The 288,358-nt window shown below is 41.1% G+C and overlaps 11 protein-coding genes across 17 annotated transcripts; 6 read left to right on the top strand and 5 right to left on the bottom strand.

Annotated features, from left to right (window-relative positions):
• Window positions 1-50,714: 50,714 nt before the first annotated feature.
• On the top strand, window positions 50,715-60,067 carry snw1 (SNW domain containing 1). Of its 2 annotated transcripts, none has more exons than XM_079352020.1 (14): window positions 50,715-50,802; window positions 51,278-51,431; window positions 51,628-51,789; window positions 52,406-52,501; window positions 52,812-52,918; window positions 53,134-53,238; window positions 54,295-54,364; window positions 54,450-54,515; window positions 54,660-54,776; window positions 54,853-54,994; window positions 55,613-55,718; window positions 56,367-56,484; window positions 56,718-56,881; window positions 59,207-60,067. In XM_079352020.1, exons 1-14 carry the CDS (start codon window positions 50,789-50,791, stop codon window positions 59,397-59,399), a joined length of 1,614 nt encoding a protein of 537 aa, XP_079208146.1. In that variant the 5' UTR covers window positions 50,715-50,788; the 3' UTR covers window positions 59,400-60,067. The 2 variants fall into 2 exon arrangements, with proteins under 2 accessions (XP_079208146.1, XP_079208145.1); XM_079352019.1 differs by having other exon boundaries at window positions 55,610-55,718.
• Window positions 60,068-68,679: 8,612 nt separating this feature from the next.
• sptlc2b (serine palmitoyltransferase, long chain base subunit 2b) lies at window positions 68,680-84,578 on the top strand. The gene is made up of 12 exons (XM_079348166.1): window positions 68,680-69,009; window positions 71,582-71,776; window positions 72,535-72,689; window positions 73,213-73,361; window positions 74,101-74,225; window positions 75,406-75,499; window positions 75,891-75,996; window positions 76,623-76,842; window positions 77,876-78,002; window positions 80,703-80,838; window positions 81,110-81,239; window positions 82,330-84,578. Exons 1-12 carry the CDS (start codon window positions 68,866-68,868, stop codon window positions 82,441-82,443), a joined length of 1,695 nt encoding a protein of 564 aa, XP_079204292.1. The 5' UTR covers window positions 68,680-68,865; the 3' UTR covers window positions 82,444-84,578.
• A 498-nt stretch (window positions 84,579-85,076) lies between these two features.
• On the top strand, window positions 85,077-96,768 carry ism2b (isthmin 2b). Its single transcript, XM_079365045.1, has 6 exons — window positions 85,077-85,768; window positions 89,803-90,054; window positions 91,203-91,530; window positions 93,536-93,673; window positions 93,753-93,821; window positions 94,190-96,768. The coding sequence occupies exons 1-6, from the start codon at window positions 85,658-85,660 to the stop codon at window positions 94,705-94,707; spliced, it is 1,416 nt and encodes a 471-aa protein (XP_079221171.1). The 5' UTR covers window positions 85,077-85,657; the 3' UTR covers window positions 94,708-96,768.
• Window positions 96,769-106,142: 9,374 nt separating this feature from the next.
• LOC306837381 (cholesterol 24-hydroxylase-like) lies at window positions 106,143-111,715 on the top strand. Its single transcript, XM_079365033.1, has 15 exons — window positions 106,143-106,396; window positions 106,524-106,601; window positions 107,085-107,166; window positions 107,449-107,522; window positions 107,832-107,918; window positions 108,108-108,246; window positions 108,775-108,885; window positions 108,970-109,132; window positions 109,471-109,536; window positions 110,046-110,118; window positions 110,192-110,276; window positions 110,505-110,615; window positions 110,810-110,898; window positions 111,009-111,075; window positions 111,157-111,715. Exons 1-15 carry the CDS (start codon window positions 106,248-106,250, stop codon window positions 111,295-111,297), a joined length of 1,515 nt encoding a protein of 504 aa, XP_079221159.1. The 5' UTR covers window positions 106,143-106,247; the 3' UTR covers window positions 111,298-111,715.
• A 16,517-nt stretch (window positions 111,716-128,232) lies between these two features.
• Window positions 128,233-171,141, top strand: ccdc85cb (coiled-coil domain containing 85C, b). 2 transcript variants are annotated; one of them, XM_079361632.1, is made up of 8 exons: window positions 128,233-128,680; window positions 128,789-129,698; window positions 157,412-157,491; window positions 158,786-158,827; window positions 163,170-163,271; window positions 167,188-167,280; window positions 167,682-167,780; window positions 168,875-171,141. In XM_079361632.1, exons 2-8 carry the CDS (start codon window positions 128,987-128,989, stop codon window positions 168,962-168,964), a joined length of 1,218 nt encoding a protein of 405 aa, XP_079217758.1. In that variant the 5' UTR covers window positions 128,233-128,680; window positions 128,789-128,986; the 3' UTR covers window positions 168,965-171,141. The 2 variants fall into 2 exon arrangements, with proteins under 2 accessions (XP_079217758.1, XP_079217759.1); XM_079361633.1 differs by lacking the exon at window positions 158,786-158,827 and having other exon boundaries at window positions 128,234-128,680.
• Window positions 171,142-172,225: 1,084 nt separating this feature from the next.
• ccnk (cyclin K) lies at window positions 172,226-178,289 on the bottom strand. Its single transcript, XM_079350409.1, has 11 exons — window positions 178,118-178,289; window positions 176,757-176,992; window positions 176,392-176,473; window positions 176,166-176,297; window positions 175,513-175,618; window positions 175,362-175,419; window positions 174,945-175,114; window positions 174,632-174,840; window positions 174,439-174,469; window positions 174,119-174,190; window positions 172,226-173,621 (listed from the first exon to the last, which is right to left on the bottom strand). Exons 1-11 carry the CDS (start codon window positions 178,124-178,126, stop codon window positions 173,080-173,082), a joined length of 1,647 nt encoding a protein of 548 aa, XP_079206535.1. The 5' UTR covers window positions 178,127-178,289; the 3' UTR covers window positions 172,226-173,079.
• A 4,017-nt stretch (window positions 178,290-182,306) lies between these two features.
• On the top strand, window positions 182,307-211,479 carry bcl11bb (BCL11 transcription factor B b). Of its 3 annotated transcripts, none has more exons than XM_079355081.1 (4): window positions 182,307-182,966; window positions 183,086-183,402; window positions 190,792-191,175; window positions 206,426-211,479. In XM_079355081.1, exons 2-4 carry the CDS (start codon window positions 183,339-183,341, stop codon window positions 208,486-208,488), a joined length of 2,511 nt encoding a protein of 836 aa, XP_079211207.1. In that variant the 5' UTR covers window positions 182,307-182,966; window positions 183,086-183,338; the 3' UTR covers window positions 208,489-211,479. The 3 variants fall into 3 exon arrangements, with proteins under 3 accessions (XP_079211207.1, XP_079211206.1, XP_079211205.1); XM_079355080.1 differs by having other exon boundaries at window positions 182,307-182,997; XM_079355079.1 differs by having other exon boundaries at window positions 182,307-183,402.
• Window positions 211,480-218,234: 6,755 nt separating this feature from the next.
• LOC306831829 (uncharacterized protein) lies at window positions 218,235-219,354 on the bottom strand. Its single transcript, XM_079356075.1, has 3 exons — window positions 219,050-219,354; window positions 218,357-218,928; window positions 218,235-218,286 (listed from the first exon to the last, which is right to left on the bottom strand). The coding sequence occupies exons 1-3, from the start codon at window positions 219,270-219,272 to the stop codon at window positions 218,275-218,277; spliced, it is 807 nt and encodes a 268-aa protein (XP_079212201.1). The 5' UTR covers window positions 219,273-219,354; the 3' UTR covers window positions 218,235-218,274.
• A 2,088-nt stretch (window positions 219,355-221,442) lies between these two features.
• On the bottom strand, window positions 221,443-226,600 carry LOC306837398 (uncharacterized protein). 3 transcript variants are annotated; one of them, XM_079365059.1, is made up of 5 exons: window positions 226,503-226,598; window positions 226,375-226,430; window positions 226,034-226,303; window positions 225,342-225,910; window positions 221,443-221,494 (listed from the first exon to the last, which is right to left on the bottom strand). In XM_079365059.1, exons 1-5 carry the CDS (start codon window positions 226,526-226,528, stop codon window positions 221,483-221,485), a joined length of 933 nt encoding a protein of 310 aa, XP_079221185.1. In that variant the 5' UTR covers window positions 226,529-226,598; the 3' UTR covers window positions 221,443-221,482. The 3 variants fall into 3 exon arrangements, with proteins under 3 accessions (XP_079221185.1, XP_079221183.1, XP_079221184.1); XM_079365057.1 differs by lacking the exon at window positions 221,443-221,494 and adding an exon at window positions 224,779-225,164 and having other exon boundaries at window positions 226,503-226,600; XM_079365058.1 differs by lacking the exon at window positions 221,443-221,494 and adding an exon at window positions 225,214-225,268.
• Window positions 221,541-222,810, bottom strand: LOC306833464 (uncharacterized protein; the record flags this gene model as incomplete). Its single annotated transcript, XM_079358717.1, has 4 exons — window positions 222,720-222,810; window positions 222,592-222,647; window positions 222,248-222,517; window positions 221,541-222,136 (listed from the first exon to the last, which is right to left on the bottom strand). Exons 1-4 carry the CDS (start codon window positions 222,743-222,745, stop codon window positions 221,541-221,543), a joined length of 948 nt encoding a protein of 315 aa, XP_079214843.1. The 5' UTR covers window positions 222,746-222,810.
• A 2,652-nt stretch (window positions 226,601-229,252) lies between the features above and the next one.
• On the bottom strand, window positions 229,253-230,535 carry LOC306837424 (uncharacterized protein). Its single transcript, XM_079365102.1, has 4 exons — window positions 230,440-230,535; window positions 230,099-230,368; window positions 229,395-229,966; window positions 229,253-229,309 (listed from the first exon to the last, which is right to left on the bottom strand). Exons 2-4 carry the CDS (start codon window positions 230,319-230,321, stop codon window positions 229,298-229,300), a joined length of 807 nt encoding a protein of 268 aa, XP_079221228.1. The 5' UTR covers window positions 230,322-230,368; window positions 230,440-230,535; the 3' UTR covers window positions 229,253-229,297.
• Between the last annotated feature and the right edge of the window lie 57,823 nt (window positions 230,536-288,358).

Genomic DNA, 288,358 nt, shown 5'->3' with positions numbered 1-288,358 from the left:
CCAGCGTTATACAATGTATAAAGACACCTGTGGCCCTCAGTCTTAGGCCTGCTCTCCACCCCCCACACCAAACTGCAATCCTTTGGTAACAAAACCTTTAGTGCTTCAGCCCTAAATTCTCTCCCTGCTAAAATCTGCACTGCTGCATCTCTGGACATTTTTACTTCTCAAACACCACCTGTTCACCTAACCATTCCTGGACCTTTGATGACTTATCTAATTCTATTAATGTGACCCGCAGTGCCATGTGCCTAACCGATGCTAAAGTTGTGTCTGACTCTTATTATTTTCAAGAACAGGGCCAAACAAAATCTTTCTTTAAAAAAGGATCAAAGACAATAATGCATTACTTAAACCAGCAACCCTATAGTAAAAAAAAACAGATTGTGTACAGGATTCATGTCTTATTTGAGAGCATATTTACTGGGATGTTTTCCTGTCTTGCACAGTAAAAAATTAAATGCTTGAGGAGATCAAACTGCCTCAACAGTTTTTGCCTGGAGGCTGCCAGAACAGCAGACATTTTATGGGAGAGCACGTTATAAGCCAACATTCTTCTGGGAACACAACATGAAAACTGAGTCACATCCTTTGCTTGTGGGCACCATATTTAGCAAGTCATTTCTTTCTGATTCAACACTCGTACATTTAGTTGATATAAGGTGAAGCCCACATTGCAGCTACATCACATACAGAACTATATTCAAGAGTTAGCAACAGTAAGTGTTGAATTCTGAAGTTGTTGTTATGACAATGTCTGATAGATGAGTATTTTGATCTTAAAGCGTGATAATTTGATTCTGTAGTCCTTGTGAAGCTATTACTTTTGACTCAAATAGGTCGTTTTTCCCCTGGGTACCCACAGGATCAGGCAGTGTTAATGACCATGGGTATTCAGTCATTTTAAGGGGCCAGGCTGCAGGATATTCACTCTTATTATAACGCTGAATTTGAATAAGGAGCTACGGGTCAGAGTGTAGCGTGGCCATTATCATACTGCTCATTATCCCTAACTTGGTTCATTCAGTTCAGGTTTCTTGGCCTCTTCCCTTCGCGGAGAGAGAAGGAAGAAGTAGAGTACCTGCAGAGCATCTTTTTTTCAGTGGAGGGAATGATGGACAATCCCTCCAGGAAGTTGAGAGAAATTAACGCACATTTGACCAATCAATGTACCCTACAGTTATCATTTTTTTGCCAATCACTTTAACTTTCATCCCATTGATCCCCTGAGTTCTGCTATGTTGTAAAATCCTTGGAGGGACTATTTCTCTTGTAATATCTCTGGAGGGATGCATGCTAAAGACTTAAAATTATTTTTTATAGCTATTTATATGTTAAATATAACATTTTGACTTTAATTTTAAATTAAGGGTTTTCATACAGTGAGTTTGACAGATGAGACCACTTTGTACATGACATCAATACTATATGAATTCTTCTCTCTTCCTTGGTTCCCTCTTTTAATCCCTCACTGAGTTGCAGGGAAATGAGGCAAGCATGGGACATGAGGAGACACATTGAAAAGGACCCCATAGTCTCATTTTCCCCTCCTTCTGTGCCAGTTCTCTTGTTCCCCTGTGACAGCGTTCCAGCATTCCCTTGTGTTCATTAAGCTTTTTGATCTAATGTTTTTTATGATTTTTTGGCTTCTGCATGTTGATCTGGAAACCCCTGCCTGTTTTTCTGACCTCCAATGAAGCAAACCCTGTTTTGACGAAACAGACCTTGATTTTGCATCCTTTCTTTGATTCTTGCATTGGGATTCTCACCTTAGTAAGATATTAACAAAAGAATAGCTGTCCTTATGTTGACTGTACTGACCAATCGAAAACTGTGTTCCAAACTTCTACTAACCAGAGGCTCTATTACAAACATGAGTCTACACTGATATTAACATTTCTTTAGTGTTTTAACAACAGAGTCCCCCAAAATATACACACATGAAACGTGCATGCTCAGTTTGAAAAACAAGAATTTCATTGCAGTTAACCTGAGACTTGAAATTTCATTCATTTGTCACACTTTTTATTTGGTATCTTGATACAGGCATTGATCAAAACTGACAGGTCTCTCAGCCAATTCATGGCTTTATTGGACAGTTTTTCCAGGTCCCAGACAGTGTTTATGTAAAGAAAATTTTACAATTGTTTTTTCAAAAGCTGCAGCAAACCTAAGAATATTAGGCTACAACAATAGCAGAAAAGTCCATAGAAATGTTAGAAGGACTGGATAAGCGGGTTGGTCAATAGAACATAGATATTAAGATGTACATGACTGTAGAGGGTGTTTACTGTGAAATCTACCCTCTTTTTAAATGTAGACTCCAAAGAAGAGGAATATGGAGGAATATATTGTGTGGGGTCAACATGGTCAGATTCCACAGCTGTGGTGTGTGATTCCTCTCCGTCTGCGTGTCTAACACCAATCCTTGTGGGGTATGGCATCAATACTCGCTTTCATGTCGGGAGACAGCGATCAATGCATCTCTCCTTCCCCGAACGGAAGCACTCCATATTCAGCGGTTAGTTTCACGGTTGGATATCCGACACACCACTTAATGGATGTGTGTGTGTATCTGTGGGATTGGGTGGTTCAGTGTACAGTTGGAATATTGTAATCTAAGGTGATTAATCAGAATACAGTGTGATTATTGAACGAAACATGGGCAGCTGTGTTTCTTCACATTGGTTTAGTGGTGTCACAGGCTAAGGTAACAACATTCAACACGTACAAAATACACTTTTTTGTTACCATTCATTAGGATCAATACAGAGACAGTGCAGCTCTTAAGTCATCAAAACAGTTTCTTTGAGTGTATTAATATGGCGTAATAAAATGATCAGGTCTAAATATAATTAACTAATGATAAAGTTAGTTAAATCAAAGAGGACTGTAGAGAGACAAAGAATCTTACCATTAATAAACTATTAATAAACAATTTATAGACCATTTATAAACCATTTACAAACCATTAAGTAACCATTAATAAACCACTAAGTAACTTTAAAACCATTACGTTACCATTAATAAACTATTAATAAACCATTAATATACTGTTAATAAACTATAGACAATTTATAAACCATTAATAAAACATGTATAGACCATTTATAAACCATTAATAAACCATTTATAAACATTAATAAACCATTTATAGACCATTTATAAACCATTTATAAACCAGTTATATACCATTAATAAACTATTAATAAACCATTTATAAACCATTAATAAACTATTAATAAACCATTATATACTATTATTAAACTATAGACCATGTATAAACCATTTATACACCATTTATAAGCCATTAATAAACCATTTTTAAACCATTAATAAATAAATTGGTGGAATAGGTAAATATACATCAGGACATTAAATGAAAACTCTTATGATTGAGTGTTTTATTTATTTACACCAAGAGACATCACTCTCTGAACCTGCTTCTCTGTCGGAATATTCCTCATCAAGCCTCTGAAGCAAGGCTAAAGCCTCCTTAGCTGTCATTCTCTTTCTACGTGTAATTTGTGTCTCTCTTGGGGTTAGAGTAAAACTATAACTAGGTTTTAGCTTCACAGAGCATAAAGAACAAACACAACAACAGAGCAGAAAAAAGGGCGGGAAAATGTAGCAAATTACACCCCCTGTAAAAAGCATGCAGTCAATTTGACTGCTAATAGTAGTTGGAGGTAGTTTTACTCATCTCATTTGTGTTTTGAAATTTTAATGATAAAAAAATGTATACACAGACATTTAGGAAAAGTCAGGGTCCTATTGGTACATAGGTTTTTAAAAAAAAAACAAGTTATAACGTTTCAAATTTTGAAAACAGTCAAAATGACTGCCTTGGTAGTTCGAGTGTTAACATTTTATAACTGTCCATCTATTGCTTACACATAAATATTGTATAGTAACAGGGGATCAGGATTTGTAGCCAATGTAATGTGAGGGTTGGATGTGGGTGGTTGAAAGACTTTTGTTAAGACTGATGGCAGGGTGGAACTATACTCAACAAAAATATAAACGCAACACTTTTGTTTTTGCTCCCATTTGTCATGAGATGGACTCAAAGATCTAAAATTCATTCCAGATACACAATATTACCATTTCTCTCAAACATTGTTCATAAATCTGTCTAAATGTGTGATAGTGAGCACTTTTGCTTTGCTGAGACAATCCATCCCACCTCACAGGTGTGCCACATCAAGATGCTCATCAGACACCATGATTAGTGCATAGGTGTACCTTAGACTGCCCACAATAAAAGGCCACTCTGAAATGTGCAGTTTTGTCTCACAGCAAAATGCCACAGATGGCGCAAGCATTGAGGGAGCGTGCAATTGGCATGCTGACAGCAGGAATGTCAACCAGATCTGTTGCTCGGGCATTGAATGTTCATTTCTCCACCATAAGCCGTCTCCAAAGGCGTTTCAGAGAATATGGCAGTACATCCAACCGGCCTCACAACCGCAGACCACGTGTAACCACACCAGCCCAGGACCTCCACATCCAGCAGGTTCACCTCCAAGATCGTCTGAGACCAGCTACTCAGACAGCTGCTGAAACAATTGGTTTGCATAACCAAAGAATTTCTGCACAAACTGTCAGAAACCGTCTCAGGGAAGCTCAACTGCATGCTCGTCGTCCTCATCGGGGTCTTAACCTGACTCCAGATCGTCGCCGTAACAGACTTGAGTGGGCAAATGCTCACATTCGATGGCGTCTGGCACGTTGGAGAGGTGTTCTCTTCACGGATGAATCTCGGTTTACATTGTTCAGGGCAGATGGCAGACAGCGTGTGTGGCGTCGTGTGGGTGAGCGCTTTGCTGATGTCAATGTTGTGGATCGAGTGGCCCATGGTGGTGGTGGGGTTATGGTATGGGCAGGCATCTGTTATGGACGAAGAACACAGGTGCATTTTATTGATGGCATTTTGAATGCACAGAGATACCGTGATGAGATCCTGAGGCCCATTGTTGTGCCATACATCCATGAACATCACCTCATGTTTCAGCAAGATAATGCACGGCCCCATGTTGCAAGGATCTGTACACAATTCTTGGAAGCTGAAAATGTCCCAGTTCTTGCATGGCCAGCATACTCACCGGACATGTCACCCATTGAGCATGTTTGGGATGTGCTTGACCGGCGTATACGACAGCGCGTACCAGTTCCCACTAATATCCAGCAACTTCGCACAGCCATTGAAGAGGAGTGGACCAACATTCCACAGGCCACAATTGACAATCTGATAAACTCTATGCGAAGAAGATGTGTTGCACTGCATGAGGCAAATGGTGGTCACACCAGATACTGACTGGTTCTGAGTCCCCAGACCCTCAATAAAGCAAAAACTGCACATTTCAGGGTGGCCTTTTATTGTGGACAGTCTAAGGTACACCTATGCACTAATCATGGTGTCTGATGAGCATCTTGATGTGGCACACCTGTGAGGTGGGATGGATTGTCTCAGCAAAGCAAAAGTGCTCACTATCACACATTTAGACAGATTTATGAACAATGTTTGAGAGAAATGGTAATATTGTGTATCTGGAATGAATTTTAGATCTTTGAGTCCATCTCATGACAAATGGGAGCAAAAACAAAAGTGTTGCGTTTATATTTTTGTTGAGTGTATTTATATTTCTTTAGCATGCTATTATTGTTCCCCACATCATACTGTATACTTTACAAAAGCTACACTTCGCCCTCTACTCATTACATGTCACTGTTCTTACCAATCAAATGCCAGGATGGCTTCCACTATTGGCTATACATAAGGAAAACCAATGCAGAAGTAGATTAAGCATGTAATTCTTATAATTTCTTGAATTGCTCCCTGGGGATAAATAAAGTTTTCTTAATTTGAATATGAGTTTCAAAGGTGCTGCAGACAATAAGGACGTTGTAAACAAATTATTAATCAAAAACATGAAATGGATTAGCTCCCGAAGATTACATTAACTCTGACCAAGTGAGCTTAAAGTTATTCAAAGGTTCACAGACACCACACCTCCACCTTCATCTTTATGATGGTCTTTCTCACCGAACTGTTGGTGCAGTTTTTGTTGGTTCTGGTCTGTCTCTGTAGGATGGTAGCCTGCAGGATTTGAAGATAACTTTGAACACATGTATAGCCTCAACGTGCCTTATTAATCAATTTTTTCTCTTTCACATATAAACAGGAATACAGATGTAATATTCTAAAACTTATGGGTATCAACACCAAAATCAGAATATTTTTACACTAAACTTTGCTACTGTTGGTTTTTATTCTCGATATTCATTACCAAATATATTATTTGCTCTTTAAATGGTATCTGCTGATATTTTGATAATGAACCTACTTGTAAATAAAGACTTTGTTTAAGAAAATAGAAAGCAGACACTAAGTCAACCATACAATCCAGATATGAGGAGACACAAAGTAACCTTGGTTGGCACAGTCACGGCTGTGACTGAGAACTCCATCACACTCTTATTATTATACATGCTAAATTAACATCAACACGATATGTGGTGAGAAAACATACCAAATCAATGTAATCTCTCAAAACGTTAAGCTTAATAAAAGTGAAATAATTATTCATGTGAATTGATTATTGATTTCCTGGGCTTTGCTACGAGGTAAATGATCAAACACTGTTCTCATCATTTTGAGATATCAGCTGAGATCAGGTTAGAGAGTTAGCATCTCACCTGGGAACCATCAGCAACTTTCTCACAATCATTTTATTCTGATAATATCCAGGCAGTCCCCCCTCCGCTCCAAATGTAATGCAACACATATCTTGGTAATGCATGACCTGGTGAAATAGCTTGAAATCTTTCCTCATGGTCCAAAAGGGACACCGTTTCCAAGTAAAGTGGAAGGAAAGCTTGCATCATTGTTTTGCACAAAAAGTTAACCGCATCTGACCTCCCTTAGGAAGACAATTGAGTCTGGTGATATTGTCTGCCTGCATGTTAGCAAGGGACTAGATAGTGGTTTACCATGAGCTTGTATTTCCAATAAAGAGCATATCCTATGGCCAATATTTCTATACAACATTTCTTGTAGAGTGGGGCTGATTTTGCAGGAAACTGCGAGGGAAAATTCAATAGAGCTAACCTCCTTTTTAGATTGCTGTACTGAAGCTCTGCCAGTTTTGCAGACCAAGGTCTTGAGTTTAAGCTTTAAACATATTGTATGTAGTGACCTATTTTAAATTCCTGCGAGAGAGTGAAAATGGTAAGATTATTTGTATTTCTAATAAAAGTGATGAATCAGCAATGAGGCTGCAACACAGAGGCAGAAAGATGTGTCGTAAACATACTCAACTCTCAACACACCCAGAGCTGCTAGGTCAAACACACAACCTCTATCTTGCTCACACACACACAAACTCCCAGTATGCGAGCATATCAGTGGTTTGTGCATGTAAATCACGCCCTTAATGGCCTGTGGAAGAGTGTGAGACGAGGAGGCTCGGTCTCAACTCTATGAATAGCAAAGCAGATCCAGCGGGGACTGCAGGTCATGGACATAAATAACAGATTAACATCTTTTTTCTTTTACAGATTAAACATTATCTTCCACGGTGTGGTAAATGAATCACTGCAATTCAGACTTTTAGGATGAGTCGTGTGTTGAGCAGCCCAGCTGTAACAGACTAAATTCTCGGTGCGGTTGAAGGCTCATAAAGCTATATTACTTAGCTTATAAACCTTCCTAGATCAGATGTTTCAACATGTGCCTTGCAGCTATACTTCTGATCACTTATACTTTGTGTAAGAAATTGAATCACAAAGTATAAGCTTGCAGGCATTGTAGCTCTTTAATGCTATTTAGCGAAAATGAAGTTATGTGAGATGCTGTTTATTTCCCATTATTGCAATCATGAGTCTGCTGGATTTGCCTGCCTCTCTTAGAAGGCAATTTAAGCAGCAAAAAGCAACCACTGCAGAGTGTGTGCTTTTTGGTTCCTTGAAAAAACAATCTTGTTGTGCTACATCAAAGAGTATCAGGGATGTGTACCATTGGGTCAGCCAGCTTAATAACCTGCTAGGTTTGGTGTTACAAATGGTAGAAAATAAATTGTTTCTGACCTTTGAGGTAAAACGGGTTCCCTACGAGGGGGTGTGTAAGTGAAGCCATTGGAGGCTGATGGCACACAGATCAGTATTACTCACCAGAGCAGACCTCCACCGCTGAGGGAGCCATTCGGCCCCTGTGCTGTCTGTCATCCCTGTGATATACGCTCCGAGAGAGAGGCTGCAGAGATGTGAGAGGAAGGCAGGATTTGATGGGTACATGCTGCTCAAACAACGAATGGCCGCTGGGCTTATTGTGTGTGTGCGTGCAAGAGACTGTTCACAGAGAGCGGTGGAGAGAAAAAAAGCGTGTCGCCTTTGAGGGATTGACTTTTATTTGTGGCACGATGTCACATTTGCAAGCGTCACACCAGCAGTTCTTTGTATGCGCCCGAGGTTTTCTGGCCCACGTTTCTCTAAAATGCAAATGGACCGTTCCGCTTTTAGTCCAATAAAGACAGGAATCAAGATAGCGCAGAGGCATTGTTTGTTTGTCATCACACAATGACATTTCTGCTCATCTCTGGGCCTGCAGCAGGGTAGCAATTTAAATGTTAACATGGAGCGGGGTAGCACTGGCAGGATAAGAAAAGAAGACATGGCATCTGTTGGACAAAAAACCCAGTACTTCCAGTGGGCTTTATGTAATACTCCTACTGTATGTCAAGAAGGAGCAACTGCTGGTGAATGCTTATAGTGATTTCAAAATTTATTATCACAATAACAATCACATGATCATGTCACCACAACTACTTTGTTATGTAGTAAACATATCTTGTTACTTACTTTTATGATGTTCGTGGGAACCAACCCTTTTTTCAACATGTACATGTTTTGACAGAACATCATTTGATAAGGAAAACATGTTAGCAATAGAGGTGTGCATACATCAGCACAAGTATAAACTTGTACCTGTGTCACATAATGAATGTAGATCCATCATTCTCATTTTAATATTTATGCTGAAAAAAAATCTGACTTTTTACTGACAAATGCTCTGCTGTGTTTATCCGCTAGATGTTGCTAGCTTTGTCTGTTTGACATGTGATGCTAAAACAGGTAGCTTATTGGTTTTGTATGATTTTTTGTTGTTAAGTTTTAGCTGTGTGGTACAGAATCACACTAAGTGCAGCAATGACAGTGTCCAAAAAAGTGGAAGTAAACAATGAGATAAACCACTGTGCAGTGTGAAGCAAAAACCCTGTATTAAGACAAGGAAAAACTACATTTGTGGGCCACTGTTTTCTATTGGTTTATGGCTAATAGGTAACCCCTTGAGAACACATTGATGTATTCCAAACACTGTTTGGCTTGTATGGCTTCAACATAATCCTCACCTAAATCTTGCAAAACAAAGAAAATCTTTTGAGTGAAATGCGATATTATAAAATCCCCTGTCTGAGCATATAGGACAGCCACAAGGCAAACGCTCATGCAATAATCAAATGCTTCTTTCAGACACAGTCCTTCAAATAAAATAAAGAAGTCCTTTGCTATTTTATTAGCAGGGACATCCATGCTCCATTCTTAGAAAATAATCCACATCAGAGAGATTGCATTAATCCATGAACAAAGAGAAATAAACCTTGTCAGCAGCATTTTTAGGGAAAATGATATTATCTTTTACAAGAAAGCCATAAACATGTATTTGAATAATTGTTATAGTAAGCAAACTGTTAAACTGTTTTTAAAAAATAAGAATGAAGTATTTAAAGCATGAAAAATCTTTTGTGCATAGATATTATTGATAAAGCTTTAGTTTCATTCACACGTATGGTCTTTAGCAGCTATAGTTAACTAGTTAACTACAATTTCAACTTGGATGTGGATGTGTGCAAACACTTTTCATATCCGATAATAGACTAAGAATTAATCAGATATCCCTTCCCTGACCATTGATCACACTTTTTTTTTTCTCTCCTACACCCCATTGTGCTTTACTGCTTAGGTAATTGACCTGTATGAAAACTGTGTAATGTTACAAAAATGATCATGCACCATTCTTTGTTACCATATGCATGTTCAGTGTTGACTGATGAACTGCTCATAAGAAAATGTTCATGGGGGGGGGAGTTCCACAAGAAGGAGCTGCTTCATCACTTTAAGATTAATGTACTCTGAGATGAACTGTGTGAAAGCATTGAATGTGCCTAAAATCAGTGACCTCCAAATTTAATTACACGAGGGACATCAGAGCAGAATCTCACTTTGGAACGGTTTCGCTTAAAGTTTTTGTTGGCAGAAAATAATGGAAACATAAAAGACAGCGAGTCCTCGTCTCTTTTCAGAAGGGTTTGTCTTTCATTATTATCCTGTGCATTTTCATTTGCTCCTCCTACTCCTGCCCTTTATGTCTCCGCTATATCTGAACACACTGACTTGACACACATTTTTACATCACCTTTCTGAGAGTATCATTTATACATACATACTTTAATTTTTTATTCATAGAAATTAGGCCATCTCATTAATCCTATAACTTACCAAGGAATCATCTTATGTTTGATAGTTATTATAAGTGTTCAAACTGTGCAGGGGAATATCTTTATTATTCAGCAAAGTGTTGTTTTTTTTTTAAATAAGTAACAACATGGAACAACAAGTAGAAAAAACCCAACATGTTGAACTCGCTTCATAGTTCAGGTCTCTGAACACTTCCAATAACTATAAAGAGATGTCATTTAGTCACAGAGTCTGTATTTATCATTTGGATAGTAAAAAGAGATTACATACGAAATGAAGACACAAGAATCTTTTCACCGAAACATTAAAAATCGTTTTCATCTAATTCTTGTTTAGCCTTTGTGTAACAAAGATCCATCGAGCACATTTGAATGTTTAATTTGTATTTCAAAATGACATTTTAAGCAACTTGTGGCTTGCAGACATTTCAGACGGCCCTCTTTAACTTGCTAATGTTTCTTCTGTTAAACGTCTGAGGTGAAAACTGTTCTTGTCTCTCTATTTGAATTGAAAAGTGAAATAAATTGGCTCAGATCTTTACGTCTGTATCAAAGTGAAAATCAATTTGTCTTTTCCCATCTGCCAGGGAAAGACGTCTCAAATTATCTTCCACACCAGAGCAGTTGATCGGCACAGAACGGGGCACTGTGGTAACCATACTAATTTCTGCTCTGCCATGCAATCCAGATGGCAAATCAGAGATCCCAATAATAAAACATTAAGTTTAACAACATCACCGCAAGCAGCTCGGAGTGACTGCACTACAACAGTTGGTGCATTAACAGCCGTGAATCAAAAGCAACAGTGTTGGTCTCTGAGTGGTCTTCAAGCAGAGCACTGTTTTAATGGGATCCTGGGGGCCCTACATATCAAGGCTGGGGTCGTATATTGAAACGTCTGTTTCTCTAAGAAGTAATGAGGTCATTCGGTGTATAATGAAGCAACTGATGTAGGGGGGAGGGGGGGGGGCAGCAAGACACAAGGGATTTCGACATCAATTTGTCAAAACAGGTTTTGGATTACAATTTCTCTCAGTTGTTTTCTCCTTCTCCCTTCTTCCTCCTCCCCCTACTGTCTTTAACATGCTGTAATTTTGTCGTGTCATCAGTACCAGCAGGGTGTGACAACCCGCTGCTTTTAATCATTCTCAATCAGAGGGGACTGTCTCTCTCTCTCTCCCTCTCTGACTCTGTCTCTTTCAGCTTCTCTCTCTCTCCCCCTCTTTGTCTCAGCAGGAGACAGACAAAATGGAGAAGAATGAAACATGTGCGTAACCTTTTCAAGGACAGCAGCGAGGATGGGCTGTCCGGCTAGAAAGCACTTTAGGAAAAGAAAACCACTGGTGCGGTTAATACAGAAAAGAAGAAGAGAGGGGAAATAGATGAGGGGGCCAGAAAGCCGACTATGATGACTTCTATATATAGCCGCCGTAGCGCGTGGTGAAGGCCTGCGCCGCTAAGACGCCATGCTCTTCCAGTTAAAGGGATTTCACACTGAAGATGTGTGTCACAGAGTGTGCGTGCATGCATGTTTCTGCATGTGTTTATTAGGAGCAGATATTAAACTGAGCACTGCTGCCGACAAGAGGAGAGGAAACGAGGAGGAGGAGGAGGGGGAGGAGGAGAGTTGCTGCAGGAGCTGTAGCGTCCTTAATTACAAAGCAAACAACCACAGGCCTTCTCCCTTATAGGATAAATGCTTATGTATTCCTCTGACAGGCTTTTATTACAAAACTTTTCTACTCAGCAATTTCTAATAATTAAATGTTACAAGGACCCATTTGTCCTGCCAGGATTGTATGGATTTTTTTAGGCTGCATAATTATTTTGCAAAGAAGACGTCTTTTATTCATCCAGGACTGGTTTGTTAGAGGAAAATAGGCGGCAAATTATCCCTTTAACAAATGTGAACTATAATGTGCTGCAATGCGAGTGCATGAGTTATGTTGCCATTATACTGTAAAATTGCATGGTGCAGGGAAGTGTTTAGAAATACAACACTGTGATTATATTCAACATGAAAGGAGGTTGATATGTTTTAACTTTTGTGAAATCAGAGGCACATTCATCTTCTTTAAAACAATGCGCACAGTGATTGTCTTTTGTAATATTTCGCATACATTGTTTTTCTTTTTTTAAGGATTTTTTTTAGGCTTTCCTGCCTCTGTGTGAGATATAGAACTGTGGATAGAGCCAAATATCAGGGAGAGTTGGGAACAACATGCGAGTAAAGCAGCCACAGGTCGGACCTGAACCCAGGCTGCCTGCTTGAAGTACCACAGACTGCCTACATGGAGTGTGTACTGCAACCACCCTGCATAGTGTTCCTTTATGCCAGCATTTGAGATGAGATAGAGTTCTCTTTGGGTGCAACTTATTTCTGCTCCACTAATTCCTGATTTCCTTTACAAAATGACAGCTTTAACCGAGCTGACAGTCTCAGAGTTCACATTGCATCCACACTCAATCACCTCCACCAGCAACAGTACCTGAAAATAGAATCAAAACAAACATGCACTTGTTTTCCTATAGGTTGTGAAAAACCAAAATTAAACCATCAATGCAATTAGAATCTAGTAAAAATAAAAAATAAATAAATGTATGAAGGAATTTATAACACCTCCACCCCCGCATCCATCTGCAGGCTATGGCTAAGAGGGTTAAGTTATTAACACATTTAAGACCAACATACAGGGAGTAATGAGGTCAATTTTTATTTCCATAACCACAAAAAATAACAAACATTATTGCTAATTCTTTTCCAAAAAGAGCAACTCCTCACCGACCCCTAACAGACACTTCCTCAAGTCTCAAAACCTCAAGCAGAACCAAACTCACAAGACAACTCAAATATGACAACTGTATGTGAATTGCAGAGACTTACTCTGAAAAGGAACTCAGGGAAAAATACCTAACGAGCAAAGAGAACAGATATAAAAGAGAAATGATTACACTCAAGATCATCCTAACTAGAACTAAAAGTTTAAACTGTACCACCGTGAGTTTGTCCATGTTTGGAGGTTTTTGTGTGACTCTCAACATATCCTAGTTGTCCAGGCAAAATGAAAGTAATTAACTTTCCTGAAGGCATGTTTTGTTTAGATAGGGTTTTATGAGATTTTACTTAACTTTTTGGGGAAGAAAAGCAAGAACTGAATACATCATTGAACTCCCACAACGTTTGGACAGCGGTATTCTCAGATTTACAACACAACCAATGCAGGATTGGGCACAAAATTTAAGGAGTTTTATGCACTCCACTGATGGGCAGCTCATACTCTGTTTTCTCATTTTAATGAGAAAAAATGTCTCCATTAGCTCCTGTGGAGACTGTGAGTGGCGATGGAGGTAAATAAAAGACCCCTGATTGTGAAATAATGAGTACGCTGGTTGCTTCTTGGCAGCCGGCTGCTGCTGTCAGCAGGTTTTGAATCACTGTGAAAAGCAGTGGAACGGGGGAATAATAGAAGCTATTAAAATTGCTATAAAGATTACCAACATGCCCACCTACTGAAAAAGCTCACCTGATGAAAGAAGATTGGCAGATAGGAGAAACATTCAAGTGACAAATTAGTTCACTATGCTCGATGATGATATCACTGAAGCATTAACAAGGTTATGTTCTCTTGCTTGCACCCGCAGAGACGAGTGACAAGGAAACATCCTTTAAAGGAATCACTGGACTTGATCATTTATTAACCAAATTGATGTTGAAAATGTATACTCAATAAGCACAAAAAATAAAAATGTTTATTACATGGTTGTTAGTCTTATGAGATTTCACTTTTTAAAGAGGGAGACCAGAAATTACAAAAATTATAGGAGAAAATGCCTCAGACCTCAGGGGCGTTAAACTAATTTCCCTCACAGTTATGACTGTTTATTTCACGTAAATATGTGTTGAGGTTAGATGAGACTCAAAACTTTAATATCATAAATCAACTTTCAACATTTCAAGTCGAATTCCCAAAGGCCTTAAAAAATACAGAGACACACAAACATGCACACAAATACACACTCAAAATCAATAAAAAACCAAAGTTGCTCCAAGTTAACTTGTTTTCCATCAGTTTGCCTCGTTTACATTTTCACAGTTCAGGCAGCTTTTCCACCACAGACTCCTGAATAATTTGTGACTTTTTGGAAGGCATCCACACCAGAACCTACGATATGCCTGCATTTAACATTTCTGTCTTCCAGTGTGCTATGATTAACTGTACATGTATGTAGCGTAATTAATTTATTAAGATATAAATAGATCATAACGACGGCCAATGACTGTCTCAACAGTCAGGTAGAAGTGACGTCACACAGCAGAGCAAGGGTCTCAACAGCTGAAGCCTGGTTGTCTTGTCTCAGCGGCGCCGAGTGGATCAAAAAGAATTAAATTCTTGCAAAATAACTTCCTCGAAATAAAAGTTGTTGGCCAATCCAATTTCAAGGTGTCTGTTGGTGTTGCTTCTTTGAAGAGGAAATGTCTGAAGACAAAAAAAAACCTGATTTCATGCAAGTGCTTGAATATCTGTGCTATTCCTCAATCACATGCACATGGCACACTGCTTATTGCAGAGCTAGTGAGGTCCCGCCCCCTACATGCACTGTGCACTCCTCCATCACATGCACAGATGAGTTCTAGAACCCTGGACCTCACTTTGAGCCCAGAGCTCAAGACTATTGAGGCCACAGATTTTAGACCGCGGACTACATAAAGGGAATCAAGTTTTGATGATATTATGGGCTAATTTAAAAATCAAATGTATGATATTAATGTTTATCTTGCAAATCTCACATAAAAACATATTCTTAGTAGCTAGCTAGATTACAAATCAGACAGCATCCCTTCATTCACCATCTATGAGGCTACCTATGACGAAACAAAATGTTTACATATGCTTTGTTATTATACAGTGCGATTAAATTACCCTCAATTTCCGGTTCGTTCCCATGAATTCCCATGGAAGGTTTCCAATTTGGAATATTTCCAAAATTCCCCTGCTTAACTTCTAATGGAAATTTAGCGGAGATTTTCCACCCCTTGGCAACTCTAGTCTCAGGCTTATATGTGTAAATAGCATGTTTCTCAGAAACACAGTGTAGACCTACATTTTCTCTATATATTGATATGGAAACGCAATTTTACCATCACAATTTGTCCCTTGTGAAAGCTGCTTCCAACACATCAACTGCTGAATGAAATTTCCCAGCCACTGCCAGGTGCTATTGCAAAGAGATGATTATTCCTCTCACCTGTTAGTGGCAATAATGTTATAGCTGATTGCTGTATGTTACTATATGCTACATTTTAATGTTTGACTCTATTTCATCTTTATATAGAGTGATGAGTAAAAAAACCTAGCAGTTAGGGAATTTATGTCATTGATAAAAAGTCCTAACGAGGGTTGATATAAAAATGTGCTTGCACTGTGAATGAATGTGTTTGCGTGTTTGCACTTCAAATTAAAGCTCACTGCTTTCATGTAGTCTATGAAGTTGTGGAATTTTGGTGTGTGTGTGTCAGGTCTGTGCAGTGTGTGAAGTTCACAGGCACACGACCAGAGTTACTGAGAGTGGTTAATGAGAGTGCTGGCAGAGTTATTAGCTGATCGCTGTAAGTCAGTGATCTGTGTGAGGGAGGATTAGGTTCCTCATGTCTCACACAGCCTCAGAGGAGACAGGGGCTCTGTCTGAAGGAAGCTTGTTAGACTTAAAAATGTCCGTCTGTAGACATGATGGAAGTGAACTGTGATCCTCACAGATCAGAAGGTCAAGCATAAAGGTTTGTGTTGGAGTGCAGTGGATGTGTTTGTGTGTGCTGCTGTTCATAAAAAAACAGATAGTATGTTTTGCCTAATCACCCCTTCAAATTCAAATGTCATTATCTGCTGTAACTACTTGTTATTCACTGAAAGAGATAAAAACAAGATGTCAGGAGACTCATTTTGGCAAAGCCGACTGACAGTTTTCATTTTACACTTAAAAAAAACAAAACACTGAGTCATATGGGTGATATAATAGACTGCCAATTAAAAACAACACATACTTTGTGTAAACAGAAGGCCTTTGAATGTCTCCATTGGTTCTGTGCTGACAGATTTCTGATTGCACAACTATACTAAAAGTCTTTTATTGTATGTGCATTATGAACCAAGTCATAATATCTCTTGGGGATGATTTTGATTTGATTTGATTAAATTGGAAGGTGTTGACATTTCTGATACAAATTCATTTGAAAAAACAAAACTTTTGAGCTTTTGGAAATTGCTAATTCAGCAAATAGATCATTTCTGATATAGATATAGTAGATGTATAAACAATTCATGTAACAAAGGCGTGCTTCACATGATGTTGTTGTTGTTTTTTTGCGTGCACAACTCGAGATACACCAGAGCTGCCATGACTGCAGAATTATTTAACAAAGGAAATAGTTAGCCTCCAGGAGCTCTTTAGAAAAAAGAAACACTTCCTCTTTAGTTTGACATCTTACTGCTAACACATTGACAGGTTCTTTCAGAAATGGTCGGTTGACACATATATCTCACAAAACAAAAATATTTTTCTACGTTTTGGCCGCTCATCTACGCGAAAACGCAGATTTACAGCATCAAAAACGAAGCTTTTAAAAACCTCTGACCAAAGTGAAGTTTTGCAAATTCTCTGTTTATGCGTTTGCATGTGGACATCAATAACTGGGCTTTCGCGTTTCAAAGCGTCCCTGCCTGCGACAAAATATGTTCTTACGTCACATATGCGACCTGAGTTTACATTCGGAAACAGTATGGATGCCCTCACAACGGTTTTGGCGCAGTTTTTTGTCCAGGCGCTTTTTTCTTGCTTGTTTTTACAAGCCCAGATACTGCTCCATGTTCAAGAACACAGGTGAAGGAAGACATTAAGGACTGTTATTTTTTATTTGTTTTGTGGACGTGACATAGAGAGACGGAAGCGTACTCTGATTGGATAGGATTTGGGGAACTAAGCATGCCACCTAAAGGTCTGGCATGCTTATGAATGTGCTTAAAAACGCACTTCTGCAGTTACGTGTGGACGAAGTTTTTTCTAAAAACAAGGTCGTGTGTAGGTACGTTTTTTTCTAGACGGAGGAGGCACGATATTTGTTTTTACAAAAACCCGGCTACGTGTGGACAAGGTCTAATACTCAAAGGCTAGCAAAAGCCTACACAAAAACACATTCATGTTGTACCCTCATTCAAACAACTTACTGTCCAAACTTTTCAGTATATTTAGCTCCACTGATTCTGTTACCTTTAACACATTGCTCTCTAGCTTTGAGTACGACTGGGCTTCTGCAAGTCCCATGAACCTTTGCACCTACATACTGAATACCAACAACCAAGCATTTCAATGGTCAGGTTACTGAGTATGGTTGTGGAAAAAGAATTATAGAATACAATGCAGTCCAATTCTTGAAGGATGTAGCAGGGGTTGGAGTCAACCCATGAGAGGCTGTTTTCCTGTTAAGTGTTGGTCGTGGCTTGCACTAAGGCTCTCCTCATCTCAAGTCACAATACAACTCTAAACGACACATTGAGATGGACATATCCTACAATGAGTGGTTATTATATAAAGCCAAGGCCTTCTGCTCATCATTATGTAACCCAGCGGTGAATCAGGGAGTTGATGACATACACATACTTCCAGGGACAGCGGCTCTGCTTTAAGCTGACTCCATATTTAACTCATCTTCTTTGTTACTGCTTACCACTTGCTCTTTTTCTTTCTCCTGCACAATGTCTGCCCTTTTGACCCTGCTTTCTTTCCACCATCACTCTTGTCACTTAATTTCCATCTTTTATGCATCCTTATAGATAGCATCATGCAGTATCTGATCTTGCAAATCTCAGTTCATCTAATTTGGTGCACTTCTGCTATAACCTGCTGACTCATTTATTTAACCAAAACTTTGAATACCAGGAGGTCTTTTGATCTCCTTAGTGAAATGAAACTTTTTGTCTCATCATCCTGTCTTCTATATGGCCACTCATGCATCATCGGGCAGAAACTGTCATATACATTCCTGTTATACCCCATCATTGTGTTCTTTGGGTAGGAATTATGTGCACCAACCTTGAATGTGTCCTTCAGGGTAATAATTAAAACTTTCACAGATGCTTTGATCTCTGCATTTATATATGTTCTTGTTTTAATTTGTTATATGACCTTCAAGAGAGGACGATTGAGTGGTAAAGTAAGGAAAAGAGTATGAGGGGCACTGGCTATATATATATATATATATATATATATATATATATATATACACACACATTGTAACCAATGATCCATGTAAGAACACAGTGCCAGTCACCACGCTCATTGACTTTCCTTTTACTCTGTCTACTGTGTGTAAAGGGTCTTTCATTCCCTGTCCGCCCATCCAAAACTCTCCCCTCTCCTCTCCAAGTTAGCCAATCAAGACGCAGAGAGATAATGAATTACATAACAGCAAATTCTGTGTAATTGTCTCTGTTTGACTCTGTGCCCATGGCTGTGGGGTGAATTGGAAGAAAGAGAAAGACGGGACAAGACGGGAGAAAGAACCAGGAAAAGCAAGGGAAAAAATGAACGTCTGAAGTTATATTAGAATTTGTTTCTTTTTTAAACCAGATAAGAGCAAACAAACAAGGTGAGAGCAAATAAGATAATGAGACATTCTCCGTTTAATCTGTATTGAATCATTAAGGTCCATGTGGCACTTCTGAAAATATGTTCCAAAGAACATGCAGCATAAAACACAGCAGACTAGCAGACTAACAAGATATCACTTTCATTTTGTTTACACGGAAAGCCAGGAGAAACAATAGATGTGTTCAAGGTTTAACCCAAGGTCAAAAGGTCACAAAAATCGTGTCTGTGATGGAAATAGCCAGTTTTGCTTAAGTGAGGAGGAACATGTCCACACAGTTTTAAGGGAAAGGAGAAGTGTTTTTAATAATGAAAAAATGCAGCCTGCCTCATAAACTGCAGATAGAAGGATGCTAGTAAACAAAGCCAATACCAGATAGGGTTTTTTAGGTCATAATGGACAGTTTGGTTGAGCTTGTATACTTGTGGGCAAGTATATTTATATAGCAAACAACAACAAGGCAATTCAAAGTGCTTCACACAAGACTGCCAAACAAAAGCCCCTGTGTGGCTGCTTGGTCCAACCATCATTTGTAGATCTGTCTAGCGGCTTTATATGATGCACCTAATATGTCACATAACTTCTGTGGATGTAACTCCAAGACTTAATCTCCCAGTCTGCTGTCTGTGTTATCATCAACTGACTTGATATGGAGATCAAACAGAGAACTCTTGCCATTTTGGGATACTGTGTGTCTCAAGTACTCGTAAAAAAATAGTTGCTGTCTTCTGCTTTCTAAACTTCAATAGTTTTTTTGAGACACTAAGGTCAGGGAGGTTCACTTCCAATTTTATACCGGAGTTATAGAGGTATGTGAAGAAGTCTTGTCGTGAAGATTCTGGCAGCAGGCAATTTGAACAAAACTGCCCTATATGCAGCTTCGCACTGATCGCTGGGGGCAAAACTCTGGCTTGCAAGTAACCTGCTACTGCAGTTAGCAAACATTGTGTAAACATGCAACCTAAGCCTTTTTCAAACACGCACCCTGGAAACGAATAAGGAGTCAAATCTGACCAGGAAAGAGTATGAAATACCTTGTGTATGCTTACAAAAATTGTGCATATTTTTCAACGTTGGCAGGATATAAACGTCAACATCACTCGCTCGCTCCATTGACTTTTCGTGAACATTAACTGTTCTGTTCTCACATCAGCTCACCCTGACACAACACATAATTTTCCAAGGGAACTTGACCGAAAATTCAGAGTAAAGTCAGGATGAAAAATATGGCTGTTAGCATTATAACACATGCAGAAAACCCTGAAAGTCTTAGGAGTTTTTTGCATGTGTGAAACACACCTACAGCATTCCTCAAGCATTTAACTACCTGTGTTTGTATGAAACTGCACTCTAAAAGCAAACAATCCACAAACCACACCTAATGTATCCTCCAAACTATCCACCTTCATCCTATTTATTTATTTTTTTACCAACCATTCAGCCCTGATATTGATTCTGCTCCAACTGCAAAAAAAACTTAAACCATGTCAACCTCGTGTCATCTGAAGTCGCTCCATGCCTAAGAAAAACTTTCACATTCCCCATCAAAAAAGAGCAGGGGCAAATATGTGGTTGCCTCATGCTGACTTCAGTGAGTTTTTACTGTTAGTGTGCCTAAGGCAGAAAATGTTGAATATTTCAAAGTTTCCACTAGGAAATCTCAGTATTTTATCTTACCTTAAGGGATGTATTTCCACCTGTATGCCTCTTTTTTTCCTCACTAAACAACCTCTTTCTGTAATTTAGAGTAAACACTTTGTGAATGCCAGGCAGTCTCTTCAGTTCCCTTTAAGGTGTTTTTAATGTAAAAATGTGTTCTATTTTTAAATCTTGAAAAACAAACTGTGCTGTTACTCTACTTTAGAAAAGAAACCCAAATGTTTCAAAGGAGATTAAATGGTGAGTCTTTGATGACCTCTTGTGAAGAAAATCAGGTGGAAAAAACTGATGCTTGCCAAAGCTAATACTGCCAAGACTTTTTTGAGCAATTATCCAATGAATGTCTGAGCAAGATGTTGCTTTATCTGGGTCCAGTGCTCAAGCATCAAAACAGGTAAATGTTTGGACCAAGGCCTGTGCCAAACCCAGGGAATAACTCACAGATAAGCCTTTGGCCTTGGATTACTCCTGAATGTGTGCACTGCATTAACGATAAGAACGGAGGGCTTCATACACTTTTGGCTTGAGCCTTACTGGACTCTAAACATCAAAAGCTGAAATTGAACAATACACGAAGCAAGGATGTTTTATACAATGCTTGTAAATCATTCTAAGAGAAATTTAAATGTGATTTTTTCTGTGAGGTCTCATATTGGGTACCACTGAGATGGTGTAAAATATTTCTAGGTGAATAATATAACAATGAGTTACACAGACAAAACTGTGCAGCATCTTAAACGAGAAAATATGGTTTACAATTTGTTAACGTTGTCATAGATACACTTTGTAACTGTCATTAAAATCACAATAATGACAACAGTACAATCCAACTTAGCCTGAGCCAAGAAATACACACAGCACTTGGGTGTGTCAAAAATAAAATAAAAAAAAAAACAGGAAAGAGTAGCATGGCTAAATTGGGGAGACGCCTCTCTCTTTCTCTATTAGTCCCATATCCCACGATAAGGAAGAGGGGCCTGTTCTTATGGATCGGGAACAACGGGCCCAGGTGTTCTAATTTGATCCAGCCACACCTACTGGCAGCGTGAAACACAACAACAACAACAACAACAACAACAACAACAACAACCAATCAGCAAAATGAGCAACCTGCTGGGTCGTCACAGGAAAGGCATTGAAATGAGAAAGTGAAAGTAAGAAAGAGATGAAGAAATGAAAATAATGAACCTGCATGTAAAGAAGGAAAACTTCCATGACAGAAACAAGTTAGCAAAAAATGACAACGGGATCAGGATAATGGCTGAAAAAGGGGCGGACAAAGACGTAGGGCTAAATTAGTAGCTTCATTATACAGTCAGAAGAGTGTAGTGGACATGTAAACACTTTGTACTGTAGATACCTGCAAAGGTTTGGACCAGACAGAAAAGGTGACATTAAAGCATTTAAGCTTGATGTCTACGATATTGCCTTGGCTTGACTGCATGTGATGGTAAATGCCGGAGAATACATTCAAGATGGCTATTAGCTGCATGATGTACAGTTTCATGTGCTGTGAAATTGGGTTTTTCAGGTGTTATTTCACCCTGCAGGCACCATCATTTACTCAAGGACTCTCACACAGTGCAAACCAGATGTCAGGCTCATAATTGGGAAAACTCAGCCAAGGATGGCACAATACACTATACTTTGAATGTATGAATATGTTTTTTGTTTCTTTGCTTACAGCCACTCTGCTGGTTAGTCAGGCATGTGTGACATAGCAAAATTGCCATCCAATTTCCTTTTTGGATGGGGAAAGGCACCTCGCTATCAAGTATCTCTCCGAGCCTGTCAAAACAGATTGCTGTGACATACTGGTTTGACACAAGCAAGGGCATCCCTCGACTCCTCAGAGAGGTTTTTGGGAGAAGATACAGAAACGAGAAGACAGGCAGTGCTCATAAACCTGCATTCACTGACAAACTCAATACCCCAGAGGAGAAGAGGTTGACAAATTGACATATAACTTTACTGTATCTGTCGGTATTTCTCATTTTCTGATGCAATAAACCCTCAAACAGTACACACTGCCAGACAGCAAAGATAACAGTCTGTTTCTGACACCCGTGGCCTTTTGTGAAAGCTGTAAGTCAGTTAGATAAATTAGGCACCTTGGCACACACACAAAGTCACAACACACTCATAGAGGGACACATCCTCATACACCTCTTTCTGCTTATGTCATCAAATGTGGCGTTAAATTTGCGCTCGGAGCAAGAATACACTCTACCTGTCACCATGGCAGCTGCGTGGGGTGATTGCAATCGCACAATCAGTGGTGGCTCATGGGAAATAAGCCTGAAAGAATGAGCTCTCCTGAGATACAGAAACAAGACAGAGCGAGGAAGAGAGCAAGAGATAGAGACGGAGGGAGGAAGTTAGGCAGAGTGAGAGAGAAAAGAGCTGAACAGAGGCAATGAATCACAGTAACCTTTTGTAAGCACCGATGTGAATTCAATATTTGATTTTGCATGTTTGCAGCGCATCAACATTTTTAAATACTGCTCCCTCATGGGGGGGGACATGTTTGAAAAACATGACACAGCAGGTAGCTCGATTAATAATGATGCATTTACATCTAAATCAATAATACATTCCAAAAACCTATTATTTTCATTTTTCAGAAATAGACTATTTCAGATGTTTTTTCAAAAGGGGGATAGTAGCTATCTTTGTATTTTAAAGTGGCACATTTACTTTTGTCAGAACTTTAAGTCACGACTTTGAACAAACAACTTCCCTCAAAGAAATAAGTGTAAACGATTTCATGTTGCCACTCTGTTGTGTTACTTTCGAGAGTTTGATGTTCCTCCAAGAGGGCATGACAGAACAAGTTTGAGAACTAGTGCACTGTTTGAACAAACCTGCGTTAATACTATTCTATGTGTTGATATCTCTCATATTTTATCTCTTAGTGTAGGCCAGGCTGTACGCTAGTATCTTGGCAAGGAGGTAAACCATTAAAGGGATACACATTAAAAGTAAATAAGGGGCAGGACTTACTAATGGACATTTTAATGTCTTCCAAAAAAACAAAAGCTCTAGAGGCATGATTATTAAAAGCACTCATAGTGAGCGGTGCCTCTGGGTGTCTCTGCGGTTTGTTCCACTAGCAGGAGGAAGAAGTCCCCTGCGGTGTAGAGCTCCATCCAGGGGGCCCCGAGGTGCTGACTATTGCTTAACCTGCCAGCAGGGGATTGTGGGAAAATAAGCTCTATGAGTTATCAGGCAGGATGTTTTTTGGTAGACTTTTAAATATAGTCCTGGAGGAGACAAACTCCCACTTGACCCAATCTTTTTACAATTCCATGATGTAACACTCCTACTTATGCCCTAAGCTCGTATTTCTTTCTGCTTCCCATTCCTCTTTTACATCTCTCACTCCATCCCACCCACTCTGTCTGCCTCTCTCGTACATGAGCCCTCTGTGGGAATAGACTGAATGAGTAAACCTGACTGTTTGAGTGAGTCTACACTTCCCCTCTACATGTATTGCTCCACATTAGCATCAATGCATTCCTCCCTCTTCCTTCTTTCCCCTTTGGACGACAAATTAGCCTTTTACCCTGAAGCTGCTGCGAAACATGACAACACAATTCACCCCTTCACCTGCCCTCAGCCCACTTCTCTGTCATACTCCTCATTCCCCCAAAAGCTCTATGTGTCCCCGCTTCACCTTTAACAACACTGCCCTCCACCTCTCTCCCCCGTTGCTCCGTCTCTCTTTCCGTCTCCAGCAGCTACCCCCAGCTGCACGATGGAGCCATATTTAGCATAAGCTTGAGAAAATGAAAACGCTCGACTGGAAGATGCCATCGTTGTGTGTTAGTGGGTGACATTTCACACTGGGGGCTCAGAGTGTGTGTTCTCTCAGCTACACGGCTCAAACCGACCAGATGCTCCACGGGGGGATGAAAGAGCAAACATAGCAGTTTCACAGCGCTGCCATTACTTCACGCTTGACGAAAGGAGGATGGAGAAGTTGTAATATATAAGGCCTTTAGAGAAATGGAAAGCACAACATGATTCTGATCAGCCTGTGCAGAGATTCGCAGCCAGTAGGCCATATTTTAGTCACATATTCTGCCATGTCTTACAGGCTTGAGAAATGAAACTAATACTGAAGAGCCAAAGTATGCAGATCCCCGAATGTCCACTAGAGGCTGGCTCAAAAAAAAAAAAAAGGTCTCCTCCCATTTTGCCTCATGTTAATGTTTAAAACTATATTGTAGAATTTAATGTTCACAACCTGAAAAAAGGATGTTTTTGTCTCTATATATCCTTTTTATTCAGGACTACAAGTTATTTTATTTTACCTTGCTTGTTGTTTTCTAGATGTCACCTCAGTTCATTTAGTCACAATACTTAACATCTTGGCATAGTTTGTGTTTATGGTGCTTTTATGGGAAAAATTCATGCAACAATAGAAATATTTTGCCTGCTGCAAAATACATTTCACCTGTTGTGAAATATATTTCACAAACTGGAAAGAGTACTTGTTTGTGATTGAAGTCACGTCAGTAGAAACACGTGACTCTCTTCTTCTGTGCTGTCTGGTGTGTCGTCTATGTTGCTAGTTTCTTAGCCTAGCTTCAAGTGTTTGACAGGAGAGTTTCTGTGTTGGAAGCCTTAAACTTTTTCCAAATATTTGGATACTTGTTGTGCGGCTTTCCATAAGTACTCCAGTCCAGGACTTGAAGCACCTCAAGCGTTTCAGATCCTTCTGCATAGTTGTTGATAGTTTGAAGTAAAAGGCCAATACTTGTTTTAACCACCATCACAATATCTTATCTAGCATCCAAATGAGCTAACAAACAAAAAAAGCGAGTTCGGTGACTTCTCTATATTGTTGGCAGTAGGAAGATTTTCTTGCTCACAGGTCGGTTAATGTGTGTAAGGTCACATGAAATGAATGAATTCATGTGAGCACAAATAAAGAGTTATTGTCTGGACTCAACATGCCTGGCTTGCTAGCTTTTAGCTGTTAGCGTTTTTCATACAATGGTTTCCGTAAAAGCTGTTCCTGCAGAGCAGATGGCCGGCTGTAGCGATAAGGTTATTTTAGCCATCACTAAAAAAAATATATATATCATACATCAGCTATTAAACAGATGCTGACTGTTTAGCGTTGATAATTTGCCATTTGTTAACCTCTTGCTCATCTCTAGCACCACCCTTGTCTCCATTTATATGGTTACTTCTGGCTCTAAAAAATTAATAAATTGACCAAGATGTCAAACATGAAGACAGTGCTAAACCAAAGAGGGATGTCACAGTGGCTATGTCCATTTTTTTTTACTATGGTCAAGTCTGTGGCCTTGTCTTGTATGCCCATGTGAGATATGTGGACTTCTATTTACACTAAAATAGAAGGTCTGGCTTGATGGCAGCAGATCCTCTCTTTGACCCAGAGAGCAGTGTGGAAACATTTCTCCTAGTGATGGACTGTAAGACAAATTTTGGCAGCCACAGCACAGTCAGTTGAAGTGCAAGCAGAGTGGAAATATTATTGCCTCAGGCATGCTATTCCAAGCCCTCCAGTACACCTTGGTTATCCTTACCAAAAAAAAAAAAATGATAAAGATAATCTCCAGCAGTGTGAATTCTGGGGATAAATATTGAGGCCAAAAAAAAGGAAGGAAAAAAAAAACACACCCAATTCCAGAGTTAATTAGAGTTTGGATGACTGGCTGCAGAGGGTGTGGATGAGCAATGTGCTTCTCAGCGATAAAGACGATTGGCTCAGTTTTATTGTTGTTTCCTCAGCCTCACCCATCAAAAAAAAAAAGAAAATGAAAAACTGGGTTGGTTAATGATTGCTGATTGCCTGATTGTTTCATTAATCCGATTACCCGCCAAACTGTCTGTTATCTGACTGTGGATGCAGGACACTACATGAAAGGGATGCATGTCATCTTGCTTGGGCGATGGTGTTCAATTGTGAAATAGGTCTGTATATTTATTCATACCCTTGTTTTCTTTCTTGATATAATATGAACAGAGGTTGCAATACTTTCTGGTAGGCTTGTATGATAGTCACGATCCTTGATCTCGAACTAGGGTGTGACAAAACTTTTTTAGCATGGAGGTCATGCTAAAAAAAAAAGTATACTCGGTTAAAATAAAGGTAGCTATGGGGAATTATTATATATACATATTTGGTGTCTGCTTTGTGTTAAGTTGGTCATGTTTAAGGAACTTGAAATGTGATTTTTCTTGCCCACACAGAGTTCTTGACATTTCAATCCCTGATGGTTCAGAAGGGTCTGAAGGTCTTTGTCTTTGCAAGTGATGTTTCTATCGACTCTCCATTCATACTGCAACTGGCCCATTCACTTGAGCTCAAATCAATAGGCGCTAATGCCTCTATTATAATCCATGCTCTCGAATTAAGGTGCCATTGATCAACAGGCCTGTTATTGCTACAGTGTAAGACTGTGTGAGATCCTGGTGGGAAATCTTTGTACAAAGCAAACAGAGACTGAAAGGGGCAACAAGAGGGGGAGACGTGAGATTAATATGGGAACTGAGGTTGTGTTGTTTTTCTCAAACTCAATCTTTAATTTGTTGCCTTTCCCAGAGGTTTAAGTATGCATTGTTGCTATCGGTTCAGAGGAGGTGGAAAAATGCGTCATGCATGTCGATCAGAGGTGGATATTAAATACTGCTGAGCTTTGGGTCGCTCTGTGAGAGAATTGCTGCAGGGTTTTTTTGTTTTTTTTAACAAAACAGAAATGGATCTGTAAGCCTATTTGAGCTTTTACATGCATCTTACACTACCCTGCATCTCTGACAAGCAATCACTTTGTTCTGCTTTGGCCCTGCCACACCAAGCAGACAGCAAATATAGTGGTAACTAAGGCCGACTGTGGCGTCGGTTTATGTCGCCTTTGTCTTGGCCAAAAAGTTGCACTTGAACACACTTCAAAGATTAAAGCTGACGGCCAATGAACTCAGCCGTTCTGCGCATGCGTGAGAGGAAATAACTCTCCATGTCAGCAGGCAGTGGTTGTTAAGAAGACCAATTTTCCCACCTCTGTCATACACCACTTGTGATATAGGTACTTTTAATCAAGAACAATGTCTGATAAAAAGTTGAAAATGGCACTGGTATTGTCAGCTCTTGGTCATTCTGTGGAAAGAAGAAGTGGAGGAGGTTTCTCCAAATAAGAAGAAATCACACTAAATGAGTGAAAGCATGGATACTACAGCTGCAGGCTTAAGGGGCTTTCCCGAGTCTTTGTTGAGAGCTGGAGTTAAATGAAACCTCCGAACAGCCAATGAGAGGGATTCTTCACACCCACGCCAACGCTGATCCAACATGCCAAAAAAAGGCTGATGGGTAGAGACGGATCCATGTTTCACACGTTTGTCCAGGAACAATATAAGGCAAGGCAAGTATATTCCTAAAGCACATTTTAACAACAAGGCAAGTCAAAGTTTTTCACACAAGACATCAAAAGCCTCATTTCAGAGGAAAAAAGAAACATTATGATAGAGCATTTAAAAATTACTGAAATGATTAAATCTGAAAAATATGTTCAACCGTACCAGGGTTCGTTTGGAAGCGAACCGAGACCACCTCTTCGGCTGGGTCTCGGTCCGGCTGTTTGGTGCGCACCTGAGTTCGATGGTTTGTATTCACACCTACTCAAAAGGTTCGCACCAGGGTTTTAGTTTGTTTCAAGCGAACCAAACAAGGTAGGTGTGAATACACCCTTAGTATAAGGCCCCGTTTACATGGAAACGCTGTGACAGAAACGCAGCAAAACGACCCCACTCCGGATTCGAAGTACAGATCGTTTACAGTGCAGGTCTTGCCTAAGTGAAAAAAATGTAGTTCTCACGCCCGGCCAGTAGTAGGCAGTGGAACTTTACAACGCAACACCCATAAGCACTTCGTCCACAACATCCTCCTCAGTGGCTAGTTATCCCAAGTCTTACCCAAATGCTGAGTATGGTCGCCCTGTGCTTGGGTAAAGGTTGAAGTATTTGCAGCAAGTATTCAACGCTCTTTCGGCGGCGACACACACAATGTATCATATCAAGGTTCTGTTTTAAGAGACTATACAACGCGTACAGCTGCTGAAGCACATAGCACAAGTGGATCCGCCGTCATTGTTTTTTGTTTGTTCTCGGCTACTGTGCAAGTCCAAATTAATGGGGGGGGGGGGGGGGGGGGGGGTGTTGAGGTCATCGCAGCCAGAGAGTTCGCGCCACCCTGGAAGTCGAATTCAAAAGCTTGCGTCTTGCGCCATGTGAACGAAAGGCCAATTCGTTACTCGACTGTTTTGTCTTAGTGTCACAAACGGGGCCTAAGTAGGCTTGTCTGGTGATTGAAGGTGTGGTTAAGGCCTGCCACCAAACCTAAGTTAACGTACATTAACTCCCTGAAATGAATTCATGAAAATGTAATAATTCAGCTATGTAACAAGAGCCCCATTTGTCTGACGGAACATTACCGTAAATTCCGTACTATTGAGCGCACCTGGATATAAGCCGCACCGGCTAAAAATAAGTAAATAAATGTATTTGTACATATATAAGCCGCACTTGATTATAAGCCGCAGGTGTCCACGCTATAACAAGAGCTATTTACACAGACGTAGGCTACCGGTAACATCCGCAAATACTGTAGCGTCCGTACGGACGTTAAAGGACGACGAGAGCGTTCAAATAATAACTTTTACTTAACCCGATCACTGTCGGCCGTGACCACGCCGTTTACAGCAGAGAGCAACACGTAACTTGCCGTAACAATCCAACTCTCTCCCCAGCGTTCTCTCATACAGCCACTCAACACGTTCTCGCTGGTGCATTCACTGACTCTCCACATAATCGGAATTATGAACACATTATCAACTACTGACTTTACAACATGAACCGTTACAATACGAAGCCTAGCCGACGGTGTCTGTAACACGGCTGATGAAAAAGATGACCGTAATATATTTCACAAGAAAAAGTCCATCCATTCACTGCCTCAGAATGACTTCATTACTCACTTCCTCAGTCTCTGTTGTCGCTGTCAGTGTCATCTTAACGTGCAGCAGCTCTGTTAGCTTCTTTGACAGCCAGGTCGATCGCCTTTAACTTGAAAGCTGCATCATATGTATTTCTCCGTGTGTTTTCCATGATGAGGGTGCGAGCATGAAGCGCAAAATGACTGATATTAAGATCCGACGTGACGAAGTCAAATGTTTTTGCGGCAGAAGCTCATTGTCCCCCATAAAAAATCCATAAATAAGCCGCACCGGAGTAGAAGCCGCAGTGCTCGAAGTGTGAGAAAAAAGTAGCGGCTTATAGTCCGGAATTTACGGTAGTTCATGTCTTGATATTCATTATATACTCCAGGTCTGATTAGATTAATATGATTCTGTTCTTGTGTCTTACCATGCAAGGTCAGACAGATATCCTTGTTGGTTATGTGCTTCCTATTTCTGGTGGTGTAATTTATCAAGCCTCTGAGCTTCCTCTCCATGTTCAAGGCTGATGGAGTAGTCAGAAACACACGATGTGAGGGAGAGATGCCAGAGCAGAATATAGAGGGTTCTTTGACTGGTATCCATGTGTTACAATTTGATAATGCACATTCATTTTAAAACAATAAATTTTAAAACCATTAAATAAAGTGCATTAAAATACTGCAATGTATAACTCTCCTAAACAAAAAATATGGTAAAGTATGGAGTCAGTGGCAATTTTGTTTGTGCAAGATTTTAAAAACAACATTCAAACCTCCCCTCCTCCTGGGCTCATCGCGACCTGAAGGAGTCTGTTGTCACTCAGTGCCCCACAACATTACGTCACTGTTTGCTACCAGCACAACTTCGCTCTGCTCCGTTTTAAATGCAAGCCTATTTTCGATGGCGTTCGCTGGAGGAACGCGTCAAGCTGGACAGAATTCAGACAAGGAAACGCACAGAGCGTCCAATCAATTTCAAAACAAAGACGCACTTTGACTCCCAATTTTATTTCCGAAACATGCTATTTAGTCACAGCTTTGCGTAATTTATCTCCTAAATTCAACTCAAGTTGGCTAAATAGTTGTTGTAGTTGTTAGTAGTTTTTTTCTCTCTCTTTGATCCAATCAGGCAGTATATTAAAGTTCTGAAGAAGTATAGAGTAAGGCTCCATTTGTTACAGGTTACAACCTGTGTCTTCACTGTTTGTTTGGTCTTGTTGAGTCATTCAGTGCCAGAGGTTGTTGCCACTTTTTTCATACTGAGAAAGAGGACTTTCAGACAGAATTTACAGAAGAACCACCAAAGATTGTTAAGCAAACTACAGAACTTAATGCAGATTACTGCCAAAAAATTAAGACAAATCCCAGTCTCCCCTATGGGATGGGTGTTAAACGCTCTTGCATTCCAGATGCCTTGCAGTGCTTTAATATATGTGAAAATGTCTCTATTGATTGTTTGCATGATATCTTGGAGGGAGTGGCACAATATGAAATAAAACTATTTCTACTCCACTTGAAAGACATAACATCAAAGGAAAGAGACGGGAGCATTAAAAACTATAACTCTGGTTACATGGAGCAAAACAACCAACCTCCAGAAGTGAAGCGAGCAGAGGACTCAAATGATCTAGGGTTAAAAGGCCACCCAACAATGATAACATTAATAAAATTTACTCTTTAATTAAACTGATTAAAGATCACTCTTCTCGTCTGTTTGAGAGCAGCTGAGTCAAAGGCCACTCTCCAGGCGGTAAAACCACAATGCATGATGGTATATATTGCTTGGCTAGTGACCACCGCTTGTCCACTATTCAAAATATATATATGTAGGGAATGACCATGCTCACTCAGAATTCGAACCTACAAAATGGCGTGTTCACTATATAGTGAATAGGAAGTGATTTCAGACACAGTCAAGGACTTTTTCCAAAACTTTACACAGCCAGAGATGCATCCGTCAGGACGTGTTACGTAAAAAACGTAAAAGTACAACGTTTTCTGGCGAGGAGTTTATTAAGTGCTTGTTGAGTGCTTGTTGGACTTGCACTGATATGACTGGAGAAAAAGGGAGCACTTGAGAGTGTGCCACACTCCCAACGCACTGAACAAGGTGAGTTGAGGACATCAAACTTGAAGCTTCAGCTGAAGGACAAATATTCTAATATTTCTACAAATATTTGAATATTTACAGACTATTTTTATTCTTCTGATTGCCAGTACCAGCTATTCAAAATATTTCAGTTTGTGCATTTTACACTGAGAGAAAGTTAAGCAGAGTTCAAGTTATCGTTGGTGTGGACCTCTGACAAAATTTGGGTTTCTCATGTGGCCCCTTGTAAAAATTAATTGTCCATCCCCGTTTTAAAATCAGTGGAACATGATGCTGTTCTGATGATTAGTGATGCTTACTGGATTGCAGAATTGTCTTTTTATTTGCATTACATTTATTTAGTACCTAAATTTGTATTTTATCTTTGCGGGGGCAATATTTTATGTTTCTCTGAATGAAAACCAAATGCTGCATTTTTTAAATAAAGTAAAATAAAAAATATTTTTTTTTATTAATAGTAAATTTAGTAAAATTTTGGACTAAAATTTTAGTCCATATTAGTCAAATTTGCAATGTCGGTATGAGAGACTGGCGGAGAATAGCCAAGGTATGCTGTTAGCATAGAGGCAGAGGAGGAAAGCCGTGCAGATAGAGTGTTGGAGGGAATGCTGAGAAGTGTGGCTTACAGCTCAGGTGGAGAAAGGTTGGGTGGTGTGGCTAACGTGCTGGAGCTTGGAAATTGAAGGTAAACATGAAGAGCTGCAACAATCTGGAGCATGTGGCAGTTCAACCAGGGTTCTTAAACCGTCACTGATGAGGGTGGAAAGAGGAGAAGGTGTGTGTGTGTGTGCTCCAGCAGCAGGAAGCCACTCCCAACCTCTGAAAATACAGGGGAGAAACAGTGCAACAAAAAAAACCAAATATTTCAGAACCACATCATGACATATTTGAAAAGTCTTACGTTCAGTATGTGTTCTGTTTTCCCTGACATTGTCGTGGATCATTTCTAGTATTTCTGAGATAACATAAGGATCTGTGTTAATAAATACAGAGTCCACTATCAGATTATTAGGAGGCTAAATACAAATCAAATAATGAATAAATACAATAAAGCCTAATAAAGCATTGCACCAGTACAAATGGACCCTATGTTTTTTGGCAGTCTGTAGGTTGTTCTTTATACAGGTGAGACAAAACACTACTTTTACTTTATTAGAATAAATGCAGTGCTTATTTGTGCAGAAATAAAGAACCAGGTAAGTCCACTGACAGCTTAACAGTGATAATCTGACTGATGTTATTGAAAAGGAGAGGTAGCTCACTCTTTCAGGTAAGGTCTATTTTGAGGCTTATTAACTTATAACTTATTTATATATCAATTTGATGAAGAGAGATTGGGAAAAAAAACATTTGGGAAAGAGCCACAGGTCGGATTTGAATCTGGGCCTTCCGCTTGGACAACATCAGCCTCTATACATGGAGCGCAGGGTTAGGGCAGGGCACACACTAACTACCAGCTCCCTATGATATGGAGAATTTTTCTGTCAGGCGAGGGAGCTCATTCTTTTAAAGGTGGCTCGTTCTGCCAGATGAGGTAACTTGTAAAGGTAGCTCACTCTGTCAAACGTTGCAAATTATTTATTTTAGGTGAGGTAGCTCATGCTGTCAATGAGGTTGCTCATTATGTCAGATTAGGGAAGCTCATTACTACAAAGTCACTCGTTCTGTCAGGTTAGGTATCTGATTCTGTTAAAGGCTGCTCGTTCTCTCAGGGCAGGCGGCTCATTCTCAAAGGTAGCTAAGATGAAGCACTCATTTCTTCTTTCTGTCCTTCCATACATGCCTCTCTCTTTTTATCTCTCTCTCGCACTCTACCTTCCCTGCACTGACACTAATTACTAGAGGTCCACAAGTGATGGCACTTATCGTTCCAGCATTACAGTGGGCATTTTCAGCAAATGCACAGCCTAATGAAGTGTCCACATAGCACTGTGCAATGATTTATCACTTATTTCTGCCACAATGCCCAGGCAGATAACTCTTATTCTGCACCGTTTACTGTTGCGACATGTCTCACACGCAGAGAGGTAACTGGTTTTTCTATTGATGCAGGTTGAGTGTGTGTGGAATGACCTCTAAAAAATGTAAGGATCTGAGTTTAAAGAAAAGATTACATAACTGTTCAAATGGTGTGTTGCAAAGGACACAATATACAGAATGGTTATATTGAAGGCAACATTGTGCACCAGTGGGCTTTTAAAAAATCTGGACACATATCCATCATGTGAAAGAGCTGTGGGCGGTAAGCATGTGCACACAGTTCAGTTGAGGTAGGTCTTTGTCAAAAAAAAAAATCAAGGCAAAATGCTTTTCTAAGACTCTGAGCCAACTTTTACAGACTTGTGTTCTTCATTAAGAGCTTAAAGCCAACAAGTCACGTCATATAGAGCCAAGGACCATATCTGTTGACTATTGGATGAACAATCACAGAAGGAGACGCCATATGATTGGACGTTTTTATATAAGAATGCAAAACGATACCTCAGTAATTTACCAGAAATGCGCCGGGTAAAGATGGTGGACTGAGAATAAAACAAGACAAGTCGAACATTACGTTATCTGACAGGCACAAAAACAATAAGGAGTAAAAAAAATAAGTGTGTCATTATCTGTTTGAATTAGTCTGAACACAAAGATTGAAGTGTCTCTCAACAGTCGCCCCCTTAGGCCTCAAATCACCTGCCATCCACAAAGTCACCGTCCATCCCACAGGAAAACACTCATTACAGGCTGCTATTACGTTTGACTGCATCCCTCTTTATAACCTTGAAACACTGTTCATTCAGCCAAAAACACTTCAATCCAGCAGGAGAGCTGGGTCAATTGAGCCAATGTCGAGAGACTCCTTTCTCCCAAAGGCACAGCAATTGACATGTTTTTTAGGGGTTGGTGGTAGCAGGGTTACAAGGACAAGTATAGGTATACCACATGGGAACATAAAGCTGTGTTACTGTATGTTGAGGGGAAATAAACCTCAAATGATAATGGTGCTTGGCCAAGGATCCCACAGAGGCAATACCCTTGAAGACGTACATATTGGATGTCTTTTGTTGCATGTAATGTGGATTGTCAGCATCCATCAAAAGCAAGAGAAAGAACTCGATTTTGAAATGGCTGTGTAACATAGACTTTCCTCAATTTCCATACCTTGTTGTGATCTTTCTTAAAATCTAAAAAACCAATAAGCTGGGGGAAATGGTAAAAACAGGTGATTCCAGTAACCTCCTTTGCCGTGAAATATAAATGAAAAGGAATTAAAAGAATTAATTCATACAACATGGTATATGTGGATGAATATGCCCTCTCTCTGAGTTTACTCTTAGTGTAATTTCTCTTTCTGAAGCAGTTGTTTGAAGGAATAATTTTGTTTGGATGAAAGACCTAGACATTTCAAGGCACCATTTCAGGTTTTTTTCTCCTCCCATTTATAGATTTAAAACATTCTTAAAACAAGCCTTTGAATAATTCAAAGCAACCTCTTGGTTACTGCCAGTTAAAAAAAAACATGTGTACTCATTTGTAATGCATGACACATTACTCAAATTTCTTATTTTGTTTAGTTGCAAATTATGTTACAGTTTTGCATTGAGTCTGGCTGTTCACACCACTCTGCAGTGCTGACCCCCAGTAATAAATCTCATCTGCATTTTTCTGCAGGTTTATTTGCAGTGGAAAGTATTGCAAATAATACAGCAGGGAATAACTGATGTCTAGAGAGAGACAGATCACAGAGAAAGGGAGCTGTAGCTAATTTCATGCCTTGTATTTTCCTGTCATGCATGGCTAATTCACGGTTCAGGCACTATAAAATGCGCGCCTTGTGATCTTCAAACCCCCACCCCAACTCTGGACTTGAGTAGTGGAGCCTGAGCTATCTTTATGAGGGGAAGCCTGGCAAATCCATATCATGGTTTTTATTTTCATACAATGCTAATTCTGAGGGACTGATAAAAACCAAGAGGGAGAAAGTAGTGACAGTTCCATTTAGGTTTGCTACCCTTGACTGGCTCTGAGATGTAAATGACTATTCCCCCCCCCCCCGTCCAATGTGCTCCACCCATGCTCCATTTGTGATTTAATACCTTTAACAGAAAGCATCATGAGGTTGAAATATCCACTGTATTTAAAAAAAAAACATCATCCCTTTTTAAGGAATGATTTTTTATTTGAGACATTTGTATCCTCAGTAATCAAAATGCTGATTAATGCAACCAGATTCAAGAGTACTTCTGAACAGAAAACATAACGAAGTAATTTCATTATGTGCACGGAGCTCGTGCTGCATACAGCTGCTGGAGTTGTGCGCTTGAAGCAGGACATAAACACCCTCCCACTCTCTTGGCATTCATTTTTCCTAAATGTTTCCTGCTGTGTTCTCCAATCTGCTCAACTTCACACATCAGCTAACCCCAAAATCCACCGTGAGAATTTCAGGAAGTTTTTTAAAAATTTGTGCATATTTGAGGGCACCATAAACCTACCTCCTCCTGGCATAATCCCCGTCAGACAGGGCCTCTCTGTGCGGGGTTTGCATGTTCTATCTGAGCATGCGTGGGTTCTCACCGAGCTTCCTCAGTCCAAAGACCAAGGGTCTCATTTATTAAACAGTGCACAGAATCCATGCTAAAAGTTTATTTGCGCCTGACTTAATTCATTTACACAATAAATATGTAAATTTAATGAAGATTTATCATGTGAGGAAGATGTGCTGAGTAACTGAAAGGCAAAATGTGTAAAACAGCCACTGCCGTGTCTCTGTCCGCTCTGTGCTTCTTACAGTACGGTCATCTTCATCAAAACTAAAAATCACATTTGATGTTTATTGCATGATATTGGAATACATTAATAAGAACTGGTGGCACTATGTTGTTGTATTTGTCTATTTTGGATATTTACAGCAGCGATTACATTTGTGAACACCGCTCTGGGATAGGCCAGACAATGACAATTCTATCAATAAATATGACAATAAATAAATTATTATTTGTATCATGTCAATTTATAGAAAGTGTTATCTCAAGACTCTTTACAAAAAAGGATACGTTATAATATGCCAGCAGAATTTCTCCTTTGGTATGATGTGTATATTATAGGATATTCAATATGTTATGATTCTAAATAAAACTGCAGATTTTAATTATTATGATGACGTGCATCTGTCAGTATAGGTTGATATTTACTTTATTAGAAAATGTGCATTCTGGTTTCAATTTACCACCACACTGTCTGTGCGGTCAATGTCCCCTGCCAACACACGCCTGGGTCACAGTTTGCTTCTTTTTTTCAAAACTTTGTGTGGGAATTTCGACCCCATTTTGTGCGTACGTAATGGTTAGACATTAGACCCCTGATGAACTGTTGAGTGTTGAGGCGGTTGTCTTTCTCAATATGTCACTGTGACCCCCCCCCCCCCCCCCCCCCCCCCGATCTCATACTGGAAAGGATAGATGCATTGTATTTTGTGAGGAAAAAAGCAAGTCTACTATTTATAGATTTTGAATCAACCTCTACTCCAATCTCGAATAGAAGTAGGGAACATTTACGCCCAATTTCCACAAAGTCTGTGTGTGCCGGGTAAAAAAAAATACATAACTGTCCCTTTAAGGGACCTCTGAAATGTAGATGTAATTGTAACTGGGCTTAATAACTGTGTTGTAATTATTTGATCACAAATTAGCTCCTATGTGTTAAAAAGATTCCTATCACTGTCAAGTATAAGAAATGAATCCCCGGTTTGGCTTTATATTGAACTGTAAAGGTGCTGGTAGTGAAAGTGTTTACTTTAGTTTGATCCAGAGATTATATAAACTAATCTGCTTGTGGCAGCACTTTATTAACCATACAGACTGGAGGGTTTTATTGATCCTCTCATCCATTTGTAAGGACAGATGAAACAGATAGACAATAGAGATGCTCCAGGGGTCTCCAACCTTTCTTCACCTGAGCTACTTTGAAAAAAATTCAAGTTGCTAAGAGTTACTTGCATCCCATTGCTGACATTTATTTACACAGCACACATCAGCTGAATTTTGTGAAATTGCAATAAGATAATCAATAATCTTAAATTCACATCAAGAGCCAAGAAAGAATGTGAATATTTTACACTTCTTATTGTGCCACGTAGTCAGCTATGTTACTGAAAATTAACATCAATGTTCAAGAAAACATCACACGACACTGAATTGTGGGAAGAGGTGCATTTACTGTCTGTCTTTTTTTTCAACAGTCAGCAAACCTACAGGTGATCTAAAGGAAATCTGTCCACAAGCTACTTGTAGCTCCTGAGCTACCTGTTGGAGACCCCTGTGCTAAAGTGTAACTAGCTTACTGTAAATGTAGCCTAGGCTGAAAAATGAAAGGACATGCAATGAATCAGAATGTTTTAGGGCCATGTTAGTGCTGGTATGAATGATAATATTTTGGATGGATAAGTAATAATGTAGTAATGTGACTAAACATGACATTCAAATATTAGGTCAAATTATAGTAATCATGACTCAGTAGTAATGTGGAGTCAGGTCCAGAAAGCCCATTATCAGCCCTAGGACCCAGCTACACTCAAAGACCACAGTCCCTCTCTCTCTCTCTCTCTCTCTCTCTGTCAATTAAAGTCAAACTTAACCAAACACTTAATATAGAGGTACAGATCGTCTTAGTTGTAGTTTTTAACACCACACACTCAAATACTTCAGTTACAGTTTCATATATATTTATTTATTTTTCCAAAAATAAATGTTTGCCGAATGTTGACCTCGGTCCTGTTGGGAGGCACATCCAAGCTACAGGGTGTCTCCTATAACTCTCTCGTGGGGGCATGAAGGATAAAAGTTTGCTATTTAATGTTTTTCCTCAATGTTGTTAATAGAAATCTGACTCCTCTAAATAATTACCTCAAATCTCTGCGCATTCTTTTGATGGGATGAGAGGAATGACTGAAGACGTCTCTTTCAGGTTAACAGAGTTTATTAACCCGAATCAAGAATACAAGAATCTGTAGGGGAAGACACTTCCTACCTTGCCTGTTTCTTATCACAACCTGACATCTAGTCTAGTAACCAATTATTTTTAAGGAGAAGACAATTTAGGTGATTAAGAATCAAGGCTCACTCAACCTATATAAAAGTAGATGAGTGATTAACTGTTCAGGGCCTTAAACTAAACCTATGTTTGAGTTGGTGAGTGATTCACTTTGAAAGGCCACACCAAACACATGCTGGAATGTGCACTCACTCTTGCAAGCCCTCTTCACACAAAACACCTTTATATGCTGAAAAGTCAGACAATTTTATTAACACACACAAACCTTGAATAAAACATGATCAAATAACTGGTATGATGTAAATGTAAGCAGAAATCATTCACACTGTAAATATCAAACCTTTCGTTTGGACTGGGTGATGAAACCTTATCAGATTTATTCAACAACACTTTATTGCAGTGAACACATTGAATATAAGCAGAAAGAGGCCTAATATTCTATCAGGCACTACACTGAGAGTTACAATTGAGTTATTTGAAAAATATACTTTTAGACTCTGTATAAGCATAATGCAAGTTATCTCCTCTATATAGGGTAACATTAGCTTTTCTGTGTTTTCATACTATTAATCTCTGATGCATTTCCTTTGATTAATTGACTAATAGTGTACTTTGAATTACAGATTTCAAGAATATTTTCCTGAATGTTTAGAGATGACTCTCACAATGTCTAAACTCTGAATGCTTATATATATTTTTTTTATTTTTTATTTTATAGTTAAATATGGTGACATCATAAAGCGTTTACTTTTATTCTTCTTTGAGTTTAATTATAAGAAATTCAACTCTCGAGTTGTTGGACCCTTGTCTCACTATGGGTGGAGCAAAGCCCCCCATTTCTGCCTGCTACAAAGGATGAGACAAGAGGAGTTGAGTTCTGTCTAAGTTTTTGTTGAGGTGTGTTGGGTCTTGTTTGAGTCTTCTTTGTTTTCTCGTCTTTCTTATTCTGGAGAAGGTGATCTGCTGGTCTGATCACTTCTCTCAACATATCAGGCTTTGGTTTTTATTTTTAAGCCACACATAGCTTCACGTTTAATCAAGTTTTGATCCACTCGGAGCCGCTGAGACCGGCACCCTGCTTCAGTTGTTGAGATCCGTGCACTGCTGTGTGACGTCACTTCGACCAGGTTGTTGCGACAATCAGGCCGGCTTCGTTTCTGGAGAACATACGTAACAGTACCTTTTAAATCCTGGACCACGTGGGGAAGTTAGACTAAACACCACGAAGGTAAGAGGCTGTCACAGCTTCGACCTCGAGAGAGAAAACTCGAGGAAGGGTCATTGTCAACACAGTCACTCAGAGTAGATATTTATTTATACCAAATTCTCAAATCACATTTTTCCTTACATCATTACCAACCCCTCGTCGTTTCATTTGTTACTTTTGTACCTTTATAACGCCATCAAAACCATACAGTTACGAAGATCAATATAATTTGTTATAATCATAATCAATATAATCTTTTCACATTTTTCTGCATTATTAACTATTTTTGTAATAAATTCACACTTAATCATTCAGAACCGTGTGTGTGTTGTTTACTGATTGAAAAGTGCTCCTGGAGAATTCAACCTTTTGATTATGAAACTGAATACTTAAAAATGTTCTTCCGTTAAACCGGAAGATGATGCCCCGAGGAAAATATTAATATCTTAATCAATTAAAAAAGCTACATATTTCTTTACTAAAAAGTAGAGCAGCTCTTTTCCAATTATGTCAAACAAATAACCAAAAAAAAAAAAAAACAGTCAACATGAAGCTTTTAGACTAATAATATGATTATTGGCTGGAGTTACATGTGCCATTATAAAACACATCAACACGGTGGAACAAATCTTAAATATTGCAGCTGTGTCCCTTCTTCCTCAGGAGGTGACGCCAGCTGAACTGCTACCAGGTATGTGTGGGGCACAGCTGCATGTTACCTCTCATCTCCTTCACCTGTCGAAAGCTGTTAAAGCAGAGTAGCCTCAATGCACCACTCGCTACCAAAACATATCGCCTGGTTGCTGTGGAGGATGAAACATTCCCCAACCTTGCTGGCACCTTTTCTTGTAATGAGGTCCATTTCACAAAACAGGCTACCTGTGGTGGGGTAGTTAAGGGTCAGGGGTAAAGCGGGGGCTGAATGCAAGAAATGATGATGGAAGAGAAGTGTTGAAAATTGGGGGGGGGGGTCACCTTGGGGAACCTCAATGCATAAAGATGAAAGCACAGGGGCCATCTTTGCTCCAACAAATCAATCAGACAGTAGTTTGAGGGCGCAGCTGTCCTCGAAGTTCCCAACTGTGAAAGGAATATGTCCCAAGTACAGTTGTGTGTGTGACTGTGAATTTGGGAACAGTCATGTGTGTGACTGTTTCCTCAGACATACATAGAAAAATCCCACTCACCATCAAAAACACAAACTGAATTCGAGATACTGCAAAGCACAATACGTGTAGAAACGTAACCTTACTCATTTTAATTTGACTGAGCTCCAGGTCCTATGTTTTCTTCAAACGCACCAGCTGCTGTATAACCTTATTTCAATGACCTCTTCTCAAGCTGGATTACCTTTACTGACAAAAAATGGAACAGGAATGAAGCTGAACTGCGGCTGCTTAAACTCGCCTTCCAAATCCGTTGCGTCACTTTGAGGGGCTCTGTCTCAAATCTGGAGCGATACATATCTCCACTGCTGGAGAGGCTTCTGCTGCTGCTCACTATCAGCTCCCTACATCGAGCGACATGCTCTGGAGATTAGCCCCTTGCGCTGCTGCTACTAGTACTGCCTGTATCTCTTCTTCCCCTTCTCAAGGTCACATCCACATCGAGGCTCAGAGAACCAGAACCACACGTGTGAAGGCATGAAGGCAGCATGTAATGTAGTCTATCAAAGAGCAGGTCTGCATATTTATCAGAACAAACACAGAAGGTTAAGTAAAAAGGCTGCTGATGTGTGCTGAGAGCATTTTAATTAGCCAGTTCATCTATTCAACAACAAGCTCTGTCTGAGTGACGAAGCAATTTTGCAAGTTTTTGAAAATTAATGACTTCCTTTCCAAATTGTGAGGCCAATGATGGGACTAGTGATGGGAATCCAACTGCTTCTTAGCGTCCTGAATGGGATGCAAACTGCACAAGTTGGATAAAGTCCAAACACATAAGGGGGATTATCTCACACAGCCCTCCTGCTTGTGTAAAGAGACCCTGACTCGCTGCAACTCTCTCCCTCCATCTCTCTCACCCTCTGCTAATGCGTTCACTTGCATTCACACAGACCTGCACACAAGCACACTGAAACAAAAACACAGACAGTCACCGACAAAGCTGCCGCATCATACTGCCATTTTAATGTCTGTCTCCTTTTCATGTGGTTTCGGGGAAGCTCAGAGTCATGGAAACATCTGCAGGCATCTCAGTCGTTACTTCTGACAGTGTGGTCGCTTGGATTTGTGTGTGAACGTGTGTGCAGAAGAATAACAATGCACCTTTGAGTGGTGCTGCCATCTAGTGGGGGATATATGAACTAGGCATTGGATTGCATCTAATTTGTAGGACATGGTTCATTCATCACAGAATAAGACAATGGGTGAATAAACACATTGCTGTATCACATCCTTTTATAAATGTTAAAGGGCAACATACAATTAAGCAGCTCTGCAATTGAGGTAATATTTCTGCATTGCATTTGGTTCTGCATATCTCGGCATTATATACAATCTGCGTAATATAGATTGTTCAGTCTAGCCATTACATTTTGATGAAAGAGAGTGTTTAATACATGATTCACAACCTCAAGCAAGCAGTAAAGAGTGTGTAGTGCATAAATGTCTTTCTGCTGTTTGCATCACTGCATAAACTACATGGTAATAAACACTGAATCATCCGTTCTGCTGCAGACTTAATCATCCATTCCACTGACCTAATTATGTCCATAAGACAAATGCAGACCCATTTTCCCTTACAAAGTAGCTCATGGAAACCAAATCAGACGGTCAAATTATGTGTTCACATGAGAAAGTGTGACTTTTCTATGGTGTGTCATGTAAAATCCTCCTCCACCCCCCTTCTTCTCCTCCCATGGCTGCCTCCTTTTAAGATTCAGTGCTCCTAAGGCAGTGCCTTTGCTTGGTCCCTTCTTTCGCTGGACTCTATCCTTTTCCTAGCACATATGAGCCCTATGCACAAGTGACTCCATTTCTGGGAAAGCCAGATAGTACAGCCGCCAACTTCAACAACACTGCAAGGTTAAGGTCAGCGGAAAAGGTTATGGAGACTTTTAATTTATATAACTTACAATCTCCCTCTGTCTGCTCCGGCTTTTCTAAATTCTGCTTGTTATTCTTGTTGTCTTCCCTCTTTTTTCCTGAACAAGGATGGTAATACATGGACTCAGTCAAAACAAGATATTAAGCGAACACTGAAAACAAGAGGATGTCATTTATTTGTATATAAACCCCTTGAAGCATTGAGTACAGCATTTTGGCTGTCACCATCCTGTTTTTTAACAGGATGGTGACAGCCATATTAGGATGACAGAGGAAAAACCTGTTATAGTTGACAGACTACTAGTCAAGACCAAACTAAACCAAGACATACCCGAGACCAGAGTGCTCTGAGACTGAAACAATACCAAGACATTATTAATGGACTGAAACCGAGTCAGGACCAAGATCAAGCCAGGCAAGTCTGAGACCAGACCAACAAAAAATCCTCATTTTGTGTGCAGCAAAAAACAGGCATGTCACTCACCAGGACGGTTGGTCTGTAAGCGCAGAATAGGTTGAATTGAGGTTGAATATTTTCAGTGGTGGTCTTGACTGGTCTCAATTTTGAATCTGGAGTCCGCTCAGTCTGAGGCAGAGACAAGGCAGAGTTAAAATGCTTTTGATTCTAAGACAAAACTGAGAACTGTGGCCTCCAGACTGGGAGGTCTGGAGGCCACATTGAGAGGAGTCAGCTGAGGTTGGTCGGTTGGCATCTGTTCCAGATGCCCCCTGGACGTCTCCCTGGGGAGGTGTTCCGGGCATGTCCCTCTGGGAGGAGGCCTCGGGGTAGACCCAGGACACACTGGGGAGACTATGTCTCTTGGCTGGCCTGGGAACGCCTCAGGTTCCCACTGGAAAAGCTGGAGGAAGTGTCTGGGGCGAGGGAAGTCTGGGCGTCTCTGCTTAGACTGCTGCCCCCGCGACCCGGCCCCGGATAAGCGGTGGAAAATGGATGGATGGATGGAATCTACTGAGTCATGTTCAAGCTGAAAGTCAGAGGTTTGGTTGCCTTAGCCACAGGTGGATGCTGCAAGATTCTACACCGCCCATTCCTTCTCCTATCTTAACCGCCATGTTCGTGCTGTTGATGCCTTTTTAATGCACTATGGCTGGGGTTCCAAACTTAAAGACCCCCAAGAAGAAATTAAAATGAAAAATTAAACATGCAACCTCTTTTTATGTCCTTAATTTAATTAGCAATCAACAGTCATGTTATTGACTCATGGTCTTTTTTGAAAACAGTCTTTTATAACTTCTGTCTTAACGATGATTAAGCATCCATAGCATCCCCTGGTAATCCAACTTTGAAAATCATTAGTTAAAAGGAGACGAGTTAGTTACCATTTAAATTCCAATCTTCGATAAGAACGAGTGCACCACTCGCTTTTTAGCTTCTTCAGTCTCACACATAATTAAATGGGGTTATACCAACCCTTGTAGAATTTAACTATTAAGAAAATACAAGATTTCGTACAATCAGACACACGTACAATTCATTTTTTAACCGGTGAACCCCCTCTGCTGGCCATTAGAGGGAATGCATGTTTTTGTTTTTTATGATTTATTCTGGCGCTTTCTATGCCTTTATTAGAGAGATAGGACAGTGACAGAATAATAAGAAATCTGGGAGTTAGAGTGGGGAATGGAATGGGGCAAAAGAGCCACATGTACATGGGGCATCAAACTAAACACAAGGCCACAAGCTTCCCAGGAATGCAGATGACAAGTACTGTATTCCATTCACTTACACAACCACAATATTTACACCTTTATACTGTCTATGAGTATAACCATGGAAAGCAAAGGTAGTAGAGATGAATGGTTGTGAACAGGGAGGATCTAGTAGCACACACAGGCACTCTCCATACCTGTCTTCTGGATTTACAAATGATGTTTTGCCCAATGTACAGTAACACACATCCATGAAATTCAAACTGATTCCCCTCATCAAAACAGCTGCAGAGGGGAGCAGCAGTGACATTCACTGTGTTAACACATCTGACAGGTGAAAAGTGAATGGACCTAAACTAATGTAAGACCATCATCCTGCCATCTGTAATCAAAGGTGACACACAGTTAGGCAGCTTTGTGAGGTTGTTGGATCAGGTGTAAGGCTGCAGTCCAACAATGAATAAAATAAGCAAAGTGCCACCATAGCACTGCTTCAATTTGTCAAACATGCTGCAGCCATGCAGTAAACATCCTCTCCAGTATCTACTATCTGGTTATCTGTGTGTGTGTGTGTGTGTGTGTGTGTGTGTGTGTGTGTGCATGGATTTTACACATACATGGGAATGTGCACACTAAATCTGGGAGACTGCTGACCCACTTGGAGTTGTTTTCATTTTTCATTCAATCCTCCTGTGCAGCCACAAGGCTTTTGCTTTCCCCTCTCCCTTTCTTTTCATTTCCTGCATCTTCCTGTTCTCCTCCCAGTATTTACCTGGTTATAATTGTGACATGAATCTTTTCCGACAGGGAGGAGCTCAGTTTTGAGAACAAACTCCGGGGAGAGAAAAACTAACTTTCTTTTGATTCCTAAAGCTCAAGCAACTGATGAGCATACAGCACACAGTCACACGATCAGTTCTTTTTTATCCAGCCTGTGAATCCAACACGGTCTGGAGGTATCTGATAAATGCCCTGGATATTGGTTTGTACGTAAAGTTTTAATTATTCAGTGATCAGATTTAATCTTAGTGGTGTGTGAAAGCAAGCATTGCCATATTTTTTGGTTAACAAAAACTTCATAGCTTAATAAGTAATGGCTGTAAACTGTAATTACTAGATCTTGAGATTACCCAAAATTAAAAGAACTTTAAGATTTATTTTTGCATTTTACATAATGAAAGAAAACGTTGATGTATTACTGTGTTGCATTGAATAAGTGGAGCATGTTCAACCTTAAGGGGCTTACTATAAATTTTACCCATTCAGCCCTCCATTCATCATGGCAATGCCAGTGGGCTTTACAGTTACTGATGCGATTCAAGGATCCTCACAGATTTGCTCTCCCTGGATGTTCTTTGACACATCTATCTCTGATACAATGCTGTGATTTTTTTTGGCTGAAAAAAAGCACAATTCTCTTGATAATATCCGCCTATTCTAGTGGAAGGGAATACCCACCATGGCCAAAGCGAGGGTTGTTTTTTTTATAGAAGTAGAAGGAGTAAAATATTGTGTATTCTCCGTTCATACAGAAGGTTTCGAGAGAAGTCGGCATACATCGTTTAAAGGTCAGACGGTTCACACTTTCGTCCACACTGGAGCTGGATGCAAAATCCTAAAAGGTGTGACCTGATGTTTAGCTGGCATGGCAGAATAAAGTGACATGAATGCAAATGTAAATAATTCAGCCTGGTATTCCCTATAGCTCTTAAAGAAGTGCAAACACGCAGCACTGGCTTTTATCAACTGTTGGGTTGAGAAAATTGATAGAATTAAAGTCCACTTGTTACTTCATGGCACATGGGATTTAAAAGAGAAAGGCTACCCTGTGTTATGATGCAGAAAGGCTGATGATCTCTTCTGCATGGCATGTAAAGTCTCCCTTCAGGCCACATTGGCTTTTGTTGGGTGGCTTAGCCCTCCAATCCATTCTAGTTAGAATAATGTGAAAATGACTCTAAACACCTTTACAGGAAGTGTGGTCTCAGTGGGTCATTATTTTATCTTGATGATAGTTTTATAGATGTTTTTATACATGCTCACTGATTATCCTGATGAACTCTATCATGTATTTAATGCCTCTCACAGTGTTTGCTGCTTCTATTGTCTGAGTCTATGTGCCTGTTTCTATGTGTTTTTATATATTGTTTAAAACTGGCTGTGAAACAAATTTCTCCTTGTTGGCAATAAAGTTGGTGTTGACTGGCTTCTTGTATATTTCTATTTACATTATGTTTAAGTAATTATACATGTTCTCTCATATTTAAAATAAGGCATCTTTTCTCCATTAATATCCCAATATTAGTATTAGCTCTAGCATTTAGGATATTACATTCAAAGAAATCACTCTCAAGCTGAAATAAAAATATATATTTTTACAAGAAAATAGGCAATGTCATACAATGAGTTGTTTACAGTATCTGTCTATAGACTGTAGTTTGGCTATAGACTGATGCCAAAGTGACTTTCTATGACTTAGCTGATTGTGATGTATAGGTCAGTAGCATTGATTTAAATATGATTTAGTATATCTATATCTATATATCTATAAGACAGTGATTACATGTTAATAGCATAAAGAGGAATATTAGACATTTTGTACGTTGCTTGATCTAATTAGCACCACCTGAGCTGCACCTCTTTGCCTGTTAGGTTAATTGAAAGTTTGGTTGAGATAGCGGTTCCAAGATGATCACTGGACTTCAAAATGTACTTCAGAAACCAATGGGTTATGTCATTGAGACAACATCCATTTTTAATCAGTCTTTGACAATAACAGTATGGACGTGTGATGATGATGAGATACTAATGAGCATGTTTTGGTTCGGACCCGCACACTTTAAATGCTGGGAGCGTTAACCTGCAGCCCTGCCATCTCAGCTCCTATTAAAGACCCTCTTGGCCTGTGGATGCCCCTACATATATAGCATGCCCTTATATCAGAGAAATGGTTGACCTTTTATTTAATTGACTAGAAGATGAGTTTGTTACCTCTTACTCAAAGCAGAGAACTGCATTAAGCCCTGGTCTTTGGTATACAAAGAAGAGGATCCCATTCAGAAATAAAGTCCATTTATCAATGAAGCTCCTTTTTGAAGACATAGGATAACTGACAATAAAACAACTACCTTTCTTAAGAAAACAATCGAAATTCTAAGGCAATGCTTACAAACTCCCTGGAGTTTGATTTAAGCTAAGTGGTGAAAGGATAAAAACTTTATCAGTCAAACTGCATGCAGGAAGTCCAGGGACAGGCAGACAGAACAGTATAAAGCTCCTCAATGCCAAATGCCAGGCACGGTCACAAAGAGATGCACCCTGATGATTGGGTATATTAAAAGCTTTCGTGTCCCATGCCACAGCCTAGTGATTGATCTCCTTTGACGTGTCCTTTTACCCTGTGTCACATTAATACACTGCGTCTCTGCTGACCGACTGACAGACTGCCTCCTCCTCCGAGAAACAGAGAGAGAGAGAGAGAGGAAGGAAAAAAGACAGAGGGAGAACAGAGACAGAGGTGATGGGGAGATGGAAAGATGCAGACACTGGTAAAATGAAGTGTTGAAAGAAAGAAAGAAAGAAAGAAAGAAAGAAAGAAAGAAAGAAAGAAAGAAAGAAAGAAAGAAAGAAAGAAAGAAAGAAAGAACGGAAGAAAGAAAGAAAGAAAAAGAAGACCACTCTACATATAGTTACATATTGACTATGGCTAGCTGACATTAAATAAAAATGTCAGTAAATGAAACCAGGATCTGAAGGCACAGGACCGATTTTCCTCACAGGTATGCATGTGCAGCTATCAACACACTCTTAAATGTTCTTTCAACATGAGTAAGGGTATTTTGGAAAGCCCTTTACTATTAACCATTGGCTAATCACAAAGCCATGAAAAGCTTCCCATTGCTTCCAGAGGGCAATAATGTCATGAGTTCATTTCACATATAGGCTGTAAGATTGTCTGTAAATGACCTTAAAGTTTGCTTTGTGTGAAGGAAAAATTACCAGTGTGTGTCTTACACCTGCATTAAAGCGGACACATTATGAAAAATCTACTTTCACAGTGTTTTTGTACATTTATTTGGATAACCTGAGTGTCTACCAACCCACAAAATGTGAAATACACCCATCCAGACCTTTGTTTGAGGTCTGCCTATGTCTTACAACACAAATAAGAACATTTTGTTTCAAATACATAAACACAAAGCTCTCCTTGTGACGTCACAGTGGGATTCTGGTATAAAAAAAATTACCTCCCCATGTATCTCCATCCACTGACTCCACCCACTGACTTTTTTATTCTTATTTTTATTATTGCTATAGTGAAGGAGTTATGTCTGCCGCATCCGTCCATACAGTACATGCTATTAAGACGTTGTTTTAGGTTTCTGGGGAAAATCTCACGAGAGTCCTTCAATCCGGGGGGCTGAAGGTAGTAAAAATGCTAAGGAATGTCCAAATGGTTCAAATTGTCAAACAATGTGTGGAAAACATGGTGATAAATGTGTTCAATGAGTGTTGTGTTATAACAAAAGGGTAAGGAAGAAAAAGAAAGTTTGAATGAAAGATATGGAAGTTACATGTTTTACATTTGTGACTGAACTTGACATTTACTGTGATAACTCTTGTTCTGGAGTCACATTTTAAGCATTAATGTTACATAAATCCTATTAGATTTAAATCACAAGCATTGGATAATTATACAACAGTCGAAGGTTCTGCGTAGTACCGTAGAAATATGCATCCTTTCAAGACGTTTTCAGGATTCTGGGAAAATCTCACATGAGTCTTTCAAATCTTGGATCTGAATGTATAAAATGCCAACAAATGTCTGATTGTTTCCTCTCTGTGACTGTGAATTGTTAAATTATATTTATTTTTTGTCATGAAGCTTTTTTGATGTCTTGTGTAAAGCACTTTGAATTTCCTGTTGTTGAAATGTGCTTTATAAATAAACTTGCTTTGCCACCGGGGTAAACTCTAAGACTATGTCAACAGGCACCAAAACTGATCTGGTTTATACAGGTTCACAAACTTTCTCTGGTGATTGATTGTTATATTTTGACCAAAGTACAGCACGGCTGTTTCATTCACCACAGGAGACTGTTTTAAAAGGGGGAAAAGATAAGGGGTAACATGTCCTCAGAATAAAAGAATTGAAGGACATAAGCAGAGAAAAAAAAATGTTTTTAAATGAAACATCACTTAGGAATTTAGACACTGTAGCATTTAAATATAACACTATGCTGGATGTGATAAGTACAAAAATGTTATAAACCCAACTGTTCGTATAATTTAATAACTATCTACTGACTATGCACCCATCCAGGGTTCTGTCAAGACACCAATCCCATATGCTCTCGTAACTGAGATGATGTTCCTTAAAACTGATCAATAATTAATACTTAAATTAATACTGATTTTGAGTCTTTTAAGTTTACAGCACAAAAGTAAATTCTTGTCATATTGAAACTGAAAAACACGTAAAAAATACTCCTACACCTCTAATGTGTATTCATTCTGGAAAAGAGATTGTGTGTAAGGATAACTCAAGAAACAATTGCACTTTTTAAATTGTAAATTACAATCAAGGCTACAAGTAATCTGGATTATAAAAAATAACAAAGAGTCTGTGTTAGCAAAAACATGAGTTTCTTGCATTCTCTCTATCTATCTATCTATCTATCTATCTATCTATCTATCTATCTATCTATCTATCTATCTATCTATCTATCTATCTATCTATCTATATATATAAACATAATTGTTTTAATGTAAAATAATTTATGTTAAAACCTGGACCATAAAAGACTTTATCCTGAGACAATATTAATGAGGATACACAAACTACACAAAAGGGATGTGGCAAAAGCACAACGAGTTGTGCGCATGCTCAGTTCCTCGCTAAGGAAGAAAGGAAAATGGCTCTGACAACGTAAGTACTACAACAAGGACTTTTGTGCTTTTAATACTCGATCTTTTCAAACATTCAGCCCCACTTTGTGCTATGCGCATTGAAGACCACTTTTAATGTTAAAAAACAATGTTTTAGCTCCGTCCGTCATCATTCCCTTGTCTTTAATCTTAGCTAATTGCGTCAGCTAATGCTAGCTAGCTAAAATTGCGTGTGGTAAGCTAAACGTTAGCTTTTAGCTAGCTAGCTTAGCAGCATGCCGCCATGGTGACAAGACAAGAGATTAAGAACAAGTTCTAGTAGTAAAGTGCCACACTGGCTACAGTCTTAATTTTGGTTTCACAACTGCTTGAACTCGGTTCTTCACTTGTTGTCTGGCAGTTCAAACACTGACAAAAACAACGAGATGAAGTCGGTGGAGCTTTCGGCTAACGCTAGCTAGGACTGACAGAGTTTCCCGATGATGAGAGTTCGACTTGTTTCATTTCATCTCCAGCTTCTTGCCGGCGCCGACCCAGCTGTCCCAGGACCAGCTGGAGGCAGAGGAGAGGCTCCGAGCCCAGAAGTCCTACTCCACCGCGCTGGTTTCGTCCCGGAGAGAGCCCCCTCCTTACGGACACAGGAAAGGCTGGGTGCCTCGTACATTTGAGGTGAATCATGTTGGAGTTGGATTTTCATCTTAGGCGTTAAGCCAACTGTTTGCTTTACTGCTTGTGTCATTGATTAGGTGGTGTTTGAAAATAATCATTGTCCTTTGTCAAGTTTGGCTTATTAAAGGATGTAGGGTAGTGAGCAATTACAGAATAATTAACACAAACTACGTTTTATGTATTTCTATGTTTGCAGGACTTTGGAGATGGAGGTGCTTTCCCAGAGATCCATGTGGCCCAGTTTCCTCTGGAAATGGGTAGGAAGAAGAAGACGTCAAATGCCCTTGCAGTTCAGGTGGATGCAGAAGGAAAGATCAAATATGACTCCATTGCCAGACAAGGACAGAGCAAAGATAAGGTAAACCAAAGCATGAGGCGGTCAGCATGAAGGCTCTCCACTATCACTTTGCACTTTGTTTACATACATCACACTGTAAGTTACATTTAGAGAGTGATCAGCTTCTGTCCAACGATCCTAAATAGGTTAAAAGCACAACCAATAGACGTGCCTTAAGACCTCCAACAGGTTTTAGTTTACTTCCAACTATAGTTGCCTTTGAGACTTAGCAAGACAAAATCCAACTTGTTGTAATGTTCAATCAGTTGCCATCTTAATGTTAACTGTACCTAAACTAACAATATTTTTTGACAAAAATGGGACGTCTCATATATGGAGGTTGTGGTCCTCAATGCAGGCTGTACAGGTCCAGCCTGAGGCTCTCTTCCTGTATGTCAATCACCTCTCTCTCTCTCTCTCTCTCCCTTATTTCTTTCTCTATCCACTGTCCTATCTCTCCAATAGAGCATGAAAAGCCAAAAAATAAATCTTGGAAAAGATTTTTTTTTTTTTTTTCTCCACGTCAGTTATGTGATGTTAATATATACTGTTTACACAAGCACAGTTGACCATGATACATGTTGTCTTGTTCTCAAAACAACTACACTATCTTGACCTCAAACATGCAATGTTGCAGGTGGTCTTCAGTAAGTACACAGACCTTCTACCAAAGGAAGTTTTGAATGAAGACACTCCAGAACTTCAGCGGCCCGATGAAGAGGCCGTCAAAGAGGTAAGCCATTCTGTAATGTGGTGGGGGGGGGGGGGGGCGTAGGCTGGTTTATGCTGTTAATGTGACTATAACTTTGATTTCCTAAAGGTCATATATCTTGAGAAGACATTCAGTGTTAGTCGATGTGTTCGTGTGTGATTTAAAAATATTTTTGTAATCTGTAGAACCAACTTAATTTTGTGAACAGGAAGTGTATATGTGAAATCAATGTTTCACTATTTGACAATCAAAAAGTGATTAATCTCTTTCTTCCCATTTGTAATTTAACACGTTTTGTTTACAGTCATATAAATATACACTTTCTTTGTAGCTCACAGAAAAGACTCGGGCTGCTTTGGATAAGCAAGTGTCTCAAAAGATTGCTGCAGCTATGCCTGTTAGAGCCGCAGACAAACAAGCTCCGGCACAGTACATCAGGTATTTATCAATAATAAATCAATTTTAGCACTATTTGTCACCACATAGTGTAAAGGGATACAGTAATATTGATCTGCTCATGTTGACAGAGTTTAGGGATCAAGCTAGTTATGGGACTTTTTCCAATTTGTCATCTTTTTACTTGTGTTGTGTATGTGTGGTTAGTCAAACCTTTGATGCATCTAAACAGATTTCTTCCTTTTTTCTCTCTTTAGATACACACCGTCCCAACAGGGAGTGGCATTTAACTCAGGGGCCAAACAGAGGGTAATTCGTATGGTAGAAATGCAGAAAGATCCAATGGAACCTCCACGTTTCAAGTAAGTGAAAGATGTCCAATACATGAACATTTAAGCTGCATGTAATGACTGTTTAGCTCGATGATTATACAGGAGAAGGGTTCTAGTCAGCTGAATGAAGCTTGAAGAGTGCTCTCACATTTCACTCTTATTAACTTTTCCTTCTGAATCGAAAAACAGGGAATGGTGACGGGACATCTAAGAATAAATGAGAGAGAAGCAGAACATTAAGAATAAATATCCATTTCGAAGGTTGTGCTTTATTTCTTTGTCACATAAACTTCCTCTGGACTAAGTCTTCACATGAATGATTGCACAGTTCCCCTTTTAAAATGAAGTTAGATCCATTTTATTAATGTGTTGCTCTAAAAATAAAATAGTTGATTAAAAATGTCAAATTAAGCTTCACACTTAATAGCTCATGGTTTGTTGTGACCGTCATTTTGACATTCTCCTGTGCAAACTAGGATGTGCTTGATGAACCTCAAACCAGGAAGAGTTAAACCTTCTCGCTTTTTTTTCCTTCTTTTTTCTCATCTTGGCTAAACTAATCGTTGGTATTTCATCAATTCAGCCTCTCATGAAGCTCAAATGCCAGGTATAAACTGTAACACTGCCACCCATTTGTAGCCAGGCCAGTCGCTTCAGTTAATGGCTACTACCATACGGCTATAACGCTCCTCTACCTGGATGTTGAAAAGCACAATGAAACGGATAAATATTGTTTCATGCTAAACTGAAATATTGACCAGAGCAATGTATAACCAGTAATGGCATGAGGATGCTAACCTGCAAGGAGGACCAATGACTGGCATGCTCGCACTGCTGACCACTGACCAGCTGACACTTTGATTCTGTGTTTAACTGTTATGTGAATTGCGCACAATTTGGACAGTTTTCGGAACATTTTGAGAGTGGTGGATGAGTCATAATTTAAATTTGTGTATTACCTTTTGTGAAATGATTCACTAGGAGGATCCCAAGTGCAAACAGGGTAGTGTGTGACTTCTCCTGTGTATCTTCTATCCCTCCAGCTAGACGTAAATGATGATGAATTGATATATTTGTGCGTTTCAGGATCAATAAAAAGATTCCTCGGGGACCTCCTTCTCCGCCTGCGCCTGTCATGCATTCCCCAAGCAGAAAGGTACAGCGTCACGCTGTGTTAAAAATAATCACATTTGCATGTTTTCAAAGTAAATAGTTTGACAGCGTTTCTCTTTTTGTCGCAGATGACAGTCAAGGAGCAGCAGGAGTGGAAGATTCCTCCATGCATCTCCAACTGGAAGAATGCAAAGGTAATGTGACATCAGAGTTTGTGGACGTCTAACACGTCGAGTGGATCACGAGGGTTTGATAAATAATGCATTTTAAGGACACCAGTTCTTCTTATGCTAATTTCATTACCTTGTTTTCTTCTAAACCTGTTCCTTATGTTTCAGGGTTACACTATTCCTCTTGACAAACGTCTGGCTGCTGATGGCAGAGGGCTGCAAACAGTTCACATCAATGAAAACTTTGCCAAGCTGGCTGAGGCGCTCTACATCGCTGATAGAAAGGTACCACACCATCAATCCCAACGGTCTCGGTTTGCCCATTTACTCGTATTTACATCGTGTCGCCGTGTTTCATTAGGCCAGAGAGGCGGTGGAGATGAGAGCTCAGGTTGAGAAGAAGATGGCTCAGAAGGAGAAGGAGAAGAAGGAGGAAGAACTGAGGAAGCTGGCCCAGATGGCTCGAGATCGCAGGGCAGGGATCAAAAGCCACGGGGACAAAGGTGAGTCCTGCAGAGAGCGGACCAAAAAAAGGATGTTTCTCATTTGTGTTTTTCTGAGTCAGTGGATCAGACTTTGTCGCTGTTGCCATTTCTACATCTGAAACACGTGTGGACAGAGATGACCGGAGTAGCAAGCTGTGAAAATTCTCTGCTATCCTCCTGATATTTCATAGGGATGATTTTGATTAAAGACAAAATGAGAAATGACCGTACATGGCAGAAAAAGAATTCAAAATCCGACTATCGTATTTCAACATCTGTCAGCTGTGTGTTAACTTTACTGAGCTCTTAACGGTTTCTCTTGGTTTAATCTTCCCTCTTCTACTGTGTCTCAACCACCTGCCTCACATCTCTTCCATGCCTACACCATCTGTTGTTTTCATTATCCCTACCATCACTTAACATCCTCTTCTCTCACCTCTGTCTCCTCATTTCTCTCTCCATCTGTCCCGCTCTTTATCGCCTTGTTTGTTTTCACCTCTGCATGTCAACTACAACATATCCCACTCATCCCACTCCCCCTCCCCATGTTGTTTTATTTATTTAAAAATCTTTGGTTCTGTGTGTCATCACCACCTTTTCCGTCTCTCCGTCCGTCCATCTCTCCGTCTCAAGCAGCAGGTGGCGAGGACGGCGAGGCCAGAGAGCGTGACGAGATCCGCCACGACCGAAGGAAAGAGAGACAGCACGACAGGAACATTTCCAGGGCTGCTCCTGATAAGAGGTGCTGGACACGCACTTTAAACACAGCGCATGTGAACTCACCCACCCATCACCTCTTCATATATAAACACACACACACACACACACACACCGCACTGCTGAATCATTCATGGGACCAGCAGTTATACGAGCAAACACAGCAGGATCCAGAAGAGTACTCTGGCACGAGTCCTTGTCCACACCGATCCACATACTGTGCATTAGAAATGAGTGATCTGTATGTGCACTGTCAGGTTGTCATTTGATAGAAATGTCGGTCCCTGGAGGAGAGGAGGAATTGAAATTCAGAGGAGAGCTCATTACAATCACCATTCCAGCTGTCAGAAAGCACAAACCTTGTTATTTTCAAATTACCTTTCTTTTAACTTTGACAAACTGTTTGCTGAAGGACAGTCGGAATGGGAAAGTCACTGAGAACTTAATCCAGAAAGTTTGTCTGGTACACACACATTTCATTTCAAAATGATGTTTATTATGTAACACAACACCGTAAAATTGTAGTTCTCTTATGGCTCACTTTTTTTCTGCACTAAGACTGATTTTTAAGTGAATGTAAGTTGTTAATAGTAAGAATTTGAAGCATGTTTTTATGTTTTCACGTTGTTGTTCGTGTGAATCCTTGCTAAATTTCAGCCGTTCTGTTTCTCAGGTCGAAGCTGCAGAGAGATCAGGACAGGGACATCAGTGAGCTCATCGCTCTCGGCATGCCCAACCCTCGCTCTGCCAGTGAGGCCCAATACGACCAGAGACTCTTCAACCAGAGCAAGGTTTGAAGAACTCACAGCCATTATGCTTCACCAGTACAAATGTGGCTTGAAAAGCATGTTGAATTCAGGTTCCTTCAAACATCTGACCCCTTTGGGATCACAAAACAAAATAAACCAGTCACAACATGTATTTCACAAAGACATTTTCACACATCCCCTGAAGAACATGTGTGCATTTATCTTTTGGACTTATACATTTTGTAACCCTGCGCCTCGTCTCTGTCCCTTCCAAGGGTATGGATAGTGGTTTTGCAGGTGGTGAGGACGACACGTACAACGTCTATGACCAGCCGTTCCGCGGCGGCAGAGACATGGCTTCAAACATCTACAGACCCAGCAAGAACATCGATAAGGACGCCTACACAGACGACTTTGACACACTCATGCAGAACAACAGGTACAATGGAATCTGTTGTTGTTTTTTTAAATTCTCAATAACATACACTCCCGATAATATGCAGCTGTTTGTTAGATTTTTTTCAAACCAACGGGGCTTGAGAAACCATTATCTGCACAGTTAAGGTTTGCACTTTGGTTGACGGCACAATAAACTCTTTGAACAAGAGACGTTAACGTCAGAGAATCCGACGTTATGAAACGGAGGGAGACGAAGAGATCCGCGAGGTCCGGACCGCAGCTTTGTGTATTTTCCTGCACAGACGGCAGCTTTCATTCATTCACGTTTTCTTTGCAAGCCACTTGAAGTGTTTTTAGTCGGCTGCTCTTTCTCCTCTCGTTCAGTGTGAAGCAGACGGGTGAGAGTCAGTAACCATGGTGACTGTGTCTGTCAATCAAGGATGTCCCGCCCCTCTATGCATAAAACTCTTTCAGTAAAACTTACTTTGATTATGTGTCTGTGACATAATCACAGTCATTCTGGATTATGGTTGATTACATAAAACAACTCATGAACAGAAGTCGACATGTTTTCATATGAATGCACCACTTTATAAAAACGTTCGTGATGTAGACATGATGAACACTAAATTAGATTTAGATTTCAACCAATCACTCAAATTGTACATAAATAGAGCAGAATGCAGAGAAAGACACTTCTGATTTAAAAAATATTGGGATGGGGGGACAGAAGAAGAAAATAACTGACTTTTAATTTTAAATGACTGAGTGGCTCGTATTCGACCAAGAAATGTGCCTTTATTACCTTGTACTGTAAAGATACAGAAGACTTTAAAACAAACCTTTGGCTGGTTGATAATCTGGTTGGCTGGTAAAATCTATAAGCCATGTTGGCTGGTGATCAAAAAAGTTCATTTAAAGCCCTGCATGTGAAGTTTTTCACCTGGATAGTCTAGCAGTTTGTCTGGCTGGTGCCGGTGCATGCATTTTTGGTTTATCTTTAATTGCGACCCAGAAAGCTTTTGGAGCTCATTTAAGTGATGAGCAGGTTGAGCTGTAGGCAGCAGGTTAGGTGGGTCCGGGTTAAGCTTTTCAGAAGATATTGCGTGATTTGGCAGTCGCGGGTCAAGCACACATTTTCAAAAGAGCAGTCGGCCTATTGACAAGTAAAAGAAAGCCCCGTTTCCACACAGTGTCATTGTACAGTTTGGTTTGGCAAAACCTGATCCCGTTTGCATTTCCACAGCCACCCGTGCCCTATTTGGTAGGCAACGTGTAAGCCGGATGCCGATAGTCACGTCAGCTACGTAATAGTGTCACATGATAGCAGCTAACTGCTAACTAATAATTCAACAAAGGAGGAAAAACATCCAGTTTATCTACTCTGTCACTGTGTGCTAAGAGACAAATAAACGGACGTAAATAATCGGCAGTGTATTTAAACACACAGTTTTTTTTTTACTGTTGTCACACAGAAAAGGGACGATTCTTTTGACCAATCAACGGCCTGCAGTGTTTAGCTCCATCTTTTAGGGTCGGCTCGATAATCTTGGCACCCCAACAAAAGAATGCCAAAAAGTAGGACGGTACGAGTCGGTTATTTAGGAATCTTTCCCGGGATTAGTCTATGGACCGAGTCAGATCGCTGGGTGGAAACGGCTGGATTAGGTTTTAGTTTATTTTTGTAATAAGTTCTGGTCATGTTTGTGTTATCTATATATATTTTTAAAAGACATGGCTACTCATGAACCCCCCCATACAATTATACTTCATGAATTATTTTATCTTTTAATCAAATCAAGAGGTAATATTTATCAGACAACAGGGCAGCTGAAGTTTTAACCTTATTAATTATAATTACCGTACAAATAAGAACATCCTGAATTATTTTGAGGTCGTTTCTGATCCATGTTGAAGCTCTGGATAAGAGTGCACATGACGCCCCAGCAGGAGCCTTGTCCTTGGGGCAGCATTGCCACACTCTGCTAGTGGAGCATGGCCTGTCCCATATGTTTAGTCCCCAGCTTGTCGTTGTCTGGCTGCAGGATATTACATCGCTCTGCAAAACAACGGGAGAAAATGTTTGACATGAGTAGATTTTTCTGAGACGTAAAAACGGATGTGTGGAAAAGTTGAATATTTTGGATCTAGACTGTAGTTCTTCTCTTATTACATTTTTACAACAAGAAAAAACCCCACCGTCATAAAGTGTTCCTGTTTTCTGCCTGAAAGAAACATGAGAATGACGAAAATATCTCCAGCATACAGTTTATTAAAATTCATATTAAAGAGAGTTGAATGATTTTATACTAAGTGACAAAATATATGGACTTATAAAACACTTCCCCCTTCTGTTCACCATCAGATTTGTACCAGACAGAGAGTTCTCCGGTGCCGACCATGCGCAGAGGCGAGAAGGTCCGGTGCAGTTCGAGGAGGATCCCTTCGGTCTCGACAAGTTCTTGGAGGAGGCTAAGCAGCACGGCGGCTCCAAGAGGCCTTCCACCAGCAGCCGCTCAAAAGACGACTACCACGACAAGAAACGCAGGAAGGAGTGAGAGCAGCTCGTCACAGAGTTTGGCTGCTGCTAGCATATTAGAGGACAAAGAGATAGTGTGCATCCACCCAGTGACTGAGATGTTTTTTAATATACCCAAGTCTCTATCAGGAATCCTCTGTCAGGTGTTTTGTTTAAGTATCAGAGGGTGGAATATTGTGAAAGAGGCTCATGATTTCTCTTTTTTTTTTTTTTTTTTTGTCACATTTGTTGTCTGCTCTGCTTTATGTTAACATCATTCAGTGTCATGTTAAATTTGACTCGAGTGAAACAATGTAAATATGAAGCAAGTGAATTTAAACTGATAACTGTCTGTGTGATGTCAGCCTCTGAAAAAGTGTCACTGCACAGTAAAGCTAAGGCTATTTTAGCTGTTGAACATTTATTTCAAGATATTCTCATCATTGATACTAGATTTTAGTTGTACCTTTTTTTTTTTTTTTTTTTCCCCCTCTTTTTTTGTACACCGTGTAAACCCAGCAGGAGCTGTTCGCATAACTTTCTCATTTGTGTTTCATTGAAGCCCCTGGTGTGTTAGTGAGCAGAGTTGAGGCCTATATGTGATGGCAGATATGTACAGCAGAATAAACTGGAGTTGTGAGATGTAAAGCAAACCAGCTTTATAATTCTTGTACGTTACTTCCAATGGAATAAATTTCATATAGTGTGCCATTTGTAACGTTTTTATTGTAACTGAAATGTCTCCTCCGTTCAACTTATTTCCAACAAGTTAAGCTTAGGAATGTAAACTTTTACAACATAGTGGCTGAGTAGAAAGTCCATTAGTTTTGTAATTATTATAGTTTTCCTGTATTACATTTCCCTCTTTTTAATCACTCCCGAGTAATGCATCCCATTTACAAAGATGATTAAATGGCCAAAATGTATTTACAGAAGCCATCTATTTCAAAGTGTGAGTGCTGACATTTTTTATCCAGAAATGGGTGCAGCAATTTATGCAACGATTAGAACCAAACTGGTTCCATTAATTTCAATTAATTATGACTTATGCAGGCTGACAGTTTTATTTTCCCTGCTGTCAGAAAATAATCATCCCAGCATTACGCCGCCCAGCAGACAAATCTCTGCACAGTGCCATATTTCACTCATGCCTGAATAGGGCTCGGAGAGTTTTTACGCACACATAATTGATGTTCTTTCAATAGAGAGTGTTTGTAGTTATGGCTTCCTGTATTTGTTCAGAGCTCGAGACTTTCTGCTGGGTTTTATGGCTCACCTTTTAGCAGCATCAGAAAAAAAACATTGTCTTAGAACTTTAGATAAACTCCATGAGAAGCTCCAAACTAGAGAGCACCCTAGCCAAATGATGATTGGATTACTTTGGGGGATGCAAAATGAACAGGGCCAGGCAAATGTTCTGTTTCAGTTGCTCTTGCTCTTAAAAGTTAAAACAACTTTTGTTTGCCAGGATATTAATGTGGTTTTAATGGTGAGTGTATAACTGAAAATTATCTCAACGTTTTCCAATCATAGACTTCATTTAAGAGCTAGATGTTGCTTAATTTTGAAAGGGCAAGGGGGAAAAGCAGATGCCTTTAACCTGCTCTATTTTAAATGGCCAACAGGGGGCGAATATAATGAGAATCGCTACTTGTTGCTGTGTATGTTTACAAATACAAGGAATTTGTCCAAATCTGGTCGCTTCATGTCCTACCAAAAAAAGTCAAGCTGTTGATGGGAGTTGTGGCTCAGAGGTCCTTTGCCCACCTGATTAATAAACATTTCAATAAAGTGCAATGGGTGTGATGAAGATCTTTATGGATTCAGAGGCTCTGCTAAGATAACATGTTTTGGACTGTATAAACCATTGACTCCATAAATGTATTGGATATAGCTACCGTGACTTCCCCCATTCTTTTTGTGGCTGTAAATGGTAAATGCACTGCACCTAAACGGCTCCTTTGTAATGTACGTACCACTGAAAGCTCTTTACAGCTTCCACCCAGTCACACTTACTAAGGACAAGCCAAGAGCATCTTTATGATACAATCCCAAATTATTCATATTTTTTTAAAATCATGAAGAGCCGTTGAACAAGAGAAGAAGAAGAAAAAACAAGCTGTACTTGTGCAAATATGTTTCCTCCTCAAGATGCTGGGGCTTGCCATTTTAACACCATTTAAATCTATTAGACAGGGCAGACTTTACAATGCAAACTGATTGTTTTAAAGAGATTTCACGGCTATGGCAGAAGAGAAATATTGTCAAAAACGAGAGGGCGAAAAAATGCTACCTGTTATAACACTATTCGTCCTCCTCACTCTTTGAGATCTCAGCTCTCACCACCTGTTAGGTCACTGTGAGGCTCTCCAGCTTCCCTCTGCCTCTCGCCTTGAGGACAACTGAGGAACCAGGCACATTAAAGCCTGTCACTCGATTACAGCAAAGTGGCTCTGATGTGATTTATCATTGACCTTTACTCCTGTGGAGAGCAGACAGACTCACAAGCTTGAGGGGGAAAGGCGTTGGTTTGTCCCTGTCTCCCCTCTCCACCTGAGAAAACAACAAGATAAATAAGAGAATCACCTTAATTTATATATTTCCCCACTCTCTTTGGATTCTTTCTGTGTTTAACCGTATCCTAACAGTAATTAAGATTAAGTCCTTGCTGTAATGTTACCTGCAGTGTAACAATAGAGGCACATGATCAGGGATGTGCATCCTACGTGTGTGTGTGTGTGTGTGTGCATGTTAAATGAATGCATGGATAGGAAGTCACTCTGCGACCAGTGTGGGGTGATTGAAGGACAGCAGGGGGTTATTGTGAAGGCCTGGTGTGAATGTCAGTGTGCGGAAATCGATCTGACATGTACCATCTTAGCATGACGGACTCACGGTGCGAATGGTGATCGTTGTTTGTGGTTTTGTGGCAGCGTTTATGAGCGCTATTAAAGTCCTTGCAACAGAGCGAGAGAAAAATCAAGGTTTTTGAGCGTAAACACTCGAGTGAAGTTTTTTAATCCTGCCTGGTATTTTTCTCAAAACAACAGGAAAGATTTGCTCCCTCTCAGCCTGCATTTGTCCTCAGACCATTGTGGAAATGTAAGGGACAGCTTGATAAAAGGTCTCCACTCAGCTCTTGTCTCCCTTTATGAATGCACACGGAGGAAGATGAATGAGATTCTTATTCATGAAGGTAAGAGGAAATTGGTTCCTTGGCATTGCTTTTGTGCACTGCTTGATGTAAACGGTGCACATATTGTGTTCGACCATAATGGAATCCTCAGGTTGCAGACAGAGAGGCCGTGATGGATAACTCCTTATCTTTTTTCTCCGCAAGGAAACAAACCCAGGAATAATAAACAATATTGAGTTGTTGCACTGATCTTACCGCTCTTTGGACCTGCAAAAGGAGGGTTTAAGTTTGTTTTGTGATGCCTTTTGTGATATTTCTCCAACCTTCCTCCCCTTCAGTGGAAGCAAAGCAATAAGTCGGGTGATAAATGTCCCCACTGCCAATGTTGACCTGTCACACATGCTGGTCAGACGGCACTCTTATCTCACTCCATGAGATTTGCTCCTCTCTTGCAGTATTGAAGGCTGCAGCTGTGACAGAAGAAGCCTTTTTGTTCTGTTCAAGAAGCACACCCACATCCATTGTAGACAATGCTCCTATTCCCTCTGTGACAGCATCACTGTTCTTCATCCGTTTGGACAAATGAGTCATTTTGAGGAGCAAAAGAAAACTGAAAAAAAAAAGAAGAAGAAGAATCTCAATGTGAAATTATGCCTTGTTGTAGTTTGACTTTTTTGTGGACTTTCTTTCAATGTAAGGTGCCTTGGAAAGCTTTTTTTTTTGACTTGTGTGTTGTTTTTTATATTAACCATCAACCCTTCTGTTTGGATTAAGGCTCACTTTTCTTAACTTTGCTAAAATAAAGCTGTTCGTTTGCACTCACTGACATGTTTCCTATTTTCTAGATCCTTGCTTGTGTTGTACTTACTCTCTGACGTACGTCTCTTTGGATAAAAGTCTGGTCTGCTAAATGAATAATAGAATTGTAAATTCTGTGTAGGCTATATTACCACCACTACATGGTCGATGTAACATCTGGCTGGTAATTTGTCACGTCTGAATATGAACACACAGAACCAAAGAAAAGAATATTCAATATTCATTCATATTATAAGATTTGTCAAGCAGTCAGATCCATGATTCCCAAAATACTTCTGATGCTGCTTCTTGTTAGAAACTTTTTCATTCAATTTAATTTTAAACATTACATTTTTTAATCCACTTGTGTCCTGCATCGTGGGTCTAAACTGGCACCTCCCCAGCAACCGGTCACAGTTTCCATACTTTGGGTGTGGTCACACTGGCAATCTGTACTGTGTCGTACTTAAGCACGATTGTCCCCCCTTCGTACCAGGACTTGAGTCGGCAACCCTCGAGAGCCCAACTCAAGCCCTGAGCGAGAATCACAATTTGGATTGTTTTTTTATTGCTAAGCAAATTTTCACATGCAAGGAATTATATTTAGTGTATTGGTGCAAAAACACTTAAATAAAGCCAAAACAGACTGACTTTAAAGTGCTTACATCAAAGACTATTTTTGTGCTGCTTGAAAACATGTCAAAGGAAAAACATACATACGTTGAATTTTCACTCAAAATGGACTCATTTAAAGAATTGCATACCTTGTTCGGAGGTTTGGAAAGTTTTGGCTTCACTTTTTGGGGGATCAGTCATGTTGTCAATCTCTATACAGCCCTAACTGAAATATATTCCGTCTTTAAAGGTTACTTCAAACATTGCTTCCATGTTCTAATATAAAGCTTCCCCTTGGGCCTCGTGATAACTGCATATTGTTTATTTTAAATAGACACTTTAATTCATGTTGGGAATATGTAGTTTGAATACATTGGATAAAGCCACAGAGTGTGTAAACCTAATCTGTCAACCTAATGTTCACTTCTTGCATCACACACCTGAGTTACCTGTCTGTCCACTGTCACTCACTCACTTTCAAAACATTAGTTCCTCATCTGTGAATATTTGGGCCAGAATTTACTCATCATTATAGCAGCAGCCAAGAGTCGGACAAAGTCTACTGCTCACTGGAAAATAGTCTGCCATGATGTCAATCTGTCTGTCCTGTCTAACTCACCTGGATCCTAGAGAGCAGACTGCACAGCTCCTCAGTGGCTCCCTCTGTGGATAATCTATTATGTTGGGAAGACTAAGACAGGCGTAACAATCTCTAATGGTTGTGTCAGTCAGAAAGCAGCCTACCACATACACTTTGGCAGCGGGGCCCAACCAACCATGGTGGGAGTGCACATCGTCTGCTCTGGGATTTGCGGGGACAGGAAGTAAGCCAATGTCTTTATCGGACAGAAGAGCTTCTGAATGGAAACTTGGGGTAGAAATGTATTGCACATGTGCTGATGATGGATGAACGTTGCCTCTAGAGTCATAAAATATATCTCTTGTGTACACCTTAAAATTGTTATTCAAATAGTCAAGGACACTGTAATTCAGGTTATAGACACACTGACTGCAGCAATTATCAGTCAGCTCTTGAGTGTATCACACATTTGCACATGCAGAAGTATACATTCTATACACCTTGCCACTGAAGACACTCCTTCATGCTCATTTACATGATTACATGTGTCCTATTGTGATTTCATCATTTATTATCAGACACATTTGGATGCCACTGGAGTATGAAAAATGGCTGCTTGCCCAGATTTCTTCACTGGCAGTGTTGGGGTCTTAATAGCTTGTCGGGGGAATAGGAGGAGAGATTGATTCTCCTGATGATTTCATTAGATGACATGAAAGCAGGGAAATTGCAACAGAGAGTGGGAATACATATTCAGTGAATAAGAAATCATCTGAAGGCTACTGTAACAACATCAGGACTGACATGTGACCTTGTCAGTGGAGACACACCAATTATAATGTGTTTTAGTCGCTATGGTGATTACTGTATATATTATTACAAAAGTCTTTATAGCCACACACATAAAATATCCATATTGTGTTTATGATTCAATAGAGAAGAAGGAAAACATTTACAGATCCATTAATAATGAGTAATACAGAAAAAAAACCCAAGTCATTTCTGGAATTGTGGGATATCTCAGCAAATTCTGTAGATCACTAACTCAGGTTCTGTGCAGAGCCCAGTTAGGATGCTAGCTAGCCACCGTGCCAACATTAGCTGTAAGCTATTTGTTGCAACAGATAAATACAATCTCATAGATCAGGGGTGTCAAAAGTGCAGCCCGGGGGCCACTTGTAGCCCTTGAGGGAATGTTTTTACAAAAGAAGATTTTGGTACATTTTGTTATTTTTGTTTTTCATGTTAGCGAGGGCTGACATATATTCCAAAAATAGAAAATGTTTGTTGCAATGTATGTTTTTTTTCTTTCTTTTTTTTTTAACAGCTTTGACTATTTTTCACATTTTTTGTTAATTATGAAAATGGACCTTTGCATAATTTTTGCAAACAAGCGGACTGTTGTTTAGCCATTTCATAACCTACAGCAATACACAAAAAAATAACCTCATTACAGGCTCGATTCTGAGAAAAACAAATAAAAAGACAGATAAAGAAGAACGAAAAAAATCAAAAGTATTTAATGTTTTTTTTCTTATAGGGTTTCTTTTGTGAACCTTTTGATTCTAATCGACAAATCCTTATCATTTAAAAAAAATAGAAAAAAATAGTTTCTCACTGTAATAAGCGATTGTGTATTTACATTATTTTTGTAGAGGTCAAAATACAAAATGTTTCTTATAATATTATTTAAAAAACACATACACAAAAAAAAAAAACACATTTAAAAAATAATAATTTGGCCCGCAAGTGATTCTAACACAAACATTTTGGCCAGTTTGGACAACCTTGTCATAGATGTTTGAAAATGTGAAAAATGTCTTTTCACTGTATTTGTTGAGCCCATTAGAAAGATTGCATAAAAGAAGAGGATGTAGCCACCATTGGCTTTGCAGGCCTCAAGTTTGGTATGCTCACTGTCTCCAAGCCCAAACATCTTATCATGCTTTATTGCTTGATAAATATGACCATAGTTAACATTACATTTCCTATTCTGCATTGAAAAATGCTTAAAACTAGGAATGAAGACCATTACCGTTTTATAAAACATTTACCATCTGTCTTTATACGATCTGATATCTTTTCCCACCCTGTGGTGTTCCCATCTGTTGACCATAAAAAATAATGTGGCTTTTTAAACCAGAATTAACATCAACTTCTTTTTAACAGTTCATGGTGCAGCACCCCAGTTATCCCTGTTAGATTGGGGATATATATTACATATCTGCTGCAAACAAAAACATAACATTTGCCAGAAAGTGTTATGGAGCATGACAACGATATACACAATGCTTGTCTATTAAAGGTCTGTTTGACATCCACTGTTTTATTGTAACAAATTCCAATCGTTCTGAGCTCCTTGCTGTGTCTGTATCAATGAGGGCAGATCCTCTCTCCTTTTAACCCTGCCTTGATCCTATTAAAGCTGGATCCTTATCACCTATATCAGGTTTGAAATGGATGGAAGCTTTACAGCCTTTGGGCAACTTGGCAAGAGCTGGCTGGATCAATCTTTTATTATTCCACACTTAAAGTTATAACAATGAGCTGCAAAAAGAGGTAAATGTTTGAAATTTGATTCCAGAATCAAGTCATCAGATGTTTTCTCTTATATTTTATTCATGGATGTCACACCTAGGAACTGCGAGCTGTACATCCATGTAACCAAACCCTGAACTACAACCCACAACATCAGCACTACTGTGATTCAGGGTTTCTCTAGGCAGGGCTCAACCATTGCATGATCCAACAGTGCCATCTAGGTGAATGGAAGTAGAAGAAGGTTTATGAAACGGTAAAGCTGATGTTGCATTTGCAACTGTGCATGAATACACACAAACAAATCACAAAAACAGGAGGATGGGAGAGACGTGGTAATTCTGCCTCTTGGTGGAGTGTTATACAAACGATCAAATCTTATCTCATAGATACACAATAATAGCGGGGGCCATGCTGACAGGCACGTTCCACTAGTCCATGTGCCCCAAACAGGAAGAGAAAAGTACAAACCTAGAGTTCCACAGTGACTCCAGGAAACCCGCCTATTGTTGCTGTAGTCTCTTACACTAAAGGGCTTCTCCCCTTCTCAGTGTAACTAAAATATTTATGCTGGCAGTCCTCTGCCCTGTAGAACACCAGGGTCACAAAAGCAGAAGATTTATTTAAAAAGGCAATGCAGTGATTTTGTCAGAGAGGAAGCTCCACTTTGAGGTGTGGTGAGACTGGAGATTGTGTTGACATAGCCTTGTGCACAGATAAAAGGTCCCAGTTTAAAGGTTTCACCAGGGCAATAAAAGGATCATCAGGTAAATGTTGTGTTTGTTTATGTTAATTTGAAGTCACGTAATCCACTTAATTATTATTAAAGGAAAAACACAAGACTTCCGCAAAGAGGTGGGAGACTTTTCCAACCTGCAAAGCAAATAGTCCCATTCTGAAATAGTGGGTCAGTGTAGCTCCCTCCTTTACTTAGTAGGAGTTGGCCTTGACCCGTGTTCAGCATCTTCCCAGCCCAGGTAAGAAATAGCGTCACTGGAAGGAGTGGAGGATTCAGCTGTATCCTGAGCAAAGGTTATTACAGGTTATTTCCATCGGCAAACCGTTAGGACGTCCCACGCTGGAGAGAGGTTGACGCCTAACAAAGAGTGGGTATTGTAAGAAGATATCTCACACTTTTTGACATTAATGTCACTGAAACATAATAGACGTAGCTGAAATCATAATTTCCCCATTAATTACTGATGAATGAATGTGTTATCTGGACAACTCCGATTTGACGCTGAAGATGGATCCAATAAATAATGTATGTGTTTAAAAGTTTTAAAACAAATAGATTATATAAAAAGAAAGCCTATATCGATTACTGGGTAGGCTGTAAAAACAGGTGTACCTGTAAATAAATTCAATAATTTACAGATCATCCAGTCAAATAAAGTTTAAATTAATTACACGCATAGCCTAATAGCAACCTGCTGCCAAAGCTGAAACCCCATTGTGTGGTCTAATTAAATAAATGAATAAGCTGTTTTCCAGATAGTCTTTATCAACCAATAACCAACCGTTTTTCTGCCCCAAATTGCTGATAAAGTCCCCTAAACTCTGAGAGGCTAAATACAAGGCGCGTTATCTCGTTTTTATGACCCAGGTCAGTGTAATGAATTGTGTTTTCATAGACGATCTTTGTAGTAGAGTCTCACCATCGCCCAATCAAAATTACTCGTGGGCGTGTATTTCCGGTCGGCTCGTGCGACCACACAGTGCAGAGTGGGCGTTTAATCCGTCTTCTCCCCCCCAGCTCATACATGACTTCACGACAAACCTTACACAAGTTGGCCAACTTCAAATCGTCAACTATCCGCTCACAGGCGACCGACGAAGATGACGGAAAGCTCCGCGAACAAGCTGCTGAACGGAGACGCCTGTCACCGGACCTCCAACGGAAAAAAAACGACTAAAAATGGCTTCGTGAAGAACCACTGTCTGTTTCAGCGAGCACAGAAACATCGTCGGCCCCGAGAGAAGGTAAGCAAGGCCCGGCTGTTTGTACCGTAGCTTCAATTCATAACATCAAGTTAGCTCTCTTACTCGGTGGTCATACTGCTGCTACTTAAACAGAGGTTGTTGTACAGTTAAAATAGTTAATAAATTACCATGAAAAGCTCGCAAGTAAACCATGAAAACATTTTTTAAAAAGTAAACATTCAGTTTATAAAATGTCCAGCGTCGTCTGCTCGCCCAAAGCAACATTTTTAAATCATACTACTTAATTTACAAAGCACCAGGGTTTAGTTTGTAAATAAATAGTATTATTATGTGCCAGGTTAGTTACACTTCGGAGTTTTACACCTCTTGTTTGGTGGTTACCTGCTACCTGATCAGGGAGGATTGTAGTGATGACTTGTTTGTAACTCTACACTCTGTGTGTGTGTGTGTGTGTGTGGTGAGGTGAAGTGAAGTTAGAGCAGTCTCTGTTTACATTGACTTTAGCATGATGAAGCTCTGTTGTGTAATATTAGCAGAGGAGCCCTCTGTGTCAGTGTTTCTCAGCCTCCACATGACACTTCAGGGGGAGAGGAATGTCTCCTGGCTGTGAAGGGTGTGGTCCCTCCGAGAACAGAAACTCAGTGAACACAGTGTGTGTGTGTGTGTGTGTGTGTGTGTGTGTATTGGTGGAGGTGGGGTATGCAGACACATACACATGCTGTTGTTGTTTTTTTTGATAACTTGTAACCCTGAAGATCAATCTAAAAGTCATTCTGCTTTTTAAACTGAATCGGATCCTTTTTGAAAATGTTACATTCCAGGCTTCCAGCTTAAAGCCGCAGACTGCTTATTTCAACATACACTGGGTTTACACAATGACGTCCACATGTTATTGATGTCATACCACTGACATCCGCTTGCACATGATGTCTCTATCAACTACATGTGTGTATATAAATACCTGAAATGTTATTCAAGTTGGACTGTGAAGAATAAACCGAGTTAGTTGTTTTAGCACATATAATGTTCTGAAACATTTACCATTCGACTAGGCCGTTAAATGTAAACAGAGTGAATTGTAGACTCCAATCATACTACGACACTCACTGTAAGTTAGAGAGGCACGGGATTACTATCAGCAGTGAAAAGAAGCTTCCTCCTGTCTGTGAGCTCTGCAGTTTGTTGATAAATAACCATGAAGATAGAGACCTCAGTCTGTCTGTATTGTTGCTTGTCCACGTCAAGGGACTCACCTGTCGACTCTTACAGCACAAGTACAGGATGTGGACGGTTATTTTCTAGTGAGTCTGCATCTTCATGGAGTGACTCATGTCCACCTGGGTTCTGATGTGCAGCTGAACATGCATCGTTCATATGAAGTGAACTGAAAATCCCTTATGGAGAGGCTCACGTTAATGAGCAAGCAGTCTGAATAATGAGCTCCCTAACAGCTTTCAGTGGAGAGGGGAGTGTGGGCGATCGCTGAGTAGAAATAAGAAGTGAATGGGTAATTAACAAGGGACAGGACTCATTTACTTTCTTTAAGATTTCGAGTGATAACTGCACCACATGCCTGTTTGATTTTCTTCTCTATTTTACAGTCACTGTGTCAGGAGCTGCAGAGCAAGCAAGTGAGAGAGTAGATTTCCTCCCAGGACGTTGGTAGGAGATTTGCTGTGCGTAGCAAAAAAAAAAAAAAAGAATGGCACAGGTCTGCATGTTTGCCGTCTCTGTTTGTCCACAGGTGTATAAATGATAGAACAAACATGACGTCTGTTGACCAGTTTTTAGCTGCTGAGGTTTGCTCCTCTTTGAGCCGTGTACCTGGATGTGAATGTGTTTGTTTTTTTTTGTGCTCACGGTTGAGACAGAGAAAGGGACCTGTTTGACTGGCTTTACACACACACACACACACACACACACACACACACACACACACACACACTGCAGTGCCCTCTTGTTCCCTGGATAAGGGGTATGTCTCGGAGAAGCATGACTAGTCACATGAGCCATGGCTGCAGGAGTCTGTAATGAGTGACTGCCCTCATTTGTTTAATGTTGATTTTGTAGCCAGGAGTGAGTTCAAAGTCCAGCTTCTAACCACGCTATTATATTTCTATTTACTTTTTTGGTGGAGCTCTGATGTGTCACCAGTATCTATATGGCCCCTTAATCCAGGATCAATATTTCCATTCATAAAACCCAATGAGTTAGAACCCTGAAGTGAGGTCCATTTCACTGCTCGCTGGTGCTCGGCCAGCTCTCTCTGAGTTATTGTGGCATCATTTATTGTGTTTTCTTTTCCAAGAAAAACTCCTTTTTTTTTGTGTGTGCTGTCGTCACGCGTGTGCTCAGCTGATCCTGGATTAGTCTGGCTGCTTTCTGTCACACTTTCTTGGACTTCTTTGTGAGGCACGCTCGCTGTGTAAACAGAGTTGATGCATAGATAAACTGTAACGCTGTAGAGAGAAACAAACTGCAGGGATGGGTGTTTTCAACACTACTATTACCTCTGAATCTGTGTCTCACACTATGATTTCTATATTGTCTTTGGTTCAAATATTTCATGTCATAGTAACTTTTATACTCTTCTACTTCCTTTTGCCCTCAGAACCAAAATGTCACACACAACTCCAGCCTGTACCAGAAGCCTTTCTTGGAATCATTCGAGGAGACGCCTCTGCTGGTGGCTGTGCTCACCTACATGGGCTACGGCATCCTCACCGTCTTCGGCTATCTCCGAGACTTCCTTCGCCACTGGGGCGTGGAGAAATGCAACGTGGCTCGGGAGAGACAAGAGCAGAAGGTAAAGCAGCGTCGTAAGTTATCTTAGAATGCAAAGGCTGACTTAAAGGCGGGGTCGGTAACTTTTCAAAAACGAGCAGGATTTAGAAAGTCGCATCCTCTCCGTTCTCCGTCTTCACTAACTCCCTCCCTTCTTTGCTCCTTCAAAAGCCCCGCCCCTCACTTACATGCACTAACGCCATTGGTCCAGAAGAAGATTTCAGCTCATGCTTTGAGTTTGGGCTCGTGCGTGCGTGGAGAAGAGAGGCAGGATTGGTTTATAAAAACGTGGTCGAGAGACGACATTGGTTGAAGTTTTAACGTGTTTACAACGGCTACAGATGACAGATTGTTATTTTTTCGTTTGTTTTTCAAAGCGCACAAGTTATTAATGTCTGTCACGACAATTTAAATAAAAATCTTAAAAAGTGTATTTGGAGGAAATTAACTACCCTGCCTTTAAGATGAAGTCAATGTGAAGCCACTTAGAGCTCATACAGTTTCCAATTAGAATCATCGAGCAGACCAATCACAACAAGACTTCCTTTAAAAAGCTTTGCATGTTTCCAAATCAGTCCTTAAAAATGTATTTCAGTTGCAGGCAGAAGTTCGTGGAGATGAAGTAGTCAGCACCTGCCTCATTAGCTGATACAGCGCTCACCTTGCAAATGTGGTTTAAAGCTCATCAGTCGACTGTTTTCATTGTCTTCAACAGAATAAAGATAGCCGTCAGAAGACATTGATTTAACAGATTTTGTTCACCCCCCCTCCCCTTCGCAGGACTTTGTCCCCCTCTATCAGGACTTTGAGAACTTTTACACCAGGAACTTGTACATGAGGATTCGAGACAATTGGAACCGGCCCATCTGCAGCGTCCCCGGTGCTAAGATGGACCTGGTGGAGAGAGTTTCCAACGACTACAACTGGACCTTTGAGTAAGAGGCTGCGTTTGTTTGTTGATCTCATTCTGTACGCGCGCAGGTTAGATACAGTCATTACTCCCTCCCATCTCAACAGGAAGTTCATTGATTTGCACGCTCAGTCACTGACCTTGTTTGTCTGATAGTAAGGATGACATCAGCTGTGATTCAGAACATATGTTCAAGGCACCGGGATCGGCCACCTGCCTCTGATTAGAAACAGTCTTTATACTTGGCCAGAGGTCGTATAAGCGCAGGCCGGTATGAAAACAATGATGAAAGGATCACATTAAAATAAATGGATTATAGCTATTCAGATTTAGTTTTCGTCTATTGTCGCAATGAAATGAATGAATGCCATAACCGTGCCAGTCCGAGCGCCTGCGACTCGGATCATAATGTCGGCAGTGCTGTTGATGTAAATCAGGGCATCAATCGTCTCTCTCTCTCTCTCTCTCTCTCTCTCTCTCTCTCTCTCTCTCGCTCTCTCTCTCTCTCTCTCTCTCTCTCTCTCTCTCTCTCTCTCTCTCTCTCTCAGGCACACAGGGAAAGTGTTGAAGGGCGTCATCAACATGGGATCTTACAATTACCTCGGATTTGCTGAGAACATCGGGGCTTGTGCCGATGCTGCGGTTGAATCCACACAGAAGTATGGAGTCGGAGTGGGCAGCACGCGCTGCGAGATGGGTAAGGGTCAAACTGAAGAGCTGGTTTGTATAAAAGCTTCAATGATTTTGTAATCCTCTAAGAGTGCTCTCCAGTCCTATTATGATGGCGTGGTCTTTAAACCTCAGCTGCTGGTGAACGAGCTCTGCTGTCAGCCAACAGCAGAGACCACATGAGCGTCCCTTTTGAAGTTTGGGTCCTTTCAGCCCAGAGTTTGTTAAAGCCAGTTTCTAACCTGGGACACTAGAGTGCTTCTCCTCTCTCATAAAACATTTACAAAGTAATGTTTAAAGTCTAGCAGCGTTTTCAATCCAGCTTTGTCGTTTGCAGTCTTATTTCTACCGGCCTTTGCTGGAGCTCTGGAGCTTTGCCACAGTTGTTGATGTTACAGATTTTTCTGTTTTACGTGTACGATAAATTAATCTAGTGACAACGGCTGCTACAACTGTAAACTAAAAGTGTTTGTTCCATGTAGCGTCAGAAAAGTCTCAGAATTTACTTGCAGTGAGGTCGCAGAGTTTATGTTAACCAGCATTTGACCCCCCCCCAAAAAAGAGCTGTTTTCAGATTGAATATCTTTTGACGTCACACTCAGAGTATGGACGCAGCTTTGCTATAATCCTCACAACAGTGGTCGTGAGTCCGGGTCTGAACTCGCACGCGTTGCATTGTATTGTGCGTCCTCGTATATTTCCAAACAAATGCACTTCTGCACACAAGAAGGAACAAAAAAATAAAACAGAGATTGTGTTGTTTCCAGGAAACTTGGACATCCACGAGGAGCTGGAGCAGTTAGTCGCCAGGTTCCTAGGTGTTGAGTCATCGATGGCTTTTGGCATGGGCTTCGCAACAAACTCAATGAACATTCCTGCTCTCACTGGGAAGGTACAGAATTTCATCTACTTCCTTTATATGTTGTTTTTCTCTCTCTCTCTCTCTCTCTCTCTCTCTCTCTCTCTCCATAGCACACTGTGAGCTTCTAGATTTGATTATGAGGTTGTTTGCCCCAGTTCCCATCCTGTTATTGTATTGAGCCTCATTATTGGACTGGCTGTTGAGTAAAAACACTGTTTCCTGTGTAAAGTCAAAACAAGACACTTTTCCAATGTATGGTCAAAGCTTGGAGAGTTCACACTGTTCCACAAATCCACCCAAAGCTTTCAAAACATGCTGAGGGCCGCAGCCCGGAGATTAATATTTGACAGGTACCAGTCTCTGTTGTTCTTACTGGCTCTTTTTCTTCCTCTCGCAGAAGTGTCAGGAACAGGAAGTACGTATGTGAGCTGACAGGCGTGTATACCGTGTGAGTCAAAGAGCACATTTCCTGACAGGCGCATGACTGAGACAACCTGCAGCCGACACTTTAGATTAGAGTCACTGGCCCTGTCACATGGGGTTAGCGAATTCATAACCGCGCTCGTAACCTTTCTGCCCGCTCACAACGCTCTGTTACAGCTTCAGTGTGTGTTGTGTAACACGTCGTCCATTTACTCATTGACCAGAGACGATGCTGCGGTCCAGTGTGAAGGTTTCAGTGTGTTGGGATTTAAGAGGTGGAGAAGGTGTGACATAACAACAAATACTGTATTGTTATCGAAAGATCTTCCTGGTTATGATCAGCTCATGTGGATGTAAAACTAAATGTGAAAACATTTTCTCTAGTCTTCTTTTCCCATTTTTAATAACAAAAAGGAAGTCCATCCTTTTTTTTTCCAAGCAAAAAAAAAAACCAACCCAATCTGGTTCTACTTTTTCTGTGGACAAAAACATTTACAGACATTGTTGTGTTTATATTTCTGTGTTCAAGGAAGTCTGAGGGGATTAGATGTGGAGAGCTGAACTCAAACGGTTCACTTACTGACACACAAATATGTTCCTCAAACAGGAATATTCAGTCTGTAACTGAAGGCCGTTGCTTAACACCCAAACCCTCCAGCATGTCAGAACCTGTGGTAGTACAACGACAGTTGAACCTGAACTTTCTCACTGTTTGGTGTCTGGCCTGTCTCAATACATCAAAACCATCTGTTCAACAATATTCTTTTTTTTCTCTCTTTGTCTTCAGGGTTGTCTTATTCTGAGCGACGAGCTGAATCATGCATCACTGGTGCTAGGCGCACGACTGTCCGGGTCCACAATCCGGGTCTTCAAACACAACAGTGAGTGACCTTTTAAAAATAAAATAATAATAATAAAATCTTCTAGTAGGATTATTTAGAAACGTGTCTCTGTGAACATCCAATGCAGTAAGCCAGTGCACACAGGGTTAAATTGACCTTTTTAACACTATGAGGAAGGACATGTATACACAAACAGACACCAGATATGCTCAATATCATCCCTTAAAGTTCTCCACGTTCACACTCCAGCCACTTACCAAGCGTTCCGTCTGCTCAGAGAACACGATGAAGCAAATCTTCAAACGGTTGCTCTCACGAATAAATGGCTCTCATCGGATAGTAAAAAAAACAAAGAAAGGTTTTGTGTTTTTTAAGAAGGAAAATAAAAAATGTGTCTTCAGACTGTTTCAACATTCCCTCCACGTTGTAGACATGCAGAGCCTGGAGAAGCTGCTGAGAGACGCTATCGTTCACGGGCAGCCCAGAACACACCGACCCTGGAAGAAGATCCTCATAGTGGTGGAGGGAATATACAGGTACGACACACCCTAACCTACGTCTCAGAGTAAACCAGTCCAGACAAACACACCCCATGTGAACCATTTAGGCTTTTACACTGTATTTCTAACATCCTGGAAAATACATGTGAACACTTTGGTATAGTTAAGAAGAGAACAGGGTTATGTGTGTTTTTTTGTTTTTAACAAGGAGAACTGTTTTCTTGTCAAAGAGTGACGAACACTTCCACCTGTTCTAACCATGACAGAAACACAGAGACGTGTAACAAGGACACTTCGAGGACACTTTGTGTGCTTAATGTAAAGACGATCAATCCTGTTGATCAATGCTGTTGCCATAGAAACAGCCTGACATAATGAGTGGCTTTTACTAATGCAGAGTTAATGGAGCTTCATGTCCCCTGGGATTTGGAAAGCGCTTCAGCTGCTAAAACAGACACACACACACACACACACACACACACACAGCTATACTAAGGTTAGACTGTTTTTAAAGGGTTAACTCCTCCCATGCTCTCTGTATTATAATGCAGCTTTAGGGTGTGAGAGCTGATGAAGCACTGTTTCCTTTTTAGGTCTACACTTGGCTGAGTTGTGATTCTTGTCTAAATGTGTTAATTTCGCCTCCATGTTACTTCCTGTAGTATGGAGGGCTCCGTCGTGCGCCTGCCAGAGGTCATAGCTCTGAAGAAGCGCTACAAGGCCTACCTGTACCTCGACGAGGCCCACAGCATCGGAGCCATGGGGCCAAACGGCAAAGGAGTGGTAGACTACTTTGGCCTGGATCCTAAAGACGTCGACATCATGATGGGAACATTCACCAAAAGCTTCGGTGCTGCTGGAGGATACATCGGAGGCAAAAAGGTGGGTGAAAAAACAGACAAGATAACATGAGGTAACAACCTTCTATGCTCTGATGGAAACGGGAAGCATGCTGATTTCAGAAGCTGGAGGACTTCCTGATTTCAGGCCCGGCACATTGAGTCATTCACTTTCAGTATTTATCACAATGCGTAGCTGCATAGGGTAAGTCAACACCCTTTATTTCTGTAAAGAGATTTCCAGTCAGTGAAAGTTTCATTTTCAGGAGGGCTGCAATCACATCTCCCTCTGATTGAGAAAGATATACAGATAACATACACGTATGCACAGTTACATATTTAGTAATACATCAACATTAGAGAAGCAAAAGAAAACCTGCCCACACCTTTTAGTCACACTTTTTAACAAAGTGAATTGTTGGATACTAAACTGTGCAGGTGAAACTTAAAAAAATCAGCTTCTGCAACTTTGGGAAACTGTTCATCGTCATTTCAATTTGAAAGATTCTCGTGTTCAAATCAGCTTCACAATAAAGATAAAAAGTCTCTCAGCTAAAAAAAAAAACACAGCAGGTACAGAAGTTATTTAGGACTCTAACGTTTAGTGAGCGTCTTTTTCTGTTTCTTCTCTTCTGGACATGATGTCACTGACCTGCTAGAAATTATAATCCTACAAATGTACATGTGAGATGACTTTCTCTATGTAGCAAAGATACTACATGCCTTAGCCTAGCGTAGCTGCAGACATATTAGGCCCTGTATACACGTTTGTCTTTTATTCTTATGTTTTCAATTCAAACGCATATAAAACAAAGTTCTGAGTTATTTCAATTGTTTGTAGCTAATCTGACCACACAACTGTTTATACAGATTATTATTATGTTGTTGTGTATTCAATCACAAAGGTCATTCTAATGTCTTAATTTTCTCCATGGCTGCGGCGACGTTGGAACTGCTGGGTCTCTTTGCAGTTCTTGTGATTTGTATTTTAACACATAAAACAAAACATCAGCATTTTTTTTTATCTCTGTTACTAAAAGACAACAAAAACAACTTTGTTTTAATTTCTCTTTCAGGAGCTCATCGACTACCTCCGGCGGCACTCTCACAGCGCACTGTACGCCACGTCCATGTCCCCTCCTGTGGCCCAGCAGATCATCACCTCTATGAGGATCATCATGGGAGAGGACGGGACCTCACTAGGTAGGTTACAGAAAATCACTTTCAGCACAGGAAACACCTCCAACAACCACAGATTGAATATTAGCTTGTTTCTGAAGTGATAGCCCACATTTCTTCACTTTTGATTTGTCAGTGCGTCTCGAGTTTCACCTGTTACCTTGAGAGACCACAAGGTGGCAGTAGAACCCTGTTCTCAGACTTTACTTAGTCCTGCAAACCTGTGGGCAACGGTTCAGACTCACACCAGCTCCGCCACCTTTTTGTACTTTGGCTCCATGCTGACCGAGCTTGTTTGCCTTGCAGTGTTTTCCTTCCCAGGCCGGAGATAAAGGCCACTATCTATGACCGACTGGCAATTATTTACCCGTAAATAAAGGTGTGTGACGCAGCCCTAACAAACCCAAAGGAATGTGTCGACTCTTTCTAGGTATAATGTGAATGCCACATGGGGACATGTTTGCCCTTCACATGTTTGATGTTCATCGGCTCACAACAACAAAATAGCATGACGAGTCATTTTGTATTTAGTGGTATGTGGTCGAAAATTTCCGGATGATGAGCTGAAGAGTTTCTTTTGGCATTAGTGCTTAACAAATATCCATCTGTGGATGTTAAGGTGTCTTCAGTCTGGACATTGGAAGGTCTCCAAGAAGCCCTCTACAGGATATGCATTTTTAAAGCCGTCGGGTGGACTGCCCTGTTGGCTGATAGAAGGTCTTCTTGAAGTGTTGCTATGCTGACTCTTCCAGCCTCTCCTTTATGGCTTTCAGATGTGTGGTTCTCTGCCTTCATGCTGGGTACAAAGCAGCATGTAGCTGAGGGCCAGAGTTCAGTGCAGATCGAGCTCCTCTCCACACACAAACACATCACTAGGTATTGTTTTTCTTACAGGGCGGCACCCCCCTCTCACTCTTTGAAACAGCTTGATTGATGCTGGCTCCTTTGTAAAAAGCTGATTTAAGATCAGGTTACGCTGCTCCCCGGTCACCCAACCGTTAGGTACAGGAGTAAACGCCTAAGGCAACCTTTATGATGCGGCTGTCCCACAATGTCATCAGCTGTTTTTCCATATTTCAAAGCAAAGAAGACCCGACTGTCTGACCTTTTAACATATCCCAGTTTAGAGGACTAACAATGACAGTGTGATTGGTTCCAGGCCCGTCACTCTTTGAAATCCAGGCCTTTGAAGATTCTGAAGTGACAGTCAGAGCTGCCTGCTAACAGTTTGTTGCTTCATTCGAGTCGCTGAGGACGTCTGTTCATTGTTCCCGGCACAGGTCTGCATTGAAATGTGACATTTATTGTTTGAAACTCACATCAGTCAAATCTGTGGATGGGAAATTAAAGCAGAAGGTGGGCAAAGCTTTCTTCAACATGAAAAGAACTCCAACCTGCCTGGAGAAAAAAAGAGTCTGAATAGTATATGCAGTTTTTTTTTTAATGTTTCACATCAGTGGTGAAAACAGCTTTGGATTCTTCGACTGTGAAGAAAAAAAAAAAGAGGTCTGAATAAGCAGAAAGTCAAACTGAGTTCTCTGGATGCTTTGAAGTCCTGCTGTTTTCTGAGCTGGTTTTCAACACAAACAGGCACATGTGTGTTCCTGTTGGCACTTTTTTTTTTTTTTTTTTGCCATATGGCGATTTGTTTGGAGATGCTCTCTATGGAAGTTCAGGATTCAGGGAGTGAATCCACTGTGTGCATCAGACTGAGGATTGATGCCTGTTTGATTGATCTCCACTCAGTTGTTTTCAAGGGCAAGTGATGCACAGAAGAGTGCAGGACATCATATACACCATGACTTCTATGCTTCTTTATATTGGTTGTTGTGTGTGTATGTATATATATATATATATATATATATATATATATATATATATATATATATATATATGTATATATATATAGATAGATAGATGGATAGATGGATAGATAGATAGATAGATAGATAGATAGAGAGAGAGAGAGAGAGTTGTTGTTGTTTTGGTCATGACTTTGACTGACTCTGACTTTTTACTGTGCTTCATACATGAACTCTTGTAGATTTACTCCCTCTGGATCACAGCAGATTCTCTCAAACACCAATAAAAGAGTTGTTGGCTTATTCCAGGGGAATATTGAAAAGGAACACTCGCGTACTAAATTTCATTCTTTTAAGTATTTTGTTGGTTCTGTTTTTTTGGTTGTATAATTTCAAAAGCGTCTTCATACAAACACAAAAAAACACCAAATGACCACATCGTGTTGTGGCAACACGTTTCTCTCTCCAGCTCTAAACGGTTTCTTTTGTTTGTGTGTTTTAATAACAAACGTTAAATAAAACTTGAGCACCCCCTCGTCATTCTCCTGAGTACCACTAGGGCTGCGTAGGAACTCATTTTTCACCACTGTGGCATGAAAGGATGCAGGTGACCTCCGTGGTGTAGACTTCAAAAACGACATGGCTCTTCATGAGGGTCACAAGCTTCAGTGAGAAGTAAAGAAGGGCCGCACACAGCCACACACCTTTTCACTGCGTGTTGTCCCCGAAAGTCCTGATTGTTAATGGGAGTCATGCAGGTGGATTGTTTTAGGTCTTTTTAGATGGCAACAAGAAAAGGTTGCGCCTGCACACAGCTGATGAGGAAAAGAAAGAAGGGACACTCGTCATTCTTTCCCCATGCTTTGTTTACAAACAGAGTGTGACCCGTGCATGTGTTTGTTTGTTTTTCTGTCTCCTCCAGGTGCTGATCGCCTCAAACAGCTGTCAGAGAACACCAACTACTTCCGCAGGAAACTCCTCGACATGGGCGTCATCATCTATGGCAACGATGACTCGCCTGTAGTACCCATGATGCTCTACATGCCAGCCAAAATTGGGTGTGCAACTCCTCCATGAGCTAATTGAATTCATAATAAATGCTTTAGAGATGTAGGATAGCGAGAGCGGCTTTTTTGAAAGAATCTCCGTTTTCTGTCCTCCGGTCCCTTCTCCAAATAGAATCTGACTTAATGTGTGGAAAAGCTGTTTATGATTTTAGGTTCACACATTAAAGATGAAGGGAAAAAAAAAACAGCTAAGATGTGGCTGTGGTGGTGGAGAAGTTGAACTTTCCATGCGCTGCCCTCTTATGCCGTCGTTGCTTTTCAGGGCATTCGGTCGGGAGATGTTGAAGAGGAACATTGGAACAGTGGTCGTCGGCTTCCCAGCAACACCCATCATCGAGTCGAGGGCACGTTTCTGCGTTTCAGCCGCCCATACGAGAGAGATGCTCGACACAGTGAGTCATCCCAGTCACTGTCTGAAACACACACACACGAGAATATTTCTGTATTTATACCAAAACGATAACGAGGTTTATAATTCTGACCGACAGACGGTGATCAGCTCCCGCGTACCGGCTCAACGTTCCCTCTTCACTTATTAACATCAGATAAAAGGAGCCTCTTTAGTGGCTCTCAGTTTTACGTTACAGGGAGGGAAAATCCTAAAAATCTGAAAAACGTTTAAAAATGGTTCTGTGCATCAGTCTAGCTTCATGATGCTTCTTTCGATGACAAACTTTGTCATTATTGAGGGTTAGAGTATAAAGAGAGAGATTCTGCTGATCCTTCTCGAGGGACGTTGTTAGAGGACGGAGGTGACTGTTGAAGACTTAATTCATACTCAGCTTGATATACGATGTTACATTAATGGGGATTGGTTGGCCCGTTTGTTGCATCTGTCATCGGCGTCGCAGTGCGAGTGTGCCGAATAACCAAGCTCCTAATGCATTCTTCTTTTTTTTTTATACAACGACTTGGAAAGCCAAGCTGTCTTGAAGTATTACAGCGCGGCTCAGACAGAGACTTTTATTTGAGTTGCTCCGTCTCTCCAAAGACACCTCATTCGTCTTCCTGAGGAGCCCGTCAACACCGTTTGTAATAGTCCATTTAAAGGGCATCGGCCCGCCTTTGTAGAGCACTTCGAGGAGCCGCTTTTTCCGTCTTTGGAAAAGTCAGCCCTCGCTATTTCTCTAAGCATGGAATTAGAAAAAAAAAAAAAAAAAAAAGTCAGGAGGAAGGTAAATTGTTTCCAGGTGTTCCGCAGTGTTGCAATGCTGATACAGTCTCTGGTGGAAAGAAGTGGAGGGAGTGTGTGTAGAGTTGTGGTTCATGCACTGAGCCCACTGTCATGTTCAGAGCTTAAAAATCCATGTGTGATAAAAGCTGATCACTCCATTTGTCACCTTCACAAGCGATCTGCTTTCACGCTCTGTGTCGTGTGATCTGCGTATTTTCTGTCGTCTGGCCGTCTTCGTTATTTCAATTGACGTAAATCGTTTTTTTTTTTGCTTCACATTAATAGCCTTCTTCCTGTTCTCTTGCTAGGCACTGGCAGCCATCAGTGAAGTGGGCGACCTGCTGCAGCTGAAGTACTCCAGACGTGAGCAGCCTCTCCCCTCTCTGGGCTGGATGTCTGAGGAGAGTCTGCTTCAGGACTGAGCCGGATCATCGAGCCCCTTTCTCACCCTTTTTACTCTTAATCCCTTATTCCCCTCTGAGCCACTCTCTCTCCACCACATCTCTTCTTGTTCGAACCCTAATTCTTCACAGGTTACCCTTTTTTTCAAAACCTGCATCACTCATTAGCCTCAGTGCATTATGGGACCTGAGCAGAAACACCCTCATCTCCTCTGTCTGTGTCTGATGTTACAAAGTGCGATCAGAGCCTTCCAGTGTGTCCTAACTTATTGTGACTGCATCTGCCTTCGTCTTAATCCTGTGAGCACATCGAATGTGTATCTTATTTGTGCAATAATAATAATAACAACAACGTAAAGTTTCATTGTTTTTTCAAAACAAACCCAGAGCAAAGTAGACAGATTCTTGGCAGAGAAATCTGATCAGAGCTCTGACAAACACAAGAGGAAATAAACTATGTATGTAAATAATATTTATCCCGAAGTTTGTAATCCTGCCTTAGGGTGGCATCCCAAACCTCAAAGAGAAGAGTAACATCAGCATGTTCACTCCACGAGTATTTATCTGATGGCTTTTCTTTCCTAATCACTTTTACTTGAATAGAAGGTAGAGAATAACGGGTTCTTTCCCTCACCAAAGGATATACTGTATGTGTATAGATACGTTTTCTACCTGATCTCTTAAAATGCAAAGCAGATGTTCCATCTGAAAACCTTTTAATGGGGAAAGAATCCCAGGGAGCAAGACTTAAGGAATCTTTTTTACTGCTTATTTTCTAGAAATATTTTTCAGCCTTATTTACTGTTTACACCTGACCTAAAAAAAACAAACAAATGACTTAAGCCCAGTGTCTTTAACATTTCTATAAGCTAATGAGCTCCATGTGTAATGTTGTTTTTCCCCTACACGCTAAATCGCTCTCACTCAAGTGCTTTAATGTGAATCAGTGACTGCACGATCTCTGAGCACGACGACACGCTGTACCTTACATTCTGTATGTATGACGATGGTGCTCCCATGCTTCTCTGATATACAGACAGCTTTATCTCTCCAGAACGTCTCTGTCACCTCTCGGCTTTGTTCTTTTTTGTATTTTCTCGGGCAGCTCCGAATGAAAGGTGTGCATTTTATCTGACTACTTAAAGGCATTTTAACTTCAGTGCACCACACTACTGACAGGCATCGTGAATGCACACATGACGTAGTCGCTGAAATAAATTTGCGAAGATTTGTTTGGGTATGCGTAAATGTCGTTGTATTTGTTGTTGTTTTTTTCTTAATTTATAATCTTTGGTCTGGATTGACATTCCATATCAAACTGTTTTCATTAAGTGTTTTGTTTTGCTGTTTTCGTCTGACTTTTTCCATGTGATGTTACCCCAAACAAGGCCGACATGCCACATTCAAACGTCCCGGTCACGTTTCTGTTCCGTCACCTCTTTCATGTGAATTGGAGACCGTGTCAATGTCCCGAGTCAGCCAAAAAAGCTGGCCATTGTTTGGCATCGTGACCATTCCTATTAAGGTTCGTCAGAGTGATTCAACGCCAGTCTAGAGATATTTTCTATTTATGTTTTTGGCATTTTAGCACAGCACAACTTTAGGGGGTCTCCTTTTAACTGTACATTTGTTAAACCATCATAATTTTGTCTTAGTGAGTCATTCCATTATTGTTTCTTTTGTTATGCAGAATATGGCTTGAACAACTCTACAATGCATTTGCTTTTAATAAATACAATGTAAAAAAGAAAAAATGGAACACATGACTATGATCTGGAATTGCACTCGTCAGAAAACACGCTCTGATAAGAAACATTTTCTTTTGGTCAAAGTTTCCTCCCAAGCCGTAGAAGTTTAGCTTCTACATTTCTGTCTATGGAAGCAGAAATGTAATTGCAAACAGCAACATGGCTGCTTCTCTCGGCCAGGTTTCCCTCACTGAAACAGAGGAATTAAAGTCAAAAGATCACTTACATGTCTGAGGCGCCCATAGCTCTTAGATGTATTGCAGTGACTATTGGCAAACTTGCCCATCACTTGTTTTTGCCCTTGGAGTTGTGTTTGGGTTAGCGATAAACAAGGAGTTTGTAAAACCATGATGTTTGTTGACCATGCTGGTGAGATCTGTGCTGATTAAATCATTTCCTTTGTATCAAGTCTTGGGATGGCTTTGTGTTTATTTACAGCAGACTCACACACAGACTGTTATCACATTTAAAAGCAGTACTAACATGTTTGAAACTCTAAAGGGTCGCTCACATCCTGCCAACACAGCATTCCTCACTAGCCAGTCCTTCAATACTGTTTTACAGTTATTAAAGTGTTCACCAGTGGCAAGAGATACTTAGCCATTCATTCGACCAGTTTGTTAAAGGGCCAAAAGAAAATATTGACACAAGATACAGGAGAAGTATTTCACCTTTGTATTCAGGTATATTGAATGTTCTTTCCCAGTGACTGAGAAAAACGTCCACGTCAGGTCCTGCTATTTTAGACCTTTGTAGTTTCTATGTAAACTAAACGCTGTACCTTATCAAGAACCCTAGTGGCCCCACGCGCCCCCCTCGTCACAGCTGTGAGTAATAAGCCTCCCACCCCCAACTCCTGCAGCACCGACCTCCTGAACGCGTGCGTAAAAGACGAGTTTACCGAAACTGCTTGGCTGGGCAGTACGCACACAAATGCACGAACCGGTGGATGAACTTCATGCGGATAATGGATTAACGCCGACAGACAGATAGCAAAGACGCACCGCATACTATGAGCTCCAGATGTCAATGTATTGGAAGAAAACACCCACCCACCCACGACGGGATGACTCACAGTTTAAAGTAGTTGAATAAGCGGGCGCCGGTGCGGACGGGAAGATTCTGCGTGGGGTACTCGACTTTTTTCTGGTACTTAAAGCTTCTCTAACTGTGTGTGTTTTTTATGGGGAAGAGAGGCGTTAAGCTCGAGCCGCCATACGGACTGACAGTTGCTGCGCGAGGCACTGGTGCCAGATATGGATAGCGCACGAGATACCTCAGGACACTGGTGCGCCTCCTCATAAAGTGCGAAACTTCGAGACTGACGAGGCCTACTATAATCTTTGACTGGCCCAAATCTAAGTGGCTGATAAATCCCGGACGAGAAAAACAGCAACACTTCTTTCAGACCGAGAAGCGTATTTAGGGAGACATTCTGAGTAAAGTCTCCAAAGTACTTTTACAAATCCATATAGGAAGTATTGAAGATGCGTCAAGAGGTCGCGTGGAGAATTCAGATGCTGCTGGTGATTTGGTCAACGCTTCTCGTTAGTTTGGGGACAGGGTTGCCAACCAGACACAAACATATTGGCCACAAGGTAAGTTTTCTTCACATTGAGCTTTATTTTTAGTTAAGCAAAACGTTTAAAGATGCAATTAAGTCTTTAAATTACACCTGTTGACAAATATCATGAGATTATTTTATTTTTGCAAACAATGCATTTGTGTTAACTGCTGCTATACAATTCAAAATCCCTCTGTGCACTAAACAAATAATGTAAATGTAATTATTATTCAAATGACATATTCTACACTTGGGTTTTCACCTCAGTGCACATAAAATACCATTACTATACGTGAATGTTTTTAAAAAAGTGGCTTAAAAAGTCAAATTTTCCATTAAAATATTGAAATTATTCATAAAGATTTGAAATTGCTTGATGACAAATAATGATAAAAGGAAGTAAAGTCCTCCAGTACAGTTGCTCTCATTTTTTGCACTTCTCTCTCCATGTAGGGTTGCCATAACTGGGCAAGCTCACTGCTGTAATAGATCCTCTCTTTACACACACACACACACACACACACACACACACACACACACACACACACACACACACACACACACACACACACACACACACACACAGGCTGTGCAGTGTTTTCTCCAGTGTTTGTGTTGCACACAGACATATTTGGATATCAAAGTCTGTTTGTGTGTGTTTGTGTCAGGGTTCAGTTTTTGCCTTTGAACTCTCCTTGTGTGGCCTCCCATGGATGCCCTGTTGGGAATCCCTCTCTCTCTCTCTCTCTCTCTCTCTCTCTCTCTCTCTCTCTCTCTCTCTCTCTCTCTCTCTCTCTCTCTCACACACACACACACACACATCATTGGCCTGATTGATGTTAAGGCAAAAAAAGGGAGAGCAGAAGTGAGTGATTAGCATGAAGAAGACAGAACATAATCTCACTGTGGTTCATCATTTCATTCATCAAAAAGGCTGCAGTTGTAGACTCGGTACTTTCGCCTGTGACCTGTGTGTCCGTAAAGTGCAGGATGAAGAGAAGAGATTAGCAGAGGAAAGAGGAAAGGAGGAGGGGGAGCTCAGTAAAGTGTGTGCCCAGTAACGAGATGCTTATGTAACCAGAATAAGGCGAGCCATCGGCATCTCTCACACAGAGAAGGGTCAAGTGTCATTCGTCTGATTGTTTACATTGGCTCTTTTTTGTGTTAATGTGGAATTTCCTGTTTTTGGTTAACCCCCATCTCTCAGCAAAGAAGAGGGGGTGGAGAGGTTGTGTTGAAGTGACCTCCTTTCCCGATATCATGACCTGTTTGCCCTCACTGTTTTGTACCTCCTACATTCAACCTCCATAACCTCACCCTGATTCCACCAGGCATGCATTTGTTCCTGTTTCCTTTTGCAAAAGACAGTGATCAAAGACCGTCCATAGTTTATTGTTCTTCTGTAATGGTTTGGAAACAGCCAAGTGCAAAGGCCTTTGATATCTGCGGGTGCATAAATCAGGGCTGCCATACTGCCTGCCTTCCCATCCTGCCCCCCCAACGCCATCAGATCCCATCCCTGCCCCTCACCTCAGACCCTGCTGCCTACATCCAGACTCCCAAACCCCAGTCCATAACCTGAAAGTGTGTCACTGTCAGCAGTAACTATGACAGTATCCCAAATAGATCCACTTTTTCCCTCTAATGAAAGGAAGACTCAACATGTTTCCATGCTTGATTTAATATTTTTCAAAGAAGAGAGAAGCTTTCCAGAACAAGCTGAAGTCCCCCACTGCATCCAGATAGGCTCACCGTTAAGCACACCACATGCCATCATCCTTGGAGCCTTTGATCAGAGGAGCCCCTCTACAGAGAGGAGGAGAGCAGGATCAGAGAAGACGAGGGGAGGAAGAAAGGAGAGGAGAGTGATACAGAGGGTGAAAGAATACAGGATCCAGATGTGTAACAGGATGAGATGAGAAGGGTGTGAAAGTATGTGGCCTTTCTTGTGACTCTGGACCTTCTTTGTGTGCGTCATTGACTCTGGACCTTATTTGTCTGCGTCAGTATGTTAGGGTTTCTATGAGTGTATATTGTTCCTCCAGATTTAGCAGTGAGACAGTCTAAGGCTGGGTAAAATGAAGCGTCATGATAAACCAACAAAGCACACGTCCATTGCAACATGCTATTAACATTTAATAATCATTCTCATTGCAGATTAATCTGCTGCTTACTTTATTGAAGTGTAGAAGTCAACCAATTAATCATATCTGACCTTTTTTACCTGACATCACTCTAAAGTAGGGAGCTCAAATGCTTTTATAGGTCTAATGCCATACAGCTGTGTTCGAGGTAAATCATTGAAACATTGAAATACAATAATCGTTAACATTTTCGTCACCACCAGATCCAACCAAAGAGAAAAACTGTGAAACTGTGAAATGCGGAAGGGAAGAGTGGACATATTACAAGAGGAAAAAAAACAAAACGTTAGCATTGGCAACTTCTTAGCTAACGTAGCTGTTTTTTTCTGAAGGGAGGGACTGAAAGCTAAGAGAGCCATTTGGTAGAGTTACACAATACAGGGAAAGTCCTCAGTATACAATAATACAAGCACCAAGAAAAAAAGAAGCAAATATAAAATTCAGATGTAGAGGCCTTTTCAGCATTGGCTCTTATTAGCCTATCGTTTATGCAATGTAACAGTTAATGTTGTGATGTTACACGATGACCTTTTTTAGTTCTAAACTCCTTCTATGCTCGCAGGTTGCCCTTGAAACAATTCCCATCAACATCAAAATGTATTTTAAGTCACTATATACTGCCTAACATGTTCTAAGTTCTGCTAGCAAGGGAGTTATATCATGCCTGAGTGTTTTCAGCAGCTTTGCTTCGATAAAAATATGTCTAATATTTGCATTGGATGTTGTTACAAAGAGAAAATGTCCCTAATAGGTTATCTGCTTGTCACCACCAGTTTACAGATATCTGGGGATGGGGCCAACTTCTCTTCATCCATCATTCATCATGCTTGACTGGCTTCTCCTCTAAACAGCAATAATGTGTTCACATGCTTGAATTTGACCGACCACATAACTTCTTTATGGGACAATCACAGGCAGTCAGTGAAAAGTACGCCTCGTTCTAGAGGCCACAACTATAAATCATCAACCGTCTGGTCATTAATCCAGACATTTCTTCTGCTCTTTAGCCCTTTTAACAGCAAGTGCTGTGCTCTAAGCAGACCACAAAATAGCTCAGGTCAACTGTCAAGGTTCCACCCAATCGTACATTGCCGCCAATTAAGCTTATTCAGGATGATACAGAAAGGAGGGAATGGCCAACAAAAGTTTTTTCCAATGTGCATGAAAGGTATGTCTTAGTGGATGTTAAAATGAATCATACAAACTCAAAATTCCTTTTCAGTGTCTACATTTTTAAAAGAAGTACTTTCATCTACATTTATCTACCACTGAAATGTCATCATTATTCTTAGACAACAACATATCCTCCTGTTCCTCTCAGTATTGTAAAACATGGAAGGTCAAATTAAGTGGTGGCCGTAGTGGCGGCAGCACAGCAGGTTCAGACATGCTTGCACCAGCCCAGGGGTCCCACGCCTCCCAGGCCCTCTCATTAAAGCTAAAAGCGGATCTCTCTGGCACAGGCCCCTCTTTGTCCACGGCCTGGATGCCATGACTGTTGTGGGAAAAAAAAGAATGAAATGAACGAGGCTGGTTGGTCACTTGGCTGGTTAGTCGGATGCCTCAGGGGCTTTTTGGAATTGCTGACCAAGCTACAAAGTTCTACATGGTTTCAAGGTTTCTTCCTGGAAACAGAGTACTGATTGTTTATATACTCATCAATGAGCCATTAGTGATACCCCTTTTTTCACCATTAGCTGTTAGCTACTGGATTTGAGTATATCAATGTTCATCAATGTAGCATCAATGTTCTATGTTTTATAATAATGTATTCTTTATCACTATGCTGTTGAAGTTATTGGCCAGTACTCTCTTTCGGTGTTGGGAAAAATGTATATATGTAGTGTCAACTCTTATAATATCTGTAGATTGTTGTTTCTGCTCCATGTGAACTCTTCATCTCACATTTTAACTTTCGTTCCAGGCTCATGGCCACCCTGTCCACGGAGGTGGGGCGCAGTATGCACCAGAAGCTTTGGAGCAGCAGAACCAGGTTCAGAGTCTTCTGCATGATCCCCACAGCCACCAGAGGAGGTGGTCCCATCCTCAGCATCGCTCAGTTGGTGTTCTTCCACAGCCGGAGCCTGAGGAGGAGACCAAACCCTTCATCCTGGATCTGAAGAACTTTCCAGAACTCGCCAATGGTGATATTAATTCACAAAACCCCAACATACAGGTGGGTTTTGATGATGGCCGTCGTCTCCAAACTCTCTGAATTCTTTGTACGTGTGGTCTTTCAGCTTCCAAGACAGCCTGTGAGATATTTATACAATTATGTTTGCAATATTTAATGTTAATAAACAGATAAATAAACATCAATTTCAGCTTAAATAGCCCTGAGATAAGTTCATGGAGCTTGTCTGTTGTGTCCAAACAGTAACTAAAGATGGTAAATTGTGCGTTAAATTAAAACCATCCATGTAACCAGGGCCCAGGCATTTTCTCTTTCATTTGGTGAAATGATTTGTTTCCTAAATGTTTCACAAAATCAAGTCTCTGTCTAATCTTAGAGACATGGCTGTATGTTTTCATGCTACTATTTAATTAAGTGTAATAAAGAAAAACAGACTCTGTAATCATATGTGTTAGCCATTAAGTCCTCATCATTTCATTCCAAATTGGCCCAAAAGATCAAAAAGTTGTTCTGTTTAACTTATCTCATGGCAGTTATGCTCTCCAGCTCTGGTCAGTGTAATCAGGATGTGGTTAGAGGGACATAATGATGCCTGCCTATGTCTACATGAAGTTCTGAAGCCAATGGCATTTCTTATGTAGCCTGTAGTCCAGATGTACAATACGGCAGTGAAAAGACTACACTGAGTATATTTAACAAAGACACATATAAGTATGTCACATAATGTCTTTCCTAGCTATAATTATTCAACGGTTTTAAAAAAAGTAGCTCTCTTCTTGCCTTTTTTCACCTCAGCTAACGCGGATACTTAGACGTATTGTAGCATCATGGATGAGTCATATTGAGGTAATGAGAGGTACTTATCCAGAATGAATGCTCACATTCTCTCCCTGAGAAGATCGTTTAGTCGGCTGAATGCTCATGCTTACATCTGGATGGCTGACTTACAGTACATCCGGTGACAAGTTCTGCTCGCCTAAAGAAGCTTTTTTTTTAGCACACTTAAACCTTTTAAAACAGTTAACTTCTTGATAAAGTATTGAGTCTGAAAGCGTCAGGACTACTTTCCCTTTTTGTGACGAGTCAAAGCAAACACAGTTAAATAACTTGTTGTGTGTCAATGTTTTTGGTGTGTCATCCCAGAATTTGTTACATCAGTCTGACATCGGATGCTTTCTTTTTCTACATAGGTAACCATCGAGGTGGTGGATGACCCTCAGATGGAAGTAGAGATGGACCTGGCCAATGAAAAAGAGTGGCTACCCTCCTCATCCTCTTCCCCCTCCTCCACAGTGGATTGGCTTGGCGGCAAGAAGCTTTTCTGGCCCCTTTTCTGGAGTTACACCGATTCAAGCGAAGACAGCAACAGTCGGTCAGGCGCAGAAGAAACAGGCGAGGAAGAGGAGGAGGAAGATTACTCCCTAGATTACGGCAGCGAGGAGCCCTTACCCAGCGGAGTGGGTGCAGACTGGGATACGCACTGGAACGAAGGCTGGGATCCAGTGCAGAGTTACTATGGTAAGTATTGCCACGTCATTTCAGCTGCACTGCTTTGATGATTTCAAATCATCATTAAAAATGATCTTGTGGGTTATACAAAAGAACCATTGCAAAAGGCAAACAGTCTTTACAGTACATACAATCACAGAATTCATCTTACCAAAATAGTTAATGAGTTGACAGTAAGGTCTGGAATGAGAGACAGCAGGAGAGACGGGGCTGCATGATAACTGTCCCCACAGCCAGAGACAGCCAAACGGTGCCAGCATGCAAAACAGCATGAGCACTCGACCATCAGCACATTGCGGGTTGTGTGCACTTTGAAGTCGACACTGGTCGTGCTGGCCGCAGAGGCCTGCCTTTTGAAGATGGGTCCGATGCGCTCGCTAATGGCAGCGTGAGGCCGGCACTGTATACTGGGACAAAACATCCCTCTGCTTGTGGACAATTAGAGGGCAGATTGGGAACACAGAATGACAGGGGCCATTCGGCCAGCTCTTTCATCCTTCCCCAGGACCCCGTGGGCCCCCCCAGACCCAGGCGGCCCTCACTGCCCTCTGCGGCTCAGCCTTTTTGAGTCAGTTCAAGAATTTCGTGGGGCTTTCAGGGCTCTGCATAACTTTTCCAGCCCTTCTCCCCCTCTTGAATACGTCTTACTGCAGTGGGAAAATATGTTGTGTCTCAGCTTTAGCAAAGCCTTTATTCTGCGGTAATAATAGTGCATAATAAAAGAAAGTGAGGTGTACATCATGAATGAGAGAGTGAAGATGGAAGTGGGGGACAGAAGAAAAAAAAGAAAGTTTTATGGGCTTGGCAGTGGTTAGGCTAGTGTGTGTGTGTGTGTGTGTGTGTGTGTGTGTGTGTGTGTGTGTGTGAGGCCTTCTGTAGATCAGAGTGCTGTCATTGGTTTACCACAAACTAAAGCTCTCATTCTTTAGACATTCCTCAAAGACACTAATCTGTACATGATTGATCTGTTTGTTTTTCTGATGTTTTAAGGGTTGGTGAATAAAATGTGCTAACAGGTGTCTAATGACTTGGCAGATTTTAACTCTTTAACCGTTCTTTTGTCTGTTATTCTGCTACACAGACTGTCTGTTGTGTGTTTAGCCAGCAAAGGGCAAAAGTGCCGCTGCCTATAAAGTGGTCACATCTAAAGACTCGCTCAACATAAATCAAGGATGTATGCCTTAGCTTCTTCTGTAATTAGGGCTCTCCTGACACCTCATTCCCTTATGGCCACATGGCGAGTTGGCAGTGCCCACAAAGTCAAATTGGGTGCTCGCTACACCCAAGCTGGTATTTCTGCACCCACCTCGCCTTTAATCAAGAAGGACTTGTTTTCAGTATTATTAACACCACAAGGAAGCATGGTGCAGGGGCGGACAGCCACAGCACAGCTTCCCTCTCTCTAATTTAACTAAAGTCATCTTAAAAAGAATATGGGCATGCATGGGAAAGGTTCGACAAGGACAAAATTGCCATTAATACAGACCAAGACTGTCCACAAATGTGACTATTGAAGTACAAGTTGAGTTGAGCTAAGCACAAACTGTAAGGTGTAATTTGATTCTGCAGGGTTCTGCTTTGTGATCAGGATCAACCATTTGGAACTGCTTACTTCTACTCATTTAAAACACGTCTTCTTATTTAATATCATGACATGAAACATTGTACTTTTTACCTTTCCTGCTAGCTGTTTTCTTTTCGTTTTTGATCCTAAACGACTTTTCCATTTTAACCTTGGATCTACCTGAAGATTTTCACTTTATTCCAAAATAAAGCACTCTCAGCTTAACACAATAAAAAAATAAAAAATAAAGGACTCACAGATTTTATTTCTAAATTTGCAGTAATGGAATTTAAAACATGCGATTAAAAAAGCAATTAACTTTTGAAATATAGGGGGAAATCAAGATTACAGATTTTAGTTGTTTAAATCTTATTACAATATGATGACTTTTCTGAAATAGTGCATACTTAGTTTTGTGACAGTGACAAAGTTGTAATTGTCTTTCCACAGAAAAAGAGACAGATGAGTGGACACCCTGGTCTCCCTGTTCAGTGACATGTGGTCACGGTGAGAAGAAGAGGACAAAGTCCTGTGGCTACTCCTGCACGCTGACAGAAGCCTCCAAGTGTGACTTAGAGCCTTGTCCTGGTAAGATTACAGCTGAGGTCATTTGACTTTGTTTTCTAGCTCTTAATTCACAAATAATAAACCACTCTTCTCTTTATAGGTGAAGTCAACACTGTGGCTGAGCCTTATCCCTTTGAAATGGAGAATGGTACAGAGCCATTTGGGACAGGTGAGTTTTCCTCATGGAAAGTTCTCCTTTTATTACTATTTATTACTAAGTACATTTTACTCTCTTTACTACAAGCTGCATTTAAAATTTAACAGACAGACCTAACCCATAGTATATATTTGAGATGTACATTTATGATGCAAGCACCTCAGCTAATGGATTATTTTGAGGAACAACTGATGTGCATTCACAAGATGATGTCGAAACATAACTGTTTTAAGTCACTACTTATATATGTACAGTAATGTTTATACATGCCTTGAATAGGATTCAGATGTACCGCCAAAATGAAATCTGTTCATGCTACCAGTAGTGCTGAAAACTGTAACACACAACTTCATGTGAAATACCATTTCTATGTCCAACAGATGTGGACAGCTGTGAGAAGTGGCTCAACTGTAAGAGTGAGTTCCTGCAGAGGTACCTCCACCAAGTCTTGTCTGAGCTGCCGAGCTGCCCCTGTTCCTTCCCCTCTGAGGTAGCGTACACTGTGGTCAGCATCTATGATGAGACTCATGGCCGACAGTTCCGCTGGCGTGACGCCAGTGGGCCCAAGGAGCGTTTGGACATCTACAAGCCATCAGCACGTAGCTGCATACGATCGACCCTTTCCAGTGACTCATCTACTCTCGCAGCACAGCATTGTTGTTACGGTGTTGGCGGGCGGCTGATCACTCGGGGGAAAGGCGCAGGCACGCCGAACCTGATCAGCACAGAGTTCTCACCTGAGCTACACTTCAAAGTGGATGTGCTCCCTTGGATCCTGTGCAAGGGAGACTGGAGCCGCTTCCATGCAGTGCGGCCACCCAATAATGGACTCAGTTGCCCAGAAAATCCACATGAAGACGTGTTCATGAATGAATTAGAAGAGGCCAGAGAGTACTAAGAGACAACAACCAAAACTACCACTTCACTCCAAGAGTCAAAGGACCCAATCCTAATTTAAGCAGTGACTGCCAATCTTAAAAGTCATGAAATATAATCCATGCCACATGCATTGACTAAGAGGAAGTGCATTTTTTTCTTTGGGTACAGATGGTGAAGTGGGGTTGTCCCAGGTTATGATTTGGCACAGTTTCCTGAGATCAGGCTCGACTGAACTGAAATGCATCGCAAGAATGAAAAAAAAAATGCAGGGCTTTCCCATCGCTTGCCAACCTGTTTCACATCTGGCATGACATCCAGCTCTCTTTCTTTTTATTTGGTTCACTCTTGTGGGTGCGTGTAAGCAGGATGTCTACCTACTGGCTTTCTTCATGGTGTCCTGGAGCGCTTGTGATTGACAATAACAACATATGGTAAACATCCTGATTGCGCTTCTTGTAGGTTTTATTTTTGTATGAATGTAGGCTGGTTGTATTGATGAAACAAACACATGCATGGAAAGAGTCCAACAGATTATTATGCCAACTATGCTGCTACAATATAAAATCCTTCAGGTTTTTACAAGGTATAATGGGGAACAAAACAACAGGACATGAATAAACCCAAAAGACGCTTCATGCAGTAACAGTAATGAACATTTCAGTCACTACATTTAGTCATTTTAGAATTATTTGGGCTCTTTGTCAGAGGTAAGCTGCTATTGTTATTAAGCTTAATGAGATAGAATGATTAGACAATCCCTAAAGCAGTGCTACTAAAGGATCATCATTTGATGTCAAATGTTTCATCTCACTGATTGATTTTATGTATTTCCTCACTTTCACAGTCAGGAAGATGTATTATCTGGGTGCCAAAGAGTTAAAATTGGACTGTTGGTGCCTCTGTAAATCCAGTCTCCCTAGTCACAACTGTTCAAATGCAGTTAAAAAGGCACAAAAAAAAAAAAAAAAGAACTCCAAGATGAGTAGATTGTGCATAATGTTCTCAGGGGGTCTAAATTACCTTGATAAATATATTCATTCATTTACCTCAACAGTGGAGCCCTATAGAAACTAGAACAAGATTGGGGTAAGATTACAGAGCACAGTGTGTTGGAACTTCAGAGAAGATAATGCTTTCTAAAAGCAGTTGAGACCCTGAAAACTGAATAGTTGTTGTTGATTGTGGTTGTAAGAGGATGTCATTGCTGTTTAAGCTGTTGCCCTGGGTTTATGTACAGAACTAGATTGGATAGAAAGAACCTTTCAGCTCAGCAAATCGTCCCAATACTGTAAATTGTGCAGTTGCAGCCCTTGCATGGATCAGATAAAATACAAATAAAGCGATATGCTAGTTTTTACCCTGAAAAAAGTGTCAGGATACGTTTTAAAGGCTACTGTTTATCCATGATCAGAACAGTCATTGGTATGACAGCAGCAGTTTTGTTCAGCATTTCACTCAAAGCAGTGGCTTTTATGTAAAATGTGATTGGAAACACCATATGTTCCAAGAATTCTTTCTCTATCCAGTCTAGTTCTATGAATGTTCGCTCCAAATCTTTTTTCAGGAATTCTGCTTCCAGATATTTTTATGCAAACAAGCATTTACATGTTGGAATCACCGATTTTTAATGGAAGGCACTTTATTTAAGGTATATATAAAAATATACAAAAGATGTATCAATATGTATTCTTGTTTGCCAATTGATGATGATGGTGTTATGAAGGAAAACTGGTCAGATATGCTGCATTGCTCTATGAAAGTGCTTATGTCAAGTGTTCTGTTGAGGAAAGCATGAAATTGTGATTTCTAAATCTAGTATTACATATTGTGTTGTACAGTATTTATTTGTCTCTTTTTTGTAAGTTTGCTGAAGCTTTGAAATGTTTCTATACTCAACATGGTGCACTAATGAGACTGAAAAAATGAAGGCATCCGTTATCAAAAGGGAAACCACTCGCCTCATATTACTTCATACAGCAGCATTAAGTGTGTGTGATTTGTTCTACTTTGTATTGCAGTGCTCTATGAATATGTTGTTGCAATTATACTGAAGAAATATATAAAGACCTTGCATTCATCATCTGACTTTCTAACGTGTCATTTCCTTTTCCACACTTTGGATACTTGCAGCAGAGCCAAACATAGCATAGTACTGTGTATCAAAATTTCTTTAGCACAACTGAGTAGTTATACTATTTACTGACCAACATACCAAACCTTTCCAGCTTTCCTCTCCAACAAGACAGGTACAGTGCAGCAAACATTCCTGTAGAATGCAAACATGTCACATCCTTACAGCAACAAGCTAAATCTTGGGACAGCAAATAGATACATGTGTTCAAGACCAGCCAGATAATAAATGATACAGGCATCTCCTTTAGATACAAAAAAAAATTACTTTGTAAAATCATGTATAGTAATTATTCTGCACCTTCTTGTGGAAAAAAACAAACAAACCATTTGCTATCAGGTTTGAGGAAATAGCACGTGCCTGGCTTCATGATTACTCCTTTGATAGGCATATGTGTGCAGGTCTTTTTTTGTTAATTAATAGAGGTGTGCCACAAGGTTCAGTTTTGGGCCCCATGCTCTTCACTGTTTGTATCAATGACATTGTTTCTTCTTTTAATGTTGTTGTGCCCATCTCTATGCAGTTGAAACTATTTTGTATTGAATTGCTGACTCTGGTCAATTAACAATCAACAGCTTGCCCTCAGATAATTTAACTGATGATAGATTGGACTCTCACCATTGTTACCTGTATGATGAGATCAGTTGGCCTTCTCTTGAAGAAAGGCGCAACAAATTATTTTTTAAAATATATTTTCAAGGCCCTCATCCAAAAACCTTTAACCTTAAACGAAAGACCTGTTGGAGTGAAATTCTGACACCTACCAGATCTACTGATTGACTAGTTCTGAAAATCTCAAAACCTTGCTGCACTTGGTAAAACTGCATTTTTTGATGGCCCTTACTCCTTCAGCAAACTATAAAGATTGAAGAACTTTCATGTCCTGCAGAGTTTAGGATTTTGAATTGAATTCAAGCTTTTGAGTGGTAACAACAACAACAAAATAGTAATTATGCTAATTCTTTTTCTAACTATGATTTCTGAGTTTGTATATTGTCATGCTTGATGAAGTTTATTCTAATGATTCTAGTTGTTCATCTTCACTATGCTCATTTAAAAGATCTTCAACACACTGATAAGAGGATTAAATAAGGTACGAGTTCTCCAGCATGTTAGAAATATGTGCAGTTGCTGTTTGAAAGGACACCATCAAACATGTTTTCAGCTTCCTTAATTTAATCATCTGTGTGTTCTCAATCCAACTTTGGTTTTCTTTACAAGATGAGTCAGTTCTGAAAGTCAAAAGTCATACTAAAAATTTTAGTCAAACTTCGAAACCAACACCACAACATCCTTTAGCTATCCATGCTTCAGGATTTACAAATGAGATTTAGCATTTTTCTGGCGAATCACAAGAGTGACACGTCATTCAGGAATATTGTACTCAGTTGTGGTTGGGTCAAGTGAAAGCAGCATTACTAAATAGATTCTTTGATTACAGTTTCGGGGGAGGTGGATATCAACATTATACAGAAAGTTACCCTCAACCACTCAGACAAAATAGCTCTGCTGCTAGTTTAACATCAGAAACCCATACGTCTAACAACCAGCATCACTGTCTTCCATCTCCACTGGTATCTTGATAGATATTCCTCCCATCCTGCTGTCTGAAGCTATACTCTTACCAGAGGATTACATTACATTACATTGAGATTTAAAGTCCAAAGGTCAGGGTAATGCAAATCCATAGGCTTAGGCAATCCAAATAGTCTTCTTCGGTACTCTAATTCCTGTAAATCACAATTTCTATCCTACACTTGCTCTCATTGACCCAAGCCTGGTTATGTATTTACAACAGAACATTAGGGCAAAAGTGGAAGACAATTAGCAGAGGATGTTCTGGTGATATGTGCATAACCAAGCACAGACTTGGAAATTAATCCATCTGTCACGCTTAGAAAGCACACACTTAGAAATTAATCTATCTGTCCATTTGTGTATGCCACGTTAAGAAGGTTGGTAGGTCTACTGCGGTCGCTCAGTGATTCCTACGTTGACTACAGATGAGTGCTGCGTGGAGGGAAGCCAGACACATGTTGACCACATTGCTGCTTCAGAATAACAGATAAATAACCACAGATGTGAAGACGGAGGAGAAAGAAAATCGAGGAAAAACAGAAAAGAGCAAGTGAGAAAGGGGAGAATGCAACATTACAGAGGAGGGAGGTATCAAAAACTCTGGAGCTTAAAGATGTTATCTACAATATTAAGAGAAGCAGGAGGCCCAGGGCTGATGTATTAAAAGAATGGACTAATGCACTTATGCACATGTACTATGTCACTAAAATAAGTACTTTGTGGTTTTGCAAAAGAAATCATTTGTTTTTATAAGAGTATGTTTTAATTTATATACAAAGATTTACAAATATTGAATCGCCATCCAAAATTCTCAAAGCATGCTTTATCAGGCAACTGCATTTTAGAGCGTAGTGTGTGTGATTTGATTCATTCCTTTGGTTTAAGCGCCGGTGGCCCAGGCAAGGTGCCAGCACTTGGTAGTTGCAGATCTGTTTACTTTTGTATGCTGGCAGGAACACGAGATTTCCTCTGGGTGCACTGTGGCTGGTCAACCTGAAAACAGCACAGCCGTTCAAGTTCCTCACTGCTGCTGTTACAGGCAGCGGAGCACTTGTGCTGAGGCTAACCCCACGCAAACAAACACACACTCACACTGAGACAGACAAGGGTTCATTGAAGTCATGAAAACCAGACGATTTTCTGCATTAATGCTGACAGATATACTTATTCAAACACACTAACATGATATTCATAAAGTAACTGCTCTACCTGCACGACTTATAAAAATGCCAGGGGACCGCCGGATTTCATGGATTATCTGGGGTTATCCCATTCCTTGACCAACTCGACAGAGGAGGGCCTTGTTCTGTGATGAATAACCCAACTAATCTTAAAATGGACCCTCCATTCATAAGAAGCCTGAAATTCAAGAGTTGTAAAGCATACTGAACATAATCATTCATGAAAATGGCAGTTGTTATTTATTGCTTTTGTTTATTATGAGAAAAGTTCCACTTTGAGTTTAGTGCTTACATCGACTTGGTAAAATAACTCGTTTTCACATAGCACTCCTGTTAATATGTAGATAATTTCAGGAGGACTGCTCCATATATTCTCCTGACCTGGCTGTTCGCATATGCTCCTCACAGGGCGAGACTATCTCTCTCTGATAAGATGTGATGTGAAAAAATGACGCAGAAGTAGCGGAAGAATCAACATTGTGTGCTATTCGATACTTTATTAACTATATATGCCTTTATACCATAAGTGTTATATAGCTGGAGGGGAACTCTCCTGATTATATCCTGCGGCTATTTCACATTAGCTCACTTGGACTTGGTGCAGAAAAAAATACTAGGGGACTGGCAGGAGTTCACACATACAGCTCCTACGGCAAAGTTTTTCAGGAGTTTTCTGTAAGTGTGAAAGCCCTCTTATTCAATGCCCTGTGAATTTTTAAAAAGGTATCAGAAAAAGTAACTTACACCCTGTCTCTATGTTCTTCACTCAGGTGCTCATATCCAGCCCACCATTGAACAAAGACACTGTTTTGTGGGAAAATAAATTAAAAACTTGAATCATTTAGCATAATCATATAGCCTTTGCAGGGGGGGGGGGTTATTGGCAATGTGTGTCCAAGGAAACACTTTCTCCATTTTTTTTGGCTCTGCCCTCATCAAACAAGAATTAAAGTCTCCAGCAGCTGTATGTTGTAATATTTTAGCTTGTAAATGTTTATTCATTTTAAGGCTTAAGAACAAGCCAATCAATATGTGTAATAAATTGAAAAGAAAAGAAAAGAAAAGAAAAGGAAAGGAAAACAGGTAAATACAGAAGGCATATTATATAACAATAAAACAGTAATATTGTGCATTCTTCCTCTGGTAATGTGCTGATGTTTAGAAAAAGCAGGTAACATATTTAGGTTCACGATTTAAGTTTAGCCACTTGGAACGTTGGAAAACATTACATTGCAAACAAGTTAGTAAGACTCATCCTGTGTAGGGCATAGCTATCTGTAAAGAAAAAAAAAAGTTATGGCAGCTCACTTTCTCTGTGACCACCTATCATGCCATGCTTAGCTTGGGAGGCTCAAGGCTAATACAGTTTTGTGTTCAAGGTTTGCAAGGGGGAAAAAAGGTATCAACCATTTTCATTTTACTACTTTTTCATTACTCCAACAACTTCAAAAGCATTCTGAGGTAAATATCAATGACCTCTTAGTTATAAGACATCAGCTCACTCCTTCCTAGCTAATATCACTGTCTGACAGTGTAAAACAATATAAAATGGCTAGCGTGGAGTTATGCTAACATTATTGAGGAGAATTGAACGTTTTTACCAATGTGTAATTTTATTTGAAGTGTGGCCAGGGCTCCCCTCAGAGCTGAACTGTCTATTGGCTTTTCAGTACGGTATCAATCAAGAAGTGATGTAATGAAAAAGATTGATCAGATTCCCCATGCTTATATGATTTGCGAACCTGAGCTTCTTTATTTGTATGATATTGGAGGAGAAGGTAAATATGTAGAATACTTAGCTTAGCTCATGATCTATAAAAAACAACTTTGTGAACACTATTGTACTATTGTAAGTTCAATGGAAAAGGGAAATTGGTTTTATGTCTAGTGTCAAAATAGTCTTTCCTCTTTGATATTTTTCATGCTCCTAAATCTTGCAAACCAAGTACAGGCAAATTGTTCTATCAAGTAAGAGCAATATTCAGCACAATAATCCCACACTGGATGTCAATATCCTCAGAGGAGTCTGAATAACCGACATTCTTTGGATGAACCAGACTCTACAAACTTTTGTTTGTTTACTTATGTCCAGTGGAAGACTTAATTTTCTCCATCTCTCCCTCTCTGTTGATAATATAATCAAAAGAGCAGCCAACACAATACCTTTGGACATGAGAGGGGCCTGCAGAGCCAGTAGTACTGAGGCGGCAGCCGGCCAGCCATAACAACATCAAACAGCCCCATAGCCTCCAGCGTTTACCCAGAGCCAAGACCCTGGACCAAAAATATGATTGCTCGTTCTTTGTAAGATAAGAATGCAGACAAGCTTGAAGGTTATTGCGAACAATATATACAGGTATGAAGTGACCATAGCGGTATAAGTAGATAAATTGAAGGAAAAGGGAGATAAAATATGTACTTTTGTTTAGATGAGGCCTTCAGGATGCTTTAGATCAGAATGACAGAACTTTTCTCTTAGGAATTATAATTTAAGCAATTCACGGTCATATTTTAACATCAGAAAACACTAAAATGTGTGTTGGTTTCCCAGTGAGACTACATCTGATTGGTCTCATGGAGAAAGCGAAGATGGGGAAATGGACCTTTAAGGAGACTGATAAAGGGCCCCCCCTGGTGGTCGTTGAGACTAATGACAAAAGTCTTATTTTGGCCTTCACTGAATATTATTCTTCCTGAAACATCAGCGACATTGTGTTTTTTAAAGTTTAATGTTTGCTCATAAAAATACTGTTTTTGTTGTTATTGACTTTTTAGGCCTGGCACCGCTATGTGAACTGCTCCGTGTTCGCACTTCAGCCAGGCTACTAACCAGCTTTTCCTGGATGTGATTAACAAAGCAATGAATGAGTTTTCGGTAGCTGCCGAAACCTGTGGAACAGGTTACCACAACAAATCTTTTCCATTGTTCCATTTCCATTTTCCATCTCTTCTCTCTGGCATTCCCTTCACAATGACAATGTTTTTTTTTCCCCAATATTACTTTTACTATTATTGTTATCATGTTTTTATACTAAAAGGTATAAAAACATGATAACAATAATAAAAAAATGATAATAATTTTAGTTTTTCCAAGTCAATTTTTTGGGCAATTTTTGCCAATATTAGATAGGACAGCTGAAGAGTGACAGGAAATCTGACTTAGGGCAGGATGACTCAGCAAAGGGCTGAGGCCAAATTTGCCTACAGCCGCTGCAATGAGAACCACACTTGGTATATCATAATGGCGCCCCATGTTTTTCCTTTTTACTCAGTAAAACGCTTTTACACTCTGAAATTGTCTATAAATAATTAGCCCAACCAATGTTCAGCACTTTGGATCAACTATGTTGTGTGTAAAGTGCTATGAAATAAAGTTAACTTAAATTGAGGATGAAGTCAAATAATCCTTTATTGATCACTGGAGGGGGAATTCTGAAATTTCTAACATTCAGTACAACACAAGACAGGAGCTCGACGTAAACGCCAGTAGTTGCAAACAAACAGGTTTTAAGTTGGATAAGATGCCGACAGACAGTGCACAGAGGCGGTGAACTCAAGTGAACTCAAGCAAGAGGGGACAATCAACAACATATCCCCCCCCGGAACAATTAATATATATATTTTTTAAATTGAATTGATATTCGTCATCAACATAAACAAATACATATATTTGTTTGTATTGCTACAGAACATGATATTTTTCTTCAGCAGAATTCAGCACCAGGTTAAGTGATGTAAAAAAGAAGGATTACAATAGTGTGGTACGGTCTTTGTTCATGTTGTTAATTCTGCCCCCCGACATGACTGCAAAGGTCCATTTTGAGATCATTTCATAGTGTGTGTACATCTGCGCCCATAGGTTAAGATGATGCTCACACGACTGTGTTGTTTGTTGCTCCGTCTCTTAGGTGAGTTTGAGAAGAGGACATGTTGAGCTGTTTTGTGTTGAGCAATGATTGACCCAATATATTAACAATGAGAAAAACTCTGATTCACAATGTCTATCTGCATGACTTAGACTGATCACTTCTGTATGCATTTCCTCATTAAACTTTTGTGAGATTCTGTGTTGCCTCAAAAAAATCATGATTATTTCATTGCTCCTGGAGATGAGTGAAATTGTATTTACTCAGTGATTTTTTTGCTGCTTCATCAGCTGAAGTGAATGACGGCAGTATCTGATGTGTGAAGTAGATTTACTTACGTACTTGTATGCTCTGATTGGCAAATCAATCCTTTTTTCAATTGGGGAGGAATTCCCTCGTTCCTCCGTGCTGAAACAGAAAAGTGGGGGATTAGTAAATGGTAAATGGATTGGATTTCTTATAGCGCTTTTGGCGTCTTCTGACGACTCAAAGCGCTTTTGAACTGCAGGTCACACCTATTCACACACTGATGTCAGAGGCTGCTATGGAAAAAGACAATCAGAAGTAAGTAATCCCATTCATACGCATTATTATGCTGCCAACGAAGCAGTGGGGGCAAATTGGGGTTACGTGTCTTGCCCAAGGACACATCGGACATGCAACTGCAGGAGCTGGTGAATCGAACCCCCAACCATCAGGTTCAGAGAGATGACCGACTCAACCAACTAAACCACAAAAACTGAACAGAGTGGAAATACAATTTCACTTAAAGGTTTAAAGTCTTAGGTTTACAAGATGCATCGAGAACATTTCTCATAGATTTACTTTATTTAAAAGTGAAACAGTCAATGTACAAAGTACCTGGCACAATAGCCAACATGATGTACAATTCTGCATGGTTTGAAAACATAAATTAATACATCATTTAAAACTAAATTACAAAATAGCTTAAGCACAAACATTTCTCATTCAGCCATTTTAACACAAAACTATTATATATATTATATATATTACTTTACACTAATCTCATAGTCGGAGCTTTGTAACGTGTGTTCATCCAGGTCAAAAATTACTTTTACTTTACTTTTTAGAAAATGCATGGCATCATCTTTTGTCTTCCTCCCTCATATAGTTAATGTAACACATTCTGGTGAGATTCAGGGGAATAGGAACATGAAACACATCACTGGATAATTAAAAAGTAATACAAAAATTACTGGGATTTGACCTCTGACTTAAGATCCTGTGTTAATTGCAACATTTTGTCCAATTCAATCTTATTTATTTTATGAGAAGAATATAATTCTCAAAATATATTTGGTTTACAGATCTGATCTTTCTCTGTGGATGGCAAACAAAGTCTAAAAAAAAAAATACAGTATAAAACTATGCTGTGTTGTAGCTAGGCCTAGTATACAGTATGCATTAGGGATGTAAAGATTAATCATAAAATCAATTCAAAGGTGTCAATATGTCACATAGGTGCTCTAAAAAATTAACTGCATTAATATGGTAAGCATCAGAAGCATGTAGGGCAAGATTTAAATTGAGGACGCACCACCGTCTTTGAAATCAGAGGTGTGGAAGCATTTTGGCTTCAAGACAGAAAATGAAAGATGTGAGAGGAGAACAGACAAGACAAAAACTGTGTGCAAGAAGACAGGGAACTCCACAAACGTCCAACATGATGTTTAATCAATACCACAGTGAGAAGCTCCAATCACCTTCCCTTTTTGAGAAAAAAAACATTAAAAGTTCAAACCACACTGACAAGTGGTTTTATAGCCCCAATATTAATCTTTTTAGGTCATCACTTGTCTTCAGTCTTATTTTGTAAAATAAATCCTGAGAGAATCGTATCGTGAACTGAATCATGAATCGTATCGTAGGTTGAGTGAATTTTCTTTTTTTATCAGCTGCTTGCTTTTACAAAATTTTGCTCTCTCTTGAAAACAAGCCTGCTCACAAAACACTCACCAGTTACAACAATTAAGACACAAGAGAAACTTCTTATGAACAGCATTTTTTTAAAGACACAGCATAAGAAACCCTAGAACTAAAAAGGTGCACTATAACTCTCCAGTCCATATTAAAGCTTTCCAATGAGTGCATTCAACATTGAACGTGTGTCTAATGAACACTCAATGAGATTTGAAAAAGACAACAAAAATGACGAAATAGTGATACATCTTTTTGGTGCTTAATGTCATAGAAAGGAAGTTATCGGTATGAGTTTAAGTCGTTGCATTTGAAGGCAGAATGTCATCTATTTTGCATGTCTAAAATGTCTTAAATACCATGCATTAGAAGAGAAAAATAGATCTCACTAGTTTTAAAACCCTGCTTATGGACCTGGTGGGACTGGAGTGATTCATATGAGCAAGAGATAAAATGAAATTAGAAGAAAAATCTGTCAAAATAAATGTTGTGCTTTGAAGGATAGGTTGCTAATATAGAAAATAATTAACTCCATCGGCTGAAATCAAAACCATGAAAATACCAGTTTACAGTTTAATCGCGAGAGTAAACGTTGAAAACGAATTCCACGCAGGCCCCAGCGAGGATCGAACTCGCGACCCCTGGTTTACAAGACCAGTGCTCTAACCACTGAGCTATGGAGCCTGTCACAGAACCATTAGGGTAAAACTAAAAAATTAAATGACAATGGGTATTTCAAACGATTCATGACGTAGCTCCGAGGAGTGTTTCAAAATTCATTCCTGATCGTCACACTCACTCACTTCGCTTTGGACTCACAAACCGACAGTCCAACGTGACGCTCTTTGGGCGGTCGCGTCTCGAAATGGCGATTTTACATCTAATTCTGGGCTGGACTGCCCAATTGTTTGTGTTTCTGCTCGTTCTGGTTTCGATTGCTTTTCTTGGCTACTGCTTGTATTTAAAACACATTCATGACAAATATGACCATATACCTGGGCCACCGCGAGACAGGTAAGTTAAATTACTTCCACGGGACGCGTGCGCTGTCTTTACCATCTCATCACCTCAGAAAGCTAGAGTTAGATTAAACAACTGCATGAAGCTCACTGTTACCTGACACTATTTTGTCTCCTCACAGTTTCATTCTTGGACATTCCCCATCGTTTTTGAGAATCATGAATGCTGGAGGAAACATACATGATTTGTTTTTGGAATGGTAAACAAAGACGATGTTTCATGTTTAACAAAAGTAGCGAGGCATATAACACACTTGTTTTCGTGATAACCTTTGTCACAGAAACTTTACACTGTTCCAACAAAGTGGGACCCCTACAGGCCGGTAGCCTATATGTCACAGCTAGTTCATACAGTGGGTTTTGAGACGAGTCTACTCACCATTTATTTCTGTAGCACATTTCATACACAAGGCAACAACATCATAAAACACGTCATAATGGACCATATGGGATAATATGCAGGAATGTGCATACTGCCATGCACACTGAAAACAAACTAACACATATTCACTTAGCCTTCATATTAACATTAGTAATACAACATACATTAAGTTGAGGTTATGCAGTCTACTTTAGCTTCAAAGTGTGTGCTCATCTGTTATGTTGACACAGTTCTTATGTGTTGAAGCTGACGTGTACACAATAACAATCCATCCATTGTAATAATACAGATGTTGTTGTAGGTCCGAGACATATGGGCCTGTTTGCAAGATAAATGTACTGCATTATGTTCTACTCCTTGTGACCTGTCCAGAGGCAACAAAGGTAAACCCTCATTACAGTATATGTATGTATATAAAACCATCTAAGATAGATCAAATCTGTAGATAATATTTTGATCACAATTTCATGAGCTTCCGTAATTGAAACACCACACCTTGTAGGCTATTTGTCCAACCATCGATTTCACCAGCATTGTGCAATAAGCAGTCAAAAAGTTTAATAGATCTGCTTTTGTATCTTGTAAAAATGAACAAAAGGTAGTATAACGCCCTCTATATTTGTTTTTGTTGAAATGTGTCTCCTATTTCATTGGCTTTGTTTCAGGAAGTCCTGATGTCTCCAAAGTACCCCAAGGACAAATTTCTCTACAAGAGACTGTTTAACCTGTTTGGTCAAAGGTATCACAGTCAGACGAGATTCACTTTGAATACTGTGTTCATATAAAACATGTACAGATACTTTATCATTTACAACATTCATGTGAAAGTGGCCAGGGGACAAGTGAGCAAGGCATAAATACTGCTTTTAATATTGGCAATTTGTTAAGTTTTCGACTTCAAGACTCGGATACAGCATCATACAACAAGTGTGACCCTGGCACCCTTTAGTGGTTTCAGTAAACTACACTTCCACTTTCATTACAATGACTTTGTTGGTTGACTTTTGTCTGCTATTTCAAATTGTGTTGTTTGCTGTCTCTCTTAAAGGTTTCTGGGTAATGGCCTGGTAACAGCACAGGACCATGAACTGTGGTATAAACAGCGGCGGATCATGGACCCAGCATTCAGCAGCTTGTAAGCTTTTGAAAATCACACAAAGACATAACTGACTTTTTGCTTGTGTTTTTAAAGGACATTGTTGATTTTGTTGAATACAAGTTGATGCTTGTATCTTTTTTCCTTTGTTTAACATTGTATACTAAGAGATTTGCAGATTTGTCCTGGATATTGTTGTGCACTTTCTAAAGGGATTATCATTTCCAGGTATCTGAGAGGTCTTATGGGCACCTTCAATGAGAGGGCAGAGAAACTTATGACTACACTTACGGATTATGCTGAAAACAAAACAGAGGCCAACATGCTACAACTAGTCAACTGTGTTACTCTTGATGTTATTGCTAAGGTATTGTTCCAAATTCTGTTTTTACAGCTTACAAATCAGTAGCCCGGATTCTTCTTTATTTCAATCAATCTTTTTCACTCAGTCTTTATTTGTATAGCATGAATTCATGACAGGTGTTATCTCAAGACACTTTATAAAAAACTGGTAAAGGACCTTACTCTTTGTTAACATTTCAAAAGAGCAGGTAAAAAGACCATGCTCATCGTTATGTTTACAAAAAGTAGGTAAAGGACCTTACTTATGGCTATATTACAAGAGCACACCTTAATCCGTCATAGCGTGGCAAGAAAAAATGTCCCTTTAACAGGCAGACATCTTCAGCAGAACCGGGCTGCAGACGGAACAGCCGTCTGCTAAACTGTGCTGAGTTTGAAAATGGGATAGAGGCAGATGAGATAAAATGCAGAAAAAAAGGATAGGATATTTGGAAACACACAACTATTTCTGGAAGTTTTAAAAGATTTAAAAATCAAGCTGTAATGCTACTAGTTTATGTGAACAAATGTTTTTTTTCTTGTTAATTCTTAGGTTGCTTTCGGTGTGGAGTTAGACCTGCTGCAGAATAGTTCTCCTTTCCCTAAAGCCATTGAGACATGCCTAAAAGGGATGGTATATTACATAAGGGACTCCTTCTTTCAGGTATGAAGAGTTTGATGGAGAATATTGGCAAATGTGAAAACTGTTAAGAAACAAAGTTACACTATTAAAATCTTGAAATTCTAGTTAAAGCCAAAGAACCGCCCATTCATCAATGAAGTGAGGGAAGCTTGCCAGCTGCTGCGATCTACTGGAGCTAAGTGGATCGGTGAGAGAAAGACTGCCTTGGAAAACGGCGACGACGTTCCCAAGGACATCCTCACACAAATCATCAAATCTGCTGGCAAAGGTTACAATCTCTAAACTTCAAATTCAATTGTGTCAGATATGAAGACGTTTTTGACACCATGTTAGGTAACAGGGCGATGGCAGGAAAGAGTTCAAATGCAGGTGTCGCTATCTCGACATCACAATTTATTTTTATTATCGTTAGATTTGCAGTCCAGACATGGAACAGTAAGTCTCAAGCTGTTCAGTCTTTTATAGCAAACATTATGTAACTAGGGAAAGTAGGCCAGTAACTATCCATGTTTGACTTCTAGTCCTACATAGATGTTAATGATTATCTTTTTATTATGGATTTTATATTAAGGTGAATAAAATAATTGTATTTTCTGAATAATACAGAGGAAAGCATGACAAAAGAAGATGAAGAGTTGATGTTGGACAACTTTGTGACATTTTTTATTGCTGGTGAGTATTTTTATTCCCCGATGTGTAATAAATTAAGCTAATACGGTTAATTATTGAAAATCCATCTGTAAACTTTTATGAAAACATATTCAGTCATAGAATAATATTTGTATTTCATCATTATATAATAAAGTTAAATAATAACCTTAAGATGTAAAGACTTATGTGCTTTTTAAGGTTTTGAGCTTTGTTATGCCTTTATTAGAGGTAGAGTCAGAAATCAGAGAGAGTAGATCACAACAAACAAGGAAGAAGCTCCAGGGAGGTTTTGCAACCCAGGTACCTGCTTGGAGGACTATATCCTCTGTACATAACCACTAGGTTACCTGTGCCCATAAAGACTTATATTAGCACTGTGATTGGAAAAACCCACAGGGCATGCTTTGGTCTTAGCTTGTTTGAAATGTGCTCTACAAAGGGAAACAAGTTGGTTTGGTTTCAGTAAAACTTGTTTTTTGTAAAGCTGTTTACTGTTTAGATTCTATCATTTGCCACCTTTAAATTTTTAGGGCAAGAAACGACGGCCAATCAACTCGCTTTTTGCATCATGGAACTTGGAAGACACCCCGACATCCTGGAAAAGTAAGAAGATAAGAAGTAATATAATAATGTCCAACTAAACAGCGGCTTCTTCAGTTGTGTTTTTCCCCCTTAGAGTGAAGAAAGAGGTGGATGATGTCATCGGGATGAAACAGGAAGTTAGTTACGACGATCTTGGAAAACTGGTTTACCTCTCCCAGGTGCATATAATGAAGGGTCATCTTGACTCCGCACTTTGAAGGACTGCATTATGATGTTCTGAATTCTCTGTGCAGCCACAACAAACTCAATGTTAGAGGCAATCCAATGTATAGATGTTTAACCAGTGTTATTCACTTGCTTTTTCTTTTGAATTTTGTTCTATGTAGCTTTTTTTTTTTTTAAAGTAAAACACAAGATTTGAACCTCACACTATAACCTTTCCCCAGGTTCTCAAAGAGACTCTGAGGCTTTACCCAACAGCTCCAGGCACATCACGTGACTCGCTGGAAGATATGGTCATTGACGGTGTCCACATACCTGGAGGAGTCACTATTTTTGTAAGTCATCCAGTCAAGAGTAGGCTTGTCTTCCTGAAACAGGACATGTTCGCAGAACAGAATACAATGTTGTAATGTGCAATTTCCCCTTTATTTGTAAAGGACACCTATCACTTAAATACACATGACCAAATGTTTGGATGTTGTTTAAACTTAAACAGTTATAATTAATTATAATGTACAATGAATCACAGTCCAGCTCCTACACTGCCGGGAGAATGGATAAATTCTTCAAGGACCCGCTGAAATTTGACCCAGACAGATTTCACCCAGATGCTCCAAAGTAAGTAACACAAGACAGAACATTCCTTTATTTTTTTTTTAGGGTCAATATGTATTCACATTGATAAATAGTTCATATTAAACTGGGCTGTCTCTTATCTGTCCTTTCAGACCATATTACTGTTACTACCCTTTTGCCCTCGGCCCACGCTCCTGCTTGGGACAGAACTTTGCTCAGGTGAAAATTGACAGTCATAAATAAAAAACGAAAGCATACTTGAAAACTTAAGGCATTTATTTGATGGGTTGTTGATTACAGATGGAGGCTAAAGTTGTGATGGCCAAGCTACTCCAGAGGTTTGACTTCACCCTGAAGCCGGGGCAGACCTTTGACATCCTGGACTTTGGCACACTCAGGCCAAAAAGTGGAGTGGTGTGCTCCATCAAACAAAGGGATTAAAAGAACTAAATGGGCAAACAATAGTTCAACATGAAGATAAATCTTATTAGTCTATGTGGTGATAACAGGGTTGTTGGTTTGCTTTTACTGCCATGCCATGATTGCTGCCTTGTGTTTAAACACTCTTATTACTTCTTCATGCAAATTAAATTGAATCTAAGGTGCTTTTTAGGAATGATATTTACAGGTTATAATCTTTCATGATGTGCATTTTCAATGCAAGGATGACAACATGGGAAGGTTTTTTTCACTGTAACAATATAATTAGCCCATATAATCAGCTAACTTTTTTTGCACTGATTAATCACAATTTTAATACATCTGAGGGTCCAAATCACTTTTTTTTACCCGCAATACTGATGTAAAGCAAGTGTAAAATGTATAATAAAAATCTACCAAATGTAATTTTATCAAATTATCGACAATTAAAAAGGATTATGGATGTATTCTAAACTCAGTTTGGGTTGCAGTGATTTTTTTTGACTCATTATTGTTATGTAGAACATTACTGACAGTGTACACAGGGGGGCACTGTGGCCTTGTAAAGAAACCTTAAAAGTAGGCCTACCTGTTCCACTACACTATTAGACAATTCTCGCTTCTGGTGTATCACTTATGGAGCTTTAATAAGAGCCAGTTCAAACACTGGATCTCTCTCAAGTGCAGCTCGTGACACAAAGTTTATCTACTGATGAAGGTGAATCTCTTGATGTACTTTTATTTATTTTCTTCCTTGGCTACTGCAAAGTGTCTGTATAAGCAGTACTTGTAATGTTCACTAGTTACTTCTTCAGTACAATGTTTTTATAATATGAAAAAAAAAAAAAAAAAATTGAAGTCAGACTTTTAATTAAAATACAGTAAACTGTCCCCTCTGGTCAAATAACGTTTTTTGAATTGAACTGGATTGAATGTCTATGTTTAAATTAAAGGAAATTCCTTTCAGTATGCATTTAATTAATTTGTTTGACCATGTCCAGCTGCAGGTATTGAAGTAAAAAAAAAAACCCTGACCTAGGATAAGCAGAAAAGGGATGGATGGACATTTATGTTCCCTTTTATTTAGACCTAAACATTTTGAAGTGCACACATTAATGCAGCACAACAACACGTTTCTACCACTATATCACTGTTGTGAACTAGAATCCAACATATTGATGTGTCGCAAGGCAGGTTTTAATTTAGTGCTGAGACTGGTATGGTTTTGAGTCCTAAAACCAGGAAGTGAGTTAGCATCTTAGCGCCATGGGTTCCTTACTCTAAAAGTCATGGGGATTTTGAATGGGTTTAGACAAGATAAAGTACGTTAGCTAAGACCCCACTTGTGAATTTAAAGTGTTTTAGTTCATCACGCTGGGAACTCTCTCCCTAATCCTCCTTACAACCTCTAGTCATGTTTTTCAGCACTATTGTAAATATTAGGTTAATAAACAACTTATTAAGCTACGGTTTCGCTAGCTTGTCAAATCAGATGATTAGATCGATGAAGCATAACGGTCGTGACGTCATTACAAACCGACCGCGGTGTAGTTCGCTACATTAGCTTTTTACTTCTCTCAGCTGCATTAACTCTTCAAACTTCATATAAATGATGTTCATCTGTAAAGATTATCCCGCTGAACAAAACAGCTACGTATCAGAAAGGTGTGTTTGACACAGAGCTTATTTTCTGCAATGATCCAAAATCCAAATCAAAAATCCCATCAGCGAATTTTCATAGGAACCACCGGCGCCATTTTTTCGGGTTGGCCTACAAAAATACGTCATTACTACACCAGTCTATTCTTTTAATCTGTTATGATATTGTGTGTTTTAATAATACCTTGTTTTTATGCATGTTTTTAGGTATGTAATTTAACATCTGCCTTGAGAGACGGATTACCAATCAAACACACCTGTGTAGAGTTTGATTGGCATTCATTTGTTCAGTCTGAACGGATCACTTCCTTGTTGTTTCTGAAAGGCACTGTATCAAGCTGCCAATGTCTCTCAACATGTTAATGCAGCTGCTTCAATGGTGAAAGAAATGATGTATAAAGACAGCTACTTTTATCTGAGGGATGCTGGAAAAAGTTGGCTGGTCCCTGAATGGTTCACCTGAGCTTTGTTGGTGTTATCAGGGGAGCATGAGCTGACCCTATGAGTAGCATGGGCTTGACCCTAGTGGAAGGATGACAGTGGAATGTCCTTTAAGTGTTAAATTCAGCTGAGAAGGACTGTTCTGCTAGATTCAGTTTGGTGGCTGTGAATGCATGAGCAATGTTGTGTTTCACTCGAGTCATTGCAGCTACTTCAAATGACACATCAGCTCCCTTCACGTGCATTACGTCTTGTCTGATTGTCCTCAGGGATCGGGTCCGTGGTTGTAAACAGCTGCAGGCAATATGATTGTTTTCTCCAAACTGTCATCCAAAACAGCATATGTCCATTGTTTTCTTCCCATTGTGCTGGCGAACTGGGACAACCTTTAGCATAACTTTTCCTGAATGACTTGCTTGATCCATGACAAAAGCCCCATTTCCACCGAGCGGTTCAGATCGGTTTATCTCAGTACTGCGCGCATTATGCAGTGTTTCCATACACTAATACCGGAAAAGATTCCCAAATACCTAATCCGTACCGTCCCACTTTTTGGGACCCTTCCATTGGGGTGCCAAGAACATCGAGCCGACCCGAAAAGGTGGAGCTAAACACTGCAGTCCGCTGATTGGTCGAACAAATAGTCACTTCCCGTGTGACGTCGACGAGCCGTGTTTAAACCACTGACTGTAACACACAGCTGATTGTTTACGTCTGTATTTCTCCTCGCGGCACACAGCCTTCTCTGAAACAAAGCTTGATTGAGTTTTTGTAATGAAGAGTCACATGTCAGTGACAGAGTAGATGAACTGCTGGATGTCTTCCATTGTTAGTTTTATTTGTGTCGCGTTTTTGTCCTTTGTTGAATTTATTAGCGGTTACCTGTTAGCGGTTAGCTGCTATCGCGTGATGCTATTACGCAGCGGCTATTGGCATCCGGCTTACACGCCACCTACCAAATAGGGCACGGGTGGCTGTCGAAATGCAAACGGGATCAGGCTTTATCAGACCAAATCGTACCAAACTGTACCGATCCGTACTACCGGACTGCTGTGTGGAAACGGGGCTATACAGACCTGGGAGATGTGCTTACAGTCAGGACGTTCTCTGTGAGGGCGACATCATGAAGTACAAGCAGATGCTGCTCTCCACAAGTAACAAAGTAATGTCACTTTAATGTCCATGTCCAGGGATCCTAGTGATGGTGAATTAACGCTTGGTCCGAGCGTGACGAGTAATCCAACACCAATGTGTCGTTCCTCGACAGTAGTGTGCCATGAAGGAGTGTGACAGAGGGTGATGGCGTCTCCTTGGTTACAGAAGCAGACAGGCAGGCAGGTAGAGAGATGAGCATGTGAGTGCACGAACAGAGGCGATTTGAAGTAGGAAAGCACACAAATTAGTTTGTCCAGCTTAACCAATAAGGCCACGATCCAAAATACAAGTACCACACTAGTCTGACGGAACAATCTGGCGACGAGTCGGAGACAATCCGGGGGTTTTGTACAGCCAGGGTTGATTGTGATGAGATTCACCTGGTGCTGCCTGCAAACAGATAGCCACGCCCACTACACACACAGACTGACAGGGGGACAGAACACAAGATTCACAGACAAGGAATACAGACAACATATAAAATGAAAGGAAGGCCCTGCCATGATATGAATCATGGCACAGACAGCTGTGCGGGCTGAGCTGGGGACACAGGCTGCACTTGGGACGCAGGCAGCTCAGGAGATTCTGTTCTAGGCGGGAGGCTACTGTAATTAGGCTAATATGTAGTATGTCAGTATGAAGGATGAGCAAGGGCAGTGTGGGGATGTGATGTTAATCTCACACTGTCCAATTTCACTTCAAGCTCCTTTATCTGTTGACTTATTACCCCCCATCTCACATCTAGGAGTTTCCATCTGTGATCTGGACTTCCAATGGGCTGATGAGGAGCTAAAGTATAATCAGGATGTCTCCCTGGACCAGGTGACACTAGATCAATGGGTCTCGGGTGGAGAGACTTGCCTCATGCTGGATTAATGTTCATGTTGTAATGGGTAGCTGAATTCATAATCCTCCAGATGTCCAGGAATACGACAAATCTTGCTGGGACGGGGACTCTGTGGTAGCTGTCTATTATAGAACTCTCTGGATGTGGCCATAGCACAGCTATTGATCCGGCTCGAAAGACCAGTTATGACATATTATTAGTGTGCTGCCATATCAAGTCTGGCCTTAATCTTTGGTTAGAAAGACTGCAGCAATTCAGTAGTTTCTTCAACAATGTTTGATGAAGTCCAAAGATGCTACAATTATGCCTTTCTCATATTGGTGTAGCGTGGTTTTCTAAAAGGAACAAACAAAGAAAAGAAAATGTATTATCAATGACATGCTCCCTATAATTAAAGATGAATAGATTACTTAAGATATAACTGAAAATCACAGGCCTCCAAGTACGACCAAAACACTCCGGCAAAATGTCCAGCAGAGGTCTTCCTAACACACGGAATACAGCATGTGCTATCAAATATGGCGCCTAAGTGACATAATAACAACTTTTCGAGATAAATGTAACAATGTTGCAAATGCCAGCAACCCAAAGGTCACACCCTACATATCTGAAGACCTCCCACCTCACAGTTTTATATACAGACAACTCCTGGAAAGTCTGGCGGGGAAAAATTCTGCACAGCGCTCGTGGAGTGCCTGTCTCCTTTGACATCATAGTCCTCAGGGAGCGTTTGATAACAATTACTTGACAGCCACCCAGCGTTTCAGAGCAGGGAATTTGCACAACTCCTTTCATTTTAAAATTTCTACACTCCTGTGCGGTAAATTGAAATCAGATCCAACTGTCTTTAAAGATTTCAAAATGAAATAAAGAAACAATTTAACTAGCTATTGGTAAGTAAGTTTCACTGCAGACTTCATATCAGGCTTACCATGAAACTAACACATTAAGAAATGGTGTACTCAACATATAAATCTACAACAACCAATATCTTTCCCAACAAAGTTATATTCTAATAGGAGGTGTATCAGGCAAGGACGAGCTGGTTGTGTTCTTAGTTCTTCTGAGTTTTATGAATTTTTAGTAAATGTACTTTTAGAGTTGGTGTGATAGTTTTATATAGAAACAAGTTAATTGTACTGGAAAATACTTTATAGTTTATTATTGGATTACGTGTTATTCAAAGACACATGTACGCCAGGACTATCAGCTAGCAGTTAATGGGTGCGAGTAGCCTCTTGACCTTTCAAGGAAAATATTAGTCTTTACACATGGACTATGACATAATCTATTTAGCACTTACTATTCCCAGGATTACTTAATACAGTACAAGGAATGTCATACTTTATAATTTAGGTCAACATAGTTCAAATCTGTGTCATTGGCTCTGCGACGTTCACATTCACAGGGAACAGCAGACAGCGGCAACAGAGCTGACAGCGGAGCAGCATTGATTGCACACAAAATGTCTAAGTGTAAGTGCAGCTTCACAGATGAACTACAAAAACACTGTAAAACACTACAGCAGCTACACAGCTACAGCAAAGAGATGTCTTGCAAAGACTTTTATGCTGTTGAGCAACTGGAAACTGCTGGGAAAGACCAGTTCTGCCGAAAACATGGATGGGCAGACAAGGAGGATGAAGAAGAAAAGCAGGATGAATAAGACAAAAAAGAGAGATTAAAAGTAGATCACTTTTGTTTATTAAGTTAGTATTTTTGTGAGCATTTTTTCTAATTTATTATTTATCTTGTTAACTTGAAAAGGGATATATTAAAAGCTGGATTTTCTAACACAAAGAGGTCATATTTTCACATTATTTATTTGAAAAGAGAGCTATTATTTGGTTACAGGTAGTTACATATTTCATTTGATTTCATTACAGAAGTTATATTTGCACCATTGAGGCATAATAAATCATGATCATAGACCTCTGAGAAGCCTGTCTGAATTTGTGTCTCATGGCCGTCCCGAGTGTCCTCTTTTTTGGAAATCAAAATATGGTCACCCTACATTAAAGTAAAATAGATTTAAACGTGTTTAATTTCAAAAGAGTACTGACGCAGTTTGCAGGTGCATTTCAGAGCTCATTAAGGACCTTCTCACTAACTCGCTTCGCTTTGGACTCACAAACCGACAGTATAGCATACAATTCTGGGCTGGACTGCCCAATTGTTTGTGTTTCTGCTCGTTCTGGTTGTAATTGCTTTTTTTGGCTACTGCTTGTATTTAAAACACATTCATGACAAATATGACCATATACCTGGGCCACCGCGAGACAGGTAAGTTAAATTACTTCCACGTGACGCGTGCGCTGTCTTTACCATCTCATCACCTCAGAAAGCTAGAGATAGATTAAACAACTGTATGAAGCTCACTGTTACCTGTGTCTCAGTGTTTCCAAGTCCGCTTGTTATAAGCGACTTTGGGCTTGTTTTTCTATAAAGTCGCTTGCAAATTATCTTCAGTCGTGGGTTGGGCTTCTTTTCTAAACTGTAGTTGCTTATTTGGGCTTGATCAGCTCCATGTATGAACTCCAACTGATATCTCCCAGATCTCCACAATGAAGCGAAGTATGAACGCGATATTTAGTTTGTCCCTTTCCAGAATCTGTTTAATGCATATATTTCCAACTCAAGGCCCGCGGACCGAATCCGTTCCGCCAGCAGGTTTCATTTGGCCCGCAGATGTTTTGGGAAGAAGAGAGACATTTTTGAAACGTTTTACGAGATTTTTTTGCAAATAAAATATTTGTAATACATATTTTCATCAAATAGTACAACAATGTATATTTAGCAGCTCAAAAGGTAATATGATGACACTAAAGTTGATAAAACATGGCACTTTGAACGATCCTCTCTGCAGGGAGTAATATAAAAAAGACTAGTTGGCGCACCAGACCAACACCTATCAAGGTTTCTATAACTTGAACAGAACTATAGAAAAGTGAGTAATCTCTTGAAATAGATATTTTTCATCTGATGCAAGGATAGCATAATAATTTGCCTCATCTGTTGACATACACATATTTGTATACCAGTAACTTGTTTTGATTTGTTTTTAATCATACAGCCCAGGAATAAGTGGGGAAAATATAATAGTGGGAGAAAGGGACAAACCACTTTGGCTCAGTGCAGTTTTTTAGTAACATTTAAAGTCAATAATTTTTTGTACTAACAGAAAATATAATTTGATCAACAACTATAGCCTATAGCTAGCTGTCCAGACATGCCAATCTTGCAAAATCAAGATTTTTATCTGTCTGTTGTCAGCCTCAGCCAGGGCATTCATTCCTGTGATAATTCACCAAGTTGGTGAATAAACTTTTTGACTGCAGTTTGAGAGCAGAGATGACGAGGAGTGAAAATGTAAATTACATTTCGACTTAATATGCTTCAATGCATAACAGCAAAACAAAGACAAAATGATTAAGTAGCTTACACATGTTTGTGAAAATCTTGATTTTGATTTGGGCATGGCTGGGTAGATGTAATCTATTGGAAGAGCGAAGCACTAACTGAGACCCTTACTCAGGCCTGGGCTAGAAGTAGTCTAAGCTGAGACTCTCAATATAAACGCAACACTTTTTTGCTCTAAGTCTGCGTTGTGTTACGACCCGCTCGTTTAGGTCCTAACAAATAGTGGAGAACCACACAGCCAGCTTGCTTTTAAGTGACATTTATTTATACAATCGCCCCAAAACACATGTAGCAGGTTGTTGATCTTGGTGGTCCACCGATGAGAGAGAGAGAGAAAGCCTTAGCAGCTCAGCTTATATGCCCTCCCACTCAGCTGTACTTCATCTGCAATCAACAGTAGGTGCTGGTCTCCAAACAACCAGCCGGCACGCCACCTCCAACCACCAGATGATGCCAACAAACTGAAACACAAACCAAAAACAGTACCAAGCAAAAACAGGGGCCGTCACAGTTGTCATTCAGGTAGTGTGGTGTATTAATGTTATTATTTGTGGCTGTTTGACCTTTCAATCTCGCCATAGTTTTGATACTGTCTACTGCGCATGTGTATGTTGTTGCCGAGGACCCATGTTACTTTTCGTGCACGTTGTGATGTTGTTCTCCACAAGTACGCTACATAAAGTGTTGAAACGTGTGCATCGCACCGTTATTTAGGCTAAGTACACCACATAATTGGCGACGAATAAATCGGTTTTTATGAGTGAAAATGGCATACTTTTCCCAAAGACCGCACGAGTTTAAGCCGGAACAAGAACAGTGGTCAGCCTACGTGGAGCGCATGGAGTTGCTGTTTGAAGCACATGATGTCGACGATGATTAAGTTCAGTCGGAGCGGCTACGTATGGACTTCTGCGCAACCTGGTTCAACCGGACAAGCCAAAAGACAAATCTTTTGATGAAGTTGTGACCATTCTGACGAACTAACGGTCGGTCATAGCCGAGTGTTTCAGGTACCGCAAGAAGTATGTTCAGAAGAGTAACCAGACGGCTACAGAATATGCCGCTGAGCTGCGTCACCTCGCTGCAAAGTGCGATTTCGGAGACAGACTTAATGAAGCTCTGCGTGATGGTTTTGTCAGCGGTGTCAACTCTGAGCCATGCCAACGCAAATTGCTCTCAGAGGACAGACTGACTTTTGCGAGAGCTGTGGAGCTTGCTGTCAACATGGAGACGGCGCACCGAGATGCACAGCAGTTGAGGAAGGGTGAGGATGTCACCGCTTCTGTTCACAAGGTAACTGAGAAGCACAGACGCTTGCCTTCAAAACAAGATGAATGCTATAGATGGAAAGGGACAAATCATAGCGCCAATGACTGTTACTACAAAAATGCAAAGTGCCATAAATCTGCCAAAGTTGGGCATATTCAGAAAGCATGCAGGAGTGGGGGACCATCACAAGGAAAGCACGTAAAAAGGGGGAAGAGAAAGAGTGAACGAAAAGAGGGGAAAGTGACTGGCTATGTGCAGGCTGATGAAATAGAAGATGAGGTTCTCATGTATTCCGTGTTCAATGCAAGTGGTGCTGGCCGACGGCCATACAATGCCATTTTTGATGTAAATGAAAAGAAAGTGCGTATGGAAATTGACATGGGAGCTGGGGTCAGCATTATTTCAGAGAATGTGTATGAAAAGTCATTCTCACATGTGCCACTAGAGGGCAGCAGTGTAGCCCTCAAAGGCGACTCAGGGGAGACCATTCCAGTAAAAGGGCAGTTCATGGTGAAAGTGATCTATGAAGATCAGGCTGCTGACTTACCACTAATAGTAGTGGCCGGAGAAGGTCCATCACTCTGTGGGCGGGAATGGCTGGACCAGATCAGACTAAATTGGAAGATGATCAAAAAAGTCACAGAAAGCACAGTGCAACTGACAACAAAGCCCAAGTCAATTAAAGAAGTGTTGGCTAAATATGACGATGTTTTCAAAAATGAGTTAGGAACATTAAAGGACATTAAAGCAACAATCTCAGTAAAGCCTGACGCAGTCCCACAATTCCACAAAGCACGTATCCTACCATTTGCCATGAAGGAAAAGGTAGAAAAAGAACTGGAGCGCTTGGAGAAAGATCGCGTCATCAGCCCTGTGAAGCACAGCGAGTGGGCTGCTCCTGTGGTCCCAGTACTAAAACGGGGCTCCGCTTGTGTGGCGATTATAAGGTAACCGTAAACAGAGCTACAAACACTGAGACTTACCCACTGCCGCGAATTGAAGAGGTGCTGGCTGCATTATGTGGGGGGAAGATATTTTCCAAAATAGATCTAACAGCCGCCTATCAGCAAGTTCTTCTAGACGAAGAATCAAAGAAATATACGACTGTAAATACGCACAAGGGGTTGTTTGTGTACAACCGACTCTGCTTTGGTGTTAACTCTGCTGTCAGTATTTTCCAGAGGATCATGGAGAACCTGATGAAGGACCTCAACGTCGTGGTCTATCTGGACGATCTGCTGGTGATGGGCCGGGATGAAGTGGAGCACCTGATGAACCTAGACAGGGTTCTACAGAGGCTACAGGAGAATGGCCTGCAAGTAAAGAAGTCAAAGTGTGACTTTGGGAAAACTCAGATTGAATATCTGGGTCATGTGCTGGATGAGAGTTTACCCCTCCAAGAGCAAGGTCAGAGCCATTCATGACGCTCCGGCACCCACAAACATCAAAGAGCTCAGAGCTTTTCTAGGGCTGGTGAACTATTATGGACGTTTTGTGCCACAGCAAAGTACTGTTTTAGCACCACTCTATAAGCTGCTGAAGGACCAAACCAAATGGAGATGGAGCAAGGCGGAGCAGAGCGCTTTCAACAAATGTAAGGAACTTTTAACGAGTCGGAATCGGGTTCCGTTGCCTGAAACCACAGACACAGGAACCGGGCCAATGACAGCATGCCTGAATGCACTGATATGTGAGCACCTGGATGAGGCACCGGTGTGTGCGAAACAGATTTCCAAAGCGTCACGAAAGGATCCTGAACTCTCAAGGCTGCATAGGTATATTATGGAAGGATGGCCAAAAGAAATACCAGAAGACCTAGAAGTTTACCATAAAAAAAGGGAGGAGTTATCTGTTGAGCAGGGGTGTGTCCTGTGGGGAACTAGAGTTGTGGTGCCTTCAAAACTGAGAAGAGCAGTACTAAATGAGATCCACAGTGGACACCCTGCCATTGTGAAAATGAAAATGATTGCGCGGCAATATGTCTGGTGGCCGAATGTAGACATAGACGTCGAGATGGTCTGCAAACAATGTGAAACGTGCCAACTGGAACACTGCACACCACGCCAAGTCCCGTTGCACCCCTGAAATGGTATTCTTCACAGACCTGGGGCACCCAGGCACCCAGCTACTAATGGCCTGGCTGAGAGGTACGTCGCCACGTTCAAAGATAGATAGATAGATAGATACTTTATTGATCCCGAGGGAAATTCAAGGCATCCAGTAGCAGTATACAGACAGGCAGGACACAAGACATTAGTTACAATACACACCCGCTGTCCCCCCCCCCTCTGTTTACAATAATCCCCAAAACAAGATTTAGCAGCCCCTATGTGACTAAGAATAAACATAATTATATGTTAAACCTGTGCAGTTAGCATTAGCAATTAGACTTAAAACTTATATAGCATAATGTACATAACCTGTGAGGAGAGAAAAACATGTGTTGGTTAAAAGAGACCTGTAAACAGTTAAGGAACCTTAGAAACAAAGTGCTGACCTTCTAGAAACTAGTTACATGTGCATGTACAGAGGTGTTGGAGGTAGTGCCAGAGGTGTGAGTACAGTCGTTAAACAGTCAATGCAGGAATGTAAATTGGCTCACCAACTTAAAGGAGCAGTGATTTGCATTAAGTGTCCTAGACAATAACCTGAAACCAGGAGTGCTTAGGGTGATTATCATTGAGTACCCAACTATTGGGGAGCAGATTAGCATTAAGTGTTGAAGACAATAGAGTGAAACTTGACCTAATTAGGGTGATCATGTCAGCCATTACAGATGTAGCATAACACAACAGTAGGATGAAACCAGACATGATTAGGGTGATTATCTTTAAAGTGACCAGTGCTCAGTAAAGTGACTATCAATATGCATTACAGTGTCCAAATTGGGGGCTGACTCTGAGGTCAGCAGTGCAGATGAGGAATGAGAAAAAAGTGAAAAAAGAGTCCAGGGATCACCGTGCGCTTCTTCCCTGCCGTGACAGTGAAGTGTTGTACAATCTGATGGCCAGGGGGACAAAAGAGTTCTTGAGTCTGTCCGTGGAGCACGACTGTGACAGCAGTCTTTCGCTGAACATGCTCCTCTGCCCGGTGAAGGTGCTGTGCAGAGGGTGGTGTGTGTTGTCCATGATGGAGAGCATTTTGTCCAGAGACCTCCTCTCTACCACTGTCACCAGTGAGTCCAGCTCTGTGCCCACCACAGAGCCGGCCCTCCTCACCAGTCTGTCCAGGCGTGCTGCGTCCCTCTTCTTGCAGCTTCCTCCCCAGCACACCACGGCGTAGAAGAGGACGCTGGACACCACAGACTGGTAGAAAGCAGGCATGAAGAAGCTTGCCGGACAAGATTTGAGTGTGGAGGACATGGTTTCGCATTTCCTACTGCGGTATCGCACAACTCCCAACAGTGCTACTGGTGAGTCTCCAGCAGACTTGCACCTCAAGAGACACGTGCGTACGAGATCGGACTTCCTGAAGCCAAGTATCTCAGAGAAGGTGAGGAGGAGGCAGTATCGACAGACGGAAGAGCATGATAGTCGGGCTGCTGTGGATGACCCTGTGTATCTGCGCAACACTGCAGGAGGAAAACATAAATGGATTCCAGGAGTAGTGACCCAAAAGACCAGTATCGTAGCGAGTACAAGGTGAGTCAACTGACCAAGTGTCTGTCTTTCTTTTTTTTCTCTTTTTTTCTCTCTTTCTTTTATTCTTTCTTTCTTTCTTTTTCTCTTTTTTTCTCTCTTTCTTTTTTTCTCTCTTTTTTTCTTTCTTTTGTCTCTATTTCTTTTTTTGTCTCTTTTTCTTTCTTTTTTTGTCTCTTTTTTCTTTCTTACTTAGTTACTTAGTTACTTTCTGTCTGTCTGTCTGTCTGTCTGTCTGTCTGACTGACTCTTTTTCTCTCTCTTTTTTCTGTCTTTCTTTTTTTCTTTCTTTTTTTCTCTCTCTCTTTTTTCTCTCTTCTCTCTTTTTCTCTTTCTTTTTTCCTCTTTCTTTTTTCTCTCTCTTTTTTCTCTGTCTTTCTTTCTTACTTTCTTACTGACTGACTGACTGACTCTTTTTTCTCTCTTTCTTTTTTTCTTTCGTTTTTTCTCTCTCTCTTTTCTTTCTTTTTTTCCCTCTTTCTTTTTTCTCTCTTTCTCTTTCTTTTTTTCCTCTTTCTTTTTTCTCTCTTTTTTTTCTCCGTCTGTCTTTCTTTCTTACTTTCTTACTTACTTACTGACTTACTTTCTCTCTCTCTTTTTTCTCTGTCTGTCTGTCTGTCTGTCTGTCTGACTGACTGACTGACTGACTCTTTTTCTCTCTTTCTTTTTTCTGTCTGTCTTTTTTCTCTCTCTTTTTTTTCTTTTTTTCTCTCTCTCTTTTTTCTCTCTTTCTTCTCTCTTTTTGTCTTTCTTTTTTTCTCTCTCTCCTTTTTCTCTCTCTTTTTCTCTTTCTTTTTTTCCTCTTTCTTTTTTCTCTCTCTCTTTTTTCTCTGTCTTTCTTTCTTACTTTCTTACTTACTTACTGACTTACTTTCTCTCTCTCTTTTTTCTCTCTTTTTTTCGTCTGACCGTCCGTCCGTCCTTACTTAGTTACTTACTTACTTACTTTCTCTCTCTCTTTTTTCTCTCTTTCTATGTCTGTCGGTCCTGTTCTGTGTAGAAACACTCTTCCATTTATTACTTCTCCATGCAAATGAAATAAGTGGGTTTTTTTTAGAAATGACATATACAGGTTATTAACTTTCATGTTGTATTTTCCATGCAAGTATGACAATATTTTTTTCACTATAGGGCTGGCAATATAATTTGCCTTTATTTCTTATATCGGCTAACTTTTTGCACTGGTTGATCACAATTTTATAACCACTGAGGCTCCAAATCACTTAATTTACCTGTAACACTGATGTAAAGCAAGTGTAAAATGTATAATAAAAATCTACCAAATGTAATTTTATCAAATTATTGACAATTAAAATGATTTAATTGTACTAATTCAGAAAAAAAAACTGCTTGTGGTGGACTTTATGAAATGCTTGAATAAAACTGGATATATTCTAATCTCAGTTTAGGTTGCAGTGATTTTTATTTATTTATTTTTTGACTCAATATTGTATTTAGAACATTACTGACAGTATACACAGGGGGGTGCTGTGTTCTTGCAATCTAATCTTAAAAGTAGGCTTCCCCGTTACACTACAATATTAGACAATTCCTGCTTCCAGTTTATGACTCATTGAAGCTCCAATAAGAGCCAGTTCAAACACCGGGTCTGTGTTCTCTAATGTAATTTTTAATTTTATTTTTTAATAAAAACAAAAAAAAAAACATTGGCTGCCTCTTAATTAAAATACAGTAAATTGCCCACCGGGGACAAATAATAGTTTTTTGGATTGAACTGAATTGAATATGTTCAAGTTAAAGGGAATTCCTTTCAGTATTCACTTCATTAATTTTGATTATCCTCATATATTTCTTGTGGCCTAAGCCTTGTTTTACCCATGAGAATTGACTGGTATAGTAACGACGTATTTTTGTAGGCCAACCCGAAAAAACGGCGCCGGTGGTTCCTACGTAAATTTGTCTATGGGATTTTTGCATTGGATTTTGGATCATTGCAGAAAATAAGCTCTGTGTCAAACACACGTTTCTGATACGTAGCTGTTTTGTTCAGCGGGAAAATCTTTACAGATGAACATCATTTATATGAAGTTTGAAGAGTTAATGCAGCTGAGAGAAGTAAAAAGCTAACGTTATGTTCTAGCGAATTACACTGCGGTTGGTTTGTAATGACGTCACGACCGTTATGCTTCATTAAGCTAATCATCGGATTTGACAAGCTAGTGAAACGTTAGCTTAATAAATTGTTTATTAACCTAATATTTGCAAGAACACTGAAAAACATGACTAGAGGCTGTAAGGAGGATTAGGGAGAGAGTTCCCAGTGTGATGACGTTTAATGTCTGCAACAACCACTGTAGTTTCAGTTAGCTACTCGTTAGCAACCGCTGTTTAAAGTTTGCGTAAAAACTTTAAAATTCACAAGTGGGGTCTTAGCTAATGTAGTTTAGCTCGTCTAACAAAACATCAACATCTCTTCAGCTTGTGTTAACCACAGACCTTATTTCAGGCATCTAAACACAAACCCATTCAAAATCCCCATTGACTTTTAGTGGTTAGAACCACGGCGCTAAAATGCTAACTCACTTCCTGGTTTTAGGACTCAAAACTACACCAGTCTATGTGGAACCATGTTCAGCTGCAGGTATTAAAGTAAAAAGGATATCCCCCTGACTCGGAACTAGGATAAGCGGAAGAGGAATGGATGAATGGATTTTATTCCCTTTTATTTAGACTTAATCATTTTGAAGTGCATGCATTAACACTCGAACTACCAAGGCAGTCATTTGACAGTTTTCAAAATTTGAAACGTCATAACTTGGTTTTAAAAAAACCTATGTACCAATAGGACCCTGACTTTTCCTAAATGTGTGTATATTTCATTCTAACATTTTTTATTCATTAAAATTAAAATATCATTAAAGTCCTCTGTGGACGAACCACAAGCACCAGATTCCTGGTCCAGCCCACTCTAAGATGGACCAAAAAAACAGGCCCAACACATACCTGAGCGACTGCAATAAACCCACCTTAACCCTGTTAGCACAGAAGACCCACATCAGCCTTGAGTAAGGGTACCATGCTCAGTGCAGGATCAGTCTGTTACACAAGAATCTTTGTGTATACAGGGGAAGATATACTGAAAAGAAGGATTACTCCTTTAAATTTACATTTTCTACACCACTGTGCAGTAAATTGAAATCAGATCCAACTGTCTTTAAAGTTTTCAAAATGAAATCAAGAAACGATTTAGATGGCTTTTGAAAAGTAGGTTTCCCCACATATTTCATATCAGGCTTACCATCAAACTAACACATTAAGAAATATTGTAGGCCTACTCAACATACAAATCAACAACAACCAATATCTTCCCCAACAAAATTATGTTCTATAAGGAGTAGCTTGTTATTTTCTTGGGTCTTCTGAGTTTTATGAACTTTAAGTAAATCTACCTTTAGAGTTGGTGTGATAGTTTTGTATAAGAAACTTGTTATTTGTACTGGAAAATACTTTATAGTGTATTATTGGATTATGTTTTATTCAAAGACACATGTACGCCAGGACTATCAGCTAGCAGTTAATGGGTGCACATAGCATCTCAATCTTTCAAGAAAAATATTCATCTTTACACATAGGCTATTTCATAATCTACTCAGCATTTACTATTCCCAGGACTTAATACAAGGAATCGCATACATACTTTATCATTTAGGTCAACAGAGTTCAAATCTGCGTCATCACCTGCCCTCTCCAGCCCACCAGCTCACTTGTTTCCATTTCCCTCATCAGCTTTGTACTAAATACATCACATCTTCCTGATGTCCATTGTTAGTTGATAATTATTGCCATTGCTGTTTTGCCATTTAGTTGGATTTAGCTAAACATCAGAGTTGTCTTTCCCCTCATCACCATTAAAACACATGAAGATAAGTGTGTGATATGGGTGATTACAGATCACTGCTGGTGGTGATTGTTGAGGCAGTCCTTTGAAATACTTTGACAGTTTTTATTCTGATTTTCACAAGGATTGCCGAACACTTTTATTGTTTGATAACAAAAAGTGTTTTTGTCTATAATATTTCACACTCAATAAACCTGTTATGATTGAATGTTAGACCAACTGGTTTTATTGCATACAGGTCAATATAGTGATAATTCAAACTGTTTTGTGCTATTGCTGATTGTGTTCCCACGAGGGCGCTATGACATTGCAAACAATTCTCAAAAGCACCTGTTAAACTGCACACCTCAGTGGCTTAAAACCATTAAAACTAGCTAGTTGTTACTTCTTTTAAGTTCACTTCAGACCTTTTTGTTTTTTTATTTGTTTTAAATCTAATAATCTCAGTTGAATTCAAGTTGTAAGCAGTTAATCAAATTTTAGTTTGAGTCTGAGACCAAAGAGGAAAACATGGCCTACCGTTATGACTAGCAAAGTCGAAATTTACAATGGAACTTAAACTTGAATGTACGCTTGTTAAACAATATCGACATTGTTTCTTTTTTAATAAGAATAACTCTTATTTGATTCTGAACTTGTGTTACTGTTCCTTTAAGAGGGCTGAGCTCGTGCCTGCTGAGACTTCTCCGCACTTTTCATCTACCTGCTGCCCACTCCGTTCGCGCGTCTTGATTGGCTGCCTTGGCCGAAATCCTCTTGAATGATTTCAAACCCGAGTGTTCGGACGGGCAGGAGGAGGAGGGGGGGGTCTGCTGCTAATTCCGAGCTGGCTGGAAGCGCTTTCAATCCTCCGTCCACGAACAACAGCACCTCCGTAAAGAGGCTTATCCGAGCAGGGCTGGAGAAACGCGATCAGGAGCGCAACGCCGCTCGGACAGTGGGATTTTAAGCAGTCTTGTTTACGCTTTATTATTATTATTATTAAATTTGTTTTGTTTTTTTCTTGGTGATTCTGTGTAGGCTACTATGATTTGAATGGAGCGATGTCCGGCGGAGTCGGTGCACATTGCAATGGGACGCGTTGAGCCGACAGGACTAAGTGATTGAGAATCTCTGGTAATCGATTTAAAATCATGTGCTTTTAGGTTTAACGGAATGTAAATATTTGCATTTTTAAAGAGATTTACATAGGATTCTTCTTTAAAGACTGGCGAGGGCATTCAGTTCATGTACGGGCTGCCATAGCATCACATTATTTTCATTTTCTTTACGGCCTGTTGAAGAAGCGGAGAGCAAAGATACTTTCAGATTTTGGACAATGTGTTTTCACACAATTCCGCAGCTAAAGCTTGGTTAGCTTTGACGGTCTTTTTTTTCCCCGAGCCACACTTTAAAGATCTGAGACTTAAAGCCAAGACAGTCATGGCTAAAAATCCATCCGAGGGACAGAAGGATGAGCTGAGCCAGCTGACGGACGAGGAGCTGCTGCGCTGCAGCAAAGACGAACTGCTCCGGAGATTAAGGAGGGTTGACGGCGAGAAAATGAACTTAATGATTGAGCATGGCAACATGATGAAAGACATCAACCGGCGGCTGCAGGTGCACCTGCACGAAATCCGTAGCCTGAAGGAGATCAACCAGAAGCTTCAGGACGACAACCACGAGCTCCGCGAGCTTTGCTGCTTCCTGGATGACGACCGACAGAAGGGCAAGAAGCTGTCCCGGGAGTGGCAGCGCTTCGGCCGGTACACTGCCAGTGCCATGTGGAAGGAGGTTGGTACCTACATGATGAAGCTGAAGGAGTTGGAGGCCAACCAGGACACCGTGTTGAGGGAGAACTCTGAGTTGAAGGAGATTATCCTCATGCTGGATGAGGAGAGAAACGGAGCAGGGTCCAGAAGCTCCATAGACAGTCAGTCCAGTTTAACCAACCTGAACGGCGGCACCGGCACGGTCCGGGATGTTGGAGATGGTAGTAGCACGTCTAGCACAGGTAGTGCTGGTAGCCCTGACCACCACAACCACATACACAAGCCCAGCACAGAGAACAGTAAGATAGGCCCCACCATGAGGAGGTCCATGGATGACCTGTCAGCACCTCACCATCACAGGAGCATCCCCAATGGACTGCATGGTGAGTAGACACTCTCCACCTGTAGAAAAACACCTGTTTGACACGATGTGCATGCAAATTTAAGACAGGCCCATCTAAATGCCTCTCCTGGAGACCAACCAATCAGGCAAGGGATTAGTTTGAACATAAAAGTTGTTTTGCCTTAAATTAAAGATTGGTTGATTTTGTGTATATGTTAATGTGTGGGTCCAGAATATTGTTGGGAGCTTCTGACTGACTAAATGTTACTGCAATTTGGGGCATTAGTGAACTTGCGGTTAGTTTGCGAACTCCATGAACAGAAGGGTCGCCCGGGTTCAAGTCTGACCTGTGGGGCTTTCCTATCTCAATAATAGAAATAAAAGCTAAAACATAAATGTAAATGAAATTGTTTTTAATGGAAATCAGATTATCGTTCTTTTGACTCATTAAAATTATACTCTCAAAAAACTATATATTTCTATGTATTTTAGCTTTAAAAATACACAATTACCACTGACCTTCTCTACCTCTTCTCGGTTTCAGTGTTATGAGATTATACAGTTAGCATGTGTTGCATGGTTACCATGTGCATGTGGTTGCATCGACAACATATGCTGATCAAAAATGCTGTGAGGGATTATCATGGGGGGTCCGGGCTTAACCCCACTGTAAATCTTGATTGGGGTGATTATAACACAGACACATGCACACAGTGCATCCTTAAGTGGCCTTTTCAGTCTCACGCAACCCCATCGTTTCAATCTGCACTGATTTAGGTCACTGCACTTGTGGTCCTTAAAAAAAGAAGACTTATCGAAATAGCTTTTGAAGGAGGGGGCTCGTGCAAGTTGTTTTTTTTTTGGGGGGGGGGGGGGGGGGGTCGGTGGTTGATAATCATTGTCGTCCTTGGTTTGTGGAAGAGCTCTCATGTCTGCTGGAGGGCCGTTAGAAATGCATGGCGTGAGACCAGAAATCAATGTCCCTGTTTTAAGACCTAAATACACGGCTGAAAGCTCCAAGCCGGATGAAAAAGTCCTGATGGAACAGGAGGACACTAAGCCTTGTTTAGCCAGGACACTGGCTGAAAACTTGCCATGATCTGTTTGGCATGGGCACAAACATTCTGTTTAATATGGGGGGGGGGGGGATCTCACATGTCCCAACCCATTGAAACTTTATATTATTTTATTATACCCTGAATTCAGGAGCTGCATAGAAGAGCTGCTACCAATCAGATCACACAGGTCACTTATTTTTTACAGGACATTCCTGAAGTTGTGGATTTAAAACCTTGAAGGTAACAAATGCTCAAGGATGTATTGAGGAACACACGTGGACACTCTCAGTCTGCGTTTGGCTATCATTACGTAACAACATTGTGTCTGCAGCGGCCAGCACCTCTCTAAACTGCTCTTATGCTGGATGTATGGGACACCCTGAGGCCCTGGCTCAGTGTTTTCATCGTTGCCAATATTGTTGTCGACGATGTGCAGATAAACATAAAGATACACGCATAACAAAGCTGGCATGGGAAAACCAATGTTAAAACCAATGCATTGCTAACAGGGTCGATGCTGTCTTAACATAGAAGAGCATCGCAAATCTTTCTGGATTTAAATAATTGGAAGCAACTTCATGTAATTGTTGACTTGCCAGACAAATAAAGTTTTTTTTTTTTTTTTTTAATTCAATTGAAGAAAATCAGAGCTACTGTTTATATAGTGTTGTGATATAACCCCAGAGAGTGATCGATAACACAACAACAAAGCAATTACTATATTGATTTAAATCCACTATGACAAACATTGGATGGATCCCTTCTTTCAATCAATACATGTTTAAATGTAATTTCCTGAAGTTTGGCTAGAGCCTCTACAGGCCTAACTTATAGGATGTCGTCTTTTTTTTTTCTTGCCAGCATAGTTTTATTCATTTGGCTGTTTGTAACCCGAGTGGGGTGACCATGTTGTGAGGTCAGATGTGCCCGCAGTGTGCGGTCTGCAGACTCATTTTATTTGATGCTGTGTAAATGCCAGTGGCTCCCCTGGGCATTTAGGAGACAAGCTTGAGGATTGCCGCACAAGTGCTAAATGAACAGCATCTGTCAGGTTGCCAGACGCACACAGATTGGAGGACGAGGATGAAATACCATTGTCCTAGTAGTAAAACCAACCAGCAGAGGCTTCAGGTTTTTCAATTTAATGCCATTTTTTGTTTGTTTTTGTTTTTCATATTGTTTTTGAAAGTAAGTCTAGGAGCGAGTCTCTTTTAAGGGGGAAAAGAGGCAGTGGGGGAACAGGGTATGAAAGGGGGGCCCAGCAAAGGTCTTTCAATAGGTTTTGATAGTGTTGGGGGAGTGGCTGAGAGGTGGTAAGGGGTTGGCTGGGACGCCTGGGGGAGGAGCAGTGGGGGACTGTTGGAGGGCATATTGCGCTCCAAGGAGGCTGGCTTTCAGAGACATCCTGCTGTCTGCTTAATTGAATTTCTTGTGCGTTGACACGGCTGACAACCTCCCCCAATCTTCTTCCTTTATGGACACAAGCTGTGTGTGTGCATGTTGACTTGGACAGTGTGTGTGTGTGTGTGTGTGTGTGTGTGAAGATACTGAAGGCTTCTGTTCAAACAGAAATAAAACAGAGAGAACAGCAGGGGGCCACATTAAAAAACACCGTTTCATAGCCTTTAGTGTTGACTTCTATTTCCGAACTTCTCCACGTCTGCCTTCTCTTTAGGTGGTCCGGAACCCAATTCCAGTCAAAGACCATCTGAAACATGATGCTGTCACAGAGAGCGTGCATTAGGATCCCCTACAGAGCTTCAGTGACTCGGTATAGCTCTGTGAGATTAAGACAAAGTGGCCAAGCGAGACCCTGAAGTGCTGCATTGACACTGTCCAGATAAACTGATAAAGATCCTCTTTGCAGTAATGCTTGTTGACCTTTAGCGGAGCCTCATTCATGCTCCTGGCCTTGTAGCTGCCAAATGGCTAGGAAGCGTGTTCCTTACTCAGCAGGTGAAGTGAATCTAAAAAAGCCAGAGAACGAGGTTTCTTATGCTCGAATAGAGACAGGGAGAGAGAGAGAGAGAGAGAGAGGTTATCCTACTGTGGCTAACTCCAACATGTTATGCGAGTTTTAACACAGTTGAAAGAGTAGCAGGGGGATTTATTTTTCTCAGAAAGTTGTCCATGCATATGGGGTAATTAGGCTGCCAGCTTTGTTACCATTGTTGATTTGAGTGCGGTCATTGCATACACATGCAGCCTCCGCTAATGCATGGAAAATATAACATGCGTTAAATAAAACATTGATTCTGAAAATGGATTTCATTCCAGCTAAGCAGGGAAAACTGAGGTTATAGTTGTAGCTCATTGAAGCAGCCCTGGTGGGCCTCTCTTTCCACTTTCACACTAACTGGCGTGTTTGCTTTTCCACGTGTGCGCCTCAGGCCGGCGTGATGTTAGTTTGACACAACTTCTGTTGACTGATGGAGACGGCACACCAAAAAAAAAAAAGAGGACCTTCAGGACTTTCCCCTCCCCTCCCTTCTCTCGAGAGTTAAAGCGTGAAGCATTCAAGATGTCTAAATTCTCACCCACAAATTCACGTTCGCCTCTGGCGTGCGATGCTGACGGTGCTTACAGTTGAAATAAAAAAAAGCTGCAGTTTCCAAAATGGAACGAGTTATTGTAACATGTAACAGCTTGAGGATCATTGATTGAAGACGTTGCACTGGTCTTTATCAAATCCAGAGATTCAAAAGCTGATAAGATATCTTCTAGTAGCCTAACATTCTTTTGTCGTTGTTTAGTTTTCTTAACCAAAGTTAAGAAGTAGAACTTTGCTCTAATTTCTGTTTGGCTCTTTTTCTTTTCGCCTGAGAGTTAGCTATCCTCTAACTTTATTCTCTGAGTCATTAGTACTTTTTATAGTACAGTTTCGCAGTGCGATAATGAAGCTCCGCCTTCATTGCACCTTAAGACATTCAAAATGTAATCTGCAGCGCTCTGCATTCTTTCCGTGTTGCACACATTGTTGCACAGAAATAACTGAAGGACGCTGACGAAGCTCACTAATGCTACGAGTACGTCTGGGGTGGCTTGTTTGAGAGCTGTTAGCTCCTTTTGCTCTTTGCCCTGTCGGTTCTCACTGCATCTCTGATCTTCTAGAACCAAATGTTCTGCAGTGAAGAATGTCAGTGTGGCCCCTGACACTTCACTATCCTAAATCGGCCTCAAGCTCCATTGGTGCTCAGAAACCAGTCCGATTGGTTTGTGATTCACCGGAGATTAAGTATCATCAAACTTTAAACACAATGAATTCAGTTGGATATGATTGATGTTTTTGTTTTTACATGAAAGAGATCTCTTACTCGGGGCCCTTTACTTGTCTTGCTTTTGTAATTTCTGCTGCTCCTTCACTCTGTCTTTACTCTGTTGAGTCACCTGGTAACCCTTCTCACTCGGGCTCGAATTAGGTTAAATAAGTGCCAGTTAGCTCCACTGTGAGGTCATAAGATTGCATGTTTAATCTGGGATCATTAGCACCTTGCCTATGTGTGTTTATGTATGTGATATGAGGTGCCTCAGTGATTGTGAACTTTATCCCCGCTCTGATTTGGAGGCGTTTTTTCTCTCTGTCTCACTCGTCTTCTTCTTTTTTGTTTCTTTTTCTTTTACCCTTGGGGAGTGACGTGACCTGAAAGCTCACAATAAAACTGTAAAACCAGCCCTCCCAGTTGGCCGCTATGTCTGTGTGTCATTGTGCAAACTCAAATTAGTCAGTGACTTGCTCTCCCTAGTCATGTTTGAGTGAAGTGTTTAGCCATTCTCCACAGAGGTTAATTATAAGGAGATTTTAAAGTTACATCACACATTGAAGGCATTGTTGTTTTGATTGTTGAATTCAAAGATCTGTTGAGCTTAAGATAATCAGAGACAATGGCCGCAAAATCTTCACAGCGAGTTAATTTTTTTTCTGTCAGAATAAGTCTGACTTTCAGTATCGTTGGTGTCTCTCTTGTTTTGTTTTTCAAATAAACATCAGTCAATGTCAGAGAGCTTATCAAGGTGAGCTTTTGAGTTTCTCTGCGTGAGCTCCTTTCTCATTTCAAAGGAAACCCTTGCATCAGCAAAACAATAGTGTTTTTCTCTCGGCGGTGGTTTCAAGTCTTTGTTTGGCAGGCCTGTGGGCTGTAAAAGGGTGTATAAGCAGGAATAGGAAGTGTCTGTCTCGGATTTCCTGTTTGTCCACAATCAGATTCATGTTTGTGTGAAGCTTGCTTTTTTTTTTTAACTTTTTTTTTTTTGTAGCACAACCCTCATGGTTATATTTACATCTCCAACATATCTCCTTCAAGGTTCAAAGTCAACAATAATGATGACTTGGAAACAAAATCGTTTAGATAATTAACATTTAACACAAATTCTGCCACTTCTTTAAAAATGGTATCACTTGAAATTGACCCTTAGTGACATACTGATTTAAACTCTGATATTTCTTTTTCTCAGTTTGACCAAACGCATCCTCTAGTCTGAGTTGTGTCATCGATTTCGTTCGATAGTTTCCCTTGAACGCTGACACGTCTGGCGCTCTCTGGCTTGTATTTCCCAGCACCCTGTCTGCCTGCGTGAGGCCTGGATCCACTGATAACACAGATAATGGAATAGAAACACAAACACTACGCACACAATAGATACACACTGGAGAGGCTGAGAGAAAAAGCCACAGGGGGAACTCTCAGCTGTGCACTGTCAATGAAAGCCAGCCTGTCAGGACGTCCCACATTCCTGGATAAACAAAAGAGGAAGTAGGTCTCTTTCCTCTTAGTGTCACAGCAGGAACTAGACTGCATGGAAAAGAGGAGGGTAGAAATGGAACTACAGCGTGTGTCTCTGGGTCTCTTTTTTTTGAACTTTTACCCCCACTGTCTTCTCTTATCTGAGACACTTCTCCAGTCTTTTCCTCTTCCTCCATCTGCACATCTCTCTCTCTCTCCCGCTCTCTGTTGGTTCCTGTGAACCTGCTGTCGGATCTGCTGTCCGCTTTTCCCCGTCATTACAACACTCAGCCGACAGAATGAGGTTATAGAGCCAGCCTGAGAATCACACGCAGAAATATGGACCTACTGCAAAATGTAATGCCCATGCCTGAAGTCATTTCAACATAATATTTAATGTTCATGTCGTTGTTATTACACATTTGTGACATCTGTCACTGTTATCTCACAATGCCAGTCTTAGCCACTTATCCCGAACTTCCTCTGCCAGTGTCCACCCAAAGCTTATGATCTAAAACTATGTCCCCTCTTTCTGATCATTGAGCATTGGGCTGCTGGAGGGGGCTTGGGTTGCTCAGTCGCTTAGGCAACAGCAATGATCAGTGGGGCGAGTGGAGGGCGCCCACGCCTAGCCTCAGAGTTACTGAAGCGAAGGGGAGTAAGGGATAGGGGGATGGGGATAGGTTTGGGCATTGTTGGCCTCCATGCTGGATGGGCCATGCAGAATGATGCTAGCAAGAGAGTGAGGTCAGTTGTTTGTGTGTTTTGTGTGTGTGTGTGTGTTTTGTGTGTGTGTGTGTGTGTATGTGTGTGTGTGTCTGCCATAGCTGAATAACTAATTCATGACAGACAAAATGGGAGTGATCCAAGCTATTTGCTAATGTGTTGTTACAATGAATTCTCATAGTAAAAAGTTACCTTTTACTAAAGTGTTTGCAATTTTTTCTAAACAGCAAATGAAAACGTAACTTGAGTGTTGTTTATAATTAGAAGCAGACAAGGATCAGATACAAAATACAGTGCAAAGACAAACCTTTTAAGTTACTAATACTTTGTAATACCAAGTATTAAACATTTCTCAAAGCATTTGTCTACCTAAGTTTTCTGCTGTCAAGGTTACCTTTGCTTGTTATTTGTACTGTTGTTAGCCTGTCCTAAGCTGACACATCTGCACCTCTTGAAAGGCCCATATTGATCTCTGATATATGTCAGACTTAACTAACTTATTTAGATGTAAACTAGAGTTGCTTGAGTGGAGTTTGAAAAGGGTCTGAGTTCAGGTGGCACAATGTCAAAAACCCATCTGGGGGTTGCACCAAAACTTACAATCAGCAATTTCTTTTCTGTCTATGCAACACACCCAATGACCTTCGACAACACAACTGTCCCAGGTTGCCAAAAGTCAGCAACTCCTCGACAGAGCACCCCTTCATCAGCTTCTTTCTCGGCCTGGGAGGAACAAGTCGTTCATCTGGATTTTCTGCCTGTCAGCTCTTTGCGTCAGGTTGCTGTGACATTGGAGACTGGAGTCAGCAGATGTCTTCACCTTGCTTAGATTTAGATTGTGCTGTCACCTCACTTTAACATGTAGTTAAACAGTTATAGATTGTTTACTGGTGCTGAGCAGCTTGAATTGCAAGCGTGGGACCGCTTTTGGTTACTCCCAAATGGAAAGGCATTATCAAGTTCAGAGACATAAATCCTAGATTCAAATTTTTTGCAAATGTTTAAAATGTTGAAAGGTTTGTTGTGCTGTCGCAATACTGAAATATTGAATCACTTGATTGGTTGGATGATTACTACAAAGTAGTAGTTGAGACATAACAGGAGTGTTTACAGAATCATCCCACTGGCGGTGGAACCTCTAGATGGATGAGATAATGTGGCGCTTTGACGCTCGGCTCAAGCATCTGGAATGAATTGTACAGCCTCAACATTGTCGGCCTATCCTCTGGAAGGGTTTTTTGGATGGTTTAAGGTAACCTTACTCTGCTGGTCTGGAGGCTAATTTCCTCTTGCAGGCGGGTTTCAAGTGCCAAGACTAGACTGTGTAGCTTGGGAAAACATGTACCTGATTTAGTTTGAGATAGAGCTTGGGAAAGACATTTCTCTTGACTTGATCTTGGCACTTTGAGCCAAGTCAGTTCTGTATGACACGATCAATCAAAGGGGATTTAGTTTGTGTTGGTGTGTGATGAATGCTTGATGATTTTTGAAACATGTGAAGAATTCACTGACAGACAAGTGGAAACATGGCCATGGTATGTGTGTTGTGTTACAGTGAAGAGACTTACATTAGTTTGGAGGCTTGAATGTAACCTACCACCTCCCATCCAGTAATGGTCATCTGTTCGTGTAGAATATTTTTTATCCAGGCTACATTAGAAAGATGGAGGGAAAAAACTACCAGTAATGTCAGTGTAGTGTTAGTAATGTCTCATTGAACTTTTAGGAGACTTGGTATGTGGGCTATGTGAGAGTCTTACGTGACAAACATTGGAAAGTAGCTACAGATCACTCAGTTCAGTCACTTTATTTTTAAAGTATTTATTTACAGCAGTCGCAGTGTAAGACACTTGAATGAAAAAAACAATGTATATGGTCTAAAATAAGTTTCATTAACATTTGCCTCAAGTGTCATGAAATAGGAATATGTTCTTCCTTCCACTAAACAATGTCTTCCTTTGCTGTTTGTGACTTCAGTAGAGTTGCCTTTTGGGTGGCAAAGTCCCGACTTTGCCACTTTGTTGGTCAGTGACTCCTCTCTTGGCTAAGAATGAAATATCTGAAAATAATTCAGTCATTTATTTCACAGGAGGTTTTTTGGGGGGATTTTCATGAAGAAAAAGTGTTTTCAACTGTTGGGTTTGTTATCAGTGTGTTAAAGTTAAACCCCACACATAGCCTTCAAAGTCTTCTTTTGAGGTCAAACCCTTTTCAGTAATTTTGCTTTATGTGCTGAAATAGAAATAGAAGGCATCCAGTAGATGCAGAAGGAGGCAAATTGCGTGCAGCATGTCAAATATTAGTTTTGAAAAGTAATTTCTGTGAATTTTCCCCCAAACATTAAATATTTAATCAGAAAAGATTATTTGTTTTCATGTGTTGAGTTACATAAGACATAAGAATCGTCGGAGACTCTCTGATCGCTTGTAACATCGGAAACGTTTTGGGACAAACCCACTTAACTTGGCATTGGATGATAAGATCTGTTTAAAATGATGATTTATTTGAACCCTGCCAAATGCAGAGCATTCATTCCACCAATTTTGCTATCACAACCATAAAGCGCTTAGGGGAAAGCAGATCATATGAAAATGATCAGTTGAAAGCTGACCATATCAAACTGCGGGCTCAATAAAAGGATCGAAGGTGATTCAACCCCAAATGCATTTATCCCCTCATTTATTTGCTCTGATATGAAATTCGTGGTGGAATTAGTATTAACATTCCTGGAACAACCACAAGGGATGTCTACATGATTATCTAAAACTCTGGAGTTGTTCCTGGGTTTCCCTAAAGCCTCTTTAGCTCCCTGAGAGTTTCAGCTCATAATTCCCTGATCACACACCGGTTTGCCACAGTGATTGATTTGAAAAGCAGATGTGTTGGAGAGACTGATTGGTCAAGAATTAAATGGTGGTGTGGATATGGAAACTTCGATTTAATTATGTTAAAGTGGAGGAGGAAAGAGATGCTCCTGTACTCCTATTGCAGACAGTTTTTTGACAAGAAGGCCATTAGAACTTGGTATAGACTTGTTTGGCATCAGATGAGGCAAATGAAGCCAGTTATACATCGCGCAGCATATTCACACTCTTGTCACTCACAAGCTGAGAGGAGACAAAAAACAAGTTTGTCCTCTCCAGCACTGTGGCCTCTTTGGTGCAGATCTCACAGTGCTCCACTTCTCCGCTGCTGTTTTTGGACAGTTCAACATCAGCACATTTTGAATCAGGCGTGAGCTTGCAGGGCGACGAAGACCTTTTAACTCTCGCTGAGGGTCTCTCCATAAGCACATCAGAGCAAGAGTAAGACTGTTGGCTGTGATGTTTTTTAATGATGTCTGGATGATGTTAGACTGATGAGTGAACTCAGTGAACCCATCCACACATTGCATCACGCATTTCTTTGATTTTTTTTTTTTCCCTCTTAGACATGCGTGGCCGTCTTAGAAGCTATGCATAATCTTTTTTTTTTTTTAATCTCAATCTGGAAATTATTGAGTACAAAAAACCTGCCAAGAGGGCTTGAAGTAGCTTTACTGTTACCTACAGTATGATGTCTTTGTTTTATTCCTCTCAGTGGACCAACCATGTAAGGGATTTAATCTATCGATGCCACTTTTACACTCTGAAATATGGCTGATGGTTTGGGGGGTAGGGCTTCTCTATTAAAATGAGGAGCAGAATCCAGTTTCAGCCCACCACTCTTTTAAATACATGGCACGTAGCCCTGCGTATGATATGCACTCTATGAACAAAGGATTACTCTTAAACCCTTTAGGACACTTAACGTTGTTAAATGACACGCAGACTTGATGAAAGTGCAGTTGTTAGCGTGCGACAGGGTGTCCCCAACAGGAAGTGTATGAACAAAGAGAGGTCTTGGAGGAGACGATAAAGAAAGATGCAAGATTGAAGATCCAGGAGCAACAGAGGACAGCACGGAGAAAGCAGCCTTTACTTGTTGCTAGGATACCCTTTTATTCGGTATTATGGGGTGTGCTTTACGGCGCTTTCTCTACATTGTTGCGCCTCTTTGAGCTCTGCGGATTCCTACCCTGTTAATAAATGTTCTCTGTCAAGTTCTACTCGTTTTGTTTGGGGGACTTCGACACAAGTTGGCTCTTGTTGCAGAGGAATGCGTCTCGATCCAGGGATTTATGTGCAGCGTCTAGGAAATTGTGGACCTGCAGGGCCGTCTTGTACTGTGCACATGTACGACAAACAAAAACAGTAGGCATTAGGTAAAAAAGGATGAAGAGGGAGATTGCTGCCATGTGCAATGGCTTAGTGATTCTCCAAACTCATACTGCACATGCTGCAGTATTTATGCAGAAGAAGAAGAAGAACGGTCCAGTTGGATTTTTCCATGCAGAAGTTAATAATTGACCTGTGGATGAAAGAAAAGTATCATAAAAAGGCCGCCAAGTAGAATGAAAGCAAAAGCATGGAACTGATTCCCTTAGTATTGATGTTGTATTTACCACAGTCATGGCAGTGCGGTTCACCCAACGGGTGGAAAGGCTGACGGAGGAGGTTTAAGAGGAGCCCACATCAGTGGATCCAAGCTGACGGAGCGCTGAGGAGAAGTGGAATCTGAGAAATGAGGAGCGTGTAGAGTCCAAATGTGGGACAGGGAGAGGTGAGATAAGGAGAAATGGAATGATGGTTTGGGGTTTATGGAGGGTGAAGGTGGGAAGGAAAAAAAGAGAGACCAGGAAGGGGAACCAAAGCCGCATCACACAACAATGCAGCCCGCCCAGACGCCATGCAGAACATTTGACCAGGGGGAGCTTGGAGGGAAAAGTCTGGGTGAAAACATTTGACGTTCACACAGGCAGCTCAGCATAAAAAACGGAGAACACTGTTTAACAAAAAAGTTTGTTAAAAAAAGTAAATGGAGAAGGCGAAGCAGACGGGAGGGAAGAAAGCGAGCTAATTAAAAGAAAAGAAAAGGAGAAGGTTTTATATGGATAGCACATCTAGAATTTGGCTTTAATAAAACATCAGCTGCTACGGTCAAAAGGTAGGGTGTGAAAGAAACCCCTAAAGCACTGAAAGGCTAGATAATACACCAATGAGTAGCTCACTTCTTATGTTTCTTTTCAGTGAAGTTAATATTTCAACAGGGAAATCCATTTTATCTTGACTCAAAGAGCTGCTATCACTGTGCTTTCAACTTTGACTGATACACTACTGAGGTAGAAAGGAACACCAATAATTTATCTACAAAATCTGTAAGTTTTCTACTCAAAAAAAAAAGAAGTAGATTCCTTAACCTGGAAGAATCTATGAATGTTGTGACTCACTATTTGGGTCTACTTGGAGTAAACGGCGGAATAAATCGTGCATTTCTTGGTTAGAAGAACAAACAAGGTAAACAAAGTGTCCACTCCCTCTTCACATTCCAGCAGCTTAATCCAACAGGCCCAACTCTATTCAAAACACTATAGACCTGCTTATTTACCCTGAGTGTTTTTCTCACAACTGATCCAAGTTGGCCCATTTCCAGGTGCTTAAATGCTTCTCTATTCTCACATGTTTCAGTGGTGGTCTGAAGTTGAAGTATTTACAGTTTCGCTCTGAGTTATGGTTCCTGCAATTTGCGATCCTGATTGTGAAATTGTGATTATTGCAACGATGCAGATGTTCAGGGCTCTTGGGTGGGAACTTGTCTTGCCTTTACATTTGCGGGGAATGTCAAAAGGGTGGAGCATGCTGACAGGAACTTGGATAAAAGGTAAAGAGAGTCCAGCATATTGTCATTACGTTGTTAGAAAAAAAAAAAAACCCAGCCAGTTTGGTTATGTAAGTCAGATGTCGGTATATGTGAACATTCCCTTGTTGATGAACTGCTTTGGAGGATTCCAGATGTGGAAGGAAACATGTAAGAGAAGGGTCAGGAGTTTATATTTCAGAATGATGTGGGAGAGTGTTGTGTTTCCATTATTTATACATTTCTACAAGTTCAGACAAAGGACACATGATGTTGTCGACAAATGTACATGAAGCCATTGCAACATGTGGTAATATGCCAGCACAACACTGAAGCCTGCAAGAATTTACATTTTTTATAAGCCTCTATTTTATCATAACAAAGTCAGGCTTGAATCTTTGTTTTCATCCCAGCTGACACCAGATGTTGCATAATCAATAATCCATAATCTATTTATACCTGCTTTTATATCTTGCACTCAGTTGCAGGAAACTGGATCCACCGTCTACCACAATGCTGCTGACGCACACAGAATAACACATTCACACTTCGGGGCAATTAACCATCTCTGAGGAGTACAGCGAAGCGTGAAGTATATTCACACACGAGGAAAAACAGAAAACTCTTCATTGAAGAACTCAACAAGTTGAAAAATAACAAATTATGTCCATTTTTTTTAAGCAACAGATTAAAGTTGATGACAAAGAGCGAGCATATGTTCCTACTTGCTAATCTGGAGCTTTTACAGTAAGATGATTAAAGGTTTTATATCCCTCCATGTGCAAAACAGCATAAATTGGCAAAGGCTTTTGTGGAGCAAGTTAGCACTGATTTAGCCACTCCTAAACCTTCCCCCATTATAAATTCAGAATCATTTTAGTTTCTGTATTTGTCTTTCAAAGTCTACATTTTCCACCGTTCTTCCGATGTTAAACATTCTCTTCATCCAACCGCTGCTTCCCAACCAGTTTCTGTCCTGGTTTTACTCTTGACCTCCCTCCTTTCCTCCACCGCTCTGTAAGTAACATCCATCGATTCAGAGGGAGCACCTGGTCACAGCTGGCTTCTTCTGATCTGTGCCACTCACGGTTAATGTGAGCTGACGCACAGCGGCTCCCAAAGGACGGCTGGCTCTTCAATAGACAATGGAGGCCAAGCAGCGTCTGACCCACCTGTGCTGTCTCAGGGAAAGGTAGTCCTGTTTGGGTCGGAGACTCATATCTGCCGCCTTTTCACTGTTGAGACAGAGGTTTCTTGGGGAGTGGAGGTCTGCTTGCTGACTTTAGTTTAATCAATCCAAGCTGTACAACTTTAAAAGAAGTTGTTCAACTTTTGTGATATTTGCTGTGTTGACATTGCAGAAATGATTTTAGAAGATAACTCGTTTGTCTGTATGATTTAAAAAAAAAAAAAAAAAAAAGCAGATGGCTTGCTCAGCGTTGGTCAGCAGGGATACTTGAAACAGCAGGTAAACAGCTAGCCCAGTTTTAACCACACTTATCATCTCAAGCCCTTTCAGGAACACTTGTACTTATAGTTTATTGCACTGGGAGAGACATAGGGACCATTACCAGACGACAAGCTATACTTTTCAAAGTATGAACCGAGTCGAGCTTGCGCTTCCTTTTGCTTTTTACCTTTTGCTAAGCTAAGCTAACAAGCTGTTCGATATAACTTTAGACCTTGATTTAGCATGCATGGGCAAGAGTGGCCCCACTCCTCTTATCTCGCTCTTTTAATGAGAGAAAAAATGTGCACATTTCACAGAATTTGCTCAAAAGTTGATAATCAGGGATTTATATAAGCAACCCAGTTATCTCGATTTAAGTTCACAAATTGGGCTGACTGTTGCTTCTTGAATTACTCCTTTCAGAACACGTTTTGAGAGACTCCTCATATGTTCCCTTCTGTTAAAGTATTTACCCAGTAGCCTGATACTTGATTCAACACTCCCCGACAGTTCAGTGACTTTTTTTTTTTTGAATCCCAGTGGCAGCATATCAGCTCCAGCCACAGCTGTAATTTTGCTGTCACAAACAGTTCTATTTGATAGTTTGGGAACACATTTTGCTGTTTTGAATTTCGTTTATGGTAACCAGACGCCCAAACATCTTCAAAGAGGTTCGTCTGTTTGAGTGATGAGATTGCATGTGATTCTGCTCCCTCAGAGGTTGTATCAAACCAAACGGCCTCTCTAACCACCCTGCGGTGTAAATGATAGCCATACATCATAAAGTGAGAAGTACGCGTGGCTTGACGACGTGACAATGGGGTGTCAGGGAGGTCCTGAATAATAAAATTACTAGTTGATGAGTTTCCATTAGGCTTTATGAGGTTTATTGTGTGTGTGTGTGTGTGTGTGTGTGTGTGTGTGTGTGTGTGTGTGTGTGTGTGTGTGTGTGTGTGTGTGTGTGTGTGTGTGTGTGTGTGTGTGTGTGTGTGTGTGTGTGTGTGTGTGTGTGTGTGTGTGTGTGTGTGTGTGTGTGTGTGTGTGTGTGTGTGTGTGTGTGTGTGTGTGTGTGTGTGAGAGAAATGGATTCCTGCTGTACCATAGTCTTCGTCATATTGATTCATGGCAGGTTAAATATCTGGCTATAAAGTGATAGTCTCCTAATGGAGTGTGTGTGTGTGTGTGTGTGTGCGTGTGTGTGTCCTACAAGCTACACTAATAAACCAAATGGCTGTAAAGTCAGAGGTGGGTGGGCTTTAGGCCTATTAAGGGATGGAGCGTGTCTGTGCTGTAGCAGCAGATATTGGGTCAGGACCTTCATGGTATACTCTAGTCCAGTATATAATGACATTCAAAGCCCTCCCCATGCACTGGACTAAAGGACATATATAATGCTATAATCCGCTCCATCATCCGATAAATGTGATGCGCTAAATTTAAACGAGTTTGACATGTGCAGTAGCAGCAGCAGGTATGACTCTTTGGGAGTTAAAATAAAATATTAGATGTAGAACGACTGATGGAGCGTGCCGTTCATTATCTGCAATTAAATATTAAGTGGTTAGATTAGTCACAATGCAGTGATTTGAGCTGTATTAGGTTGAGTCACGGCTTGCTTTTTTATTTTGTAAAGTGCTTACACATTCGCTGCATGAACACATTTTGTGTGTGTGTGTAAAATCAATGTTCAGTTGGCACACTAACGATGAACTGCTCTGTTATTGCTCATACATGCTGTGGTGGATGTCTGTTGGAACTTTAACTTTGAAAAACAAAAACCTGGAACATCGTATGAAATGTTTTTTGTTTTTTTTTAAAGACTGACTTCAAGATGATCTGCAAAGTAATTGTTTTACAACCATCAGTGTTGCATTGTGGGAAACAATGAGTTCCACTTTACTTCAGCATGCTTAACAAACCTTTTTTCATCTATTCTGAGTTTACTTTCCCCTAAAAACTGCCACAGAATTAGAAAGTGTTATGTGTTACTTGTGGAGAAAGAATCACTTATCCAGCATGAACATAGACACATTTAACACGGGGGAACTATTGGACATTTAAGCAAACAAGTCTTAACCAGTGTTTTAGAGTGTTGTATTTTTTTTTTCTGACAAATTATAAACCAACTCACCCCCCAGGGCTCTGCCCAGGTGTTTGAGTAAAGGTTGCTTGGATACAGAATGTTAAAGACACAAACGTAGTTTCGGAGGGCACACTGGCCAAGGTCCTTTTTAAATGAGAAACAATTTGGCAAGATGCTTGGCAGCTCTGATCAAACACAAGACGAGTTAGAAAAGCCTCAGCGAGTGAAGCCCTCTCATCAGGGCTCACTAACTCAAACTCTGAAAGGTCGCCAAAATCTGCGCTCACTTGACTCTTTACACTTCGTCTTGGAGAAGTCACAAACGTAGATGGAGGCACATGTGCTCGCTGTCTTTCCCTGCCTGAAGCTGCTTGACTTCGGCAACAGAAGATTAAGATGTCACTTTGCCGCTGCAGCGTCTTACAAGAAGATTTCATGTTAAGGGGGTTAAAAATAGCCCGTGTTAGTACCATATGCCTGTTTGGATATATTTCAGAATGTTCTGCTCTGCCGAAGAGGATGAGGAAGTTTGCAACTCAGAGCTAGATACATTGGTCACTTTTTGGCCAGTTGGTTTTTTTGGAGTCGGAAAAACTCTCAAGGGATAAATCCGGTGACGTGGATGCTGACTCCTGGCGAGCCTTGTTCTCGATTGTAGTGGAGACCTGGATGAAGCTATGCAGTCTAGCCCTAAGCCACTGCTAAGCACTCATAATGGGATGTAATAGAATTCCCTCAGTTATTATGACTGTTTCTGTCCTGTCTGCACTTCATCTCTTGCCTCCTTACTCTCACTGTATTGCCTCTCGCTCTCACTCTACTGTCTCCTTTCTTATGGCCTCTTTTTCCCAACCACTGCGCTGTCGCCTTCACTTAGTTTCACCACATCTCAAAACGCTGCTGTCGGGCTGAGTCAAAGGCTATGGGACTATGGTCTAACTTCAATCCAATTTTAGCCGTGGAAGGGATGAGATAACTGTCTATGTGGACAGCGCTTACGTAAGATGTCTTTCTCTTTGTGGCAATTACTGCGCTAATAGCTCTTCTGAGATCCCTTTTATCCGGCTGTGCGACGTTAATAGTTGCTAAAGCTCCGGATGACCTCCGAGTTGTTCTATTTGAGAGCTTTAACTACTCTAGTTATCACACATTTCATTGAAGTGGTGGTAAAGAATCAGTCTCACATGCACTTTTTACAGTAATTTGGGTGTTTTGTTTCTGTTGAGACAAAAAAAAATGAACGGAAACAACATGGAATTTGTCAGCATTTGAATTGATAGCAGACCCACCCGTTGAATCTGGCCTGCTCTGCCAGTCTTTCTGATTTGCATTAGAATAAAACTAAAAGTGGTCATTATACATGTGAACAGTAATGAAACCACTAGATGATGTCAGTGGAAAGAAAAGGTTATTTTTTCCCCCGAATTGGAAGAAACCCCCCTTTGCATATTTGCATCAGAACCCACATGGCACATGGGATTTTCCGAGTCCGATAATAAAGGGGTTTAAGGGTTATACCAGTCTCTGTCTTTACCATCTAACCGCCCCCTATTAGTCTGTGCTTACATAAGCACAACCTTTGCCAGCTCAGCAGTCACTCAGACAGGCCTTTAAAGTAGCGGGGAAGTATGCAGATTCATGCAAATGAGGTTGCTATGGGGTTTGTGGTTGTGAAACCGTGGTAACAGGGAGAGGAATGAGGTTAAAGAGGGCCAAGGGCTGGGGGATGACTTTTCTTACCCATAATGCCCTCTGGTGTTTGTTTACACACTGTGGTAGCTTGTGGGTTGGTACCACCATTAATAGCTTCTGCATCTTCTGTAAAGCCTGTCATTGGTGTCACGCTGACAAAATACAGATGTTTATAGGCCGCATATCTGCAAAGTTAAATTGCCGTTTTGGTTGACATTTTCTTTTTGTTGAGAAGGCCATGATTTAACTTCAGTTTAGCCAACAAGTAAATATTCATAATGTGTCCTTTTGTTAAACGCATTTAATCTCTACAACAAAACAACCCCAGCGACGTAACAGTAGATAATGAATATTGTTTAAAGAGTTGTCTGCACTGCTGCACACAAGCCTAGTTATTCCACAATGTATGACAAGAGAATAGACAGTTTAACTGGTTGAATGATCCAGTGGTATGTACCGTCCCATCCCGAAACCAGTGAAGAGTTACGACCTTTGACTTTAAATGTCAAGGGCCATGAGCGTCGCAGAGTGTGTGATAGTCAAAAAGCCTTTCATTTATAGTTAAAGTATATAAAAAAAAACCCATTGTGAACAAAATATATTTATTTCTGTGGAAAGTCCTAAAAAGCCATCTGAGTTGGCTTCAATGGCCTCTTGAGACACCATGGAAACCATATAAGTATGAACCATCCGTCTCCAAAATGCTTTAAACATAGTTTGTCTGGATATTATTCACAAATTCTTGACATTTGTAATGAAGGTTATCGGCAACATCACGTACCTGACTTGTTTCCTGAAGATAAACTATACTCAGCGAGCTTTTTTTTCCTCTTAGGTTCCTCAGTGAATACCACTGCACGCATACACTGACAGTAATTAAGTATGTTGACCAAACATTCGCCTGCAGCTTTGATTTCCGGGGATTAAACCCAACTGGTTGCCAGATTGCTATTCTTCTCGCCTAATCAAAAGATTAAGGGCAGAGAGGAAATCCATAGGCAACAAATGAGCTGTGTCTCAATTGGTGTCATTTATCATTCTTAATGTAAATGTGAGTTCATTTCTCCTTGTCAAAATGAAAATATCCAATAATATTTACACAAGGAGTGGTGTTGTGAATAAATTCCGCTGACACATTATCTGATATGTGCTTAATCACGGACGCACGTTAACATCACATGTTACATGGACACATTTTCAGTGACTCACACAGCTGCTGCAGGCACGTCCGCTGACCCCTGCGCGAGTGTTGACGACGAGAGGAGGGGACAGCAGAGAGAGAGAGATGCATCACTTTGCCGGACAGGATGTGTAATAGCAGCGAGACACACGTCTGTGTTACTGTCTACTGGGAACCTATAAATAAGCTTCTTCTCCCTCTGTCTCTTCCACTGAGGACCTCGACAGGCTGGACAGACTTTAAAAGAATAACGTGGGTGTGATTACATACAAAACATGCAGCGGTTATTCTGTGTTATTAGATTAATTCAATAGTAATTATTCATCAACTTTCCACTGTTTCATCCAGATTGATTTACATGGAGTTTAGAAGAGGAAATGAGGTTCAGCCTGGGTACAGGAAAGAGGAAACAAGTGGGAGCCTATTTGGCCAAATGGAAAATCTGTATTGTTTCCCAATGCCAAAGCTGCTGCCAGTACGTTTGAGACCCATACCAATACTGGTATCGGTAATACCATTACTGGTATTGGTATCAGTATTTGACATACAGTAGTTTTCTCTGTGTTTGAGGCTAAAACCTATACAGGTATCAATCCAATCCACTTTATTTGTATAGCACATTTAAACAACAAAAATGTCTCCAAAGTGCTGTACATATGATAATAAAAACAGTTAAACAAAAATTTCCATAAAACAATAAGAAATAAATAATCACAAAAGTGCATAAATCTAAGACGATGCCATAAATAAAACAATAAAATCAATAATCAGTATCAGTAACTCAAGTCCCCGTGAAACAGACCTTTGAAGGTATCTATGTGCCACAGCATGACATATTTCCAAATCAAACTGGATAGAACCAATCAGAATATAGAGGTTGGGACGTAACGTTGGTATGGATGTGATTGGATCGTTAGCTTCGATAAAGGTTTTTTATTGGTTGAAGCCCCTGAGGACAGGATGATTCCTCAAAGTTGGGAAAACAAATGTACAAGAAGAGAGAAGAAGAGTTATTTTGAAGTAAAAATATCGAGGACTCGCCACCGTCTTTTAGATGGGAGGCATTTTGGCTTCCCTAAGACAGAAAATGAAAGAAGCAAGCATTTAATCGACACAACAATGTGAAGCTCCAGTCACCTCCCCTTGTTGAGACAGGCCAAATTAAAAGGCCAAACCAAACTGACAAGTGGGTTTGTAACCCCGCTTGCCCAAACGAGTGCAGGAGCCAAAGAAATTATGAGGTTCATTAGTATTTTCATCAACAAAGGAATCTTTTTCAGTTATAATTTGTAAACTGAGGTCTGATTTTATGAAATAAATCTTGAGAGAATCGTACCGTCAACAGTATTGTGAACTAAATGAATCGTTACATCCCTACTTGCCACTGTATTCTACACGTCTGTTTGTGGTCAATGTCCGAGGTCCAGTCACAGCCAATCAGCAGCCTTGTTGCCACTTCTGCACCAAGCAGGGCTTTACTAAACTCGTGTACTGGCATGATACACTAAATGGTGATAAATATTTAATCCACTAAAACCTCTGCGAGGCAAAATCTCTTCTAGCAGTTCTGTATGTGACACAGATGATCTCTCAAACGGCCTGTTACTTCCTGTTAAATAGAAAATGAACCCAGTGCTGAGTTCAGATCTGTCAAAGTCGTCCCTCGTTGTTATGGAGCTCTGCTGAGCACTGACTGTATGTGGACGGGCAGAAGATGGTTATAAAGCTGAATCTACCTGGTCAATGTTTCAGAGTTGTTGGGACTTACAAGCTGTCCTTTTTAAGTGTTCACACTTTCCACTCAGCATGGGGTCGTCGCTCTTCAAGCATGGAGTAATACTGTGCTGTTATCACACCTCGAGACACACACTCTTAGACACATTCACATGCACATCACAAACACGTTTTACTTTATCAAATGCACACTCACCCACACGCTCTCTCTCACACACACACACACACACACATACACACACACACACACACACACACACACACACACACACACAGAGAGAGCAGAGAGTGCGTGGGGAGGTAAGGAGCGTTCTCTCAGAGTGGGTGCCATGTCTTGTCAAATGGGGTTAGCTCCCTGCCAGCTGATGAGCCAGGGCGAGCCTTTGAAGCCCTTCCAGGGGCCTGCGGTTTGTGTGCTTGGGTTGCCAGGTTCTGCCACCCCCCTTCCCCCCCCTCATTAATGCAGCATGGGTGCCCACTTAACTTGTTCGTCTCTGTTACTGTGGTCAGCTTGCCCTTAGCTATGACTGAGCGCTGGGCGGCCCAAGCAAGGGAGGCACCCACGGGCCCACTGGCTAAGCAAACACTTGATAACACGCATCGCTTAAGGTTGCTGTTTAAGATAAAAGTGCATCAGATCAATAGAGACTTGCAATTGGTAACACTAACCGACCTCCGTGCGGTCAGACACATCAATCCCTTGCACTTCTTTGGTGTGTGTTGGCATGCATAGCCTACTGTTGTAGGAACATCATGAACACAGAGATGCATCAAACAGATCTAACGCTCAGAACAGCAGTTCTTTTTGTATCTCTACCTTCCACTGAAGCTGTGAGAGAGATACTTTGGACTCAGGTTTTTTATTTCTTTTTGCTGTTGCAAAGCCAAACTTTTGACAGCAAAGTCTAATAAACGGTCAAAACGGGATGCTTTCCCACTCTGATGACCTTCAGAATGGTTTAATTTTCAATAATCACTGTTGGATAAAAATCTAATACCTTTGGGTTTAGACTACTTACCAGACTAAACAAGTAACATGGGACATCAGCAGGTTCATCTATTGATTACTTCTGTTAAACTTTGTAGGCCTTTGTAACTGACCCATCCTTTCCTTTCCCTCAAACCCGACTCACATGACATTCACCCAGGACTGTCTGGAGGCAGCGTTGCCTCCCTCATTCTTTGTTTTATTAACCCTTCCTTTTTCATCTTTCCCTCCTTTTCCCCAGTTTAAAGATGGGCCTCAGTCAGTTTTTGCCTTTTCAGTCCTTTTATCAGGATTTTTCTAAGTTGCTGGTACACGGGGAGGTTTTTATTGTGTGATAAATGAGACTTTCTGGAAAGGGTGAGGTCGGATTTCATACAATTCAATGTACTTAGTCTTGGGTGTTGGTGAAGAAAAGGAGAGAGAAACTGTTAGGACTGTTTCTGCTCTTTCTTCAACATCTTGAGGTAATTGACCCAACCTCCTTGAGCGCGCGCACACACACACACACACACACACACACACACACACACACACACACACACACACACACACACACACACACACACACACACACACACACACACACACACACACACACACACACACACACACACACACACACACACACACACACACACACACACACACACACACAATGTAATCACAGATGGGTTGAAAATCCCCTTTCTGGCACAAACCCTCTTGCATGCTCTCCCACTCATACACACAGTCAACCATGCATCCCACATGCATTCCCTGTCTTACAAATGCTGCACATATAAGCACTTATTCTTACCAAGCACACACACACACACACACACACACTCTGCTGGGAGAATATCCATGTCTCCATGCTTAAACACTGTGCTACAGCTGTGAATAGGAGATGAAAGCCAGAGCCGAGCCAGGAATAATAAAAGCAGAGTGATTTCAATTCACTGCAGGCTTCTATAGGCCAGGGGACCTGACTTAAAAACACAAGGGAAGCCTGGTCCTTTTTAACCATACACATTTACCAAAGCTTCTTTGATGTAGCAAAAACCTTGGAGTCAACAGCTTGAAAGTGGGCTTTGCTCTAATTCTAAATATTTCCCCGGCAGTATCAGCTCAATGTACAGGGTAAATTTACACGTGCGGTCTATTTTTAACACAACCCATCCTAAAACGAGCAGAAACCTTCAATTTTATTTTTATATATACCAGAAAGCCTGCAACACGAGCTGCCTGCACCTCCCCAAGTTTGCCCCATAATCCACTGCCTGCATTGACCTCCAATAAACTGCCCCATACTGGGAGCTGACACATATAAAAAAAAGAGGGTGGGACGGAGAGGAGGAACAAATGAACACATGGAAATCAAGCTACAATTATAAGGAAGATACTGCAGAATATTTTAACACACAGTTTGAAATCATGGGCTATAGCTGAAACTGCATGCTTTCCTTCTGACGTCATATTGAGTATGTAGCATGATCTGAAATCACCATATGCAGTTTTGTGTATGCAAGAATTCCCTGGACACATACTAGACCAGCCAGAATTTTACATTATGAAACTGAGCACGCTTCTCATTCTAAGCCGCCCCACAATGCACTGCGGCTCTCAGACAATCCGATAGCAGAGCTCACCAAGCGCACACAAACTACAGTGACTTAAAATATTTGTGCTGAATGCATTTCACATGTTGCCAAATAATATTAAAATGACTACGTAGTTAAATCAGTAATCTTTTGCATATTGTTGTTGAATTTTATTTATTATTATATAGCTTGATGCTAAGTCATCGTGAGGAGCTCAAATTGAAAGCACGTCACATGACCTGGATTTTAGCTTGTTGCTTATATCATACTGTTAATACCGTTTAGTATTGAGTATATATATGTTGAGTATGTAGTGGGCAAAATGTAGTATGTGTTTTCAGACAGCCGTGCACTTTAATGACTAAAGGAGGGTTTGTTTTCGCCAAAATTTAATTCACATATACACCAAACACTCAACAGAACCCCAAAGCTGTGCCAAACAACTGTGAATGTTTTAGCCACAGGTTTCTATTCATTCTCTATAACGTTCAGAGGATATGTCTGGAAGCATTCAGTATCTTTTTTTCAAGTGAACAAATCCAATGAAAAGAGCCCCCACCCCCCCCCCCACCCCCAAAAAAAACCAACAACAAAAAAACGCACAGTCTGACTCTGCCTTCCAGTCGATACTGCCTAACTTCCACAGCCTCTTTGAAGCTCTCAGCCTGCTCCTTCCTACTGTAGACCCCAGTTTATGAAAATGTCCCTGCATTAAACACATTATGTCTTGTAACTCAACAGCACTTAAGTTTTCAGTGAACATTACCTGCAAAGGAATAAACGGAGAAACATAATGGGGGCAAGTTACACATGCTGATTAAAATGCACTTATTTTGGGTTGAATAAAAGTTTAAAAAAAAAGCAAAGTCTGATAGAATACTGAGACATGTATCAAGCTTTTGTTTGTGTTGTGGACTTTCAGTGAAGTCTGCTGCTGCAGAGAACAAAATAGAAGCAGATGTGACAGGGTTTAGTTTTGTAGATCACACTTCAAAAACGAACCTCCCAAGTCTGTGAAGACATTCAAACAAAACTGACCTCTAACTAGCTTTACTTGGGTCTATTCACCATATCACAGTCTTCCCTCACAGATGCATTTTCAAACTTTCTTCACATGTTAGGACTGTGTGGTACAGGGGAAAGGCTCTGTGAATATCTGGATAACTTAAAAATACCCTTTTTCTTCAAGCTTTTATCTTTTGGATTTTTCATTCTGCTGTTTTTGGATGTAGTTTGTGCTTCATTTCAAGCGGTGGTAAAACTATCTGGAGAAATGTGCAAACAGTGTGAGTCAGTAAGTCTGGCGTGCTGCAGAGGCTGAGGGATCTGCAGTGGACAGATGGGGACAGGAGTGTTCAGTGGAATACAAAGGAGGACCAGTTAAGGTCACAACCTTTTTGCGGAGTGCAACAAATTTGCAAGAGTTGGATTTCGTTCTGCTTAACTTTTCCTGTAAAAGGGATGAGAACTAACTTCCAAGAAAGCTGAGTCAACAGACAGATCAGCTTTAAAATAGCTGCGCACTGCGAGCAGAAAAGAGAGGCAGAGGTTGGAAAAAGTAAAAACAGGAGGATGTGATAAAAAAAAAAAAAAAACACGGAAAGAGAAGGGAAACAGGGCGCAGTGAAGGAGGGAGCGGCCGCTGGAAGTGGGTCACAGCCGCACTGACGTGATACAAAGTGACGCACGGGGAGGGGTGGTGGTGGTGGGGGGGGGGGGGACTCGCGCCACCGTCTGCGTCACCTTTTGTCCGGCGTGCACGCTAACACACACAAGCGCTCACGTTAAGAGCTCTCACATGCACCCGATTCATTGGGTAAACAACACTTGTGAGGGGGTAAAAATAGCTTCGTTGTGAGGACACCCCCCCACCCACCCCCGATGTGTGTCTGCGTCTCTTTCTGTATTGTTTTACTGCTCACTGAGACTCTCCTTAATTGTCTTTATCAGCCCTCAAGGTTGCATTCAGGTTCTGCATATGAAAATAAAGGCTTCTTCTCGGACACTTGTTATGTTTCAAACTAAAAGGGCTGATGCAGTAGACAGTAATCACTTCGCTTTGGCTACGTGACATGCGCCGCTCCGTCTCATCTGGAGCTTCTCCTGCAGCTTCAGGAGGTGGAGCGTGGAGAAAATGATGGAGCAGTAGCAAGGGGGAGACGAGGGACGGTTTAATTTCCTGACCCCTCTGTCCCATCAGGAGGACTCCCCGGAGCCGGGTGTTTGAGAGGGTGACACATCACCCCCCCCCCCCCCCCCCCCCCCCTTTGCGTGTGTGTTTGGGGGGGAGGTGTCTGGCCGTTCTGTGCATGTTCCCACGGAAGATCTGCACATATTTAAGCAGGAACACTTAATCTTGTCATGTGTGATGCTGGAGTGATGCGCTCTGAGATTTAACATAACCCCCTATAACACATCCAAGGCTTAATGATGGGAAGGGAGACGATGTGTCCTGGTATGTGAGGACTCAGACTGATGGTGAAATTCCAACACACACAGCTTTTCTAATTCAATAGAGCCCTCTTGAGTTACAAATTCATATTTATCTTTGATTGTTTTCTGGCTTTTGACTTAATTAGTTCTAAGGAGCTAAAAACTGATCTTGACAGACTCGAATCACTTTTGAATTTATTGGATTACTGATGGCGAGATCTCAATCTCTGTAAGTAATCTAAATATCCACATCGCCAAGGAGTAAACAAAAAGGCATTAAACATCGATTTTCCCCTCCTCCCTGTTTTCCTAAGGCTCCTTTCTTTGTTGTTTGAGTTTGCCGGCGATGGCTGAAGCCTGAGGAACCTTCAACCTAATCGGATTGAGATCTGGCTGCAGGTCAGGCCAGCAGATGAATCCAGATTAGAGGGTCACAAGGCAGAAAGAGAGGATTACCAGCTCTGGCCTCTGCAGACTCCTCCTCTTGTCTAAACAGTCGATTGATGGCACTGTCTGCAGCCGGCTGTGCTGTATAGTCAAAGGGCCGGACACAGACATACCTGCTGGGTACTGCTGTCACTCACTCCTTTCCACCCTCAGGTCCTGGGAGATGGATCAGCAAAGTAAACCAAGAGATCGTACTTCACACTGTTTAGACTTTGGCACTTGCTGTACATTTTTAAATCGACATGAATATTAAAAAGGTTTTATTGGAAGAAGAAATCAGATCACAGTAGTTCAGAATATCTGATCTTTGATTTGTCATCTATGGTAAATGTTTCGGACACAGAGCCTTAAAAAAATCAACCCCGAAATCTAGTTTACAAAATAGCCAAGATATTCTCAGACCAGGTGAATACATGTAGAGAGATTTCTGCCTCTCTGGTCTTTTTTTGCCTGATTGTGGAGCTGGGTTTCTTGTTACTCTCAATGTTTATCAAAGGAGGGTTCTGCTCAAATGTTTCCACAATGTGTAATCTGTAGTGCTTCATGTGCACAGTGTGCATGTGAATTGTAATCCGTCTCTGCTCCATCAATGCCTCTTTTGAGCTTGGTTTAAAAGTGCAATTCTGCAGAATAGCGCCCCCTGGTCACACAATTTTAATCAAATACTTTGCATGAATCAGACAGGCTGTTTGGGTCAGTTCAGTATAATCAAACTTAGGTCAAGTTGCCTCACTGATGCAACAAGCTGCAGTATTGTGTGTGTGTGTGTGTGATTGAGAGTGTGTGTGTGTGTTTGCTGCACTGACTTCTCATCTCCATTTATCTCAACCCAGCGCATTTATCAACCCTCCCAGCACTCTCTTCTCTCTGTCTGTCTGTCTGTCTGTACCCTCCATTTAGAAAACAAAATAAAATAAATCTGCGCTCGGTGGCGTTCTCCTCCGTTCGCTGCCGGAGTCTGCTTCCTATGCTTCTCTCGTCTTTGATCTCGCTGTAAATTAAACATGCCTTTTCAGATAACAGGCTCTGTACCACCTACTGATTCAAACTGCACCTCCACTCTTCACACGACTCTCTGTCCCTGGTTTGAACTCGCTGAAGTTGATTCATGTGAAAGCAGAATGCTTACAAACAACATTTGGGGGGAGTCTCTGCGGAGCAATTAGGCCACAGTTAGATTGTTTGGCAGGCGTAAACAATATGGAGACATTTGTGCATAACTTCTCAGATACATCACAGATTTCAGTTTTTTTGGGGGGGGGGGGGGGTTTACAACGAGGGAGCGAGTGTGTGGGGGGAATGCGGACCAAACTGGAAAGGTGGCTCCACTCTAGAATGGGGTCGAAAGTTAGGTCAAGCACTGCTAATCTGGGTGAGAACGCTGAGTGCTTGACCCTTGACATCAGGATCCAACTAGTTTTTATAGCGCGCGAGGACTTTGTGAAAGGAACCACACATGGCAGACAGTTTAACAGAAAGACGCACATAATGACTGAGCAGTTTTTCCCTAAAAGAAAGTGGGCTCACTGAATGGATGGATGAGTCTTTGGTTTATGACATAATACTTGCAAAGCTGATGGCTTGTCTGTGGCAATGCTCTTGTTTCTGCTGCTTTTACTTTTTCTGACGGTCTCACCTCTTTCCGATGAAAAGGTTCATGGTTATCCTTCGTCATCTGTGGCTCATGTTTTCCAACTGATACTTTTTGATAATGACTTTATTTAGGGGGAGTTTCAAAGACTAAAACTAAACATGCTCATCTTTATTGTCGGGGGGGGGGGGGGGGTTAAATAAGGGTGTCATTTTGAGAGTGGGTTTACAGGTCTGTAAAAGTGCGAGTGAACTTTTTGACTTCTGCGTGGTCCTTTGACTCCCATGGTCGCGCTCGCTTGTTTTTTCTGCTCGGGGTCTTTGAGATGCTAATCAGCTCTCCTTCTCTTCTTCAGATTCCTCCTCCAACTACATCAGGCAGCTGGAGACGAAAGTGCGGATCCTCGAGGACGATAACAACAAGCTTCTCACACAGGTGAGCCACACATACATACACACACACACACACACACACACACACACACACTTGTAAACACGACTGCATAGCATCACGTTGTTGTTTTTCCTCCAGTCCACTTTGGCAACTTCCAAACTCGCCCCAAACATGTGACAGGCGTCTGTGATAAGATAAAGTGGTTGCCTGATGCCTGTGTGCGGCTATTCACTCACAACAGCCTGCCTGTTAGTGGGAGAATATGTTTATCTATGTTTTATTCATGGGGAGTCAGTAAGCTTCTGTAGCGAGCAGTGATGTTAGCCCCTGAGGCAAGCTGTGAGAGCAGAGGAGAGATGAGAGGAGGAAAAAGGAGGAGAAAGAAGCATTAAGTGACGATGACAGAGCAAAGTATTTCTCCCAAACGATGACCTTGCTCTGACTTCTCTCCAGTTTTTTTTTGTTCATTTTATTTAGGATGGAGGGCTGAGTGAGTTGAGGTGGGAGGGTAAGTGTGAGAAGGGAGGAGGAGGAGGGGGGAGGTTGGATTTTTGGTCTGGTTCACCGGGAGTTCACATGTCAGTCTGCAGAGGTGTGTGTGTCGTACTCACACACGCAGACAGTGGGCTCCGGCTACACATTTGAACTGAAACATCAATTGGTCATGTTCGGGGTCAGACAGCAGAATGGTCACAGCTATGGCTCTTTAATTACGGGTAAATAGACGCACATCAAAGCCTTTTATGTATTTTTTTTTTTTTGTCTTTTATGATGTGTTTCAGTTCATTTGAATGCGAGTCAGGCTGCAGACAGTCGAGTTGGAATTTCACAGTTTAAAATGGCCTTTTGATTCAAAGGCTTTAGTCTTTTTATAAAGTGATTTCTTTTCGGCCAATTATCTCCCAGCAGATTTATATGTGGGCAGAGAGTGTGGGCTGATCACTGATACAGAAACCTAAGTTATCCACATAATTGGCCCTTACATGCTACAGTTATAGTTAGGTGCTTCACATTGTCTCACAGCAGTCATCAATTATGAACATGCTTTTTTTTTTTTTTTTTGTTCAGTAATTGCCCGTGATCACTTTTGAAAATGACAATGTTTTGTCTTTATAGGAGTTTATTTTTTCCTCAATAGACTTCAACGTTGAAAGTGGAACAAGACTGTTACATCTGAATGTCAAATCATTTGTATATGACTATAAAAGCTCAAAAATACTTGTTTTTCAGTGTTGTTTTATGTACAGTTGCCATCATGGATGTTAAGAATGACTCCCATGAGACAAGAATCTAATAATGAGCCAGTACACGTTCCTGTATTTTTTTCTCTCTCTAGGCTCATAACCGCTATAGTTTATCACAGATACAGACGAAAAAGGTAATTTTGTGAAACGTCTCAGCCCCTCTGCTTTTTTCTCAGTCTTTTATCTGTTTGGTGGTGGGACTTTCACAGTTTGAAGCTTAAGGCTTTCCAATATGCAGACAACGGACACAATCAGAGGAACACCCGTAACATGTAATGCACTCACTTCCTGTTACAATGAACTGAATAATGTTGTGACACTTTAACAAAGCAGCTGAAACAGTTCTATGGTAATATAAGCAGAAATAGTATGACATTTATGGCGATATATTTGTTGTTTGCTTAGCCTGAGAGGAGAGTGATACCACTTTCATTTCATTCCACATTCGTACAGTGATGGGAGAGGCTGCTACCTAAATGGGCTAATTGCTCAATTCACACGCATTTAACAGCCCAGCAAGAGCAGTTGGCAGCTTAGTGTCTTGCCCACGGACACTTCAACATGTGGCTACAGGACCTGAGGATCAAAACCTACATTTGGTGGAGTCTCCAGCAACTTTAAAGACGTCAATGACTCTAAGACGTCATTGTACTTGGCCAAGAAATACCTCAGCAAACCACAATTCCCATTTAAACACTTGGGCTATTAAAAAGGATTAAAAAAAGAAAAGAAGCTAACTTGTTAAATGAGTAAACTTTAAAGGTGATCATTGGTATATTTTGTTCTGTGTGGACAAAGGCATTTCCAAATGTCATGCTGAGCTAAGCTATTTGAATTAGCCTTGTGATCAATAAAGTATCAATCTATCGATCTATTTCAAGCAGCTTTTGGTTGTAGCTTTATTTATGTTACACACTCGTGAAAGTGGCATCAATCGTTCCTTCTAAATGTCATCAGGTGAATGAATTCTTAAAAATGTCTAAATATAACATGAGAGCTCCTTGGTGAGTTACCCAAATATTTTGCGCACAAAATAGTTTGATTAAACAAATGTCAGCCATATTCCCATAGAACTGAATCTCACTTGAAGTGGATTGCATCACCTTGCAGGACCGTTGCCTCTGTGTTCAGTCCCTGTTATGCACTGCTAGCATGCTAAGCTAACAATTGAGCACAGGTGGCTCTGGCTGTATGTGGCCGCACTTGGCAAGAAGGCTTTCTCTTTCTGTCCTTGAATTTTTACTTTTTTTTTTTTTTTTTTTGCACAACCCGGTGAGTGTTGAGTACATGTTACCTGAGGTGAATGAATGCTATGCTTGCGCCACGGTGCGTAAATGACACACGCTTTTCTTCGCTTGTTGGGACGTCTGGTGGGCTGAATAATTGAAATTGGGTGGTTAACACAGGTAGACCCGTGTATCAATAATGCATGGCAAGCGACTGGTGTGTGAGTGCATCTAAAATATGAAGGAATGTCTGTCTGGTTTAAAAAAATCTTGATGTCTTTATCATAAAAACATTGCTTTTTATTAAATGATAAGATGAACTGAAGGGGTCTCTGGTACATAATGGAAAACAAGAGCTGGAGTTTACTTTTTAATTCGATTCTTATGCAATACTGTACTAACTTAGTTTGTCTGAATACTAGCAGGTGGGATTGTTACAATGGATTAGTGGCCTCAATGGACATATTGCCTAACTTCCTGTGTTATGAAACCGGCCTAGCGAAACTTGTATTGAGCATGTAGGAAACAATAGCCTCTAATCACAGGAATGTTGACCCTCCAAACCAGCTCTGCTAAAAGACTTTATCGTACCAAAGGGAGCAGGGAGGGCGTTAACAACAAGGCACCACGGTGAATATTAACAAGGGCCTACACTGACTGCACACAGGTGTGAACACAGTGAGAGAAACAGGTGTGTGTTCACGTGCACACCCACGCTCACACTCCAAACAAGCCCAGCCACGATTCGCTCTTTAGCTCCTCTCCCACACGGATCTCCAGTGTCTTTCAACCGTTACTTATTGCTGTCAGCTCAGTGAAGTGTGAGGCGCTCTGTGGCTTTCCCTACATGCTCTCTTCTACTTTATCTTTAACACCAAAGTTCTCAGTGTGACTCCGAGATTTGAATGATTTATGACATACCTCTGTCTCTTAACTGTGGGCTAATCTAACTCATTCGATAAAAGAGGACCGCAGCAGGACGTAGTAGCCTTGAGGTCAATGAATTGTGTATTACTATTTGTTAAAGTTTCGATATGACTGGTTGCCCTAAAAGTAATAAGATCAGACCTTACGTTAGTTAAATCAAGCGTTCAGTTTTGCACGCTATATGAACACCAATGATCACAAAGTAACTCCAAATACTCCAAATAAGTTCTTCTTTTATGTTTGAATCTTAAAGAATGCTGACTGGCTGTTTTTCCAGTGTTTCTTGTTAACTCGTTCAAGATAAACAAACATTTTCAAAGTGGTCTGCAGTGAGCTAGCATCATCTATTACATTGTGATGAAACATTGAGGCTAAAGCGACAGCTCCAGGCAAACATAAGCATACGTAATCTTTGTGATTCATAAAAATCAATGAATAATCCAAACAAAATATTTGTTTTAGAACAAGTCTTGTGTTATAAGTCGGATAACAAAGGAAGTAAGGCTGTCTTTTCCTTACTCTGCCATCTTTTCAGCTAAATCACAGCTCTAAAGGTGCATGCTACCGTTCTCTCTTCCTTATTATCAAGGCTACATCACCCCTGCCCCTCATAACTCAAACAGGAAGTGATGCGCGATGCAACAGCTTCCTCCCCGTCACCACCAAGAACACTGTGATGGATGTGTAGATGGAGGGGTCTGAGGTTTGGTCTGCAGAGGGTCAACTGTCCCCAGCTGTCGAGCTAACAAATGGCTTTGTTTGGTCTCAGTGGTCAAGGTCAACACACGGGGCACAGCAGTAAAGTTGTAGATGTGTCTGTTTTTTTTGTTGTTGCTAAAGCTAGAGTCAGCAAAGCAGGAATCTTTCTTTTTTTTTTCCTTATGCTCATTCCATGTCTGTGAGTGTCTCAGATATGACATTTAAGGCATGTCTTGCTTAATGACAAAAAGCTTGGAGAAATGACAAAGAGATGTTGGATGACACACAGAATTGGAGAGCATGAATATGGAAACCCAGAGGATAGATCAAGAAGAGCCATGGGAGGGATTGTGAAAGGTTAGAGGAACGGCAGCAGGATACCAAGCTGGAGGGAGAACATCAAAGGACAGGGAAGACGAGGGGAATGCTGATTGAAGCTTTGTGTGTGTGTGTGTGTGTGTGTGTGTGTGTGTGTGTGTGTGTGTGTGTGTGTGTGTGTGTGTGTGTGTGTGTGTGTGTGTGTGTGTGTGTGTGTGTGTGTGTGTGTGTGTGTGTGTGTGTGTGTGTGTGTGTGTGTGTGTGTGTGTGTGTCTGTGTCTGTGTCTGTGCCAGATGTGTATGTGACTGTGCACCTGTGTGTGTGTGTGTGTGTGTGTGTGTGTGTGTGTGTGTGTGTGTGTGTGTGTGTGTCTGTGTCTGTGTCTGTGTCTGTGCCAGATGTGTATGTGACTGTGCACCTGTGTGTGTGTGTGTGTGTGTGCGACGAAGGGAGAGACATACCCGTAATACAGAGGCAGACAACACAGCACAATGTCGCACACCCATTGCTCATTGGGCTATTTATTGCCTGCGCACTCCTAGGCATCACGTGTGTTTACATGGCGCGCCCCGCACAGAGGGAACACTCGTGCGTGACATGAAAAATGTCAGAAGGAACAGTGCTGCTGCCATGTTCCTGCCTGCAGAGACGAGACGGGCTGGTTACCGCCCCAAGTAACTCGTGGTCTTTAGCTGCTAATAAGGAAAACATGTTCTGAACTGTAATCCCCCGTAATGGCAACTATCGATGACACACCGTGGTACGGCCCAGCGTCACTAAAGTGCCATTTATGGAGCTGCTCAGAGCAATGGCGTGAAAAATGGAGAGAGTGCAGGTGTCACTGCCAGTGTATGAGGAGGACAGAACACCACGGCTTTTAAAGAGCCATCACAGAGGATCTATACACCACACAGCCTAACCAGTATGTAGACTGGGGATATTTGCTTATAACTGGTATTGGTGTTCACATTAAAGGGTTACATATGGCACCAAATCTTCAGTCTTGTAGCCAAAATGGGCTTTGATACAAAACAGGCTATTGTGCTGTTGTACAACTTTTTAAGTGTTTAAGTACATGCAAATAAATAAATTTCTTTGTACATAAGAGTAATGATGAACACATTGTAACATTTAATACAGTGACATGATTAAACAAAAAATTGAAAGCACTTGTGAAAACTAGTATGTCTCAAAAGAGATACTGTGTCACGTTTTTTGGGGGAAGATTTGATCATGCCTTGTAGCCTCATCTGTTTTTTGTTTTTGTTTGTTTTTTTTGCTGTGTTTTGTCTGTGCGATCTGCAGTGTAACCCAGGTGACCTCCGTGCCCTGAGGAAGGGGATGACCCTCTACCACTCAGAGTCCCAGCTGTCCTCACTGCCACAACGCCAGGACGCCATGCACATGGTCAGTACCCAAGAGGATAAACCCGTACTCACGTACACAAGTTACCGCACAAGAAGGGTACTCTCATAGAGAAACACACACTCGTGCAGTCTTTCGTAGATCAACGCTGTGACTCTGCTTACACAAAGGTAGTTACATATGAAGACAGGATTTAATTTCACACACACTTAATTGTAGAGAAGACTGCACCAGTGCCTCCGCAGCGGAATCAAGTCAAGGCAGCTCTAATTTACTTTATTTCTAACTCTCCAATTATACCTTCACTTGCAGCCTCAGTCTCTCTGAAATGACAGGAAATGAAACGTACTGAGAAAAGAGAGAGGGCAGAAAATGAGGGACTGAAAGGAGGCAGGGGGTTGAGACTGACTGGAATAAGAAAGGAGAAGGAAGAGAAAGTGAAACAGAATAAAATGAGGATTGAAAGTTAAGATGTTAGACTGTCCCTCTCTTCCTCTCATATCCTGGCCCTTTAGCTCCATCCCTCTTCCCCGGAGCCTGTTTGAACTGAATCCCACTATGAACGTAATAATCCTCTGAAATCCATCGCCACCCCTGACACTGCCATTGTCTGGGGAGGGGAGGCTAGGTAATTGTTTTCTGACTGCTTAAGGGAGGTCAGAGCTGGGCTATGCCTCTAACCAGAGGAATAACCCATCCCTGTGTATAAAAAAAGATCAATGTTTTGTTTTAATCACGGGCCCTCAGTGTGGGGCATGTGTCAAGTGCGTTCAGAGTCAGCATGCACCTTTAAAGCTCGTGGGTCAAACCTGCCTCGTTGTGGAGGTTTATACCGCTCAATAATGTCCATGAACTTTAACCCCTCTAGATGTCTCTCCTACAGGGGGAAGGATAAACTGCAAATGAACTTGACAGTTGCCTTCTCGCATGTAATTTTACGGTGCCGGTTCACATGGAACAAGGTCATGATATGGACTTACTCTTGGCATCATGCGGACATGATATTAGATGTTATTCTGACTGAGACTGGAGGGGGGATGTGGATCCAGTCCAAAGTGGAGGTTAAATGAATTACTGAATTAAATCTTGTTGAACCACATAAACCAGTTTTTACATAGGTTTAATTTAGTGAAAATGTACAACCAATAACTGAAAAATAACTGTTGCTTTATAGTTAAACCAGCTTACTTCCAGAGCTAACATTGTTCCAGCTGGAACAAGTAAAAGTGGATTTTTACATTAGAGGGAATTGAAGCTGAGCCTGAAAAAAATAGTTTGTTTTTTTTTCTATGAAAAAATGTTGACCTGCTAACTGATTACAGACTTTAGTAACTTGATATATTTACACCCAGTCAACATATCTGTTACTGGGACAAAACTAGCCAAACTAGCTAACAAGCGGAGCAAATATTAGCCTGTAAGAAATCGACTGTTCAGCAAGTTTAAGGTCATTTGTGAAACGTCTCGGCCCCTCTGCTGGTCCATTGGTTCAGCATCTCTTGCTTTTTCTCAGTCTTTTATCTGTTTGGTGGTGGGACTTTCATAGTTTGAAGCTTTCCAATTTGCAGACAGCTGTTAGAATCAGAGGAACACCCGTACAGTGTAAGGCACTCACTTCCTGTCACAAAGAACTGAATAATGTTGTGTCTATGTTGACACTTTAACAAAGCTGCTGAAACAGTTCAATGCCACCTGTTCAGAGAATTTTTTATACTCTTCAAACAAATCAAGGGGGCAAAAAACTGCTAATTTCACCTTTTCTGATGATCTTCTTTGTAGTAAGCAACTTTTGCTGCTCTGTTTTTACCTTGACACCAGAGACATGCCTGTCATACATTGTATTTAAGGCTAACAAATCATGCAAAAATATTTTCTACGTAGCCCTACAGATTATCCGGATTTATCTGGATTGGACAGTGTGTGAGCGTGACATTGTCCGATAAAACACATGAAAGATGGATAAAGAAAGGAAACGGCTGGCCTGCGTGATTCTCACAAACAGCCAACAGTCAGATCTGATCCTGTATCCTGAGAAAAACAAACCATTGATTCTTACAGTGTTTGTCGTCCTCCGCTCCTCATCCTGATGGCCCAAACCCAGCCTGTTTATGCAGGCAAGCCGTCCTAAAATGTACATCCATATAAACAGTAAACATGCCTCGAGCTGGCTGCGTTTGTCTGCTGTCCAAATCTTTTTCTGTTCTACAACTCTGGCAAAACAGAAACTGATGCTAGCGGGACGTGTTTACACATTTCAAATTACAGCTCTAACCAATAGAAGAGTGAAGAGGTGACGGCAAATTACATATTCTTTCTCATGCAGTTGACTTCAAATACAACTGCATCAGAGCTGCATGCAAATTTAAGCTGTTGCATTTGACCTTTAAACAAGATGAAACACTCTTTACTCTTGGGAAATATCTTTGTATGTAACATAATAGTGGCTGAATGTCATTTTCTCGTAGAATACCCACTTTTCCCTTAAAGAGGCATATCAATAAAGTTATATTTTTATATTCCTTAAGATTAGTTTCAGATGTCATGCGTAATTGTATCATTTAAAATATATTTTATATTTTGTGTACACAACATGTAGACTGTATGTCATTGTATTTTAACTATTTAAGCTATAGCTGTATTACAGCAGATACTTTATACCTTAATTATGTAGATTGTTTACATGTTACACCGGACTCTGTGAAGAAAAACACAGCTGTCAAATGACCTGTTGTTGACACCTGAAACCTGGTTGATCAATTCAGAGGGAGTTCAGACACTTCTGTGCTTGTAGCAGATTCTTGTTAATACAAGAAATAACCACATTTCATGTCAACTTTTTCATTTTGTACATTCTTTTATGGGATCTAAGCTCGTGACGGTAATAAGTCGAGGCAGCCGACTCATCTCCATGCTCCCAGGCAGAGCATGCTTGACTTTATTAAAAACACAACTGTGTGTGGATGACAACTTTTGCAGAGAAACAAACGCAACACAGCTGCTGCATTTCTGTGTTAGCCTTTAGACTTTATTCATACTGATGGCCTTTCTCATTTTATTTGTACACATTAAATCCATAATGTAACACCTGTACATTAAACACAAACTTATGTAACAGTATTTATTCAAGTGGATGTCAGATTTGCAGTTGTCAGGCAAAAACCTGCAGAATCAGCAGAGTCCTTTCTTCATGTGGTTTATTTGGTATGATTTAACTGTTGGGCTGTTTCCACCAAACCTCCCTCTCGGCTGCAGTGGGATTATTATTTTATCTCTGTGCTATTAGGTTGTGTGGGCTCATTCTGGCACCTAAATGGGGCCAGTGGGTGCGGAGGGAGCTGACAGGCGCATCACTAGCAAGCAGAGAATTGAACCCAGGCTAACAGAGCCACAGAGCTGTGTCTAATGCAGGGCCTCGATGCCAGGTTACACTGAATGGTGCCATTGTGTGTCCCAGAGATCTCTGTGTCCCTCTAACAGAGAGCCACTGTCTGGAACTAACCAGGGGGTGGGATGAGTCAAGTAAACCCCCGGTCCTCATCCTGGCTGGCTGCTCCCATCACAGCCGGTTAAATCACACCATGCAGGTATCAGACCTGGCTGGGAGATGAGTGCACGTTGAATGTAAAAAAAAAGGGAAGCGAAACACAGAGAAAGGAGAGGTGATGTGAGTCAGGATGAAAGGGATGGCATTTTCAGTGCTACACTACAAGAAGTATCTCCTGTGAAATCAGAACGAAACACCCACTGATACAAAGAGGGATATTTATGTCCAGTTGAGCAAGGTTTCCTGGAATTGGCTCACATGAAGAGCTACGTGAGGAGATGCTCATGTGACCCCCCGGGTTAAACACTGTGACAGCAGAATTGATGAGATAAGGGTGTGACAGTCTGCAGAAAATGTTCGCTGGATGTTGTGGGTTTATGACCTCTTCTCAAAGCCTTCCTTTTCCCCTTTCAGGGAACCGGTCGTCTCCCCACCAGCGAGTCCTCTCCCGCCACAGGCTACCTGTCCTGCGTCCAGAAGCCTGAGGCCGTGGTGCACGCCATGAAGGTACACGATTTACTAAGTTTCATTTTGTCCAGGACAATAATGCAGTTTTCTTGCTCAATTTCCTGAAAGTGTAATTTGCTAATAACTTCTTCTGCAACTTGTTTCTGTACCGTCCAATATTAACTTTGAGCCCTTTTTGCCGCTGCACACTCTCGTGAGAGGTTGATTTGACATGCAGATCAAACTGAAGATAAGATAAGAAAAGTGAAGATTAGATAAAAGATAAAATAAGAGGTGACACAATAAACTTTATTGATCTATTGTGTGAGAAGTGTCCCGTGTTAAAGCAGATTGAGAACCAGAGTAAAGAAGAATGGAGTAATCAGGTGATATAGTGCTATGTCAGTGACAAAATACCTAAAAATAATTAAATTAATCGATAAAAATATGTGTGCCATCAGGTGCTGGAGGTCCACGAGAACTTGGATAAGCAGGTTCCCGAGGACTATGAGGACGACCTCAGCGAGAAAGAGAAGGCCATTGTGCGAGAGATGTGCAACGTAAGTGTGAAACTTTCTCTGACAATTCCTCCCCTGCTCTTCATGCGTGTTCAATTTCACTTCCTTTTTATGCAGTAACATAAAAATGTTACAAGCATTGCCTGCACTGCATAAAAACATGATTTTAAGGGAGGAGGTAGGGCCGAGCATGCAGTGAGCTTGTGATCCACCAAGCAATTCATCTGCAGGGCTGCAGAGTAACTTGCACAGTTAAACAGTAAATAAGTTAATCATAGGTTGGTTCATGCATGTGTCCCAGTTTTTCCACACTACATGCTCGACATCAATGGAAACAAAGAAGCCTTATGTCCATAATGTTCCTGTCTGTTCTGCTGTTGGTCGGATTTTTCGTTTTGTTTCGCTCGGAGCAAATCAGGTCAGCCTTTTGAGCTGAGTCCACTAATGAGGGAGCCTCATTTAGACTCATTTGGTTTGGAATGACACTTGCACTTGTGTCCCCGGCTTTCTCTCCTCTCTCAACTATCTCTCCATCTCTCCCCTCCCACTCCTGCATCGTCCCAGCTCCGCAGCACTACTCTACACTGTAAGTGGAGGCTCGTAGTTGAGCTGTCAGAGCAATTAAACCAGAGCGGCAGGGAAAAGAGCACCCACCAACCCCCTGCCTCAGCCTCACCCCATCATTCTCCCTCTTCTCTGCCCTCCCCCCTCCTCTCCCTCCATCGTCCTCTGTTGGTGCTGAAAGGCCTCGGTCGTAGATAAAAGGTCTGCTGATTAGAGAGAGAATGAGAGCAAGGCTATCTGGGCCCTGCAGAGGTATGTGACAGGCCAGGAATCTGGGGAGAACTACAATAGTACCTCTGTGTTATCCCTGGGGTCCCCCAGAGACCCCTCTCCCTCACTGGTAGAGAGATCTTAGCCTCAGCAGAGGACAGAGATCCAGAGATAGCTCTGCCGTTGCATGTGTGTGAGTGCAGAGTCTGCAGCTCAAAGCCAAACTGTGAACATTTGAAGATTTCACTCTTGAAGAAGAAAGTGTTTTTCTTTCTGTGCCCCGCCTCACTCTGCCTCTAAGTCTGCCTGTCTCGCTCTGCCTCTTCCCCTCTCTCAACTTCTCTCTCTGCTTTGGTTTGCAGGTGGTGTGGAGAAAGCTGGGTGATGCAGCAGGATCAAAGCTGTCCATCAGACAGCACCTCTCTGGGAACCAGTTCAAAGGGCCTCTGTAGCACCAGAGCGAGCGAGCGAGCGAGAGAGAGAGAGAGAGATCAGGATTTACAGTACCTACACTCACCTGAAAACACCTCATTCTACCTGCGCCTACACAACCCATCATGCCATGCTCCCTACTGCCTACAGCACCCAGAATTCCTTCGACAAAAGACTGGCTAAGAAAGCTACCACATGGACCTGTTAGTCAAACATGTTTTTATCTCAGAGCTTATGAAGCGTTGACGACCGGCAGCTAGTTTCACCGATACACCACTTCTCTTTGTTGATTTGGAAGCTTCCAGCAATACGATGATCTCTCTCTGTAAAATCAATAAACACAGACACACAGACACACACGCACACCCCTTTGAGCCCTTTATAGCATAGCTGTGCTACACTAAGCTAGCGATATGACATGGTTTAAAGCACAGACCTGATGAGGCTGCAGGGGAAGAAATCTCTACAATCGTTGCCAGGACTGGAAGGCATCATGTTGGCGGTATCTTCAGATACGTCTTGATAGTACCTCCTATAGAGACCCTAGCTCCTGTCACATGTATCGTCCCCCTAGTGGTCAACGAGTATACCTAGCATTAGCATTCTGAAGTGTTAAACCCACTGTGACCTAGCGCCTTTGGCTCATAAGAAAAGTCTATGGATTATAAAGTCTAGAGATCACTGTTAACTTGTGTATATTGTGTATAAAACCATAGCATTACTTCATTGTTATTGTTGATTTTTCTTTTATCTATTTTGTATTCTAGCGTTGCCATGTGATCAATTATTTAGTTTGAATCGTGGACCTTTAACAGGGTTTGCTTTTGGTAAAAAAAAAAAAAAACAACCCACATTTTTTTCTTTTCCTGATGAATTGCTATTCTTCTTTTTGTCTGTAACCTGAAACGTTTCAAGGCCGTTTTGAATCAAACCATCTCCATGGATTAATTGATAGATCATTTTCTTACTTAATGAAATTAATCCCAATTGTATGCTGTGTGCATGCTTGACAATCATTTTCTCAGGTTGGGAGGGCTACAGCTTTACTTTTGCCCATCTGTGTGTGTGTGTGTGTGTGTGTGTGTGTGTGTATGCGTGTGTGTGTGGGTGTATGTATGTGTGTGTGCGTGTGTGTGTGTGTGTGCGCACGCATGTGTGTGTGTGTGTGTGGAATGGAGACTGAATGGTTCTCTTACAGCTGTAGCATCAACCTGTGAATCCTCTTTTTCTCTCTTGAACCCTGGTTACAACTCTGTTGAAGACTGCTGAAGACGTTTGCTGAATCCATACAAAATGATGATTCCCAGGCCAGTGAGGATAAAATCATACATACAAATAAAAAGTTTGTGGCCAAAAGCTGATGTCAGTCAGTTTTTAAGGCTTTTTTTGGATCAGAGATGAAACACACCGACTCCACTTAAGCGTAGTCCTTTTCTTTGGTCTTGGATTCAGCAGGTGTGTTTATGCAGCGCATGTTTCTTAAAGTTGAATTTTATTTCATAGAATATGAGAGATAAGTCTTCCCTTAGGTGTCTCCTGAAAACACTAACATTTAAAAATGAGTATTTCTTGATGTCAGAATGAGCAAGCACTGTTTGTTAAAGTATTTATTACCAGGTGTTAGATAGAGATGGGAGCGCTGTCAGTGACTAAACAGTCCTACTTCAGATTTATTAAAGCTGTAAGGATTTGTAAAGAGACGGGTTTAGTGACTGAAAGCTCCGACTCTCCCTTCTCTAGTATTATTTGTTCCAAATTAGAACATTTTAAGGCTTCTTGCCATGCACCTCTTCTTTCAAATGGTGGCTCCAAAAATAAATCAAAGAACTTTTTTTAAAGTGTCCTTTTTTCTAGGAACAAATTTGAAGCCATTAAATAATTTTGAATACTTTAGGGAAAAAAGGCATTTGATTTAAAATGTGCCACATTTTTTTTCTGCATGGTGTTTTGATTTGGAACTCAGCTGTCTTTTTATTTTTTAACATCTAGACTATTTCTTTTCTTTCTGCCTAAATGCTAAAACCACAGTACAGAGTCCTAGAACCTACAGGGTCAAAGTCAATTCCTGTAGTGACTAGCATGGCTGTGACTTCATTTTGTGAATTAACTGAGAGAAATATTCTGCAGGTGAAAGAGAAAATGAAATAGACCACTTTTAGAAACATTTGGGAGAAAATAAACAAAGTTGGTTACCTAAGCTGTGCGGTGCTATCTTTATTTGTTGTTGATGTCAACATCCCTCTAGACCTGTCTAGAGCATGTCTTTAGTGGATGAGTTAGACTGCCCTCTGGTGGTACAGTACTGGAAGTAAAGCAACAGACTTTCTTCCAGGACCGATGCATTCAAGTGAGTGCTCAAATAATTCAACAGTGGTTAGATTATCTGAAGTATACATTTATCCTAAAGGTAACCTATGCCCCACTAAATATGACAAATTAGAAATGCTTCTATTCATACCTAATTAAGCAATAATAACATGTCCATGGGTAAACTGTTTGATGGCTACATTTACAATAACAGTTTAATAATAGTTTACATTGAACAGTTGGAAAGTTAGCTTAACATAATGGGTGATCATAATCAAACTGGCCAATAGGCCTATACTATACGATCTCAGGTGTGCACGGTTGCTGAACATACCATGAAAAATAATTCAACACTTTGCGGCACACTGAAAATAGATGGATTTTCAGTGTGCGAAAACCTGAGGAAACTACAGGTTCAGCCTCCAGTTTGAGCTCTATAACATACAGTGAAGTTATTTTCAGTGTGCCACAGAGTTTAGATTTTTTCATTTATAAAGCAGATTAAATAGTATACTACTGAGAAGAGGAAACTGATCAAATATTCAATTGTTCTATGATCAAATGAATTTAAACATGAAATTAAATTAAAATTAAATATAGGTATTAAGACCTGTAGTATAAAGATCAACAGACCAACACACTCGTCTTATTGGAGGTTTCAGGATACTTGAACAGTAACTACAGTATGAGATCAACAGTTTCAATGGTTAGCTTGCACTAAGAAAGTCTAAAGTAAGCATGCTTAAAGTAATGGAAAACATTCAAAATAGGTTAGCTTAGCATTGGACAAGTTTTACCTAAGTTAGCTGTGATAAAGTTGAAACAGTGTGAAACAAAAGAAGCGATTTGTAACGAGAACACGAGTGGTGAGAAGTCTCAGGAGTGTTTCGGTTAACAAGAAAAACTGTTCTGAACCGCTGCGAAAATCCTGTCATTATTCCACGATAAATAACTTATCTCATACAGACTGACGATTCAAAGTAGGAAAAGCTGTTCTTTATTGTCCTAAGTGCGACTCAGATACAAACCAAAGCTGCGTGCAGGATACAGAAAAGAGAAGCCTGGCTAAGGCACATATGGATAATAAAACTCTGAAACAGAAGGACTCCAACAGAAAAGATCACATTGTACAAATTATACGTAAGACTGTCCAGTGTTAGACGTGGTTGTTATCAGTTCTAAAGTTCATGAGTAGATTCAAAAATGTTATTTCCTTTTATATAACACAACTGCATGTGCGATCATCTCGTGTTACTGCACTTTGATTTCTCAGCAAAACAGTAGGAATGTAAAGAAAGGATAGCAGGGAAAGAGACCCTTCTGAGCGTGAATTTAGGAAACACAATCAGGCCAACTGAATAAAGACAGAAACATAAGACTCCATCTTTAAACTCCTAAAGGTGAAGTATAAAGGAGTGAGAGAGAGAAGTGTGTCACTAAACAACACAAATAAGAAAGTTCAGGGTTCTAACATTTCAGGTACAAATCCAGAATAACAATCAGCCGACAGTCTTTGTTACATGTTCCTGGATCTGTGCACGATAGTACCATCCTGTACATGTTTGAACTAGCCATTGAAAACTACGTTTTCTCAACGAGTCAGGTTCTGCTGATAACGCCACACTTGAGGTTACGAGAACCTGACCTGCTGAGAGCCGTCCAGCGCCTCACTTTGACTTTCTGAACGATTTGTTGGGAAGCCTTGGCGTAGAACTTCGACAGCACAAGTCAGCCCGGAGCTGATCAGGCTCTCCTTCTGTTCGCGTCATGCTTGTTCTTTCTTCGCAGCTGCAGGGACTCAGTTCAGACTCTGTTTTTCCCCTCATTCTCATCTCATCCAACCGCCACGGTTCAGGGGCATGCCAGGTGGAGGGGGCAGGGGCACCTGCGACTGTCCTGGAGGCCCAGGAGGTGGAGGAGGGTACCCAGTAGGTGGGAGACCGATACCTGGAGGGGGCACATGACCCGGCGGCATGCGCGGCGGTGGAGGGGGATAGCTGTTGTAGCCTGGTGGGGGGTACGTTGGTGGTAAGTTAGGCGGTGGATACGAGGATGGAGGAGGGCCTGGAGGTGGTGCTGCGGGCGGCGGGTAGACGTGGGGGTGGTATGGCGGTATAGGGGGAGCATAGTTAGGAGGCATGGGGGCATAGGTGGGAGCCTCTGTCTTCATCATGGACTGCAGGCTCTGGAAGCCTTCTCCTGACATGTAGGAGCCGGTGGTGGACATGATGTAGTTGGAGGGCGGAGGTGGAGGAGGGCGATGGGGTAGAGGAGGGGGCTGATGCGGAGGTGGGGCGTGCGGGGGTGGAGGGGCTGCTTCATTTCCTGGTTCGGCCTCTGTGGGAGGAGCCGGGGCTGCAGGTTTGCGATCTGGTGAGCGACAGGAAAAAAAGACTTAACAGGTTACAAATCTCTCTCTTGGAAAAAAACAACAAAAAAAAACAACAAAAAAAACACACCAGACCCTCTCGGTCCACTCTGATCTGAAATAACCTCTTCATTCTCAGACTGTGAGCGCACAGTCAGAGCAGGACTGCCAGGCTTCAGCCACACGGGAGGTCTCATTATCAGGCTGAGGCTCAGGCTCTAATCAGATTGGTCTGGGAGAGGTTAGTGTGTGTGTGTGTGTGTGTGTGTGTGTGTGTGTGTGTGTGTGTTAGGAAACATTGCATCCAGACGAGTTGCTGGTTATGTAAGCAGACTAAAGACTTTATATTGCTTTCTAAGCTGGAGTCCCAGGCAGGAGGTCCTGGCAGAGTTTGAATGGGCGTTTTGGTGGCGCACACAAACAAAGTGCCGTCGCTCTAACCTTAACACTAGATAACACTAACTGTAGGAGGTGCAATGAAGACGGTGGTCACTTTTACCTGGCGGAGGCTGTGATGTGGGCAGGGGGGGCATGGGGCTCTCCAGTCTGGGAATCTTTGATCCGACTTGTTCTGTAAATTTGACATAAAAGCCAATAAGAGTTTTAAAAATCAGTGGATGCGTTAGGGGCCTTTGATGAATAAAGACTTGAATTTCATAAAAAATCCGAAAAATTATCGAGGAAAATACGACAAAAATAAATGCAATAATTTCAGTGACTTTATCTCAAGATATGTCCCATTCATTAGAAGCACAGTTGTAACATTTGAACTGGTTGTAAACTCTCAGGTATAGCTTTTTGATGGCATGAACATCCTACCTGGAGCCTTTGGTTCATCTTTAGGGGATGTCTGAGGAAAGAAAGACAAGTCTCGATTAACAAAAGCACAAGCCGTGGGATCTGGTGAATATTGAAAATAGACTAACAGGAGAATTAGAGTGGATCGAGAAAGTTTTGGGACTTTCCACTGGCCATAGTTTCATGCCAAATAAAAGCAGAGCATACGACTCACATGTGAGCGTTTGAGCTGGCGTGCAGGGCTGCCTCCCTGAGGAGAAGTCTTCTTTGGCGGTGGGGGAGGAGGGTTGGCGGCAGGCGGCTGTCCCAGTGGGATCGGCGGAGCGGGGAGTGGAGGAACAGAGGCCCGCTCCTTCTCCTGGATCTGCTGAGGGATGGGCTTGTTCCCCTGGGAGTAGAGGTCCAGGATCTGGTGGCAAATGTCTGGAAGACAAAACCATGTTTGATTGAGACAAGTCAGAAAAGAAGAAGTGGGTGGAGGGAGGGGGGGGGGGGGGGGGGGGGGGTCACGGCTTTATGATGAACACCTTCAAGCAGCTCCACGGGAACGTCCTGGACAAACGTCTCCCACCAGCGACGAGACGACTGTTTGGCCGTCCACTCCTGGATGTCAAACTTGCAGAGACGGCCAGCCAGGTACATGACAGCGACAGCGATAATCTCTGGTTCCCACTGCAGAGACAGCATGGTGCACAGGCTGCAGGACATATACAAACAGCCTTTTCTCAATTATTTCAATATCAGCAAATAGTTTTCAGTGTTTTGACCTGATCCTTTAAGCACATTAAAATGATTCTTAATCCAATTGTTCGTATAATTTACTGTTGTTTTCTAAAAGGAGACAAACAGGGAATGTGGGGAGAAATTTGCAACTAAAAGGTGCAGACGTCAAAAGAACGAATGCAAACAAAATCGATAAGCTGCTTTAATGACATGCAGCTCACCTGTCGTTGACAAAGGTCCATGCCATCTGCAGCACCTTGCACACTTTATTCTTTTCCCCTTTCACAAGAAGACAAAAAGATGGATAAGCGTTCCGCACCTCTTAAACGATGAAGCGTTCGAAGCCTGTGTGCGGCTCTTATCGCAGCTCACCTTTCAGCTGCTTGACGTAGCGCAGCAGGAACATGTAAGGGTGTTCCACCTGCAGGTCAAATTTGATAGTCTGCAGCAAAATTCTCTCCAACACCATGACCTCTTCCTGTAGGGAGGGAGAGAGAGAGAGATTGATTATCTCCGATGGTGAGATCAAAGATTCTGTTCATGTGTCCTTTTCCTCATGTGTCTGCATACATTTAAAAGACCAAATGCTTTTTCTCTGAGCGCCGAGCAGAGCGACAGAAAGAAAACATGGAACATAGAGACACATTAATGTACCGACCAACCCTACCAAGCAATAACATCAGTTCTTCAGTGTAAAAAGAGCTCAGATATTGAGTGTGTCAGGGGAGGGGGGGGCTCACTTTCCACTGTGCAGTGTTTTCTATCTCTCGCGCACTTTGAAAGCGAAGATGTGAGAGAGCTGACATCACGTCTATGACGCAAACACTCAACTCTAAAAGTCAGTAACTGCAGGCAGCCTGTAAAAGTGTAATATAACTTTGTCTTACAATACAAACTTACACATATGTAAGTAGTTGTTCGGGAGGTAAATATACTGAATGAAGGTCATCTCATCATGTACCTTATGATGGCCGCTACACAGGGGGAAATGTCTAAACACAGAGGAGGAATGAAAGACAGCGCACCTTGGGATCATCTCCAAACTGGGCAAACTGGACGTCATTTAATAAGCTGCGAGCCGTTTTGATGATGTCTTTACACTTCTTCGGGGTTTCTTCCACTTTCCCCGCCAGGAACAGGCAGCAAGCACCGGTCACCTGCAGGACACAAACCCAACCATTAGCTTCACACGTTTCATGCACTCCAAGAACAGGAGGCGCGCGAGTGTGCATATCCGTCCACTGAACTTACATATCTGGGGAACTGCTTGAAAGAGTGGAACATGTAGAAACGGTGGAAATATATGATGCCAGTTGCCAGTGTGTCATAGTGTCTGATGACAGTCAAGGAAGTCCAGAGAACGGTTTGCAGTTATTTGAGAGAACAGCAGCTACGGAAAATAAAACGTTTTGAACACAAGTTTCACTTTCACTGATCATCTCTGAGCAGCACATGCAGTAACCTCCTGTTGTTCACATGTGCATGGATAAAACACAGACAAGTACTTCAGCTGGGTGTTCTTCTCTCTATATTTATTTCTCATCGGGATCAAATGTCACTGATTTGTTTACTGATTTTCACCCCAGTATTCAGATATATCAATCTAGTAAGGATACAGGCCCAGTCTGGTCCCCACATCGAAAATGAAGCGCGCGCCTTCTCTCCGATACCGAGCCTCAGTGCCAGGATCCAGGCCCTCTGATTGAGAGGGCGTGTGGGCCAAATCCTTCTTGTCCCAGTACCAGCACGGCTTGATGTGGTCCAGCATCCCTTGGTTGGTCATTGAGTAATTCTCCTTGGAGTCCTTCATTGGCTGAGGAGAGGCGACAAAAGATGGGCCTGCTGCGCTGGGCTGATGAGTTACAAAGCAACAACAACTCAAATGGAAGTCATTCACAAACACAATTACTGTTGTAAGTATAATAGCAGCACAATTAATTTATGCTGTGGTTTAGTCGGCCAACTTTCTGATAGTCTAACTCTGTATTTCACTTTTCACCCTTTCGACTTAAAGCTTACAGTGATGGAAAGTCAAATTGAGTTCTCTTGCTTACATCTGAGAGGGGAGAGTTCAAATTAAGGGCAAGTGGTGGCAACACAAGTAACTTAAGTGAAGAGTTTAGGGTGTATAAAACAAATCAACCTCAGCAACTACAACAACATTAGTCTACAGACCATCAGTGTGGAGAGGTGGATCACCATTTGCACAACGATCATTTCCCCATGAGGTCAGAAATAACCAAGTAAGAAAAAAAGAAAAGAAGAGGGAGTACTTGTTGGACGCAGAACATAAATATCTGCCTTTCATTTATTATCATTATTATTATCAATGTTAAAGAAGATCAGAGATGCTCAACTTCAACTTCTATAATAAACACAAGCTGCCCCCCCATATATATATATATATATATATATATATATATATATATATATATATATATAGAGAGAGAGAGAGAGAGAGAGAGAGAGAGAGAGAGAGAGAGAGAGAGAGAGAGAGAGAGAGTGAGAGAGTTGAGTGATAGTAACTTGCACAGCTCATCCTATTCATTCTTAAAGGTCCTGCTAAGGATGCTCGCAATAAATATAATACATGACTTTAAGAACAATGGACATGTGAAATGGTTAAAACAAGTCTAAAACAACAAGGAAGGTTTGAAGAGTTAACATGAAGAAATACGTGAAGTGTAAATAAGCGCCTAAAGTTACATGAAGCTAACGGTGTCAAATAACCAAATACGAGGATATTTAGGTTGAATAACCCGAGAGGAACTCATGTCAGATTCATGTGACGCTCTGCCTACATTTTGTTTCTAGTTTTTTCTCTCTTAGCACAGGTGGTCGTTTTCCAACAAACACCTTTAAGACGAACAGGTGACTCTTTCTGTTAGCAACTCTGGTTAGCAAACTTGACTCGAAGTCTGCTCGTAAACTCACATGTATCATCGTCCATATGTCTTCAATAAAACACAACTCTTACCTTTAACATGAAGCCGACAGAGTTAATAACCCAACACAGACGGTCAAGGCGTTAATCCGCAGTTATTCTCCGTGAATTGGCTAAAAAGTGATAACCAACAATCTCCATTGTAACGAGGACACCGCCATTTTGGAAGACGTCAGAGACTGTGCATGCAGACGTCATTACGCAAGACTCTGACGCACGTATGGTGCGGTTACACGTTTACTGTAACTTTTATCGATTTGATTGATTGATTGATTGATTGATTGATTGATTGATTGATCGATTGATTGGTTCAAAGCTTTAATGGTATTCTTATGCTACAGTAAAATCTCCTATGCAGACAACCACTAAAATATGTTATTAAAAATGTGCTACAACATGTTGTTTCAAGTTACATTCGCTAGAGGGAGACACAGAATAACACATGGACTTAGACTGACACAGTTACTGCACAAATAGGATATCCACTTTTATCATTTTACCCGATGACTCAATATGATATCTCCTGAAAAGGTTATTTATTTATGTCAATGTTTCAAAGTGCAGATCATAAGAAAGCAGTAAACAATATTAAGTCACATGATAACATTTTAATGTGCACTTCATTCTGGGTTTGGAAGCCTCCCTGTTTCTTTCTTTTTTTCTTTTTTTTTCTTAACTGTTCTCCTAACAGACTGCAGGTCTCAGCACTGGTTTCAGCACTGATGCTAGTTTATATACTGTATATTCCCTGTCCATAACTAGAACAAGATCAGTAATGCCATCCCCTTAATTAAATGTTTGACAGTAATTTGTGAGGGGTGCAATTTTTATTTTTTATTTTTTTCAACAAAAAGTAAAATTAAAAACTCTGAAACTGCAGTCAAACAAGCACAAAAGGCAGATAGCTTGATTATCCCTGATGGTTAGACCACTACACACCAAGCAGATGGGACACAGCACCGTTTATAAGACACCAACATTCCACCTTGCAAAATGTGTTTCATCTCTCCCACAATTACAAAAAGAAGAAAAAAGTGAAACCTTCAAAGTATTGTCATCACGCTAAAAGTTAATTACGGCATTCAGTAGTAAGCAAACACTAAAGGCAAAAAACCCAAAAGACAACTTGATTTATTTGGGAGATCTCTAATTTCATCTGGTTAAAAATCCTTTAGGGGAGATATGTGATGCTTTTAAAAGGACAAAAAGTTAAACACTGAATAATGAGTAAAGATTTAATACAAGAAATGGAATCAATCAATTGGTAACTTTTTGATGATGTACCATCATCTAAAATCTGTTTGTTTCTTTTGTTTTTTATTGAACAAACAAGGCGTCTTGTTTAATATTAAAGCTTTATATATGTTCCTTTTTTTTCATATATTTTCACAAAGACTTTCAGATGAGAAGAGTTTTCACAAAACACTGTATTGAATCATCTGTTACAGCCACTTCTGATTGTGTACTAAACTCGAATTGAAATTGAAATGTAAAAAAAAAAAAAAAAAAAAAAAAAAAAAGTGATTCTTATCAAGTAATAATAATCACATGCAAAGTATAAAGGAAAGAAAACTTGCTGGAGTGGCTTATTTTACAGATCAAGGTAACAATGCTGACCAACAGAATCTGACATTTAAAAAAAGCAAATGATCACTACAGTAGCTTAACTATTTATTTTTCCCACTGAGTCATTTAAATGAATATGAACACCTTATCCTCGTCACCTTTGTCAGCATCGTATGTTGCAGCGTTTAAGAGCAGCCTGCCTCTGAGTAACATCTTGTGCCCTCTTAGCTCCCCTCCTAGCATCACTTCTGAGAAAAGCCAGCATTGAATCATTTACCGCGTCCAAATTAAAATTTGGAATCTGCATGCATTATATATTCACCCGTGCTCGGACAAATCCTCTTAACTGCTGGAGAAATTGTCAGGATGTGTCCTGTAGAAAAGTAAGAGCCTTGTCTCGTTGTATTGCCCGTAGCAAGGGAGCATCTCAATCTGTCACTCAAGTCTGCACACACGCACACAACACACACACACACACACACACACACTATAGTAAATCAGCCTATGAATAATATATACTTGTACTTTCTTTATTAATATTAAACATTGCATAATGAAGCACCAACTATAAGCAAATCCCAGAGCAATATTCATATTACCATGAGCTGTCCTAGAGTGGACTTTTCATTGTTTGCGTCAGTCCTTTTGTGGTTAAACATATCAAAACGTCAGCCTTGACTGACTTTTACACTTAACCTCCAGTGGACAAAAAAAACCCATACTCATTATTTTATTTCATTTACATGCAGAATATTGGTTTATTTTAAGATATCAATGCAATTGTTCTATTCTTCAGAGATGGCAAGGACATCAAAAATAGAAGATAAAAGGATGTGAGAAAGGTTGTGACCCAGAATCAAAGCTAGTTATGTTCCTTGTGCTTTTGTCTACTGATGTGAAAGAGCTATCCCTTCTTTCACATCTTCTCTGTGCCTGTTTTCATGACTTAAGATACATTATATGAGTTAAGAAGCTACTCAATTCCTGGGTCATATCTGTGGGAAAAGTTGTAACATGGACAAAACTTTCATCTCAGCATGTTCTTGTCTCTTGTGTAGGCATTGCCCTGCGGTGCGTTCAGGGGATCTCCAGCTCGATGCCAGCACTTTACCACGTGTGCTTGTCTCCTTAGAGGCAACACTTTGGACTTAAAACCTTTCCTGTGTCCACAAGCAGGGTATCTGTGGTTTACTGGCCTTGTGCAACCCAGCTTAAACTGCCTTTGCCCGCAGCCTGCAGATACAAGCTATAATGGAGACATTGATGTATTATTGAGAAACCCATGGGTGAGGATCAAGGAGCTGCTTGCAGGCTGCAGGGAGAGCAATGTGTATGTGTGTGTGTGTGTGTTTGCGTGTATGTTTGAACTCAGGATAATGTTTTCCTTCAGCATCCGATGCGTCAATGACTTGCTGTTGGTCTCTTGGCCCCCTTTGCGGAAAAAAAGAAGACGTTTTGTGTAATATCACATAGTGAATTTATGCTCTCCAGTCAAAGCAATATGCTTGACAACATGCCGGCCCTGCGTGTGCGAAAGATAGCTGTTGTGTGTAGTGTTTCCATGTGGAGTCTGCTGAGGTTATGTCTACTTGAGCCAGAGCTGAGATGACATTTCATTTATATAAATAATTACTGTCCTGAAAGTCCCCTAGGCCTGCCCCGAAGCAATCAAACTTCTAATGCTCTTAAAATTGCCCAACATGTTTTATTAATGGTCGACTATAAAATGCATATAGCTGCACACTTCTCTGGTGATCCACCAGGAAACAGTGTGGACTTTAAACGGCCGTATTAGGCTTTGTATTTTTATTGAACAATGTATTTCACTCAAATTATAGCACAGCGCAGGTTTGAAATGTATGCTTAGGTGGAAAAAGGAACTTAGTCGTGTTCTTATCTGAGCTATGGCTTGTACAAAGCACTTAGCTGTGCACACACAAATGAATACAGTGAATTATGTGCTGAATGATTGCCCATTAGTGCCATTAATTGCCTCTGAGTGAACCTGATCTGCTCTTCAAGGACTCTCTTAGACTCTGAATTGTATAAATGGCAAATTAAGGAGGCTTCATTCTAAAAATAAGAGTAAAACATTGTAAGTCTAGGTCTGTGTGTTTGTGTGTGTGTTTGTGTGTGTGTGTGTGTGTGTGTGTGTGTGTGTGTGTGTGTAAGGTATCACCCTCTGAGCAGTTTGTTATGTCTCCTGACTGTGCCAACAGAGGGTACTGTTGCATCACAACATGTTTAAATGATCCAACAACAAAAATGCAGCCTGGTGATTTAAAATGATTTAATGTGAATACAAAGGTGTGTGTAATTTATCATTCAGGAGTGTTATCTGGTTACTTTAAAGGCTAGAATTTTACCGTTATGTTACAGGGCTTGTCTAAATTATAGCTGGCCTTTAACCCTGAATGAGCGATATGTTCTCTATCTGATATGTGTGGGTAGAGCTGATGGTAAAGGTATTTAAAACGTGTTCTTTCCGGTATTAAAAGAAAAACAAAAGTTTCAACAATATGATAAAAAATGAAAAAGGGGCGAAGCCTGGACTGGAAAAACAAGATACCAAAGGAATTAATGTTTTAGTGAAGTCGAAAAGAAAATGAATTCGGCTGCACGAGAACGTGCCACATGTCAGCGTCTGCTGATAAGTTGAGGAGCCACGCGCAGAGCTCCGAGGAGCCGCTGCTTGCTTTCAGTGTCCGCATGCTGACCGCCGCCTTCTTCCCTGTGCTTGTTGTGTCTGAAGCGTAAACGTCACGGACGCACTTGAACTTGAATCCAATCCGACTCTACGGAGGCAACCCCAACCTCACACACCCACGCTCACACAAAACACTGGCAGCATATACGGAGCACACACACGCACACACATAAACGCGGGGTCCTCCCTAACAGAGCCTCTTTCATCGTGTGAGTCAACAAGAAGTAGCCTCGACATTGGAGGAAACTAGGAAACATTGGACCTCTGCTTGTTGGGAGAAAAGGAGGAGGAGGTGTCTTGTCAGCCCGCCTGCTCGCTCCCTCTCTCTCTCTCTCTCTCTCTCGTTCTCGCTCTCTCAATCAGCGAGGCTACTGCCACCAGAGCCAAGAGTTGCCGTTCCGCGCACCGATGCCAAAACGCACAGGAGGAGTCAGTGCCAAAGGGTCATTTTAGCGCACCACTGCTGAAATGGAAGGACTGTAGGGAATCCTAGAATAAACAGCAGCAGTTTGACCCCTGAAGATATAAACATATCATTAGAATAAAGGAAGATAAAGGAGGCAAATAAGAGCCAGAATCACCGGTGGAGCCACCGCGGTCGCTGCAGAGGTGGGAAGTCCAGGATTTGTATCCGCAAAAGGTCATTGCAAACAAAAAATACCTGCGCATTTATCAACACCTCGGCCAATACTCTACCCTAAAACTCAACTTTGGCTTCCTCAATCCAGGTGTTGCTTCCTAATCAGACGCTGCCTGCAGGACACTGTGGACAAACTGCTCTTCCATCCTTATTGCGCTCCTGTCCGGCTCCTCACTCACCTTCCCACGCGCACCTCAAAGTTGCAGCTAAAGACTGTGAACGGCTGAGGAATTAGGAAAAAAGGAAAGTTGGTCACTTGTGATCTAAAGGGAACCGACACCACGGTCCAAGCCGACTCCAAGTGCCGTTCACCGGGCGATGCCAGAGTAAATGCCGGGGCAATGTCCCGCCGCAAGCAGGTGAACCCGCAGCACTTATCACTGACCCACAGGGAGACAATACAAGGTGAGTCCCTGCCTGCAGCACCTTTTAAACAATTCTTTTGTTCAATTGAATAAGTTATCGTTTATCATTAGTATTCATTATTATTTTCTGTGGGACATAATTTATTGATTATAAGGAATGATTTAAAGCGTACTCGTGTTTTTAATCTTAAAAGTTGCCGAACAAGAAAGCAGATTACCGACAATAACTTGGATATGTAATAATAAATGTGCGAAGTGATAACACGTGAGAGAAAGAAGGTACTATGCCGTTTTTAAAAAAATCTAATTTGAATTCATTTGAGTATACATCGCTGGGTTATTAATTCTTATTAAACACGTATATATATGTATATATATTATTAAGCTACAATTGTGTTTAAAATTTAAATATACAATTGCAAGTTTACTTAACTTTACTTTAACAGATGATCTTGGATTATCTCTTTTATGGACTTATTTTTCAAAGTGTGTGTGAGAGTATGTGAGTGTGTTTTCTGAGGGTTTGCATGTGCACGCACGAGTGTGTCACGCGTGAGTGCAGAATCCAATATTTTAACATAACACCATTTACCAACATATTGCAACATGTGGTATTGTGTATATACATTACGTGTTCTTTGTCATTTTACATAATTACACTGTTATGTTATTTTCTGCACACTTACCTGCATCTTAATTTAAATGCTATTTAGTTTTAAATTGTTTTTTGCTTTTGATCTCAGTTTGTCAATCACACTTACACAAACACATACACACCTTATCACACACACTAAAGACACACACACAGTTTAAAATAAAATGTCACTGAAAGGCCTATCTGAACTTCGTGGTAACATTGAGACACATGACAACACATGACAAAAATCAGATCAGATCAGAAAAAAAAGAAAAGAAAAAAAAAGGAAAGCAAACAAACACACCATACGTAAACCACCAACAACCTAAACTTTATTCATACAATATTTTAACATAAATGTTCGTAATTTATTTTCAGATTTCCGTAACTGCGACCAAAAATTGTGATGAAATAGCGCAGATTAAATCTGAGGCTGGAATCTGTTTTTCGTGGGCATATGATTAGAAATAATCCAATTTCAAATCAATTATATCAATCTAACCTTCATCTCCCAGCGCTCCCTGCTTTGCCTAAATCCAATTTCATAGGGGCCTAATCTGGGTAATTCATTGCAGAAGTTCGTGATGTAATCTTTGGCCAATCTGGTTTGTGTTGAAAGGGCTCCGGCGCATTCCGTCCCACCCGACACGTTTGGCATTTAGACTTATCATTTATCCCATTCACTTTGCCTCTGCTTCATGGCCCTGGCTTTTCTTCTGTTGATTTGAAATAATTACGGTAATTCCAGAGGTAAGGAGCAATCTGAAAATCTAAATGTTTGCTGCAAGAAGAGTTTTAGGTTTTTTAATTTTTCAAAGTGTGCTGCATCCTCAGCAGACTTTACATAGATCGATCCAGTTTGAATATTGATCTGACAGTTTATCCTCTGCTGGCACTGTCACTTCATTAAGGTGGAGACCGACTTCATCCCTCACAATTCATTGTTCAGCTGTTCACACACAAAAATCCACCATAACTACAGTTTGACCTCGGGCATGTGTGCTCATTTTTAATGTTTACCTGCATGAAATAAGACAAATAATGGCAACCTCAAGCATATTTTCATTTGTCTTAAGGGAATTGGTACAAATTTGGACTTAATGTTAAATATTTGCCTTTCCTCCTTCCAGTCATGGGTCACTTTTTTTCATCTTTTTTCTTTTTCTTTTTTTTTGTTGCATAGTACTTACACAGACCCTCCAAGCACCTGCTGTACAGTCAGCAAATTATTGAACCTGTGGTGCTGAATGTAGACCCTTGCATAATTAGACTGATAATTAGGTTTAACAGATCAGATTTAATTTCTTAGTATCCTTGTTTAAGCTTCAGTTGCCTCGTGCATACATTTGTTTCTATAGCTTCTACTTGTAATATAAAACTTTATGAGCATTTATGACCAATTTTAAATGCCACCTTGAATTGCGATATTTGCAAAAGTCGACAAATGTTTAGTGCTGTTCAACTTGGTCTTGCAGAGGTCATTACTGTTATGAAATGGCTATTAGAGCAAGTACAGCAATGTGCCATAAAGCAGGGCCATCTGGGCCTGAATCTGGTCCTACCTGTTCTCTCACATGATACACACTGTCTTCTGTTTGATGAACTGTGGCCTCGGGCAGTGACAATGACCTGAGAGGCACAAGTGCAAAATTAAGGAAGTACTGAACCTGCAGGTGTTTTGTTGTTTTTGTCTTTGTGATGCGTTCAAGGAGGTCAAACAAAATGCAAAAAAAAGATTGTTAACAGAGGCAACAAAAGACGCAATCACAATTTCTTTGTCTCCTATTGTTTTCTCTCTCCCTGCAAGAACAATGTGTGTGAACCTTTTATTTGCATTAAGCACCTTTTCAGTTTACCATCAGGACAGTATATCTTGATAACAATATCGCATCAGGGGCTGTGATAGATGGATGGAAGGCTTTTAATGCACCCATCATTGAGTGTGAGGAAGCTGTGTGTCGCTATGGGCTGTTTCCTTAATAAGCTGGGTGGGTCTGAGGAGGACCAGGATCCCACCTCAGGCTGGAGGATCTGAGGAGTGCCGGGGGGAAACCAAACTGTAATTTGATTGAATCAACATAAGAGGAGAGCTTTGCAAATGTACAAAGGACATTTTAGAAATTCAGAAAGAAAAAGGAACAAAGTGGACTTTCTTGTTTGTCCTTTTCTAATGTGGTGCTACTTTGTAAATAGGTTAAGCAACACCCCAGTGTCATTTTGATTGTCAAGAGCTCCTTATGTAACTAATAATCTGCATGGGTGCCAGCATAATAAGCCACATGTCAGACAAGGGGTTACTCAGTCCAACTAAACACAGCCTGGTGCCCTGCAGCCATGGGCTTATAGGTCACACACTTGTTAGCAGAACAGAGAACCTGAATATCAGCATATTTCTGGACAGGCTTCCTGTGAAAGACTATGTACTGGAAATCGACTTGCTGGGCCAGACATCAAGAGGGACGCACAAGTGACTGTAGCAGTAATGAATGCACACAATGCACAAGTATGCACCAAGGAAAGCAGGCACACGCACGAAGACCCATTAAAAACTGCACGTCTCACCTTGAAAATGCATCAAAACACTCGCTCATCACATGTAACAAGCTTGATTTGACCTTCAGTTTGGTGTTCATCCTTTTGTTTAATTAAGACTCCTGCAAGCAAACACCCCTTCAAGGCTTTTTAAAGTGTTCCTTTAAATGATTCAGCTTTAATGGCAAAGAAATCTATAAGTATATCCTTATGAATCACTCACACATTAATGTGGCACCTCAAGTGTCAAGTTTCACAGGCCTCCCTTGTCTGACCTGGCGTTTTTTTGCAATCTAATACTGGGATTACTAATACACTGGATTGTTTTCTGCCATCCAGCCATGGAAACGCCTCACCATAACTGTTTACTCTCAGAATTGGCATGCTACTTGTGAAACAGTTAATGTTTTCCCCTTTATTCACACCATATGGCTGTCAAATGCTGGGGGAGAGAACCAACCATACGCACTGCAACAGCACAGTAAATATTCACACACACACATTGTGGTAACCGGATGATAATCTCACAGGAGATGATTGGTGAGCGATTTATGATTTATAGCGCAGCATTGCTGTTTGTTCTCAGCTTCTCTTTCCATTTTGCAATATTATTGAACACATTTAATCAATTTTGCAATGCTATAAAGCTCCTCTATTATTATTATATCTTCTAAAATTGTTTGGCAAATTTTGATTTATATCTCCAAATGTCATGCCTCATGGCTCGCAAGTCATTTACTGCGATTTAGTGACAAGTCGCAGTCAGCAGCAGAGCTGTATTTTGCTCACTTTCAGCCTGATAATCTAAGATTTATGATAAGAAATGTGACTGCTACAGATTAAATGGTGATAAGATAATGAAACACACAGGCCTGGCCTTACACAACCGAACTGTTGCAGCTCTGCTTGGCAATCGCAGGCAAGACAAAAACAGGGATAGGCTAAGTGAGGCCGCTTGTTGTTTGAATTTTTGATTGCAACCATCTGCAACGTTGCTGGTGTCATTTATTTTCAATGACAGCGTGAATCTTACCCGACTATCCCTGTGGGGTTTCACTTGTGTGTGTGTGTGTGTGTGTGTGTGTGTGTGTGTGTGTGTGTGCATATGTGTGTGTCTGTTTTAACTCAGCAAATGGAAGGAGAAAACAAAGAAAGGGAGACAGGTCTGAACCCATACAGGATGGTCGACTGTCATACAAGTGCCCCTGGCCTTACTCTGCCTCCACCAGCAGAACAGCGTGTGCAGCTGGTATTAAAATGTTGTGTGAGGTCAGGACTTCAACGGAAAATAGTTTCACGGTTTCTGTTGAACGGCGCTCACAAGAATCTAATCAAATCTGCATCACTGAATAAAAACAAATGTTTCAAATTCGAGCTAAATTACATTTCCTCTGTTCTCTTATGTCCTCTTAGGAAAGAGGGGAACTTGTTAAACTATGTTATGAATTTTATATCTGCTTTCACCTTTCCCTAAGGCAACGCTGCAAACAAGAAAAAGTCATCAAATTTACGAGAGCGTTTAAGAACCAACACAATAATTAGGCATTAGCAGGAGAAGACTGAGGAGGAACAGCGTACATGCGCCTTTGCATGCTATACCCACCTTGCTCTTTTTATTCTGTGGAAAACACTGCCATGGAGGACATGGTTAACGGATTAGAAAGCAATGTTAATTGTAAAATTAGCCTGACCTACCCGTGATGCAAACATTTGAACATTTTTAAGTACAACACAAAAAATCTCCTCGCAAACGCAACAATTCCTCTCCCAACAAAATAGTTTCTTACTTGAGAACTTTTTGTGCAGACTTTTCGATATATTTTTCCATCTTTTTTTAAGCACTTATGGAAATATTAGTGAAAGAGGCTCATTGTCTTTGCCTCTGTCTCCCATCTGGTACACATTGTGCAGCAGCAGCAGCAGCAGTGGAGTGGCTGACTGACTCTCTCCTCATCAAACTGATAGGGGGTGCTCTAAGGCTGCCTGACTTAACTTGCACTTGATAAGGCAGAGTAGCAGGACTGTCATTGGGTGACTAAAACTCCCTGAATGTGTGTGTGAAAGAGAGGAATAAAGTATGTGCGGTATCGCGTTAGACAGCTGGGTTTCATTGCTATCATCACGCCTTCTCCTCGATGGCATGTTTGACAGTGTGTCTGCTATGCTCCCTTACCTATCAAGCATGTTCCTCTCACATGCGAGTTTATACAGAGGAATTAGACACTGTCTGTCACCATGATAGGCCACATTACAGTGTTTTTCTTTCATGTGTATGTTTCCATTTCGCTCTGTTTGTGTCCACAGTAGTTTTTTTTTTTCTCTTTTACTCCCCCTCCTCTGGAAGAATTCCATGTTCAGTTCCTTCTTGCACCTGTGTTTTTCTCACACAGGTAAGCCTCAGGAAAGACGAGCGAGTGAGCGGGTTTTTTCAGAAAGGGGTGCGGTTGTTAGAAGACGTCCGACTGATATTTGAGTGGCATAGTGACAGTGCCAACGCCTGTTAATTTACAGCCCTCTGGCCCGGGGCTGTGTTACTTAACAAGAGGCTAACGAACAGGCCCTACTTTATCTGTCTGTGCAGTTAGAAAGTGAAGTTCAAATGCCCAGGTATCTGTCATCTTTTCCTGATTTACAAAACACTAAGATCCGGGTCTTTTGACACCTTCTTTGTTTGTTTGGTTTGACGATTGAAATAAGAGCGCAATATTTCAAGCAAAGAATAGTCTGGCATATATTGATATGCATTTACATGCATTGCACATATGCATGTATGAATGCATGCATGTGCACGGCTACACGGCCGTGAACACACTGGAACATTGCTCCATGTGAATTACGGTCGCAAGCTGTGAACTGTAGGTAAATATGTGTTTGTGTTCCTTCTTTGCCGCCAAAGATTATGAGATGGAAATTATTTGGCAGGCATCCAGGAACCCATCTCCATTTAGAGAAAAGATATTTGGCGTTGGATCATCACTCCAGGGCGAAGTGAGTGGACTGGAACGTGTGTGTGCATGGGAGGGTGGGCGCATGGTTGGGTAGAGTAAAGGGTTGCAAAGGAATATTTGAAATAATACAAAATTTGGGAAAACTGTGCATTATATTCAGCGTGATCTCTACACGAGTCTAGAGGAGTAACGCCTCCCTGGGAGATAAAGGAGTTAAGGATCTTTGTCTGATAACTACACACTGACACTCGGCTGCACACACAGCGGCACACACACTCTTTGTCTAATCTTACAATTATTAGGGTGTCATGTTTGAGAAAAAAAAAAAAGGAGGTAAAAAAGGGAGGGGTGGGTGCAGGCGCTGCTCTGCCCCTCTCCCAGGCATCAACACCTCTCCTTGGGTACCCGCTCACTCAGACGCTCCCTCAAAGTCTCTGGAGCTTCAGGTTTCCTCCAGGACATGTCTTCATACTGGTACATCAGGGTGGTTTTAGAAAAAAAAAAAGGAGGTTGTCCATGAGGGATTTACGTTAAGCTGAGGGAGTCAGTGTGTGCCATAGGGGACGAGCTGGTGGGAAGAGTGTGTAATGGTTATTAATGACCGTGTCAGATCTGTGAAGAATGAGATTTACTCTCTTAACAGGACCTCGGGTTTGGCTTTATAGATTTTTCTGTCTGTGGAGAATACAGTGTTCGAACCCTCCTGCTCCAGTCATGCACACACACACACACACACACACACACACACACTTTTCTTTTTCTCTCCTTTTTTTTTCTTCTTTTCTACGTCTTATTCTGTGATCCGCACAAACAGGCACACACATGTCGGTGGATGTGGCCTTCGCTACGCAACACTTTGTTCTGCACAAGCTGGTGCTCCCACGTGGTGAAGGCAGCCGTCTCGCTGTGACAGCTCAGTGCAGCAAAGGCCCTCACAGGAAACCCAGCTTGCACCATGAGATGAATAGCTTCCTGGCCGCACACATAAACACACACAAATGCAGACAAATGGAGACACTGACACACATATAGATGATACAGTGTACGGTCCCACCCACGCAGATCTCTCACAGATTAACTGCACAGGTGTTTGTCTGGGCAAAGCAGCTTCACAGGGGCGTTGTTTCATGCCATGAAAGTGACACTAGTGCGAATGCTATGATCATCACATGTGGGATGGGGGGGGGGTCATCTTTTATCCAGTAACATAATCAGGAGTAAGTCAACCTAAATGTACATGTTTTTTTTCTGCCTGTGTTTCAATAAAAAATGCAACACAATTGATTTTTCCCTCTTTTCTTCCTGTCTGCAGCTGAAGCCAATCATGATTCAGGTGCGGGATCTCCATCTCCACAGTTGTCCACTCCCAGCCCACAGAGGTTGGGACCAGGGGAGCATGACCTCCTGACCTGTGGCCAATGCCAGACCAACTTTCCTCTGGGCGACATCCTGGTTTTCATCGAGCACAAGCGCCGTCTGTGCCGGGGACCGGGGAGCAGACCCGGGACCTTCTTGAAACCAGGGGAAAGTGGCGGTGTGGCAGGTATCCAGATCTCTCCCAGGGCCCGGACGCTGGAGATGGGCAGAGGGTCCTTTCCAGTGGAGGTGGGAATCCAGGTGACCCCCGGCGGCGATGAGCATGAGGAGAGGAGGATGACGCCAGTGAGGGGAATCTGTCCCAAACAAGAAAGAGGAGGTACGGAGACAGACACACACGAAAAGATTAGGATGGAAGAAGCATCTCAATTCTGTTTTGAGTAGGCCCTAATGGAACATACACACACACACACACACACACACACACACACACTCACACACACTCACACACCTCTCTCACCTGTCCAAGACAGATAGCTGTCTTTAAAGAATCCCAGCTGCTTGTTATTTTGACAGTGGCCTTCAGGAGGGATTAATGTAGCCTGGGATGATTTCATTAGAGTCAGTAAGAGCTGTGTGCGTCTATTCTGCTCCGTAAAAAGTAAAACATAACACAGGTACACACACACACACACACACACACAAACAAACAAACACATACCAAACAAACAAACAAAAACACACTGGCAGGCCTGAAGGACTTCTTCAGCTGAAACCAATTGTGAAAGGCGAGGAAGAAGGTGATAGAGGAGCCGCCCCCAGTGTGTGTGAGCGAGTGTGTATGTATGAGTTTGTGTGTGTGTGTGTGTTTTTTTTCTCTTTGGCCCGCGTGTGTGTGTCATGTGTCTGAACGTTTGTAAAGAAATCCTGCAGGATGTGGAAAAAAAAGAGGTTAAGAAAGCTGATTAAAATTCATCTGTGTGCGTGGTGAGGAGAAGGGGATTAATAAAGCGGCAAGGCCGTTCATCTGGCAATGGGGGGGGGGGGGTTCCTCTAGACTGCCAGCGCTGCAGGGAAACCAGTTCAAAGTTATCACAGGAGACAGTCACCATCACACCCAAGAGCTGGGAAGGCTATCCAGGATTACACAGACTCCAGTAGACTAAGAGGGACTCAGTAAGAGGAGGGCGAAGCTTTCATCGTGAAAGTTACCCGTCACACTAACATGTAAAGGGATTACACCCAGAGGCTGGTCACCACAGTGTCTCTAACCGGTGTTTAATAGTGCCAGCAGTAAAGGGTTAACTTTAATAGTGCATTATGATACATGTTACTGCATATAAAATAAAGCAATAATACTTGTGCATTCGCAAGGACTTACATTTTGATTTTTATCACACACGTTTCCTGTTTGCCCTAAGGCTTTTTACACTAGACGTTACTAGACGTAAATGACGTTTCACAGATTAGAGATTTTAAAATCATTTATGTCAGAAATGAAGCTGCCGTGAATGTCTTTTTGTCAGAATTCATCACATACGTGAAATTCATGAGTTTTGTGGGTGTGGATAGCATCTGTGTGTGGTCATCATTTTTGTAAGATGAAAAACGGTTCTAAAGAATTTCCTGAACAATACGTTATAGTTGATATTTGAAAATAAAAGTGAAGGGACATTTATAGAAATTCCTGACCTAATTTTTTGGAGTATTAAAAAAAAAAAGAGAAAGGACATACATTTTTTTAGCGTCAGGAGAAAGTTGAGACAGCACATTCCGTAAGTGATTTCACACGCTTCATCAATTCATCATTTGGACATTAAACGAATGTTATAACCACCTTGTTGCTGCAAAAAAAAACATGGAAGTCATTTGGAAGCTCATGTTATGAAAAAAAGTCTATGAATTTTAAACAGCACTTTTGTCTGTTAGGTGGTCAGAGGAAAAACATTTAAGGAGTTAGCAAGTGAGTCAGCTTGTTAGAGCGGCAGCATTTAGTCATACACTCACACACACACACACACACACACACACACACACACACACACACACACCGACAAACAGACAGACACATTGACAGGCTTATCACTAAGAGAACAGGACATGAAAGCACTCCAAGCCCCAAACGAAGGAGAGAAGCGCTTTGTTCAACACATTAGATTGCCACTCAAGGCAGTCTCAAGTTTAAACCAAATTAGATTACATTATTAGGTCTAATTAAGTCCAATGTGTTAGCAGCACACACTCAAAGACACCCACACACACACACACACACACACACACACAAGGAAGTATCATCACATTTCCTTGCAAGCATGTGGTGTTCAGTACTTTGCAGCCAGAACACAGATTCTTCAGCACACGTGAAGAAAAAAAGGACAAAATGAGAATATGCATCATGCATAACACACACCTGCGATCACATAAGTATAAAAATGTATCATAATGCAACTCGGCGTGCATCACATACCTAAGCTGTATTGCTGTATGCATAACGCTTAACCCTCTCCTCTCCTGGATTGTTTTTTTTTCACCTGCTTGTGTTTTATAACATCCTGTCTGGCCTCTTTGTCTGTCAGCCTCTTGCTTAAACTGCAAACATGCTGCAAGGCTAGCAGATTCAACCCCAAAAGGAGCAAGCAGCACAAACACACACACACACTCAGGCAAACATGCTAACACTCTCACACACATCGGGTGTAGATGAAAAATGGCCCTTCTGTGCCCTATTTTATTTTCCTTGAGTTTCTCTTGCTGATGCATGCACTCTGCGCGTTTATGTGTGGGCTTTGTCACAGCAGTTAATATGCGTGTGTATGTGTGTGCTGTACCTTGTATGAATTTGTGTATGCGTGCAGCGTCTGTGAAGAATGACGCGTGTCACCAGGCAAGCGAGAGGTTGTCGCTAGGGGAGCGTTACCATGCTAAGACGACCCTGGCCCTGCTTTGAACCCCTCCCAGGACGGCTGGCGGCCCCCTTGGAGCACTTAAACAGATCCGGCACATCCGGGCGAAGTCGCATCATGACAACTCGTCTCTCTTCTCTCTGTGTCTGCCTCTTTTTTTCCTCACTCACAAAGACTTTGTATAGAGATCACACACTAAATATTTCATGAGACCATGTGAACGACAGCGACAAACATCTCTTTCATTTTTTTTCTCTTGCTCCGTCCACCTCTGATCTTCCTTCTTTTAGCTTCTGCATCACTATTTTAGGCTGCAGGTCTGTGGCGTTTTATTTTTTGTATGGAAAGCTACTTGATTTTATACCGATACTGCTGTGTGAACTGAACTGAATTGGACTGACACTAAATATATGATCAAAGAATAGAAATGAGACGCACACCACTTGAAAACTGTCACACCTAAACGTGGAACAGTTTTGCAGGTGTGAAAGTGTGCAGATGTTTTTTGTTTTTTTTTACGTGTTAGGATCAGTTTTGTTCTAGAGCCTATTAGCATAAAAAAAAAAATCTTAATGTCAATGATTAATGGTAGTTTCTGCATGAAGACGTGGTATTACCTTTAAAAAAGTTTCTAAAAGGTGGACTGAATCATTTGTACCCAAAGAGGTCAAACCTCATGTTTGACACTTGTCACTAAATATCTGTGACATTCCAGTTTCCACACCTCACCACCACTGTGATTTGAAGGTGTCCCTCTCCTCTCCTCTCCTCTCTTCTTCCCTCTCTCTCTGTTTCAGCCCCCATCGTTTTTTCCCCTCCCTTTTGCCCCACCACCCAATGCTCCTTTAATCACCTGGCTTGCTCTCATTTCCATATTAAATAGGCTTTAATCATGAAAAGCAATCAGGCTTTTGCATATTCATACCTTCCCCTGTACGCCGGCTTCCCTGTCTCGCTCCAGTGCCAAGCAGCCAGTAATCAGTAGGCAAGCGGCGTAATGCCATAGCCCCGGCCCATCGCATGAAAACACACACACACTCGCGCGCGCACACACACACTATGTGAAATAACTTCACATGCTACTTAAGCATTATCTCTACTCTGAGAGAGAGAGAAGAGCGAGATAGAGGGAGAAGGGTGAGAGATAAAAAAAAGAAAGATGGCGAGACTGATCCCTGATTTGAGCTGCGAATATTTGTACAGAGGCTCAAGGAAAAGTCGATTTGCATAATGACTTTGTAGTTTTGCATTAATCACATTTGCATATGAAAATGCGTTAATTACTCCTGATGATTTTTTTTTAAAAACTTGCTTCATTTGATGTCCAAGCTCTGGGGTTGTGATTAGGGGTTACATGGTGGCAGTTGTGTAGGAGGTGTGTGTACACTTCTGTGTGTGAGTGTGTGTGTGTGTGTGTGTGTGTGTGTGTGTTTGTGTGCGTGTGTGTTTCTGGTGCAAGTCTCTGTATGTTTATGTTCTCCTACATGAGTGTTTTGAATGCTTGCCAGGGAATTTGTCTTGTGTCTGCTGTTAGGCATGTGAGTCTATTTTTCTTTTCTCTCATTTGTGTGTGTGAGTGTGAGAGAGTGTGTTGAATTTGGCAAATATTTCCTTATTCCTCTATTTCCTCATCTCCTCATCTGTTTTGTTGTTGCACTTTTCAGCGCCATAATTGAAAATAAAAAGAGATGGACAGGATAAAGTGATGGAATGATAGTGATATTTACAGACTAGATTTTATAGGCTTCATGAACTCTATCGTTGCGTAGAAGTCCAAAAGAGGATGATCTTTGATGATCCATTTTATTATAATTGTGGTAATTGAAAATAAAAAATCTAACCCTACAACCAGCAACAATTATTCAAATTTTTTGATTGTTTTTGTTGCATGTTATTTCACATGCTTCAGCAGACTTTCTCTGTTTAAGCAATTATACAATCAATTTCGCTTATTTACTCAAAAGATCTCGGTTACTTAATTTGTTGTAGACATTTCTAAAGTTAAATAACTATACATTTTAATAGACAACGCGACATGCTTCTCTAAAATGACAAAGTAAAGCACATAAGAGGTGATTGGAATCCTGCAGAAATACAAAGTGGAGGCAACTTTTACCATTAACTTCTGCAATCAATCCTGTCAATCTTTGTCGGTGTGCGTCTATGGGCATCTGTGTCCAAGTACCTTACTTCTGTGTGAGCATGTGCGTGTGTGTACAATTACAGTATACGTGTTCCTGCCTGTGTATGGGCCCCTAGAGTTGTTGGCTCATAACATTGTGCCTCAGACAGGACCACCCCAGGGGCCGTCTGACTCTGCTTGTGGGTGTCTGTCTGCTACATACAGCAGGGTCAATCAGGTCTATAAGAAGGCTGCTCAAATGGCACAGCTGCACATGCACACTCCGACCTGACGCAAACACTTACACAAAATACACTGACAGATAAATATGTCCATTTAAACGTTTATACAGTAAAAAAAAAAACTCAACAGAGTGCTTGAATACTCATATTGATAAGAGCCACATAAACACTCATTGTGTCCATGCAGGAATGCATACCGCTCACATTAAGGCCTGACACACTCGTACACATGCAGACACATGCACGCACTCACACAGCTTAAAGGCTCCCACATGAAGGCATCAAACGCTCTACAGCCAGCTTTATGGCACTCATATGGCAGCAGATTTGATATTTTCCTACCACAGCGGGGGAATAAAACTCGCCACTAATTTGGACTGCGAGCGCCACCGCTAACTTTCAGCATGTGCCGACTGACTGTGTCTTCCAGATGTGTGGACTCTTTGCTCCTTAACAGCCTTACTTAAGAAGCATTAGAAACCTCACACCCTGTCCCTGCTATGCATGGAGAGCGATGTATTCTACACAAACACATCGCTTTGAGTGAAGTGCTGATGTGAAGTTCATGGTCTCGCTGCTGTGGACCATAAGTTGTCTTGTGTCAGTGGGAATCGGTGGATGTGTTTATGTTTTTTGCATAAATAGCTATAATCAAGGTAATTTGATGGCTGCTCTGTAGTTATTTAAGCTACTTGTTGTTTCTCCTCTCTTGCTATGACATTCGATTACAGGTGTGCTTTCATCAGTGTTGAGTTAAGGGGCAAAATTCTTTAAAAACTTTTAGTAATTACATTTTGAATGTATATGTGTAAATACATATACAAGAGCCTACTTAAAAACCTGCAGAGCAACATGTTCACCTCTTTCTCGCTTTTGAAACACACCTTATAGAAAAACTTGAGGATGTGCCGATGAAACTCATGTGTCTGTGTGTGTTCAGGTATTGTGCAGTGTGCCATAACATATAATATGCCCCATTCAGGAGTAAATGGGGAGATTTTCTGACCGGGGCGTTCACTCCAGCTCTCTATAGAAAAGTGTTTGCCTTTGGGTGGAAGAGGGCTACCATTAACATTTGTGAAAAGAGAAAAAAGGGATGGTGCTTTTTAGCCAGTCAGACAGGAGTAATCCTACTTGCTTCACTGTTGTTGCTCCTTTCCTCTTATCTTATTAGCGTCCCACTCTGATTGGGTGGGATTGTTGGAGAAGAAAATGAGGACACAACGTTTATGGTCCTATTTTTCCTTTTACAGGCTGCTCCGCCACACGAGATATTGAAAGCCATTCATAGTACACTTATGATTCCCCTTATTTCATCCACTTATTTGTCTCCAGCAATTACAGAGAGAGAGAGAGAGAGAGAGAGAGAGAGAGAGAAAACACACTGGACACAGACACACATGAAGAACGCAAGCTGCCTTTATGTATGTTTGTCACTTAAATATAAACCAGTAGAGAGCTCGTATCAATAAAAAAGTGTAAAAACAAAATATTGGAATAAAATCTTTTTTTCCCCTCAGTAAATGTTTCCTATAAGCAGTTAAAATTAAAGGAAGAGACAGAAGCCTGAAATAGGAACGTTTGATAACAGCCACCCGATACAAGAACGTTAAATGAAATTTAATTTTTAGGGTTTAAAAGAACAAGAAAGAAAAGCATTACAGAATTTTAATAGCAAAAGCACTTTCCAGAAAAAAAGCGTCTTTGCTACTTTGTAATCCAAAGAACACATATTAAACAATTTTCATAGGGACTATTTTTTTGGCAGGAAGTTGTTCAATTTTCTGTGAAAACAGTTAATACCAAAGTCCTTTTAAGGATCACCCAGAACACCAGAGACCTTTATTAAACACTGATGTATTTCTTTTTCTACACATAGGCTTATTTCTACTTTTAGTGACCGCTTAAACTCTTTATTTGTGTGATTTGATTTTTTTATATAAATGTAAGGGGAAAATGTATTAAAAATTAAGATGCTTAATTTTTTAAAATAAAAAGTAAACATGTTTATTTCAAAACATAATTCTTATACTTAAACTCACAAAATCTGAACTCTTATCTCTGAGAAAAAGATGGAAATACCTGCTCCGGTCTCGTTCTGGGATGAAAGAGGGCTTGCACTGTCATGTCCGTAGATGGCATTGCAGACAGGGGAGTTAACTGCTCAAGGTTAAGGGGGCTGCACTCTCCCTTTATACAGAGTAATTCATACTTTTCCATAAAGCCCTCTTCTCAGTGTCTGTCTTTCCCAGAGCAGAACAGAGTGAGCCAAAAAGAAATAAAGCCTAAGATGTTATCAGGGTGATTGGTGCCAGCAGAGCTTGTCTAGGCCTGTGGTCTGGTCGGGCATCGCTGGCCTGTACCAGTGTTAGTATGTGTGTGTGGGTGTGAGTGGGTTTGTGTGTGTGTCCTAAAGGCACTGGATAGATGAAAGCTTTCTTCAACCATAAGCTATGCAGGAGCCGTGCCAGGAGCAGGAAATGTATCAGCGTGATAACAGCCAGAAAGACAGAGAGTAAAACGAGAAAGAGACAGAGGAAACAACAGACTGAGAGACAGAGAAACCGAGGGAAGGAGAGAGACACGGAGGGAGAGGCCACATGGAAACCCGCAGGGGGAGGCCTGAGGCCAATCAAGTCAGCTCGATCTCACACACACAATTGTCACTCCATAAATATGTCTTGGGTGTGTATGATGAGAGATGGGTAAATGCTCATATCTGAGTTTCTGTGTGTGAGTATGGGTGTGTGTGGAGCATTCAAGGTTAAATGTTGGAGACGGTTTGACACACCTGAGCAGAAGACCCAAAGAGCGTGAACAGAATACACCCTGAGACATGACCGTTACAATGCTCATAATGCTGTTCTTCTGGATCACAATGGGATCATAGATGAAAGGCAGATTAAAAACAAGCAGATAAAAAAGACACAGATTGAGTTGCATCATAGCACATTTAAAATGTTCTACATTCCTAATATTTTAGGTGTTTGAAGAGAAAAAAAAGTGTTTCATGTCAATGTTTCTTTCTGATTTTCTGAATTAATCTGCAGGTTTGAAATTGAATACGCATTGATAGGACTATGAAATATGAAGGACAATGTTAACCTTAGCCTGCAGATATATGATTTAAAGTTTGACATTTTGATAAACACAGTATCGTAGCTTCAAGTGAGACAATATGTGCTACTCTAATGAATGCTTAATGTGAAGCTATCACCAGTAGAATTTGGCTAACTTAGCTAGGTACAAACAAAACAAAAAGTTAAAATGTTAAAGAAAACTTCAGACATGTTGTTGTTAAAAAGTGCTGCATTATTTATTCTTTGGTCAAGACTCCAGGAAGCCACTACTTCACAGCAGGAAATAGTCTGATATATATATATATATATATATATATATATATATATATATATATATATATATATATATATATATATATATTTAATTCTTGCTAAGCTAAGCCAGCTAGGTAGCATACATAGTCACATCCTTCTTTTTGAATTGGCTCCAAAAAACCTTTTTCCAAAGATTATTAAAGGCATTTGTAAAGACATTTGTGGTCCATTTTGTATTTTTCAACACTCCCCTCTCTTTGTTACTTCCTTTTAGTAAACTAACACTCATTAGATGGCTTGAAAAACTGGCTTCAAATGATGCAACACTTCTGAGCTCTCTCCTGTAATGCTTACAGCCTTTTACTTTGTTGTTGGAGCATGGGGGATAGGAATGTATCCTCTCACAGCCTTTACTGGCCAGAATCACATATTAAACTTGAGAAAATTTAGAATAACAGTAAATAAGAACATAAATGTTCAGGCTTTGTTTCCTAATCACTGGAAAGGACTCTACGCCATGTCTAAAGCATGTGAGGGGCAAGTTTTATAGCGGACTGATTGGGTTGGAAGGGCCTGTGTGCTTCATTCAGGGCTTCGGTGGTATTTTCCTGTGGGCTGCTAGTTAAGTGGGCCTGGCTGCTTGGCTCCAGTGGGCAAAAACCAGCTGGGGACCATTACTACTGCTGAAAGAATACAGCACCCTGTCAGACTGGTAGCAGAGATACACACCCTGAGCATGGGCATATACATGCATACACATCCATGAAACCACATATACATACATCACAAACAGAGGAACAGAAGCCATATTTTTCCTTTTCTCTTGCCCACATCTATCTGTCTTTTAGGCACACATGCATACATACTAAGGCCATGTAAATACAGAGTCAACATCTGACTGCAGCCTTAGAGGAATTTGCAAAAGTAGCCTACACCTGCTGTATCACAGGTTGAAACACTTTCAAACACGTTCAATTTAATTTAGTTAAGTTGACCGAAAAGAAAAGTATATTCAAAGGATAACACAATACATTTTTATCCACTGTTTGTATAAAATGATTGATCCAATGAAAAATTTAATAAACCCACAAAACAGAATGTGTGTGTCACACACATGTCAAAGTCAATTTCCTTTTCCCTGCCGCTGAATAGGAAATTAACTTTCTGGACAAAGTGAGAGCCCCTGAGGGTATGACTGCAGCTCATTTGGATGTAAAACCTCGAACAAACATTGTGCGAGTTCACAAAGTCGCCCTGCATTTCATTGTGGAAGTCGCATGAGTTTTTGTCTTTTATGCCATCACCTATCCAAACATTATGCTGTTGTCTTTGTGGTTTGTACGTCGCATCTGTTGGGGCTTTTTGCTTTAAAGATTAAAAGTCACCTTGTGTTATTGCATTTGTTAATAGGGATTCATACGTTCACCCCTGCTGTTCCACCTTGGCTCCGTTTTTATTGCAAGGCCTCATGTTTATCCTGCTGCTATGTCACTGTAAAATGGGAGGGTTGTGGAATAGAAGATGAAATTGGATTTATTTTTATTTTTTTTAAATATAAGCGCAGGTGATGAGACAAACTGTGCTATTTCACTTCCATTTCCTATAGTTCCTGTGAGTCCCTTTTTTTCTGTTGTACTGTCTTTTCTAATACTTCCTTTCTCCCACCGCCCGCATTTTCCATCTTTCATCCTCTCCTCCATCTTGCTCGTCTCTCTCGCTTCTTCTTGCAACCACAAGCACGATTGAGTGTCATCTATTTGTCAGCGTCACATGACAGACAGCAGACCTCACAAGTGTGTGCACATACCCTTGATATACACACAGATGCACATGCACACACACACACACACACACACACACACACACACACACAAATACAGGCGCTGGGACCAGTTAGGAGCTGATGGCGATGAGTCAGGCTTTGAGAAATGCCACAGAGAGCTTAGCTAATGCACTTTATAGAGCTCCCTTTTTCTTTTCATTTCTTTTTTCTTCCATCTATATCGCTCCCTCTTTCTCCCTCCCTCTTTTTTTGTCCTAGAAGCCGCGCCAAAAGTCATAGCTCTTCGCTGACAGAGTGGTCTTTCCAGTTATTTTTCACAGCGCGTCCCCTGTGCCCTCACTGGGATAGCTAGCCTCATGTCACTAACGTGCTACACAAGAGCCTCCTCTGCTCGTGCATTGTTGTACAGCAGGACTCACTCTGTGTGTGTGTGTGTGTGTGTGTGTGTGTGTGCGTGCCAGTGATTAGTTGTTCAAGATACCTGATCCCTTTTATTGTTCATTTGACCCGCATCCCAGGAGGTATGAGGGTCAGGGTGGAGTACCCAGATACCTTGTGCAGGTGCTGAGTGTGTACGTGAGAGAAAAGGAAGACATGAGGGAGAGGAAAATGTAAAAATGGAGTTAGGAGCTAAAAAGGAAAATTGTTTTTGCTTTCCGTCTCACACACTTTCCAGCAAACACATTAAGCAGCACTGTTTCTTTAAAACTTCTCAGGCATTTCAGCTGGTCATACTGACTACAGACAAACACACGCACACACACACACACACACACACACACACACACACACACACACACACACACACATGCTCGCACACAGATGTATATGGTTAGCAGGCCGAAGCTGGTTTGAGTTAGCATGGAGCCAGTCACACTGTGTGAGAGCCTTACCCCCTGCCTGCTACCGCCACCCTCCACAGTCTCTTTCCTTCTTTCTGTCTCTCCATCTCTCTCCCTCTTTCACTTCATAATAAATATACGACGGTCAGCCAGTGCTAGTTCACCTTCTGAGCCCGCTGTGCCCTGAGAAACCCACCTGCACACACACAAACCTGTTCTGAGTGGCCTCCTGATTAGCTCCTTCATGACAAACATGCTGTCAGAGCAAAGGGGAGACTGAAAAAGGAGGAGGAGAAGCAGGAGGGATGGATGGAAGATGTGCAGAGGAGGAGAGGAGCAGAGGTGTAAGGGGAGCAAGGGGGGGCAAGTGGGTGAGGTGAGGGGGCTGAGACCCCTGGGGACCCTTAGATCACAGCCATGCTAATGAGGAGCTGCTTTGCCGGCAGCAGAGGTGTCAGCTAAACCCTGACAGGTGCACACACACACACACACACACACACACACACCTACACACACACACACACACACAGATACACATGCAGATACTCCTAGTGTTGTGCCTCTATGTACTTGTGTGTGTGTGTGTGTGTGTGTGTATTTTTTGTGAGGGAGGGGCTGCAGGGGCAGGTTTGTGTCCCAGTGGCCTAGCCTGCGGGCAGCTTTGTTCAGTATGCAAATGTGTCGCTGTGGCGTTCTGTCGCCCTTGATGGAATGCGGGAGCAGAACAGTGAACCTGAACCCCTGGAATGCTGCTTTGGACACACATATATTTACACACACACGTGACATGACATCTACTGTAGTACATCCACTGCACCAGTCACTTCCTTGTTAACAACCCAGCCCTCTACTGTCTTCTATTTCTACAACATAGTAACATTTTATTACATGCTCCAAACTTGCGCTCTGTATGTCTTTTTCCGTCTGCTGCAGAAGTGTCCATGTCAGTGAACACAGCACGGCAGAGAAGTTGGCGGGCTACTGTTCAAATCCTTCTTATTTTCAATTACTTTTTTTTCCTAAGCTTTGAGAGAGTTAATTTGGCATCAGTGAGCGTTCATTACCATCCACTCACTGTTCACTGAGAAGCTCCAGTCTGCCCATCTTGACGCAGGCTGAGTTTGCGGATTTTTTGTTATTCTTCTGTGGTTTTATTATAAATCCCTCTGGATTAAAACGACTGATAAAGCCCCAAAACTCTAAGTGTAATGTAAATGGAGGGAGCTCATGCCTCCAAAATATAAATCAAACTCAGGCTGCTGGGATAGCATATGTGAATTCCTAAATTAAACCAAAATCCACATGTCTGCACCGTACGCCTGGTCCCTACTTCAAATCTTGCCAAGCTCACACCAACTTTCCTCCACTGGCCATATGCAAACAGTCAATATCATGGCTCCCCTTCATTCACTGGCATTTTGTTTGTACTTTTTAAGGCAAAATAATGGCTATAAAAGGCAATCTGGAAAGAATAAAATCTGATGTAAAGCTCAGATCTTGGTCCCTGAAGACTGGCTTAATTGGACCTGTGGTTTAGTAAAAAAAAAAAAAAAAAAACCCAGGAGAGAGGGAGGGCATTATTACTTGCCCACCTCAGCTCATGCATGTGCCAATGTTTTAATAACTTCCTCCAGGCCTCCTGGCCCTTAGCCCTTGTTTTGTTGGAGAGGACAAAGAGTGCAAAGCTGGGATCAGATCTGTGTTGTGATCATCTGTTTCCTGGGAAAATATGTGTGGATGGACATCCTGGAGGGGAAAAAAACTGATTATTCAAAGTTTTCTGCATCACACTGACAAGTTGTTGCACTGCGAGCTAAATGACAACAACGTCCAATTCATTTTATTATGTAACACCAATTTAGAGAATCCTACTGCAAATCCATTTCATTTAACCTTTCATCTCAGACGCATTTACCGACCAGTGTAAATGTGTGTGCGTCATTATGTGTCTGTGTGCATATGGTGTGTCAGAGTAAATTGGACAATTAGGTCCGGCATCAGTGACTGCGTGAGGAGAGATGAGAGTGTAACTGTTCTAACTGCTAGTTGACCTTGGCGGTCAGCAGTGGAGGGGTCTCTGCGTGTGTGTCAGAAAGACGACTATAATTACCTCAAACTGAAGCATGACACGGCCCATCGTGATTCTCTAATGAACACTTTATTGGCTGGAGCGCAATGCAGTGACAATATTCACACTTGCCTAGCATGTAGGTATAGATAGATAGATAGATAGATAGATAGATAGATAGATAGATAGATAGATAGATAGATAGATAGATAGATAGATCTAGTTATCAAAGCAAAGCTTTTGTTTTCCTCCTCTCCCCCTTCTTGCTTGCCTGCTTGTTTTGGATGTTGATGAAATTTCTCTTTGGCCGTCATTAGGCAGCAGCCATCAGCTGCCAGTCTATTAGCTGCCACGCTTCCTTTAACAGCATATGGCACAGCTGTGTAAGATACGACAAGATGCAAATGCGTTGCTGTAGTGGCAGTGGGTTTGAAGGTTGTGGGGGTAGTGGTATGATTTGTTGGTGTTTATTGACGAGTGTTCAGAGCACAATAGAGATAAAATGACAGAAAAGAAAAGTGAATTTGATTAATTGGGAGAGATGATCAATCCCTCTGCCAATTTCACATCTTCATATTGATCCTCGTTTGTTGATGAAATTAAACAACTCCCTAGTCTCCAGACCCCATTGGCCCCTAGCGGCATGTAAATGCCCTCTATGTGTGTGTCACTGTATGTTCGTGTGTGTGCGTGTGTGTTTGCCCATAGGACGTCTGGCCCTTAAAGTCCCTCCACCTCTCTTCTTACCCCCTCTCCTCCTCCTCTTCCCTTCCCGCTCTCAGTCTCTGCTCCGCGTCCAAGCTGTTAAGCTGTCCAGCTCTCTGCTGCCAAGCGGCCGTGTGAAGCCTCGCCAAACTAAACACGGGCAGGCAGCCTGCCACTCGCCCCCCACGCACACACAAAAATACATCCTCATACATGTCCACACACATGCACACACACATGCTCCTACACACAGGAGTCAGGTCATCTCCCACCACACACACACACACACACACACACACACAGTGAGAATGACGGCTTCAGCAGAGCCCCACTAATAGTGGAGAAAAACAGACAGAATCAGTAAATGAGCCCCTCATTAACTCTTTCTGACCCTGTCTCCCCTGGGGAAAGCCAAACCAATCACACCGCCAAATCAGGTTCCTGTACGGGACACTGATCCAACATCAGCTTTCGCTCATCAGTTCTGCAAGATACAAGCATGCGTGTGTGTGTCTGTGAGTTTGAGAGTGTACTTAGGTGTACTGAAACGAAAAGTGAAAAGGAAATACCCTGCGCATGTATTTGTGTCTGCATGTGTGTTTTACGTTCCATGACAATGGGCCGCTTTGAGGCAGTCAGCCATCTTAAGGGCTCTTTTTCTTGATCACATGAGACTTTGGGCAAAAGTTACTCTTCCGTCTTTGTTTTCACCCTCCGGGCTCTGCTGTGGGACCACCATACCAACTTGACTCGGCTTGCGGTAGCCACTGATGATAAAAGTAGATGCAGATGCTTTGCAAGAAAACACAAGACTGTATAAATGCTCCTTCAATGTTAGTCTGTGTTGAATTAAATGAATCCAATCCAAGGCTTTTTTTTATGATTCACCAGTAGGCTGACAGGGCCGTGCCACAGTGACTGATAGATTCATTTGACATTATTAAGTCGTGCCATTTTAAGGGGCAAGTTGTCACTGAGTGATGTGTGATTGTGTGTGTGCAGCCACAACAAAGAACTTCACTGTTCCTGTTATTACACCAGTGACGTTGAGTTTTATTTAATATGGATGCTGCTTTAAGACTGTAGGGGTCTGTACTGTATACACATAATCTTTATCACATATCCAGTCTCTCCCTTTGTGTGTATATCTTTTTCCCCTTATAACATATCTCTCCCTTCTTCACCCACCTCTACTATAGTTCATTTTTCTCACATTGGTGTGTTTTTTTTGTTCCATTACTGCCTCCCCTGTCTTCATATGGAAATGACAGAGTAGACGAGATGGATCTGTATATTAAAGCCAAGCTGACATTAGAATTAACATAATGTGTCATGGCCTTAGGGCAATATCTGCCATCTGCATTAGCCTGAAGACACACACATATACTGAAAGTCATACATACACATGAAAAGCCTCGGCAGACCCGCATATAAAGCAAAAAAAAGAAAAAGAAAAAAGGAGTTGAATTAACTGTACTAGTAATAATACTTATTTTACAAGGAGTTCACACAGGTTGTTAATGAACATGAAGGGATAGCAAAGTATAATGTTGCTTAAGATCAATGAATTGAACTTAAAACTTGTTGTTCATCCAAAACTCATGGAATTTTGTTTTGTTTTGCCAACAGATAAAAATGAGCCATCCAGCTACATCTGCACTACCTGTAAGCAGACATTCACCAGTGCGTGGTTCCTGCTCCAGCATGCCCAGCACACCCACGGCATCAGAATCTATCTGGACAACCACCTGGTCAACTGCTCCCTTACGCCCCGCATGGCTCTTCCTCCACCCCCCTGCACTGAAGCACTGCCTCGATCGCCTCTCCCCACTTTCCTTGGTGACACCAACAACCCATTCCACCTCCTCCGCATGGCTGCACCCCTGCTCAGGGAACATGCCCCACCCCCGGGGTACTTGGAGACCCGGCTGCCGGCAACTCCACCCTTCATCAGCCCCCCACCACCCCCTAGACCCCCTTTAGAGCGACTGGGCCCAGAGGAGATGGGGCTGCTGTCACAGCACCCCAGTGCCTTTGAGAGGGTGATGCGGATGTCCCCCATGGACCCTCCATCCATGGACTTCTCTCGACGTCTAAGGGAACTGGCAGGAAACACGACCAATAATGGAGGGCCAACACCCCCTCTTTCCCCCAATCGCGTGCCGCCTATGCACCGCCTGTTGAGTCCAACACTTTTCCAGCCTGGCGCCAAGCCTCCAACTTTTCTCACCTTTGCCCCACAGCCACCAACTTCTCAGGGGGGACACGGGTCTTCTACCCCTCCTGAACCTCAAGGACAGAACCAGACACCCGGCAAGTCCAAATCCTGTGAGTTCTGTGGCAAGATCTTCAAGTTCCAGAGCAACCTGATTGTCCACAGACGCAGTCACACAGGAGAGAGGCCATACAAGTGTCATCTGTGTGATCATGCCTGTTCCCAGGCTAGCAAGCTCAAGAGGCACATGAAGACACATATGCACAACAAGTCTGGGTCCATGAGCGGCTCCCCAGAACAGGAAAACAGAGAAGGAGGAGAGGGGGAAGAAAAGAGTAGGGAGGGAGATTCAAGATCAATGGCAATGGACAATGAGGAGGAGGAGGAGGAAGAAGAGGAAGAAGAAGAGGAGGAAGAGGAAGAGGAGGAGGAACTGAGGAATGGATGTCGGCCAGATTCCAACCTAAGCGAGGATTTGCAAGAGTTTGGCCAGAATCGGGAGAATGGCACAAGGCAGTCTCCTGAGGGGAAACCCCTGAGTGGGGATAGAGGAAGCGACAGCGCCGGGATGGGTATCATGCACCCTTACAACCATCTGGACAATCACCTGAGACTGAACCCCAACAAAAGAAGCCTGGAGAGGCAACCTAACGGGGACGGAGGAGAGAGGGGTGAAGGAGAAGGAGGAAGAGAGAATGAGAGGGAGCAGGATGCACAGCGAACTGAGCTGGATGAGCACAGGCCTTTGATGAACGGCAGGATAAATGTATCCGAAGCAGACTCCTTTCCTGGGTTGTTCCAGCGTCGGCCTACCCCCATCACCAGCCAAAGCCCCTCCAACAACAAGAGGATCAAGATTGAGAAGGAACAGCTGGAGCTTCCCCCAACCATTCCCCTTATCTCCCCGGAGAATGTCTATTCTCAGCTCCTTGCTGGCTACGCTGCATCACGTCACTTCATCAGAGAACCCTTCTTGGGATTCACAGATTCTCGCCAATCGCCGTTCGCCACTTCCTCGGAACACTCCTCCTCAGAAACGGGAAGCCTTCGATTCTCAACCCCACCTGGCGAGTTGATGGAAGCAGGGAGCGCCTCAGGTCGTAGCGGCAGCAGCACTCCTCACCTGCTGCGGGGACCTGGACCCGGCAGGCCCCCGAGCTCTAAGGACAGGAGGAACGACACCTGTGAATACTGTGGCAAGGTGTTTAAGAACTGCAGTAATCTGACGGTGCACCGACGCAGTCACACGGGAGAACGGCCCTACAAGTGTGATCTGTGCAGCTACGCCTGTGCCCAGAGCTCCAAGTTGACACGCCACATGAAGACCCACGGGCAGTTTGGGAAGGAGGTGTACCGCTGCGACATCTGCCACATGCCCTTCAGTGTGTACAGCACGCTGGAGAAACACATGAAGAAGTGGCACGGGGAACATTTGATGGCCAGCGAGGTCAAACTGGAGCAGGCGGACAGAGGTTAAGCCAGCAGACATTAGTCATACAGCCAACATTGTACACAAGCAAACACGCACACACATACACACACAAAATCCCTATAACCACTTCTTCAGCTATGGGGCTTGGCTGGATAATCTTTCTCTAAAGAAAAAAAAAATTAGACTGATTGATGTTCATCTTTTTCTTGTCACAGAAACTGCCACCTGAGAATATAAACAAAGGGAAACTTTAATGAAAAGTTGTCTAGAAAGCCATGCTTGGTGTTTCTTGGCAAACTGTCTGAGGATTTTATCAGTTAGGAATCCATGGAGCCTTTCTACTGTGCAATAATTTCTGTATTTATTGGATTTTTGTAATGATATTTGGCATGTGCAGGTACATCTTTGTGGGATTTCATATGGAGTTAGTTTTGAAATGTGCTTAAACATTTTTTTTTTTTAATCTAAAATGAGATAAGTCCCCTTAATACAAATTTTCTTTGTTTTTCCTTTAAGGAAGCTTATTATCATGTGAGAGTAAAATTTTGTGAAGCAGTTAGCTTCTAAAAAGTAAAAATAATTGTTTTCTATATTATAAACTGCAGCAGCGGACTACAATCCATTCCCTCACACAGGCCTAAAGCACTGAATGTCAGCCTGACAATAAAACATCAGCATGGATTTGAAAAATCCATCTTCGTCTTAGAGACCTGATTAGCTACCTTCTTTAAATTTATTCAGAAAAGTTGTCCTTTCAGAATACTGGCATGTGAATAATTATTTCCAAATGCAGTTACTGTATTGCCGCGCTTGCGTCAGGCAGGACATAAATAAAGGTTGCACTTAATGGAGATACTCTTAACTGATGCTCAGTACATTCCCAATGTAGGATTAAACCACCCAATTTTAAAGGTTAAATACGTTAAGACTACTTGTGATTAATGTGAGAAGAACAGTCCTGTTTATTGTTTGTAAATATATTCTTTTTTATGTTAAAGTAGCCCCAACTGTACGTGAAAGATGGCCTAAACAACAAACTAAACAATCAGAAGACCAGCTGCTTGCATCATCCACGGTATATGCTAAGTGTAACGACCATTCATGAGAACTTTTGCAGACCCACCTGTTTATCTCCCCACCCACGTGTTAAACTAAGGCTACTTCAACAATCGTAACACCTTCTAAATCATTCTCCATCTCCTTCTCATGTCTGGCGTGGCCGCTCTCTATGACCCAGGTTGACTCACTGTGCCCCACAAAACGGTTCCAAATGAAATTCATATCAGTGTGTGTGTTAGCGTATGTTTTTTCTTCTCTCCGCAGCGTGCTCTAAGCCTCTCTCCGACGGCGTCTTTTCACAGTTCACTAGCTCAGATTCATGCATTAGAGCGGCTTTTAAAAGGGAAGCCTGTTCATTCGCTTCACAAAGTGATATGGGTTTAACTCACAGTAACAGATTCTGAGACAGTGTGCATGTTCGTGACTTTTGGGGATTACAGTTTTTTATTTTCTGCATCGTTCATCCTGAAATGAATCTGGCTATATGAGTTATGATAATTTTGAGCACAGCTGCAATGGGGAGTAAGGCCAGGCGACCTTACTTAGGGGCTATTCTTAAAGTAAAAATGAAAGATTAGAGTGGAGAAATGAAGAAAGAAATGGAGAGAGAGAGAGAGGGAGGAGCAAGACCTTGACCAGGGAGAAGAGTCATTCAAATGAAATTGGAAGCATATGAAAAGTGAGGGTTTTTTGTACCTAAATGCACATCTACTGGCCACATCAAATAACGGGCCATCAGAGTGAGACAGCGAGCCTGAGAGAGGGAGAGAGCAAAGCCACATGAAAGGAGATAGAGACTCATCTTTCATTTTAGTGCTGCAATTCTCAATCACCAAACTCATCTTCACTTTAAAGTTTGACCTGCCTTTATGGCCCTTTTGTCTGCTTTTCATTTGCGCCAAAACATACTTGTTTTGATGGAAAAATATTTTTTTACTTTATCTTAAATGCAAATTTTGTCTTGAGATTTTTTTTTTAAGAAAGAAAAAGATGTTGAGGTCACAGCAGCACTCCATAAGCTATTTAGTTGCAGCTTAGTTTGATACTGTTTTGAGAAATAACACAAATAAAGCTTCTGACGTGGACGCACAGTGTATTCATTCGAGGACAACTCAGTTTGAGTCAGGCCTCAAAGAGCCATACAGCTACAAAATACATCACCTTCAAGTGATGATCCGAAGAACCCTGAGATCTAAAATCACACATGGACATTCAGTCTTACAATATGTTTACAGTGTTGAAGTATGCCATTAATGAAATACTCTGTGTAAGTGTTTAAAATGATAATAAAGTATTGTTTTCTCCAATGTTCTTTCAGATGTTTTTGACTGCCATAGCAGTTTGGTATGATTATCCTGGTGGAGGGATTTTATGTTCATGGATATGTTTCTGTATGATTACTTGTTCACTGTATGGGAAGACACATTTTGAATTGTAATATTGCAGAATCGTGCCAGATTATTTTTTTTTTCCTAACAAGAGTGGTGCCATTGGTTTCTTCAACCTTTTTTATTTTATTTAAAAAAATGTTTTTCTGTCGTTGGTTTGGTGAAGCTATCCTTCATGGATGTAAAACAAAAATGAATTAAAAAAACAATAAGATGATCATTAGGAAGAAGATCCTTCGGCAGGGGAATACGATGCTTTGGGCTGGAACGCTTTTCCAAATCAGTTCTCTGAGACGTTCATGAACTTTGTTTTTTTTCTTCCCCTCATGCTCGGTTGAAGGTCTTGTGACGGCACTTACAACTGTAATTAAAAAAAACATTTTCATATTTCACTTTTCACAAATTTCACTTACACTCTTTGTACAAAATAGTTTCCTTGGTCTTTTTGGGGGGAGTGCATCATTGTGGAAAAAAAGTGATTTCAGAACAGTACTGCTGTTTTGAACATATATGTATTTTTGTAATGTGTTGAAAAATCAATACAAGAAAGCCAACACTTCAATAAATGTTGCAATTGCTCTATGACTGAGACATTTTCTTATTTTTTATTCTTTGGTCTTCCTTTTGTACTAACTCTATAATCGTTGACACATTGTATGTTACTTATACATGAATATCAGTTTGTGTGTACAGAAACAACAACAAGTCTTTATACAATACTATAGTTTGAACCCCACAATTCTGTCCCATTCTCGTGAACTCAGCAATCTATTAAAACAGAAAACATTTTCTACAGTAAGTTTAACAACCACTGTACAATGTTAATTTAGCTGGCATGCAATAAAAAAATGTCAACAACTTTAGACCATACTCATACTACATATCAGGCAGTAAACAATTTAAACAATTAAAACTATAATAAGTCAGAACTGATTTATTAAAGTGTGACTTGTGGCTGACCCATGCATTTTGAAATGTAAAGGACTTGAAGCATTTTAAAACAACTATAAAACACACACCTAACTATCTCCATTATTAATATGTGAAATATGACATTAAAAGTGTAAAAGCTTTATTAAGAAACAGAAAGATTGTGACAGGATAAACAACTTTAACCTTTAGCATTTAGCATATGAGGCTGAGTAATGAACTGGATGTGTAATAGAAGTTGACCTAGTTGTCTTCCAGAGTTTCTCTTACACTGTTGCAATGTTTGCTTTAGTGTGAATGAGTTGACCTCCAGTATATTTTTGGTCATTAGCCAGAATAAAGACATGCAGAAGTTGTGTTTGGAGGACCTCTCAAATTGCTCTGAGTTGACAGTTATACGGTTGGGTTTCAATTAATAATCTACCTAACCTAACGCGTTATCAGAGAAGAATCTGTCTCACTAGCACCTATTTGGCAAACATACTGAGGGCAAGACCAGACACAGACAGATACTGAATCCGAATCCACAAATAAAATGCTTTGTTTCACTGCAATACCAGGTAATTGGTCAAACAGAAAATCAGTTTCCAAACTTTTTCAAATATATCTGCTACTACAATTTCTGTGGTCTTAGACAACAATACAAATGAGAAAACGACTCATATGTTTTGTTTGTGAATATAGCTGCTGAACATCTCATGCTTCATAAATGAGTCCTGGCATGAGTGTGAGGACCCATCAGGTATTTCTTGATATGAGGCCAACAGCAGTCAAGCCTGTCCTCGCTTGAGCCTCCAGGCCATTGGATAACATAACAGCATAACAGAAAGAGTGAGTGCACAGTGTGTGTGTGTGTGTGTGTGTGTGTGTGTGTGCGTGCGTGCATGCTGTAGCTTATGTGTAAAGCGTGAAAAAAAAAGCGAGAGAGAAGAGGCAGAACAATGGAGCAGAGATAGAGGAGTGAAGAAAAGAAAATGAGGGCACTGTCGTGCGAGAAAGTTGAATCAGGAGGAATTCTTGCTGCTTGCCAGCTCTTGCCACACACAATGACCCATAAAGTGTTTTAATATCTCAGAAATATGCATAAGCCAATGTAAAAATATAATTATTATGTCAAGATATCATGACAATAATCTAACAAGCAGATACAAATGGCTTACATAGATGCTGTTTATAGAATCTTGTTGTTTGCAGGGGGGAACTTTTCTAACTGTGTTTATGTGTGTTTGTGCCTGAAGGCTGACATCTGGGTGCCATGTTGATGATTCTGGTCTTCTGGTCAGCAGAAATGTGCATGTTGTGAGGATGTCACATTCCCACAGCTCTTATACCAGAAGTGGCAGAACTATTGACAAAGCAATTGGAATAGCATGACTTTCTTTGCATGGTTAGTTGTTGCAAATGGTTTACATTATACAAAAAAAAGTGAGAAATTAAGTTTTCTGTCAAATAAGGCTCTCTACTTTTTCTACTGAAAACCTAAAGAGGATGCAATTTTCACAGCATTGCAAACATTTTACTTACAGCAGTTCTGTAAGTATCTGTCTTGCAAATGTAATTATAACCTCATGCTTCATGTCACACAACCTATTTTGGCGTTATTTAGCCTGTTTTGAACTGTCTAATTTGTGAAAGGGCTATTCTGTGTATAATCAGAAGCCACACAAATGTTTGCACACAGATCCGATCTGGCCACTTCTTTACCACCAGCCACATGTGACACAAGGTTACAAAGTTCTCTTTTAAGCTTGTTTAGGAGCAGGCCCTCCTCCTTTGTGCCCAGCTCCGTGGGAGAAAAGTGGCCTGGAGCGCCTGTGGTGAGGAGGTGCTGTATCCTCTTCACCAGTAAGCGCTGGGCAGAGGCCCTGTAGATGTAGACAGTGAGTCGCAGAGCGGGAGTTGGGAAATCATGGTTTGGAGTTAAACCACGTCCTCGGGGAACAGGGTGTCAGCAAGGATGGCGGTTGACGTCCTCGGCCACACAGAGCCACAAGGCAGCCACAGAGACCCCACTTTCCATTGGATCACAGGGCTCAGGCCCCACTAGCCTCTCTATAGATATACACTCACTAATCTACTGCTCCTGACCAGTACCCAGTCAAATGACACTGCCCGCCCAGTAAACACACTAGGCTTCACCAGAGTAAATACAGCACAGCTGGCTGCTCCTGGGAAAACGGGGAGAAAAAGGAGGGAGAAATGAATGGAGGGCGAGCAGGGAGAGGAGGGTGGTCAGGAGACTCAAAGTGGTGTGGTCGAGCGTGGTCATTCAACAGCTGCAACTTGGGAAGACTCTCTCTTCTGGGAGAATCTGACCCATAGAAACAAAGGCTTTGTGGTCATGTCGAGTGTGTAACTAAAGGACAGGAAATGCAGTTTTTTTCTGAGGGAGGAAAACACTGAAGCCACTCAGTGGGAGGTTTTGGTCGTTTAGGACGCAACTATGTCGTCAAGCATCAAAACTGCGCTCATCAGCTTATGGTTGTGATTATTTCATCTCATATATTCATAAATCCCTTAAATATAGGAAAGATCAAAACCATTGTTACTTTTACATGGAAGAAAGTGAAATAAGGCTGACGTTTATTGAGTGTTTTCTATTCATGCTACATATATAGTGTACATTTTCAAGATAACTTAATGTTATACCTTTTTTTCCAATTCTGAAATAAGCAGTACAGCATCTAAATAAAATACATTGATGAAGCCATTTTCTTTGATAAGACACAGCCAACTGATTAAATTATCAAAAGGTCATTGCAATATGGAATTGAGGCTAGAAAGACCTGAGTCAAAAAGTTGACCTGACTAAAACCTTATGAGAAACAAATGAGCCAGACAAAATATTCCACCACATCTATCTATACAGAAATATGAATCAGTAAAGGTCATCCCAAATTCTCAGCTAGTCTCCATTTGGTTAATTACATGAGGTCATTATAAAATAGCTATGTCAGTTAAAATTATTAGTCCCCAAATCTGCAGAAATGAGTAGTAGTAGTTCAAATCTACATTTATTTTTACAAACTTCGGCAAACAATAGTAGAAAAAGTGAGCAGGCGTGACGACAAAGACACTTGATCCACTTAAACAATGATTTTTTCAACTTGAACTATTTCTCAATATTGTCACTAAAACAACACAGGTTTTTGACTGCACAGGCCTTCCTAAACAACAAGCCGTCACCTCGCCATGGAGACACAATACAAAAAACATTTATTTATCGTTTTGCTTCAGCCACACCTTCTGTGTCTGCTTATTTAATTCTTCTCTTTTCTCAAACTCTCTTCATTGCTTGCTCTGACTGTCACAACCTCAGTTGTATCTAGTTTCACTCCTTTGTTTCCCGATTCCTTTCCTTTGCCTGCTTCTACTGAACTTATACCTCCAGATAAACTTTTCTTTGCACAACTGCTTCTTCCTCCTACTCCTCCTTACCTTCCCTCCCATTTTTATTTTACAGACAGACTCTCCCCTGTCCCACTGTCAGTGTAATTCCACTGGTGTCAGACCTCCCAGGTGGGCCCAGACACAGGTACATAGCTACTGTGGTGGGGAAGATCCTCTGTGTAGGCTTCCTGACGCCCGACCTGCCCCCCACACGCTCACACACCTTGCCACAGGGGGGGTCAGTGTCATTGTTGGCATTGGGTACATGCTTGTCGTGGCGCAATATTAAATCTTCTCATTTGATTTGGACTGTAATTATGTCGTAAAAACAAACTGGCTGTGAAGCCGTGGCCCGCCAGTGTGATCTACTTTCATCAAGTGCAGACTGGCTTAATTATAGAGTGCGCCATACACCAATCTTTCACTGGGCAGCTTTTCCTGCTGCTTCTTTAAGCCATCACATTCTTTTATTGTGCGTTAATCACAAGGCAATTGGGCCGTTCGCAATGGCTGGGGGTAGATTTTTAACACTGGTCTGTACACATCCTTTTTCCCCTCCCCCTTGGAAAAAAAGTAGCAGTTGTACATGGTAATGGAATTTGATGCCTTCTCTATTTCTGCGGTGCACTTAATGATATGGTTTTCATACCACAAAGGTATTCAAATATGAGGAATCACTGTAGAGAAGAAAGGATTTGCTGTTCTTTGTGCACTTCAAATTGAGTCTGTGAGCTTAGATAGATAAATAGGTAAATATGACAATAAATGGCCGAATCTCATCAAAAGAAATCACACTGATGAGTACGACTGTGAATACAAGTCAGATCTTTCCCCCAAGGGATTTAATTTCTGTTTCATTATGTTAAGAGAGAGCCGTAAAACACTTGAAGGAATAACACTCAAGTATGAAGATCTATGAATTTTATGGGCAAATTATTTCCCCCATATAGCCAAGTCTTTTTATCTGGCTTTTTACTGCCAGACATCTGAAATCCATGTTTGTTTAGGCCGATATTTGCCACATGGCTAAGTAGAACCAGATCCCACCTTCACATTGACTGGCACAGGCGGATGCCAGATGCCAAAGCGCAACATATGGTAATATGTATATTCATTTTCTCTGCGCTGCATGCAAAACGCTTTCAAGCTCTGCTTTACAGAAAGCAATAAATTGAATTTATTATATGTGATATTTCAAACTAATTTCCTGTTATGTATTTCAGTGAGTTTGATTATACATTAGAAAGTTACCATAGGAAACTAGCAATTGATCATTAAAATTAAACTCCTTAGTAACTATAAATGAAGAATTGTTGAATATTATCCACAATTACAATCTTCATATCGATGCTCAGTGGCAACCAATGAGAGAACACATTTCGGGTTTTATATCAGAGGTGTGTGTGTGTGTGTGTGTGTGTGTGTGTGTGTGTGTGTGTGTGTGTGTGTGTGTGTGTGTGTGTGTGTGTGTGTGTGTGTGTGTGTGTGTGTGTGTGTGTGTGTGTGTGTGTGCGCGCGCGTGCGTGCGTGGAGGATAAAGGATGGAGCTGTCTGGGGACTGACCCCTTTATGTCTTAATAGTCGAGCTGAAAAGGAGGGGAGACGATGAAAGCTGAAGGGTCACCGGGGGAGAACTCCCTCGTTTTTGTCCCTCTCCACTGGCCTTTTATGATGGGTTCATCTGTGTTGTGACAGGTGTGTGAAGTGGGCACCTTACTAGAGGTAATTGCCATTTCTCTCCTGTGGGTCATTGTTTGTCCCTTGCCTGAAAAGACCATTAGAAAGACAGGATTTTAGGTTGTTACAGTGGCAGAGGAGTATAAGAGATGAAGATTGTGTTTCTTTTCTCTCTGGCTCAAATAGAATAAAAAATGCATTTAAATTTCCAAAATAACCTGAAAGGGATCCATTAATAGTGTGGTGTACTTCACACAAACAGTAAACGCACCCTGATGATGCTGCTGTTCTTTGGCTTGAACAGACTGCTGTGGCTTCACTGCAGAAACCATTACGGTGCCACCGAGGAGAGTCGTAAAGGTGATTAACAGCTGCTTCTAATTAAAGATCAATGGAGACTCTTTCTGAGGTGATTTGTTATATGAATTAGGATGCACACTGTCCATTAATGACATCAGGCAATGTCACTGTAACAGATTGGGTATTGATTCCCTCTGGTTTGAGATGCAGTTCAAACCGAACTATACATCAAAACATTGGGATTTGTTTATGGATGTACTCCAGTGTGATAAAGAAAGGACCTCTCAGCAGCCATGCATTGGCCTCTTACATTAAAATGTATGGCTTTTACTTAATGCATGAATTGCATCAGAAGATGGATATTGTGCCATACATCGTTTCTAACGTTGAGCTGTGAGAAGTTTGATCTAAAATTCCCACACCCAAATTCAGTAATAAGGCTGATCAGCAGTGAACAAGAGGGTATAGATGATCCATTGTACACTGAAATAGGCCATAGAAACAATGTGAGAGCATATGAATCTAAAAAAAATAAGTTTGGGTTAAGTGGCCATTTAGTTGAGACTATGCATCCTTAACACTTGCGTGTAAATTTTTAAACAAGATTTGATTCCAGAAACTTATGGGCAAGGAAATGATAAAGCACCCCAATGGTTGACCAAGGACTTAAACCTTGCTTTCCAGCATTGTTGTACTTTTATCTACACTAGTACTTAAGAGTAAAAGACTGGTGCCTTCAAGTCTAACTTGGTTTTAGGCCCCTTGCACAAATTGTTATTTTAGAAGACACTTCAGTCATCTTGACGGTCAGTTTAATTTTACGCAATTGGCAACCGTTTAAAAACCCAGTCTTTTGGGGCACCCTGCACTCAAAATAACTAATCAGTACCATTAGCTCAGGGTCCTCAGTTTCACCCAATTTTTGCACATCATTATGTACAAAGAGTTCCAAAATTAGCCTTTACACTGACAACTTTGTGACAAGTTGTCAGCTTTCTGTAGAAAGTCAGTTGGAAACCTTTGTGTTTCACAACACACCAACAAACATGATGTTAAAGAGATCTTTATTGAAATCGCAGGGACTCATTTAGACTCCACCCTGAAAAGAAATGAGTTTAAATTTCACGTCATGAATCATCAACAATTCAGTTTGACAGATATAAACCCACCTGGTTCATTCCATGGCCAGCTGTTGAGCTGCCCTGATGTTGTTGGTTAAACTGTCCTGGCTGTGCATAAGATCCTTGGTAGGGATCGTTAGCACTGCCAGTGTATTGCACCACATGTTGGCTGGGCTGCATGGACACCTGAGGGGCGTTCTGAGTACCAGGGTAGGCAGGAGAGGGGTACCTAAGGTAGTGATTGTCTTGCCAGTGGTTGCCTCCCTGCTCAAAATTTTGGCTCGAGTAAGAGAACGTGCCTGGAGGATACTGGCCGGTCAAGAACATGTAGTCATAAGGATAAGGAAGATAAGGCCAGCTTCTGTAAGGGCCAAAGGACTGAACGACACCAGCGGGCTCAGGTAGGGCTTGAAATGCTGCAACAGGTTGAGACTGCTGGAAGCGTTGCTCTTCAGTCTCAGATTCAGAGTTGCCGTGCTCATAGCCGCTTTCATACTTGGACAATTCACCTCCCTGGTACTGTTGATAACCAGGTGGGCCAACATAGCTGGGGGCAAAAGGTTCAGGGTTGCTGGACATCAGTAGAGCACTAGGACTTCCTGGAGTTTCACCAGCCCAGGCTAGGATGAAGAAAAATAGATTTACAAGTCAATGTCAAGCATTTAGCTTGCGAGATAACTTAAAAACCGATGAAACCCTAAATTAAAAAAAAAAAAAAAGAGTCAACTTAACACCAGTTACCTTGGCTAGGGGCTGCTTGAAAAGCACCCACATTAGAGCTGCTAGTCTCTAGAGGTAAAAGTGCAGCTGAGTTGGAGCTGTAAGTTGCTGCTGGTTGGCTCTGCCCACTGGATTGAGAAGTGTAGCCTTCGTCTGGGGCAGCTTGTGAGCTGGATTGCACACGAGCAGGATTTGAGAAAGGCCCAGAACCAGACATTGAAGGGACATAACCAGAGGAAGGCATTCCCCGATTTAAGCCAGCAGATGGAAGGTTTAGGCCAAGAGCATGACCTAGGAAGAAAGAGCTGCTCGTAAGTTTTAAGACCACAAACAACATTAACATATTGATTAAAGGGATACTTTACCTGGCTTCACAGGAACGCCGTAACTTGAGCCAGTCAGCAAAACAATGAGCAAAGCCCTTTAGATTAAAAAAAAGACAAAAGTGTGACTATACAGAACTTAGACAGACCAACACAAACAGACCACTGCTTACCCTGCAGTGACAAAACAAGCCATCATGGTGATTGAGCAGCTCCAATGCCAACAGTTAGCTGAGAAAGGTTTAAGTATTACACAGGTGAGCTGCACTGACCAATCAGGACATAACGAGCAAACGGCACACAGCTGATAGCAATCAATCCTGATGAAGGTGAGTATGAGAGTTGCAACAGGTGTTTTAAAAGTCATCATTATTGTAATCCGTTAGTGGTACTTCATAAAGTCTGAATCTGTTCACATAGGAAGGAAAGAACGTATTCCTGATACACACTAAAAGATTTTGAAAATGTGAGACCCCACACAGTGACAAATCATGACAAATGTTTAGTTCGGTTTTTGTAGTGATTGGTGTGTTTTTGAAAAACAGATGTTTGCAATGGATTCAGAATCCTAAAGAACCCATTGTTTAAACCCACACAAACTAATGAAAGCAAAGCTCAATATTTTCATATTTTATTCCAGGTACCTTGACTTTGAGTTGTTCTCTTGGATGTTCTTACAGACGTTGGATTTAAATGTTTTTATGTGTTATAAGACACCTGTGAAATATTTGTGAAGAAATCAATTACTAAGGAATTTATTCCCAGATTCACCAATGAGATAAAATTCCTTTACTATGTCTGTATTGGGTGGAGAAAAAAAATCCTTGAAGGGTTGTTGTTCTGCTCTAGGTCTTTTGTTAAAGGGATACTTCACCCATCTGCATTAAACTTTGTATCACTAGAAACCTGGTAGTATTTTTGATAGTCTGCATCCAGCCCTCATTTTTCCCTAAGACAAGAAAACTCCTTATTTCTTTGCCTGAAAAGGAGCCTCCGATGGTGCAAAATTGTCATTTAGTGTCATTAGAGGCTGCTGTAGTTAGCAGGGGTGACACTACATGGCCAGTTCCATAGACATAATAAACGTAGACGCCTCATTACGTGCTGGAACACATGAAACGTCGCCGCCATATTGGATGGGTCTCTTCGCTCTACGGTAGCACCAGAGTCAATAAAAATCAATGGAGAGCGAGTCACTATGCAGCTTTTAATTGCAAAAACCGGTACAGTATTTATAGATTGTCAGATATATTTCGCAAGATGAATACACTTTTTACCATAAAATGTTTTGTCATCGTAACCAGCGTTACTTAGAAGCACCTTTAACAGCAAATTTTCTTTTCAGCCCTACTTGAAGTTTTTATAGTCATATCAAACTTGAGCTGTTTATTTTACTGTTATTTATAAATCACAAGGTTAAAGTGAGACTCCAGGCTGTGACCGACCACACCCGTTTGCTGTGATTTAACGTTTAAGCTGTGAGCATCATGGCTCTGGCCATATCAACATCTCTCCCTTTCTGAAACTCTTTTTAGACATAACTTAATACACATGTAAAGACTTGATTGTTGTACAGCACGTGTGGCCTCCTGAAAGATTATAAACACTTTCCTTCACCGACACATGCACACTTATGTTGCTAGCACTGATGTTACGGGTAGCAAATAAGAATGCGTCTGCACATAAGTGCTATACACCAAACACCTTTTAGAGGGGGAGAGTCTTCTGGAAGAAGTGAATTCAGATACGTTTCTTTGCTAAAAAAATAAATAAAGCCATAGCCTACCACGTGTCTTGTTATTTCAGAAGACACTTCTAGTCATCTTGACGATCATTTAAGTTTATGCAATTGGTAACCGTCTGAGGCACCCGGAAACCCTGACCTCAAACTAATCAGTACCATTTGCTCAGGGGCCTCAGAGTTTCACCCAATTTTTGCACATCACTATGTACCAAGAGTTCCAAAATTAGCCTTTACACCGACAACTTTGTGACAAGGATTCAACTTTCAGCCATCTATAGAAAGCAAGTCATTTTCAGTTTAAAACCCGTGAGCCATTGTGTTTCACAACACTCCAACAAAGGCAAACATGACGTTAAAGAGATCTTTATTGAAATCGCAGGGACTCATTTAGACTCCACCCTGAAAAGAAATGAGTTTAAATTTCACATCATGAATCATCAACAATTCAGTTTGACAGATATAAACCCACCTGGTTCATTCCATGGCCACCTGTTGAGCTGCCTTGATGATGTTGGTCAAACCGTCCTGGCTGTGCATAAGATCCTTGGTAGGGATTGTTAACACTGCCAGTGTATTGCACCACATGTTGGCTGGGCTGCATGGACACCTGAGGGGCAGTCTGAGTACCAGGGTAGGCAGGAGAGGGGTATCTAAGGTAGTGATTGTCTTGCCAGTGGTTGCCTCCCTGCTCAAAATTTTGGCTCGAGTAAGAGAACGTGCCTGGAGGATACTGGCCGGTCAAGAACATGTAGTCATAAGGATAAGGAAGATAAGGCCAGCTTCTGTAAGGGCCAAAGGACTGAACGACACCAGCGGGCTCAGGTAGGGCTTGAAATGCTGCAACAGGTGGAGACTGCTGGAAGCGTTGCTCTTCAGTCTCAGATTCAGAGTTGCCGTGCTCATAGCCGCTTTCATACTTGGACAATTCACCTCCCTGGTACTGTTGATAACCAGGTGGGCCAACATAGCTGGGGGCAAAAGGTTCAGGGTTTCTGGACATCAGTAGAGCACTAGGACTTCCTGGAGTTTCACCAGCCCAGGCTAGGATGAAGAAAAACAGATTTACAAGGCAATGTCAAGCATTTAGCTAGCGATATGATAGCTTTAAAAAAAATAAAATAAAAAAAAAAAAGTCAATTTAGCACCAGTTACCTTGACTAGGGGCTGCTTGAAAAGCACCCACATTAGAGCTGCTAGTCTCTAGAGGTAAAAGTGCAGCTGAGTTGGAGCTGTAAGTTGCTGCTGGTTGGCTCTGCCCACTGGATTGAGAAGTGTAGCCTTCGTCTGGGGCAGCTTGTGAACTGGATTGCACACGAGCAGGATTTGAGAAAGGCCCAGAACCAGACATTGAAGGGACATAACCAGAGGAAGGCATTCCCCGATTTAAGCCAGCAGATGGAAGGTTTAGGCCAAGAGCATGACCTAGAAAGAAAGAGCTGCTCGTAAGTTTTAAGACCACAAACAACATTAACATATTGATTAAAGGGATACTTTACCTGTCTTCACAGGAACGCCGTAACTTGATCCAGTCAGCAAAACAATGAGCAAAGCCCTTTAGATAAAAAAGAAGAAAGTGTGACTACGCAGAAATTAGACAGACCACCACAAACAGACCACTGCTTACCCTGCGGTGACAAAACAAGCCATCATGTCAAATGAGCAGCTCCAATGCCAACAGTAAGCTGAGAAAGGTTTAAGTATTACACAGGTGAGCTGAGCTGACCAATCAGGACATAACGAGCAAACGGCACACAGCTGATAGCAATCAATCCTGATGAAGGTGAGTATGAGAGTTGCAACAGTTCTCTCAGGTGTTTTAAAAGTCATCATTAATGTAATCTGTTAGTGGTACTTCATAAAGTCTTAATCTTTTCACATTGAGGGAAAGGGAAGAACTTTTTCCTGGCACACACTTGAAAATGTGAAACCTCACACAGTGACAAATCATGACAAATTATCAGTTCACTTTTCATAGTGAGTGATGTGCAACGAGACGGCCAACTCAGCTGACCACAGCAAAAACTGATTCATTTGTCTACAAGCAGAGTCTCAACTATGAAAATGTATTATCCTGCATCGCCAAACGCGACTCAAGAGTAAACAAACATGAGGGTCAAACTAAATGTGACTAGCTGTTAGGTCGTACTTTCAAAACATTTTGGTCCAACTTCTTTCCTTGTCAGTTGAATTATGGTTTGTTTTACAGACAGGTTGCAAAAACACTCAGGTTGTTGCTACAAATCAATAATTTGGTCCTGAATTTATGGCATTCATCTAACTTTATGCTCTTAAGGTTGTGATGTTTGTTGTGCTTCCTGCTTCAGTCAGGTTGCTTCCCTATTGGCCATTGTTCCGTTACACGTGACAATCAACAGTGTCCGTGCTCCGCCGTCCTCTGTGTTCTACCCACACAACAGGATTTGTGATCATATATATTAAACACGTTTAATATATACAAAGCACTTCAAAGCATGGCAGCCCAAATCTTCTACCAAGCAGGTAGGGGAGGTTTAAATCACTTTTAATACACCTCATACCCCAGGAAAATCTGTCAAGATAATCTTTAGATCTAGAGATCAACCCCAAATGAAGAAACAATAATCAAAATTTCAGGTGCACCTCTTTCCTCTTACTGTCTATTTCTATCCAATGGCCTTTTATTTGCCTTCATGTAAAATCACGCTTTTGTATGCTTTCCTACGGCCTGGAACAGAGGCCTCATGTTTTCTGGGAATCTGGGTGGAAAAATTTAGTTTTCAGCCTGAAAAATCCCTTAAGAGACTGCATCAAGTTGTGTTGCAGGTACATTGATGAGCTCTTTTTTTTTTTTTTTTATCTTTGCGGGGTCAGAACCGTAGGGTTCCTTTTGGTTTCGGGAACCACGAAGCAGGTTGGGGGTTATGGAGATCCACCAGATCAAGCACCACTTCAATATAACCCCTCTGTTGAAATCGATAATACATGTCCTCAGCTTGGTTTTTGAAATCATCATTGCTGCCACAGATCCTCTAAAGCAGGGGTCTCCAGTTTTTCTTCATCTATTAGCTACTTTGAACAATTTAAAGTAGCCAAGAGCTACTTGCACCACATCACTTGGATTTATTTACATAGCACGTTGGATGAATTAAGCCAACTTTTTTGTACGTGAAAATTGCAATAAGTCAATGCTTATCAATAATCTTATCACAACAAGGTCCAAGAAAAAGATTGTTTACTTGATTTTATGGGCCAAATAAGTGGAAAGAGGTGCATTCACTGTCGGCGGATTTTTAAAAACATTTAACGCAGTCAGTCAACCTACAGTATAGGCAAAGTATTGATAATCTGCCCAAGAGCTACCAGTAGCTCTCAGGCTACCTGTTGGAGACCCCTACTCTGGAGTCATTGAAACTGGACATAAGTGATGTTGGAAATCAGACCTTTAGAGGGAAAACTGTCTGCACTTGAGTTTCTGTCACTGATCATCCTTAAAATTACTGTTTAAATATCCGTGAGTGTCAACAGTAACTTTCAAGTCAAGAATGCTTATGTTGCAAACTGAGTTTAATGTTGGCAGTGATGGACTTCAGGCACTCGTGGAAGTCCATGAGTTATTGAAGTGGAGCCTTTAACATAGACAATACATTTGTGGACATTTTGAAACACTTTACTGCTGCAGCTTTGCTAACGTCAACATGGCGTATACAGACTTAAATGTGGCTGCATAGAATGCAGACTGGCTGAACGTCAATATGCTATAGGGACTACAAACTGGTCATGGCCATTGAAGTTATTCCCAAAAACCTGAGGGGATGTGATAAACACAAAACACCTTCTGCAACAGGAAACCTTTTGGATCTACTCAGGGTCACTTCCTTCCCCGGCCTCGAGGAGATTGATTAAGGATAAACTTTGAGACCCCATTGAGGGAAATGTAATGCAACTGTAGGCATCGGTTTTAGACCCAGTCTTTCAAGGCAAGGGCAAACCTCATTACAGCAACAAGAACTGCAGTTTTTGTAACACCAAGGCCTTCAGACCCATCTTGAAAATCCTTTATGCATGCACTAAGATGGCTTCTTATACTGACCTGTGAAATAAAGTCAACATGTTGGTTGGCAAGACATAAGAGGCAAACATGAAGTTAAAAGTTCTTTATTGAAAAACTGTGCAGCAAGTGATTCAGGATCCACCCTGGAAAGTTATGAAAGATAAAGGTTAAGTCACACTTTAGAACTCAGTGTAAACCCAAAAGATATAAACCCACCTGGTTCATTCCATGGCCACCTGTTGAGCTGCCCTGATGTTGGTTAAACCGTTCTGGCTGTGCATAAGAGCCTTGGTAGGGATTGTTAGCACTGCCAGTGTATTGCACCACATGTTGGCTGGGCTGCATGGACACCTGAGGGGCGTTCTGAGTACCAGGGTAGGCAGGAGAGGGGTACCTAAGGTAGTGATTGTCTTGCCAGTGGTTGCCTCCCTGCTCAAAATTTTGGCTTGAGTAAGAGAACGTGCCTGGAGGATACTGGCCGGTCAAGAACATGTAGTCATAAGGATAAGGAAGATAAGGCCAGCTTCTGTAAGGGCCAAAGGACTGAACGACACCAGCGGGCTCAGGTAGGGCTTGAATTGCTGCAACAGGTTGAGACTGCTGGAAGCGTTGCTCTTCAGTCTCAGATTCAGAGTTGCCGTGCTCATAGCCGCTTTCATACTTGGACAATTCACCTCCCTGGTACTGTTGATAACCAGGTGGGCCAACATAGCTGGGGGCAAAAGGTTCAGGGTTGCTGGACATCAGTAGAGCACTAGGACTTCCTGGAGTTTCACCAGCCCAGGCTAGGATGAAGAAAAATAGACTTACAAGTCAATGTCAAGCATTTAGCTTGCGAGATAACTTAAAAACCGATGAAACCCTAAATTTAAAAAAAAAAAAAAAAAAGTCAACTTAACACCAGTTACCTTGGCTAGGGGCTGCTTGAAAAGCACCCACATTAGAGCTGCTAGTCTCTAGAGGTAAAAGTGCAGCTGAGTTGGAGCTGTAAGTTGCTGCTGGTTGGCTCTGCCCACTGGATTGAGAAGTGTAGCCTTCGTCTGGGGCAGCTTGTGAACTGGATTGCACACGAGCAGGATTTGAGAAAGGCCCAGAACCAGACATTGAAGGGACATAACCAGAGGAAGGCATTCCCCGATTTAAGCCAGCAGATGGAAGGTTTAGGCCAAGAGCATGACCTAGGAAGAAAGAGCGGCTCGTAAGTTTTAAGGCCACAAACATTAACATATTGATTAAAGGGATACTTTACCTGGCTTCACAGGAACGCTGTAACTTGAGCCAGTCAGCAAAACAATGAGCAAAGCCCTTTAGATAAAAAAGAAGAAAGTGTGACTACGCAGAAATTAGACAGACCACCACAAACAGACCACTGCTTACCCTGCGGTGACAAAACAAGCCATCATGTCAAATGAGCAGCTCCAATGCCAACAGTAAGCTGAGAAAGGTTTAAGTATTACACAGGTGAGCTGCGCTGACCAATCAGGACATAACGAGCAAACGGCACACAGCTGATAGCAATCAATCCTGATGAAGGTGAGTATGAGAGTTGCAACAGTTCTCTCAGGTGTTTTAAAAGTCATCATTATTGTAATCTGTTAGTGGTACTTCATAAAGTCTTAATCTTTTCACATTGAGGGAAAGGGAAGAACTTTTTCCTGGCATACACTAAAAGATTTTGAAAATGTGAAACCTCACACAGTGACAAATCATGACAAATTATCAGTTCACTTTTCATAGTGAGTGATGTGCAACGAGACGGCCAACTCAGCTGACCACAGCAAAAACTGATTCATTTGTCTACAAGCAGAGTCTCAACTATGAAAATGTATTATCCTGCATCGCCAAACGCGACTCAAGAGTAAACAAACATGAGGGTCAAACTAAATGTGACTAGCTGTTAGGTCGTACTTTCAAAACATTTTGGTCCAACTTCTTTCCTTGTCAGTTGAATTATGGTTTGTTTTACAGACAGGTTGCAAAAACACTCAGGTTGTTGCTACAAATCAATAATTTGGTCCTGAATTTATGGCATCCATCTAACTTTATGCTCTTAAGGTTGTGATGTTTGTTGTGCTTCCTGCTTCAGTCAGGTTGCTTCCCTATTGGCCATTGTTCCGTTACACGTGACAATCAACAGTGTCCGTGCTCCGCCGTCCTCTGTGTTCTACCCACACAACAGGATTTGTGATCATATATATTAAACACGTTTAATATATTCAAAGCACTTCAAAGCATGGCGGCCCAAATCTTCTACCAAGCAGGTCGGGGAGGTTTAAATCACTTTTAATACACCTCATACCCCAGGAAAATCTGTCAAGATAATCTTTAGATCTAGAGATCAACCCCAAATGAAGAAACAATAATCAAAATTTCAGGTACACCTCTTTCCTCTTACTGTCTATTTCTATCCAAAGGCCTTTTATTTGCCTTCATGTAAAAACACGCTTTTGTATGCTTTCCTACGGCCTGGAACAGAGGCCTCATGTTTTCTGGGAATCTGGGTGGAAAAATTTAGTTTTCAGCCTGAAAAATCCCTTAAGAGACTGCATCAAGTTGTGTTGCAGGTACATTGATGAGCTCTTTTTTTTTTTTTTTTTATCTTTGCGGGGTCAGAACCGTAGGGTTCCTTTTGGTTTTGGGAACCACGAAGCAGGTTGGGGGTTATGGAGATCCACCAGATCAAGCACCACTTCAATATAACCCCTCTGTTGAAATCGATAATACATGTCCTCAGCTTGGTTTTTGAAATCATCATTGCTGCCACAGATCCTCTAAAGCAGGGGTCTCCAGTTTTTCTTCATCTATTAGCTACTTTGAACAATTTAAAGTAGCCAAGAGCTACTTGCACCACATCACTTGGATTTATTTACATAGCACGTTGGATGAATTAAGCCAACTTTTTTGTACGTGAAAATTGCAATAAGTCAATGCTTATCAATAATCTTAACTTCACAACAAGGTCCAAGAAAAAACATGATTTTATGGGCCAAATAAACTAATAGTGGAAAGAGGTACATTCACTGTCGGTAGATTTTTAAAAACATTTAACGCAGTCAGTCAACCTACAGTTTAGGCAAAGTATTGATAATCTGCCCAAGAGCTACCAGTAGCTCTCAGGCTACCTGTTGGAGACCCCTACTCTGGAGTCATTGAAACTGGACATAAGTGATGTTGGAAATCAGACCTTTAGAGGGAAAACTGTCTGCACTTGAGTTTCTGTCACTGCTCATCCTTAAAATTACCGTTTAAATATCCGTGAGTGTCAAACAGTAACTTTCAAGTCAAGAATGCTTATGTTGCAAGCTGAGTTTGATGTTGGCAGTAATGGACTTCAGGCACTCGTGGAAGTCCATGAGTTATTGAAGTGGAGCCTTTAACATAGACAATACATTTGTGGACATTTTGAAACACTTTACTGCTGCAGCTTTGCTAACGTCAACATGGCGTATACAGACTTAAATGTGGCTGCATAGAATGCAGACTGGCTGAACGTCAATATGCTATAGGGACTACAAACTGGTCATGGCCATTGAAGTTATTCCCAAAAACCTGAGGGGATGTGATGAACTGAAAACACCTGCAACAGGAAACCTTTTGGATCTACTCAGGGTCACTTCCTTCCCCGGCCTCGAGGAGATTGATTAAGGATAAACTATTGATACCCCATTGAGGGAAATGTAGGCATCAGTTTCAGACCCAGTGTTTCAAGGCAAGGGCGAACCTCATTACACCAACAAGAACTGCAGTTATTGTAACACCAAGGCCTTCAGACCCATCTTGAAAATCCTTTATGCCTGCGCTATGATTTAATCAATATTTGTATAGAGTCAAATCATAACAGGAGTTATCAAGACTTTACAGAAACCGTTTGTCAACATTAACGAAAGGGCAGGTCAGACCATGCTCATTGTTGAGTTTACAAAAAGCATGTAAGGACCTTACTTGTGGCTACAAGAGCCCAGCTTAGTCCGTCATAGCGCGGCAACAAAAAAAAACATAAAAAGCGCTTCCTTTTAACAGGCAGACATCTTCAGATTTATAAGATTGCTTCTTATACTGACACCTGTGAAATAAAGTTAACACAGAGCAAATGTTGGCAAGACTGCACAAAACATAAGAGGCAAACATGAAGTTAAAAGTTCTTTATTGAAAAACTGTGTGCAGCAAGTGATTTAGGAGCCACCCTGGAAAGTAATGAAAGATGAAGTTAAAAGACAAAAAAAACCACACTTTTAGAATTCAGTGTAAATCCAGAAGATATAAACCCACCTGGTTCATTCCATGGCCACCTGTTGAGCTGCCCTGATGTTGTTGGTTAAACCGTCCTGGCTGTGCATAAGATCCTTGGTAGGGATCGTTAGCACTGCCAGTGTATTGCACCACATGTTGGCTGGGCTGCATGGACACCTGAGGGGCGTTCTGAGTACCAGGGTAGGCAGGAGAGGGGTACCTAAGGTAGTGATTGTCTTGCCAGTGGTTGCCTCCCTGCTCAAAATTTTGGCTTGAGTAAGAGAACGTGCCTGGAGGATACTGGCCGGTCAAGAACATGTAGTCATAAGGATAAGGAAGATAAGGCCAACTTATGTAAGGGCCAAAGGACTGAACAACACCAGCGGGCTCAGGTAGGGCTTGAATTGCTGCAACAGGTGGAGACTGCTGGAAGCGTTGCTCTTCAGTCTCAGATTCAGAGTTGCCGTGCTCATAGCCGCTTTCATACTTGGACAATTCACCTCCCTGGTACTGTTGATAACCAGGTGGGCCAACATAGCTGGGGGCAAAAGGTTCAGGGTTGCTGGACATCAGTAGAGCACTAGGACTTCCTGGAGTTTCACCAGCCCAGGCTAGGATGAAGAAAAATAGATTTACAAGTCAATGTCAAGCATTTAGCTTGCGATATGATAACTTAAAAACTGATGAAATCCTAAATTAAAAAAAAAGAAAAAAAAGAAAAAAGTCAACTTAGCACCAGTTACCTTGGCTAGGGGCTGCTTGAAAAGCACCCACATTAGAGCTGCTAGTCTCTAGAGGTAAAAGTGCAGCTGAGTTGGAGCTGTAAGTTGCTGCTGGTTGGCTCTGCCCACTGGATTGAGAAGTGTAGCCTTCGTCTGGGGCAGCTTGTGAGCTGGATTGCACACGAGCAGGATTTGAGAAAGGCCCAGAACCAGACATTGAAGGGACATAACCAGAGGAAGGCATTCCCCGATTTAAGCCAGCAGATGGAAGGTTTAGGCCAAGAGCATAACCTAGGAAGAAAGAGCTGCTCGTAAGTTTTAAGGCCACAAACATTAACATATTGATTAAAGGGATACTTTACCCGTCTTCACAGGAACGCCGTAACTTGAGCCAGTCAGCAAAACAATGAGCAAAGCCCTTTAGATAAAAAAAAGACAAAAGTGTGACTATGCAGAAATTAGACAGACCAACACAGACAGACCACTGCTTACCCTGCGGTGACAAAACAAGCCATCATGGTGAATGAGCAGCTCCAATGCCAACAGTAAGCTGAGAAAGGTTTAAGTATTACACAGGTGAGCTGCGCTGACCAATCAGGACATAACGAGCAAACGGCACACAGCTGATAGCAATCAATCCTGATGAAGGTGATCCACCATGCTGACATTTTAACAGAGTGTGAGAGTTGCTACTCGTTGTTACTCCAGTGATTTTTTTTTTCTCAACCAGTGATGGCATTTAAAGTAAATAAAAAAAAGAAAAGAAAATACATCATTTACTTTTGTTAAGTAGAGTGTCCTTCCCATGCTTACAGTAATAAATCACAGTAAAAATCACATGGGTACATGTTTTTGTTTATCATTATTCTAATTCTTCATTGGTACTTCATAAAGGCTTGATCTGTTTATATAGAAAATAAGAAGCATGCAAAGTTTCAACAGATTAGAACAAATAATAAAACACAATCGGCACAGCCTATTAAGATGCTCAAAGAGAACAACAAATATAATATCCTTAAAACCTTTAAACTGTATCACAATATCAATAATTTATCGCACAGGACAACATTATTGTATCACTTTATAATATTAGGAAGAAAACTTTTACAAAACCCAATTTAAAAAAATAAAATATTCTAACGAAAGTGATAAATTGCAAACTATATGAGAAATCTGAGTGTTTGATAGCGGCACATCCCTTCATTAAGATCTTCCTCCTCTATACACAGCTTGAGACTGTGCCAAATGTGCCGTGGCTCTGCATTGTGACAATTTCCGGCACTTCAGATGTGTATTTCCTGGCTTTCTAATCAGAATGCTATTTTGTATCTCAAAAGGGGCTCCATTCAGCCCAACATTAACAGCCCTCGTCTGTGATAATGTGGATGCTTCGGGCCATAGGCCACCAGCTGCATCCACTTGTCAGTCTTTGGTACAGATGCCCTGTCTGTCTGCTGTGGCGAATGAAACTCATGGACTAAATTGGCACTTATTGTGCAGAATGATTTTATGTACGCATTTTAATGTGCCTCATCCAATTTCTTAACATGGTTTAATTATATCTGCAGACAGCCATCTCAGATTTTAAAATGATTTTAATGGAAAGCTCCTGTCCCTCTTCTAATTTAAGTCTTTGAGTGGCCAGTAGAGACCGAATGGAAACGCTATAGATCTTTGTAAGAAACTGAATACTCAAAGCTAATTTACCCAAATCTGCTGGTTTTTCTGTGCATCATATTAGTTTCTCATACAAATCAGATGAAGTGAACTCAATTATGATGGATCAATAATTCAGCGTTCTCAATTATGCTTTAATTGTAAGAAGCAATATCATCCAATCTTATTGTGCAGAGAGGTGTTGTTGCTCTGCAGAGCTTTAGAGCTGATTGTTTATATGAGATTAGAGCTGTGTATCAAAGAAAAGATCAGGCAATGTCACACAGCCTTGGATAGCCAGCAAGTGACACGTGCATGGACACACTCCCGCACACACTCGGCTGTACTCCCCCAATACACACACACACTCTTAATGACACAAACACATAACATAAAGCCAAATGCTGCCACTAAAATTTGCATGGTGCTCAGTAATGCATTAGTGAACATCACTTGGCAATCTGTTCATACGGGCTTAATTGGATTTTAATACCGCCTCTGATCTTGTTTTCTAATTAACGGCGGTGGCTGGCAACCAAGCAGAACCATGCACCCAGCAACACCTTTGATCCCGGCCATATGGAGTTCCTCCAAGCACGCCGGGGATGTAAAAATCCCTCACCTAGACGTGGGCGAACAACAGGCCCCTGAATCAAAATGGATGGGGTGAGGAGAATGAAGGAGGGTGGAGAATGGAGGAGTGTGGAAAGGGGTGTTGAAGGAGGAGGAAGAAGAGGAGGAGGGGGGCGGCACAAGGTGGTGGTGGGGGTGGGCAGTGGCATGTGTCATCCACACATCCCGGCGGCTTTGTTATTGATTAATTTCTCTCACGATCATTTGTGATCACAGATACATAAAACATGAGAGGGGGGACTGAATGCCTGTACACCTTATCATCCTTGCTGCCATTTGACACCCCTTCCTTGCTATGTGGAAATGTCAATAGCTTTTCTAATCTGTTTACTTCTCCCCTTGTGGCTACTGCTTTATGCTTTTGACGAAGGGCTGCCAAAAATGTGTCCTTTTCTACCCTTGCTTTTCCTGCTTTGGCAGACAGAGTGCGGTTATTAAACTTTACGTCTCCACAGTTGCCCTGGCTATCTTGCTCTAATTTGAGTATTTAAAATGAAATCACACTCGACACCCATTTTCGTTTTGAAAATTAGCAATAGATATTGAATGGCTTTGAGGTTCAATCTTAAATACTCAGACAGCTTTTTGACTCCTGATGGGGCATCAGCATATTGACCAATCAAGCCAACAGTGCAGCCTTTAATGTTCAGCAACATTTTATCAGTAGAAGCTCTAAGTTGTTTAAACTGTTAGCAGCAATAATAGTCTTGCTCGGGAAAAATGTTGTGTTTAAATAAAATATCTACCGTAAATTCCGGACTATAAGCCGCTACTTTTTTCTCACACTTCGAGCACTGCGGCTTCTACTCCGGTGCGGCTAATGCATGGATTTTTTATGGGGGACAATGAGCTTCTGCCGCAAAAACATTTGACTTCGTCACGTCGGATCTTAATATCAGTCATTTTGCGCTTCATGCACGCACCCTCATGATGGAAAACACACGGAGAAATACATATGATGTAGCTTTCAAGTTAAAGGCGATCGACCTGGCTGTCAAAGAAGCTAACAGAGCTGCTGCACGTTAAGATGACACTGACAGCGACAACAGAGACTGAGGAAGTGAGTAATGAAGTCATTCTGAGGCAGTGAATGGATGGACTTTTTCTTGTGAAATATATTATGGTCATCTTTTTCATCAGCCGTGTTACAGACACCGTCGGCTAGGCTTCGTATTGTAACAGTTCATGTTGTAAAGTCAGTAGTTGATAATGTGTTCATAATTCCGATTATGTGGAGAGTCAGTGAATGCACCAGCGCGAACGTGTTTACAGTCTATGGTGTTGAGTGGCTGTATGAGAGAACGCTGGGGGAGAGAGTTGGATTGTTACGGCAAGTTATGTGTTGCTCTCTGCTGTAAACGGCGTGGTCACGGCCGACAGTGATCGGGTTATTAAGTTATTAATATTTGAACGCTCCTTTAACGTCCGTACGGACGCTACAGTATTTGCGGATGTTACCGGTAGCCTACGTCTGTGTAAATACCTCTTGTTATAGCGTGGACACCTGCGGCTTATAATCAAGTGCGGCTTATATATGTACAAATACATTTATTTACTTATTTTTAGCCGGTGCGGCTTATATCCAGGTGCGCTCAATAGTACGGAATTTACGGTACTAATAAACAATATTCTTTCTGCTGTAGACATGCTTTTCTTATTAAAATTACCTGTAACATGGGGATGTATGTAGATGAATTTAAAGGACTAGTGCACCAGTTAAGGAACACACAGTTTTGGGGGTAAACTCATATTCATAAATATTGTTTTTTTTTTCAAGCGTTTAGTTGATACCACCCTGACCACATAGACTAACGGATAGCTTCGCTTGGCTTGGTTTAGCATATAGATTCCAACCCTGGGATCTGGGGAAGCCCCAGATCTCAGGGAGGGTGTGAGGCTTTCTCTGCTCTGAAGTTTTCAAAATACGTTTTTTCTTAAATTCACACAAACTTTGATGACAGACTTACCAGGTAGTTATAAAAAGGTATTTTGACAAGAACACGTGTGTATAGGTCTATTATGTTGGGTTGCTATCAATTTAAACCAATTAAATTGATTGAACTTTAACAGAAGAGTATCGCTTTATGCCATATGGGCCCTGGAGGGGCTCAGCTTTTCTTCGACATTTTCTTAGATAAAGAAGTACTTGCTCACATGGCAATGGGTTGGAGACAGCTGCTTCAGTGAGGACAGTGAAGACTGCTTTGACAAATGGAAACAAAATCTATAGCCAAAACAATTTAAAACGTTTCCCTTTAATGTGTACAAAAACTGATGTGGAAAACAAGTTGGGTGTTTACTTGCACACCTATTTCCTGGCCATGAGCATTGACCTGCCCGTCAACATCATGTCTATGATGGGAGAAATTAGATAATTAAGTTAAACAAAAACCATCAGAGGTTTTGATTGGCATTTTATAACTGTCAGAAAAAAGGCTTCACACCTGGTTCCAGGTTTTCTACTAACTAGCTGATGACTGAATCATGTATTTTATATAAATGCTAAAAATAGTTTTTCAATTATTGGCAAGAAAAACAGTAAAGGTATTTTCTGAAATATCAAATTCTTTTTTTGGAACCAAGTCTGTGTATTCCTTTTGTCTGTTTCTTTCGAGGTATCAACTTTTACACATCACTAAAGGGAGAAACAGAATGCCCTCGAGGCCACAGACATTCCTGAACATCCCACAAGAGGTACTGACTGTTCGCAGTATATCTATAAGGGTGATGAATCTCGTCAAGTTGAGGCAGCTGGACTTATTGTGCTGTTTTGAATATATTTCAGAAGCCCTCCTGAAGGCTTAACGCTTGTGCACTGATGTGGGGGGAGGTCATCAGTTTTTAACCTCTCTGGGTGCTGATAACCTTGACTTCAACCGAGAGTAATGACAAAACACATGACAATATGGCAGTCATCCATGCATGGGTTTTTTTTTAGTTTGGCAAGCTGCCATTTGATGCTGTCTGACAGAAAGGAGCTCATTAACTATGCATATTAATTAAAATATCAGAGAAAATGTGGCCTACACCACTTTGATTGACAACCAGAAGGATGGGATTGTTAAAGTGTATTTTTGGGGTAACATGCACTGTATAAGACCATTCAGACCAGGGAGCTATATTTTTTTGGTATGAAAGTGTTGATTATGGCAGCAGCTCTGAATAAACTGTGAAAGTCCACACACAAGCTCTTATCCTGCAGTTTGGCACATCACTCCGTGTTTCATTCTGACTCTAGCAGAGAGGCAGTCTGACATCAGATGGCCTTCAACAACAATGGCAAAGAAAAGGAAAGGCCTGAAAGTCCTCACTGTCGAGTGCACCTGAATAATGATGCCTTTTTACATGCTGGTTGTTTGTCCTTCACAGGGAAATTATTTGAACAATGTGTACTTACTCTTTTGAAGAGGATTGTGACATATTATGCCCTGGCTAATGACAAGAAGTGCATTAAGACTGAAGTGGAGTTTATAATGAGGATGGTTGACAAGGCCCGAAGGCCTTCTCCTTCTTTTATATTTCAGTTTTTCTATGAAAACTGGAGTCCTTGCGCTCTTTAATTGATCAAATCGTCCTTTGACCTTTGCATGTCAGAGGAAGTAGTCCTTCTATCAAAACCCCTTTCAAGCTCACTGAAATCCATGTGTACTTAAGTGGCATATTTTTAATTGGAGTCTTTTCTTTTAAAACGTAATGGATGACCCATACTAGAAGTGGCCTTTGCTCCTGTTTGAAACGGTTGCACAGTAATGTATAGATGTAATGCTGGCACTCCATATCTACTAATAGTTTGATAAAAAGTCGATAACATACATTTCACAAGTTACACTGTGAAATCAAAGTTACCCTGTGAAATCATTTGCCGTTAGCTTAATTTTTATTCAATGCCAGTCTACCGCTCACCTTAATTTAGCATGAGACACGTGTCAACAACAATAGCAGCACTGATAAAGTTTGGTCTGGTAAATATTCTAATGTGCTTTCCATGGACATCACAATGTTGAAAATTTATTTTGACACTTCCAAGTAAGCAAATTTACACATTAAATTAAACTGAATTAACAGTTGCAACTCCCTGAGATCATTACATATCAGGAAACGTATACCTCTCGTGTTCCGCCTTCCTGTATGTTCGTCTAATCACACGTCAGCTAGCCCGTGGCACGAAAGCTGCTCCACCAGTTATCTAAATTCTGTAAGGATTGGGACTTAGATAGTTTATTTAGCAAAACTTCAGTCTGGCAATCTTCTGTTTAAGTTTTCAAAAGATCTGTCTATGATGTATGTGTACAGAGGTCTCTTCTAATATTATATAATTTAGCCTTGAAATACCTGGACTGTACTTCACAGTAAATGGGACGAAAGTTGCACCTTTAACCTGACTTGGCTTCTCAACAGTAAGACTCAAGTCATAAATCAAGGTAATAATTTGACAATAATGCAATAATTGTTGGATACTCGATGAAAATTTGAGGATTTAAAATTAATCCAGGGTTGTTCACAAACAGAGAGGAAAGGTGAAAACACCCAGATGGGATCGTGTTTACATTTCTGCTCAAGGTAAATGCAATGTACATGTTTTCCAGGTACTGTATGTTCACTTAATGCAAATATGTGTTTTGGCTGGGAGCCGAAGTAGAGGGTCTAATTATGGGTTCCACAGAATAGACTAAAAAGTCCTTTCTCCCTCCTTCTCTGCTCACACACATACACGTGTATGCATCATACACATTGCACTGCGTCCACAGTGGTGTACACACCCAATGTACTTAGCCCAGGGTGATTCTGGCACGGATACAGAAACCAAAAGACAAGTCATATCAGCAATGTTAACCGTCCCTCGGGTCAAAAGTGATCAACATCAGTGGAATACCACAGCGAGTTACAGACTGTGGAGCAGTTAGCTTCAAATACAGGAATGAGCCGCCTTGCTCAATCAGTGTTGTGAAACCGAGGGAATAAACATGTATTTGGAAGTAAGGTTGATTTATAGTGTGGGCATTTTATAAGCAGTATGTAAAGTTTGGATTTTAAGTGTTCTTATCTTTCAAAAGAGATCATAATTGTAGAAGTATAGATTTTTATGTAAAGAAAAAGACTGGTAAAAATAAGTTTTCAAAATTTAAGTTTTGGCATCAAAAAGACAGACTCTGTAGACAAGTGACACAATTCTGGGCATCTATTTTTTTTTGGTTGTAGTTAAGAAATCATTTTTCATTTCTGTGATTCATGCTCGATAACAATCTATCTGGAGAGCAGAAGAACCAAACCATGTCTTTAATGCAGACTTGAATCCCATTGGCTATCATCTGATGACTATTTAGCATTAAAAGACATCTGTATGCAGTTGCAGTTAAATATCCCCTGCTCCCATCGCCAAACTAAAACGCCATTATCGCTTCTCAAGTAAGTCTAACTATTAACAATGACCTGCATGGAAAAGGAACTTGTGTCCAGAATTTATTTTTATAGATCTGACAACCACTACTTACACTTGAAGCCCTGAAAAACTTTTGTGAGACCTTTTTTTTGTTTTGTTTTTTTCTGACTTTTTTTTTATACCTTTACATTACAACTAGAAAAGTTAATAGATTTGAAAATCAGGTTGAGAGAGAGTGGGGAACAACACGCGGTACCATAGACTCTGCATATGGGGCGTGCCAAAATTTCTAGACTTTTGAACTAAATTTGTACTTAGAAAACAAGACAATGTACCAAAACTGATTTATATGAATTTTGCTTCAATTTGCCAATCAGCTTAATTGATAATATTTTACTACTTTTAATAAGCTAAAATATTGTCTGTAACATCTTTAACGTTGCTTTAGCTATTTCTCGTCTGTTGAGTGTTATTTGCATTGATAGAGATGCCAGAGAACCATATTCTTGTCTCATCCATTTTTGCTGCCTTTCAAATGAGTCAGCTATATAATAAAAAGATTTTTTTGAACACGAACAGAACCACAGACTTGTGTTAAATTGTGGCCACCTGGTGGACCATCTGGTCTGTATCTTTCCCATACAGACTTGTGGTAACAAATAAAATGTATATTTGACGAGAAGTTGCAGGAGAAGACTTTACAAAAACACAATTACAAATACATAATAAGTGGAATTTCTTATATTCATGCTAGGCTGCAAAGGGCAGGAATAAAGGTTGTCTCCCACACCAGGGGGAGGAATTTGAAAAGAATATGGTCAAGTCAGAACCCCTTTGTGTTATGGCAATTTACTTCTTTTCTGCCTGCCATCAAAGAGGAGATTAAGTTGTCAAAATGTGGGTCTTGGTCCAGACTGGTCTTTTGAGTGGATATTCACCAGTCTGATCTCCGTCACTACTAATAGACAGAGCTCAAAGGAGAGCAGGGAGAACAGAGGAGGGAGAGGGGTAAAGAAGGCTTTAGGATCACTTTACCTGGATTCGGCAGTGTGGCGCTGGTGGATTAGAGCCCCGGGCCTCATGACACGCTAGTCTGCAAAAACCCCAAGAGCGCTGTTGTACAGGTATGAAGACACACGGACACGCACTTGCTCTTTAACAGCAAAGTGGGCAGTAAACGTATTTATTAGAAGATCAAGTGTTTTGCCCTGTTTAATCATCCTCATCTGTAAACATGTCAAACCTCAAAATATTTCACAACAAAATGCCCGCTGTTGTTTATACTTGGACTACATCTCAGAGTAACACAAGATAAAAACAAGTACTCTTAATTCCAGTGGCTTAAAAAACTTCTTCTCTCATTCCTGGCTTGCGTACAGTTGGGATGTCTCACGCAAACTTTCTTCGACATCCTAGAAGCTTTCCGAAGTCTGTTCCTGCTCTGATACCACTGTGTAAGGTCACTCACTCATCCAGAACTGCAAAAACCATAACCCATAAAGAGAAAATACAGGTTGTTCTTGGCAGGGAGGAGAGAAAACCCACCGAAGCTTCATCCCTCTCTGCCGCCTCTGCCTACTCTCCCCCCAGTCACTACCTGATGACTTCTCCATCCGTTTTAATTGGTAATTATTTTGCGGGGTTTAATGCCTTTATTCAGACTGTCAGTGTGGAGTCAGGAGAGGAGGATTAGGTGCCCCAGGGGGACGAGACACTGGCACGGCCAGGACAGCTCATTTTTACACGGGCAGGGGAGGAGGACAGCTCATCTTTGATCCGGTTGGGGCTTCGCAGGCCAGAGGGGTGACAGCTGCACTTTCTTTAGCCCACATTTGAATTTGAATTCTATCTTAGGATGCAGCGCGCCGCGGACTTGGCAGGGCAGTGGGGTAATCTGCTCGGCACAAACGCCCGGGCCTTTTCTTCCTGTGTGCCCTCGCAGAGATTGGAGTAATTAAAGTTAAATGGAATGCATTAAAAACTCACTTGTGCCGAGGCTGTGGCGGCCGTGCCAACAGTGAATGGGCTGGGGCTGTCCTTTTACGCTACTCTAATCCTGCAGAATATATGTGTGCCCCGTGACTTTGATGCTACGCTACCAAAGCATCGGAAACGGCTACCAGCGGAGCTACAACTGGCTGCTGGCTTTCACCTCAGAAGAACATCTTGGAGAGCAAATTCAGCTGGATTCTGACATTGGCAGCAGGTCGGATGGAATCAACTCGAAAAAGACTATTAGCACTTCCCAGACTCACATGTCACTGTCACATTGCTCTGCCTTGATTTGCCGCCTATTTAAATGCCACACATTCCCCTGACCTGCGGTAACATTTAAAGTGAATTCGGACTAGCTGTCCATGACAATAACTTTTACATAAAGAACCTGGACTGTTAATTGTTCTGCGAAAAGGCCAGCCTATACATGAAGAGCAGCTTTCCATGCCAACAGATTCTGGCTCCAGATCAATGTATCTTTCCAAAAGCGATGGCCACTCCCAGTTTGTTAGCTATCTGTATGTGGACAGTGAATTACCGCAGTAGAAATACCTGCACTTATAGCTATAGGCATGGGAACAGGACCTGTTCTTCAAAGTGCATGTCAACAAACTTGAAGCATCAAACACAAAGATAATTGATGTCGTCTTTCATTTTAAAGGAATGTGGACAGAGACAAAGGGGGGCAGGCTCTCAAAACTATCATCATAATCTCTTAGTGGCTTTGTGTGTGATCCTCAAGCCCTTCTAATGAGAGGAGGGAGAGGAGGAAGATAGAGGTGTGGGAGAAGTAAAAAAAAAAAAAAAAAAGGGAGAGGGTTTCATAAAAATTTAGAACAGACCAAGTGGTAAATGAAGAGACTTTGGAGAAAACCAGCTGTAACGTATTGTACAATTAAAATTTGTAGTCTCATCAACAAAAAACACACATTATTAAATGAATACGCTGAGAAGTTACAATCATAAGGCCTTTTCTTTACAGAACTTAAAAAATGCTCAGTTGTGTCTTTTAGCACCACATATGTCTCTTTAGGGCAATGAGAGTCCAGGTGTACAAACAACCAGCTAATTCGGAATTTATTCTTATCATCTGATGATAAACAAAACATTTCTAATGCCATTTCACTACAATTTGCTGTTAAGCCTGCAGCCTGGTCACACCAGACACTTGTATTTGTCCCTGCATTTGGAAGTACAGTATGAAGGCTTGAATCCTAATTGCCAATGTGTCTTTGCTTATTGTGTAATTTGTTCAATCTCATTTTAAAAAGGTACCTTCATCAGAGGGTTCAACTCTCTGATTTACACACACTGCAAGTTTTCCTGTACATGTGCGCGTAGGTGACAAAACATTTAATCCTCCTTTCTTCTAAAGGTCAATTTATGTGAACATTTTCAGCATGAAATGTAAAATAAAGCATTTTATATGGGTCTGACATCTTTTAACTGAAACTTTGGGAATTTGATCCCAGGCTCCTGCAACCACATTTACGATGTATCCTTGGGCAAGACCCTTAACCCCAAGTTGCTCCCGCTGCTTACATAGCAATCTCTCCCATCTGTATGTGAGAGGGTGTGAATTTTTAGGTGTGACCTGCAGTGTAAAAGTACATTATGTAGTCAGAAAAAATGCAGTGAAGTGAGATCTGGGCTGCAGCTGCTGACATGTAATGAAATTTGGTGAATGTCGGCTGGATGAGCAGGAGAACTCAGCTTAGCAACATTGCAGACACTAAGAAAGGCATTCACATCAAACGTAACTCACAATGAAACCTCTTTAACGACATTTAAGGGGATTTTGGGAAGAAATATATATGTATTTTTTGGTATTGCTTAAGCTAGAACTGGTGTTCTCTTGCCTTCCCTTAAAGTAGCTATAATATATATTGTTTATTCTATAAAAAAACTATAAAAAAGATATTGTTTTCTTAGTACTCATTCTTGTAATTCAATAAGAACATGACTAGACGTTCTGAAAATGTTAAGGTAATTCCCCAACAATCCCCTGTTTTTATTACTACCATATTTATTTATTTATACATGTTTATTTTACAGGGACAATACATTTTTTTAAAGAAAACATTTCTGTTAGCCAAGAGGCTAAGATAGAGGATCTGACAGATTTTTGGGCTCATCAGATGAAGAGGTATGGAGAGAAAGAATATGGAAAAATACAGGCAAAATCAAAAATAATAAAGATGTCCCTGTAATGCACTGACAAAGCTTATACCACAGGTCTGACCAAGTGTACACTGCACATCTGGACATTTCACCTGCAGTTTGTGATTCAAGTTGATCTGCAATGCATACATCTTCCGTTTAGCTGTGAAATTAGGGTGACGATTACAATCATACTTCCATTGTCTGTAATAAACAGGCCAACTGGTGCTTCTCTGGAAGAGGGATTCAAGTGCTTATTCACTTTAAAGTGAAAAGAACCCCCTGAATAACTAATTAAAAAACATTTGAATAACAGTATAAAACCTTGGTTTATACTTCTGTGGGTTTGATTAGCTGTGATTTGACTATTCGCTGACAGACGTCTGATTTTGGCGATAGGGGAAGGAAGCCAGAGCTTTTGGCTGGGAACCACTATTATTCATGGGCAGCATTTGAGTGTTTCCATTAGATGTGTGAAGGCCTCTAAGGTCTAAGAATGCAATTTAATAGATACCTGTCAAATGTAATTAACTATGTTTTTCCTATATCATAAGCTTTCCCATCGCCTCCAGCCAGAGGCTCCACCGTGTGTTTGTGAGTGTGTGTGTATACAAGTACACAGGCCTGTGTGTGTCTGTGTGTGAGAGAGACAAGAGTCTGTCTCAGCGCCTTTTGCCACCCAGCGATTGGAGACAGTTTTAATTGCAGCATGACAACCACAAGAAAGGACCAGAAGCCCCATAAAAGCCAAAGCAAGCTGGCAGCCGTCCCACAGTGGAAAGCTAGCCATGCCATAATTACAGGTAAAAAGACCTCTAGCACTGCAGCTCAGCACCGTGTTTATTTGACACCAATCATGCAACTATGCAGGTATCCCAACAACAACGTGCTCTGTCCCGACAGGACCGCAATGCCTCCAAGAAACGACTTGGACATCACCGGTGATCAAGGAATGTCTTGTGGCGTTGAGACTGAGCCCATGTCAGGACATGAAGGCGAACACAGAGACCTTGATTTTTTAAGAGCTCAGAGGAATTCACCAGCAAGAGTTACATTATAGTCAGTCTGAGAGGAGCCTCACAAAGCATGAATAATTAATTCTTACAAGACTCACTTCTGCCCCCGATGAGCAGGTCCATTTAAACGTTTTCATACATCTAAGGCTGTGAAGGAGCCGCATTAAAGACACAACAGCAAAGTTAGTGACACCTGTTCAGAAGGGAATTCAGTCTTTTTTTGGCAGAGGGGGTCAACTGTGCTAATTCAAGCAGTAGATGTGACATTCAGTGACGTCTTGTTCGTGCATGAGCAGAAGACTCTGACATATGACTTAATGCTTGACATATGGGTAAGTGGTGTTTCTGACAAAAAAAATATCCCCCTGCTGTCCTTAACAATCAAACATTTTTCGAACAGTAAATCTTTGGAAATGTGGAAAAAGCAGTTTTACAGGTTGCTGACAATTGCATCATCTGACACAGGTGGCAGCTGTTTCAGTCGAGTAGGCAAAGGTCTTTTTTTCCCTGTTTTTGTAGTTCATAGAGAGGCATCGATATTAACTTCAGTCTGTTTCATTACCAACTAAGATACCAGCACCAGAAGTCTTTAACTGGTTATGAAACTGACTGAGAAGAACATTCATGTCTTTGTGTTACCTCCACCAGCATGCCAAAGTACAAATACGATTGTCTGTATTGTTTTGTTCAATACCTTATGGTGCTGTAATTGTGACATGTGTTGAGGTGTCTCGGCAGGCATGAGGTTTGTTTTTTCGTTAACGCATAAATTAGGGCCGACCTGTCCCTGCATAGCGGTTATTTATTCAGGGACAATTTTTCGTCAGACTTATTCTGATATTTTAATTTGATTTTAAACTGTATGTTGTCCACTTTTTTTTTTCCTTTGCTGAGCTTTGTTTTATGATTGCACAGTTGAGTTCGCAGAAAAAAACAAAAACAAAACACTGCTTCCACCAGATATGTTTATTGAGAAAATTAAAGCACACTGACTGATAGTACTGTTATTTCCAATTTTCCTGTAATGATTTGCAGTGAATACAACACTTGGCACATATACAGGACAAAATCAGCAAAGAGATGAGAATCCTCTTTGTTCACTGAAGGTAAAAATCTACTCAAAATACAAGTTCATCACAGCTTTAAAAGGTAAAATAATAATAAAAAAAACATTTTAGCATCAAAATATACTTTAAGTACTAACAGTAAGTTATTTATATGCAAATAGAAAATGACAGTTTCCCATATTTGGACTCTAGTGCAGTTTTCTTGTTCTTCATATCTCAAGCTGGAAGATGCAGAGATGTCTGGCCTGATGACAAAGAGGTTAGAAAAATGACTACTTGATGATGAACAGCTGTGTATTAAAAAATGTGCTATAGTGAGCAGGGGACCCTCCTTCAGGACTGCCTCGGTACAATTTTTAAATCCGCTCAGCTCATTCAATTCAAACATCATCTTTCAATTTTGAGAAATCACATCAGTAATCACACCAATACATGGAGAGTGTAAATCAAACACATTTTAGTGACAGCACTGCTCTCTATTTGGAAATCCAGACCCCAGCACATAAATCTCACCTCTGTAAGTGCTTTACGAGAGCACAATGTGTGTTTTATGTGTTCTTTATGAGTGTGGATAGGCCACATCTTGAATGACACTCACTGCCAGGCCCATTGGCAGAAAAAAAAAACACAAAAGCGTTTTACAGGCTCGTTTTCTATAACATATGCTCACTTTCTCACTAAGAAGGCGCTAAATGAAAAAAACACTCCATGTTTCCTCTCACGGCTGTTCGCCTCTTCTTTCATGTATTCATTCATTGACTGTTCTGTACTTATTTCCAGGTTGTGGTGATTTACTAGTTAGCTAATGACTGTCAGAGCAATTGTCTGCTAAAGTGGTGAACCGGGGCGCAAGTGAAGAGGAGTGTTTATCACCGTATTGACTTTCTGACGAGGGTGTCACAGGCTCTTTTAAGACTCTTTTGTCACCGAGATCAGGCGACTTGATGTGCTGGCTGAGGAGGTCACATGAACCACAACTGCAAGCTAATCCCTGTTGTTTCAGAACTTGATCACATTCTGTTTTCTCCTCGTCTTTCTTTCTTTCTTTCTTTCTTTCTTTACACCTCATAGTATGTGACAGAAAAACAGTGCCATGAGCAGAGGCTACTCAAGGCTAACATGATAAATGCAATATGGAGCAAGAATATGGTAAAAATGAATAAAGTTTGGTTATTTCAGTTTGCAAACTGGGCGGCCAACACACATTAAATAAAGGAAATTTAAAGGTGGAGTTTCATTGCGTGTTTGCTCAGAATAAACTGAATTGAAACTGAAAATAACACTGAAAGCAATGAAAAACTGTTTGTACTGCTCCCTCCATTGAAAATGAAAGATTTGTGTTTGTAGGTTAATTATTTAATAATTTCTTTGTCTGACTGTCCCCTGTTATAAAATGATTTGAAATATCGAAACTAGAACACCAGTTCTCGCTTGCAAGCAGTACCAAAACAGGTCAAGAATATTGCAGGTGGGAGTTCAGCATGAGTCTGGTTCTGTTGAAGGTTTCTGCCTTTTAAAAGAGATGCTTTCTCTGCCACTGCTCAATGTTGTTTGGTTCTCATGATGGATTAATATTGGGTCTTTGTAACATCACAACAATATAACAAAGAGCTGTGTCTTTTACCTGCTCTTTTGTGAAGTGTCTTGAGTTAAAACATGTTAAAAATTGGCACAATACAAATAAAGACTTATTGATTTGATATTTTTTTGTTAGCTTTTTACAGATATTAAAATTAAGATTGTATAATGGTTATTAAAAATCTCACATGGCTTGTTTTGTATTGATATCATTTTATTGAAGACAACTTTAAAGAGCTCTGACATGATTGATTGCGTGGAAGGATCTGCAGATACAGATTGTTTGATCGACTCATCTGAATATTTAAACCTTGAATTAATTCACAAACAAAACATCGACTGTAATTGCTATTTTAGACAATATGAATGAAATGCTAAATAAAGGTTTTAATCAATTTTCCGTGGGGCCTCTTAGCATTTAAACACCAAATTATGTTGACCATCTGTCCTTACGTTTTCCAAACATGTCATTGATCTACTGTCAAATTAAGTCGGAAGCTCTTTGCATCAGATTCTGTTTTCTTCATTGTAGTGATTTACTGTAGGTTAAATTAGTGCAAGGGATATTGTTGGCGGACTTTGCAGTGTAGATGTGAATGTTTCAGTGATACAGTAGATACCAATAAAGACAGCACCATGACAGTGGGGATTTATAGCACAGATGCAGGATGTTGTGGTTATTGAGCTTTTTACTGCCAGAATGCACAAAGGAAAGGTTTATAGAGGACTGAAATTGGGAAAAACCACACAAGTGATTGCAAAGCTTGCTTATTGGATTAACTTCAACGATTGTAATGTAAACGGGAGAAACATCGGACATAACTATTTCCAGAGGACTTTCTGTTGGCCCGAACCACTGTCAGCTGTGTTAAAAGGACCGTGTTTCCTCGTCGCCTTTGACACACTCCAGTGTCGTATCACAGTGAGACAGTATCGGTCAAAGATAAAAGGGTGGTCTGAGATGATCAATAGAGTTTTCAGACAGACAGACTGGCCACCAGCACTTTAGTCTGTGTCACACAGTAATGAACTCCTCTCTGAGCTTCAAAAGAGAGGCGGAGGACATAAGGAGGAGACCACACGCAGCCTGAGAGGGAGGGTGGTCTCTGATCAGACAGAAGATGAACGAGGGGGATTTCATACCTGCAGTGATATGATGTCATCTGGGTCAAGTGAACTGAGACATGACTGTTTAATTTTACTATAATGTGTGTTGTATTAACACAGAATGGGGCTATTTAAACTTTAATGTAACTATTTATTCAGACACATCCTATCATTCCTTACAGTATCTTAACAGATACTGTCAAAAAACTTAAACTGTGAATTCTCCTCTATAACAGAAAATGTCTCCAACTTAAATGGTAAAACCAAGCTGTAATATCGGGGAGTAAACATGGAAAAAAATGGCAATTTCTCTTTATGTCCACTTGAGGCTGGCTGTGAAAGCCAGTTAATCTCCAGTAGGTCCCATATTGAAATGTCCATGTTTACAGCCTGGTACAAAAGAAACTTCTATTTCGTCTTGATAACTAGTTTCTTTATTGTTAAAAATCATATGGGAGATAAAACAGACTGTAAAATTTACATAAAGGATACCAGTTATAAGTTAAGGAGTGTGGTTCAGCTTACTGACAAATGGGCCTGTTGAGCCAACATTTCCAATGTGGCGACCATAATCGTTGGTATTCAAAATGCGTTTTCCAATGGTTGACATCACTGAGACTATATCTATGTTTTATATGAACTATAGGTAAGAATAAGGTTTGTTAAATGCTTATTTAGCAAAAACAAGTCTTTTTCAGATATTGTCTTGAATGATTTTTTTTTTTCCCCCAATTCTGCTGAAGAGAAGATGAGGAGATGAGATTGACTTGACACAAACATATTTATCATACACCAGCAATGTGTTATCTTAGCATAGCACAAAGAGAGGGAAACTGACAGTTTGGCTCTGGTCAAAAATCACAAAAAACATTTTTTACAGCAGCTGAATTAGCTATTTGTCATTCTGTAGTACATTTACACAAATAAAGTATAAAAGCTAACATTAGTGAGCGTTGTAATTGGCACACACCTGAGGAACCACCACTCAACACATTGTTGAGACCAACATTGTCTCAACAATGTGTGAGCAACGCTGGAGTTACAATTTGTTACATTATCACTTTTTTGTGCGCTTTAGATGGGCTGTATCAACAGATTTGGTTTCCTTTGAATGGTGCAAACTAGCTATAACCGACTTTACTCATATTGTATAGACCCTGTTGTTTGCAATATGCTAATATAAGATAACCGTCTGTCATTCTTAAAATAACAGATGGATATGAGACTGGTATCAATCTTCTCATCAAAGTCTCAGCAAATAGCAAATATGAACATTTTTCAAAATGCCAAAGTACTGTATTTGTTTCAGTTAAAAGAGAAACTGTACATCGAGTACCAAACCCACAACGGCATGCTGTCTCAATGAGCCACTTCGGGACAGCATGCTCGTGTGTGCATAGACACACTGAGACACACCCACACATGTACAGTATGTGCACATGAACCCAAAGACCCACTGCATGCACTGCTATGAGTTTTTTAAATGTCTCTACTTTGCTGCTACAACATTTTTCAGCCATGTGTGTCTCCCTCTCTCTCTCCGTTTCATCGCACATGCATGCACACACACTTTCTGTGCTCTCTCATGACAATACATTTGCATATCTAGAAAGTATTTCCTGGTAAGTAGAGCAATGGCAGTTCTCAGGAGAGAAACAGACATAGATAGAAATTTGTATTAAAAAGAAGATACATCTAAGTAGCAAAAGAACAAAACCACAGTACACCATTACTTTAATGATCCATCATGTTCAAAGGAAACTTATTCATAATGCTGCTGCAATAAACAAGGGAGTGAAACACTGGAGTAAAGTGCTTTTCATTTGGAGTCTGCATGTAGCAGATGTTTTCTCTTCACTGCTCCTTTTCTGTAGATTTCTGTAGAACATATTTCAGAGCTTCACTGCGCATAATACCAGTAAAGATTTGTTAAACTTATGACAATGTGGATCACAGTACAAAGCTAAGGGTCGAAGGTCAGATTTTGCTCATTTGTCCTCTCACATTTGGGAACGAGTTTATAAATGAATGAAATGCTGAAATGCAAAATACTGCAGTTCCTGAAGTGACCACTTGAGGATTGATGCAAAAGCAGAGGAATTCCCATTAATTCATTCATATGTGGTATTAAAAAAATGCACAAATGAAGATTTTGATAGAACTCATCTGTTTTCATTTTATTAAGGTAAAGAGTTATTCACAATTATAATACATATGGCGTGGTTAAGTTGACTGACAGCTGGGTGCATTGCAGCTTTTTTTGCTTTTTGAGGCCCTGCAGCTCTGCTCCTACCTGTTTCTAGACTAAAGGAAAGTTAAGTACATTTTTCCAAAATGGTGACCACCTCTTCATAAACCGAGTGAAATTTCTCTTGTCCTTGCACAGGCCAACAAATGAAAGGTTCAGAGTTCGAAGGTTATGATACCCAGGAAGTGTCAGCCTCATTACCCATGAGCCCAGAGGGTTTTCTTTGTATTTACGTAACCTTTGGCCCCTTGGTTCACTGGGGAGGCGCACACTCTATCGTTCAACTCATCATTCATTGTCCAGTTTACTCCTCAGGGTCTTTAGAGTTCAAGTTCACTGTCATCGCAGCCCAAACATGTTGATGCTTTTCTTGTACTCTGCCTGACACAAAACTAGACTCTGGACCGGTCTGAGTCTCTCACACGTGTCTTACATAAATTACTTTTGTCTTGCTTGGTGAATTAAAAAAAACTTTTCTTGTGCAGGAAACAGATTTACAATGTAGGAACAATTTCTTGTCCTTGGAAACAAACTTTACAAAACACTCTCAAGAGCAGGTTCATTCAGTAGAAAATCAGGAGCTTAAGATCATAATAAGCATTAGAATAATAATACACTTTATTTATTAGAGGGTTAAAGCTTAGTGGCATGATACTTTCCTTTTTAAAACACAACAAATTCATTTAAAATAAATAAATAAATTATTGTCAAATACAAACAGAGAAAAAAGAACTAACCTTTTAAGACACCTAAGTTTAGACACTAAAAACTAACATTTTTATAAAGTGTTTTTTAGTTTATTTAAAAGACTAAGCAGAGTTTGTAGCCTTGACCTCCCAGTCAAGTCATTCAGAGAATTTTTATATATAAAATAATAAGTGTACATTACCTTTTGTCTGCACGCTCACCTTAAAGCTAAGTTTACTTTTTGTTTTTATTATATTTCAAGTGTGCTTTGATGCTGCTGTATTTGAGGTCAAGCAGGTGCACTGCAACCTGCAGGCAAACATGCTTTCAGGCAAAACTTTAAACCAACAAAGAAAAAAAGTTGTCAAAGTGCAACATTTCACGACAACAATCAATCAACAGTAAATTATCAGATGCTGTGTTCATTTGTATACATGGCTTCAATAGACTCGATTCAATAGGGCCGCCAAACTGTAGAAAGGCTTCGACCAGAGACGGATCAGAGACTCCCTGTCCAGGATCCTTCCCTTCCCTCCTATACTCTCCTCCACCCGTCTCTCTCTTAAACACCTGATTGTTAAAGTGATAAGTGACGCTGATGGATGAGTTGTGTAAATATTCTGTAATGATTGTCCTGGTTATCATTGTCACTGCTGATGGCGTACGTCAGCGTGTCCCTGCCAATTTCGCATGTGATGAATAACAGTAGTTGGAAAAAAGTACATTGAAATGGTTTGTGAACAGACCCCTGCAATGTAAACACACAGGGCAAGGCTAATGGATGGTCCTTGTGTGAAATCCTGACTATCAAGTGATGAAGTGGTAGTAAAATGTTTTTTTTTTGTGGTGTTTCTTCTGTCAGCTGAGCAGTACAACATCCCATATACACACGCACATTTCCTCTCCGACAGTTTGGAGGCCCTTTTTCCTTTCTCTCTGCATAGCTTATCCAAACAAAGCTTCTTTTAAAGCAGAGTCATTCAATCTTTTTATACACTTTGTCAGAGGTGATTAACTGATTAGAACACTTCATCATGCGTCTATAATACTTGACAGCCCGAGGTGATGTAATCTTTGAGGATGATTTATGGATTATGGCAATTAGCTCTCAGATTAAGGCAATTATTAGAGTTCATTTGCTTTTTACACATGACTGTGTGCATTGTAATGTCGTTTTTTTTTTTTTTCTTTTTCGAGGAACATTTACACAGTACCTGTGTGGAGATAGAATCTAGTGTGAGATAAGGAGAGGCTTGGCGGAAGTCTGTGTTTAATCCACAGGCTATCTAGACTCTGTGATGTTTCTCACACAGAGATATCATCTGCCATTCGCTGCATTTGCCTGATTTCAGTTGTGTTTATGATAATAAATGCAGAACTTCCTGTTATCTACAAGAAAATGAGCCTTGAAATAGTACAATTTCTCCACTGCTCCTGCTTCTGCCTCCTTCTCTCTCGGACTAGAGCGAGCATAACCTTTGACTCCGAGCTCTGTGGCTGACTGAGCATTAAGGGACGCTAATTGGCCGTGTAACAGTATATCAGACTGTGATATACTGCCATGTAAAATGTGGAGAACACATTGTAAACTAATTAGATTTCACAATTCCACTTATGTGGCTGCAACTTATATTTGGCAGGTCCTTTTTTGTACAAGCAGGTTCTCATGAAATCCTCTTCTGCATATTTTATTAACTCTTTCTTGTCTGGTCAAGGTTGTGATAAAATGTAAAACTTTGTTGTTTGATGGAAACAAAAGTCTTGAGGTGTTTATTGTGAAAGGTGCACAATTATCTATAAAGACATATAATATAATAGTAATATGAAATAAAATAGAGAGAGAAGCAGTAATAAGAATAATTTTTATTATTTTACACGGACATGCATATTAAAAAAATCATTTCTGTAAATATACCAGAGTTAGCCAAAGGGCTAATTTTCAGTGAATAATGACATGCGGTAAGAACCACAGGCTTGGCTTGAACTTGGCCATCAGTGCCCCTTACAGATATTAACTTAAATTACATGATAGAAAATATTTGGGTAAAGGTTGTGTTCATTGTTTGATTATATATAAGAAGAAATATTTGTCTAAATAATGTTTTCTACAAAATGTATAAAATGTTAGTCTCAACCCAAACGGTTTATTGTTTATTTATGCACTATATGCGTCTTTATGTGTCTATAACTGCTATTTTTGTCAAATGAAAACAGTTTTTGTGCCTTTATCCCACAACAGCAAGTAGTGCACTGTACGGCTTACTTACAGCGGAGCAGCGACCTTTACAGACCTCTCTTCCTTTTATTCCATTTGATTTCATGAAAGAATCCATCCTCCGTTTACTAGTTTGAAATGTCACTTGATCCCATCGATTATACATTTTGCTCTACAGACAAAATCTCTCACGTCACCAAAATGGACGTTTTAAGAGATTAGATGTCTGACAATCAACGGAAAAGCACAAAAAATAGAGTGAGAAGTCCCCTGGGGCTGTTTAGGAAAATAGTGACTCAACTGTAATAAGTGACACCTAACACCTGTTCTGTGACTTTCTTTCTGCTACTTTCTGCAGTGTAAGGTCATGAAAGTGAGCAGACAGGTTACATTCATCTGCTGTCATCATGTCAAAGCTATACAGTTTGAAAATGTCGGTGTTCCATTAGCTTACTTCAACATCTTTGTTTTCGTTTGTTATCATGCATCTTTAGAGAACTTTCAAGTTTTAAAGCGTAGTTTAAAAAGTGTGAGCCAATAGAAATGCTCCATTCTGCAGTACAGTGCTATCGAAACGTTTTCATCCAATTTGTTTGTTCATGTTTTCCTATGGATGTCAAGAATGAGGTATTTTTGAGGAAAAGGAAGCTCTCTGTTACTCTTGCAGAAACATTTCATTAACTATGAGATTTTCTTTACAAGTTTATTTTAGAATAATTATTTACATCTTGTTGGCAACAGAAACTGAATTTATAATTCTTTTAAAGCTCCTGTGAGGAACTTTGGAATGGTGACGAGTTTTACTTTTCTTTCCTGAATATTTATGTAAGAAGAACTTTTTTAACAGGCAAAGCTAGTGTTGTTAATCACAGTAACCGTGACCAAGACATACCCGAGACCAGAGTGCTCCAAGACCGAGACAAGACCAAGACATTAAGGGATCGAGATCGAGTCAAGACCAAGACCAAGAACAAGACAGGGTATGAGCGAGATAAGACCAAGGCCATAAAGCCTGATGAAAAATCTTCTTGTGTGCAGTGTCAGTCACTTATACTGTAACACGGGGAAGGTTGTGGCTATAACTGGGGAACAGATCTAATTTCTAATAAATCGAAGTTTTCAGTTCTTTTTGAAATGGGTGTTTTCCTTCTAATCACAGTAATGAAGCTTATCAGCCGTGGTTTTTACCAATCTTGTTAAAAAAATCTGAATGCACCCAATTTGAGACCAAGACAAAACCGAGCAAAAAAGCTATCTCCAAACATGTATCAATCAAATCTATCCCACCTTTATTAACAGTCAAACACATCACTGATCAACATCAGTGAACAGTCGTTGTGTCAACACCTACCCTGCTGACGTGAAGTCATACTTTATGACGAGGGCCTCATTTGCTTTTGTAGCTCATAAAAAGTCTCAGTTGCATGAACTCCTCGCAGGACCTTTAACTCAAGGTGTATATTGTAAAATGTTATTTTACAAACAAGGTAATAATCTATAAAATAACAAAAACAAAAAGGTTTTTTTGCAAACAAACTAAGTGGCTAAATGAATAAGTTTATACAACCCAACGAACAAGAATATGTGAAACTCTATTTGGGTGTGTAATACTGTATAAGAAGCTGATACAGAGGCATCTGGTTTCAGTGTAGGAATCCCTCATTTTGGTTCCCTGTCAGAAGGCAGACAGGGAGCAGTTTAGAGAACCCTAAAGGCTGATCCATCAGAACTGGAGAGTGGAAGTTGAACTGTTGGAAAGGTCAGACGGGTCAGGGAGCAGCGAGAGTTCACTGCTGCCTGCCTGAAGCTGTGTTTGAGTAATTTTAACAATAGGTCATTGTCACACACAGGTAGTAAAAATGCTCCTGATTTAATTGGCAGTCATATTTCGGAAACCAAAGGCAATGATTAAGATGATTCAGATATAAATATGAAGAATGTCGAGGAGTTTTTTATGCCAAATTTAGGTGTGTACAGCTGTACAATGGATGACCTGAAATGACAGCAGCTTGGATACATGAGCCACTAAGTATGCCATAAAGCACCTTCACGCCTCTCCATCTCTACTTTTCCTCTTTTCCTTCTCTCTGTCTCACTTTCTACACCCCCCCATCTCTTTCTATAGCCCTGTCTCACTCTCTCACCTACCCTCCCTACCTTTTTTTTCCTTCATAGAAAGACGATACGCTGTCCTTCCAACACCCTCGCAGTAGCATATTTCTCTCCCTAGAGCGAGTAACTCTGTCTTCTGCCGGTGTCCACACTCGTGTCCCGCCCCCCTCCTCCCGACACACACACACACACACACCCCGACAACCCAGGACAAGCATGGCCCGCAGCTTCGATGGCCCTCCGTGGAACAAAAACACATGCTGCCTCTCAAAAGCTTCCTTTATCTGTGGCAAACAAAAAGATGGCTTCACCTCTGCACTGTTCCCACCATCAGGGCCCTGGCCTGGACCCTTTCCTGTCTTTGTCCCCTTCTCTCTCTCCTTCTTACTCACCCCCCAGCTGGGTCCTTTCAGCATGGGGGCCGTGGGGGTGTGAGGTCCACCCTTTATGTTCACATGTGTCCATGCTGGTTTACTCTGTCAGACCTTCCCCTTTTACAAAAGACGTGTAAAAAGATTGACCAGCAGCTTTTGACGCCGCAACCCCCACCTTTCAGATATGAAAGAGCAAGAGAGGAAAAACACACCTGCGCCAATGCGTGTGTGTGTGTGTGTGTGTTTGTTCACAGTTAATGCTTAATGGGTTTAGGTTCTTATCAATTAATCAATCAATTATTTGTCACTATTGCAGCTTAAAATCCTAACGATGTTTATCTGTTGACTCTGACAACAGTGGCAAGGAAACACCTCCTCCTAACAGGCAGAAACCTTGATCAGAACCAGACTCATGAAACATGAAAGCTTCATCATCCCAGAGTAATACTGCAATACCATGACCAACCACCGGAGTGAGAAAAACATCGAAGACACAAAAATATGACAAAAAAAGAAACAAATAAATAAGCTCAAATGAATGATGAAAAAATGACCTGTCAATCAAAGACTGGAATGACCAAAGACAAGAGTAGATGTGTGGTGGGTCGCTTGTCTCAAGTTTGTGGGCTGTGAGAGAGGAAAGACAAACAAAATAAGACTATGAATTAGGAGGAATGAAAAAAAAGTTAGGGGCTGGATACGACTGAAGGCATCGGACTGGGTTTGGTGCTGCAATTGTTATTATTAATATCAGTCATACTTTTAACAATTATCATTATTTCAGTTGTATTATTTGCCTCTTTCCATCTATTGTAACTCCCTCTATCCCACTTTCTGGCTGGAGGCATATGAGTCTGGTTGTGCCCAAGGTTTCTGCCTGTTTTTATATCCTCATCATCAACAAAATCAACAACTTAACATGAATATTCTGATCAACATCAAAATCCTCAATATCATCATCAATATCACCATCAGACCCATCAATAGCACAAAGCACATACTGTACACACTGTCTTCAGTGTTTTCTTATAGGATGAAATTGAATCTGTTTGGTTATTTAATGTTGGGTCTCTCTTACAACCACAAATATGCTTTGATGTTTGATGTTTTGAGATAACGTGTTTTTTTTTTTGCTATGATTTTTGCTAAGGAACAAGTTTTTTTTTTTGGTATTATTCTCAGAGTTATTTGTACTCATTTGTACATTCATTGTACATTGTAGCATTTCTATATCCCCCTTCTATGTTACACCCTCTTTGCTTTGCCCCTAGACTGTTGAAAAGTTGTAGGCCCCCTTGCAGGTCAATTCCCCTCTAAAGCAGCCCATACAGGGTTTACCACATACCCTGGTAAAACTTGACTGGGTAAGCAGTGTCCATCTTGTGAAAAAAACATATTTTCATCCTTAAATGTCACCCTATTTTGATATCATGAGCAAATGATATCTTCCCTTGTTCAACATATGGGAGCAGCACTCAATCAACGAGGTCTAACGACGCAGCAGCAAATTTGCATTGCGTGAATACAAAGTGGGTCATTTGGAAAACAGTGTTGGCATGTAGACCTTGTCATAAAACCAAATGCGTTTACATATTCAGTAAATGCCCCTGTTTCATGTAATGTTCACCCTTACATTCACTCCTCCTTTCAAAAATAACCAAATGAGACGCCTGGGCCATTTGACTCTGACTGGGTCCATGAAGAAATCATTATCCCCATGACCCCAAGCTATTAATTCCATCTCTCACTCCTCCCTCTGTCTCTCGTTTCTCTCATTCTCTGCACAAATTCATTTACATGAAAGACCACTCACACTGGCACGGGCCTGCAGGTAAATGACAATCTAACCAACGATTTCATGCAATATTACCATCTCTCAGCTGTGTGCGTGCAGTCCACGGGGCTGTGGTAAGTGTATCATTAATAAATCTGCCCCTTCTCCATGACTGAGGGGATCAACATGTTTTAATTATCCTGCCGTGATTTGAACTCGATCAGCGTAGCGTTCAGTTACACAAACATTCCAACAGCCAGCGAGATAAACACTCTGCCTCCGCTCTCTGCATACTGAGAGCGGTGCAGAGACAAGGTAAGACACGGTCAGACTCTTTTTTTTTTCTGTTTGTCTTTCTGTCTGCCTGGGTATTACTGGAGTTGAGCTGTTAGGTTTGTTTGGTGAAGCAGAAAGACAGACAGTGTATCCGGACAAGTCTGGACCTGGTTGCGTCTGATCAGCCACAGCAGCCCAGACATAAAAAGAAAAGGAGGAGATCAATCTTCTTGTGGTTTTTTACATTTTAACAAAATGAGCACGTTTCATTGCTTTGTTTAAAAAAAAAAAAAAAGGTTGGAAAGACACATTTGAGTCGTGAACAGATAATTGCAGCTAAGAAGGAGATATTAAGACACGTTTCCTGTTTACAACTGTTGCGTCCTTTTATCAAGACCTTAGACAGTCCAACAAGTTTAGATGAAGTCATAGCCCTTCTGTATATATGGGGTCTACATTTTCAAATTCAGAAGAGTAGAAAATGCCATTTATCAATTTATATAGTGAATGATCAGCTCATGCCTAAAGCCAGCCGAAACTCACAGTTGCGGTGCCAGGGGGAGAATCTGGACGAATTTTTTAAAAGGTCAAGTTAACGGACATCTCAGGCATCTGAGTTACTGTACTGTATACAGATAACATCACCATATAAGATCAATAAATTATTTGACAATCTGCACCTGTTCTCTACCCTGCAGCTTTGTTCTGCGGGTGTAGAAAATCTAAGAGGAAAGAGGTGTCTGCTGTTTAATCTCTCATTAAATGCAGGATCTTTGGAAGAAGGCAATCGTGAGTGAAAGATTTAAAAAATGAGTTGTGTTCTTTAAGCCCACAAAAAGAGATTGGGACAGGACACACACACACACACACCTACACACACACACACACACACACACACACACACGAGTTAAGCAGGCTACTGACGATTTTGAGCTTTCCCAGACGAAAGATGATTAATTGTGGCAACATCTCTGGTCGTGGTCCCATGTTGTACTGTGAGTCGACAGAGTCTCACGACTGAAGTGTCAGTGTCAGATAATGTGGACTGCAAAAAGGCTGTTTGACACAAGATATTCTTGATATAAGCATTATTTCACTAAAAACAAACGTGCCTGTGCAGTAGGCCAGTATATTTTTAAATAAGCAACTTTTATAAAAGTTAAAAAGGACTGATTAAAAGAAATCTATTGAGGCCCTGGTTTACTCTCTGGTACTTAATATGCGTTAATTTAAACAGCTTATATGTCTTGAAATTAGACAAAATGAACTAATTCTCAATAAAGGAAACATGACCATCCTTTTCAAAAAATAAAGTATTCTTAAAAGAAATTGTAACGATACAACATTTGCATTGTCATGTCTTGATGACTGGCTCTTAACACTCATCTTACAATATTATTTTTTCTATGGATAACAAAGTCATCTTCCATCATCAGCTCTACTTCAGTCTTTTCTTTGATGAAATGTCCTGATTCATCTTTGGTCATAAGGTCCAGCTGATGGAAACTGTCCTGAGTACCTCAGTCAGGATGAGGGATAACCACAGTGGCATCACACTGAGGACAGGTGAGGAGGGGAGGTGTAGTAACAGCCCAAACATGAAGACTGTCGAAGCTCGGGACTGACGTGCCAACCTTTTTGTTGAGCTAAGACCCACCCTGCCCATCAAGCCTACTGGTGTACCAAGTGACACACAGCTGCAGTTTCCCCCCTGTTCATGCTTTACACACATCCCAGTGGTACAACTAAAACACATTAGGTTAAAGTAAAAGTTGTGAGAAGTCACACTGGAGACAGCATAACATTACGGACTATCTTACAGTAGTAGTTACAATTTAAACTTGCCAGAAAGTCCAAGTATTTTAAAGTTGTTGCTTTGTTTCTTGCCATCTTCCCTCTTTAAGCGCTTTGTTCACAGTGGGAGAGCAGCATAAATACTTGGACTGGGACCTCAGCATTTCACTGGAACAGGCTCAGGCAGTACAGCCATGTGTGTGTGCGTGTGTGTGTGTGTGTGTGTGTGTGTGTGTCCTCCCATCTCCTCATCAGGAAAAACTGCAGCCTTTTTTTTTCTTTTTGCTGCTTTGGTGTCTAAAGTCCCGTAGGGCAATGGGCAGCTTATGTAGTTCACACAAACACCCAGAGCAGACACACACACACACACACACACACACAGTGAAAACACACACACACACACTCACGCAAGAGGGAACCTGTTATCAAAAGCTCGTCCCACTGGCTGGCTGCCAAAAGAAACGTGCTGAGGCGAACACTAATCCACTTTAAATTACAACAGTACTGAAAGCCTGTGACCACTGCCAAATATTGATACGGGGTCATTAGTCAATTATGCCGGGGACTCTCGCCGAGTGATCGGAGGGGAGGAGCTGGGGCAGAGGTGACCAAACGGGAGGTGTCAGTAGCGGTCCAAGAGGAGGAGGTCACGGCTGTAGGATGGGGGGGATTATGGTATTAAAAGGCGAAGGGTAAAACTAGACGACTGAGTTAGAGCGGATAGAGATGTAGCTGTAATAGACGCAGTATTGCGACCACAATCACCCAGTTTTTCTCTTCATTCTCCTCCTGCTGCCTCCCCTCTTCCTTGTGGGAAGACAAGTGTGTGTGTGCCGCTGTGTGTGAAGGAGACAGAACATTTTGATGTGTTTTCAATGCATGGGCCAAAAAGCATCACCACCCCCCCTAGTGGCACATCAGGTTTTAGTCTTTTATTCCTGGGCTGCTTCATAAATGAATTACATCTCATTAAAATAAAATATATTGAGGAAAATGTAATTCTGGCTGGCTTCAGAACCCTTCCACTACAATTAAAGCCTATTACAATTATCTTTTATTAAATTCTGCATGATTGAGACATCCTTTTTTCTAATTCTTACCTGTTTTTATTTGTTAAATTGACACGTAAGGCACTCCGTTTTCAACCATCGTTATAATTAGTGTGAAGATGGATATAAAATCTAGAGGAATCTAATCATTCAATTAGGACCATAGTGTTTGAGGCTAAGTGAAACTACATCAATGCCTTGACACAGATGATACCATTAATTTCCTCTGGGTTGGTAATTTGATAAGGCATCCTATTGGAGCGATTGCATTGCAAAGGGCATCATCACAGCCAAGCCCATTTAGACACTGCATGAGGCTGCAGATAGAAGATTAGAGAGAGGATGCTTCAAAAGAGGAGATGAGTCTAGAATCACTGTAGTGTAAATACATGTTTACGTTTTTATTAAATCAATCATATATATTGTCATACAAAGAGGACAGAAACGTTTTTATGTGTACAATTTGTCCTTGACAGACACCATTAAGACTCTTTATTGTCCACTCCATTTTGCTCTGAACGTTGCAAATAAGCAAAATAGCCCAGTAACAGACCACCAGTAACGTAAAGACCACCTATAAATGCTTTCCATCAGTGGGTTCACAGAAGCACTTCAGCTGTAATACTTTAATTGCTCAGGGACTCAAAGTCTAATAAGGTTTCTAAATCGAGCTGCTTTATTTGTTTTCCTTTGACTCGCGGCTAGAGCAAAAATGCAGCCACTCTAATTGCAGTGCCGTCATTAAGAGCTGAGGGTATTAAAAGTTTCTTCCTCCAAAAAACGAGCATGTTGCAATGTTTGGTTTCTTTTTCTTTTTCTACACTGAACTGAGTTATATGGGCTCCTTTCCATCAAGGCCAGGTTCACACAGGAAGTAATTGAGTTTAATAGAAGAAATAAAAAAAACTCTCTAAACCTCGACAAATGCTGAAATACAGAGGGATATACTTCATTTGGTGTTTTTACTGGTTGTGTGTGATGTTTCACGACCATTGTCTGGTCTCTGTTTACCAACCTCGGCACTGTGTTTCAAATAGAGAGAGTGTTTGCTGGCGACAGAGATGAAGTCTTCAATTAATTTTATTTAATTGCTATGAAAGAGCTTATTTTGTTAAATTATTCTAATAAAAAGTGAACTATCATCTATTTAAAACATCTCATTGCACATTTTTTGCTTAGGATATCACAAGCAAAACGATTATTTCCACATTAAGTTAACGCGAAACTTAACAAGTACATTTTGATGCAGCACTGGTAGCAAGTTTTACATCGAAGCAGGCCTTTTTTTGCTAGTAGTAAGATGTTTACCTGGACTCATCAGGTGAATGTTGCGAATAATAACTGTAGTGTTGACTGTAAAAATGTTGACTTGCAATTACAGAAATACACTTTGAAAGATTTGAGATTTATGCATTTTTCAGCATATATCTTGTTCCCAGAAATGACAATATCTGTGCACATTTCTGCAAATCTCCCACGATCTCGAGGACAGACCTGTAAAAATGTTTCTTCTTAGACTTGTATTATTATTCCTTTTTCATTCAAACTCATCTCCACTCCTCTTTCAGCTGCTTGCTTTTAATTGACTTTGTATTACAGTAATTATCACGTGAGAAGGAAATGAAGTATCTGTCAGCTCCATGTGTTGCAGGTACACTGTCACACTGACATGGGGAAGAGGTGAAGGTGGAAGGGTGTGTGTGTGTGTGGGGGTGGGGGGGGATTCTTGTACTTCCCCTGATGAAGCACACAATGGCAATCACAACTCAATTAACACTTTCTATATATACAATGCGCGCGCGCGCACACACGCACACACACACACACACAAACACCAAGACAAACAGCGAGTAGAGGAGTGAAAAAAGGCTGTTTCTTTCTAACTCTTACTATTGATCCTGTGACTTTGACAGCTACACTTGATGTAGGACCTGTGAAATGAGACGAGAAGACTGCACTTGTTTGATGCCAATTAGTTAACTGTTTTGTCATTCCCCATTACTGCCATGCAAAAAGTTTAGGTGGCGAGAAAGAGAGAAAAAAAAGTTTAATTTGAAGGAGGGGTGGAGGAGAGAAATCTGTCTCTGCATACATTTCTTTTAACAAAAAGGTCAGAAAGAAGTTCAGCTGTATGTATTATCAAATAATTAATAGGATAAAAGTGTAAATGTATCTGATACATTTACACTGAATGGAAAAAAAAACAACACATATACCAGGCAGATCGTTCAGAAGTTGTGTAACTTTTTTCATGCCAGACTCACATTTTCTGCATAGCTGTGCATGTATAACTGCTGCTCCGTCTGGCTGCTATTTCATTTCTATAATTTCCTCAATCGCTTCACAGCCTCCCTTTATTCTACACCTGATCTGCTTTTTACCGCGGCCAGTCAGAGAAATCCACCTGAACTTATTTCAAATACATTGTCCTTCCCCTTTCCCTGCATGCCTTTCTTCTTTCCCCCTCCTTCTCTTTTTCCCTCTTTCTCTGTCTAAACTTGCTTTCCTTGATGAGTCCTAGCAGGGAATCACAGGCACGGAAAAAAGGTAGGTGCCTGACAGAGATTGATGTCTGAGCGCTCCCCCTGATTCGCTGATTAAACCCATCAATCAATATGCAGAGGAGGTGTCCAATGCAAATGGATCCAATCAGGCGGAACGGAGGGGTATTGTCTCTGTGTTGTGGCGAGTGGTGAAGTTAGAGGTGGAGGACGGGCACTTCAGAGTGCTTTGTCTCTGTAGGACGGCGACTAAAAATGGGTGCGGGCTCAGAAACAGGAGACACAGGGCGACAATTTGAGATTTTCACAACACAGACAGGATGATTATTGTTAATTGTACCTCTGTGTGATCATGGCCGTAACTCTCATATCACAAACACGTTTTCTCTCTTCTCTTGTGTAAACAGCAGAAATATGGGCTCATCTGACTACAGCTGCTAATTTCACATCACACAAACACACACACGGGAATCCTGTGCGTATACATCATCTGGGCGACATTCTCCTTGCACGGTCCCCTTCAGCTCTCACTTTCTCTCTCACACACACACTATCATATTTTCCATGTCTCCATCTTCATCCAATCTCACTGTAATGGTACAGAGGGGACTACGGCTGGATCTCCCCTCTGGGCCCCGGCTGCTCCCTCAAGTATCTGCCTCGCTCTCACTTCAGCCCTCATTTGAATACAAGCAGCATCCTTGGTCATTATAGTGGGAGTGTGTGTGTGTGTGTCCTGCTCACTTGTCATTGAGATTGGTGCGTGTGTGTGTGGAAGTGACACAGCCAGGATGGATACCATTGCACCCAGGGGTCACGTCGGCCTCTGAGAGCTTGCGGTTGTTTCGGCTTGTCGAAAAAAGAAAGAAAAAAACGTGGCAGCCGTTCAAATCACCCCAATCTGTTTTTTTGGGGTTTTTTTTTCCTCGTCCGGCTCAAGTTCATTATTCATGATTGTTCCATCAGAGTTCTATCTCTATCACCCTCCTCGTTCAAACCCCACAGAAAGAGAAGCTCAGTCATTTGTTTCAGTAAATGACACAGATGCCTCTCACTCTGCTTATAGACTTATTCCTCCCCCTTTCTTTTTTGGGTGAAGGGGTGGGGGTGAGGTGGCGACGCATGTGAGGGAATGATACCATGACACGTTCTCCCCTCCCTTTTCCTCCTCCTTCATCTCCTCCTCCTTTCCTCACCACTCTATCCCTCCTCCTCCTCCTTCTTCTTCTCCCTCAGCTCCAGTAGGGAGACAACGAGCCCCCAAAATGGCTGCCTTGGTGCCAGGGGGACCACAGGCTGCTCTCCCATCTCCCATAATCACCGGGGCGATGCTCGGATGCCTCCCCCATTTGCATAATGCCATCCTGACACTTTCACTTCCGCCATCCATCACCGGCGGCGTGAGTCCCGCGGCCTGCTCCGTCGCTCCGTCTCCCCCTGATTGCGTCCTGTGTTTATCTGCCCAAGCACAAAAGATTGATTCCCCGCTGTCTCTCGGCCTTATGTTCAGCAGATAGGGATTTTCGCCGAATGATGAAGCACCCAGTCAGCTAATGATAAACAGAAAACACATATTCAAAAGGACGGTCTCCCCCCCCCCCCCCCCCCCATCCCTCTCTCTCTCTCAAGCTTTAGTGTGGCTGCCGCTCGCCTCTGCCATGTGTGGGGAAGGGAGGGATGTCAGGTTAAGGAAGTGAACACACTCTGCAGGGAGTTCAATTTGAAACGCAATTGTTTTCCTGTCAGTCCTTTTACATTTTTTCTGTTGATTTGCTCCAGGGGTAAGGGAAAATGAAGGACCGGGAGGAAAGGGAGATAGCAATTAAAATAAAACTGTCGTCTTGATGGCTGCTCTTGTTCTTCTCGCACAGCACAGTGCAGGCGGATCTGACAGAGCGTGCTTTAAGAACATATCCTGGCTGAAAGATAAAAGCATACATGAGTGCAGCCCAGTAGCTTTTAAGAGGAGGGAATTGGTACAAGAGGGTTCGTATACTCGTACTTAAATAGGTACAAACCAAACCCAATGAGTGCATTATTCATTTAATCACTAAGCATCTAACTTGACGCCGTGTTTAACCTCTGAAAGCTGCATGTTGTAATAGACGCATATTACATTATAACATCCATTAAATCAACAAATAAAATGTTTTGACATCGTGCCTCGCTGTAATGAAGTGGGCTGGAGACACATTTCTGCAAATGTTCTTGTGCACAGTTTACAATGCAGCATTGCCTGTGCAGGCAGTGCTACTGTACACGGCTGTAGAATGCAAAGCAAGTGCACCAAGTCTGCAAAGTTTCACTCCCCGATAACAAAATACTATTAGCTGCTGTCACGTACAGGAGAAGAGAGATTATTTTATTTATTGAAATGAGATTGAAATGATAAATCTCTCTCCCCATGATAAAACACTGGGACTCATAAGCCAAGTGTGGGGGATAGGGATTAGAAAAAGATGGAGGCGAGAGAGAGAGAGAGAGACAGAGAGAGAGAGAGAGAGAGGGAGAGAGGGAGGAGTGAGAGGGGAAGAAATTCATAATGCATAATAAAACAAAAGGTGTCGTGGGAAACATCACTGATATTAAAATCAGAGGCAGACAGATCTATATGAAAAATGCAGATTTGAAAATGTAAATAACCATGGCCCCGGGGGGGAGGGGGAGTGATTCAAAGATAGGATGACAACATGAAGAGAAAGGCATTTATATGGGGGCTTTGATGTTTCTCACATCCAAATTTATGCTACTGACGACCAAAATAATGCCACTGAAGGGGATTTTACACAGTGCACTGCTGGCCTTGTTTCATACCATGATGATATAAAACACATTATGCTTCACATTATCTCAGTGTGAGAATGCCTGGTAATGAGATGATTCACATTCAAGAGGGATACTTAAGATTGCATTTCAACATTTTCCAAACAACAACATGTTATCTTCACATTAAAGCCCTTATCCGAAACAAAGGTGTTTGATCCGACGGTCTGACGTGTCTTCCTTCGACGGCGTGAATCCACACAGTGTGTCTAACCTGAGCCTTTCCAGGATGACCCCCTCACTTTAATCCAAATGCATCCCAGATTGCTTTGATTTTCTGCTGGAGTCCATCTGTCAATCAAAATCAGTGAGAGGAATGGACCCCTGTGTTTGGATGAAATATCCCTTTAATAAAACAGACTGTCCTCGTCACTCAGGGGGCAAGACAGGAGGCTTCAGCTCCTGTTTCTGCTGCTTTGCCAAAATGACTGTGCAGGTCGACAAAATATGATCATTCTATAGTGTAAGGCTTATAATTGTGTTCTACATCCTGTTCATATCACAAATTTAGATCCTCCTTGGTACGTCCTCCTCCCATGACATTGTTGCATGTGACAGAAGGTTTGTGGGAGTGCGAAAAAAAACTATACAAAGACACTGTGTTGACTATTGCACATCTTTTATGAGCAGGAAAGCTGAAATGTGAGGAAAAAAGAGTGGGAGTCGCCGGCTATTTCCCCGTGTAAATCCACCGCACAAGTTTAGCCTTGTCGCGGTGCTTTACAATGCTTGCCGCCCCAACATTGCCATTAGGGAGCTCTCTCGCAGCCATTATTTTGAATATATCATTATTCTGGCAGCACTATCGCATCCAGCTCATCACCATTTTTCTCTTTTTTTTCTTTGTTTTGAATAGATAAAAGCTTCATGAGAAGAGAGCATCAAGTCACTTGAAACACTGACGCCTCAGTAACCTGATTCATCGGCTTCTTGAGGTTCTGCATATGTTGTTGAGCGCCTATCCACTTATTATGCTGTTTTGAATGCAAGATCTCTCTTCTCATAACTGCTGTTTTCCCCAAACTTTAAAGGTATGAAACTCTCTCCGACTGCTCTTTAAATGTTTGGTATGTGTCCTTTCAAAAAGAATCCCGCTTGGTTAATTCTGTTAAGTTTCAGTAAGAGTGTTTTTTTTTTTAACTTTATTTTTTACCTCGATTAGTACCAAATGCTCAACTTGAAGTAAGGAAATATAATACACAAGTCATTTAGGGGAAGCTTATAAGGATTGGATAGATTTAGAGTTTTATATGAGAGACGTGACATTAAAAGAACACACCTGGGACAATTAACTGAACTTGATTTACAAACAGATAATTAAACATTTATTAATGATTACATAAAGTTATAGCTGCAAAACAAGCCAAGACATTTGACACATTTCAACTCTGACAATGCATAATTGTATTGTACTTTTGGCTAGTAAGTGAACCTTATTTGATTGATTCATTGATTGAATTTATTTTCATGTCATGCACACCCTCATGTGCATATACAATCAATGTATATTTCATTCAAAGTTAACCATAGCCACATTACACAATGTATAAACCCCTTCGTATACTGGTGGCTTGTGAACTGTCCAATTTAATATATCCCCCTGATGATTATCTTATCAAAAATGCTGACTTTTCTTTTTCATTCTGTCATGTTTCCTGCTTTCACCTATTTTCTTTGTTGTAGAAACTTAAAAAAAAAGACCTGAGTGTTAAAAAGGGGGAAACGATATCAATTTGGAATTAAAGCAAGAAACGCATGGAGGGACAAAGAAAGTAAACTGTGAGTTATCTGCCAAATTTGCTCATGTGAAGTGTTACCACTTCCATGTGGAGCTCTGCTGAGGTCAATGTCTCTGAGCCCTTTAAGTGCACACAGGGCCTTCAACCCCGCCCGCTCCACAGCTGCTTTTAGTCAAGGCCTGAGGTCCCTCCATCCTTCCCCCCGCCCCTTCCCCTTCATCCCTCCTGCCCCTCAGTTTTCTGTTCTCTTGCCAGGACTGTAATCAAGCTTTCAGCTTGTGGCCAGGGTCTAAACCCCCTGTTCCCCCCTCCCAACCCCGAAAAAAAAGCCACCAACAGACTAAACTATGAGAGAAATGAAGGGCAGAGACAGGAGTAAGAGAGCAGGGTGTGAGAGATACTCATTAAATCTTCGCTCCCTGTATGCTGACTGAACACAAGCGTAATGTTTTAAATACAGGGATCGCTGCAGTTTGTTTGGGAAAACGCTATTGCTCAAAGTTCTGGCACCGTGAAAGATGGCAGAGCAGGAACAGTGAGCAAGAGAGGGAGCACTAATCTAAAACATGTGCACCTCAAATTCCTCTCATAGCAGTGTCTGATTAAGGCCTTCGTCAGGACGTTTGTTGGTGGCAAAGATAATGAATATTATGCACACAGTCAACATCTTTTAGAGGAATTGGGCTTTCTTGCTCCAGGCACCACCTTTAAGATCCATGATCAGTCTGACTGTACCTGCTTTTGTGCGCTTTCTTCCTCTGCAGTGTCATCTTCCATGGCCAGAGGGGAGGGATCACCCGGCATGGTCATGTCCAAACAAACCCCCGATCTTACTCCTCAACAATCCGGCCTCTCAGATGACATGAGAGCAACGGCAGCTCATTATCCTGGACAGGCTTTTGGTTTGCTCGAGGATGTCATGTTGTCAGTCTTGCTTTTCAAGACCTGGTCCAGGTTCATTCATTGGTCAAGGCCGCAGAAAAACAAAGCAGAGGATCATTACGAAGATATGCAGGGCCATAATCCCCTGTTTTGCATGGAGATAATAGTGTGTAAAGCCGTATATGTAATATGATAATGATGCCATAGAATTTGATGGAACACAAACTTCATTTTCTATTAAAAAAAAAAAAAGGTTTATGGAGAAGTAAATTCTAGAATGGGCAAAAAATTACTTGCAATAAAGTTCAGTCCCTACTTTAGAAGCTTCCTCTTCAATATTTTTAGCATCTAAATATTTGTTTGCCTTCTTAAACCGAATTTAAATAAAATAGGTTCACTTTATTTTCTAAAGACATTTGTAAAGGAAAATCCATGGCAGGAAATCCGCCCAAATCCTTGGAAAATCCAATAATATTTGCATAGAGCTTAAAACATGCAAAGTCCCTGCGTACGAATTAAGCTGGAAAGGAAAGCCCTGCTGGTTATGCATTAAAATGGATTGGAAGCAGGGTTCGACTCCTACAGGTAAAAGCCCCGCAGTGACGACTGATTCTGCACTTTGAGGAGACAAAAACCCAGAGATGTCCCTTCACTGCTGTCCAACTCCTCACTGTGCCGGGAGATAATCTGTTTGGCAGCGCTGCGTACTGCTCGGTGACCCTCTCCAAGCTTTCACACCTACCTCTTTTGAATAGAAAAGATGAGCACAAAAGAAGCTTCTATACGTCGCACCAGCCCATTGATGTACATTGCAGATGAAATGGATAGATTCCTTTGTGACAGGAGCGAGATGAGAGGCAAACTTGTGCACAAACGCTCATGAGAACATAAACTTGAAGAGAAGAGGGAGCGTAGATGGGTTTTTTTTCTTTAGCTGAAGTTCTTCCAAGGCCAGTGTTGATTACAGGACCCGGCCTGACACAGTATGCCTGCGCGCTGTCAACTCGTGGAAAACAAACACGGAATTTATAGCACATTAAGAATTCAACAGGCAATCTATTCAAGCAATTAATGGCGTATGAAAATAAGCTCTGTTGGCGTTGAAAGCACTCCAACATGAATGTAGGCCACGACTGTTGTGTGCTTTTGTTTTCCGCTGATTCGCCCTTGAGGATCACAGTTCCCGAGCTCACACACTCCACAAAGCCTCCCTGCAAGTTGTTGTTGTGAAGTCCCTTTTCATATTCCTGTGTTAAAACGTACAGCATCTACAATTGCGGTTCCACCGCTGTTTGCCCACAATGCACATTCAAGGTGATTCTGATTATACCAGACAAAGCTCCACACTGACAACATATTCAGAACATGCTGTCTTTTGTAATCTCAGAATTAAAAAATTACTCTTCTTTGAGTGGAGAACACATTTGGGAAACAACGTTCAGATTTTCGTGTAGTTGTAAAAGAAAAAAGTAAAATACTGGAGATTCAGATAATTTCCCTGCTTCAGTATGTTTATCATTCTGATATAATTACTGGTTCTACAGAAACGGTGATACTGTCGCTAAAGAATTAAGTACAAACACACACACACACACACACACACACACACACGCGCAGGTGGAAACCACACATAAGCTTTGGGCTGTTAGACATGCAGGTACTGTAGAAGTGACCTGTTAGCTTCATTATGTTTGCTTTTCACTGATCGTCAATCACAACACATTCTTGCCATATTTGTAAGGTCAGGAGGAGTAGCTGTTTTCACTGTACCATAGAAACTTCTATCAAAATAAATACGAAAAGGGTTAACACTTATTTTACATACGTTTATTGTCTTCTGGTTTACCTGAAAAAGCTGACAGATAACTTTAGATTTAATACTTTCCTGTTGTTCCTTTTTTGTTATTCAGCATTCCTCGCTGTCATTGCAAAAAAAAATAAGATAATGTATGGATTTATTTATTGTTACAGACATGGGTGACATTACGTACAGCCTGCAAACTTTGCTGAAAATAAATAAAGAGTTGGTTTTAAATAAATATAAAGACTTTGAAACTGGTAGAGATATTGGTAGGGCCGTTTAGAAGAGGTGGCCTGGGCCCCTCTGATTTCTGACCAGCCCTGATGGCCCCCTGTAAACATTGATTAACTATCTGCATGTTCAGACATGATGCTTAGAATTAAACAGACTTATTGAAATTAGTTGAAAGAGACTGCAAAACAGCCTTTAAGGCATTTCAATGCAGCATATTGTTTCTTTGGGGGTAATTTCCTCAACACCTTTCTGAGTCCTTACTATACTTTACGTAAATACAAAGGATTCATATGTTGACATTTTTCACGTTAAAATGTTTTTTTTTTTCCGTTGACTGTTAAAGACAGACATGCATTTCCGACTTCTGAGATCATATAGAAAGCACCATTAAGGCATAGAAGACCCAAAACATGCACTTCTGATGTGTGTGCACACATACTGACTGCTACCCCTGCTTAGGTCAGTGCCCTGCATCTTAACCACCTCAGTCAGAGAAATTCGGGGCACCTGGGTCTTCTTGTCTTCAACAAGGAATATTTGAGCTCCATGTTACAAGAATAAATAATTATGCCAGTCTTTACCAAAGTTGTTTCTTTAAGCCACAGTGAAGCTAAGGCCTGTACCCTGTGTAAAGCCGTACAGTAAACTGAGACCTGACACTGAGTCCTGACCCATGAGAGGGATTACGGTGAGCCTCTGACAGCTCAGGAGTTCCACAACAACCACTTAGGACAGGAATCTGGCCTTAAGGTCCTAAGGGGAATGTGTGTGTGTGTGTGTGTGTGTGTGTGTGTGTGTGTGTGTGTGTCTGTGGGTAGGTGTTTTGGAGGAACCTGCAGTGTTTCTTACGAGTAAAAGAAAACAGAAGTGAGTGACAAGGATTGTGAAGGACTTGTCATGAGTGCAGATTCTTAAATACAGCCCATCAGGACATTTCCAGGAGAAGGTTGATGTTGAACACACGGCTTGTGAAATACTTTCCCCAATACATTTATCTTATGGAAAGGTAGAGATTAAATGTATGTCTGACTGGTCCAGTAAAATAGCAAATCTCACAAACATGATGCAAATTCGAGAAATGTACACACAAAGATTTAAAAAAAAAAGATCCACACATGAATGACATAAAGTAAATGTTTGAACACTAAACACATGCACAACATTAGTTTCGCATGTTGTAACCTCATAAAACGATTCTCAAGGAGAGGCTGCTGCAGATTAACACAGTATACATTATAGACCACTGATGCCTCCCTGACATGTGACCAAAATTAATCAGATTTAGATTCAAGTGATCAAACTGTAATTAATCATGTGAAGAGGGAAATGATCCTTGACGCGGCTCCAGCTGCGAGATGCCTCTGTTTGGTCCCGCGTGCCCCTCTTACAGGGGGTCCACCGGGGCTACATTAAGAGGCTTTGTGCCAATGTCACCTAAATTACAGTCACTTAACACAACAGATGTACTGAATGTCGAGCAAATGATGTGCTCTGGTTGGGGTGGCGCATTCGCATGCATGGAATAAATTTTACTCAATGTATCAAAAGTGTTTTTGTTGCGGCAAATTTGCATTTTGCAGTGTGGATAGCACGCTTCGCTAACCCACACTGTCTTGTATCTCAATCTCCAAACAATTCCATCCATGCCTCTTTTATTTGCCGGCCTTTACCATCTCCAATGCTGCCTGTGCGTAGGTAAATTAAGTGTATTTATTTCAGTGCATCAGTTTGAGAAGATTTTCTCTGCTCTTATAGACTCAGCTGTGGATATGCCAGACGAGCTTAGTTCAGAAGATTATTTTTCTCTTTGTGTGTCATACTCCTCAGCACAGGCACAGGCAGATACAGGTATTCAGACGGGAGCCAGCGCGAGGACCGGGCCTTTGTGCTTTCCCGTATGCAGGAACAGAGCGTTCTGGCATTGCAGGTATAGAGGGGGGACAATAACCCGGGGTTGCAGGCACAAATTACATTCATCAAGTTTATCAATAGCAAGTCGGGATTTAAGCCAACGAGCCACCCTACCAACACCTCATCCCCCTCCTCCATAAGTCTGGCTTTCAATGCACAAGTTAATTCTGCATATGAGAGGAATGATCTGTGCACAATTATGCCTCCTTGGATGGATATTTTATGAAATCAACACACCGCTACCGCCACTGCTCTGGCAACAATCCTGCAACATCAGTAAAGATCTCATTGCTGTGTATAAAACCTAAAAGCATTGATACTATAGCCAGTCTCTTTTAGGTGAAAGCGAGAGAGAGGAGAGAGAGATTATAGGCAGTTTAAAAGACGACATCCTTCAACAGTCTGTAATTGTACTTTGCTGGGAGAAAGAATAAAGTAAGAGGGGATATATTCTGAAAAATCATAAGCCATTATGCTTCAGAAAGGGGTTTGTGGGGCGGGGCGTGTATGCACATAAAGCACTGCTGAGAACCTCCAGCAAATTACCCCGCAGGCCTGTTAGGAGGGGGAAATATCACTAATTGCCCTCCATTCTGTCAGGTCAATTGACTCTAATTGGAAAAATAATAAAAAGCATACTACCCCGGGAGCGGCAGGCTCTGAAAACGACAGGGTCCTTTTTTTGGAAACGAGGGAGAAAAAAAAGCTTGAATTCCTCGGTACAAATATGGCATCTGAAATCTATCTTTGCTACTGCCATTCCTGCCTCAAAAACAATTACAGCTTGCCTTCCTCCTGCCACTTGATGGCTATAATTACAGGAAAAAGAGGCATGGGTTACATACTTTACTAAAAGAGTATTAAAAAAAAGATATGATTAGATATTAATGTGATACTCTTTTTACACCTTTAATTGTCTGATCTTTGATAGCATTAAGATGTTCTGCAGACAGAGGTTTTCTGGCCAGTTGCTGGTGAGGAGTCTCCCCAGACAGCTCAATAAATGAAAGTTAAATGAGAGTAGGAGTGAGGCCAGGCCACCTACAACAGTTAGAACATACAGTGTGAGAACAAGGAGGTATTGAATATGAGCGATGCCCCAGGTGTTGGCAGACAAGAGGGAATAGAGCTAATCTACTATCTACATTACTAAATTATTGGAGATGAATGGCTCTGCTAATATAATCTCCCACCCCGGGGGGATGATCCTAAGATTAAGGGTCTGACTCAGTATTCATTGCAGTATTCAGCCCCTTTGAGTCGCTCCAAAGTTGTAATTTTGTTTAAGCTCAGCGCTTACCACAAACCAGACGAAAGTTTTCTCTCTTGCCTGTTCAAACTTGGCAAAAACACAAACACCATGGGTTTACAAAGTATGTTTTTCTTTCCTCTTCTCTTCCATAGCTGAGTAACTGATAAGTTTGATCACAGCAGTACAACACATATCAGTTTGGGTCAGAGCATGGGATTTCCTGTGATACACTTGGCAGCTTGCCTGTACTGTCCATACATATTAGAGTGAATCATGTTATAGTTACTGGAAAAGAATTTTCTTTTTGTGCTGTTTTTGATTTGTCATGTGAAGTCGAATTCCTTTTTTTTTTGTCCAGCATTAGACCTAATCTGAACTGAAATGTAATCTTCTTGTCCGTATTTGACTTTTTGATAAAGGCCATGAAATCCGTTAAAACTTCTCTTTTACAAACAATGTTTTCAGGTTCAGTTTTAGTGCCATCGCAGGTCTCGAAAACCTTTTGATAAATTCACCAGCATGTCAGGCTTCCGGATGACAAAGACGTTCTCCTGTGAGACCCACTGGCACATCCCCCGCCAGCGACGTCTTGCCCCAAGAGACAAACTTTGGATAAAACAATGACAGGAGCCCAGCAGCACACAAACCGGTGCCAAACAGCACACCCACCTGCTTATGATCAATGAAACCTCAGCGTATACTATCTCGGCATACCACGCTAGCCGCTGATGAAAGGCCTCGTCGTTAGTGACCGTCTTTGATCGGCTCATCGCCTGTTTTGAAATGTAAATCGACAGGAAAAGGGCTCCGTGAAGGAGTGGCATGCAGAGGAGAAAAGGGGACCCCACCCTCTGGGGAGATTAACGCCACCCCAGTCAGACATGTGTCAAGTGGCGCTTGATGAATCCTGGGAAAATGAAAAAAAAAAAAGTATGAAAAAAGGGGAGACAGAGGAAAGAAAGCCCTTTCTCTTCCCTTCTTGCCTCCTACATATCCCTGCCTCTCAGATCATCATCTCCCGCCCTTATTCTGTCAACGCCCCTCTTGATGGTTACTGTCAGAGGTGCGCATCTCTTTTGTAGTGTGGTGTTTTGCTGCTGCCACGGTAGAGATGCTTCCTTCCTCTGCATATGCACAAGTAGGCAGGGATGGGTGAGAAGGAGGGGTGGGGGGGGGGACAAGGATGCCTGTGGTATGTGCTGATCCTGACACACCTTTGGGAATAGGAAACCAAAGGACGGAGGGAAGGCTTCTTGAGAAATAGTGCGAGCATGATATCGGAGTAGAGGGATTTGGTTGTTGGTGGTGCTGGCGGTGGTGGGGGCTGTTGCAAGGGCAAGACACAAGTCTGTGACATTGTGGAAGATAAGACAGGGATGACAACTCACCAGTGTGGTGGAAAACTTAAAAGGAATTGGAGACTGACTTTTGAAGTTGTAATATGAAACCTAATTTGGACTGTAGTTAAGTTGTGTTCATTTGTCACCAAATTTTTACTCAAGTAGTCTATGGAGGCTCGGTCTAGACTGAACTCTTTTGTCTATTTTTCCGTTGGGATGAGAAAATATGGATACAGCAATTTATTCTTGCGCTGACTCAAGTAATACAGCTATCAATGAATGATAGATATGGATATCTTAATTGAACAAAATGTTGCGCTCTACACAGCTTTTCAGGGCATTTTGATTCACCGCTCAACGCTCATGAAAAGAATGACAATACCGTCAACTGAAGTTAATGGGCGAAAGAAGAAGCTGACAGCCAGGTAATGTCGAACATCGAGAAAATAAGTCATTAAGTCAAGACATAAATCATGATAAGAGGTCAAACTGATACAAAACTGCAGTGTATAAGTACTTATATCCTGCACTATACATTAAGGGGAATGTTGTATTCTTCAGCTTATCAGATTTCATTTATCTTTGAATGATTGTCTTGCAATATCAAACATCACAGAATCAGTGTATTGCAATTGCTATTATTATTATTGGCCACATACTACGTCATATATATCATATCAAATGGCATGTAAAAAACCCAGGATTAATCAACAGTTAAGCACTTGGCAAATAGAGACAAGGAAAAACTTTATTTTAACAGGCGGAAAACTCAGAACCAGACTCATTGGCCATCTGCAGAGACAATATGCAGAGACGTGTCTAGAGGGGTGGCCATTGTTGGCTTAAGTACAAAACAACTGGCCGTTTTCAACTGGAAATGGTCACACCTTCAGAGAATAAATAAAATTAAATAGGATTTCGTGCAGACTGTCGAAATTGAAATGGATTTAATTATCAATACTTTTTTCTTTTTTTTTTTGCAAGTTATGACGGCGTACAAGCGTCTTTTTGAGTCCCTAAATAACCACGGTGAGAAGATCTATATGCTGCCAAATTGTGTTTTTTACATATTAGTAGGGACAGAGAGGGTAAATATTCTTTAAATTAATTTGAGTTCATGTGCTAACAAATTTCATGCCACCCTCTGGTGTGCCACCCGTCTGGACAAGGACGGAGTGGGGTAGAAATAGCGAGAGAGGAATGGGAAGACTAGAAAGCATGAAAAATAACAAAAGATAAGACAGACTGAGTTAGATAACTGCTGATAATAAATATATATTATATTAGCGAAAACTTCTCTATCATTGATAAGATAACTATGACTGATAATGAAAATGGAAGCATTTGGAGTCAAGCGGACCAGACAAGTCATAAAGGATGGGTCCCTGTATATGCGTTGGTCATCAACCCTTATGAAAAGGAATGTCTCTCTAGACACAGAAGGGCGGAGGTGTCACCTTCTCGCTGTCTGCCTGCTTCTGAATAGACCGTTGCATCATTTGAAGTGACGATGAAATAGAATAGCTAAATAATGTCCCAGCAGGAAGCCTCGTACAGAGACGATACAATGCGCCAGGCCTGCAAACTAATGGCCAGCTGTCTTATAATGAGCTCTGGCGATCCAGGCCTGCTGATTACCCCCCTTGCCCCATTGCCGTCCCCACTGTGGGGACATCATGGGCACTAAGGGGTAAGGAGGGGAATGTGCAGGGGGGAGTTGGAGTGAAAAAGCGGAAGATGAGGGTGGGACTGTCCCTCTATCTAACAGCTCACAACCCCCAAGCCCTCCATCACAACTACTGAGGACCAAAACCCCTCTCAGTTAACGAACCAAGAGCCGCCTAATTAGAGCTCAAAAATTCATGAGGGTCCTCATTAATATTGAATATCTGTTGTGGGCCACGACTTCAAAATAAGCACTTGCATATGCAGATGGAAGGTAAGCGAGAGAGAAGAGAGGGAAGGAGCGCATTGTGCATCACTAAAGTAAAGGTAGTGGAGTTAAGGTGGAGGGAAGGAGGTAGAGACGGATCTGAGGGGAAAGGGAGTGGGAAGTGTATGAAAAGAGGGGCGACGGAGTGGGAGACAGATGAGAAGAGGAGATGGAGGGAAAGGAGACAAGAGGAAAGGGGAGGAGAGGAGAGGGAAAGGGATGAGAAAAAGTGAGGGACCCAAGAGAGCTGTACCTGTGGAGAAGAGTTGTAATGTTGGAGGACTCTCCTGGGAGAATATGCATGGTCTTTAATGAGGAGGGTGGAGTGCAATGGCGAGGAATAACAAAAAAAGGAAGAGAAAAAAAACATTCTGCTCTTAATCCCTCGCTGAGAGGAGAAAGTCTTTTAAGCAGGTACGCAGAGGTATCACTTTTCAAGTCCCTCACTCCTTCTGTTTTACCCTGGAAAAGGGTACACAGATAAAAGGTTCTGTCATTTGAAGATTGTCTGCTACCAACAACCATCATTTGCCTTTGAGATAATTCTGGGTTTTCCACTTCAGATTTAGAGGCATATGGGTAATACAGAGGAGGAGGAGGGGGGTGGAGGAGATACACTACATTAACTATATGTCAGCCAAGCTGGAAGACATCAAGAAAGTCATTTCATAGTGAGGAAGAAAGAAAGGAGATGACACAAATAAACAATTTCTCCTCACATTGCTCTACTTGTGGTTGATTTTTGTCTCGTGGATTTGCAACAATATCATGGCGTTGGTGTCTGTCCTCAGGGATCAGTCAGTGTACCAAATTTAGGGACAATAGGCCCCATTTATATTTGTCAGTGTATATGTGTCTTTGTTGGACTCATGAGCGATCCTGTTGGAATCGGTCTCAGGTTAGCGTATATAGGCTCAATACAGTTCATGGGTTTAGAGATCTCTTTTATTAATCCCACAAGGGGAAATAACTTTTTCACTATGTTATTCTGACATGTTGCACAAATGGACAAAAATGACTCGTGCATTGGAGCTGACCTTGGTTCCTATAATCAGTCATCAAAGTTAGTTACACAAATGAAGCGTACAGACTGAAAATGCGTTTGACCCTCTCAACTTCTGGTTCGAAAAGTGTTGCATTTCAACCGACTCATGTGCTTCTGAGATGCTTTTTCATGATCTGTTGGCTAGAGCTAGTCCATCAAAAACGGGGTAATAGTTTTTTTTTTTTTTCTTGACTTCAGGTCTCCTGGTTTAAAGGTAGAGCTTGAAAATGTAAGTGTTAACACGAATGCAAATGAACAAACTTTCAGGTTTTTTTCTGAACAATGATGAGGCTCCAGCTCCAGCAGACATTTTCCTTCAGACCAGTGAGCTTTTTTTCGATGGTTGTGTGTGGATTTTTTCCCAAAGTTTTAAAGAAAAGTATTTGGGAACAGAGTAAAACGTAACTTTGCTTAGAAAGATTTTGTTTGCTTTTAGTTGCATTTGTGAAGACCTGAAACACCTATAGGTTCAATAAGCTATGGGCTCTCTGTAAAAAACAAAAACCTCCATGATTCTTGCCATTTCCGTGAGGTCATCTTCAAAGAAAACTTGGTAGCTTCTTAGCTGTGTACCTTTGTATGTATATTATATGCATGGAAGCAAACATATGCACACAAAAGTGAAGGCAGGCCTGAAAGAGTTTCTGGTTGTGTTAGCTCAGTCATCTGTTTGTCCATGTGTGTTCAGCACATTGCTTGTGTCCGTGTGTGTGTGTGTCTTTGTGATAAAAGTGACTGTGGTTGGGGCCGACCTGTGCGCTCATCCTTAATGTGTCTGGGAGGTCCAGGAGAGTCGAGGGCTTTTGAGGGCGTGGATGCGTCTGCGCTGAGAGATTTATAGGCTTCAGCCAGGATCACTCTCTTTCTCCGGTGCCAAGTTAAGCAGTAGCATAATTAAAACCTCAGAGGAATCCTTTTGAAGTCAACAATGGGCTCTTAGGCAAACCTTAATGCACACACCCACGCACGCACGCACGCACACACATACACATATGCAGAGCCATGCGCTCACTTGCTCTCACACTTACTGATACACACAAGCGGGCCACACACATATTCTATACGTCCATGTATCTTCACACACACTGGAAAGATGCAGGGCCGATTAGATTAGGGCTCTATTTGTTGTCGAGGAGGAAATTCATTTCCACAGCCAGCCAGTTGCAGGTACATTCATACAAGACAGTTATTACTCTGGCACATGATTTGACACAAACCAACTCATAACAAGAACACGTTCCAGAAAGCTGAAGAAAAAAGGAAACAGCTCAGGGTGCTTTAAAAAGTGATGGCACCAGACTGGACAAAATGCACTGATAGTATATACAGTATTAGACTGAGCCTCTTTGTTAGCATATAAAAGAAATGACGCCTCTCTCTCCCTCCGTTTATACTTACTTCATCTTTCACCACACACATATACACACACCCGTACAAGACAATTACTCCCATTAAACCCCAACAGATGCCATCTTGATTAAATTTGACCGCACAAACACAAATGGAGTCGAGCGGGTCTGCGTCAAGAGTTCCCCGAGCATATGCCGTGTGGGTCGCTGGGAGCCAGGCAAAGAGGGAAGGATCTGAGACCGCCTGCTGTTGTTGCCTTGCTGACAACACACCATGGAAAATACCCTCGGAGCCCTGAGACGGCACAGGCCGTGACCCACCATCCGGCCTCGCTCGGAGGCTTGGCGCAAAAACACTGAAAGATGTAAACAAGAGAGGAGGGACTACAGTAGATGCTGGCAATTTGCAGCACGTGTAGGTCCTGACCTTGTTAAGTGAGCAGTATTACTGCTGCAGGGACATGATGGAGGTGTAAATTGAACAATTCAGGCTTTTGCTATAATGAGCTGTGTTTTTTTTCACAGCTTTTGGCTCTACATCAAAGTGTGAAATGGTATAGCTTGTGTATCTCAAGGTTGCAAAGTCAAGTTAGATTCATGCCCTGGACCCATACTGCACCAGATCAAAAGTACTGGGCCTTGTAATGTGATCACAGTGGGAGTTCACAATGTGAGCTAACTCAGTAATCAGAAGGGGGGGATGAAAATAAATGTGTGATCCTTATCTGCCATTGCCCATAACCCATGCAAGCATGCTGGTGGTATGCATCGATAAACTCATAAACAAACTGTAATTACTAGCCCATTAGAGTCAGGCCCTCACAAACACACGCTCATAATCCGTACACAGGAGGCACGGAGGCTTGTCGCTCATTTTCATACGACCCACTGCGCCATAAAAGTGGAGCAAAATACTTAATGATTTGTGACCGGGGGACAAACAAACCATTTTGATATAAGGAGCTTACACACTCTCAAAAGAGATGTAGCAATGTTGACGCTCGTGCTCATTATTATACACACTCCCCGTGTTTGAATATGAGCAAAGCTTAATTTATAGGGGTTGGTGATCAGAAAATGGAAAGTAAATTGGTTGTTTCCTGGATAAACATGGACTCCTCTTCTGGGAGTAATCAGAGAAATAATCGCTTCAGCCTCGACAACAAATCTACTTCAGTCAGTTTGTAGATGATAGCCTCGTTGTTTGAACTGGACCCTGTGGAGTGCAGCTTTTTTTTTTTTTCTTCCCCCCGTATGAGTCTAGACAGAAAGTCTCTTGGCAGTCCGGGCCACGCTCAAAGAAGGACGAACCCAAATGCAGAGGGATTGAAGGCAGAGACCCGGAGTTCACTCATTATACAAGGTAACACTCTTTCTAGCTCGAGATGTCACTCTGTCACGTTTTGAATGAAACCATGGCTTTTCTTTGACATTTTGGACATTAATATTGCAGGGATTCCTTACATCCCCTCTCCGTACTGTCGTGTATTCTTATGGACTCCTTCAAAGGCACTGGTCAGGTCCTCTAACCTGATATATATGTGCCTCTATGTCCTTCTGTCGCCTCCTAGTTGGACTGCAGGGATGTTCTATGATCCTCTAAGTGTGCATGTGAGTGTGTGTGTGTGTGCACAACTCTTCTACCTAAATCTGCCTCTCTCCTAACCTTCAATGGATGCAGTATGACTGAGTGATCAAGCAGATCAAGCCGGCATCCACCTCAGCTCCTCTTTGTGGTGACATTTCGCCAAACCCCAGACAATCCAGTCCACCATGATCCCCCCTCGGCCCATGTTTATTCAGGAGGAGGGTGGACCAGGCGGCCCCGGAGACGGTTAGAGTCATGTGATGATACAGAAAAAAGGCAAAGGGGTGATACTGTTACTATTAGGGTTCGAAATGGGGCAGACCTCAGTTTGCATATCTAAACAGGAAAGCACTTTTTGTACAAATAAAGTAATCTCTGAAGGTTTGAACAAATTCAAAGCAAAACTGCAGATCTGCAATTTTGAATATTTTTGCTTTGTCTTTTAAAAGCACTTCTTCTATTTTAGTGTTCCTCAAAGGGACTGATAATTTATTCATTTCAGTTTTATAAAAAAAAAAATCTACAATCAGCGTATCAAATACATTGATGGCAAAATTCCTCTCAGTATATCTTGACTAAAGTAATTATTCTTAAAGGCATTCTTAAAGAAACTGTTATGTGATTATTACAATTGTAAGACTTGATTTCTTTAAGATAAGGAATGTCATCTTTAGCTGTTTATTATATTTGAATGCAATATTGAAAAGGTTTAAAAGACTTTGTCATATAAAACAAGCAACTTCAAGAAGTCACTCAGGACATTTCAAAAAAAGTTTTCTCTTATGTCGCTGATGTTAAGGCTTTTTAAATTTGTCGTTCGATCAAAATTGTGCACATTATCATTTGTTGTAGAGTTTTGACTCAGTTTTATTATTTATTAGAAATAGACACATTTAACCTAAAAGGTCTCTATACAGAACTATTTGTGTGTTGGCCTTCTAGCCTATATTTGACAGGTAAAACTGAAGAGAGACAGGCACTGTGTGGAAAGAGAGTCCAGAATGATACACACCAAGTGGTCACAGCAGGGAGTAAAACAAGCAATCAGTGCATCAGAGACTTGAGCATTTATACTGTAAATGGAGCGTCTGCTCTACCAACTGAGTAAAACCACCCCGGTCTTGCCCTTTAATACAACTATCCTGCCATATTATCAGTCCATCATTATACCATTTTTTTTACACTTACACTTGCAAACATAGAAAGCAAACAATTTACATGTTACAAAACTTCAGCTGCCTCATTTGGTTGTTAAAAATATGTGACGGTGTGATGATTAGATAAAATGTTCTTGACCACATTATATCCCCAACTTTTAGGACATTTTTTTAGCTGGAGTGAGTCAAGTTCTTCTTTTTTATTAAGCTGTTGTAAATGGTTGGTAACCTTAAAACATCACACTCTTGTCCAATCAAAGCTTCCTTATTAAAACATTTGTTGTGTTTTCTGCTGCAGCATTAAAGGCAGAACTACATCCCATACAAATTCAATCATTCTTTACATCTCACACAAAAGCACAAATGGCGGTGTCAAGGCAAAACCTTTCTGCCTTAAACGGGCTGTGTAAAGTGGGTAAAAAATTCTCCGCTTAAAAAGATCTTACTCAATAATGTCCTCCAAGAGCAGTTGCATAACATCTAAAAAAGTGTGCTTTCCCTTTACCTTCTTCTGCATTATTAATCTAAGAAACAATGCTAGCATTTGTTTGTTCCAGTAGAAATAAAATGCCTTCAGTTTGCAGGGGAAAGACAATAACGTATGGGTCTGTAGCAGGTATAGAGGTAGCTATTAATTAAAGTACCTGGTGATGTTCAAGCGTAAGGTATAAGGCTCTGTTGCGCGGACGGGTTGCTAATGCGTGGGGTTTTTGACCGGCATTGAGCTCTCTAATACGTCTGCAGGGACTCTGGAGGTTCTAATTAATCCTGAGCTGACGGCCAAGCCAGGACATCCCGAGGGAGGCATCAGGGAAAGCAAGGAGTATCAGCACACTTATCCACAGATTAGACTCTACTCCCTCACTGGGAGGCTAAACGGGATGTTGGGCCAAAGGGTTGCAATTGTTCTTCTCTCACTTGGCTAAGTGAAAAAACGATGCCTTAGAAAAATGTTTTAAGTAAATCTTGTGTTTTGAGAAAAACAAAAATGATCCATGTAACATTTTTAGATTTATCTGTCAGTCAAATGAGAAAGTGTCACTGGAGTGAAGCAGTGATAAAAAACAGGAATATTCATGTCCTGTCTGACTCACTCAAAGTTTCCTCTGCTGAAAAGGTTGTCTGACAGAGGATGAATCTCATGCATGTTTGTCAATATAATTTGCTCTCCTCTTCACCCCAAAGGAACATCCTGGTCCCTTAAGGTTTCCCGCTTAAATGCCAACATCTGTCTGGCAACGGAGGCAGAATGAGACAGACTAGGACACCTTCATCAAAAGGTATTCTCTGGCTGACAGAAGGCACAAGGTGCAAATTCAGAGATGAAATAATGGGCGAGCTGAAAGAGGCTTAGGAATGCAAATCCCCTAAACAATCTGTCTTGATTAATAAAAATATATTAATCAGGAAAAAGTTGAAACTTTTCTGCTCTCCCGGAGGACACTTAATCCCTTGTTTTTCTGATATTCCTATGTGTGATGTCATTTTTCTGGGAGACCATATTGGAAAAAGCATGAGACAAAACCTCCTGTCATCATGGTCCAAAAAGAAACCAGCTTCTCTTCTCTGTCTGGAGCTCATAATAGTCTGAGCACAGTGAGGCCAAATATGCTGAAGGTCCAACAGCATTGAGATCCACAAACAATTTGGCAAGGCTGCTCACACTTATCCTCATTCACAAACCGTCTTTTATGTACGCTTTACTTGGCACCGCTTGCCCTCCCTTGCCCCTGAGCCCTGTGGACTGATAGACAGAGTGTGTGAGAGCAGCACATCACAGTACCACACTGCTCTGCACCTCACCACTTTCATTATATTGTCATTTTGAATTATCGGCAGCGATGGACTGGCGAGGATGACTGACACATTCCTGCGAGCAGAGCTGCTACAGCCTGGCTCTCCGGCGTGTCCTGGCAAGCCCGGCTTTGTGTTGTGCCAGACTGGAGAGGGCCGGCCAAGTGTCTGGCCGAGGGGCTGCACTAATACTGCATAAATAGGAGGGAATCCCCTGCCCCTGTGCTGGCGGAAAACAATACATCTACAGTATGTTGAAATGGAAGGCGATATACCTGGAAAGACATGTGATTATATGTAATTGAGTAGAAAAGTCACATAAAAGGCTCCATTGCAGATATGCAAGGGTGAGTACATTTTAATATCAGCACTGTATCCATTACAAAATGTCAATTTCAAGTCAAGTGTCATAATTGAATATAACAAATGCTCTCTTGCCAGAAATATGAGGCACTATAACTAATGTGTCAGTGAAAATCTATCTAAAATGAGCAAGGGTGACAGAAAAGATATCACTATAAAATGTGGTTTTAGCAGCAAATTAGATCTCAGAGCAACGGATTTCACCATATTTGCATTTTGCATGTAAGCAGTGTCGTGCCAAAAATACTCGCCGCAACCCCACAGTGGCGGCGGTCTCAGAGGGCTTAACAGCACCAGCAGACAGGAGCGAGAAAGAGAGGAAAGCAAGAAAGACAACAAAAACACAACTTCAGATGAAGAACGGAAAAAGAGAAAGTTAAAAAAAAATAATGCTAACAAAAAGGAGTCCCAGTGCAGCAGGGCGACGGCCAGCATGAATTCTCGTGGGATGTTATTTCGCAAGACCCTGGGATCCACATCAACCAGTTAGCAGCGGTTTTACAGCTATGACAATGTGGTAAAAACCACTTTGTTGCCTTGGATGTAAATTACGTGTTCATACAGAATTATAAGCTCTGACAACGAAAGGATTCAAAAATTCTGATCCTCTGTGTTTCTCACTCAGCAGACAGCTCTTCAGATTTGTATAACAAAGCTGTTTTAAAAAAAAAAAAAAGGTGGGCGAACGTCTGCTCCGTGTAACTAGAAACGTCTGGGCATTATTAAGGCTCGTGTTGCCTGGCAGGGTGAAGCTGGGATAAGAGACAGTGAAGAAAATGCAGCCACGCTCTGTACTGTACTCCTTTTCTAAAACTTGAAACACAAGGTTACTCACTGACAACTCAGTGCTTTTAATATCCTCAGGACTGCAGCTTGTTCAAAGACAAAGACGGTTAATCTGATCTCCTGCAGCTCACATAAAAATAGTTGTCAGTGAAGTTCTAAACATTTGTCAAACAGAAAGGAAGCAATTTGTAAGTTTGACAACCAAGACCATAAGGTTAGGAAGTGACGGCATGAATTTGTTTGAATGATACTCTTTAAAACTGTAGTCTAATTTGATAATTGGGAACAGAAGTCAGAACTAAAGTGAAAAAAAAAACCTTAGGTGAACTAAATCTAATACTTCTCATGAATATGTTTTAACTCATCTTCTCAGCTCTTGAGATCTTACATGACATCCAATATTTTTTGGCTTAAGCACATCTAAAATAAATTACAATGGGAAATGTTTGCAATGTCTTGAAAGCCATTATTGGGAAATGTTTAACTTATTTGTGTCACGGCAAACCCAGAGAAGGATTGTTTGTGCCTCATTTAAAGCACATCTCTTAGGCATTGTCCACACAGAGGCAGGTATTTTTTTTTAAATCAGAGGTTTTCCTCTGTTTCATAAAATTATCCTGTCCACACGCTAAGTTTTCACATGAAAACGCACTTTTACCGCTGTCATGAGCATGCAATCAAACTGTGTCACCCCGCGACCTCTACCCAACGCCCAGCCACTACCATCGGACTGTATCATCCCGCTGCACATTATCCCATATGCGCTTTTGTGAAGCGTCTCGAGATAGCACTTATGTATTGGCACTATACAAATAATGATTCAATGAAGTAAAAAATGATGCCAATGACACGCTTACATTTTCACACTACTACTCCTCCTCTGCAATAACCATTTCATTTACAAAGTAAATCCCTTCTGGCGTCTCTGCTCGTTTAACATAGTGAGAGAGTCACTGTATGTGTAAGCATATAAAAAGTCTAGTTAGCATTGTTAAGAACAGCACTAGGTGGTTACGTTTGCTTTTGCACTAATCTCATTAAAACAAAAGTGACAGCGTCACAAAATAAAGATAAACGAAGGAGAAATCGTGCACGCTGTGACATACAAGCCCTAAAATCTGTTTTCCCTCTACACATAACTTAAATAGAGTTTCTTAAAATCTTCACCTGAGACGATGTTTTTCAAATGGTGCATTTTCAGCGACCTAAAACACTACTTAGAACACGCTTAGAACAAGCTCTGTTTTTAAAAATACCCACCTACTCTATGTGTAGACGAGGCCTTACACACACTACACAAGAAGCATTAGTCCTTGCAAATAAACAAAAAAACATGGCTCTCCTCATTTAACTGTATGTCCAAGGCAGGACTGAGACAGTGTTTACTTGAATCCCCAGAAGATTTGGGGGAGCAATCAGATGTTTGGCAAGTTTTTACTAATAGAATTTTCCCTCCCATTTCAAAATACTCCTTGTGCCCCGACGCGAACGGTCAGCACAACGGTTTTGCTCCGTCTCGTGGTGCTTGCCCTGCCCCACGAGGTCCTCATCTGGAATGTGAGCTCAGCGGAGGGCAGCAATGAGCAGCTGTACACACATTACAAGATCACAGCATGTTATCGCATGTTACTTTGTTTTTTCTGTGGTTGATTTGTGATTCGTTTTGTCATAATGTTGGTAAAGTCATGGAGAATATTATCGTGAATCCGTAGTGCGCTGACTGAAAGTGGTAAACGGAGTATACTGAAATTGCGAATTATTTAAGACTAGCCATGCTGATCATTTCAAATAGTAGTTTAAATCAGGATGCTATGATAACTACTTTCTAAACAAGGCAGCAACAGCCAGTAATGGAAAGATGTAGAAGAGTGAAAGTGTTTCTTTTCAATAAAAAAGCATTCTAGCTCCTGTGCATTACGTTAGCTAGCATGCTGCTGCTGACTGATACAATCTCACGTCATTACATAATTTCACTCTTCTATTTTTTCCGCTTTAAAATCTTGCTGACCCTCAGCCTATAGTCTCACCTCTCTGCGATTGCCACACAAGGACTGGTGTCAACCTTGTTGGAATGAGATGAGACATATAGAAAGGTAATGTCAGGCACACATTCCCATTCTGGTGCATATTTAATAGAGGAAAATAAGCTTGTAAGGACCTGTTGACTTCTCACACTTCTTTGAAATCCTGCTGAAACTTGGTTTAACAGTTCAATTAGAGAGTAAAAATGTCCTTTGATTTTGGTTTTAAAAAGATTTTTCTGAAAAGAGTGGCTGAAAATGAATTATGAGCACTCTTTCTTCTCACTGCGTAATTTCAGTATTAAGGAGAATGAGTGTAAGGCCACAGCTGAACCGACAGAGGACCGGTCGCTTAAACTAACTCTGCCCATAAACATCCTGACGCCAGTTAATTGTTGGTTTGAAGATCAGACCTCCCCTCCCTCAACCTTGCTTTCTCTCTCTCACACACTTTCTCAGTCCTTCACCCCATTCTTTAACAATGAATGTAGGTTTAATAGAAACAGAGAGATAGACTTGGTGAGGCACGGAGAGAAAAAAAGTGAGAGAGGGAAGGGGAGAGAGATTGCAGCGGTGGTGGTGTGAGAAGGGGCGTATGGCACCCATTATCTTGTTTATTAAAAGCAAGTTTCTTTCCTTTGCTCCCTCCTCCCTGCACAGCTGACCGCAGATATTTCCAAAGGCCTTGCTCGGCTCTTCTGTGCCTACTTCACAGGCTGCTGGAAGGGTCACAGAAGTTGAAACCAGAGGGTGTCAATCGCCTGCTTGACTTCGTGACCCAAGGGAGCCATCTTGGAGATAAAATAAAAAAAATAAAAAAAATGTCCATGTGTGTCATCTGTGCGGCTTGTTTGCTTGTACACAGCTGCACATAATTTATGTATGCACGTGCATTTATTGATGAAGCATCGATAAAAAGATCTATGAAGACAGGGAAAGTCAGATCTATCAGCTGTTGTGCAGATTCATTGTGACAAGGATGGGAACTACAGAGTCCGCAACATGATGCAATGCAAAAGTCAGCGCCTTTCTTTCAAAGGCTTAACTGGCTCCAGCGATGGATAGCGTCTAAACCCTTCTTATTTATTTCTTGTGGAGAAGCAGTCAGTGCATGTTTGGATCATTGCTGCGAGCTTCAAGAGGGGCTCGGCGGACAAGAATAAACCAGATCTCTACTCTATGCAAATAAGTCCAAGGACTGCCCAGACCAGTTGTGTGTTTATCCAATCAGGTGAATTCATTAAGGCTATGTCAACTATTGCATATCGAACAGTGAATAACTGCAGTCTACGATAAAGCTGTTAAGGTGGCTCCTGCTTTCCAGAATGAAGGTACTCTGAAGAGGACTGCTTTGTCAGAATCTAGTTCTGAACCATATCTGTTACGCGTCTGAGTGACCCAGGGCCCTCTTGAATTTTATTGCGACCATGTAGTGATGTGTGCTAGTCAGATCACACTGTCCTCAACCCCCTGCTGTGGTGGAGTTACAACATTTTCAACAAAGTAGAGACAGGTTTAATTGCAGGAATTAATATTTTTGTGCAATTTCGAAGCATTCCCAGCAGTAAACCATAGAAGTAATAAACTCTCCCGCCCCAGTAGCTCAGTCTGTAGGGACGTGGGTTTGGGAACCGGAGGGTCGCCGGTTCCCAACTGCTGCGCATCAGCCCCACTCTGACATTTCTCCATTAATGCATGTCCACAGGTCCTGTTTATGCATGCGTGTAATTTAGGGCAATGTGTGTGAGAAGTATCTCTCTCAGTAACAGAGTGTAAACCACAATTTTCCCTTGGGGATTAATAAAGTAAAAAGAAAATATCAATTAACCCAGTTATTTTGGAAGCTTCAGAAGAACCATGAACTTGAAGTCTAAATGTTTTAAATGTTCTGCTCCTCACAGTCTTTACATTCATGTTAGCTGTACCCGGCTTGACTCGTTAATTTAGAGGTGAACTCACATGTCATCCAAATGTTGTCTAGCGTAATAAGAAACACCATATGTGCTGTCGAACTTTATATTTTTTCCATACTGTAACAAGATGCCCACATGTTACCCAGCAGACACTGAGGGGTACTACTGTATATGACGTGAAACAATTTTACTGCTGGTAAAACTGCCTGTTAAACATCTGAGGCGTTTCTTTCTCTCCTCCATCTTCTGTTAGAACTGAGTCAGACTCTGAGTCTGAACAGAGAGAACCTACAGTGAGAGAGAAATCATGTGTTTTCCATTGATTCGCTGTATAAACTGTGCACATGAGTGACTTAATCCCATAGCAACAAATAAGGCAAGAGGCAATCATGACGCCAATTGTATACTCTGCATAGATGAAGTGTCGACAGTTCTCGGGGAGTTTCTTGTGTTGTGGGTATTTCTGTAGAAAAACTGTTAACACAACACAGATTTCTTACGTATTTATGAGCGATCAGTTATATATTGCTTGTTATATATTTGCTGCAATTGTAGCAGCTCCAGATCTTTGCTGTCATAAACATCACAAATTAACATTCTGGTATGTGTGGTCTGCAGTTTTTGGGACAGACTTGGTCATGTTTGCATACGCAGACTGAAGCGTCATTACAATAAGAACTGTAAGTCTTGCTAGGGTTTTTAAGGCCCAGTGTTTCCCTTGATGCTTT

Source organism: Symphodus melops, assembly GCF_947650265.1.
Source record: "Symphodus melops genome assembly, chromosome: 1".
In the NCBI taxonomy this organism is placed as follows: domain Eukaryota; kingdom Metazoa; phylum Chordata; class Actinopteri; order Labriformes; family Labridae; genus Symphodus; species Symphodus melops.
Note: the sequence above shows the minus strand (reverse complement) of the source record. Positions and strands in the feature narration are given on the sequence as shown.

Excerpts from the sequence above, each read along its gene's own strand:
- ccdc85cb (XM_079361632.1), top strand. The coding sequence starts at position 128,987 with ATGGCTAAAAATCCATCCGAGGGACAGAAGGATGAGCTGAGCCAGCTG. Across the intron at positions 158,828-163,169 it reads CACAGATACAGACGAAAAAG|TGTAACCCAGGTGACCTCCG; the intron begins GTAATTTTGTGA and ends TGCGATCTGCAG. Across the intron at positions 167,781-168,874 it reads TTGTGCGAGAGATGTGCAAC|GTGGTGTGGAGAAAGCTGGG; the intron begins GTAAGTGTGAAA and ends TTTGGTTTGCAG.
- snw1 (XM_079352019.1), top strand. Across the intron at positions 51,790-52,405 it reads AAGGACAGAGCAAAGATAAG|GTGGTCTTCAGTAAGTACAC; the intron begins GTAAACCAAAGC and ends GCAATGTTGCAG. Across the intron at positions 54,995-55,609 it reads CAAAAGCCACGGGGACAAAG|CAGCAGGTGGCGAGGACGGC; the intron begins GTGAGTCCTGCA and ends CTCCGTCTCAAG.
- LOC306837381 (XM_079365033.1), top strand. The coding sequence starts at position 106,248 with ATGGCGATTTTACATCTAATTCTGGGCTGGACTGCCCAATTGTTTGTG. Across the intron at positions 106,602-107,084 it reads CATGATTTGTTTTTGGAATG|GTCCGAGACATATGGGCCTG; the intron begins GTAAACAAAGAC and ends ATGTTGTTGTAG. Across the intron at positions 110,119-110,191 it reads CACCCCGACATCCTGGAAAA|AGTGAAGAAAGAGGTGGATG; the intron begins GTAAGAAGATAA and ends TTTCCCCCTTAG.
- LOC306837398 (XM_079365057.1), bottom strand. The coding sequence starts at position 226,528 with ATGATGGCTTGTTTTGTCACCGCAGG. Across the intron at positions 225,911-226,033 it reads TCAAGCAGCCCCTAGCCAAG|CCTGGGCTGGTGAAACTCCA; the intron begins GTAACTGGTGTT and ends TCTTCATCCTAG. Across the intron at positions 225,165-225,341 it reads GTGGCCATGGAATGAACCAG|GTCAGTATAAGAAGCCATCT; the intron begins GTGGGTTTATAT and ends TTTATTTCACAG.
- ism2b (XM_079365045.1), top strand. The coding sequence starts at position 85,658 with ATGCGTCAAGAGGTCGCGTGGAGAATTCAGATGCTGCTGGTGATTTGG. Across the intron at positions 90,055-91,202 it reads CACAAAACCCCAACATACAG|GTAACCATCGAGGTGGTGGA; the intron begins GTGGGTTTTGAT and ends TTTTCTACATAG. Across the intron at positions 93,822-94,189 it reads TACAGAGCCATTTGGGACAG|ATGTGGACAGCTGTGAGAAG; the intron begins GTGAGTTTTCCT and ends TATGTCCAACAG.
- LOC306837424 (XM_079365102.1), bottom strand. The coding sequence starts at position 230,321 with ATGCCTTCCTCTGGTTATGTCCCTTCAATGTCTGGTTCTGGGCCTTTC. Across the intron at positions 229,967-230,098 it reads TCAAGCAGCCCCTAGCCAAG|CCTGGGCTGGTGAAACTCCA; the intron begins GTAACTGGTGCT and ends TCTTCATCCTAG.
- sptlc2b (XM_079348166.1), top strand. The coding sequence starts at position 68,866 with ATGACGGAAAGCTCCGCGAACAAGCTGCTGAACGGAGACGCCTGTCAC. Across the intron at positions 71,777-72,534 it reads GGGAGAGACAAGAGCAGAAG|GACTTTGTCCCCCTCTATCA; the intron begins GTAAAGCAGCGT and ends TCCCCTTCGCAG. Across the intron at positions 76,843-77,875 it reads GATACATCGGAGGCAAAAAG|GAGCTCATCGACTACCTCCG; the intron begins GTGGGTGAAAAA and ends TTTCTCTTTCAG.
- bcl11bb (XM_079355081.1), top strand. The coding sequence starts at position 183,339 with ATGTCCCGCCGCAAGCAGGTGAACCCGCAGCACTTATCACTGACCCAC. Across the intron at positions 183,403-190,791 it reads CCACAGGGAGACAATACAAG|CTGAAGCCAATCATGATTCA; the intron begins GTGAGTCCCTGC and ends TCCTGTCTGCAG. Across the intron at positions 191,176-206,425 it reads TCCCAAACAAGAAAGAGGAG|ATAAAAATGAGCCATCCAGC; the intron begins GTACGGAGACAG and ends TTTTGCCAACAG.
- ccnk (XM_079350409.1), bottom strand. Across the intron at positions 175,420-175,512 it reads CTACGTCAAGCAGCTGAAAG|GGGAAAAGAATAAAGTGTGC; the intron begins GTGAGCTGCGAT and ends TTCTTGTGAAAG. Across the intron at positions 174,841-174,944 it reads TCCCGTGGAGCTGCTTGAAG|ACATTTGCCACCAGATCCTG; the intron begins GTGTTCATCATA and ends TTTGTCTTCCAG.
- LOC306831829 (XM_079356075.1), bottom strand. The coding sequence starts at position 219,272 with ATGCCTTCCTCTGGTTATGTCCCTTCAATGTCTGGTTCTGGGCCTTTC. Across the intron at positions 218,929-219,049 it reads TCAAGCAGCCCCTAGCCAAG|CCTGGGCTGGTGAAACTCCA; the intron begins GTAACTGGTGTT and ends TCTTCATCCTAG.